Below are 260020 nucleotides of genomic sequence, written 5' to 3' on the forward strand. Positions count from 1 at the left end.
CGTGACCCCTTGTAATTGCCACCCCCATTCTTGGAAAAAGCTTGTTGCTATCCACCCTGTCCATACCTCTCATAATTTTGTAGACCTCAATCAGGTCCCCCCTCAACCTCCGTCTTTCCAATGAAAACAATCCTAATCTACTCAACCTTTCTTCATAGCTAGCACCCTCCATACCAGGCAACATCCTGGTGAACCTCCTCTGCACCCTCTCTAAAGCTGTGGCTGCTGCCAGTCACGGCCGGCATTCTTAACCTAGGAGCCGGTTCTGGCCGGCATTTTAAAAAGCCAGGCATGGCTGTTGGGCACTTCTCCTGGGATTGGGAATGCTGCAACCGATCGCTCCTTGACCTTGCCAACACGCCCGTGACTCACCCATGGGTCGCGACCCTGATTTTGAAAAACCCTGATCTAGAAGAAGCACTGCAGAAATTCACCACGGCTTCTTAGGCAGAAACGTCCAAACACACAACCGCTGCCATCTAGGTGGGCAGCGGACAATTGGAAGTTCTCCTCCAAGTCAGTAATCATTCTGACAAGGAAATATATTACTGTTCCTTCACTGTTCCTGGGGCAAAACCCTGGAACTACCACCCTGACAGCACTGTGGGTGTATTCGCAGTTCAAGAAGGCAGCTCAGCACCACAATCTCAATGGCATTTACGGATGGGCAAGAAATATTGACCCAGCCACCACCGCCCACCTCCTGCAAATGGATTTTTAAAAATGGAGGGAAGGTAATTGATGAAGCAGCTGAAAGTGGTTGGGCCGAGGATACTGAAGAATGCCTGTAGTGATATCCTTTCTGCTTGTTAGGAATCCAAACTAGTGATGAGTTCCCGGAGTTCCACTGACTTTCATTTTATTAAGGTATCTAACAGTCAAATGCAGCCTTTCTGTCGAAGCAGTGAGTCCCCTGGACCCCTCACCGGAGGCCAAATAGATGACTGTGTCCACCATGACAATCAACATTTAAACTCCTTTATTTTTAATCTGGTTCCTCAGTATGATCTACACTACCGCGTGCTGCACTCTCAACGGGCTATGTGGCTCCCACATGTTCCTTTCTGCTCCCAAATGCACAAACAGGCTTGAGACTGTTGCCACCACTGTGCTGGGAAGCTCCCATCCCCATACTCACCACAAGACTGCCCCCCTCAGCATTGCCGCAGAGCCTGGGAACCCAAACCACCCACTGTCGAAGCCGGACAACTCACAGGGAGCCGACTGCAGGCCTGTGTTTCTACTGCTCCCTTGTCCCTGAGTGTCTGCACATGCACACTGTGCCAGCTCTGGACTCCCCTCCCCCTCCCCCCCCCCCCCCCCAGTGCTCTCACTCCTCAGTAATCCCCCTCCCCTTCTGTAATTCCGGCTCCTCCCTCACTAATCCCATCTCCACTACCACCCGTCAGTAATCCCCCTCCTACCGGTAATTCTAGAGTGGCTGGTTTAGCACAGGGCAAAATCGCTGGCTTTGAAAGCAGACCAAGGCAGACCCATCCGGATCGCAAACTCGTCCCCCCTAGCAACCACTCTACCTCAACCAGCGCCCGGTCCCTGCCAGACGTGACCCCGGATACGTAAACAGTGCCCTGGTGCCCGCCAACGCCCTGGACCATGCCAGACGCAACCACCTACCTTCTACAAGGGCTGACGTCTTTCATCATATCCCAGGATCATCCAGCAGCAGCTGCCGACTGAGGAAATGAGGGTAACGCAATGGTCTGCAGGTTAAACTGAAGCGACGTGGTTTCAAGACCCCACTCCCCAGCATACTCCTGGCAAACGTCCAAGCGATTGACAACAAACTAGATGAACTTAATGGCAGAATTACCTCTCAGAGGGAAGTAAGAGACTGCTGTGTGCTCCGTTTCACAGAGACATGGCTTACTCCCGCCTCACCGGTGCCATACAACCTGAAGGCTATTCACCGGGCGGACCGCACGGCATTATCAGGCAAAGCGAAGGGTGGAGGGGTTTGCCTCCTCATCAACTCCTCCTGGTGCTTTGATGTGGCGACCCTGGTGACCTACTGCTCCCCAGACCTGGAATACCTGACCGTGAAGTGCCGCCCATACTATCTTCCACGTGAGTTCACTTCAGCCATTATCACAGCGGTCTACATCCCACCCCAGGCAGAAGTGAGGAAGGCGCCGGATGAACTGTACACGGTTATAAACAACTACGAAACAGAACACCTGGAGGCCTTGTTCATTGTGGCCGGAGACTTCAACAAGGCCAACCTCAAGAGTATACTGCCAAAATTCCACCAGCACATCTCCTGTCCCACCAGGCGCGACAACACTCTTGGCCACTGCTACTCAAAAATCGAGGGTGTCTACCGTTCCATCCCCCGACCGCATTTTGGGAAATCAGACCATAAGACGGTGCTCCTTCTCCCGGCATACAAGCAGAAATTCATGCGGGAGAATCCAGCTAAGAAGGTTGTGCAGTTCTGGTCCGAGGAGACAGAAGAGCTCTTACGTGACTGCTTAGAGACAGTGGACTGGTCCATATTCAAAAACTCAGCGACCAACTTAAATGAGTATGCCACCACCGTCACAGACTTCATCAGCAAATGTATGGACGACTGCGTGCCACACATTTTGGCTTGGGTCACTGTCTGTGTGGAGTCTGCACATCCTCCCCGTGTGTGCGTGTGTTTCCTCCGGGTGCTCCGGTTTCCTCCCACAGTCCAAAGATGTGCAGGTTGGATAGATTGGCCATGATAAATTGCCCTTAGTGTCCAAAATTCTATGTTCTATGATTAACCTAGGACAAAAGTTCGGCACAACATCGTGGGCCGAAGGGCCTGTTCTGTGCTGTATTTCTCTATGTTCAAAGAAAGTAGTACGTACGTTCCCCAACCAGAAACCATGGCTCAATCGCGAGATTGACTCCCTACTGAAGGACAGATCTGAGGCATTCAAGGCAGACGACCCTGACCTATACAAGAAACCCAGGTACGACCTCCGCAAAGCCATCCGAGATGCCAAGAGAGAATATCAAACTAAGCTAGAGTCACAGACTATCGGCGGTTGTGGCAAGGAATAAACAACAGGCCACAAAGCGAAGCCGAGCAGTATCTCTGGCAGCAGCGCACCCCTCCCCGATGAATTCAATGCATTCTATGCTCGGTTCGAGCAGATAACCAACAATCCGCTGTTGAGCGCCCCAGCAGCCCATAACTCACCCATACCCACCATCACAGCTTCCGAAGTCAGATCGGCCTTCTGAAAGTGAAACCTCGGAAGGCGAAGGGCCTGGACGGGATCCCTGGTCGTGCACTCAGAGCCTGCGCGGACCAGCTGGCAGAGGTATTCACAGACATCTTTAACCTGTCCCTACTCCACTCCGGGGTCCCCACCTGCTTCAAGAAGACCACCATTATACCGATGCCAAAGAAGGACCAGGCAACGTGCCTCAATGACTACCATCCGGTGGCCCTGACATCAGCTGTAATGAAGTGCTTCGAGAGGTTGATCATGAAGCGCATCACCTCCATACTCCCAGAATGCCTTGATCTACTGCAATTCGCATACCGTTGCCACCGGTCCACATCAGACGCCATTTCCCTGATGCTACACTCATCCCTAGAGCATCTCGAAAACAAGGACTCCTACATCAGACTCCTATATATTGACTAAAGCTCAGCCTTCAACACCATAATCCCAGCCAAGCTCATATCAACGCTCCAAAACCTAGGACTTGGGTCTCCACTCTTCAACTGGATCCTTGATTTTCTGACCAACAGACAACAATCAGTAAGAATGAACAACAACACCTCCTCCACAATAGTCCTCAATACCGGGGCCCCGCAAGGCTGAGTAATTAGCCCCCTACTCTACTCACTGTACACACACGACTGCGTGGAAAAACTTGGTTCAAACTCCTTCAAGTTTGCTGACGATACGACCATAGTGGGCTGGATCTCGAATAACGACGAGTCAGAATACAGGAGGGAGATAGAGAACCTAGTGGAGTGGTATAGCGACAACAATCTCTCCCTCAATGCCAGCAAAACTAAACAGCTGGTCATTGACTTCAGGAAGCAAAGTACTGCACACACCCCTGTCAGCATCAACGGGGCCGAGGTGGAGATGGTTAGCAGTTTAAAATTCCTTGCGGTGCACATCTCCAAAAATCTGTCCTGGTCCACCCATGTCAACGCTATCACCAAGAAAGCACAGCAGCGCCTATCCTTCCTCAGGAAACTAAGGAAATTCGGCATGTCCACATTAACCCTTACCAACATTTACAGATGCACCATAGAAAGCATCCTATCGGGCTACATCACAGCCTGGTATGGCAACTGCTCGACTGAGGACCACAAGAAAATTCAGAGAGTCGTGAATACCGCCCTGTCCATCACACGGACCTGCCTCCCATCCATTGACTCCAACTATACCTCCCGCTGTCTGGGGAAAGCGGGCAGCATAATCAAGGATCCCTCCCACCCGGTTTACTCACTCTTCCAACTTCTTCCATCGGGCAGGAGATACAGAAGTCTGAGGACACGCACGAACAGACTCAAAAACTGCTTCTTCCCCACTGTCACCAGACTCCTAAATGACCCTCTCATGGACTGACCTCATTCACACTACACCCTGTATGCTTCATCCGATGCTGGTGCTGATGTAGTTACATTGTATATATTGTGTTGCCCTATTATGTATTTTTTTATTCCCTTTTCTTCCCATGTACTGAATGATCTGTTGAGCTGCTTGCAGGAAAATACTTTTCACTGTACCTCGGTACACGTGACAATAAACAAATCCAATCCAAATCCAATCTCGTTAATCCCCCTCCTGCCCTCCTCAATCCTCACTCCTTTCCTTTCACAAGACTGGTCGACCTTCAGCCAGGGTCTTGGAGACCCGGATGGTGATAGAACTCCGGATAGGGCGGGGCGCTGTGAACGCGTCACTTCCGGGACACAGCGCGGGCGGGGCGCGGGCAGCGTCCGTCACACAGCGCGGGCGGAGCGCGGGCAGCGTCCGTCACGTCCGGGACACAGCGCGGGCGGGGCGAGGTCAGCGTGCGTCACGTCCGGGTCACAGCGCGGGCGGCGGAGGGAGGAGGAAGATGTGCCGCTGGCCGACAGCCCGGCTCCGAGCTCCGGCTCTGGCCTTCGCCCTCGCCCTGCTGGGGGCCGCCGCCTCCTCCTCCCCGTCCGCCTGTCCATGCGCCGACCCCGCCCTGTGCCGCCCGCTGTCCGGAGAGATGCCCTTCGAGGTGAGTGTACTGGGCTGTGTACTCAGCCATTCTCACCCACACTGTTGTGGAAGTGCTGACAGATTGCCCTCTTCAGGATGTTCTTTCTTCCCCCCCCCCCCCCCATCCCATGACTGGCCTGGGTTCGGTTGGGGGAGAGCGTTAACCGGTCACCCTCCAGCCTGGGCTCCCGGGGAGATACAGGCTGGAGAGGGGTCCTGAGCACAACCCCAGGATCAGGCTGAGGGTGTGGGTCAGGGTGGGGGGGACAGGTGAAGCTAGTGCACAGACACAAGGAGCAGCTCAGACTGTTGTTCAAATACAAAGAGAATCGTATGATATATAATATATGTTAAAGTGTTAATCTTGGTGTAGTTACAGCCTGCGTAAAATAACAGTAAGAAGTCTTACAACACCAGGTTAAAGTCCAACAGGTTTGTTTCAAACACGAGCTTTCGGAGCACAGCTCGAAGGAGCAGTGCTCCGAAAGCTCGTGTTTGAAACAAACCTGTTGGACTTTAACCTGGTGTTGTAAGACTTCTTACTGTGCTCGCCCCAGTCCAACATCTCCACATCATGTGTAAAATAAGACATCTGTAATATTGAACAATGCACAGATATTTCAACAAGTGCAGCACCGGTAAAATGTTTATTTTAAAATGTTTCTCTGATGTGTAGAGTCGTAAATGATGTGGGATCTCACTCTGACAGACTAATAGTCGTCAAAATGGGTGGCACGGTAGCACAGTGGTTAGCACTGTTGCTTCACCGCACCAGGGTCTCGGGTCCGATTCCCGGCTCAAGTCACAGCCTGTGCGGAGTCTCCACGTTCTCCCCATGTCTCCGTGGGTTTCCTCTGGCTGCTCCAGTTTCCTCCCACAAAAGTCTGGAAAGATGAGCTTGTTAGGTAAATTGGACATTCTGAATTCGCCCTCAGTGTACCCAAACAGGAGGCAGAGTGTGACGACTAAGGGATTTTCGCAGTAACTTCACTGCAGTGTTAATGTAAGCCTACTTATAGTTTACAGTTTTCACAGAATGTTGATTCCCCACATCACCAGTTAAAAATCTTGGAATCACATGGAATAAAATTGTGATTTGACCTTAGTGATTGTAAAACTGGGATCCTGCTCATTATTTAACTGAATACAACTTAGCAAATCTTTCAACAAGCATTGATATCAAATCACGATGTAACCGTTGTGCATTTGGTGAGTCAGTATTTCCCTCACAGTAATGTTGTTCAGTGAGCAGTCTGTCAGCAACAGTATCTCCAGGAACAGAATCTGCAGACTGGATGTATTCGGCACCCTTTTCTGCCGCAACACATTATTTTAAAAAAAACTGGTGGACAGGTGCAAGAATCAACATAGCACACCACACTGACTTGGAACTATGTCACTGTACCTTCTCAAAGGGCATTGCTGTCTCAAATGTGAAACCCTTGCCATACTGGATTGCAGCTGGTCAAGGAGACTTGTCGCTGCCCTTGCCAGTGATACTCCCATCCCATGGTAGAATTAAAAATAAACTCATCTTAGAAGCCAGCTCTCCAAAATCTGGAAAACTCTCATTGCTGTACAAAGCGCCAGATTAGATGATGCAATTTTAACAGTCAATCAGTCCACGTCACAAAATTGCTGCAAAAGTAACAGTAACTTGAATGTTTCATTTGAGACTTTAGGATGCATGGTGTGTGAAATGCAAAATGTCATTCAGTTGCAGTGCATGCTTTGTTGGGCGGGGAGTGGGGAGGGGTGAGTCGGGTTGCTGGTCAGACTAAAGATACTGAGTTCTATTCTGATCTAATCATGTTGGCCTGACAGTAGAAATCCGTGATGATTTCAGAACTTTACTTGCAAAATGGAAAGTTTTAAATTCTGTAACGTTAAGTTCCCTCCGAAATAGAATTAATTGATTTGAAGCTTTATTTTAATTTAGATTAGCCAATTATTTTTTTCCAATTAAATTGCAATTTAGAGTGGCCAATTCCTTTACCTGCATATATTTTTGGGTTGTGTGGGTGCATCCCACACAGGCATGGGTAGAATGTGTAAACTCCACATGGAGAGTGACTCGCAGCCAGGTCCTTGCTGCTGTGAAGCAGCAGTACTAACCACCGTGCCGTCCATGAAGTTGTTTTCTTGAAGTGCATTGAGCAGCAACTCTTGAAATGAAATGAAAATCGCTTATTATCACGAGTAGGCTTCAATGAAGTTACTGTGAAAAGCCCCTAGTCGCCACATACCGACGCCTGTTCGGGGAGGCTGGTACGGGAATTGAACCCGCGCTGCTGGCCTGCCTTGGTCTGCTTTAAAAGCCAGCGATTTAGCCCAGTGTGCTAAACCAGCCCCTTGGAATGGAGCACTGAGATGTGAACTGGTCAGCTCCTTTCACCCGCACTGTTGTGAAAGTCCTGAGAGCTTGTTCTCATTTTTTCCTTTCTCTCCGGGCTGCCTTTAGATTGATGTTGATGGTAATCCGAGAAACAGCTTATCAGCCCTTCCTTATCTCTATCCTCGGGACAGTTATATTGTTAAGAGAAAATATATTTAAAATTCAGTGTCAGTTTTATGATGTCACTACTATAGCTGACTGTTTTCTGTCAGGTCTTGGTTTTTGACGTTGGTGGTACAGATTGGAAACATTATGACTGGTCTAAGGTCACAACCATTGCAGCTTTTGGAGCGTACAACCCTGAGCTTCTTTGTCATGCTCACGCAAATGATGTTCGAGTTGTCCTGAAAGGTAACTAATTTTATCATGAAAACAAAAATCTTCCTATATTCCAGCGTAAATAGCATTATTGAGAACCACACAAAGGGACATGTTGTACACAGCCTTTACTTGATCTTGCAGAGCTGAACATCCTAGCTCTAATAAAATCAGTGCTAAATATTCTACATTTCATCTACAGTATTAGAACTTACACTGGGCACGCACTCTGTCTTCATGGCTTCTGGTTGGTCAGGTTTTTCCACAATATAGTATCAACTTTTTCCATTTTATTAATTTCTTTGGGACTCCTGTGAAGTTCTTTTTTTACAATGTTAAATGTGTAATATAAGTACAGGCAGTTGTGTTTATCCATTTGGCTGCATGGATACTGTCTCTTTAATTGTTATTTGACAAGTGATTCTAATGTGTCATTAAAACAAAGGTTCCATCTGCCTGTTTGGTGGGTGTAGAAGACGCCATTGGCAACATTTGAAAAATGTTGAGTTCTTATGGTGCCCTGGGAAACATTTGTTCCTCACTCGTTATTATTATCAATACCATCAGAATAACAAACTGTCCTTTTCATAATTTTCTAATTGTGGGACATTTGCTGGCGCATATTAGCTACCACATCATCTTGGTGATTACACTTCCAAAACACCTCTGTAAAGTGCTCTGGAATTCTATATTCTGTGAATGATACTATATGAATGTAAGTTGCCATTTCACTCTTCTTCAGGAGATGTACCAATAAAGGACATTATAGACCCAGCTAACCGAACAGCTTGGATCATTGATCAAGTAAATTTGGCAAAACGCCAGTTTATGGATGGAATTAATTTGGATCTGGAGGAAGCAGTTGAGTTTAAATCCCAAGGATATTACGCACTAACTCAACTGGTGAACGAAACCACACAGATATTCCACCGTGAAATACCAGGGTCTCAGGTAAAGGAGCGTTTTAAAACAAAAAGTAGGGCAAACCATTTACTTCCGATGTAATTGTAAAGAAACATTGATACTTTTGTAAATAATTAAACCAAAATGATTTCTAGCTGCTGATTGTTAGCGCATCATCTTGTCTCAATGCTGCCTGGACCCGAGTTGAGCTCAGACATTTTGGGTTGAATCAGCTTAAAGTGTATGTGCAGCACAATTGATGCAGCACATGTGCAGAATTAGGCACTTGATTTGAGACCCAGCTTCCAGGAAAGGTGTGGCTCAAAGTGTAATTTTGAATCAGTTTAAGGATGATACTGCACAGAAAGAGGCCATTGTGCCTGTTTTGAAAGAGTAGTCCCATTTCGTTACCCCACAACCTTACAAAGTGGTTTTCCTTGATTTGATTTATTGTCCCATGTACCAAAGTACAGTGAAACGTATTTCTCTGCGGCCAAGGGAACGTACACAGTACGTACATAGTACACAAAAGGAATAATCAACAGAGTACATTGACAAATGGTACATCAACAAATAGCGATTGGTTACAGTGCGGAACAAGGGCCAAACAAAGCAAACACATGAGCGAGAGACGCATCGGGCGTCGCGAATAATGTTCTTACAGGGAATAGATCAGTCCGAGGGTCGTTGAGAAGTCTAGTGGTTGTGGGGAGAAGCTGTTCCTATGTCTGGATGTGCAGGTCTTCAGACTTCTGTACCTTCTGCCTGATCGAAGGGTCTGGAAGAAGGCAAAGCCTGGGTGGGAGGGGTCTCTGATAATGCTGTCTGCCTTCCTGAGGCAGCGGGAGGTGTAGACAGAATCAATGTGAAGGTGGGAAGCTTGTGTGATGCGTTGGGCTGAGTTCACCACACTGCAGTTTCTTGCGATCTTGGGTTGAGCAGTTGTCATACCAAGCTGCGATGCTGCCAGATAAGATGCTCTCTATGGCACATCTGTAGAAGTTTGTGAGAGTCGATACAGACTTGCCAAATTTCTTTAGCTTCCGTAGGAAGTAGTTTGTTGGGGCTTTCCTGACTGTTGCATCAACTTGAGTGAATCAGGACAGACAGTTGGTGATCGTGGCCCACAGGAAATTGAAGCTATCAACCATCTCCACTTCGGAGTCATTGATGCAGAGGGGCTTTCTGAAGTCAATGATCATCAGTTCCTTGGTCTTTCCAACATTTAGAGAGAGTTTTCTTTTTGGTACACCATGCAACCAAGTGACCTATCTCCCTTCTGTAGTCTGATTCGTTGTTGTTTGTCAAGTATTTATCTAAATACATTTTGAAGGTTAGGATCCAATCTGCTTCCACCTTCCTGGCAGTGCATTTTTGCAGCCTTTTAAAAATAAAATCCTCACCTCCGTGCCTCCTTCTTTCTTAGACATTGCGTTAAATCTGGTCGTTCTGGTTTCTCACCTTCCTCCCACTGGAAGGAGATGCTTTCTTACTCCATAAAAACACTGCATAAAGGGGAGGAAAAATTCTATTTCTATAATCCCAACAAGGTCTTTCAGCAATGTCCACTGTTGTATGCAGTAGGTTTTGCTGAAATTAAGGGATCATTAAGTAGGCGAGCAAACTGCAATCTTTTCTTTATTCATTGAATGTTAGTGTCATTAACAGGGCCAGAATTTTTTTACCATCCCTAAGTGTCCTTGAAAGGTGGTAGTGAACGTGCAACTAGAACTGCTGCAGTCCATTTGATGTAGCTACACCCATAGCGTTATTCGGAAGGTAATTCAAAGAGTTTCACTGTGACGATGGAGGGACAGCGATGTTGCAAGTTACAGTGGTCTGTCTGACTTGGAGGGGAGCTTACAGGTGATCCTTCTTCCTGGAGCCTTTTTTTCTTGGAGGCAATATAAGTTGTGGGTTTGGAAGTTGCTGTTGGAGAAGCCTTGGTGTGTAGGTGGTACACATGGTGCGTTGGTGGTGGAGGGAGGGAACATTTATTATGGATGGGATGCTACTGAAGCAGGCTGCTTTGTGTTGGGTGTTTTTTTTCTAAATTCCTCTTTTGTAGCATGTGGACTTCCCCACCCCAATGGAAACAGTTTCTTCCTCGAGACTCTTCATGATGTTTAACATTTACAGTGCCTGGTTCCCGGCTTGGGCCGCTGTCTGTGCGGAGTCTACACGTTCTCCCCGTGTCTGCGTGGGTTTCCTCCGGGTGCTCCGGTTTCCCCCCACAAGTCCCGAAAGACGTGCGTATTAGGTGAATTGGACATTCTGAATTATCCCTCTGTGTAACCGAACAGGTGCCAGAATGTGGCGACTAGGGGCTTTTCACGTAACTTCATTGCAGTGTTAACGTAAGTCTGCTTCTGACACTAATAAAGATTATTATTAAACACCTCTTCCAAATCTGCTCTCAAGCTGCTCTTCTCTTAAGAATGCCTTTATTTTCTTCCTAACGTGTGGTGTCCAAAGTTTGCAGAATTCTCTTGTTGAACAGGACTGATGTTTTATAAGGTTTATCTTAATTGCTTTTGTACTTTGCCCCTCTTTAATAATAATCGTTTTTGTTCGAAGTAGGCTTACATTAACACTGCAATGAAGTTATTGTGAAAAGTCCTGAGTCGCCACATTCCGGCATTTGTTCTTTTACACAGCGGGAGAATTCAGAATATCTGTTTATAAAGGCCAGGATCCCAAATGTTGATTTACCAGTTTCTCAACCTGCCCTGCCACTTTCAATAGTTTGTGCACATATACCTACACATCCCTCTGCTCCTGCCATCCTCCCCTCCAGAATTGTGTCCTTTATTTTCTCTTTCTTCATACCAAAATGTAGAACTTCACTCTCTGTTTATTAAATTTATTAGCCACTTGTCCACCCAGTCCTCCCATTCCACTGGCCTATGTCCCCTGAAGTTTAACACTATCCTCCTCACCATTCACAATACTTCCATAGTTTAGCGTCATCAGCACATTTTTTTGAAGTTGTGACCTGTGCACCCAAATTTAGGTCATTAATAAAGATCAGGATATGCAATGATCTTAATCCTGTCCTCTGGGGCACTTCGCTGTATATCTTCTCCCTCTCTAACAACAGCTTTTTGCTGCTAGTGTTTGCTGTCATTCATATATTCATGCTCTTACTGTTCCTTTTATTCCATGGGCTTCCAACTTTGCTGCAGTTGAGTCACAGCTTGATGCCTTTAGGAGAGGAGAGAAAATTTGGAGCAAGGTACTGTGTGACTGTTGGGGAATTGAACCTGATTGGTGTTTTGAAAACCTCTTAACTAACATTTTCCCCATTAAATTCACTGTAGAGGAAATGATTAAAATATCCAACATAAGGTATGAACTAAGATTAACTTACTTTTATTTGACACTTAGGTCACATTTGACGTGGCATGGAAACCAGGCTGTGTGGATGGCCGATGCTATGATTATGCATCAATTGCACACTCGTGTGATTTTATTTTTGTGATGTCCTATGATATGCAAAGTCAAATCTGGGGTGATTGCATTGCAAAGGCAAATGCACCTTATAACCAGACCTTGGCAGGTATGTGCACTCTGACTTTCTGGTTCAGGAACTACCTGCCTTATATCGCTAATCCGTGATATTGATTTTTTTTTTTGGCCCATTTAGGTTACGATGCTTACCTCAAACTGGGTATTCCCTCGTCAAAGCTAGTAATGGGAGTTCCATGGTATGGTTATAACTATCCTTGCATATACCTGCTTGAGGTAAGGGCTCATCAGTATGTGGCTTCCAGCTATTCTAATTATTCAGAATAACAATTGTCTTGTCTTGTTGCTGTGCAAGCAGTCTGATTGATTGATTCCCTTTCTGGAGAAATTATCAGATCATATTTCACCAGAATTTAAATTGAAGTCAGTTCATCTGATACACATCTCTCTTGAAGCATTAACTGTCCAATCAAGGCATCTGATTGCATTTTTGGTTTTTAGTCTAATGTTTACTTTTCACTAATTCCTATTTGATCCATTGACTGTTCTCTGGGTTCACTTTATTCATGTTCTTTAATTTCATTTTCCTGAAGCGTTCCCTGAACTGCATTATTCTAGGTTGTGAATCACAGACGTCTCGGATCTTTTCACTTTTATATATAGCAACAGGAGAAGGTTATTCAACCACTCGAGCCAGTTCCAGATCCAACTAGATCATGGCTGATTACTATCTTAAATCCATCTGTGCTGGTGGCACGGTATCCCAGTGATAAGCACTGCTGCCTCACTGTGCCGAGGACCCGGCTTTGACCCCGTCCCCAGGGTCACTGTCTGTGTGGACTTTGCACATTCTCCCCGTGTCTGCGTGGGTCTCACCCCCCACAACCCAAAGATGTGCAGGGTAGGTGGATTGGCCACGCTAAATTGCTCCTTAATTGAAAAACAAAACCCTCTTAAATTCATCTGCTTATTGTGGTTCCATAACCTTTAATACCCAGCACCTCTCTTCTCTCAAATGTGTTGTCCCCCCCCACACCACAATCTTTTTCATCTTTCTCAGAACTTCATGTTCAAATCCCTCAGGCACAGTTTTTACCTCCATTATAGTACGCTGACGCTTACCAATGTCACAAATATTCTGGTTGGCTGAGAAATGCGAACTGTCCCTCTTTGTACTTTCTCAGTCTATCTGTAGCCTTTGACCATGCAATTTGGTACTAATGCCTCTCCACTATCTATCTGAGTGGAAATGCAGTGCCGGGCTCCATCCTATTCCGTCCAGTCGCAGTTAGGGACTCACTTGCTTTGGCTCCTCTTGCTGCTCCTGCACTGTTGCTACTAGTGTCCCCTTAACTATCAATCCTTGGCCTTCCCTCCTCGTTCTCATCTGCACGCCACCCTTTGGTGACATCACCTGACCACAGCGTCAGTTTCCACATTTATACTGATAACACCCACCCGGCATGACCTCTCCACCGTCTCACTTGCCCTTCCACTATTTCTAAACTGTCAGGTTGTATGTCTGACAATCCAAGAGCAGAACCTCCACGACCTTAAAAGCCGGGAGACTGAAGCCTTCAGGCCCTTTCTTAAATTTTATTCCCTTGCCACCAAATCCATCCTTCTCCCTAACTGCTATCTCTGGCTGAACCGTTGTTTGCAACCTTGGTGTTATATCTAGCCCCCAAAGTGAGCTTCCAACCACATATCCATGCCATTCTTAAGATTACTAACTGTCACCATGGTAGTGTTGGTTGACTTTGCTCTTGCCAGCTTATCTGCTGCTGAAGCCATCATCCATGCCTGTCTATTGAATATAGTGCAGGCTGGCCCCTCACATTTCATAAGGTGAAGTCACACGGGATCAGAGATGAGGTGGCAAGATGGATACAGAACTGGCTGAGTCACAGAAGGCAGAGGGTAGCAGGAGAAGGCTGTTTTTCTGAATGGAAAGTTGTGACTAGGGGTCAGTGCCGGGGCCTCTGTTGTTTGTAGTACACACAAACGATTTGGAAGAAAATGTAGCTGGTCTGATTAGTAATTTCGCTGATGACATCAAGGTTGGTGGAGTGGCAGATAGTGTTGAGGATCGTCAGAGGATACAGCTGGACGTAGATAGGTTGGAGACTTGGGCAGAGAAATTAAGTTTAATCTGGACAAATGTGAAATAAGGTGTTTTGGTAGACTTAACATAGAGGAGAAATATTTAGTAAATGACAAAATCCTTGGAGCTATTGAAAGTCAGAGCGATCTGGGCGTACAGGTCCACAGATTTTTGGAAGTGGCAACATAAGTGGACAAGGTAGTCAAGAAAGCATATGGAATGCTTGCCTTCATTGGATCGGGCATCGAGTAGAAAAACTGACAAGTCATGCTACAGTTGTATAGAACCTTGGTAAGGCTGCACTTGGAATATTGCGCACAATTCTAGTCGCCACACACCAGAAGGATGTGGAGGCTTTGGAGAGGGTGCAGAGAAGGTTTACCAGGATGTTGCCTGCTCTGGAGGATGTTAGCCAAGTGGAAAGGCTGAATATACTCGGACTGTTTTCATTAGAACGAGGGAGGTTGAGGGACGACCTGATAAGAGGTCTGCAAAATTATGAGAGGCATGGATAGAGTGGATGGGCAGGCACTCTTTCCCAGGGTGGAGAGGTCAGTCACTAGGGGGCATAGGTTTAAGTTTAGAGGAGATGTTGCAAGGCAGGTGTTTTTTTACACAGAGGGTGGCGAGTGCCTGGAATGCCAGGGGAGGTTGTGCAAGCAGATACATTAACGATGTTCAGAAGGCATCTCGACAAATTTAGATTTAGATTTAGAACAGTACAGCACAGAACAGGCCCTTCGGCCCTCGATGTTGTGCCGAGCAATGATCACCCTACTCAAACTCACGTATCCACCCTATACCCGTAACCCAACAACTCCCCCTTAACCTTACTTTTTAGAACACTACGGGCAATTTAGCATGGCCAATCCACCTAACCCGCACATCTTTGGACTGTGGGAGGAAACAGGAGCACCCGGAGGAAACCCACGCACACACGGGAAGGACGTGCAGACTCCGCACAGACAGTGACCCAGCCGGGAACCACACCCTGGAGCTGTGAAGCATTGATGCTAACCACTATGCTACCGTGCTGCCCAAATATGTGGATAGGCTTGGTATAGAGGGATACCACGCTGGGATGTGCTGAGGGTTTTGGCCAAGGGTGGTATCATGATCGGTACAGACTTGGAGGGCCGAAGGACCTGTTCCAATGCTGTATTATTCTTTGTTCTATTTATATCCTCTTAGCAAAGCTGAGGACCTCCAAACCAGCTGCTGCTTTTGGCCAAATTTGCACCAAGACACGTTCACCTACCTTCCTTGAGATTGCTGACCTTCACTGGCTCCCAGTTCAGCAACATTTAAAATAAGAAAAAAAATCTCATCCTTCTTTTCAAGTTTCCCCCACCGTCCCATCATAATCTCGGCCCTGCCTGTCTCTTACCTCCTCCAGTCTTGCTACATCCCCAGATCTGTGTGCTGTGCCAATACTTTTACATTCCTGAGTTTAATCTCCATGCTTTTGGGGTCTGTGTCTTCTGATGCCAAAGACATAAACTCTAAACTTCTCTTTCTAAAACTCCCTGACCGTACTTCTCTTTCTCTTTAACCCCTTCCTGTTTGAAACTTTTGCTCTAATATGGTTCAGATTTCTGTCGGATAAAGTTTGTGAAAAGTAGCTTGGGACATTTTTGTTACTTTTAAAGGTGTTTATTCTTTATTGCCAAACAAAAATCCATCTTTCTCAGTTTTGACATCTTCACTTGACCCATCCTGAACAGTTTTTGGGGCGACATTGTCGACAGTTTCATTTTCTTGACTCATTCCTGAAGAGCCCAGCTTTAATTTCAAGTTATGGTGCCTTGTTCTAGGTTCCCCCACCAGAGTTTTCTCGCTCTATAACTGATCATATTCACAATTTAGAATGAAAGATTAAAGATTACATGGTGAGTCAATATGAATATTGAGTGATAACTATTTATTTGTTGTATTTTCCAGGCTGGTAAATGTGTAATCCAAAGCATTCCTTTTAGAGGTGCCCCTTGCAGTGATTTAGCTGGACCTCAGGTCCCATATAAATGGATCATGCAGCAACTCCCCAAATCAATCAGTGGCAGATTTTGGGATGATGACCAGGAAGCTCCCTATTTTGTCTACAAGGTAAGACTAATCAATAGCTGTATGGTGGAACAATTTGAAGGTTTATTAGCAAGAAGAAACAAAAACATAAGCACGCTAGACTAAAGTTACACAGTTAAAACAGTCTTCCAAAGCATGCCCCTAAAAACCCGCTTAGTTAAAACATTTAAGTAAACACCACCGTGGCAATGCTGCCTTGCGGTTTCTAATTCTCAAAATCCAATAATATTACCCAAGGCAACACCGCTATCGCTTTAATAAAGGTGTTCCATACAAATCTCTTTTTTTTTCCACTTTGTTGTGGAAATCTAAGAAAATGCAGAACCATGGCTGCTTTCTGAAACAAAGACCCTTTTGATTTTTGGATTTCACGCCTCCTCTCAACATTGAGTTGTCCCCAGGATGTCCACCCCATACAGCTTAACTCAATATCTCTTCTTAAATGTCCCTTTTCCCTTTCATCTTTGATCCCATTACCCTTTGAACTCTGTTTTTCCAAAAATATAGAAATCTTTCATGTCTTCCTATTGCTTCCCGTTTTTAGGTCAAATAAAATTTCATAACCTCCCTGTTTACTTATGAAACCTTTAAACTTTAAAAGTTTCTTACTCTCCTTTGAAATTTAAAAGCTGTCAAGCCAAGTCCCGATCCACCGTCTAACCTAACATGTTTACTTGGAAATCTACTTCATCAGGGCCCTGTTACAAATGTAAGCATTTAACACTTGAATCCCTCTTATCAGATCACCCAGACAAGGCTCTATTGACCTATCCCCAAGTTAATTAAATCATTTGCTCACACAGACAGGCGTGTGCACGCTGCCTTTACAGACTAACACACTAATCTTCAAAAATATATATTTTTTAAGAAGTAACATCCATAAGCTCAGCTGCTAATGCTGGAATCAAATTCAAAACAGAAGATGAAAGTAATAGAAATGCTCAGCTGGTCCGGCAGCATCTGCTGAGAGATAATCAGAGGTCACAGACCTGGGACAGAGGAACAGGAGTCTGCCATTCAGCCCCTTGAGCCTGCCCCACCATTCAATGAGATCATGGCTGATCTGTGACCTAACTCCATACACCTGCCGTTGGCCCATATCCCTTAATATCTTTGCTTAACAAAAATCTATCTATCTATCGGATTTAAAATTAACAACTGATCTCGCTTCAACTGCTGTTTGTGGGAGAGAGTTCCAAACGTCTACCGCCCTTTGAGTGAAGAGGTTCTTCCTAAACATTTCTCCTGAATGGTCTTGCCCTAATTTTTAGACTATGTCCCCGAGTTTTAGAATCTCCAACCAGTGGGAATAGTTTATCTTTATCTAGCCTGTCTTTCCCAGTTAATCTTGAATACTTTGATCAGAGCACCTCTTCACCATCTGAATTCTAGCGAAAACGGGTCGAATTTGAGTAATCTCTCCTCGTAACTCAACCCCTGTAATCCAAGTATTTTGAAACCTACGTTGCACTCCCTCCAAGGCCAAAATATCCTTCTTAAGGTGTGGTGCCCTGAACTGCTCACAGTGACTCCCAAGTGGGGTCTAAGTGTTTTTAGCTGCAGCATAACCCCTGTGTCTTTACATCCCAATCCTCTAGATATAAAGGCTAGCATTCCATTAGCCTTTTTGATTATTTTCTGCACTTGTTCCTGGCATTTTGAGGATCTGTGCCCCCCAAGGACATCCATTGGACCTAATCTCTTCCCATTTAGAAAGCACACTGCTCTATCCTTTTTTGGTCCAAAATCAATAACCTCGCACTTGCTTACATTAAATTCTGTCAGCCACAATTTTGCCCATTCACCTAGTGTGTCAACATCTCCTTGTGATTTTATGCTATAATCTGGGATGTGTATAATGCTACCTAACTTTGTATCATCAGCAAATCTGGATATATGACTTTCTGTGCCATCGTGCTCCCCGTGTCTGCGTGGGTTTCCTCCGGGTGCCCCAGTTTCCTTCCACAAGTCCCGAAATACTTGCTTGTTAGGTGAATTGGACATTCTGAATTCTACCGCTATGTGCCCGAACAGGCGCCGGAGTGTGGCGACGAGGGAATTTTCACAGTAACCTCATTGCAGTGTTAATGTAAGCCTACTTGTGAAACTAATAAAGATTATTATTATTATGCTTTCTGGAAATCCATATAAATAACGTCCATAGATATTCCTCTGTCCACTACCTTAGTCATCTGGAAAAAATGCTATAAGATCTCTTTAAGGCAGAGATAGATATGTTCTGGATTTATAAGGGGATCAGGGGTTATGGGGATGAGAAAATATCAGCCATGATTGAATGGCGGAGCAGACCTGATGGTCCGAGTGGCCTAATTCTGCTCCTATGTCTTATAAGTCAGGCATGACCTTCCCTTCACAAATCCATGCCGGTGCTCTCCCTGATCGATTTTGAAAATGAAATGAAATGAAAATTGCTTATTGTCACAAGTAGGCTTCAAATGAAGTTACTGTGAAAAGCCTCTAGTCGCCACATTCCGGTGCCTGTTCGGGGAGGCTGTTACGGGAATTGAACCGTGCTGCTGGCCTGCCTTGGTCTGCTTTCAAAGCCAGCGGTTTAGCCCTGTGCTAAACAGCCCCTGAGGGTGAAAACAGTCTCATTTTTCAAGGTGTTCAGCTACCCCATCCCTGGTTATGGACTCCAGCAATTTCCCCACCACAGATGTTAGGCTAAGTAGTCTTCTCTTTCCAGACCTGAGTATTTATAGCTCTCTCTCTGTTTTTATTGCAGCACAGTGGAGACCTTTTTTCTTGGTAGAATGGGCAGCATTGCAGTCAAGTTAGGAACATCTTGTTTGCAGAGTAGAAGTGTGTGCAGTTGGGGAATTGACAAGTAAATTGGAAATACAAAGCATCAAAATCAGTTCAGCTTTCTAAAAAAAAAAAAAATCATTGTGTACAACCAGTTGAAGACATCTGCACAAATTTTTATCTATGCTCTATGCTGTCCTCATTAGCCTCCCATTTATCATCCTCTAAAGCTGAGCTCATGCAAAGGTCTCCCGGCCATATCCTAACTCCCACCAACTCTTGTTCACCCAGCTCTCATGTTCTTGCAGTTGTACATTGGCTTCTGGATCTTGTTTCGGCTTTCCATGATTTTTGCCCCTCCCTCCGTACCTCTGTATCCTTTTAAAGCCCTCATTTCAGGCATCTTGCCCATCTGCAGTTTTCATTGCACAACTATTGGCAACCATTCCCTAAGCTGTCTATGAAGTCAGCTCTAGAATTCTCTCCCTAAACCTCTCCACCTCCTCTATCTCTGTTGCCTCCTTCCTTAAAGATGCCTGTGTAAAAACCTACTTCTTTCTTCTTTTCATCACCTGTCCCCAAACCTGTGAGTGGCTCAGTTTAAAATTTTGTTGGATAATCACTTCTGTGAAGCACCTTAGGACCTATGTTAAAGGTACTACATAAGTTCTTGATGTTACTGCGCTTGATAATGTCTTATCATTCCATAGTATTCACACGATGTGATGAGAGTGACTGCCCTTGACATTGAAGCCACATTTGACTCGAATGTAGCATCAAGGAGCCCTGAGAAAACTGCAATCAATGGGTACCTGGGTGTGTGGTTGAGGGGTGGTGAAACTCTTAACCGGTTGGAGACATAAAGATTGTGGTTGTTGAGGCCAATCATTTCAGTCCCAAGACATCACTACAGGTAGTATCCCAACCATCTTCAGATGCTCCATCACTGACCTTCCTTCCCCACCCACACAATCATCATAAGGTCACAAGTGGAGATGCTTGTTGATGATTGTGCTGTTAAGCACCAGCCTTGACAATTCAGATACTGAAGCAAAGGTCTGTGGCCATGTGCAGCTAGACCTGGACAACTTGGGTTGATGTGTGGCATGAATGTTCCTTGACACTTATGTGTCTATATATCCCCATGACAGTCAATGGCAGTACCATTGGTGAGTTTCCACACTATCAACATCCTAAGAATTGCTATTGACCAGAAACTGAACTGGACCAGCCATATAAATACTGTGGCTACAAGAGCAGGTCAGAGGCTGGAGATTCTGTGGTGAGCAGCTTATCCCTTGACTCTCTAAAGCCTGGCCACCGTCTAGAAAGCAGAAGTCAGGAATGGGGTGGAATATTCTCCATTTGCCTGGGTGAGTACAGCTCTTAACTATTAAGAAGCTTCGCACCATCTATGTTAAAATGGCAGCTCGCCACCACGTTATCAAGGATGTGAAATACAACATCATTCAGGACAAAACAGCTTGCTTGATTGACATCCATCCACCACATTCAACATTTCCCCTGCACCACTGATGCACATTGGCAGCAATGTGTACCATCTACGGGAAGTGGAGCAATTCACCAAGGCTTCTTTGTCAGCACCTTCCAAACCTGTGGCCTGTACTATCTAGAAGGAAAAGGGTAGCAGAAGCATGGGAACACCACACACCATCCTGACTCAGAAATATAACAGTTCACTTATATCCTGGAACTCCCTTCCTAACAGCACTGTGGGTGTACCTACACCACATAGACTGCAGTGCTTCAAGAACATAGCTCTACACCACCATCTCCTGGGCAATTAGGGATGGGTGATAAATGCAGGTCTGCCCAGTGATGCTCGCATCCTGTGAAATAATACATTTTTTAAAAATGAGCTTTAAGTATGGTAACAAAGTTGTGAAGTTGGCCCTGAAATGCTGCAGGTGAACGGTCTTATGCAACTTTAACAGTCAGTAGTCTATTAAATCATTTGTGCTTTAGCTGCTAACTGTAACTCTTTGATTTCAATGCAGGTGAATGGTACATATCATGAGGTCTGGTATGATGACCCACAGAGCATTTCAATGAAGGCGTCTCTCATCAAGAAACTTAACCTTCGTGGCATTGGCATGTGGAATGGAAACCTCCTAGATTATGTCGATCCATCAGCAGCTATGCAAACGAAAGCAATGTGGCAAGCTCTGTACCCTTTCTGAGCAAAATTGTCAGCTTGAACCATTTAACCTCTTGTGATTACTTTAGTAACAGCAGCAGCAAGAACTGAGTCGGCTTCCAATATTAGCAGTCAAACCAACTCCGATCTAAGGAACAGATTTAACATTTTATGTTAAATTTTTATTTAATTAAAAAACAAATGCACTAAAGTGGACTAATGCACCCAGTATGTTGGTGTCCATGCTTATCAGTATTAGCTCATTTGCTGGCACATATTAAGTTTCCGCAATGCACCAAATCGGTGTCAGCTATCATAACAGGCAGTCCAAAGTTTCTTGCCAATACATACAGTTCAGGGTACAGTTCGCCTTTTCTGTTGATTGCTAATCAATTCTGATATGTACATGTGTTCGTACTGTTTTATGCACATTTTGATTCTTGACCGTCTTTGATGCAGTTATTATTTTAAACTTAATGCAGGGGACGGGGTTGAATGGGTCAGCAAGTAGGCCTGTTTATGCTGCTGATTTTTAATTAATATTGCAAAGCAATGTAATTATTTAATTTTTATCCTGACTGCTTTATAATTTTCTATTCTTGAATGGCAGTTTTGCTTTTTACAAAATAAAATGCTGTATACAAAGTGAAGTGTCTTTAATGGTCTTGCTGTAGTAGATTGTCTTCTATTATTGGAAATTGTGTAAGTATAATTTAAGTAACTCTCAATGTGCGATTCTGGCCTCGGTAAGAGTACAACTCTTGTGTTGAAATTTCACAAATATTGCGAAATCCAGATCATGGTGTAGAAAGGAGAAGGGAAGCATATTTGTGATCAAACAACCACCTTTTGTCGTTGGAAAAATATGAATAATTTAATCTACAACAGTCTTTTGCACCAAAAGGCAAGCTGTTCCTGAATGTGTTAGAATGACTAAAGTGGTACTTAAAAGTAGTCTGTCTTATGACGATCAATCATTGTGCTGGTTTCCCTGGCCTGTCATTACATAACTATCATTTAGCTTAGTGTACATATGCAAGCAATGTATTATGACTTTCTGTCTTCCCTTTGCTGTTGCACGTGCAAATATACATACGAACACATGAATTAGTAGACCACTCATCCCCTCCTGCACAGGCATTAAATAAGGTCATGGCTGATCTAATTTATGCTCCACTTCATATTCCTGCCTCTGCCCGATAACCTTTCTTCCCCTTGCTTTATCAAGAGTTTCTACTTCTGCCTTACTCTTAACGTCAGCAGATACAAGCCTAACCTTTCCTCATAAGGAAATCTGCTCATTCCTGGCATTGGTCCAGGCAGCCTTCTGTGAACTTTTTACATCTTAGGTAAAAAGACCAAAACTACACAAATCCTGTATCAATTCCCATTGAGAGCACCCTACCAGCTTTGCTGAACCTGCATATTAAGGTTTTGCAATTCATGTACCAGATTATCTGGATCCCTATGCAATCTCGCTGTTTAGATGGAACCATAGAATTTCTACAGTGCCGAAGGAGGTTATTCGTCCTATTGACTCTGCCCTGACCCTCCGAAAAGCACCCTGCCTCAGTGCACTGCCCGTAACCCCCCCCCCTAACCTGCACGCTTTTGGACACTGGTGAATTTAGCACAGCCAATCCACCTACCTGCATATCATTGGACTGTAGGAGGAAACCAGAGCACCCGAAGGAAGCCCAAGCAGACACGGGGAGAACATGCACACTCCACACAGTCACTCAAGGCGAGAATCGAACCTGGGTCCTTGGTGCGGTGAGGCAGCAGTGCTTCCCGTTTAAAAGCTGGATTCTCTGTCGGCGAGATCCTTCGCCTCACTGGCAGCACACCCACGCTCGCAGGCTTCCCGACTGCGTGGAGGTGCCCACAATGGGAGTCCTCATCGGCCAACTGCCGGGATGGAGGATACTGCTGTCGGCGGGGGTGTGCCGCACCAGAAAACGGGTGCAGTGGGATGGAGAATCCCACCCATATTCTTTTTATTCGCTCTGTCAAAATGGACAAACTCACATTTTCCTTTGTGGTACTCCATTTGCCAGATCTTTGTCCAGACTATATGTGTAACTAAAGAACTGGTTGTTGACCTCAGGAAGCAAAGTACTGTACGCACCCATGTCAGCATCAACGGGGCCGAGGTGGAGATGGTTAACAGCTTCAAATTCCTAGGAGTACAGCACCAAAAATCTGTCCTGGATCACCCATGGCGACACTACCACCAAGAAAGCACAGCAGTGCCTATTCTTCCTCAGGAAATTAAGGATATTCGGCATGACCACACTGTGTCTTACCAACTTTTACAGATGCACCAGAGAAAGCATCCTATCTGGCTGCATCACAGCCTGGCATAGCAACTGCTCGGCCTAGGACTGCAAGATACTTTAGAGAGTCGTGAACACAGCCCAGTCTATTTTCACAAACCTGCCTTCCATCCATTGACTCTATTTGCACTTCCAGCTGCCTGGGGAAAATAGGCAGCATAATCAACTCTTCCAACTTCTTCCATCGGGCAGGAGATACAAAAGTCTGAGAACATGCACAAACAGATTCAAAAAAAGCCTCTTTCCCGCTGTTACCAGACTCCTAAACTACACTCTTGTGTACTGACCTAATTAATACTACCTGTATGCTTCACCCAATGATGGTGTCTACATATTTACATTGTGGACCTTGTGTTGCCCTATTATGTATTTTCTTTCTATTTTATTTTATTTTCAAGTAACGTCATGATCTGTTTGAGCTGCTTGCAGAAAAATACTTTTCACTGTACCTCAGTACACGTGACAATAAACAAATCCATCCTCCTTATGTTCTCTTTGTAACTTACTTTCCTATCTATCTTTGTGTCATTAGCCAATTTAGCCGCCAAACCTTCAGTACCTTTATCCAAATCATTTCTAGAAATTGCAAGACTTTGAAGCCCAGCACTGATCCTTGAGGGACATTGCTCATCACGTTCTACCAGCAGAAATAGCCAGTTTATGCTTACTGTTTCCTGTTAGCCAGCCAATCGTCTGTCCATGCCAGTATATTACCCCCATACCATGAGCTCTTTTCCCAACCCTTTAATAAGGCATTTTATCAAGCGCCTTCTGAAAACTTAAGTACAACATACCCAGTCGAACCCCTTTGCCCATAGCTCTTGTGACTCATTCAAAGAACTCCCATCCCATTTGGTCAAACACATTTTCCCTTTCACCAAACCATGTTGACTCAGCCCAATTAAAGTGCCCAATTGCAAGGTCTTCAATAATGTCTCACATTATCCTATGACAGATGTTAAGCTTATTTTTTTTTCTGCTTTCTGTTTCCGTTTCTTTTGAATAAAGGAATCACATTCTCTTCCCCCTCCCCCCATCCTCTAATGGAACCTTCCCTGAATCCGGTGAATTTTGAAAAATTAAAACCAACGCATCATCTCACTAGCTACTTATTTTAAGACCCCAGGATGAAATCCATCAGGACCAGGGGACTTGTCAACCAGTAGTACCAACAAATACAATGTACCACCTCTATGCTGATTGTAATTTTACAGGATTCTCCCCCCCCCCCCACGTTTCCAATTTCTGCCTTCTGCCTCTTAACTTCCAGCATCAACTAAACCTTCTATCAGACATAATGCAAGCTGCAGCTTAAGTGAGTACATCCCTCCTGCCCCACCTCTCTCACCATCCTTCCCCTGATATGTCACCTTTTTCAGACACCAAGAACTGCCATCTGCTCAACCACAGGCAAATGAATGCAGCTGAGGGACTGAGCGCAAAGCTGATAGTTTGGTGAGGGAGGTGGGGAGGAGGGTTTAAAATGTTAATTGTAGAGCCAAGCAGGCTATACTAGACCTGGTACTGTGCAACAAGATAGGATTAATTATCGTATTGATCTGATCGAGATGGCACAAGAATCATGTGATTGAATTTTACATACAGTTTGAGGCAGAGAAGAGAGTCTAAGACCAGTATTTGAAATTTAAATGAGGGCATTAGAGTAGAGCTGGCAAAAGAGAACTAATAATTTAGTTTTCAGGATAGATGAAGGAAATGCAGTAGATATTTCAGAATACACAGAATTGACATAGTCCAAAAAAAATCTTAACAGGAGCACCCAACATCTGTGGTTAATTAAAAAGGTTAAAGACAGTGTCAGACCTAAAGAAAGAAAAAGCATATAATTGTGGCAGGTCAAGATTAGACAGAACATATAAAACACAAAAGAATGACTATTGAGATGATAAATAAAGTATGGGATATGTAGCCATCTAAGATGGCCACCTGCAAAGGACCATGGGAATTATGGCTAACCCAGGACTCAGACAGATACACAGCCTATTTTCTCCATGCCTGCCCAAGGACACCCAGATACCCTTTCTAATCCCTCCTTCCTGTACCCAGTCCATAGCCCTGTAGCTTACAGCACCTAAGGTGCAGATGCAGGTACTTTTTAAACGAGTTTAGGGTCTCTGCCTCCTCCACCAACTCAGGCAGCACATTCCAGGCACCCATGTCTCCTCATGTCCCCTCTCCACCTTCTGCCATTCATCTTGAATCTATGTCCCCTAGTTTTAGAATTTTCCACCAAGGGAAACAATTTTATCCTGTCCACTCTATCTCCTGAAAGTGAACCCCCGGAAGGCGACGGGCCCGGACGGGATTCCTGGTCGTGCACTCAGAGCCTGCACAGACCAGCTCGCAGAGGTGTTCATGGACATCTTTAACCTGTCTCTACTCCACTCCGAGGTCCCCACCTGCTTCAAGAAGACCACTATCATACCGGTGCCAAAGAAGAACCAGGCAACGCACCACAATGTCTACCGTCTGGTGGCCCTGACTTCAGTTGGAATGAAGTGCTTCGCGAGATTGATCATGAAGCACATTACCTCCATACACCCAGAACACCTTGATCCACTGCAAGTCGCATACCGTCGCAACCGGTCCACAGCAGACGCCATTTCCCCAGCCCTACACTCATCCTGAGAGCATCTCGACAACAAGGACTGCTATATCAGATTCCTATTTATTGACTACAGCTCCGCCTTCAACACCATAATCCCAACCAAGCTCATATCAAAGCTCCAAAACCTAGGACTTGGCTCCCCACTCTGAAACTGGATCCTCGATTTTCTGACCAACAGACCACAATCAGTAAGAATGAACAACAACACCTCCTCCACAATAGTCCTCAATACCGGGACCTCACAAGGCTGCGTAATTAGCCCCGTACTCTACTCTCTGTACACACACGATTGCGCGGCAAAATTTGGTTCCAACTCAATCTACAAGTTTGCTGACGATACGACCACAGTGGGCCTGATCTCGAATAACGACGAGTCAGAATACAGGAGGGAGGTAGAGAACCTAGTGGAGTGGTGTAGCGACAACAATCTCTCCCTCAACGCCAGCAAAACTAAAGAGCTGGTCATTGACTTCAGGAAGCAAAGTACTGCACACACTCCTGTCAGCATCAACGGGGCCGAGGTGGAGATGGTTAGCAGTTTCAAATTCCTTGCGGTGCACATCTCCACAAATCTGTCCTGGTCCACTCACATTGATGCTACCACCAAGAGAGCACAACAGTGCCTATACTGGGGGGCTGGTTTAGCACACTGGGCTAAATCGCTGGTTTTAAAGCAGACCAAGGCAGGTCAGCAGCACTGTTCAATTCCCGTACCAGCCTCCCCGAACAGTCGCCGGAATGTGGCGACAAGGGGCTTTTCACAGTAACTTCATTGATGCCTACTCGTGACAATAAGCGGTATTAATTCAATCAATATTCATATTCATTCACTTCCTCAGGAAACTAAGGAAATTTGGCATGTCCACGTTAACCCTTACCAACTTTTACAGATGCACCATAGAAGGCATCCTATCGGGCTGCATCACAGCCTGGTATGGCAACTGCTGGGCCCAGGACCGCAAGAAACTTCAGAGAGTCGTGAACACAGCCCAGTCCATCACACGAACCTACCTCCCATCCACTGACTCCATCTACACCTCCCGCTGACTGGGGAAAGCAGGCAGCATAATCAAAGACCCTTCCCACCCGGCTTACTCACTCTTCCAACTTTTTCCATCGGGCAGGAGATACAGAAGGCTGAGAACACACACAAACTGACTCAAAAACAGCTTCTTCCCCACTGTTGCCAGACTCCTAAACGACCCTCTTATGGACTGACCTCATTAACACTACACCCTGTATGTTTCATCCAATGCCAATGCTTATGTAGTTACATTGTGTACCTTCTGTTGCCCTATTATGTATTTTCTTTTATTCCCTTTTCTACCCATATACTTGACCTGTTGAGGTGCTCGCAGAAAAATACTTTTCACTGTACCTCGGTTCACGTGACAATAAACAAATCCATTTCAATCCAATCTTCCCCTCATAATTTCGTGCAACTGAATTAAGTCACCTTTCAGCCTTCTTTGTTCCAGGGAAGATAACTTCAACCTATCCAACCTCCCTCGTAGCTACATTTTTCTAGCCCTGGCAACATTTGTCCAGAGCCCCAAATCCAAAGTCTAATCGAATGATTCTTCGGAGGGGCGGTTGACTGTTGCAGTGCAATCCGCCTTCCCAGAAATGAGACTTCCCTTGGGGCAGAAGGCATGTAGTGTTTAGTTAGTCTTGAAGGCATAAGTTCCAATGTTACAGTATGTGGTGAATGTAACTTAGTAATTCACACTGTATTTACCAATACCATTGTAAGCGCAGTAGTGTTATCCGACCACTAGGGGGAGTAGCTCTGGGAATGCTCAGGAGTTTGTACAGGGCTCCACCCTTGGCTCCGCCCACGACTCCTCCCCCGGACTTGCTGTATAAATACCCTTGTCCAGAGCCAGCCTGCAGTTCATCGAGAGTTCAATGGGTACAGGCTGGCTCTGTGGTAAGTAGATTAAAACCACTGTTCATATCTTAAAGCACGTGTCTAGTGAATTGAATTGATGGTTCCATCACAGTAGTTTTGCAGTTTGGATAAGAGCCAGGGTTCTTTCTGCTACCCTGTGCTTGATAGTAAGATTACAGACAGCACAGGCTTCTTGACTGGAGCTACTATTTATTTTTTGAGGTCAAACAGTGACTGTCTGAGTTCACGTCCACGGGGCAACATTCCGAATTTTAGCTGCTTGGGGGACATCATAAGAACATAAGAACATAAGAACTAGGAGCAGGAGTAGGCCATCTGGCCCCTCGAGCCTGCTCCGCCATTCAATTAGATCATGGCTGATCTTTTGTGGACTCAGCTCCACTTTCCGGCCCGAACACCATAACCCTTAATCCCTTTATTCTTCAAAAAACTATCTATCTTTACCTTAAAAACATGTAATGAAGGAGCCTCAACTGCTTCACTGGGCAAGGAATTCCATAGATTCACAACCCTTTGGGTGAAGAAGTTCCTCCTAAACTCAGTCCTAAATCTACTTCCCCTTATTTTGAGGCTATGCCCCCTAGTTCTGCTGTCACCCGCCAGTGGAAACAACCTGCCCGCATCTATCCTATCTATTCCCTTCATAATTTTAAATGTTTCTATAAGATCCCCCCTCATCCTTCTAAATTCCAACGAGTACAGTCCCAGTCTACTCAACCTCTCCTCATAATCCAACCCCTTCAGCTCTGGGATTAACCTAGTGAATCTCCTCTGCACACCCTCCAGTGCCAGTACGTCCTTTCTCAAGTAAGGAGACCAAAACTGAACACAATACTCCAGGTGTGACCGCACTAACACCTTATACAGTTGCAACATAACCTCCCTAGTCTTAAACTCCATCCCTCTAGCAATGAAGGACAAAATTCCATTTGCCTTCTTAATCACCTGTTGCACTTGTAAACCAACCTTCTGTGACTCATGCACTAGCACACCCAAGTCTCTCTTCATGTAGCATACTGCCCACCACTTCTGCAACCCGTTGGAGAGTTTCCCTGGGCTGGAATCTTGAGATGTTTAGTCGGACTCAAGATTCCTTTTGTTCTTGGGAACACTGATTTCCGATTGCTAAACGAGACTTCTGGTTAAAAGCCATTGTGTGCTGGATCAGGTAATGTTTAGGCCATTAGCACCGGATTGGAGACCAAGATTTGCAAACAGCTGTCTTTGTTCAAAACTACCTGGAGGAGATACCTTGGGCTGGATTCACCGTTTTTGAGCCTAAGTGCGGAGGATCTGTGGTGTTTTATGTCAAAACAATGGTCAGCGCCCCCTCACCAATCCTGTGACCAGTGAGGGTCTAGCATCCGTGCTGCGTAAAACCCCCCAGCTCCCAGGGTAAAAACGGCTGAAGGATGGCCGGGTCTGTGGCCACGCATGTGCACGCCGACCTGCAGCGGTCGCTCCAAAAAACATGGCGCCGGCTGTGCGCGGACCTGCCAGATAGTGCCCCCCCCAGCCACTCCCAACCAGACCTCATGGAAGATCCCCGGCCAGCAGCACGGCTCCAGCCCAACTGTGGCGCTGTTGGACACAGTCCGCAGCCGCCGAGCCGCGTTCCTCACCGCTGAGACCACACGTCAACCACGTGATCCGGAACACGCCCCATCGGGGCGGAGCATTGGGGGAGGGCCTTCAGGTGACGCACTAAGGCCGTCCTAACGGCGTACGGCATGCGATGCAATGATGCCATTTCAGAGGGCGCGGAGCATACAAAACCTGCGCCAAACACTCACCGCCCCCCCCCCCCCCCCCCCCCCGATTTCGGCATCAAGAGGGAATCTCCGCCCGATCATGGATTACTTTCAAACTGCTTTCAAACTGCGGCCGCTCCTGGAGTACTGCGTGCAGTTCTGGTCATCACATTATAGGAAGGATGTGGAAGCTTTGGAAAGGGTTCAGAGGAGATTTACTAGGATGTTGCCTGGTATGGAGGGAAGGTCTTACGAGGAAAGGCTCAGGGACTTGAGGTTGTTTCCGTTAGAGAGGAGAAGGCTGAGAGGTGACTTAATAGAGACATATAAGATAGTCAGAGGGTTAGATAGGGTGGACAGTGAGAGTCTCGTTCCTCGGATGGTGATGACCAACACGAGGGGACATAGCTTTAAATTGAGGGGTGGTAGATATAGGACAGATGTCAGAGGCAGTTTCTTTACTCAGAGAGTAGTAGGGGTGTGGAACGCCCTGCCTGCAACAGTAGTAGACTCGCCAACTTTAAGGGCATTTAAGTGGTCACTGGATAGACATATGGATGAAAATGGAATAGTGTAGGTCAGATAGGCTTCAGATGGTTTCACAGGTCGGCGCAACATCGAGGGCCGAAGGGCCCGTACTGCGCTGTAATGTTCTATGTTCTATGTTCTATGCTCAGAAACTGCCAGAGGCTATCATGTGATCAGCTGGAGCCATTTTATTAGCCCATCAATTGTCCATTTTGAAACACAGAGAAATAAAATGATGAAGTAACCAGGCTGTGATTTATAATTATTTTCCATCTTGTCTTCCTCGAGGCTGTTGCTCCTTATTTTCTCAAAAGAATCTTGAGTCCTACAAAACACCTCAAAATTCCAGCCCTGGGCCATCAGGTTCAATGGGTTTGTTAACCTCTAATTGTAATAGCTTCCCAGTACCTTTTCCTCAGTGATTGTGTGAAATTCCTCCTTCCCTTTTAGCTCTTGATTTTCAACTATTCTTATTGCGTTTTTTGTGTCTTCTACAGTTAAGGCAGATACTACATACCTGTTCAATACTTCTGCCATTTCCTTATTTCCCAAATTAATCCTCCAGTCTCAACTTCTAAGGGACCAACACTCATTTGAGTGAGTGGCAGCATGATGGCACAGTGGTTAGCACTGCTGCCTCACAGCGGCAGGGACCCGGGTCCGATTCTGGCCTCGGTCTGTGCGGAGTTTGCACTTTCTCCCCGTGTGTATGTGGGTTTCCTCCGGGTGCTCCGATTTCCTCCCACAGTCCAAAGATGCAGGTTAGATGGATTGGCCATGCTAAATTGCCCCTTAGTGTCCGAAGGTTAGGTAAGGTTGCGGGGATGGGACGGGAAGTCGGCCCAGGTAGGGTGCTCTTTCAGAGGGTCAGTGCAAACCTGATGGGCCAAGTGGCCTCCTTCTGCACTGTAGGCATGCTACGATTTTATGGGTTACTCTTTCCTTTTTAAATACTATAGAAACTATCTGTTTTTATGTTTGAAGATAGCTTGCTCTCATACTCTAACCTCTCCTTCCTTATTATATTTTCATCATTAATTGGTGATATGTAAAATCTGCCCAATCTTTTGGCATACCATTAACCTTCACAGCAGCATATGTTTCTTCTTTCAGCTTGCTATCATCTTTAACTTCCTCAGTTGGCCATGGATGGTGCATCCTTCTCAGAGTTTTTTCTTTCTCAATGATGTAAATCTTTGCTGAGTGTTATGGAACATCTCCTGAAGTTTTCATAGAATTTACAATGCAGAAGGAGGCCATTCGGCCCATCGGGTCCACACCGGCTCCCTGAACGAGCACCCTACCCAAGGTCAACATCTCCACCCTATCCCCATAACCCAGTAACCCCACCCAACACTAAGGGCAATTTTGGACACTAAGGGCAATTTAGCATGGCCAATCCACCTAACCTGCACATCTTTGGACTGTGGGAGGAAACCGGAGCACCCGGAGGAAACCCACGCACACACGGGGAGAACGTGCAGACTCTGCACAGACAGTGACCCAAGCCGGGAATCGAACCTGGGACCTTGGAGCAATTGTGCTAACCACTATGCTACCGTTTCTGCCACTATTTCTCTGCTGTCCTACCATTTAACATATTTTCCCAGAGCACGTCTCCCAACTCTATCCTCAAACACTTGTAATTGCCTGGCGGATTGAAGAAGAGCAAATGTTCCACGATTCAAAAAAGGAATAAAGTTAAATGGAGCAAATGCAAGTCTGTCAGTTCATGGGGAAAGTTCCTCGAAACTAACTGGTGTCAAAATTCAAAGTCATTTGTGCAAATGCGAGTTAATTATCAAAGCCAGAAGTATTTGTTCAGGGCAAATCTTGTTTAATTAACTTGCTTGAGTTTTAATGGGAAGCTGGCTTTGGACAGTCTGGAGGTGAGTTACTCACTGTATGTTTCCTAACTTCTGACCAGCTCTTGTAGCATAGCATTTACATGGCTAGCCTAGTTCAATATCTGGTCATGGTAACTGCCAGGATGTTGATGATGTGGATTCATCAAAAGTAATGCCATTGAGTGTCAATGGATGATAGTTAGATTATTTCTTGTTGAATATGGTGATTACCTGGCATGAATTTGACTTGCCAATTATCAAGGGGAGACAGTGGTATAGTAGATAAAAGAAAATTACTGCGGATGCTGGAATCTGAAACAAAAGAGAAAATGCTGGAAAATCTCAGCAAGTCTGGCAGCATCTGGAGGGAGAGAAAAGAGCTAACGTTTCGAGCCCGATGACTCTTTGTCAAAGTGGTATACCAGTATTGTTCCTGGGCTGAGAAGCCAGAGATCCAGGATAATTCTCTGGGTACCTTGGTTCAAATCTCACCACAGCAGATAATGAATTTGAATTCCATACCAATTTGGAATTAAAAGTTTAATGATGACCATGAAACCATTGTTGATTGGCATAAAAAGCCATCTGGAAATCTGCCTCTCTTACCTGATCCGGCCGACATATGACAACAGGGCCACAGCAATGGAGTGGACTCTTAACTGCCTTCGGAAATGGCCTCACAAGCCATGAATAAAGAAGAAATAAGCCCAGTTGTCCAATTCTTGCTGCATTTGGACCTGGACAGCTTCAGTATCTGAGGAGTTGTGAATGGTGCTGAACATTGTGCAATCATCAGAGAACTTTCCCCCTCTGATCTTATGATCTTGTAATGAGGTCGGAAGCTGAGTGACCCTGACATAACCCACACAGAGTGTTTTGAGCAGATTGTTGTTCAGTACTGAGTAAGTACTTAAGATTGTTGTTAAGTACTTGCCAGCACTGACCGCTTACATCACTTTACTGATGATTGAGAGTAGACTGATGGAATGGTAATTGGCCAAGTAGATTTGTCCTGTTTTTGTGTACAGGACATACCTGGGTAATTTTTCACATTGCCGGGCTAGTGGTGTGGCACATTGTCTTCAGTACTAGAATATAATAATAATCTTTTATTGCCACAAGTATGAAGTTACGGTGAAAAGGCCCGAGTCGCCACATTCCGACCCCTGTTCGGGGTAAGCTGGTACGGGAATTGAACCCGCGCTGCTCGCCTTGTTCTGCATTACAAACCAGCTGTCTAGCCCACTGAGTTATCCAGCCCATTACTGAGCTAATCCAGGCCACTGTCAGGGCCAATAGCATTTGCAACCGCCAGTGAGTGCTTTCATCCATTTCTTCATATCATGTGGAGTGAATTGAATTGGCTGAAGACTGACAGCTATAACAGAACCACAGAAAAATAAGTGCGGAAAAGGCCCTTTGGCCCATCGAGTCTGTACCGTCACATAAAAGGCAATTGGTCTGCCAGTCCTAATCCCATTTGCCAGCACTTGACCCATAGCCTCGAATGCTAAGACGTGCCAAATGCTCATCCAGGTACTTTTTATAAGATGTGACGCAACCAGGTTCTACCACCCTCCCAGGCAGCACGTACGAGAATGCCACCACCCTCTGGGTAGAAATATTTGTCCTCAAGTCCCCCTGAACCTGCCACCCCTCACCTTGAACTTGTGCCCTCTCGTTGGGGCCAGCACGGTAGCATAGTGGTTAGCATAATTGCTTCACAGCTCCAGGGTCCCAGGTTCGATTCCCGGCTTGGGTCGCTGTCTGTGCGGAGCCTGCACGTTCTCCCCGTGTCTGCGTGGGTTTCCTCCGGGCGCTCCGGTTCCCTCCCACAGCCCAAAGATGTGCAGGTTACATGGATTGGCCATGCTAAATTGCCCTTAGTGTCCAAAATTTCCCTTAGTGTTGGGTGGGGTTACTGGGTTGTGTGGATAGGGAGGAGGTGTAGGCTTGGATAGGGTGCTCTTTCCAAGAGCCGGTGCAGAGTCGATGGGCCGAATGGCCTCCTACTGCACTGTAAATGCTATGCAATCGACCCTTCAACCAAGGGGAACAGCTGTTCCCCACATACCCTGTCCATGCCTCACATAATCTTTAACACCTCGATCAGGTCGCCCCTCAGTCTTCTCTGCTCCAGAGAAAACAACCCAAGCCTATCCAACCTCTCTTCATAGCTAAAATGTTCCATCCCAGGCAGCATCCTGGTGATTCTCCTCTGTACCCACTCCAGTGCAATCATATCCTTCCTATAATGTGGCGACCAGAACTGCACGCAAGACTCCAGCTGTGGCCTCACCAAAGTTCTATATAACTCAACATGACCTCCGTGCTTTTGTAATCTGTGCCACGTTTGATAAAGGCAAGTGTGGACTTTGAGGACCTCTGGAAGAGGTTGAGATGGATCATCCACTCGGCACTTTTGGCTAAATATCTTTTGCACTGATGTGCCAGATTCACCCATCATTGATGATGGGAATATTTCTGGAGCTTCCTCATCCAGAATTATCCACCACCATTCCCAACTGGATATGGCAGGGCTGCACAGCTCGGATCTAATCCATTGGTTGTGGATTGCTTAACTCCGTCAGTTACATGCTGCTCCTATTGTTTGGCATGCAAGTAGGGGGCGACTCTCCGCTCTGCGGAGCAAGTGCCCGCGCCGTCGTGAACGCTGTCGCGTATTACGACGGCGCGAACGGGGCCCGGGCACGACCTATTCTGGACCCCGCAGTTGGCGAAGCTCAATCCTGCGCATGCGCAGTTGGGTCGCACCATTCTGCGCATGCGCAGGGAACTTCTTACAAGCACCAGCGCCGACGCAATATGGCGTGGGTGTTCAGGGGCCGGAATATAGGCCCGGGGGGTGGGTGATTGGTGGGCCCCGATCGCAGGCCAGACCCCTTTGGAGGCCCCCCCCCCGGTGAATGAGCCCCCCTCCGCCCCCCCCCCCACACAGGCCGCCCCCTGAGCGTTCCCGCAGAGTTCCCGCCAGCAGCGACCGGGGTGGACGGCGCCAGCGGGACCCTGTTGCGTTGGAGCGGCCGCTCGCCCTATCTGGGCCGGAGAATCGCCGCTCGCCGTTTGCGCCAATTCTCCGTGCGGCCCAGCGCGATTCGTGTGTCGCTGGTCTCGGGGGGCGGGGGGGGGGGGTGGGCGAATCCTGTGCAGGGGTCCGGGCGGCATGGTGCAATTCGCACGGCGCTCCGGCGATTCTCCCACCCAGCGGGGGTGGGGGGGGGGGGGGGCAGAATACCGCCCGTAATGTTTGCGTTGTAGCTTCATCTGTCCAATTTAACAGTGTCAGTGCCACACAACATGATGTAGGGGATCCTCAATGTGAAGACAGGACATTGTCTCTACAAAGTCTGTGCAGTGATCTCTTGTACCCATACTGTTAATGAACCCAAGAAAAATAAAACTTTGCTTGAAAATGGAGATTACAACCTTTGAGTTCAGGAACTGCAGTTCCCAGTGGGCCTCAGGGTTTCTGTGCGTACGGCAGCTGTAGAACATGTAGAAGCTGTAGAATAAGCACACATGTGAATTTGGGCCATTTCTCACCTTCAGGCCAGGTACTGGCCCCGGTACACATGCAGTTTGTTTTTTCCTTGGTTTCTGAAGATCGGGAAGCCAGCCGCTCATCTGTGCAGAAGGAAACCAAGAAGTAAAAGTGGAACAACACATCAAGGATATTGGGTGACCAGGAAGAGGAGCAACATTCTGGAGAAGATGTCCCAAGGAACAAGACACAAAAATAGGAGCGGGAGAAGTTCTGAACCCAAGAAATTGGCGCCAAACCTGGGAGTGGGACAGAAAGAGCATGCAGGAGACAGTCCACATTAAGCGACAAAGACAGGAATCTGAAACTGCCTAATTAAGGTTAAAGGTAAGGGACAGAAAAACCGGCTCTGAGTTTAAGACGGAAAGCTTGAAATCCTGGAGATGGATCCTTGTTGAAGATGTTTGGGAGACAAGTCTAAGGCAAGTTCTTTGAACATGGAGCTTGAAACCGACATGAATAAGAAACAATTTCACGGTAATCAGTAGGCTCATGATGCAACAAGTATCTGAGCTCATTGGGAGATCCATGGAATTTGCTTTGGTCTCACCTGTCATTTACTTTGGAGTGTGTTGTTTGCCTGGTAATTCACATGTACTGTGGATATTGGAATGCCCTGAATATTGCAGTACAAGATATTGTGTTATCTTTACGAATTTCTATGTATCTGTAAAGTTTGGGGTGAAGGAATAGTGTGATTTGAATCTCTTACTGCTATATGTATTGAAATCTTATAAATGTTATGTCCAGAGTAATATAGTCCATTTTTTAAAATAAATGTTGATTAAATGTTCATCAGTAGACTCCTGTGAAACAATACGTGCATGTTAGGTGAATTGGACATTCTGAATTCTCCCTCTGTGTACCCGAACAGGCACCGGAATGTGGCGACTAGGGGATTTTCACAGTAACTTCATTGCAGTGTTAAAGTAAGCCTACTTGTCACACTAATAAATATTACGGGCGGAATTCTCTGTAGCCCGACGGAAAAATTGTGAATGGCGATTGGGCGGAGAATGGCAGGAATCGGGGCAGGCGCCGGTTTGACCTCTGTTCTCGATGTTCCGCCACATCCAATTTGGCATCATCGGGACATGTGCCGTGCGCAGCTGCAACGCCATTACCTCATCATCAGCTGACCCACCCGCAATGCTCCGCCTCTGATGGCCCGAGTTCCCAATTGCGCGCGCCATGTGTGCTCCCAGCCGTCGCGAACCTCACGTTCCGGTTGTGCACACTGTCTAGCTCCACCACACCCAGCTGCGATCCGTGCCACAGGCTGGAGGGGGAGGGGCAGCTTCTGCTAGGGCTGGGGAGAATGGTGGGGATGGAGGGGGTGGGCAGTGGGGTCGGGGTGGACGAGTACGCGGTCAAACACAGCCAGCGCCATGTTTCCAGGCATGACATGTGGGGGTGTGGGCGAGCGCGACTGTATCATGTTAACCCTGCGCATGCGCGGCCCGGTGATTCTTCGGCTGTTCTCTGCGTGATCTACAGGTGTTTCACGCAGTGCCAGTACTCATCCCTTCTCGTCCCTTCTCGTCCCGACTCGTACCAGAGTCGACGAGGGGTTCGCGCCGATTTTCCCCTCGTGAAACACCACAGGTTGTCCGCTGGATTTGGCACTTTGATAATAATTATCTTTATTGTCACAAAGATGCTGACATTAACACTGCAATGGCTCCAAACCCTACCAATGCTCAAGGTATCAATTCAAAAGAAATCTCCTGCTGTCTATCACAGACTGCAACACCCTCAGCTGATGAATCAGTGCTCTTCCATGTTGAACACGGATGGAAGAAGCACTGAGGAAGGCGAGGACTCTCACCCAGGGGTCATGATGGGGGTCGAGGGCTCTGACCCTGGGGACGAGACAGTTTGAGAGATCTGACTCTGGGGGTCAAGGGCGTTTCATGGCTCTGACCCTGGGGGTTCGGAACCCTGCCCTTGGAGGGTGAAGGGGGTTGGAGGGCTCCGAACCCAAGGACTGGTGGCCCTGACCCCAGGGGTCGAAGAGATTTAAGGGCTTGACCCTGAGGACTGGTGCCCCTGATGCCAGAGGCAAATGGCTATGATCGTGGGGATAAGTTTTCCTGGCCCCAGTACTGAGGGGGTTTGCGAGCTCTGACCCCGGGGGCCATTACCCCTGACCTTGGGGGTTCAGGTGGTCAACGACCATGACTTCGGGATTCGGGTAGGGGCAGGTTAGTGGTCCTGACCCCAGGGGATGGTTTGAGGGCTCCGCCTCCGAGGTCTGTGAACCTGACCCTGGAGGTGGTGGCTCTGACCCAGAGGGTCGAGGGGATTTGGGGCTCTGATACCAGGAGTCAGTGGCCCGGACTGTGGGGGTCAGCGGCTCTGACCCCTGGGTTCGGGGGGGGGCTGACCCCGGGGCACGAGGAGACTTGAGGGCTCTGACCCCAGAGGATGATAGGAAATGGGGTGGGATAATGGTAAATGGATGTAGGCAATGGTTAGGGGATGATGGGAAATGGGGAGAGGATGATGGGAAATGGGGTGGGGGTGATGGGAAATGGGGACGGGATGATGGGAAATGGGGAGGGGTTGATGGGAAATGGGGAGAGCATGATGGGAAATAGGGAGTGGATGATGGGCTATGGGGAGTGGATAATGGGCAATGGGGAGGGGATGATGGGAAATGGGGAGAGCATGATGGGAAATGGGGAGTGGATGATCGGCAACGGTGAGGGGATGATGGGCAATGAGGAGGGGCTGATGGGGAAAGGATGATGGGAAATGGGTAAGGGATGATGGGAAATAGTGAGAGGATGATGGGAAATGGGGCGAGGATGATGGGAAATGGGGAGAGGGTGATGGGAAATGGGGCGAGGATGATGGGAAATGGGGAGAGGGTGATGAGAAATAGTGAGAGGATGATGTGAAATGGGGAGCGGATGATGGGAAATGGGGAGAGGATGATGGGAAATGTGGCCAAGGTAGCTCCGCTCGAGGAAAATTTGAGCAGCAGAACACCTTGCAGCCTGCTCCTGGGATGACCAGCGTGTCAGCTAAGAAATCCCTCTCCGATCGGGCAGCTCCCCCCCATCCACTTCTGAATTGTTTCGCGGCCTCTGGGTGCCGCCCACATTTGAATGTGATTGGCAGGCTCTCTAACAGCCGCCTTGCTGCTTCCCGACCTCTCTTGACCCCGCAATTCACCTAACAACACGTCTTTCGGGACTTGTGGAAGGAAACTAGAGCACCCGGAGGAAACCCATGCAGACATGGGGAGAACGTGCAGACTCCACACAGACAGTGACCCAAGCCAGAAATCAAACCCGGGTCCCTGGAGCTGTGAAGCAACAGTGCTAACCACTGTGCTACCGTGCCGGGTTTCCTCTTTGGGTCAGCCAAATATCAGCCATGATTGAATGGTGGAGCAGACTAGATGGGCCGAGTGGCCTAATTCGGTTCCTCTGTCTTATGGTCTTATGGGTCAATAAGCTTTCCCTCTTCAACTACTGTGCTCCTCATTCTCTACCTTAGCCAACATTAATCCCTGAACTCTCTCCTCTTCCTCACTACCCTGCCCAATGTTCATTCTGAACCCGTGTTCCCTCCTTTCTCTGTTTCCTTGCCAATATTCATGCCTGAATCACTCATTTTTGTTCTGTGTCTTGACCAATGTATGTCCCTGTCCATCCCAGTACTCTTCCTCCGTGTCTTTTGCTGCAAACTTGCAACATTAACTCTGCTTCTTTCTCCACAGATGCAGCCAGACATGCTGAGTGTTTCCAGGATTTACCAGCCTGTTACAGATGCGGGCTGTTTAGCACAGGGCTAAATCGCTAGCTTTGAAAGCAGATTAAGGCAGGCCAGCAGCACGGTTCCATTCCCTGAACAGGCGCCGGAGTGTGGCGACTAGGGACTTTTCGCAGTAACTTCATTTGAAGCCGACTTGTGACAATAAGCAAATTTCATTTTTAATTTAACCCTGAATAAATTATCCACCCCATCCCACCTCTCACCCCCAACATGAACCACTGCAGTTAAAATAGGCGTTTATTTATCTATCATCATTCAATGATCGATTTTGTAGTGTAATCACTACTAATGCAGCAATCGGGGCAGGCATTTGCTATTAGCAATCTCCCACGAACGGCTATGAACTATTTTTTCAGTAAGAAGTCTGACAACACCAGGTTAAAGTCCAACCAGGTTTGTTTTGAATCACTAGCTTTTGGAGCGCAGCTCCTTCCTCAGGTGAATGAGGAATTAATATTTTTCCAGTGTTTACTGAGGGCTAGATTTTAGTGAGAACATTTATAAATTACTATTTATCGCATTGGCTGTTTGTGGAAACTACTGTGTGAAAAAAAAAATCATGATTGGATTTTGTCAATAGAACAATGGTGACCGCATCAGGCAGGAATTGCAATGGCGAAGGTACAAACTCTAACTGGTGTGGGACAGCCTCCTGCGTTATGGGCTGGGGGGGAGGAGGGGGGGGGTGGGTGAGGGTAATTCTCCAATGGCTTCCCTTTAATACAACGAGCAAGTCTGGGCGCTGGTATATTATCTGGATCATGTGGCTACTATTCGGGGTCTGGCTACCACAAGAAGAGTTTGTGGTTCGTGTCATTCATTGGAGGGGAAGCTAGATAAAGGCGAGATCAGGGCAATAAAATAGAAGGAAATTGCTGATAGGGTGAGCTGAGATGAGTGAAGATGAAATGAGGTTTTCGTGGGAGAAACAGTGATGGGCTGAATGGTCTGTTTCTGTGCTGCACATGCTACGCATGTTATTCTCTGTAATACCTCATTGATAAAAACCTGTTTGTGTTTCATGCTGATTAAAACACCATTAGATACTGAATGGAAAGTTTATTGCCACATCTTGTATCCAGAATAAAAGCTTTGTGAAAAGTCTCAATGACGACAGCAGATAGGAGCAGGAATTACTCAGACCTTGAAGCACTTGGATAAATTATTCTTTCCCCCTGTCCTTCACTCTCTTAATGACGCTCTCAGCCATCCAACCAATAAAGAGCAGAGCTCCGCTGGCAGTGAGAGAACAGATCTGTAACAAACTGTCCAGTTATGTTACAGAGGGAAAACACAATAACATAAACTTTGTGAATCACGACTCGTCCCAACAAGGGGATGTTGAGGAAAGAAACATAATTATGATGATCTTTACTGATGTCACAAGTAGGATTCCGACTCCATAAGTGCAGACGGTTTTAGTTTAGGCAGGTACCATGGTCGGCACAGGCTCGGAGGGCTGAAGGGCCTGTTCCTGTGCTGTGTTGTTTGAACTCCTGCATGGATATCCTCAGGCTAGGATGAGTTACTTCCAAGAAACACACCAGGGGCCATATCTCCAAGGCCCAGGGCAGTGTAACTTGGGTGGTGGTGGGGCGGGGGGGGGGGGGGGGGGGGGGGTGTTCTCCGAAGATGTGCTGAGAACCTGGAAGTTCCCAAGTAAGGATTGGATGGAAATTACGTGTGAAATGCAAATCACCCTGCTCTGGGAACAATCCAGTACCCCAGGTTAAATCACATCATTCGCATGATTCTGAATATCTTACAGCAATAGCTACCCAGGAAACGTTAATAGAATTAAAACCACTTCCTGCTTCTGGGTGACTATTGTAGAGTCTCAGAGCAACCCCCATGGGACTACCCCCAACCTGCGATATCAAGAGAAGTAATGAAAATTAAAATCGCTTATTGTCACAAGTAGGCTTCAAATGAAGTTACTGTTAAAAGCCCCTAGTCGCCACATTCTGGCGCTTATTCAGGGAGGCTGGTACGGGAATTGAACCGTGCTGCTGGCCTGCCTTGGTTTGCTTTCAAAGCCAGCGATTTCGCCCTGTGCTTAACAGCCTCTAAAGTACCCTCAACCCCCTACTACTTCCAGGAGACAATGGCATCCCTTACTACTCCCAGGAGACAATGGCACCCCTTACTAATCCCAGGAGACAATGGCACCCCTTACTACTCCCAGGGGGCAATGGCACCCCTTGCTACTCTCAGGAGACAATGGCACCACTTACTACTCCCAGGGGGCAATGGCACCCCTTGCTACTCCCAGGAGACAATGGCACCACTTACTACTCCCAGGGGGCAATGGCACCCCTTGCTACTCCCAGGAGACTATGGCACCCCTTACTACTCCCAGGAGACAATGGCTCCCTTTACTACTCCCAGGGGGCAATGGCACCCCTTGCTACTCCCAGGGGACAATGGCACCCCTTACTACTCCCAGGAGGCAATGGCTCCCTTTACTACTCCCAGGGGGCAATGGCACCCCTTACTACTCCCAGGAGGCAATGGCTCCCTTTACTACTCCCAGGGGGCAATGGCACCCCTTACTACTCCCAGGAGGCAATGGCTCCCTTTACTACTCCCAGGGGACAATGGCATCCCTTACTACTCCCAGGGGACCATGGCACCCCTTACTACTCCCAGGAGACAATGGCACCCCTTACTACTCCCAGGAGACAATGGCACCCCTTACTACTCCCAGGGGACAATGGCACCCCTTACTACTCCCAGGAGACAATGGCACCCCTTACTACTCCCAGGAGACAATGGCACCCCTTACTACTCCCAGGGGACAATGGCACCCCTTACTACTCCCAGGAGACAATGGCACCCCTTACTACTCCCAGGGGACAATGGCACCCCTTACTACTCCCAGGGGACAATGGCACCCCTTACTACACCCTGGAGACAATGGCACCCCTTACTACTCCCAGGAGACAATGGTACCCCTTACTACTCCCAGGGGACAATGGCACCCCTTACTACTCCCAGGGGACAATGGTACCCCTTACTACTCTCAGGAGACAATGGCACCCCTTGCTACTCCCAGGGGAAAATGGCACCCCTTACTACTCTCAGGAGACAATGGCACCCCTTACTACTCCCAGGGGACAATGGCACCCCTTACTACACCCAGGAGACAATGGCACCCCTTACTACTCCCAGGAGACAATGGCACCCCTTACTACTCCCAGGAGACAATGGCACCCCTTACTACACCCAGGGGACAATGGTACCCCTTACTACTCTCAGGGGACAATGGCACCCCTTACTACTCCCAGGGGGCAATGGTACCCCTTACTACACCCAGGAGACAATGGTACCCCTTACTACACCCAGGAGACAATGGTACCCCTTACTACTCCCAGGGGACAATGGCATCCCTTACTACTCCCAGGGGACAATGGCACCCCTTACTACTCCCAGGAGGCAATGGCATCCCTTACTACTCCCAGGGGACAATGGCACCCCTTACTACACCCAGGGGACAATGGCACCCCTTACTACACCCAGGGGACAATGGCATCCCTTACTACACCCAGGAGACAATTGCACCCCAGAACGCCCCCCCCCCCCTCCCACCCCTTTCCCTGCTCTCTGGTTTGAATGCTGCTGGACCTTTAAACTCATCAGATTTACAACAGCCCCTGTGATATAAATATTGGCGTGGCCTCCTGCAGCGCGCAACTGAAGGTCTCAGGATCTCACTGCAGTTATATAATGATTGAAAGGGACCACACCAGGTCTGTGTGTGCCCTTTGTGTCGTCTTAAATCATCATCAAGTCCCTACAATGCAGAAGAAGGCCATTCGGCCCATCAGGTCTGTACCAAACATTTGAATGTGCAGTCTATCTATGTCCGCCCTGCTCTATCCCCATAACCCCAAAACCTAACCTGCACATCCCTGAACACTAAGGGCAATTTAGGACACTAAGGGACAATTTAGCATGGCCAATCCACCTAACCTGCACATCTTTGGACTGTGGGAGGGAACCGGAGCATCCGGAGGAAACCCACACAGACATGGGGAGAAGGTACAAACTCCACACAGACAGTCATCCAAGTCTGGTATTGAACCCGGGTCCCTGGCATTGTGAGGCAGCAGCGCTATCCACTGTGCCAGCCCCAAAATATATATTTACCTCAGTGCAAAAAAGATTCACTGTAGTATTTCCTGGGATGAAGGGTTGCCCCATGAAGAAAGGTGAAGCAGACCAGGCCTTTATATCCTGTAATCCCCTGGAAGGACCAAGACATCGATTCATTTGGGTGGTTGCTGGAATGAGGGGATTGTCTGTGAAGAGAGATTGAATAGGCAAGGCCTCTGTCCCCAGGGTTTTAAGTGAATAACCAGTGACCTAATTGGATCATATAGAATTCTTCAGGGGCTTTAGACAGTGTGAAAATGTTTTTCTTCTCTAGCAAAGGGGTTACGGTCTCAAAATAAGGGTTTGACCATTGAGGACTGAGTTATGGAGAAATGTTTCCACTCATTGGTTGGTGTCATGTGAGAGTACCTGTAAGAAATGGATGTTTAATCAATGTACCTTTAAGAAATGGAGCAGCTCATATTACAGAAGTGATGTCAGAGTGTGGGTAGAGCTGGGTTTTTAGCTCAGCCATTTTGCAGTGTTTAGGTTTCAGTTTTGAGCGAGAACAGCTGAAAAGTGCCTGGCTGGTTTGCTGTGAGCTGTTTTGAAAGGAGTAAGCCGGGTTTGAGGAGAAAGCTGGGAACGTTTGTGTGTTCTGCAAAAAGCTGCAAGAAGAAAACACAGAACTGGTCTGTTGATGTCTGAAAATTCAAAGACTATAAGTATATTGAATGTAACCTCATATCTGTTGTTAAAGGTGAAGTCTTTTGGAGGTTTGAAGGAACATTTTGAGGGATTATTTAGTGTTGTATTATTTTTGGGGTCATCTTTGAAGTAAGAGGTGTTAAGGGATCCAATGTTTATTTAAAAGGTTAAGTTGAATTAATGGAATAAACATTGTTTTGTGTTTAAATATCTGGGGAACAAGCCGTGTGCTTCAAAAGCAACAATCCATTAAAGGGAGAGGTTGGTTGAACTCCATGATACATTTTGGGGTTCTGAAACTTCCGCTCCCATAACATTGGTAAATCTTTGGATTTTCTAGGGCAAAAGCAGTTGATGTTGAATTGTTGGGTTTATTCATAACACAAGTCATTAGAATTAAGAAATACAGAGATAATGGGTGGGATTTATCAGTTGGTCATGCCGGCGAGAATTCTGGTTCCACGCCGGCGCACGGGTTTCCTGGCAATCGGGAAATCCCGCTGGCAATGGCGGGACCGGAATATCCACTGGCAGGCCGTCTCCCCTGCTGATAAATGTGCAGTGGGGTGGTCAGTAAATCCCGCCCAATATAGAGAGTGAAGTTGAGCTGGAAGAGCAGTAATGATCTTACTAGCTGACCGGCAGATTTGAAGTGTCAATGGGCCAATTCCAGCTCCTGTTTCTTCATGTTCTTCTGTAAAATTCTGATATACTGACTAACTGTTAACCACAGTGGAGTTCCACGGTTACTTGGAGAGACAGTTGATCTTGGCAGGTTGTTGCCCATAATGCTCAAAGAAGATAAAGGGACAGCAATAGGTATTAGCTTGTCTTCTCTCATCAGGTCATTGAACCTCTTGCAAGACTGGTTCATGGGCGGCACGGTAGCGCAGTGGTTAGCCCTGTTACTTTCAGAGCCAGGGTCCCAGGCTCAATTCCTGGCTTGGCTCACTGTCTGTGCAGAGACTGCACGTTCTCCCCGTGTCTGTGTGGGTTTCCTCCGGGTGCTCCGGTTCCTCTCACAAGTCCTGAAAGACGTGCTGTTAGGTGAATTGGACATTCTGAATTCTCCCTCTGTGTACCTGAACAGGTGCCGGAATGTGGCAACTAGGGGATTTTCACAGTAACTTCATTGCAGTGTTCATGTAAGCCCACTTGTGACACTAATAAAGATTATTATTATTATTATTATTATTAAAAAATGCCTTCTGGAAAGCCAGGTATGCTACATCTACAGGGCCCCCATTATCCACTTTGCTTGTTACATCTTCAAATAACTCTATCAAATTAGTCAGCCATGATTTGTCCTTCATAAAACCATGCTGACTGATGGATTGCATTTTGATGTTCTAAATGTTCTGTTATTACTTCCTTAATAACAAATTCTAACAATTTCCCAACGACAGATGTTAAACTAAATGATATATAGTTTCCTACTTTCTACCTTCCTCCCTTTCCAATCCACTACAAACTTTTCCGCCTCCAGGGAAATTTGGAATATTATAGCCAAGGGATTCATTACCTGCACTGCCACTTCCTTTAAAAACATAGAACGTAGAACATACAACAGTACAACACAGAACAGGCCCTTCGGCCCTTGATGTTGTGCCGTGCATTGTCCGAAACCAAGATCAAGCTATCCCACTCCCTGTCATTCTGGTGTGCTCCATGTGCCCATCCAATAACCGCTTGAAAGTTCCTAAAGTGTCCAACGCCACTATCACAGCAGGCAGTCCATTCCACACCCTAACCACTCTCCGAGTAAAGAACCTATCTCGGACATCCCTCCTATACCTCCCACCCTGAATCTTATAGTTATGTCCCCTTGTAACAGCTACATCCACCCGAGGAAATAGTCTCTGAACGTCCACCCTATCTCCCCCTCATCATCTTATAAACCTCTATTAAGTCGCCTCTCATCCTCCTCCGCTTCAAAGAGAAAAGCCCTAGCTCCCTCAACCTTTCCTCATAAGACATATCCTGCAAACCAGGCAGCATCCTGGTAAATCTCCTTTGCACCCTTTCCAATGCTTCCACATCCTTCCTGTAATGAGGTGACCAGAACTGCACACAATAGTCCAAATGTGGTCTCACCAGGGTCATGTATAGTTGCAGCATAACCCCGCAGCTCTTAAACTCAAGCCCTGTTAATAAACGCTAACACACTATAGGCCTTCTTCATGGTTCTATCCACTTGAGTGGCAGCCTTCAGAGATCTGTGGACATGAACCTCAAGATCTCTCTGTTCCTTCACATTCCTCAGAACCCTGCTGTTGACCCTGTAATCCGCATTCAAATTTTTTCCACCAAAATGAATCACCTCGCACTTAACAGGGTTAAACTCCATCTGCCATTTTTTGGCCCAGCTCTGCATCCTATCAATACCTCTTTGCAGCCTACAACAGCCCTCCACCTCATCCACTACTCCACCAATCCACCAGTCCACTAGAGCCTAGGATCTAAGCTATCAGGCCCTGGGGGTCTGTCTGCTTTCAATACCAACAGTCTGTTTAGCACTTTTTCCCTATTGATGAAGATTGTTCTTAGTTCCTCCCTTTCTATTACCTCTGTATTACCTATTATTATTGGGATAATACTCATGTCCTCCACTGTGAAAACTGGGCAAAATATTGATTTTGCGTCTCTGCCATTTCTGTGTTCTCTATTATTAACTCCTCGGTCTCATCCTTCAAGGGACCATGGTTTTCTTTAGCTACTCTCTTCCTTTTTACTTACTTATAAAAGCTTTTGCTATCCTTTTTTATATTTTGCACTGGTTTTCTTTCATAATTGACCATTGCTTTTTTTGTTACTTTTTTAGGAACTCTGTCAATCTTCAAAAGTTTCCCAACCTTCCAGCCTGCCACTTGCCTTCGCAATATGGTATGCCTTTGTTTTTGCCTTTATCTTAGGTTTAATTTCCTTGTTTGGCATTGGGTGTTTCCCCACCTTGTACAATCGTTCTTCCTCTGTGGAATATATTTTAATTGGGCAGGTGATGGGGTGGTGGTGGTGGATTAGTAAACCAGAAATCCAGGGTAACGCTCTGGGGGCCTGGCTTGGTATTCTGCCACTGCAGATGGTGAAATTTGAATTCAATAAAAATCTGGAATGAAAAGTCGAACGATGGCCATGAAACAAATTGTCAATTGTCTTAAAAACCCATCTGGTTCACTAATGTCCTTGAGGGAAGGAAATTTTCATAGATCTCATAGAATTTACAGTGCAGAAGGAGGCCATTCGGCCCATCGAGTCTGCACCGGCTCCTGGAAAGAGCACCCTACCCAAGGTTAACACCTCCACCCTATCCCCATAACCCAGCAACCCCACCCAACACTAAGGGCAATTTTGGACACTAAGGGAAATTCATCATGGCCAATCCACCTAACCTGTACATCTTTGGACTGTGGGAGGAAACCGGAGCACCCGGAGGAAACCCACGCACACACGGGGAGGATGTGCAGACTCCGCACAGACAGTGACCCAAGCCGGAATCGAACCTGGGACCCTGGAGCTGTGAAGCGATTGTGCTATCCACAACGCTACCGTGCTGCCGTCCTCACCTGGTTTGGCCTACATGTGACTCCAGACCCACAGAAATATGGTTGACTCTTAACTGCCCGCTGAAGGGCAATTAGAGATGGTCAAAAAATGCTGGTCCAGCCTGCGATGCCAAATCCCATGAACGAATTAACAAAATAAATGGAATATCTCCTTAAAAAACTCCCACTGCTCATGAACTGTCCTACCTTTTTTTATATAAATTTACAGTAGCCAATTATTTTATTCCAATTATGGGACAATTTACCGTGGCCAATCCACGTACCCTGCACATCTTTTAGGTTGTGGGAGTGAGACCCACGCAAACACGGGGAGAATGTGCAAGCTCCACATGGACAGTGGCCCGGGGCTGGTATCACACTCGGGTCCTCAGCACTTTGAGGCAGCAATACTAACCACTATGCCACCGTGCCGCCTTAATCAACTGTCCTATCTTTTAGTCTTCCTGCCCAGTCCACTAGGGCCAAATCTGTCCTTGTGCCAACATAATTATCTTTGTTTAACTCCAGGAGGAGAGTGTGGAACTCCAGTTTCTCACCCTCAACCTGAATTTTAAATTCGAACATGCTATGATCACTCTTCCCTCGAGGATCCTTAACTATGTGGTCATTAATTAATCACTTCTGATTACACAATAGCAAATCCAGAATACCCTGCTCCCTGGTTGGTGCCACAAATATGTCTCCAAGAAACAATCTCTAATACATTCAATGAACTCTCCCTCAAGTATACCCTTGCCAATTTGATTAATTCACTCTTTATGCATATTAAAATACCGATGATTAATGTTGCATCTTTCTTACAAGCCTCCAATATTTTTTGTTTTTTACTGTGCTCCACTGAGGGACAAATATTTGGGGTTCTATAGATTACACCCGCCAGGGACTTCTTTCCTTTCTATTTCTTATTTTTACCCTTGATCTCGTGTTTATATCATTCCATACTACAGCGCTGATCCTTTCCAAACCATCATTTCGCAGAAGGGCTCCCATTGCTCTGTTACTGCTTTACCTTGCCATTTTGAATTCCCACCCAGGGCTAGATCTGTTTTTATAGTTGGGAAGGCATACCTTTGCTCAATGCTGAAAGAGGTTACTTCCCTTCTCCATTCCAAACCTCGATTTGGATTTCACCGTGTTCATGTAATTTCCATGTCTGAGTTGTACTCTTCTCTCAGAGGTGGTTGCTCCATGAATCACAAAGTTCACCAACCAACTTTGTGATGGAACAAAGTTGTAACAGGAATGGAGAGCATGATAATTCTTGCTGGGTAGAATTATAAATGATTCCAGAGAAAGTGGGAGACACATCATATCCACCGAGCTGACTCCAATGGTACGTTCCGCATATTGGCAATGAGTAAGGAATGTGTATAACTAAGTACTACTACATAGATGTCACAAGATTAGACCCATGGGGATTATTTTCTAATCGGATCTACAATTGTTCTAAATTTGCATAATTCCCACTTTCCTCAATCAACTCAGCTAAACTCTCACTTTGTTTTATTTATGAAATACATATTCATCAAGATGCCTTTCAGAAACGGATAATTGTACAGCACTCGGGATTCAAGCTTCCAATTGTCACAATGCTTTGTACTGTTACATTAAAAATCAGCTGCAAAAAAAACAATATTATTCGCTGACTATTCGCACCCTATAATGGAGGAAATAACAAATTGAAATATCATCTTGGCTCAAATGATAACCTGAAGTAAAATAAAACCACAGTATATAATCATTAAGATGTGCATACAACAGACAGGTCTCGTAAGAATTGTATGTTTGCCCATTGGAAAAGCTAATTTGTTCCCAGAATTATAAGTATTAATTGGCAAAAGCCATTGTCATTAAGTTTGTTTTTTTATTCATTCGTGGGGTGTGGGCCTCATTGCCGAGGCCAATATTTATTGCCAAGTTCAAATCCCCTTTGAGAAGATGGTAGTGAGCTGCCTTCTTGAATCTCTGCAGTCCATGTGCTGTTGGTACGCCCACAGCGCTAGTAAGGGAGGGAGTTCCATGTACGCCCACAGGTACGCCCACAGAGCTAGTAGGGAGGGAGTTCCATGTACGCCCACAGGTACGCCCACAGTGCTAGTAGGGAGGGAGTTCCATGTACGCCCACAGGTACGCCCACAGTGCTAGTAGGGAGGGAGTTCCATGTACGCCCACAGGTACGCCCACAGTGCTAGTAAGGGAGGGAGTTCCACGTACGGCCACAGGTACGCCCACAGTGCTAGTAGGGAGGGAGTTCCATGTACGCCCACAGGTACGCCCACATAGCTAGTAGGGAGGGAGTTCCATGTACGCCCACAGGTACGCCCACAGTGCTAGTAGGGAGGGAGTTCCATGTACGCCCACAGGTACGCCCACATAGCTAGTAGGGAGGGAGTTCCATGTACGCCCACAGGTACGCCCACAGCGCTAGTAGGGAGGGAGTTCCACGTACGCCCACAGGTACGCCCACAGTGCTAGTAGGGAGGGAGTTCCATGTACGCCCACAGGTACGCCCACAGTGCTAGTAAGGGAGGGAGTTCCACGTACGCCCACAGGTACGCCCACAGTGCTAGTAGGGAGGGAGTTCCATGATTTTGATCCAATGACAAAGAAGGCCTAGTTCAATGCCAGGTGGTCCATTCGCTTTCAGTCCTTGTTGCTATTCTCTAGTGTTTTGATTCGAGGGTGCTTCAGAGGGCATTTAAGAGTCACCACATTGCTGTGGATCTGAAGTCATATGTAGGCCAGACTAGGTAAGGATGGCAGATTTCCTTCCCTAAAGGATATAAGTGAACCAGATGGGATTTTTCCACAGTGGTTTCATGGTCATCATTAAACTTGTAATTCCAGATTTTTATTTATAGAGCTTAAATTCCACCATCGTTGTGGTAGGATTCAAACCCCCGTACCCAAAACATGACCATGTTCTCTGGATTAGTAGACCAGTAACAATAGCACTACAGCCCTCCTTCCCAGAAGTTAAATGATAGTTAACAAAGATTTGTTGCATTTTGTAAGCAACCTAGTAAGATACCTGAAGAACTTTGTTGGCAAATCACATTAGTATATTTTCTGTCCATTTATTAGGAATTCATTCATCACCTGAAATGTTAAATCTGTTCCCTTGATCTGGGTTACTTTAATTATTAATGTTGGAAGCTACCTCACTTTCAGCTGCGTTTATCAGCAAAACTAATCACATTACATGCAGATTAAATGGTTCCAACTGTCCACTTTTTTCTGACCGGGCACAGAGCATTCCACATGTCTTCAGTTTGCATCGCTGCCTTTGGACTGAAACTGTAATTTAGGCCAGCTCCAAACCACACACCTATACCACCGAGTTTTAATTTCTTCATGATCGTTGACTTTAGTGAAATGCTCTCTGGGTCATCATACCAGACCTCGTGGTATATATTATTAGCCTGCCATAAAAGTCAAAGGGGTTACACAGAGAGGACATACTTTTGGATCAATGTAATGACACAACACAGAGCATCTTAAAAAGCATTATTTAACTGCAATAAATTTTGACTTGCATTGAAGGATATATTTAGATGAAATTTGAACCAATTGAGGACAAAGATTCTCTCAGAGGGTTAGTCCATAAGACCAAAAGATATAGGAGCAGAATTAGGCCATTCGGCCCATCGGGTCTGCTCCACCATTAGGTCATGCCTGATATGTTCCCCATCCCCATTCTCCCCTTAACTCATGATTCCCTGGAATTGGGTTGCCTGCGTTTGGAACTCTCTTCCTCAAAAGTTGATTGAGGCATTGTCTTTGAACATTGTTAAAGCAGAAGTAGATAGGTCTTAATAAATAAAGGGAGGAAGGTTTTCGGGAGCAGGCAGCAACGTGAAGTTGAGGTTAAAATTAGGTCAGTCATAAACTCATTGAATGCTGGAGCAGGCCCAAGGTGTCTAGTGGCCTACTTCTTCAGATCTGTATCTTTGTCTGAGCTCACATCCTCTTCAGCATCAATCCAGTTACATAACTAGTTCACTCCCTCGAGAATACACATTCCTTTTTCAAATTTCACCAAGGCTGGATTTTGAGAATAAACACCTAAGAAAATAATAAATAGGAACTGGAGTAGGCCCGTTGGCCCTCCAAGCCGACTCTGCCAATCAGAGCCAGAGTCTCCCCCATGTGACGTGGACAAGATGGGCCGGAAGGCCTCCTTTTGTGCTGTAACGGTTCTATGATTCTTGGTGCTTGACATTTAAATGAAGGTAACCTGGTGGGACATCGTCAGGGAGAATTGCTATGGTAAATTCAAACTAAACTGCCCAAGCAGTCAGCCTAGCTACTGTGAGTTAAATTGTGTAATTAAATGAAAGTAGATTGTGAAGAGGACATAAGGAGGCTACAAAGGGACATAGATAGGTTAAGTGGTCGGACAGATCTGGCAAATGAAGGGTATGTGCGCAAGTGTGAAATTGTTGCATTTGGCAGGAAGAATAAAAACAATAATTTTATTATCTAAATGGTAAGAAATTGCAGAGCAGAGGTGTAGAGGGGTCTGGGTGTCCTAGTCCATGAATCACAAAAGGCTCGTGCAGCAAGTAATTAGGAAAGGTAATAGAAGGTTCCTGTTTATAGTAAGGGGAATTTAATACAAAAGTAGAGAGGTTATACTTCAGTTGTACAGGACATTGGTGACAGTGTGGAGTACTATACCGTATTAGTCTCTTTATTGAAAGACTGACTGGACTGAGATGTATAACGAGACAAGACACAGTTGATACGCAGCAAAACAAATTTTTGTGACTGAAGGCGACAATGTCAATCTCCTTGGAAACTCTCCTTCAATGGTCCCTCTCCACTGTCAGAATCCCCACTACAAGTGTGAATGGGGTTTTCCACTACACTTCCAAAGTTATGACAGTGGAACAAGAAAACAAGAGTTGAAAGGAAATTTCTCGTCTATTGTCTTACAACAACAAACTCAATGAACTCATCCAGATACTGTACAATATATATATATCCCAGGAACATTGTCGTCATTCGTTGTGTCTGTTTTCTCTGATAAACAAGATTACAGAATGACTACATGTACAAAGATTCTAAAGAGAGTGTTTGACCGTAGAACCACTGAAATGTTACAGTTGCAGCAAGAGGCCATTCAGCCCCATGACGTTTGCATTTCTATATTTGTATTTTCATTTCTATAGCACATTTCACAAACTCAACACACTGGGCTGGATTCACCGTTTTTGAGACTAAGTGCGGAGGAACTGTGGCGTTCTACGCCAAAATAAAATCGGCGGCGACCTCTCACTGATCCTGCGACAGGTAAAGGGGGTAGCAGCCTCCCACGGTATAAAGGCCTGCAGGATGTCTGAGTCCATGGCGCGTAAAACATGGCGCCAGGCATGCGCGGAACTGACCTGCCAAATACTGCCCCCTGGCCATCCCCTGGCCATCCCCCACCAGTTCCCCCAGCCCTTCGCGGAGGCCACCTTGGCCAGCAGTATGGCTCCAGCCCGACTGTGCCGCAGCCGCCACACGGGTTCCCAACCGCTGAGACCACTCGTGTCCCGCGCGGTCGGGAACTCGGCCCATCGGGGAAGGCCTTCAGGTGACGCATCAACGCCATTCCAGCAGTGTACGGCCCGCGAAGTGATGACGCCATTTCGGAAGGGGCGGAGGATAGAAGACTGGCGCCATCCCCTGATTTGGGCATCTGAAGCAATGCTCCGCCCAATCGCCGATTACAAAATGAATCCTGCCCCATATTCCTCAGTCCCACATGGTTCTCCAGTCTCTAGTGCAGGTCCTGACAAGCATCTGCCTGATGCGGTGTACCTCACGGCGGACAAAGGGGGTAACGCTTTAGGGGAGTTTCCCCCAAAGTCCATCGGAGGGCCACCCTGCCCACAACAATGCATGACCTGCCCACACTAACCCCACCAGACATCCCCACCAGCCCCCACCAGGGATCCACTAAGTAAAGAGACCCCCACAATTAACTGCCAAATTAGAGACCCTCCCCCCCACAGACCCCCTAAATAAAGAGACTCTCACTGCGACCCCCAAATTAAAGAGACCCTCAAGAGAGCCCCCAGAAGAGAATGACCCCTGTCTGGAAGGCCCCCACAAGAGAGATCCCTGTCAGAGAGCCCCCAGAAGAGAATGACCCCTGTCTGGAAGGCCCCCACAAGAGAGATACCCGTCTGGGAGCGAGAGAGCAGTCCAGACAGAGGCGGTAAAAATAAAAATCACTGCTTTAAAACTTACCTGGGCAACACACCTGCTGGCTCAGGAAGCACATGCACGGCAGATGTAGTATAATGTGAATAAATGTGAGGTTATCCACATCAGTAGCAAAAATAGGAAGGCAGATTATTATTTGAATGGGTGTAAATTGAGAGGGTGGATACTCAGCGAGACCTTGGTGTCCTCGTGCGTCAGTCGCTGAAAGCAAGCGCGCAGGTACAGCAGGCGGTAAAGAAGGCAAATGGTATGTTGGCCTTCATAGCGAGAGGATTTGAGTCTAGGAATAGGGGTGTATTACTGTAATTGTATAGAGAATTGGTGAGGCCACACCTGGAGTATTGTGGGCAGTTTTGGTGTCCTTATCTGAGGAAGGATGTTTTTACTATGGAGGGAGTGCAGCGAAGATTTACCAGGCTGATTCCTGGGATGACGGGTCTGTCATATGAGGAGAGACTGAGTCGGTTAGGATTATATTCATTGGAGTTTAGAAGAGTGAGAGGGGTTCGCATAGAAATTTATTACATTTGAACAAGATTAGACAGGGGAGATTCAGAAAGAATGTTCCCGATGGGTGGGGGAGTTCAGAATTAGGGGTCGTAGTTTGAGGATAAGGGGTAAACCTTTTAGGACGGAGGTGAGGAGAAATTTCTGCACCCAGAGAGCGGGGAATCTGTGGAATTCGCTACCACAGAAAGTAGTTGAGGCCAAATTGTTGTGGTAATTTCACAAAGGAATTAGATATTGTTCTTGGGGCTAAAGGGATCAAGAGATATGGGGGGGAAGGCGGGATCAGGTTGTTGAATTTGATGATCAGCCATGATCATAATGAATGGAGGAGCAGGCTGCAAGGACCAATGACCTCCTCCTGCTTCTATTGTCTATGTTTCTCTGGAAAGCACTTAACTCTGTTTGATGCGGTCCAGGAACTGTCACTCATAGCTGATGTTTAGCAACATTGCAGTTACTTTCACAGTTGAAGAATTCAAAGTTACTCAACCATGAAGGGAGATGTCCGAACAATGCTGACAGCTGGGTGTGTGTGGGAGCTGTCAATCAAAGCCTGGTAAAATCAATATCAAAGAGAAATGTAGGAATGACTTGCAGATCAAAGATCTCTGGAGGGGTTTAAATCCAGCGGACTGTTTTTCTCTTTCCAGGAACTGACAGGTGCTGCTTCCTGTGCCTGAGCCAGCACGTGTATTGTCCAGGTGAGCTTTAAAGCAATGCCTTTGTCTCGACTGCTCTCTAGTTTCCAGACAGGAGCCTCTCTTCTGGGCATCTCTGTGAGTCTCTTTAATTAGGAGGTCTCTGTGGGGAGGGTCATTGAATAGAATCCTTACAGTGCAGAAGAAGGCCATTTGACCCATCAAGTCTGCACAAACCCTCTGAAAGAGCACTCCACCTGGGCCCACACCTCCCCCTATCCCCATAACCCAGTATACCCCACCTAAGGATCAATGCACCATGGCCAATCTACCTAACCTGCACCGTGGGAGGAAAGTGGAGCACCCAGAGGAAACCCGCTCAGACACAGGGAGTACATACAAATTCCACACAGACAGTGACCCAAGGCTAAATTGAACGCGGGTTCCTGGCGCTGTGAGGCAACAGTGCCAACCAATTTATTTAGCGGGTCTCTTTATTTGGGAGGCCTGTGGGTGGTGTGTCTTTAATGTCGAATTCTCTGCTGGGGGGTGTGGGCAGTGGTCAAAGTCACCGCTGAATTGAGGGGAGGGGAAACTGGGGGCGATCCATGAAATCCCGGGGAGGGGGTCTGGATTGTGCTGCGGGGAGATGTTGAATTGTGTTGCCGCTGGGGGGGGAGGGGGGGGGGGGTGGGTGCTGAATTGCATTGCGGGGTGGAGGGGGCCCAGCCATGCCACCCTGTTATTGGGCCGCTCAGTAGCGGATTCCCCAAAGATTCCCTCGCAATCCTCACCATGTAAAAAGTTGCATGGCCGCGGATTGGCACAGCATGACCACAAAGCAGGTGCAATTCAGCTCCAGGTGGGCAAAGACCTGGCGGGATTCTCCATTCCTGAGACTAAGTGTTGACGCTGGGGCAGGATTTGTGGACTTCCACGACAGCAAAGCTGGCGAAGCACCTGGAGCGATTGAGCCACTATTGAGGGACTAGCACTGGTGCCATGTGGAACGCAATCCACTGAGAAAGATGTGCAATCACAAAGATGTGCAGGTTAGGTGGATTGCCCATGATAAATTGCCCTTAGTGTCCAAAATTGCCCTTAGTGTTGGGTGGGGTTACTGGGTTATGGGGATAGGGTGGAGGTGTTGACCTTGGGTAGGGCGCTCTTTCCAAGAGCCGGTGCAGACTCGATGGGCCGAATGGCCTCCTTCTGCACTGTAAATTCTATTTTTAAAAAGAATGGTGTGAGATTCATCGGATTTGTGATTGATACTCAGGAGGCTGACACTTCACTCCCCATACACACTATCCCAGCCAACAATATGGCACCAAGACGCACGGCCCCACGATTCACCGACGCCGAGCTTGAGACCCTCCTGGATAACGTAGTTAGGTGGGCCGCCCTGTACCCCAGCCCAGAAAGGAGGCTGCCCGCTGCCTCCCTGCACCATGCCTGGGCGCAGCTGGTAGCGGCGGTCAGTGCCACCAGCTACACCATCTTGACCGGCCAACAATGCCGTAAAAAACTGCACAACCTGCTCAGCGTGGCCAGGTTGAGTAGGCAGCACTGTGCCCACGGCACCAATCCCTGTCCCACACACCACCCTCACCCCCACACCACCTTCATCCCCAGACCACCCTCACCCCCACCCTCACCCCCACACCACCCTCACACCCACACCATTCTCACCCTCACCCCCACACCACCCTCACCCCCACACCACCCTCACACCCACCCTCACCCCCACACCACCCCCACACCACCTTCATCCCCAGACCACCCTCACCCCCATCCTGACCCCCACACCACCCTTACACCCACACCATTCTCACTCTCACCCCACACCACCCACACACCCACACCATTCTCACTCCCACCCTCACCCCCACACCACCCTCACCCCCACACCATTCTCACTCCCACCCTCACCCCCACACCACCCTCACCCCCACCCTGACCCCCACACCACCCTTACACCCACACCATTCTCACTCTCACCCCCACACCACCCACACCCCCACACCATTCTCACTCCCACCCCCACCCCCACCCTGACCCCCACACCACCTCCCCACCACCCCCACTAACCCCAATGATCTTGCCTTGTGTCTTGCAGTACCAGCCTGTGATGGGGGCAGGCACACAGCCTGGGCAGCCACGTGCCAGTGCCACCTGAACATTGCAGCGGCGCTCCTGAGCGTGGCCCACTCACAGCGGGCCATGGGTGAGAGCGTCGGCGTCAATGTCCAGGCCCTGGCCGATGTGGCAGAGTCATGGGGAGGTGGCCCAATCCCAGAGGGAGATGGAGCAGTCACGGCTGATGTGGCACGGACCCAGAAGGTGGTGGCACAGTCACAGGGTGATGTGGCGCAGTCCCAGATTGAGGTGGTCCACTCCCTGTGCTCCATGGCCGTGAGCGTGCAGACCCTGACCAAGACGAGAGTTTACCTCCAGGACTGGCAGCGCCACGTGGCGTGGGAGCCTCAGGGGATAGCTCTACTCTCCTCCTGTCCCATGGAGTAGCCCGGGGCCACCGGGCACCCCAATGGAGGAGGAGGGGATGGGGCCTGTGCCGGTGACTCCCTCAGGGGAGGTGCCAGAACACCGCAGCACCTCCAACTCCCCCGCTGCTGTCCCTGTTGGGCAGCGGGCAGAAAAGGGGAGCACCACGCCACCTGGGTTCCGCCAGTAGCAGCCGGACCCAGCCAGGCACCGTCGCCCCAGAAGACAGCCGCCAACGGGGACCCAGGTCACAGAGCGGGAATCATAGCAAGACGCCTCTAATCCTGATGCACCAGGGGCTGGATTAGCACACTGGGCTAAATCGCTGACAGACCAAAGCAGGCCAGCAGCACGGTTCAATTCCCGTGCCAGCCTCCCCGAACAGGCGCTGGAATGTGGCGACTAGGGGCTTTTCACAGTAACTTCATTGAAGCCTAATCGTGACAATAAGAGATTTTCATTTTCTTTTTTTTTTCATTTTATCTGGGGATTCACCTAGACACAGCCTTAGGGCCTGTAAGGTGAGAAAATCCGACACCAGTTAAGTTGGCACGGGTGCAGTTTAGTGATAGGGGCTAGAGCACATATCTTGATAAAGATGTTGTCACATTAAACAACTGTTCATCCTGTTACAACCTGCCTCGGTGCTCTGTCAGATGGGTGTGAGGGCTGGTCCGGTCTGGCCACAGAGGGGGGTGCTCTGCTCCGGTGTCCCACCCCCATTTACTGCCCCCCTTCCACCGTCAGCTGAAGTTGCATCCCGCCATTGTCTCCCAGACAGAGAAATTTGTCCCATATTTTCAAAAACCGAAATGATTTGGGTTTGTTTCTTATCAACTCCCATTTTCTTGTCAATTCTCCAGTTACACACATTTTCCACGGTACTAACTCAGCTTGAGCTTTGCTGAGTCCGAGACACAGGGGGCTGAATTCTCCATTGACCAAAGGCAAAATCAGAAAAGTCAATTGGACGGATAATCGGTTTCAACATCAAGATCGCAGCACCCGCCCATTTGACGCCAAATTGCTATTCTCCGTCACGTTGACAGCGGTGTCAGTGTGTTCCGGAACGCACATGCAGTAGACACCGCTTGGATGTCATTAGCGGGCCCACCCAGGTATTTGCCGGGGCCTCCGCCTCCAATTGGCTGAGTTCCCGACGCCGCGGTTCACTTGTGCTTTTAAAAATCGTGAAATCGGCGTGGCGGCTGCGGAGGGAACGAGACAGAGGAGGTAGGGCCTGGAGAGGAGCTACTGCAGGCTGCCGGGCCGATCACTGGCTGGACTAGCTGGGGTGGGGAGAGGCCCTGCAGGGCCAGGGGAGATGAGGGGGTGGAGACCGAGTGGCAGGGATGACCCCCCCCCCCCCCCCCCCCACGGAACTGGGCGGTGGCCGGGCATCGATCGCCATTACGGCAGCCACCTTGCTGACCACCCACTTTGGCACCTGGTTCTGCAGTGTGCCACTGACTGTATGGGTGCCCCAGGGGATTGGGGGGGGGGGGGGGGGACATGGGGGTGCGGATCCCACAGTGGTTGGGCATGTGGGTACACACCATGCTAACATGTCGTCCTTTCACCCTCTGTAGATAATGGATATTGGAATTCAACCCGCAATGGGAGTGCAGCGAAGGTTTACCAGACTGATTCCAGGGATGGCGGGACTGTTATATGAGGAGAGATTGACTACGTTGGGATTGTTCTCGCTGGAGTTCCGAAGAATGAGGGGGGATCTCATAGAGACTTACAAACTTCTAACAGGACTAGACAGGGTAGATGCAGCAAAGATGTTACCAATGATGGGCGTGTCCAGAACCAGGGGTCACAGTCTGAGGATTCAGGGTAAACTATATCGGACAGAGATAAGGAGACATTTCTTCACCCAAAGAATGGTGGGCCTGTGGAATTCATTACCACAGGAAGTAGTTGATGCTAAAACTTTGAATATATTCAAGAGGCGGCTGGATATAGCACTTGGGGAGAATGAGATCAAAGGCTATGGGGAGAAAGCAGGATTAGGCTATTGAGTTGGATGATCAGCCATTATCGTGATGAATGGCGGAGCAGGCTCGAAGGGCCAAAAGGCCTCCTCCTGCTCCTATAGTGTAACTCTGTATGTAATGGTGGCCTTCCTGCTGGTCGCCACAGTCCTTGGGGTGCCCTGAGGCTGTACGAGCTGCCGCTGCTCAAGGAGGAGGAGGAAGCTACAGCAGCGGAGCAGGCAGCAGCAGAGCAGGCAGCAGCGGAGCGGGCAGCAGCGGAGCGGGCAGCAGCGGAGAGTGAAGCAGGCAGCAGCGGAGCGGGCAGCAGCGGAGAGTGAAGCAGGCAGCAGCGGAGAGTGAAGCAGGCAGCAGCGGAGCGGGCAGCAGCGGAGCAGGCAGCAGCGGAGAGTGAAGCAGGCAGCAGCGGAGAGTGAAGCAGGCAGCAGCGGAGAATGAAGCAGGCAGCAGCGGAGAGTGAAGCAGGCAGCAGCGGAGAGTGAAGCAGGCAGCAGCGGAGAGTGAAGAAGGCAGCAGCGGAGAGTGAAGCAGGCAGCAACGGAGCAGGCAGCAGCGGAGAGTGAAGCAGGCAGCAGCGGAGAGTGAAGCAGGCAGCAGCGGAGAGTGAAGCAGGCAGCAGCGGAGCAGGCAGCAGCGGAGAGTGAAGCAGGCAGCAGCGGAGCAGGCAGCAGCGGAGAGTGAAGCAGGCAGCAGCGGAGAGTGAAGCAGGCAGCAGCGGAGCAGGCAGCAGCGGAGAGTGAAGCAGGCAGCAGCGGAGAGTGAAGCAGGCAGCAGTGGAGAGTGAAGCAGGCAGCAGCGGAGCAGGCAGCAGCAGAGAGTGAAGCAGGCAGCAGCGGAGAGTGAAGTAGGCAGCAGCGGAGAGTGAAGCAGGCAGCAGCGGAGCAGGCAGCAGCGGAGCAGGCAGCAGCGGAGAGTGAAGCAGGCAGCAGCGGAGCAGGCAGCAGCGGAGAGTGAAGCAGGCAGCAGCGGAGCGGGCAGCAGCGGAGAGTGAAGCAGGCAGCAGCGGAGAGTGAAGCAGGCAGCAGCGGAGCAGGCAGCAGCAGAGAGTGAAGCAGGCAGCAGCGGAGAGTGAAGCAGGCAGCAGCGGAGAGTGAAGCAGGCAGCAGCGGACCAGGTAGCAGCGGAGAGTGAAGCAGGCAGCAGCGGAGAGTGAAGCAGGCAGCAGCGGAGAGTGAAGCAGGCAGCAGCGGAGCAGGCAGCAGCGGAGAGTGAAGCAGGCAGCAGCGGAGAGTGAAGCAGGCAGCAGCGGAGAGTGAAGCAGGCAGCAGCAGAGAGTGAAGCAGGCAGCAGCGGAGCAGGCAGCAGCGGAGAGTGAAGCAGGCAGCAGCGGAGAGTGAAGCAGGCAGCAGCGGAGAGTGAAGCAGGCAGCAGCAGAGAGTGAAGCAGCCAGCAGCGGAGCAGGCAGCAGCGGAGAGTGAAGCAGACAGCAGCGGAGAGTGAAGCAGGCAGCAGCGGAGCAGGCAGCAGCAGAGAGTGAAGCAGGCAGCAGCGGAGAGTGAAGCAGGCAGCAGCGGAGCAGGCAGCAGCGGAGCAGGCAGCAGTGGAGAGTGAAGCAGGCAGCAGCAGGATGTGCAGCAGAGGGACAGATGGCAGCCGCCCAGGATGGAGAGGGAGCCGCCCGACAGGCCGAGGAGGAGGAGGTGCCAAGGAGGTGCCACATTAGGACTCATGTGTACTGACAGCACCTGCCATTCGAGGAGCTGCCAGGCGGGGCACACCATCGAACACTCCAGCTGAGCACAGAGACAGTGCGACAGATCTGCCAGATGTGGCACCACGGGGGTATGGGGGAGGGCACCTGCTCCCAGTCGCATTCAAAATGACGGTCGCCCTGAACCTCTGTATGATGGGGTCCTTCCAGTCGCCGAGTGGGGACCTCACAGACCTCACAGATGGATCCGCGCCGTCACAGAGTCCCTAAGCGCCCCGGTAGAACAATACATCTATTTCAGTGTGGACTGAGCACCAGGGTGCCCAGGCAGTGGGGTCCGCTGCCATCGACAGGATGCCGCACGTTCAGGGGGTGATCGACGGGATACACTGCGCCCTATGGGCACCTACAGATGACAGGCCGCTCTACACCAATCAAAAGGGGTTCCACTCGATGAATGTCCAGCTGATATGCGATCATCAGCTGCGCATCATTCACCTCCGTGCCCGATATCCCAGCCGTGTGCACGACGCCCTCATCCTGGCACACTCGATGAGTCCTGACATGTTCGAGACTCCCCCTCCCCCGACTGAGGGGTTAGCTCCTGGGTAATAGGGATTATCTGCTGCAGGCGTGGCTGCTGACTGGCAGACCGGCATGGAGACCCGCTACATGGACACCCATACAGCGACCAGGAGTGCGATCGATCAGTGCTACGGCCTCCTAAAGATGCTGAGCATAGGGCTGGCTTAGCTGCACAGGGCTGGCTTAGAGCTGCACAGGGCTGGCTTAGCTGCACAGGGCTGGCTTAGCTGCACAGGGCTGGCTTAGAGCTGCACAGGGCTGGCTTAGCGGCACAGGGCTGGCTTAGAGCTGCACAGGGCTGGCTTGGCTGCACAGGGCTGGCTTAGAGCTGCACAGGGCTGGCTTAGCTGCACAGGGCTGGCTTAGCTGCACAGGGCTGGCTTAGCGGCACGGGGCTGGCTTAGCGGCACAGGGCTGGCTTAGCGGCACGGGGCTGGCTTAGCGGCACAGGGCTGGCTTAGAGCTGCACAGGGCTGGCTTGGCTGCACAGGGCTGGCTTAGAGCTGCACAGGGCTGGCTTAGCTGCACAGGGCTGGTTTAGCTCAATGGGCTAGACAGCTAGTTTGTAATGCAGAATAAGGCCAGCAGCATGGGTTCAATACCCGTACCAGCTGAGAATTCTGAATTCTCCCTCTGTGTACCCAAACAGGCGCCAGAATGTGGCGACTAGGGGCTTTTCACAGTAACTTAATTGCAGTGTTAATGTAAGCCTACTTATGACAATAAAGGTTATTTATTTATTGAAGATGCGGTTCAGGGGCTTGGTGCGCTCTGGAGGTGCTCTCCAGTCTGCTGCTGAGAGGCTTGCCCACATGGTCGGGGCCTGCTGCATCTCCACAACATTGTACAGCAGCGGGTGCGATGTGCAGGAGGAAGAGGAACACCAGGTCTTGTCCAATGAGGAGAATGCGGAGGAGGGAGAGGGTGGGTTGGACATGGCAGGCGTCTTCTGGGGTGACCCGGCCTGAATGGGTCCGGGTACTGCTCGGGTGTCTCAGGTGGCCTGGTACTGTCCTGTTGTACCTGCTGCCCACCAGATACGCCAGGGACAGGAGAGGCAGGGTGGAATCCGAGGGTGCAGCGCTGTCCCTCCTTTGGGGTGCCCAATGGCCCCCAGGCTACGTTATGGGAAAGGGACGCAGACGGGGCTATCCCCTGAGGCCCCCCTGATACCTGCCACTGCCAGTCCTGGAAGCCCGCTCTGCTCCCGACCAGGTTCTGCTTGCTCGTGGCCATGGAGCGCAGGGAGTGGACCATCTCCGTCTCAGACTGTGCCACACCACACAGCGACTGTGCCACTGCCTTCTGGCTCTGTGTCACATCAGCCAGTGACTGCACCATCTCCCTCTGGGACTGGGCCACCTCCTTCTGTGTCTGCGTCGCGTCATGCCAGCCAGTGCCTGGGCAATGCCCCAGACATTCCCAGACTTGGGCTGCTGTGACTGGGCCATGCTCAGTGGCGCCACTGCGGTGACCAGGTGGCTCGGGCACATGGCTGCCTGTGAGGTGGCAGCCCTGTCCTGGGCTTCAGCCAGCACCTGCACAGAATGTCCCAGGACTTGGACATGTTGATCCATATTCAAAATCATCGCCCCCAGTGCCTCCACCGCGGATGCCACCCATGCGGTGTGGCCCTGGGTGGCACACATTGTCGGCACCACCTCCATGCAGTTAGGCTTCTCCAATTGCACCGACAGGTGCTAGATGCTCACCACCAACCCCTGGCTCTGCGTCTGCATCTCCACAATCGATGGAACTGCCTGCTCCAGAAGCCTGAGACGGGTGTGGACGGTGGTTCATTCCCCAGGTGGGCCTGCCCTCCGTCAGTCCCCCCAGTTTCGGGAGTTCCTACCTCCATCTGCTGTACCGGGACAACTGTGTGGTGCGCACCAGAGAACATCCCAGGAGCGTCTGCACTCACATGGCCAACTGAGGTGAGTGTCTCTGGGATGGTGGAGGGTGATGGAGACACTGTGATGGGGAATCACTGTCATTCTCTGACCCGAGCTCTGGGATCTCCTGGGTCTCGGGCGGAGGCTGGGGTCCGGGCTGCTCCCATCACTGCTCGGCTCACGGGAGGGCTCTGGTTGTGGCACTGGCTGGGGGCGCCAGTTGGACCCGCCCCATCTCCAGCAGGTCCTGCAAGACACAAGACAAAATGTATCATTGGGCCGCGAACCATGGGGAACGGATGGGTGGGGGGGGCGTAAACAAGCAGGGACTCACTTCCTCGCCCACGGTCGGTCGAGCTCCACCTCGGCGACCTACCTTTCCTCTGGGCTGCCGACCACGTCCAGGGCCCTCTGCCATGGTGAGGGGCCACAGGTCCGGCGATCCCTCTCCTGTCTTCTCCCGCTTCCGGCCGTTGTGCGCAGCCTTTTCCTGGGGGGAGCGGGCGGGGGGGCGGTACATAAAACAGCAGGGTTATACATTCCGATGCATGCATCCCAGGGGGTGGGTAGGTGATGGCCTCAGTGGCCAGGTCACCTGGCCGTGGCAGCCGGTATGGGTACTCGCCTGCAGGGTGGGGGTTCGGGAGCGTGTAGGAAGGGGGGTTAGTGGCAAGGGCACACTGCTGCCTGGCTACCCTCAGCAGGTTGTGCAGATTTTTTCCCGGCACTGTTGGCCCATCCGGACGTTGTTTCCCACGGCGCTCACGGCCCTGCCACCTGCACCCGGGCACGATGAACGGTGACAGCTGGCAACCTCCTTCCGGGCCGGGATACAGGGTCACCTGCTACTCCACCGCCTCCAACAGTGTCTGCAGCTCGGATTCTGTGAACCTCGGACTGCTCTCCTCGCTGCCATCATGGTGGCTGGGATGGTGTGTGTGTCGGGGCAAGAACTGTTTTTGGCGGCTGCAGCTGTGTCAGCCTTTGGGCGTCAATCGCGAAACCGGCGAATCTGACACCACTTCCCATTGGAATCGATTGTGTTCCACGCGGTGCCGGTGATAGCCACTTAACGGTAGCGGAATAGGTGCAGGTGCAGCACCGTTATTCCTGTCGTAACAGTCCATGGATTCTGCATTGGTGTCAACACTTAGTCTCAGGAACGGAGAATCCGGCTCAGGGAATATGTGGGATGATGAATCATTGCAACGTTTCCATTTAAACAATGTTAGAATGCACGGGTCTGCATTGTGCTTTGACTGATCGTCCTACCTTGTAGACATAATATGGCGATTTGTAATTATCGTCCCAGTATCTGCCGGTCAATGATTTGGGCAGCTGCTCCATGACCTCTTTGTACGGAATCTGCTTCGCCACTTCCGAACTGCAAGGAGCCCCTTGGACAGGAACCGGTTCCAGTTTGCATCTCCCAGGCTGTGGGATGAGAAAATAGGGCTCGTGAATTCTGTGAAAATCAAAGTTGTATTAGCCGCCTGACTGATCTCCACATGCACTGGCCGTGACACAAAGGCGTCAATTGAAAATGTCACATCTGAGATTGTCCGATTTTTGTAAGGTAAAAGTATAACGAGTTATTGAATCAAGGCCGGGTTTAGATCATTCAGATCACCAAACATCTAACTGATTGGTAGAACAGACACAATGGACCGAGTGGCCTGCTCCAGGTTGTTCTTTGGGAAAAGGTTTAAGAAACATGTGGTTTACAATCTGGAATCTGGAATAAGGGAACGTCTCAGTGAAATAATGTAATAAACAATGGACTGTTCCAAAATGTAATGAGATGCTCTGATTGGACAGCTTTTTAAAATTCCTTCACAGTTACGGGGAGGGAGTGGCATAATGGTATTGTCACTAGACTAGAAACCAGAGACCCAGAGTCATGCTCTGTGGACCTGGGTTCAAATCCCACCACAGCAGATGGTGAAATTTGAATTCAATACAAGTCTGGGATTAAAAGTCTAATGATGACCATGAAACGGTTATCAATCGTCTTAAAAACCCATCTGGTTCACTAATGTCTTTTAGGGAAGGAAATCTGCCATCGGTACCTGGTCTGGCCTACACGACTAGGGGCTTTTCACAGTAACTTCATTGAAGCCTACTTGTGACAATAATAATAATGATTATGTGACTCCAGACCCACAACAATTAACTGCCCCCTCAAGGGCCATGATGTGAGATTCCGGTGTTGGACTGGGGTGAGCACAGTAAGAAGTCTCACAACACCAGGTTTGTTTGGAATCACTAGCTTTCGGAGTCCTGATGAAGGAGCTGCGCTCCGAAAGCTAGTGATTCCAACCTGAAACAAACCTGTTGGACTTTAACCTAAGACACTGTGCACTCAAGGGCAATTAGGGATGGGCAATACGTGCCAGCGATGCCCACGTCCCATCAATTAATTTAAAAAAACTGACAAGGCCAGCCTTTATTGGCCATTCCTAATTACCCTTGAGAAGGTGGTGGCGAGCTGTCTTCTTGAACGACTGCGTGTGGTGTAGGTACACCCACTGTGCTATTAGGGAGGGAGATCCAGGATTTTGACTCAGCGACAGTGAAGGAACAGCGATATATTTCTAGTCAGGATGGTGAGCGACTTGAGGGGAACTTGCAGATGGTGGAGTTCCCAAGTATCTGTGGCCCTTGTCTTTCTAGATAGCGTGATCGTAGGTTTGGAAGATGCTGCCTGAGGAGACTTAGTGAGCTCCTGCAGTGCATCTTAAAGATGGTACACACAGCCGCTGTTGTGCGTCAGTGGTGAACTGTTTGAATATTTGTGGAAGGGGTGCCAATCAAGCAGGCTGCTTCGTCCTGGATGGTGTTGAGCTTCTTGAGTGTTGTTGGTCTGCACTCACCCAGGCAAGTGGAGAGTGTTCCCCCACACTCCTGACTTGCGCCTTGTAGATGGCTGACTGGCTTTGGGGAGTTGGGATGTGAGTTACTCACTGCAGGATTCCTAACCTCTGACCTCCTCTTGCAGCCACAGTATTTATATGGCTAGTCCAGTTCAGTTTCTGATCAAGTATAACCCCCAGGATGTTGATAGTGGGGGGGATTTAGTGATGGTAATGCCATTGAATGTCAAGGGTGATGGTTTGATTCTCTCTGATTGGAGATGGTCATTGCCTGGCGTGAATATTACTTGCCACTTGTCAGCCCAAGCCTGGATATTGTCCAGGTCTTGCTGTATTTGCACATGGACTACTTCAGTGTCTGAGGGGCCGCAAGTGATGCCAAACATTATGCAATCATTCGCGATTATCTCACATCTGACCTTTTGTTGGAAGGAAGGTCATTGACGAAGCAGCTGAAGATGGTTGGGCCGAGGACACGATCCTGAGGAACCCCTGCAGTGATGTCTTAGGACTGAGATAACTGACCTCCAACAACCACAGCCATCTTCTTTTGTGCCAGGTATGACTCGAACCAGCAGAGAGATTTCCCTCTGATTCTCATTGACTCCAGTTTTTCAAGGGCACCTTGATCACCTCACGCGATCAAATGCTGCCTTGATGTCAAAGGCAGTCACCTCACCTCACCTCTGGAGTTCAGATCTTTTGCTCTGTTGTCCAATTTTGGTCCAAGGCTGTAATAAGATCAGGAGTGACCCTGGCGGGACGCAAACTGAACTGATTGGTCCTGCTTTTTGGGTACAGGACAATTTTCCACATTGTCGGGTGAATTTCAGTGTTGTAGCTGTACTAGATCAGCTTGGCTAGAGCTGCATCAAGTTCTGGAGCACGAGTCATCAGTCCAAATGTCGGAATATTGTCAGGGCCCCGAGCTTTTGCAATATCCAGTGCTTTCAGCCGTTTCTTGATATCACGCGGGGTGAATTGTATTGACTGAAGAACGACATCTGTGATGCTGGGGAACTGCAGAGGAGAGTGAGATGGATCATCCACTCCGCACTTCTGGCTGAAGATTATTGCAAATGCCTCAGCCTTGTCTTTTCCGCAGATGTGCTTGCCTCCTCCATCATTGAGGATGGGAATATTTGTGGAGCCTCTATGATGGCAGATTCCCTTCCCTGAGGGACATTAATGAAGCAGAAAGCTTTTAGAATAATAAAGCTTCATGGTCACCATTACTGAGATAAGCTTTAGCTTCCAAATGATATTGAATTTAGATTCTACCAGCTACTTGGGTGGGGTTTTACTCATTGTCCCTAGAACATTGGCCTCTGGGTCACCAGCCCAGTGACATTAATATTGAACCACCTTCACCCAATTAACATGCCAGGGGAATGCACTTCAGATGTACTAATTCACTCCCATTTTGTGCACAATGCAAATTAATCATTTGTCCTTACCTCAATGAAATGCTTGCAAGGGTAATCATAACCATACCATGGAACTCCCATTACCAGCTTTCTGGAATCAATACCCAGATTAATATAAGCAGAAAGACCTAAATGGACAAAAATATGACCATTTTAGGCTAATATTGATAAAGGCCGGACACTCTTAACCAAAATGTTTCGTTGCACATACCTGAATAAGTATGGCCATAGGGAGCATTTGCTTTTGCAAAACACTCATTCCACATTTGACTCTGCATATCAAAGGACATCACAAATAAGAAGTCACAGGATCTTGCAATTCCTGCATAATCATAGCATCGAGCATCACGGCAATGAGGAGACCAGGGCACGTTTATAATAATCTGAGGGCCAGAATATAACAAAATGTTAATATAATCTCAAACCACATCTTGACTGTAACTGGTATTCATAGTACCGGTCTGTGGTTCTAATGACGCCAGTATGGATGCTGGTGACCGAGGCAACCATGCCCAGCATGTCATGGAGCAGGGCATCGGACTCCTTAATATGCGGTTCCGATACTTTGACTACTCTGGTAGTGCCCTGCAGTATATCCTGCAGAGGGTCACCCACTTTGTGGTGGTCTGCTGTGTCCTCCACATCCTGGCCTGGCAGCGGGACGATGTGCTGGAGGTGGAGGGGGAGGAATATGTGGCCACCTTGGAGGATGAGGACAAGGAGCAGCCAGATCAGGAGGACACACAAGACCAGCCAGAGGGTGGGAGCGGCGAGGGGCTGGCAAGGGAGGCCCTCTCATCTTCGCCTGACCTCACATAGGTCATTCCCCCTCTCCTCAACCACCACACCCTCTCCCCGCTCCCCTCCCTCCAATCCTCTGTCTTCCCCCTCCCCCTTCACCATCCTCTCTTACCCCCACCCCACAATTCCCACTCCCCCAGGGCCTGTGTAACATTACGGCAGGGTGATAGGACTGTGTCAGCACTGTCGCGGGTCGCTCAGTGGAGGGATGCTAACTCGCAGAGAGCTGAGAGCTGGGAGTCCTCATTCAATGCCATAGTCTGGCCTCTGGTTATCTGCTGAGTGCTCGCTCACCCCCATCACCTCCACGTGGTATGCCGGGGTTGGGCAGGGGAGATGGTGGTGGTTGAAGGGTGGAGGAGCCCAGGACCTCCATATCCGGGGAAATGGTGCATCGGATTGGTGATTTACCCGCATTGCAGGAGAAAGTGCCCGAGGCGTCATAATGGTCGAAGTCAACAGGTTTGAATGATTTCCAGCAGTATCTACAACTGCCTGACTCTCCCCACCCCTACCAGACCTTCTCCCCACCCTTTCCCTCCCCCAATGAACCCGCTTCTTATCCCCTACCACCCCCCCCCCCCCCCCATTCCCTACTCCACTCCCCCCCAGGGCCCTCTGAGTGATCCTCAATGTGCCTGGCCTTCCATGCTCTACCACTGCACCTCGGGGTGTCCCCAGATGCACATCAAGGATAGAGCAGCCCCTGCTTCCCACGTCCCATGGCCTTCGGTGCCCCTGGCGGGCATGCTCTGAGGGCTCCAGGGACAGAGCACCCTGACGCACGTGGCAGCAGCAATGCCCTGCTGTGCCGCACTGTACCTGGTACTGACTGCCAGACGTGCCGTTCTCAGGGGAGTGGAAGTTGGGGGAGCTAATGGCCACCATCCCACTCCATAGATGGCTCCAGATTGACACCCAGTGTTCCCTCCACCCGGTAGGTGCCCATAGGGCCCTGGGGTTCACCTCGGGTTGGAGGGGCAGCTGGACTGAGCCCCGGCTGCCCCTGCATCAACTGGCTCTGCCAGCCCTGGCAGCTCCCCAATGTCTGCACCCTCGACGCCCTCGGCTGTGCTCCTCAGTGACTGCGACGTGCCCTGGAGTCCCCTGGCAATGCCCATCTGCAATTGGGACACGTCCCCCAGTGACTGCGACGTGCCCTGGAGTCCCCTGGCAATGCCCATCTGCAATTGGGACACGTCCCCCAGTGACTGCGACGTGCCCTGGAGTCCCCTGGCAATGCCCATCTGTAATTGGGACTCGTCCCTCAGTGACTGCGACGTGCCCTGGAGTCCCCTGGCAATGCCCATCTGTAATTGGGACACGTCCCCCAGTGACTGCGACGTGCCCTGGAGTCCCCTGGCAATGCCCACCTGAGACTGGGACATGCTCTGCAGTGCCTCATCGAAGTCCACCTGGTGATGTCCCCAGCACTAAGGCATGCTGTCGAAGTGCTCAGCTATTGCCGTTTCTGACTCTGCCACGCATTCGACACCTTCACTCATACCGCTGATGTCGTGCAGCAGGAACTCCACTGCGGCCGCCACCTTAGCAATGTTGGCCTCGGTGCCGCGCATTGCCGGCTCCATCTCTTGCACCCATTGCCTCTGGGACTCCTCCAATCGGCTATGGCACTGCTGGCGTGGCGCTGACAGCCCACTCTGAATCTCACGGTCGCTCCCTAGCTTCTGCATCAGTTCCAGGTGAACCTGTTCCAAAGGCTCCGGGTCTGACTGGGCCCCACCTGGGTCCTGGGATCCAGCAGCCCTCCGACTGCTGTCTCACCTGGAGGCTCCTGCCTCCACCTGATGTACATCAACAGGTGTGTGGTGCTCAGCAGAATGTGCCCCATAAGCCTGACCATTACTGTCACCCACCAAGGTGTGTGTCTCTGTGCTGGTGGAAGATGGGAATGACAGCTGTGCCATGATAATGGTGGCCTCCTCAGAGCTCTCCTCCGAGATGTCCCTTTGGGTGGCGAGTGGGGAGGGGGGGGGGGGGGGCACCCTGGTTGGGCCAGCGCCATCAGCCACAGGTCCTGCGAGAGAATGGACATGTGGTCAGGGTGAGGGATGGGTCAATCTGTGTGGCATTAACAAGTCACGTTTGACAGATCATTTGGATGGGGGCTGATGGATCCTCACATCTGCACGACCTCTATTGTTTTCACTGCTCTATCCTCCACCACCCTCGTAACCTCCAGAGTCCGCTCCTCATAGGGGGTGAGGACTCTGATGCCCGGCACCCCACCACCTATCTGGGCCCACTCCAGCTTCTCCTGTGGGGACACAGAGGGGGCATTGTTAGCCACACGGGTGGTTCATCATGGCGGGCGATGTTCAGGCGTCGGGGGAGAGGGCTTGGGGAGATGCGCCCTATTGGGGGCGATGAGGAGTGTGGGAGGGGGGCTGCTGGGGAGGGACGGTGCCACGTCCATTCTCTTGGGTTGGGGGGGGGGAGGGAGGGGAGGGGATCCAGTGTAAACTCACCCAGGTGGCTCAGTGGAGGACGTTGACCTTCTTGCGGCACTCTGTGCCGGTCCCCTTGGTCACTCTCTGACCAAGCTGACGGCTGCTGCCATTTCCTCCCATGTGGCACTGGCTGCCCTGTGGCTGACCCTCCGATCCAACGGGGGAACAGGGCATCTCGGCTGGCCTCTGCCGTGTCCAACAATCTGCCCAGGTCGGCATCCTCTGGGGCTGGTTATCCTGGCAGAGTGGCTACGGTCTGAGTGGGGTCGGCCGTGCAGGTTCGGTTTAAGGTCTGCTCTCCCTTGTTAGCGGGGGCCTGGAGAGCGCGGTCCTGGCCAATCAGCTGGTGGGACCATGATTTGCGGCGAATGCCCGTGGGGGCTCATTAAGTGGACCAATCAATGTTTTATCGCAGGAAGGGCCTTGCTAGGCTAAGCATCGGGAAGCTTGTGGCTGTTCCCACTCTTTGAAACTTTTTGGTTAAATTGCGTCCTTTGTCTCCACTGTGCGGTGGTCATTCCTACCAATCCATTACGGACAGATGTACCTGGAACATGAGGTTCATACAACATAGAACACTACGGCGCAGTACAGGCCCTTCGGCCCTCGATGTTGCACTGACCTGTGAAACCACTCTAAAGCCCATCTACACTATTCCCTTATCGTCCATATGCCTATCCAATGACCATTTAAATGCCCTTAGTGTTGGCGAGTCCACTACCGTTGCAGGCAGGGCATTCCACGCCGTTACTACTCTCTGAGTAAAGAACCTACCTCTGACATCTGTCCTATATCTATCTCCCCTCAATGTAAAGCTATGTCCCCTCGTGCTAGCCATCACCATCCGAGGAAAAAGGCTCTCACTGTCCACCCTATCTAATCCTCTGATCATCTTGTATGCCTCTATTAAGTAACCTCTTAACCTTCTTCTCTCTAACGAAAACAGCCTCAAGTCCCTCAGCCTTTCCTCATAAGATCTTCCCTCCATACCAGGCAACATTCTAGTAAATCTTCTCTGCACCCTTTCCAATGCTTCCGCATCCTTCCTATAATGCGGCGACCAGAACTGCACACAATACTCCAAATGCGGCCGCACCAGAGTTTTGTACAACTGCAACATGACATCATGGCTCCGGAACTCAATCCCACTACCAATAAAGGCTAACACACCGTACGCATTCTTAACAACCCTAAGTGAGGATGAGGTTATGTAACATCCTCTTGTTGGTTCCCTCATGACCTGCCACAGACCCAGGCTAAGGTCTGTGTCCTTTATGACTCAGCTTGTTCAGTTAATGTGATGCTACCAAGCACCTCTCGGAGATGTCAGGAAAACAGTGTTTTTTAAGCGATTTATATTTGTATTGTTGAATATTAGAAATCAGGTATAGATTTAAGTGGGTTTCATTTAGTATTGCTGTAAAAGGAAAGGTTAACCTACAGTTAGATTCATGTGAGACAAAAGTGTATGTTTCCAGGGGTTTATGGTTTTAGTTCAAACTGTGACTCCATTGTGCTTAGAGAGGGTTATGTCAGGAAAAATAAACAAGCTGGGATTGCTTAGTAACCAAGGTAACCTTTACAGGTACACCTTTCACAGTTGCTTCACAGCTCCAGGGTCCCAGGTTCGATTCCCGGCTTGGGTCACTGCCTGAGCCTGTGTCGAGTTTTGGATGCGTGTTGCAATTCATGATAAATGAATTCCTTGTCAAAAGTGCAGCCGAGTCTTTCTTTGACAGGATAGTTGACAAATTTTGAAGCTAAAAGGAGGGTAAAGGGATATTGTATTATAATCAAAATTTTAATGTTTAATAAATGTGTTTTATCTTGTTATTAATAACTAATTCACAATCCTGTGACTCTCTTCCTCCAAGTTTTCGAAAACAAAATGTCTGTAGCAGGATTCTCCGTTTCTGATATTAAGTGTTGGTGCCGGAACAGGATTCGTCGACTTCCACGACAGCAAAACTGGTGCTGCACCTGGACCGATTCAATGACCACTGAGGGGCTCGCACCGGCGCTACGTGGAACACAAATCGATTCCAATGAGAAATGATGCGGGATTCGCTGGGTCCGTGATTGACGCTTGGGAGGATGACAAGTTGCAACTGTATTTATACATTACAATCCCCACGCATACGCATCCCAGCCAACAAGGTGGCACTGGTTGTGCTCGAGCACGTCCATCCCACTGATGGATTGGCTGGGGCCAGAGGCCACCTAAGGGCCTAGGGGAACACCCATACAACCTGTGGCCCGAAGTTCACAGTGGGCAGTCAGTGGTGTGCGCAGCTGCGTGTCTGCCTTGCAGGCCGTGGCAATGGTGTTCCATGCCCGTCCAGCCCGACCCCACAGCCCACCTCCTGGCCACCCCCTGCTACTCCCCCTGGCCCTGGCAGAAGACCCCCGGTCAGCGGCACGACTGACAGCAAACTATGGTGATGTTGGACACTTTCCATATCCCCTCTCTCTCCCTCAGCAGCCACGGTGCCTGTTTCACAATTTTTAAAAGCACAAGTGAACAGCGCCGTCGGGAATTCGCCCCCGTGGAGAATTGCAGAGGCCCCCTAGAATACTGGACAACGCCCGGTAATGATATGCCAAAGGTGTTCACTGCACATGCGGAGTTGAACACATTGACGTCCTTGTCGAGGCACCAAAGAATTGCGATTTGGCGTGAAACCTGCGCCCGCCACGATTTGGGCGTCAAATCCAATTCTCCGCCCAATCGCATTTCCCGATTCTGGATTCAGCCGATGGAGAATCCCGTCCATGATCTTTGGAGCAATGGTTCAATTCTGGGGGTCTTCCCATCAAATAGTAACACCAAGTGGGATCGTAACAATCGTGGACATTGAAGTCCCTCAATCCAGAGTACATCCTGAGCCTTCACCATCTTCAGTGCTTCCTCCAAGTGGCATTCAACATCGTGAACTACTGAATCATCGATGAGGAGTTGTGAGGGGTGCAGATTGGAACACGTATCTAATGGTGATCAGCAGAAGGCTTCTTGCCCATGTTTGACTTCGCCCATGAAAGTCCATGGGCTCCAGTGTCAATGTTGAAAATGTTCAGGGAAACTGTAACCCTTCAGTGCATACTGTATACTACCGCGCCACCACCTCTGGTGGGAATGTCTTGCTGCTGCAATAAGACAAACCCAGGGATGCTGATGGTGGTTTCTAGGATATTGTCTGAAAGGTATGACTGTGTGAGCATGACCATGGGTATTGTGTGACTCATCTGTGAGACAAATCTCTCAATTTTGGCACAAGCCCACATATCTCAGCAAGTAGGACATTGGAGGGGCATAGAATCGAAGAATTTACAGTGCAGAAGGAGGCCATTTGGCCCATCAAGTCTGAAGCCGGCTCCTGGAAAGAGCACTCCACTTAAGGCTCCATCTCCGCCCTATCCCCATAATCCAACCTAACTTTTTTTGGACACTGAGGGCAATTTATCATGGCCAGTCCCCCTAACCTGCACATATTTGGACTGTGGGAGGAAACCGGAGCACCCGGAGGAAACCCACGCAGACAGGGGGAGAACGTGCAGACTCCGCACAGACAGTGACCCAAGCCGGGAATTGAACCTGGGACCCTGGAGCGGTGAAGCAACTGTGCTATCATTCTCAAAAGGGCTGGATTTGCGAGTGTTGTTTCCAGTGACTTGGTCAAAGCCAGTTTGGTTCCATTCATTTGTCGGGACTTTGTAGAAGTCATGATAAAATTGAGTGGCTCACTAAGCTATTTCAGATGTTGTTCAGAGTCAATCACTGTGGGCCTGGAGACACTTCTAGTACTAACTAGGTAAGGGTGATAGATTTTCTTCCCAAAGAGGCATCAGTGAAACAGATGGACCAGTGAATCGAGGCGTTGTCACTGTTTCCAAGACCATCTTTTGTTTAATTTGCAGATTTGTTAACTGAATAAAATTGCAATCGTGGTCTTGCCGGGATTCAAAATGTTCCAAAACATTAACCTGGTCCTCTGGATTACTCATCTGGTGATATCACCACAATGCCAACACCTCCCCCAGATGATGCACGAACAGCATTTCAATTTATTGATCCAGAAATATACCCAGGCAATTTTTAAATGAATTACAGTAAGCATTGTTCCCATTTTTTAAAATACAAAAAGATTTTTACCTGCGATCCAGCTATTGCATGGTGGAAAGCTTTTGTGGTTTCATTTATCAGATGTGTAAGTGACTCTTTGTCCGTAGTTCCATGTTTAATAATGTCCCGCAGTTCCAAAAAGATGCCGTCCATATGCAATGTTTTGACAAAGCCCAAGTTACGATTGATCCATATTTGTCTATTATGTTTGCTCACCAAACTTTGAGGTATTGATGTTCCTGATAAACGGTGAAGAAACAACAGCTCACATCTTCTGCACAGTTACACATGCAGCGGGATTCCCCCTTCTGGAGGACAAAGTCCCCACGCCAGCGGGAGGACCCGTGACAACCACTCCAGCATCAACAGCCCCTGAAAGTGCTGCTCCAGCCGGCACTGAAGGGATTGCGCTGAAGGAACCCCCGGCATGGTTCCGTGCATGCGCAGACCGACCGGCGTATTTTGGCACATGCGCGGGGGGTGGGGGGGGGGGGGGGGGTTCTCTTCTCTGCGCCGGCCATGGCGAAGCCCTACGGGGGCCGGCGCGGAAGGAAGAAGTTCCCTCACGGAACAGGCCCGCACGCAGCTTGGTGGGCCCCACGCCCCCCGAGGATCGCCTCGCCGACTGACCTGCCAGGTCCCACCGTGTGGGACCATGTGTAATCTACGCCGGTGGGACTGGCCAAAAATGGACGGCCGCTCGGCTTATTGGGGCCTGGAGAACTGCCGGGGGGGGGGCCGCTACTAATGGCCCCCGACCGGCGTGGCATGAATCTCGCTCCCGCCCGAAAAACGTCATTGGAGAATACGGCCGCCAGCGGATGGGCCCCCGGGGCTTCTCTGACCCTGCGGCGGCCGGGGGGGGGGGGGGGGGGGGGGGTCGGAGAATCGCGCCCATGGTGTCCCAGAGTATTTGAGAGAACACAACTGCCAACATCCAGTAGGACAGGGAGGTTTAGGTGGAACTTGCATTTACATTGATCACTTCACATCCTCAGGATATCCTTAAGCCCTTTGTGGCATATTAATTATTTCTAAAGTGTAAGCACTCTTGTTTCTGAGGGAGATGTGATCACTAATCCCTGCCCATCAAGGTCCCGATGAAGGGAGGCAGAAATCAGGAGTCTACAGACAGTTAACTTAACGTCTGTCATAGGGAAAATGTTGGAGGCTATGATACAATACGTTGGAGCTGGGAGGTTTGTAAAATTCCGGTTGGTCAGACGGACTCAATAGTGCTTTCTGAAACGAAAATCACATTTAACCAAATAACTGAAGAAGCAGCACATGCTGTGGATAAAGGGGACCCAGTAGATGAAATGAAATGAAAATCACTTATTGTCACGAGTAGGCTTCAATTAAGTTACTGTGAAAAGCCCCTAGTCACCACATTCCTGCGCCTGGTACAGGAATTGAACTGTGCTGCTGGCCTGCTTGGTCTGCTTTATAAGCCAGCGATTTAGCCTTGTGAGCTAAAGATGTACTGTACTTAGGGTTTCAGAAGACATTGGATAAGGTGCCACATCAAAGGTTGTTGCGAAAAATAAAAGCACATGGTGTGGGGGGAGTGGTAAGATATTGACATAGATTGAAGACTGCTCAGCTGAAAGGAAACAGAGGCTAGGTATAAACGCATATTTTTCTGATCAGCAAAATGAAATGAGTGATATGCCACAGGGATCAGTGTTGTAGCCTCAGCCTTTCAATTTAGATAAATGACTTGGATGAAGAGCTTGAAGATCTCAAGGCTAAATTTGCTGATGGCACAAAGATAGGTGTGATAGTTAGATGTGAAGATGACACAAAGGCTACAAAGTGATCGAGATAGATTAAGTGAGTGGACAAAGACCTGGAAAATGGAGTATAATGTAGGAAAGTGCGAAACTGCATTTTGTCAGAAAGAATTTTTAAAAAAGCACATTATTATACATGTTGAGAGATTACAAATCCATCTAATTATTAAAAACTTGACTGGTTAAATCTGATGTGATATCATTTGGAAATGACATAACAATTGAAAGGGAAGCTGCAGAACAGACGTTAACAGTGGCAGCACTGGTGGGGAGTTCCCCGTTACTCTGCATTACTTGGGGCGGCACCGTGGCACAATGGTTAGCACTGGTGCCTCACAGCGCCAGGGGCTCGGGTTCGACTCCAACCTTGGGTGACTCTGGAGTTTGTACGTTCTCCCTGTGTCTGCGTGGGTTTCCTCCGGGAGTTCTGGCTTCCTCCCACAGTCCGAAGATGTGCAGGTTAGGTGGGCTGGCCATTCTAAAATTGCACCTTAGTGTCCAAAAGGGTTTTTGGGATTGTGGGGGAGTGGGCTTAGGTAGGGTGCTCTTTCAGAGAGTTGGTGCAGACTCGATGGGCCGAATGGCCTCCTTCTGCACTGCAGGGGTTCTATGAACGAGTTTACAGAGACTGATCCCATTATAAATGCAAAGAACATCAGTAAATTCACCGGGTGATTTATTTTGGAAGGCGTAACAGGAATAGAGAGCATTGGGCTAATGGTAAGATTCTTGGCAGTGTGGATGAGCAGAGAGATCTCGGTGTCCATGTACATAGATCCCATGAAAGTTGCCACCCAGGTTGATAGGGTTGTTGAGAAGGTTAAGAAGGTATGGTGTGTTAGCTTTTATTGGTAGAGGGATTGAGTTTCGGAACCATGAGGTCATGTTGCAGTTGTACAAAACTCTGGTGCGGCTACATTTGGAGTATTGCATGCAGTTCTGGTTTCCGTATTATAGGAAGGATGTGGAAGCATTGGAAAGGGTACAGAGGAGATTTATCAGGATGTTGCCTGGTATGGAGGGAAGGTCTTATGAGGAAAGGCTGAGGGACTTGAGGCTGTTTTCGTTAGCGAGAAGAAGGTTAAGAGGTGACTTAATAGAGGCATACAAAATGATCAGAGGATTAGATGGGGTGGACAGTGAGAGCCTTTTTCCTCGGATGGTGATGGCTTACACGAGGAGGCATAGCTTTAAATTGAGGGGAGATAGATATAGGACAGATGTCAGAGGTAGGTTCTTTACTCAGAGAGGTGTAGATGGGTTAGATTGGTTTCCAGGTTGGCACAACATTGAGGGCCGAAGGGCCTGTACTGCGCTGTAATGTTCTATTCTATTGTCTATTGGTTTGCATTTACATAGTGCCTTTAACACAATAAAATGACTCTTCACAGGGGCAGCATTGAGATTGATGAATGGAAAAGATTGTCATCAAAGTGTGCAAAAATTGACCAGCAGGAAAGAATATTCGGAAAAGTGCCGGGTGTAGATAGGCGGCACTTCAGCACAGTGGTTAGCACTGCTGCCTCACAGTTCCAGGGACCCTGGTTCAATTCCGGCCTCCGGTGACTGTCTGTGAAGAGTTTGAATGTTCTCCCTCTCCCTCTGTCTGTGTGGGTTTCCTCCGGGTGCTCCGCTTTCCTCCCACAGTCCAAAAATGTGCAGGTTAGGTGGATTGGCCATGCTAAACTTCGTGACCAAAAAGGTTGGGTGGGGTTACTGGGTTACGGGGATAGGGTGGAGGTGTGAGCTGAAGTGGGGTGCTCTTTCCTGGGACCAGTGCAGACTCGATGGGCCGAATGGCTTCCTCCTGCACTGTAAAGTCTATGATTCCAGGAAGATTTTTACTTTATCAAAGATGGAATGTTGAATATTGAACAATGCAGATAAAAGGCCTCAGGGGAATTTTAATATTCTGACATCAAGAATTCCAGTAACCTACAATGACATAAATGATACAGCACAACAAAAGGCCATTCAGCCCAGCCTGTCCGTGCCAGTTATTTGTCACCACTTCAGCCTGAACCAGGAAACTTCATGGGCTGGATACTCTGATTTTGAGGCTATGTCCGGAGGAAGTGCCTAATTTTACAATGAAAACATCGGCGGCGCCCCCTCACCGATGCTCCTCCCGGCGAGGGGCTGCCGCTCCTCATAAAACACCTGGCATTCCCGACATAAATGGCCGGAGAAAAGCCGGGTCTGTGGTCGCACATGCGCACGCCAACAACCTGCAGCGGTTCTGCCATACAACATGGCGCCGGCCACACGCCCCCCCCGGACACTACCCACCAGTCCCTCCAGCCCTTCTGCCAGCAACACGCGACCTGCGCAATCGGGAACTGGACCCATCGGGGGCGGAGCATCGGGGGAGGGCCTCAGAGCGACGTGCTGATGGCATCGCAACAGCCTGCGGCCCGCACCTTGACAACGCCAATTTGGAGGGGGTGGAGATCCGAAAAACGGTGCCGACACCGACTCGATCACAAACGAGGATTCTCCGTCCGATCGCCGAATACAGGTTTGGCTTCGGATAACGGAGAATCCCGCCCCATGTTCCTTTCTCTGGCTCTTCAATAATGCATCAGAAAACAGAAAGACACCTGTTTGTGCTTTGCTAAAATGTGTTACCTTTCATGAGAATTCGAACATTATTTGCATGGGCAGTACACAAAATCTCTTTGCTAAATCTGTCATCAAGTACAACTACTGTGATCTTAGACCAATCATAATGTTGATAATCCGTTCCTCCGTGATCAAAAACAATGACCTGGGAAAAACATAAAGCAATCATTACAGTGAGGAAGGACATAAAAATAATAAATAATAATCGTTATTTTCACAAGTAGGCATTCATTAATACTGCAATGAAGTTACTGTGAAAAGCAACTAGTCGCCACACTCCGGCACCTGTTTGGTTACACAGAGGGAGAACTCAGAATGTCCAAATTACCTAACAGCACATCTTTTGAGATTTGTGGGAGAAAACCAGAGCACCCGCAGGAAACCCACACAGACAGGGGGAGAACGTGCAGACTCCGCACAGACAGTGACCCAGCGGGGAATTGAACGTGGGACCCTGCTGCTGTGAAGCCACAGTGCTAGCCACATGTGCTACCGTGCTGCCCATAATCTAACACATTGTGATGCTAACAATTGCACCCAAAGACTCGAATCGGTACAAGAGAGGCTTTATTACAGTGAGATGCTATTCCTTCGGCTGCAGCTGTAGAATGGCACCTCAGGGAAACTTATGAATATTTATACTTCTCCCTGTGGGCGGAGCTAGCAGGCAGGGGCTTATTGGAAAACCGGTAATACAGGTACTGTCGTACATCCCCTAATGCAAGCACACACATATATATACAGTGGTAGATCACCACATTCACCCCCTGTAAAAAATGAGTCCGGCGGGGGTGACATGAAACTATAATACATAAACGAGATCTATTTACAGAGGGGGGGGGGGGGGGGAAGAACTAAGTGTCCATCGGGCAACCCGGTGCCCATCACAGGTTGAGTCGGACTGGCGGTCGGACGTTCCGTTATGAGCGACGCAGCAGTGGTGGCGACGTCTGTACAGGCGGTGTCGGCGTCGACGGCGTAGGTGCTGGCGGTGTTCGTGTTGGCGGTGTTGGTGCTGGCCAGTAGCTGGATGACTCCGGGAGCGAGTCGAAATCTTCCATGTCCTCTAGTGTGGGCAGGGGAATGAGGGATGGACCTGGTGGGGCTGAAGTCGGGGGCGCCGGGGAAAAGGAGGGTGGCGCGTGGGTAGGGAGGAGTGTGGGCATGTGATCGGCACCCGTGGGAGCCAGGTCCCTGAGCGAGACTGTATCCTAGCGGCCGTCGGGGAACTCCACATAGGCATATTGGGGGTTCGCGTGGAGCAGGCGTACCTTGTCCACCACAGGGTCTGCCTTGTGGAGCCTGACATGCCTACGAAGTAGGACCGGACCTGGAGCTGCGAGCCAAGTCGGGAGCGACACCCCGGATGTTGACTTCCTAGGGAAGGCAAAAACACGTTCATGGGATGTGTTGTTAGTTGCGGTGCACAGTAGTGACCGAATGGAATGGAGCGCATCAGGGAGGACCTGCTGCCAGCGAGCGGCTGGGAGGTTCCTGGACCGTAGGGCCAGCTGGACGGCCTTCCATACCGTCCTGTCCTCCCTCACTACCTGCCCGTTTCCCTGGGGGTTGTAGCTGGTCGTCCTGCTGGAGGTGATACCCTGCTGAGCAGGAACTGACACAGCTCATCGCTCATGAACAAGGATCCCCTGTCACTGTGGATATAGTCGGGGAAACCGAACAGTGTGAATATGGAATCAAGGGCCTTGATGACGGTGGCAAATGTCATATCCGGGCATGGGATGGCAAAGGGGAACCTAGAGAATTCATCGACCACACTAAGGATGTAGGTGTTGCGGTCGGTGGAGGGGAGGGGCCCTTTGAAATCCACGCTGAGGCGTTCAAAGGGGCGGGACGCTTTCACCAGGCGCGCGGTCCGGCTGGTAGAAGTGCGGCTTGCACTCCACACAGACCTGGCAGTCTCTGGTGACTGTCCATACTTCCTCGATGGAGCAGGGCAGATTGCGGGCTTTGATTAGATGGTACAACCGAGTGACCCCCGGATGGCAAAGGCTCTCGTGCAAGGCACAGAGCTGGTTCACTTGTGCGCTGGCACATGTACCTCGGGAGAGGATGTCTGGGGGCTCGTTGAGTTTGCCGGGGCGATACAAGATCTCGTAATTATAGGTGGAGAGCTCGATTCTCCACCGCAAGATTTTGTCGTTTTTGAACTTGCCCCGCTGCGTGTTGTTAAACATGAAGGCTACCGACCGTTGGTCAGTGAGGAGAGTGAATCTCCTGCCGGCCAGGTAATGCCTCCAGTGCCGCACCGCTTCAACGATTGCCTGGGCTTCCTTTTCAACAGAGAAATGTCGAATTTCGGAGGCATGGAGGGTGAGGGAAAAGAATGCTACGGGTCTGCCTGCCTGGTTTAGAGTGGTGGCAAGGGCGACATCTGAAGCATCGCTCTCTACTTGGAAGGGCAGTGTCTCGTCTACTGCGTGCATCCCGGCCTTGGCTATGTCTGAGCGAATACGAGCGAAGGCCTGTTGTTCCTCGGCCGTGAGGGGAAATTGTGTGGACTGGATCAGTGGGCGGGCCTTGTCCGCATATTGTGGGACCCACTGGGCGTAGTAAGAAAAGAACCCCAGGCATCGTTTGAGAGCCTTGGGGCAGTGGGGGAGGGGAAGCTCCATGAGGAAGCGCATGCGGTCGGGATCGGGCCCCAGTAGTCCGTTTTGGACTACCTAGCCGAGGATGGCTAAACGGTCTGTGCTGAACATGCACTTCTCCTTGTTATAAGTGAGGTTGAGGAGAGATGCGGTGTGGGGGCGGGGCAAGATGGCGGCGACCATGGAACGCACATGGAGTCGGAGGATGAAGATGGCGGCACCCATGGTGCGCACATGGCGGGGCGGCGAAAGATGGCAGAGCCCACTGATCGCACGTGAAGTCGGGGAAGGAAGATGGCGGCGGCCACTGATCGCATGTGGCCCCCACATTGCGCGATCGGCTGAGGCAAAGGGGAGAGTTCGGGCGCGATAGCGGCAACTGCACGGGCCTGACACACCGCTGCAAAGTGGCCTTTCTTGCCACAGGATTTGCTGGTCGCGGTGCGGGCTGGGCAGCGCTGGCGGGGTGCTTCTGCTGACCGCAGAAGTAGCAGCGGGGCCCACCAGGGTGCGCGGTGCGGCGAGTAGCGCAGGCATACTGCGCGGGAGCAGCCCCAGTCGGGGGGAGTCGGGTGCGGGGTCCACGAGGGGTAGGATGGGTGAGACGCGAGGCGGGCGGGGTAGGATTGCACATTACGGGAAGCAGCCATCATTGAGAACTCTAAAGTCTTTGGTGCCACAAGGTCGAGAGCGGCCCCTTCCAGCAGTCGTTGCCGGATGGGGTTCGATGCAATACCCGTCACAAAGGCATCCCGCATGAGGAGATTCGACTGTTCCATGGCCGAGACGGCCTGGCAGTCGCAGTCCCATACTAGAGGGATAAGGGCCCACCAGAAGTCCTCAATCGACTCACCCGGTTGCTGAACACGAGTGGAGAGTACATGTCTCGCAAACAGAGTGCTCGTCGACTGGGCGTAATTCTCTTTGAGACATTCCATGGCCCGGGCGTAGGTAGGCGCATCCTGAATCAGCGGGAACACGCTGGAGCTCAACCTTGAGTATAGGAGTTGTACCTGCTGAGCCTCCGATGGTGTAGGATCCGCTGAGGTGATGTAGGCCTCGAAAACAGCCAGCCAGTGGTTAAAGTCTTTCCTGGCGTGCGGCGACTGCGGCTCCAGCTGCAGACGATCGGGCTTAATTCTGATGACCACGATGTTGGAAAATCTCACTGTAATAAATTGTGGCGCTAACAATTGCACACAAAGGCTCAAATCGGTTCAAGAGAGGCTTTATTACAGTGAGATGCTATTCCTTCGGCTGCAGCTGTAGAATGGCATCTCAGGGAAACTTATGAATATTTATACTGCTCCCCGTGGGTGGAGCTAGTCGGCTGGGGCTTACCGGAAAACCTGTAATACAGGTACTGTCGTACATCCCCTAATACAAGTACACACATATATATACAGAGGTAGATCACCACACACGTTTAAAAAAATCTATATTTCTTTTTTTTTTAAATTTAGATTATGCAATTATTTTTTCCAATTAAGGGGCAATTTAGCATGGCCAATCCACCTACTCTGCACATTTTTTGGGTTGTGGGGGCGAAACCCACGCAGACACGGGGAGAATGTGCAAACTCCACACGGACAGTGACCCAGAGCCGGGATCGAACCTGGGACCTCAGCGCCGTGAGGCGGTTGTGCTAACCACTAGGCCACCGTGCTGCCCTCAGAAAAAAATCTATATTTCTGACGACTTTAATTGTCCCCAGGGTGGGGCATCCGGAAGGGTTAATGAACACATCCAGTCTGCTTGTTCTGTTGCTGACACACTGCTCACTGAACAACATTACTGTGAGGGAAATACTGACCTCATCAAATACACAACAGCTACAGAGTGATTTGATATCAATGCTTGTTGAAAGATTTGCTAAGTTGTATTCAGTTTAACCATGAGCAGGATCCCAGTTTACAATGACTGAGGTCAAATCACAATTTTATTCCATGTGATTCCAGGATTTTTAACTGGTGTTGTGGGGAATGAACATTCTGTGACAACTGTAAACTTTAACCTGGTGTCAGTTTGTCAGAGTGAGATCACCCATCATTTACGGTTCTACACATCAAATAAATATTTTAAAATAAACATTTTACTGGTGCTGCACTTGTTGTTCAATTCTGGTTGCCACACTACCAGAAGGGTGTGGAGGCTTTAGAGAGGGTGCAGAAGAGATTTACCAGGATGTTGCCTGGTATGGAGGGCATTAGCTATGAGGAGCGGTTGAATAAACTCGGTTTGTTCTGACTGGAACGACGGAGGTTGAGGGGTGACCTGATAGAGGTTTACAAAATTAAGAGGGGCATAGACAGAGTGGATAGTCAGAGGCTTTTCCCCAGGGTAGAGGGGTCAATTACTAGGGGGCATAGGTTTAAGGTGCGAGGGGCAAGTTTTAGAGTAGATGTACAAGGCAAGTTTTTTACACAGAGGGTAGTGGGGGTCTGGAACTCGCTGCCGGAGGAGGGGGTGGAAGCAGGGACGATAGTGACATTTAAGGGGCATCTTGACAAATACATGAATAGGATGGAAATAGAGGGATACGGACCTAGGAAGTGTAGAAGATTTTAGTTTAGTCGGGCAGCATGGTCAGCACGGGCTTGGAGGGCCAAAGGGCCTGTTCCTGTGCTGTACTTTTCTTTGTTCTTTGTTCAAATATCTGTACATTGTTCAATATTACAGATGTCCTATTTTGCACAGGCTGTAACTACACCAAGATTAACACTTTAACATATATTATATATCATACGATTCTCTTTGTATTTGAACGACAGTCTGAGCTGCTTCTTGTGTCTGTCCACTAGCTTCACCTGTCCCCCCACCCTGACCCATACCCTCAGCCTGATCCTGGGGTTGTGCTCAGGACCCTCTCCAGCCTGGATGTCCCCGGGAGCCCAGGCTGGAGGGTGACCGGTTAACGCTCTCCCCCAACCGAACCCAGGCCAGTCCCGGGGGGGGGGGGGGGGGGGGAGAAAGAACATCCTAAAGAGGGCAATCTGTCCGAACTTCCACAACAGTGTGGGTGGGAGGAGCTGACCCACATGGGGAAAGACACCAGTTCACAGCCCAATGCTCCATTCCAAGTGTTGCTGCTCAATACACTTCAAAATAACAACTTCAAATCAATGAACTCTTATCCCGAGGGAATTTAATGGTCTGACACACCCACCTCCACTTGGAACTGATGGTCTGCGGGTAAAGGTATACACATATCTGGTGATGTACACGGACACCATTCCCAAGGTTGTAGCCCAGAGGCCCCGCCGATCCACATCACCAGCACCGCCACAAACTGCGCCAATGCCAAACTCCAGCGCATCCTCTCCGCCGGAGATGAAGATCTATCAGTCACAGCGAGATCCTTTCTTTATACTGAGCCTCATGTGAATGATGATGCCACCTCCTGGGTCTCTCTATCTCTATCTTGCTTTGTGTGATAACAGGGACATGTTGACGCAAGCTTCATGCTGTTAAATGTAACTTTGTAGGGAAGTTCTCTTCTCCCCGTCACTCCTCTTGGGTAACATTATCCGTTAACCTCTGCAGTATTTCCTTTCTTTCCTGACTTTCATTATCGAACGTCTCTCTCGTTGTCCCAGGTCTTTATTAATATTCATCCTCGCTTCTCTCTTCCCTCCCCCTTTCCTCCCTATTCTTTCCAATATTCATCCCAGAACTTCAGCTTTCCTGCTCTCTGTCCCACTCCTTCCATCCCTGGACCAATATTCACCAGGGATCCTCTCTGTCGCCTTTCCTTCCTGCCTTAGTCAAACTGCTCCCCCAGTCCCTGATTCCCCACCCTGGTCGGAGAAACTCCCATACCCCCGTGTTCCCTGGTGTGGGATCCTTCAAATTCCAACGTTTTTACAATCACCACCCTCTCCACACCTTCATTGGTAAAAATGTACCTCAAACTTACTCTATTTTCCTAAACCTCTCCTTGCCTCTGTCTTGAGCAACATTCATCCATGAAACTTACTGACCTCTTCCAGCAAGTGTTTTCGGAAGCAGATTTGAATGCTCCCTCCAATTTCTCAGCCTCAATGTTTACCAGCGAATCCTTTTCCATCTTTCCTCCATGTCTTGTATAAAATCCATTCCAAACCCTTCTTTCCTTCCTGATTGTATTCGCTAAAGTTCATCCCTGAGTCTCCCCACCCTGTATGGCTTTGCAATTCGTTATATATCCCTAACTCCTCTCTTCCTCCCATCGCTGGTCGAAATTTTGCCTCAACACTTCACCAACATTACTCCATGCCTCGGTCACCAGTCCTTGATTTTCACTCCTCCTTCACCACCATCATGGCTGCCATCAAAGAATTATTCCTTCATTCTCGTTTTGGGAAACATTTTGTTTTCAATCTCCAACCACTTTAGGAAAAGGAGGAGACCATTCGGCCCGTCGAGCCTGCTTCACCATTCATTATGATCATGGCGGGTTATCAGGTTCAATCCCCTGATCCCGCCTACCTCCCATATCCCTTGGTCCCTTCGTCAAGGGGAGGTCACATCTGACAATTCTGTAAGAGTTCTTTGAGGAAGTAACAAGGACGTTAGACACAGGAGAACCAGTGGATGTGATTTACTTAGATTTCCAGAAGACCTTTGACAAGGTGCCACATAGGAGACTGTTAAATAAGTTAAGAGCCCATGGTGTTAAGGGTAAGATCCTGGAATGGATAGAGGATTGGCTGACTGGCAGAGAAAGCAGAGAGTGGGAATAAAGAGTTCCTTTTCAGGATGGCGGCCGGTGACCAGTGGTGTGCCTCAGGGCTCAGATTTGGGACCACAACTTTTCACAATATACATTCATGATCAGGAAGAAGGAATTGAAGGCACTGTTGCGAAGTTTGCAGATGATGCAAAGATCTGTAGAGGTACAATTAGTATTGAAGAAGCAGGCTGGCTGCAGAAGGATTTGGACAGGCTAGGAGAGTGGGCAAAGAAGTGGCAGATGGAATACGATGTGGAAAAGTGTGAGGTTATGCACTTGGAAAGGAGGAATGGAGGCATATTATTTTCTAAATAGGGAAATGTTTAGGAAGTCAGAAGCACAAAGGGACTTGGCAGTCCTTCTTCATGATTCTCTTAAGGTTAACGTACAGGTTCAGTTGGCAGTTAGGAAGGCAAACGCAATGTTGGCATTTGTGTCGAGAGGGCTAGAATACAAGACCAGGGATGTGCTTCTGAGGATATGTAAAGCTCTGGTCAGACACCATTTGGAGGATTGTGAGCTGTATCTAAGGAAGGATGTGCTGGCCTTGGAAAGGGTCTAGAGGAGGTTCACAAGAATGATCCCTGGAATGATGAGCTTGTCATATGAGGGACGGTTGAGGACTCTGGGTCTCTACTCGTTGGAATTTAGAAGGATGAGGGGGGGATCTTATTGAAACTTACAACATATTGCGAAGTCAGGATAGAGTGGACGTTGGGACGATGTTTCCACTTGTAGGAAAAGCGAGAAGCAGGGGACACAATCTCAGACTAAAGGGATGATCCTTTAAAACAGAGATGAGGAAGAATTTCTTCAGCCAGAGGGTGGTGAACCTGTGGAACTCTTTGCCGCAGAAGGCTGTGGAGGCCAAATCACTGAGTGTCTTTAAGACAGAGATAGACAGGCTCTTGATTAATAAGGGGATCAGGGGTTATGGGGAAAAAACAGGGGATTGGGGATGAGAAAAATATCAGCCATGATTGAATAGCGGAGCAGACTCGTTGGGCCGAGTGGCTTAATTCTGCTCCTATGTCTTAAGGTCTTTAGCCCCAAGAGCTAATTCCTTCTTGAAATTACACAACGTTTTGGCCTCAACTATCTTCTGTGGTAGCGAATTTCACAGATTCACCACTCTCTGAGTGAAGAAATTTCTCCTCACCTCAGTCCTAAAAGCCATGATGTGGAGATGCCGGCGTTGGACTGGGGTGAGCACAGTAAGAAGTCTTACAACACCAGGTTAAAGTCCAACAGGTTTGTTTCAAACACGAGCTTTCGGAGCACGGCTCCTTCTTCAGGTGAATGGAAAGGCTTGTTCCAGAAATGTTTATATAGACACAGTCAGAGATGCCCCGGAATGCGAGCACCTGCAGGCAATCAAATCATCAAAGATGCAGAGAGAGGTAATTCCAGGTTAAAGAGGTGTGAATTGTCCCAAGCCAGTTCAGTCGGTAGGCCTCTGCAAGTCCAGGCTTGTTGGTGGGGGCCGAATGTAATGCGACATGAATCCCAGATCCCGGTTGAGTCCGCATTCATGCGTGCGGAACTTAGTTATAAGTTTTTGCTCAGCAATTTTGCGTTGTCGCGTCTCCTGAAGGCCTCCTTGTAGAATGCTGACCCGGAGATCAGAGGCTGAATGTCCTTGACTGCTGAAGTGTTCCCCAACTGGAAGGGAACAGTCCTGCCTGTTGATAGTCGCACGATGCCCGTTTATTCGTTGTCGCAGTGTCTGCATGGTCTCGCCAATGTACCACGCTTCGGGACATCCTTTCCTGCAGCGTATGAGGTAGACTACATTGGTCGAGTCGCACGAGTATGCGCCGCGTACCTGGTGGGTGGTGTTTCCACGTGTAATGGTGGTGTCCATGTCGATGATCTGGCATGTCTTGCAGAGATTACCCTGGCAGGGTTTTGTGGTGTTGTGGTTGCTGTTCTGAAGGCTGGGTAATTTGCTGCAAACAATGGTTTGTTTGAGGTTGCGCGGTTGTTTGAAGGCCAGTAGTGGGGGTGTGGGGATGACCTTGGCAAGATGTCCATCCTCGCTGATGATGTGTTGGAGGCTGCGAAGAAGATGTCGTAGTTTCTCCGCCCCAGGAAAGTACTGGACGACGAAGGGTACTCTGTCAGTGGTGTCCCGTGTTTGTCTTCTGAGGAGGTCGGTGCGGTTTTTTGCTGTGGCGCGGTGGAACTGTCGATCAATGAGTCGAGCGCCATATCCCGTTCGTACGAGGGCATCTTTCAGCATCTGTAGGTGTCTGTTGCGCTCCTCCTTGTCTGAGCAGATCCTGTGTATACGGAGGGCTTGTCCATAGGGGATGGCTTCTTTAATGTGTTTCGGGTGAAAGCTGGAGAAGTGGAGCATCGTGAGACACATCGAGGGCATCTTGAAACCCATCGTACAAGGTACACCCAGCTTCTGTCGCGACACGACGGACTTCCTACAGAAACTCAGCACCCATGGACCAGTTGAACCAGGAACATTCCTCGTCACAATGGATGTCTCGGCACTCTACACCAGCATCCCCCATGACGACGGCATTGCTGCAACAGCCTCAGTCCTCAACACCGACAACTGCCAATCTCCAGACGCAATTCTGCAACTCATCCGTTTCATTCTAGACCACAACGTCTTCACCTTCGACAACAAATTCTTCATCCAGACGCACGGAACAGCCATGGGGACCAAATTTGCACCTCAATATGCCAACATCTTCATGCACAAGTTTGAACAGGACTTCCTCACCACACAGGACTTTCAACCGATGCTATACACCAGATACATCGATGACATTTTTTTCCTTTGGACCCACGGCGAGACATCACTGAAACGACTACACGATGACATCAATAAGTTCCGTCCCACCATCAAACTCACCATGGACTATTCTCCAAATTCAGTTCCATTCTTGGACACACTCGTCTCCATCAAGGACGGTCACCTCAGCACCTCGCTTTACCGCAAGCCCACAGATAATCTCACGATGCTCCACTTCTCCAGCTTTCACCCGAAACACATTAAAGAAGCCATCCCCTATGGACAAGCCCTCCGTATACACAGGATCTGCTCAGACAAGGAGGAGCGCAACAGACACCTACAGATGCTGAAAGATGCCCTCGTACGAACGGGATATGGCGCTCGACTCATTGATCGACAGTTCCACCGCGCCACAGCAAAAAACCGCACCGACCTCCTCAGAAGACAAACACGGGACACCACTGACAGAGTACCCTTCGTCGTCCAGTACTTTCCTGGGGCGGAGAAACTACAACATCTTCTTCGCAGCCTCCAACACATCATCAGCGAGGATGGACATCTTGCCAAGGTCATCCCCACACCCCCACTACTGGCCTTCAAACAACCGCGCAACCTCAAACAAACCATTGTTTGCAGCAAATTACCCAGCCTTCAGAACAGCAACCACAACACCACAAAACCCTGCCAGGGTAATCTCTGCAAGACATGCCAGATCATCGACATGGACACCACCATTACACGTGGAAACACCACCCACCAGGTACGCGGCGCATACTCGTGCGACTCGACCAATGTAGTCTACCTCATACGCTGCAGGAAAGGATGTCCCGAAGCGTGGTACATTGGCGAGACCATGCAGACACTGCGACAACGAATAAACGGGCATCGTGCGACTATCAACAGGCAGGACTGTTCCCTTCCAGTTGGGGAACACTTCAGCAGTCAAGGACATTCAGCCTCTGATCTCCGGGTCAGCATTCTACAAGGAGGCCTTCAGGAGACGCGACAACGCAAAATTGCTGAGCAAAAACTTATAGCTAAGTTCCGCACGCATGAATGCGGACTCAACCGGGATCTGGGATTCATGTCGCATTACATTCGGCCCCCACCAACAAGCCTGGAATTGCAGAGGCCTACCGACTGAACTGGCTTGGGACAATTCACACCTCTTTAACCTGGAGTTACCTCTCTCTCTGCATCTTTGATGATTTGATTGCCTGCAGGTGCTCGCATTCCGGGGCATCTCTGACTGTGTCTATATAAACATTTCTGGAACAAGCCTTTCCATTCACCTGAAGAAGGAGCCGTGCTCCGAAAGCTCGTGTTTGAAACAAACCTGTTGGACTTTAACCTGGTGTTGTAAGACTTCTTACAGTCCTAAAAGGATTACCTCCTATCCTCAAACTATGATCCCTAGTTCTGGGGTTCCCTATCCTCAGGAACATCCTTTGTGAATCTACCCTGTCCAATCCTGTTAGAATATTATAAGTTTCTATGCGATCCCCTCTCATTCTTCGAAACTCCAATGAATATAATCTTAACCAATTTAGCCTCTCCTCATATGACTGTCCTGTCATGCTAGGAATAAGACTGGTAAACCTTCTCTGCACTGTTTGCAGAGCAAGAACATCCTCCCTCAGATAAGGACAACAGAACTGAACACAATTCATGGCCTCACCAATGTCCCGTATAATTGCAGTAAAACATCTCTGTTCCTATACTGATGTACTGTCTCTATGAAGGTCAAAACGCATGTCTTATTTGCTGCCTGCTGTACCTGTGCACTTACTTCCAGTTATTGGTGCACGAGGACATCAAGGTCCCGCTGAGTATCCACCTCTCTTGATTTATACCCATTCAAATAACAATCTGCCAGGATATTTTTACTACTGAAGCACATAACGTCACATTTATCTACATTATACTGTATCTGCCATGCATATGCCATGCATATGGCGACAACACGCTTGACCACTGCTACTCAAAAATCAAGGGCGCCTACCGTTCCATCCCCCGACCGCATTTTGGGAAATCAGACCATAAGACTGTACTCCTTCTCCCGGCTTACAAGCAGAAACTCAAGCGGGAGAATCAGCTAAGAAGGTTGTGCAGTGCTGGTCCGAGGAGACATAAGAACTCTTACATGACTGCTTAGAGACAGTGGACTGGTCCATATTCAAGAACTCAGCACCCAACTTAAATGAGTATGCCACCACTGTCACAGACTTCATCAGCAAATGTGTGGACAACTGCGTGCCAAAGAAAGCAGGACGTGCGTTCCCCAACTGGAAACCATGGCTCAACCGCGAGATTGACTCTCTACTGAAGGACAGATCTGAGGCGTTCAAGGCAGACGACCCTGTCCTATACAAGAAATCCAGGTACAACCTCTGCAAAGCTATCCGAGATGCCAAGAGAGAATATCAAACTAAGCTAGAGTCACAGACAGACTCTCGGCGGTTGTGACAAGGACTAAACAACATAACGAGCTACAAAGCGAAGCCGAGCAGTATCTCTGGCATCAGCGCACCCCTCCCCGATGAACTTAATGCATTCTATGCTCGGTTCGAGCAGGTAACCAACAACCCACTGTCGAGGGCCCCAGCAGCCCATAATTCACCCATACTCACCCTCACAGCTTCCGATGTCAGATCGGCCTTCCTGAAAGTGAACCCGCGGAAGTCGACGGGCCCGGACGGGATCCCAGCCAAGCTCATATCAAAGCTCCAAAACCTAGGACTTGGCTCTCCACTCTGCAACTCGATCCTCGATTATCTGACCACCAGAACACAATCAGTAAGAATGAACACCAACACCTCCTCCACAATATTCCTCAATACTGGTGCCCCGCAAGGCTGCGTACTTAGCCCCCTACTCTACTCCCTGTACACACACGACTGCGTGGCAAAACTTGGTTCCAACTCCATCTACAAGTTTGCTGACAATACGACCATAGTTGGCGGATCTCGAATAACGATGAGTCAGGATACAGGAGGGAGATAGAGAACCTGGTGGAGTGGTGTAACAACAACAATTTCTCCCTCAATGCCAGCAAAACTAAAGAGCTGGTCATTGACTTCAGGAAGCAAAATACTGTACACACCCCTGTCAGCATCAACGGGGCCGAGGTGGAGATGGTTAGCAATTTCAAATTCCTAGGGGTGCACATCACCAAAAATCTGTCCTGGTCCAGTCACATCGACGCTATCACCAAGAAAGCACAACAGTACCTATATTTCCTCAGGAAACTAAGGAAATTTGGCATGTCCACATTAACCCTTACCAACTTTTGCAGATGCACGATAGAAAGCATCCTATCTGGCTGCATCATAGCCTGGTATGGCAACTGCTCGGCCCAGGACCGCAAGGAACTTCAGAGAGTCGTGAACACTGCCCAGTCCATCACACGAACCTGCCTCCCATCCATTGACTCCATCTACTCCTCCTGCTGCCGGGGGAAAGCGAGCAGCATAATCAAGGATCCCTCCCACCCAGCTTACTCACTTTTCGAACTTCTTCCATCAGGCAGGAGATACAGAAGTCTGAGAACACGCACGAACAGACTCAAAAAGAGCTTCTTCCCCACCGTTACCAGACTCCTAAATGACCCTCTTATGGACTGACCTCATTAACACTACACCCTGTATGCTTCATCCGATGCCAATGCTTGTGTAGTTACATTGTATATCTTGTGTTGCCCTATTATGTATTTTCTTGAATTTTGTTTAATTCCCATTTCTTCCCACGTACTGAATGATCTGTTGATCTGCTTGCAGAAAAATACTTTTCACTGTACCTCGGTACACGTGACAATAAACAAATCCAATCCAATATGTCAACTCAATCAGCATGTCTAAATCTCACTGAAGCATCTCTGCATCCTCCTCACAGCTTACCCTCCCACCCAAATTAGTATCATCTGCAAATTTGGAGAAAATACATTTAGTTCCCTTGCCCATATAAGTTCAAAAGATATAGGAGCAGAATTAGACCAAAGGGTTGTGTTTAAAAGCCAGACAGCAGCAAAGCAGTCTGAGCCAGGGCACACTGATCCTGCGGGGGACACCCTGAGTTCACGGAGTTGACATAAAGCCACTCCCCCTACGGCTCCCGGCCCGGGCCCCCACCTGCAGCAAGCCCGGCATTTTTAAAGGCTTTTCGCAGTTGTTTTAGCCTCCAGCATCCCGTCCGCAGCCATGGCACCCAGGGCTTGCTTGTCGGGTTGGATTGGTCTATTGTCACATGTGTCGAGGTACAATGAAAAGTATTGTTCTGCATGCAGCTCAAACAGATCATTCATTATATGAAAACAAAGTACATAATAGGGCAACACAAGTTACACAATGTAAATACATAGACACCGGCATCGGGTGAAGCACACAGGGTGCAGTACTACTCAGTAGAGAAGCTGTGTGAAGGGATCAATCAGGTCAGTCCAAAGAAGGTTGTTTAGGAGTCTGGTAACAGTGGGGAAGAAGCTGTTTTTGAATCTGTTCCTGCGTGTTCTCAGACTTATGTATCTCCTGCTCGATGGAAGAAGTTGGAAGAGTGAGTAAGCCGGGTGGGAGGGAACTTTGATTATGCTGCCCGCTTTCCCCAAGCAGCGGGAGGTGTAGACAAAGTAAATGGATGAGAGGTGGGTTTGTGTGATGGACTGGGTGGTGTTCACTGTTCTCTCTAGTTTCTTACAGTCTTGGGCTGAGCAGTTGAGATTTGAGGCTGTGATGCAGCCAGATAGGATGCTTTCTATAGTGCATCTGTAAAGGTTGGTAAGAGTCAATGTGGACATGTTTTCTGAGTTTTCCTTAGTTTTCTGAGCAAGTATAGGTGCCGTTGTGCTTTATTGGTCGTAGGTCGACGTGGGTGGACCGGGAAAGGTTTCTGGTGATGTGTACACCTAGTATTTTGAAGCTGTCAACCATCTCCACCTCTGCCCCTTTGATGCTGACAGGGGTGTGTACAATACTTTGCTTCCTTAAGTCAATAACCAACTCTTTAGTTTTGCTGGCATTGAGGGATAGATTGTGTCACTGCACCACTCCACTTGGTTCTGTATCTTCCTCCTGTATTCTGTCTCATCCTGGACACGCAGAGGAAAGAAAACAGCCTGTTGTATCTGCTGCACATTTAATCACACTTCTTGTTATTACTCTTAATTGTGTTTAAATTTCACAAACCTGGTGACTGTAATTATTGGGCCGCCATTGGCCAAATAATTTGTTTGTTTTCTAAAACTTATTGATCAATTTCAATTGTGTTGTGGCTTTGGGTCAAGTGGGGCTGGAATTGACCGCACACCAGCTCAAGGGGCATAACGTAATCTGGGGGCTCGTCTGGGACATTTGGAATGGTAGACTGTGACATTTGGGTTGCAGTATAAATTAAAAAGAGACACAAGGTTTGTAGCAATAACCGGATGGCTTTTGAAGCTCCTAAGATTTTTGTTCAGGTGAATTACTTGCCTTTGGTTTACTTAAAAGAATTTCAAAAAGACACAAAAATTTAAATGGTCAGTTAAAAATAGCAGTACCAGCTAAAGCTAGGAAGGCAGGGATATATGACATTTAGGTTGAATACTTGGGTCTGTTAGGAACACAGGAGAGTCCATGAAGTAATATAACATCAAATATATTTTCTGGTGGGGAATTGAGCTGGAGAGAATTCAGTTGCAGTTTGAGAATTATTAATAATAATCTTTATTGTCACAAGTAAGTTTGCATTAACACTGCAGTGAAGTTACTATGAAAATCCCCTGGTCACCACATTCCGGCACCTGTTCGGGTAAACTGAGGGTGAATTCAGAATGTCCAAATTATCTAACAGCACATCTTTCGGGACGTGTGGGAAGAAACCGGAGCACCTGGAGGAAAGCCACGTGGACATGGGAACACGTGCAGACTCCGTACTGTCAAACAAAAAAGGAAGGGTTATTGGGTTACGTGGATAGGCTGGAAGTGAGGGCTTAAGTGGGTCGGTGCAGACTCTGGGCCGAATGGCCTCCTTCTGCAATATATGTTTTATGTTCTATGTTCTATGTGAGAGTACCTTTAAGAAATGGGTGTTAATAAATGGATGTGCATATAAATATCTGCAGTGAGAGTACCTTTAAGAAATGGGTGTTTACTACTGCAGTGATGTCAGAGAGTAGGTGGAGCTGGGATGTCTGTCAGCTTTTTACTTTCAATTTAGGCTGTTTGCTGCAGGGTGTGTTTTAGTTTTGTTTTCAGTGTTGGAGCTGAAGCCAGACAGAGCAGCTGTACTGTTCATCTCTCTGCCATGAAAAGACTATCTCTTGATAATTTGGTGAATTCAGAATTCTAAATGTTTTCAGTAGTGAATGTAAATCCAATGTGCTTCTGTTAAAAGGTGTTTCTTCTGTCTTCTGGATGTTGTTTGGGAAGTTATTAAGGATTAGTGTTGTACTCTTTGGGGGTTGTATTTGAATTAATGGTTGCTAAGATGCTCACTGTATGTTTCAAAAAGGTTAACTTGAGTTCTTAGAATAAATATTGTTTTGCTTTTTAAAAAAAGTTCCATTTCTGCTGTCCCACACCTGTAGTGTGGGCCGTGTGCTCCCCATACCACAATCTATTAAAAGTTCTGGTTCAGGTGAACTCCATGATACACTTTGGGGTTCTCTAAACCCTGGCCCATAACAGTACAGACAGTGACCCAAGCCGCGAATCGAACCTGGAGCCCTGGTTAAAAAGAATGGCGAAAGGGGCAGCACGGTGGCGCAGTGGTCAGAATTTCTGCCTCACGGCACCGAGGTCCCAGGTTCAATCCCGGCTCTGGGTTACTGTCTGTGTGGAGTTTGCACATTCTCACCATGTTTGTGTGGGTTTTGCTCCCACTACCTAAAGATATGCGATTGGCCACACAAAGTTGCCCCTTAATTGGAAAAAATGAATTGTGTACTCTTAAATTAAGAAAAAGAAAAGAAAAGAATGGAGAAAGAACTGGAAAGGCAGCAAAACGAAGTGGAGATGCGGCAAAAATAAAACGCTTTTCAAATGGAAATTGAAATGAGGAGGTTCAAATTAGAGAGAGAAGAAAAAGCAAAAGACAGAGATTTTCAGATTTAGGTATAGGAAATTAAAAGGGAGCTGCCAGGAACGAGATGGGAGCTTCACCCAGTGATGATCTGTTTAAATTTATACAGGCCGTCCCAAACATCAAAGAGAAGGAAGTGGAACCCTTTTCTCGGGCAATTGAGAAAATAGCAACTCAATGGAGCAAAAGAATAATGGACATGACCCATGCAAAGTAAATGATGGGGGTGTGTGGGTCGAATTCTAGGCGTCCGTGCTTGAGGGCTGCTTCCATGATTTCTTCGACTGTTTCCTAAGTATATCAAATTGTTGGAACCAACAATTCTACGGACACGTGCTTGTAGGATTAGAATAGCGGTTTTAATATACTTACAACAGAGGCAGCCTGTTAGCCGTTGAACTTTCGGTGAACTGGCCGGCTGACCCTGTGGCACTGATCTTTCTACAGCAGCTCCCAGGGGAGGAGTCCTGGCCGGAGCCAAGGGAGAAGCCCTGTACAACTCTCAAGCATTCCCGGAGCTACTCCCCCTGGAGGTCAGGTAGTGCAACTGCACTTACAATATAGACACATATATATACAGGTTATAATACGGTGTGAATCACAGGAAGTTTATGCTTCCCTGTCAGAGACGTGTCTAAGAACTATGACGAGGCTATTCTGGGTGCATATGAATTGGTTCCCAAAGCATATCGGCAAAAGTTTTGGAACTTAAGTGGCAGATGTATGCCGAAATTGATCGAATTTAAGCAGAACAGATTTGTGAGGGCCCTCCTGTTTGTTCCCTTATTTTTCCCTTTCTTTTATTTTTTGCAATTACTATTTTTACTCATGGGTTATTAACGGACCAATGACTTTAATCAAAGCAGTTTGTAGATGGTCTGTGCCTTTAATTCGAGCAGAGGATTGTAGCGACTGGAGAGGTCAGTGAGGACTTCCTTTGATTGACTTAGCTGGTGGACAATGAATTAGCTCGAAATGCGTTGCTTTGCCCGGTAACCAGTGGTGATTATTTCTGATCTCACTGCGATGTTTCTCTCTACCCACTTCTCTCTCCCCAGTATGACTGGATCTGGAGAACTGGAGTGACAACTCCAGCATCTCCGGGCTCTTTGCCTGTGAGCAAAGACGGCTATTTCAAAAGGAGTACGGATTGGGCCCAGCGTGACCACTTGGTGGGGAGGCCGCTGAATCACAGGAGGCTGTTGAAGATGGGATGGCTCTCGTTAATTGTATAGAAACAGAGCTTAAGTGGTGATAATTGGTTAATGGCCATTCTATGGCGGGATCCTGATTTCTCCAATGGGAGCTGGCCGTTGCAATCGCAAACTGTTTGTCGTTCTGGCGCGGACATCGTTTTCTGCCTTTCCCGCTATTCACGCGCGTCGTTTCACTCAAGCGGGAGAACAACATGCCAGAGAATCGCGCCCATAAAATGTGTTTTTGTTGAATTGGCGCCACACATATTTAGTTTAGTAAGATGATGGAATTAATGAGAGGACAGAGGGGCTCAAGCAGTTCTGAAGTTTAAAAAGTTTAGTTTAAGATTGGGATGGGCCCAGAGGGGCAGCTGCTCTCAATACAGTGAGGTTAGAACTGTCTGTAGACAGGCTAGCAGGTTCCGTTCAAACAATTTAGTTAAAGATTTGACTGGGGTCAGACCAGAGCAGCTGATCTCAAGACAGTGAGTTAAAAACTGGCCTGTGAATGGGATAGGAGAGATTTCAAAAACTGGCTGCTTAAACAAGTAAGTTGAGACAGGCAAGAAAAAACAGCTGGTCCCTGAAGGAAATCACTTTCTCAAAGTGGTGTGTCCAAGAAATGTCTTTCCAGCAAGCATTCCTGAATCTCATAACTGTATTTAAAACCGGGCAGCACGGTGGCGCAATGGTTAGCGCTACAGCCTCATGGCGCAGAAGTGCCAGGTTCGGTCACGGCTCAGGCCACTGTCCGCGTGGAGTTTGCACGTTCTCCCCGTGCTACGTGTGCTTCACTCCCACAACCCAAAGATGTGCAGCGCAGGTGGATTGGCCACGCTAAATTGCCCCTTAATTAGAAAAAAAAATTGGCTACTGTATTTTAAAAGAATATTACAGGAGAGCTTTCAGATTCCAGGCTACTCGGCCACCATTCTGAGAGCCTGATGCTGAGGTCCGGCAGCTGGACCCCCTTCCCCACAATCCAAATCCTGCTGAGAAGTAGGGACATCCTCCTGCCCAACACCATGGGAATAACGGATCACCCCCACCCCCCACATCATGCACATATGAGGGCGACCCAACATTTCCACTGACCCCTCATTAGATGCTCCCATCAGACCCCCAACAGAAACACCCCATCAGATCCCCCACCAGACCTCCCATCTGAAACCCATATCTGAAACCTGGGGTTGGATTCTCCAACAGCCCCCCCCCCCCCTGCCCCCCCCGGGCCGGGTCGGATAATCATCGGGGGCGGGGGAGAGGGGCGGCGCGAATCAAGCCCCCGATGGCTGCCAAATTCTATGGCACCGGATATCGCGCCAGTCAGCGCCCCCCCCCCCCCCCCACCCCGCGATTCTCCGGCCTGCGATGGGCCGAAGTCCCGCTGCTGTAATGCCTGTCCCGCCAGTGTGAATCAAACCACCACCGTTACCGGCGGGACTGGCGGCGCGAGCGGGCTCTGGGGTCCTAAGGGGGGCACGGAGTGATCTGGCCCTGGGGGGTGCCCCCACGGTGGCCTGGCCCGCGATTAGCGTCCACTAATCCGCGTGCATGCCTGTGGCGTGGGGGGCACTCTTTTCCTTCCGCTTCGGCCATAGCCTCCGTGATGGCCGACCCGGAAGTGACCCCCGCGCATGCGCATGCGCGGGGATGACGTCAGCAGCAGCTGACGCACCGCCGCATGCGCGGACTTCCGCCAGCCCTAACTGGCGTGGAGTCAAAGGCCTGCCACGCTAGCCGGCGGGACAGGAACCACTCCGGCATGGATCTAGACCCTCCACGTGAGGGCCTGGTCCCTAAAGGTGCAGAGAAATCCGCACCTTTAGCGCTGCCCGACGCCGGAGTGGTTCACACCACTCCATCCCAGCGGGACCCCCCCCCCCCCCACCCTCCCGCCAGGTAGGGGAGAATCCAGCCCCTGATGAGCAGTCCAGGCAGCAGAATGAAAAATCACTGCATTTTCACTTAGCCTTTCCTAACAAATGACGCTGAGACAAAAGTCCTATCCCATTCACAGGCCAGTTTTTAACTCACTGTCTTGAGATCAGCTGCTCTGGTCTGACCCCAGTTTAATCTTTAACTAAATTGTTTGTAAGGAACCTGCTAGCCTGTCTACAGACAGTTCTAACCTCACTGTATTGAGAGCAGCTGCCCCTCTGGGCCCATCCCAATCTTAAACTAAACTTTTTAAACTTCAGAACTGCTTGAGCCCCTCTGTCCTCTCATTAATTCCAGCAGCTATTTACAAGTGTCAGTAGCTTCCTTAAAAGGCAAGTACACTTCAAAGGGTTTGAAATCCCTCGCCAGGCTTTCAAATACAGATCTTACATTCAATTTCACATAGCAATACATTGTATTAGCCAGTCATTGCCATTATTATCACTGCAGAGACAGCTGCTTGGCGGATATTTCCATTCATGCTTGAATACATCTCTTATCTTTCTTTGATGCGAACCACAATATTGATAAACACCCTTGATATGATTGAAATCTCCTCACAATGTTAAAAGTAGCGAAGTGCTTTGACTTTTTCTTTGTCACAGCAGAAAGCAGTTGGGTGAGGGAGGGGGGCAAGATTTGCACCATGAGGGGGAGGGGACCTTCCGATGGTCCTTTGGGAGGCATCTCCACCGCGTCAGGGCCATGCTGGAAAATACCTGCACCAATCCCGGTTGAGGAGGTGCTGGAGAATCAGCCTTCCAACCGTTAAGACCATAAGACATAGAAGCAGAATTAGGCCTCTCGGCTCATCGCGTCCGCTCCGCCATTCAATCACGGCTGATATTTTACTCATCCCCATTCCCCTTCCCTCTCCCCATAACCCCTGATCCCCTTATTAATCAAGAACCTATCTATCTCTGCCTTAAAGACACTCAGTAATTTGGCTTCCACAGCCTTCTGCGGCAAAGAGTTCCACAGATTTACCACCCTCTGGCTGAAGAAATTCCTCCTCATGTCTGTTTTAAAGGATTGTCCCTTTAGTCTAAGATGGTGTCCTCTGCTTCTAGTTTTTATGACAAGTGGAAACATACTCTCCACATCCACTCTATCCAGGCCTCGCAGTATCCTGTAAGTTTCAATAAGATCCCCGTCATCCTTCAAAACTCCGAGTACAGACCCAGAGTCCTCAACTGTTCCTCATATGACAAGTTCTTCTTTCTAGAGTTCATTCTTGTAAACTTCATCTGGACCTTTTCCAAGGCCAGCACATCCTTCCTTAGATATGGGGCTCAAAACTGCTCACAATACTCCAAATGGGGTCTGACCAGAGCCGCATACAGCCTCAGAAGTACATCTCTGGTCTTGTATTCTAGCCCCCTTGACATAAATGCTAACATTACATTTGCCTTCCTAAGTGCCGACTGAACCGACACATTAACCTTAAGAGAATCGTGAACAAGGACTCCCAAGTCCCTTTGTGCATCTGTTATCCGAAGCATTTCCGCATTTTGAAAATAATCTATCCCTCCATTTCTCCTTCCAAAGTGCTTAACCACACACTTTTCCACATTGTATTCCATCTGCCACTTCTTTGCCCACTCTCCTAGCCTGTCCAAATCTTTCTGCAAACTGCCTACTTCTTCAATACTCCCTGTCCCTCTATAGATCTTTGTACAATCTGCAAACTTAGCAACAGTGCCTTCAGTTCCTTCTTTCAGATCATCAATTTATATTGTGAAAAGTTGTGGTCTCAGCACCGACCCCTGAGGCACAGCACTAGTCACCGGCTGCCATCCTGAAAAAGACCCCTTTATCCCCACTCTGCCTTCTGCCAGTCAGCCAATCCTCTATCCATGCCAGGATCTTACCCTTAACACCACGGGCTCTTATCACATTTAAGTCTCCTCTGCGGCACTTTGTCAAGGCCTTCTGGAAATCTAAATAAATCACGTCCATTGGTCTCCTTTGTCTAACTTCCTCGTTACTTCCTCAAAGAACAAAGAACAAAGAAAGAACAAAGAAAAGTACAGCACAGGAACAGGCCCTTCGGCCCTCCAAGCCCGTGCCGACCACGCTGCCCGTCTAAACTAAAATCTTCTACACTTTCTGGGGGGTATCCCTCTATTCCCATCCTATTCATGTATTTGTCCAGCTGCCCCTTAAATGTCCCTGCTTCCACCACCTCCTCCGGCAGCGAGTTCCAGACACCTACTATCCTCTGTGTGAAAAACTTGCCTCGTACATCTACTCTAAATCTTGCCCCTCGCACCTTAAACCTATGTCCCCTAGTAACTGACCCCTCTACCCTGGGGAAAAGCCTCTGACTATCCATTCTGTCTATGCCCCTCATAATTTTGTAGACCTCTATCAGGTCGCCCCTCAACCTCCGTCGTTCCAGTGAGAACAAACCAAGATTATTCAACCGATCCTCATAGCTAATGCCCTCCATACCAGGCAGCACCCTGGTAAATCTCTTCTACAAAATCTCTCTAAAGCCTCCACATCCTTCTGCTAGTGTGGCGACCAGAATTGAACACTATACTCCAAGTGTGGCCTAACTAAGGTTCTATACAGCTGCAACATGACTTGCCAATTCATATACTCAATGCCCTGGCTAATTCAGCAGGGGCATGGGAACCTGGATTGTAGTTTTGGGGTACGGGAGATTGAGAGTATAGAGGTCAGGAGCACAGATTTGACTTCGCAGGAGGGTGCCAGTGTTCAGGTAGGTGGTTTGAAGTGTGTCTACTTCAATGCAAGGAGTATACGAAATAAGGTAGGGGAACTGGCAGCATGGGTGGGTACCTGGGACTTCGACGTTGTGGCCATTTCAGAGACATGGATAGAGCAGGGACAGGAATGGTTGTTGCAGGTTCCGGGGTTTAGGTGTTTTAGTAAGCTCAGAGAAGGGGGCAAAAGAGGGGGAGGTGTGGCGCTGCTAGTCAAGGACAGTATTACGGTGGCGGAAAGGATGCTAGATGGGGACTCTTCTTCTGAGGTAGTATGGGCTGAGGTTAGAAACAGGAAAGGAGAGGTCACCCTGTTGGGAGTTTTCTATAGGCCACCTAATAGTTCTAAGGATGTAGAGGAAAGGATGGCGAAGATGATTCTGGAAAAGAGCGAAAGTAACAGGGTAGTTGTTATGGGAGACTTTAACTTTCCAAATATTGACTGGAAAAGATATAGTTCGAGTACATTAGATGGGTCGTTCTTTGTACAATGTGTGCAGGAGGGTTTCCTGACACAATATGTTGACAGGCCAACAAGAGGCGAGGCCACATTGGATTTGGTTTTGGGTAATGAACCAGGCCAGGTGTTAGATCTGGAGGTAGGTGAGCACTTTGGAAACAGTGACCACAATTCGGTGACCTTTACGTTAGTGATGGAAAGGGATAAGTATACCCCGCAGGGCAAGAGTTATAGCTGGGGGAAGGGCAATTATGATGCCATTAGACATGACTTAGGATGTGTTGGTTGGAGAAGTAGGCTGCAAGGGTTGGGCACACTGGATATGTGGAGCTTGTTCAAGGAACAGCTATTGCATGTTCTTGATAAGTACGTACCAGTCAGGCAGGGAGGAAGGGGTCGAGCGAGGGAACCGTGGTTTACCAAAGAAGTGGAATCTCTTGTTAAGAGGAAGAAGGAGGCCTATGTGAAGATGAGGCATGAAGTTTCAGTTGGGGCGCTTGATAGTTACAAGGAAGCGAGGAAGGATCTAAAGAGAGAGCTGAGACGAGCAAGGAGGGGACATGAGAAGTCTTTGGCAGGTAGGATCAAGGAAAACCCAAAAGCTTTCTATAGGTATGTCAGGAATAAAAGAATGACTAGGGTAAGAGTAGGGCCAGTCAAGGACAGTGGTGGGAAGTTGTGTGTGGAGGCTGAGGAGATAAGCGAGATACTAAATGAATACTTTTCGTCAGTATTCACTCAAGAAAAAGATAATATTGTGGAGGAGAATGCTGAGACCCAGGCTATTAGAATAGATGGAATTGAGGTGCGTAGGGAAGAAGTGTTGGCAATTCTGGACAAGGTGAAAATAGATAAGTCCCCGGGGCCGGATGGGATTTATCCTAGGATTCTCTGGGAAGCCAGGGAAGAGATTGCTGAGCCTTTGGCTTTGATTTTTAGGTCATCATTGGCTACAGGAATAGTGCCAGAGGACTGGAGGATAGCAAATGTGGTCCCTTTGTTCAAGAAGGGGAGTAGAGATAACCCCGGTAACTATAGGCCGGTGAGCCTAACGTCTGTGGTGGGTAAGGTCTTGGAGAGGATTATAAAAGATACGATTTATAATCATCTAGATAGGAATAATATGATTAGGGATAGTCAGCATGGTTTTGTGAAGGGTAGGTCATGCCTCACAAACCTTATCGAGTTCTTTGAGAAGGTGACTGAACAGGTAGACGAGGGTAGAGCAGTTGATGTGGTGTATATGGATTTCAGTAAAGCGTTTGATAAGGTTCCCCACGGTCGGCTATTGCAGAAAATACGGAGGCTGGGGATTGAGGGTGATTTAGAGATGTGGATCAGAAATTGGCTAGTTGAAAGAAGACAGAGAGTGGTAGTTGATGGGAAATGTTCAGAATGGAGTTCAGTTACGAGTGGCGTACCACAAGGATCTGTTCTGGGGCCGTTGCTGTTTGTCATTTTTATAAATGACCTAGAGGAGGGCGCAGAAGGATGGGTGAGTAAATTTGCAGACGACACTAAAGTCGGTGGAGTTGTAGACAGTGCGGAAGGATGTTGCAGGTTACAGAGGGACATAGATAAGCTGCAGAGCTGGTCTGAGAGGTGGCAAATGGAGTTTAATGTGGAGAAGTGTGAGGTGATTCACTTTGGAAAGAATAACAGGAATGCGGAATATTTGGCTAATGGTAAAATTCTTGGTAGTGTGGATGAGCAGAGGGATCTCGGTGTCCATGTACATAGATCCCTGAAAGTTGCCACCCAGGTTGATAGGGTTGTGAAGAAGGCCTATGATGTGTTGGCCTTTATTGGTAGAGGGATTGAGTTCCGGAGCCATGAGGTCATGTTGCAGTTGTACAAAACTCTGGTACGGCCGCATTTGGAGTATTGCGTACAGTTCTGGTCGCTTCATTATAGGAAGGACGTGGAAGCTTTGGAACGGGTGCAGAGGAGATTTACCAGGATGTTGCCTGGTATGGAGGGAAAATCTTATGAGGAAAGGCTGATGGACTTGAGGTTGTTTTCGTTAGAGAGAAGAAGGTTAAGAGGTGACTTAATAGAGGCATACAAAATGATCAGAGGGTTAGATAGGGTGGACAGCGAGAGCCTTCTCCCGCGGATGGGGGTGGCTAGTACGAGGGGACATAGCCTTAAATTGAGGGGTAATAGATATAGGACAGAGGTCAGAGGTGGGTTTTTTACGCAAAGAGTGGTGAGGCCGTGGAATGCCCTACCTGCAACAGTAGTGAACTCGCCAACATTGAGGGCATTTAAAAGTTTATTGGATAAGCATATGGATGATAAGGGCATAGTGTAGGTTAGATGGCCTTTAGTTTTTTTTTCCATGTCGGTGCAACATCGAGGGCGGAAGGGCCTGTACTGCGCTGTATCGTTCTATGTTCTATGAAGGCAAGCATGCCATATGCCTTCTTGACTACCTTCTCCACCTGTGTTGCCCCTTTCAGTGACCTGTGGACCTGTACACCTAGATGTCTCTGACTTTCAATACTCTTGAGGGTTCTACCATTCACTGTATATTCCCTACCTGAATTTGACCTCTCAAAATGCATTACCTGACATTTTTCCGGATTAATCTCCATCTGCCATCTCTCCGCCCAAGTCTCCAAATGATCTAAATCCTGCTGTATCCTCTGACAGTCCTCATCTCTATCCGCAATTCCACCTACCTTTGTGTCGTCTGCAAACTTACTAATCAGACCAGTTGCATTTTCCTCCAAATCATTTATATATACTACGTACAGCAAAGGTCCCAGCACTGATCCCTGCGGAACACCACTAGTCACAGCCCTCCAATTAGAAAAGCACCCTTCCATTGCTACTCTCTGCCTTCTATGACCAAGCCAGTTCTGTATCCATCTTACCAGCTCACCCCTGATCCTGTGTGACTTCAGCTTTTGTACCAGTCTAACATGAGGGACCTTGTCAAAGGCCTTACTGAAGTCCATATAGACAACACGGGCCGCACGGTAGCATTGTGGATAGCACAATTGCTTCACAGCTTCAGGGTCCCAGGTTCGATTCTGGCTTGAGTCACTGTCTGTGCGGAGTCTGCACATCCTCCCCGTGTGTGCGTGGGTTTCCTCCGGGTGCTCCGGTTTCCTCCCACAGTCCAAAGATGTGCAGGTTAGGTGCATTGGCCATGATAAATTGCCCTTAGTGACCAAAGTTGCCCTTAGTGTTGGGTAGGGTTACTGGGTTATGGGGATAGGTTGGAGGTGTTGACCTTGGGTAGGGTGCTCTTTCCAAGAGCCGGTGCAGACTCGATGGGCTGAATGGCCTCATTCTGCACTGTAAATTCTATGAAACATCCACTGCCCTACCTGCATCAATCATCTTTGAGACCTCTTCGAAAAACTCTATCAAGTTAGTGAGACACGACCTCCCCTTCACAAAACCTTGCTGCCTCTCACTAGTACGTCCATTTACTTCCAAATGGGAGTAGATCCTTTCTCGAAGAATTCTCTCCAGTAATTTCCCTACCACTGACGTAAGGCTCACCGGCCTGTAATTCCCTGGATGATCCTTGCTACCCTTCTTAAACAAAAGAACAACATTGACTATTCTCCAGGACATCACCTGAAGACAGTGAGGAGCCAAAGATTTCTGTCAAGGCTTCAGTAATTTCCTCTCTAGCCTCCTTCAGTATTCTGGGGTAGATCCCATCAGGCCCTGGGGACTGATCTACCTTAACATTTTTCAAGACGCCCAACACCTCATCTTTTTGGATCTCCATGTGACCCAGGCTATCTACGCAACCTTCTCCAGACTCAACATCCACGAATTCCTTCTATTTGGTGAATATTGATGCAAAGTATTCATTTAGTACCTCGCCCATTTCCTCTGGCTTCACACATCACTTCCCTTGCCTATCCTTCAGTGGGCCAACCCACTCCCTGGCTACCCTTTTGCTTTTTATGTATGTGTAAAAAGCCTTGGAATTTTCCTTAACCATATTTGCCAATGACTTTTCGTGACCCCTTCTAGCTCTCCTGACTCCCTGCTTAAGTTCCTTCCTACTTTCCTTATATTCCATACAGGCTTCATCTGTTCCCAGCTTCCTACCTCTGACAAATGCCTCCTTTTTCTTTTTGATGAGGCTTACCACATCTCTCGTTATCCAAGGTTCCCGAAATTTGCCATATTTATTCTTCTTCCGCACAGAAACATGCCGGTCCTAAATTCCTTTCAACTGACATTTGAAAACCTCCCACATGTCAGATGCTGATTTACCCTCAAACATCCGCCCCCAATCTAGGTTCTTCAGTTCCCACCTAATTTTGTTATAATTATCCTTCTCCCAATTTAGCACATTCACCCTAGGACCACTCTTATCCTTGTCCACCAGCACTTTAAAACTTACTGAATTATGGTCACTGTTCCCGAAATGCTCCCCTACTGAAACTTCTACCACCTGGCCGGGCTCATTCCCCAATACCAGGTCCAGTACAGCCCCTTCCCTAGTTGGACTGTCTACATATTGTTTTAAGAAGCCCTCCTGGATGCTCCTCACAAACTCTGCCCCGTCCAAGCCCCGAGCACTAAGTGAGTCCCAATCAATATTGGGGAAGTTGAAGTCTCCCATCACAACAACCCTGTTGTTTTTACTCGTTTCTAAAATCTGTCGACCTATCTGCTCCTCTATTTCCCGCTGGCTGTTAGGAGGCCTGTAGTAAACCCCCAACATTGTGACTGCACCCTTCTTATTCCTGATCTCTACCCATATAGCCTCGCTGCCCTCTGAGGTGTCCTCTCGTAGTACAGCTGTGATATTCTCTCTAACCAGTAGCGCAACTCCTCCACCCCTTTTACATCCCATCTATCCCGCCTGAAACATCTAAATCCTGGATCGTTTAGCTGCCAGTCCTGTCCTTCCCTCAACCAGGTCTCTGCAAGGGCAACATCATAGTTCCAAGTACTAATCTAAGCTCTACGTTTATCTGCCTTACCCGTAATACATCTTGCATTAAAAGATTTGCACTTCAGTACTTTCTGCATTAAAACTTCAACAGATTTGTCAGACATGACGTCCCTTGATGAAGCCATGCTGACTCAGTCCTATTTTATCATGCACTTCCAAGTACTCCGCGATCTCATCTTTAATAATGGGCTCAATGGGTGCAAATGCCTAATTTGCAAGGTGCCGCTGGTGCTGGATATGTAGCTCGCAGGTGTCGCCAGTGGTGGATCAGAGTAGTGCAGTGGGATTGGCGGCCATCCCGTTTTTCGGCTGTCGCTCGATTCTCAACTGGATCGGGAAACCCACTTTTGGGGGGCGGACAAAAGAGAAGCCACTCCTTGAAATCTGTTCATCATATCTGCATTAGTTTAATTATTACTGTGGATTTTACCTCATTTTCTGATACATTTTCCAGCACAACAAATCGCATTATATGTAGATTAAACATTCCAAACATTCCATTTTTTTCTGATTGGGCACAGAGCATTCCACATGTCTTCAGTTTGCACTGCTGCTATTGGATTAACGCTGTAGTTTAAGAAATTTCCAAACGACGCACCTATACCACGGAGTTTCAACTTCTTCACGATTGTTGCCTTCAGTGAAAGGCTCTCTGGGTCATCATACCAGACCTCATGGTATTTATCAGTAAGCTGCCAAAAAAGTCAAAGGCGTTACATCGAGAGGTGACACTTTTGGATCAATGTAACATTTTGGACATCGCAAAAAGCATTATTTAAACCACAATTCATTCCTACTTGTATTAGGGGCTGGTTTAGCTCACAAGGCTAATTCGCTGGCATTTAAAGCAGACCAAGCAGGCCAGCAGCACGGTTCAATTCCTGTACCAGCCTCCCTGGACAGGTGCCGGAATGTGGCGACTAGGGGCTTTTCACAGTAACTTAATTGAAGCCTACTCGTGACAATAAGCAATTTCAATTTCATTTCATAAAGTATACAATTGGATGGAATTTGTGTTCATAACGTCTTGAGTATTGACCCAGTGACGTAACTGCTTCAATAACTAGTACATAGATTTCCTTTTTAAAGTTAAAGTTTTCCATGGCTTTCCTTTAAAAATCAGCACAGAACTAGATAGGGTAGAGACAGGGAGGATGTTCCCGATGGAAGGCCAGCTCAGAACCAGGGATTACCAGGGATTACAGTCTCAGGATATAGGAAAAACCATTTAGCAGTGAGATGAGTTCAAAAAGTCTTCAGCAAGGGAAGATGGTGGGGTTGAACTGTTTATACTTCAATGCAAGGAGCGTTACAAACAAGGTAGATGAGTTAAGGGCACAGGTAGACACATGGCAACAGGATGCCATTGCTAGAACGGAAATCTGGCTAAAGGAGAAGCAAATGTGGCAGCTCAATGTCCCTGGATGCAATGTTTTCAGGCACGATGGAGTGGGATACAAAAAAGGGGAGCAGCACTAATTGTTAAAGAATCAATTCCAGTTGTGAGAATGAATCATATACAGGTCAACAAACAAAGCATTATGGGTTATAAATAGAAACAAAATAGAGGCAGTCACAGTCTCACAACTGGGAATATACTACAGACTACCAAAGAGTGAAAGGGAGATAGAAGAGCAAATATGGAGGCACATTTATGCCTGTAAGAACAAAAGGGAACAATAGTAGGAGACTTTAACTATCCCAATATAAATTGGGATTCAAGTAATATAAGGGGAGCTGAGGGAGAAAATCTCATGCAGTGTGTCCAGGAAAATGTTTTCAACCAATTAGTGACAAACTCAACAAGAGGAGATGCAATTCTAAACCAAGTCTTGGGGAACGAAGAAGGGTTGAAGTGATAGTTGGCGAACATATTGAGGATATTTTCCATTTAAGCGGCAATTTAGCATGGCCAATCCACCCAGCCTGCACATCTTTCGTGTTGTGGGGGGCGAAACCCACGCAAACACAGGGAGAATGTGCAAACTCCACACAGACAGTGACCCAGAGGCAGGATCGAACCTGGGACCTTGGCGCCGTGAGGCAACAGGGCTAACCCACTGCGCCACCGTGCTGCCCCTCACTTGCACATCCCTAATGGGCAGGATCAATTAGATGATAATGTCTGTCTTAGAGGCTAATGGAACCTCACTGGCAGGCCTTGGGGTCCAGCACATAAGCAAGGCCAAAGCCTCCCGATGCCACAAACCCAAGCATTGAGCCTTGAACCCTGAGTGTTCACCCCATTCCCTGAGTTTGAATGTGTGGGCAACTGACATTATTAAGGGTTAACGTTTGGTGGCCAATCAGTTTGATGAGCTTGAATGTTTGAGGGCACAGTCCCTTTCTACTTAAAGGATAGGCAAAGTTAATATTCGCCATTCTTACTCAGGCTGCATCATTCAAACTTCACGTGCGTGTGTCATGTCTCAACAGAGTTTTGGACAGCCCCTGGACCCCCCTCCCCCCACCCGCACCCCTACCCAGGGTGGGCACCGTTTTGTATTTTCTTTCTGGGTTTCATCCACCCAGCTCATTAGGCCTGCCTCCTTGACTCGCATCACTCCCCACCCCATGTGGCCTGCAGCCGCCCCATGCCCCCAAGCCACAGTCAGCGGACTGACTCAGTCCTCTAAGAACATCAAAACAGCACAGACAGCAGACCTTAGGGCCACCCACACTATCCACAACCCCATTGCGGTGTCCACCGACCCTCGCCACTGTCCAACAGCCCCCTAGACCTCTTCCCCCCCCCCCCCCCCCCACTCCCCCCGGAGCTGTCCAGCGGCGTCTGGCCTCTTGGGCTCCCTTTTTTTTTTAAACGTAACAATTCGTACCAATGTGGCGTCACATCTGGGGGATGGGATGATTCAGTGATGGTTTAAGATGTGACGTGAACCACGGCAAATACATTACAATGCCCCTTCCTGGGGGTGAATCTGATCATGTCATCGGGGAGAGCCTAGAAGGTCTCATTCCAAAAGTCTCGCCAACGCAAATTCCATTTTTGGCCTCTCGCGTGATTTTGTGAACATGGCAAGATTTGCGTCCACAGACCGCTAGTTCCCGCCTCATGTCTTTAAAAACTGAATTGGTTTGGGTCCTTTTCTTATCGACTCCCATTTTCTTGTCGATTCTCCCATTGCAGACATTTTCCACTGTACAAACTTAAAACTTGAGCTTTGCTGAATCCGAGATGTCATGATATGCAGACACACATATAATGATATACAGGCAGGCACAGACAAGCAGCTAATGGACACAGAGAACAGGACATGACCAATAAGCAGGCAGGACTCTCAGGGGTGGGATCTGACTATAAAAGACACGAGGCATTGACACTCCGCCTCTTTCCACTGATGAACATCTCGAGAGTCAGTCAAGGGTGTTGTTACAATCTCACACCTCCACCATGTGGCTAAGACCTAGCCTGGTTCAGTCACACAGAGTAGCCACACTGAGGTTAGCAGAGAGTCGAACTTACAGAGAACTGTGCTAACTGTGCTATTAGTTCAATAAACCTGATTGAACTAACTTCAAGGTCTGGAGTATCTTTTTGATCTAAGCTGCATCCAGTTGCAGCCAGTGTTGTACCAGTGTACCTCACACGACATGAGACACGGAATATGTGGGATGATGAATCATTGCAATGTTTCCATTTAAACAATCTTAGAATGCACAGGTCTGCATTGTGCTTTGACTGATCGTCCTACCTTGTAGACATAATATGGCGATTTGTAATTATCGTCCCAGTATCTGCCGGTAAATGATTTGGGTAACTCCTGCATGATGTCTTTGTATGGTTTTGACTTCGATATGTGAAAGTTGCAAACACCTTCTTTGTGTGGAACCTCTTCTAATTGGCATCTACCAGGCTGTAAAGAGAAGAAAGATGAGAAAATAGGGCTCGTGAATTCTGTGAAAATCAAAGTTGTATTAGCCGCCTGACTGATCTCCACATGCACTGGCCGTGACACAAAGGCGTCAATTGAAAATGTCACATCTGAGTTTGTCCGATTTTTGTCAGGTAAAAGCATAACGAGTTATTGAATCAAGGCCGGGTTTAGATCATTCAGATCACAAAACATCTAACTGATTGGTAGAACAGACACAATGGACCGAGTGGCCTGCTCCAGGTTGATCCTTGGGAAAAGATTTAAGAAACATGTGGTTTACAACCTGGAATAAGGGAACGTCTCAGTGAAATAATGTAAAAATCAATGGACTGGTGGCACAGCATTTAGCACTGCTGCCTCACAGCTCCAGGGACCCGGGTTCCGTACAGGGGCTGGTTTAGCACAGTAGGCTAGGACAGCTGGCTTGTAATACAGAACAAGACCAGCAGCGCGGGTTCAATTCCAGTTCCAACCCCCCCCCCCCCCCCCCCCGAACAGGTGCCTGAATGTGGCGACTAGGGGCTTTTCACAGTAACTTCATCGCAGCCTACTTGTGACAATAAGCGATTATTATCAATTCCGGCCTCGGGTGACTGTGTGGCGTTTACACTTTATCCCCGTGTCTGCGTAGGTTTCCTCCCACAGTCTAAAGATGTGCAGGTTAGGTGGATTGGCCATGATAAAATTGCCCTCAGTGTCTATAAAAGGTTAGGTGGGGTTACTGGGTTACAGGGATAGGGTGGAGGCGTGGGCTTAAGTAGGATACTCTTTACGAGGGCCGGTGCTGACTGGATGGGCCAAATGACCTTCTCCCGCACTGTAAATTCTATGTGGTGTGAGCATCACTGACAAGGCCAGCATTTGTTGCCTATCCCTAATTCATTCCTTGAACTGTGTGACGTGCTGGGCCACTTCAGAGAGCAATTAAGCTTTTGCTTCCAAATGATATTGAATTTAGATTCTACCAGCTACCTGGGTGGGACTTGGCTCCCGGCCCCTAGAACATTAGCCTCTGGGTCACTGGCTCAGTGATATTAACATTGAGCTACCTTCTCCCAATTAACATGCCCGGAGAATGGATTTCAGATGATCTAATTCACTGCCTATTCTGTGTGCAATGCAAATTATTTATTTGTCCTTACCTCATAGAAATGCTTGCAACGGTAGTCGCTACCATACCATGGAACTCCCATTACCAGCTTTCTGGAATCAATACCCAGATTAATATAAGCAGAAAGACCTAAATGGACAAAAATATGACCATTTTAGGCTAATATTGATAAAGGCCGGACACTCTTAACCAAAATGTTTAGTTGGACGTACCTGAATAAGTATAGTCATAGGGAGCATTTGCTTTTGCAAAACACTCATCGCCCATTTCACTCTGCATATGAATGGTCATCACAAATAAGAAGTCACAGGATCTTGCAATTGGTACATAGTCATAACATGGGCCATCACCGCAATGAGGAGACCAGGGCACATTTATTGAAACCTGATGGCCAGAATATAATAAAATGTTAATTTAATCTCAAACCACATCTTGACTGTAACTGATATTCATAGTATCGGTGCATGGTTGATTAGAGCTGTGAAGTTAACAGGTTTGCAGTTCTACAGTGTTTGTGCTTCAATAGAATGGTACACAATCATTTTGGGGAATAAAGTGGGCTGGACGTAAAACTGTGCCAAATCCCGTCCACCCTGGTTCCTGGGAGTGAGCTTCCCCGACTCCAGAACATCGCACCACAGCTATTTAACCCTTAGAGGGGCATTAATTGCTCTAAAATAAAAACTCCATGTGGGCCAAACTCCATCTCTGAGATCAGCTGCTCCATCAAATGCCAGCAGATCTGCAGTGCCAGAAGTTCCACTCGGAACTGCATCCCGTTCAAAAGGACCAAGATCTGGAGTTACAAAAATGGTGGAGTGGCTGACCAGGTCCAGGCAGGACAGGAGGACAACCTGGCCAGGTGAGTAGAATGGTAGTGGTAGTTTGCTCCTTTAAGGGGTCAAGCTCTTGAAGGTTCATGTGACTAATTTGGTCAATTGAGCCGGAGAGCATGAATCCGGGGCCTGAGCACGGGTTTTCCTGGACTCTGAAGTCATGGGGAACGGTAGCCTTTACTTCACTCCCTGAATATAGTTATTTACCCGAATAAACCATTTATTTGTTGCTCTACTTTGGTGATCAATGGTCTTGTCAGATACTACAGCGACCAATATGCCTCAATCAAATTGTATGATTTTGGATTATCAGGGTTGCAACACCAGGTCTGCTGAATATCTAGCTGAAGGCAACTCAATGTAAACTATCTCATCTCAGCAATGATCCAAGGAGCGTTTTAACTGAGATATATAGATTGTATATTTGTTCACAGACTATGCAGCTACAGGACCATTTTCACTGCACATCCCTAATTGTGGTGAGCTGCCTTCTGGAACTGCTGCATTACATGTGGTGTAGGTACACCCATGGTGCTGTTAGGGAGGGGGTTCCAGAATTTTGACCCAATGAAGGAACAACGTTATGTGTTCAAGTCAAGATGGTGAGACTCTTGGAGGTGAACCTGCAGGTGGGGATTTTCTAATGCATTTGCTGCCCTTGTCCTGAGTGGTAGAGGTCTTGGGTATTGAAATTATTGTCGATGGAGCATTGGTGAGTTCATACAGTGTATATTGTAGACGCTAGGTATTGCTGCCATTGTGGACTGATAGTGGCTGATGTACATGCTGAAGGTGGCAGATGGAGTGCTAATCAAACGGGCTGCCTTGTCCTGGATGACGTCAAACTGCCTGAGCGTTGTTGGAGTTGTCCTCATCCAGCCAAATACAGAGTATTCCATCAAATTCCTGACTTGTATCTTGTAGCTGGTGTCGCTATTTAGATGGCTGGACGAGTTCAGTTCCAGGTCAATGGTAGCGCAAAGAGTGATGATAGAGGGGGATTCAACAATAGTAATGTAATTAAATATCAAGGGGAGATGTTTGGATTATTCTTGTTGGAGATACGCGTTGCCGGAAAGTTGTGTGTGTGAATATTACTGCTACTTGTCCAGTCCAAGCCTGAATATTGTCCAGGTCTTGCTGTATAAGCACACAGACAGCTTCAGCATCTGAGGAGTCTCAAATGGTGACTGTGCAAGCTTCAGCAAACCTTCCCAAATCTGACCTTCTAATTGAGGGATGGTTATTGACGAAGCAGCTGAAGATGGTTGGGCTTAGATCAGAACCCTGAGGAACTCCTGCAGTGATGTACTGGAGCTGAAATAACCGATTTCCAGTCACCGCAACCATTGTGTTCGGCATCACTCCAGCCATTTGGGGGCGGCACGGTGGCACAGTGGTCAGCACTGCTGCCTCACAGCGCCAGGGACCAGGACTCAATTCAACCTCGGGTGACTCTGTGTGAAGTTTGCATTTTTTTCCTGTATCTGCATAGGTTGCCTCCTGGTGTGCAGGTAAGGTGGATTGGTCACAGGTGATTCGGAGAAGATGAGATTAAATATATTTTTTCCTCTTGTTGGATCCCTCAGGGCATGCCGCAGGCCCAGGCTTGGAGCTATGTCCTTTTGGACGTAGCCAGTTTGGACAATGGTGATGCTACTAAGCAACTCGTGGAGATGGACATTGAAGTCCTCCACCCAGAGTGCATTCTGTAACTTTACCATCCTCAGTGCTTGCTCCAAGTGGTATTCAATATGGAGGAGCACAGGTTCATTAATGAGTGGTTGCGGGTGGGTTTGCGAGGCATGTATGTACTCTTAATAGGCAGAAGGTTTCCTTGCCCATGTTTGACTTCACCCATCAGAGTCCATGGGCTCCAGTGTCAATGTTGAAAACGTTCAGGGAAACCGCAACCTGTCTGTATACTACCGTGCCACCACCTCTGGTGGGAATGTCTTGCTGCTGCAATAAGACAAACCCAGGGATGCTGATGGTGGTGTCTAAGATATTGTCCGTAAGGTATGACTGTGTGAGCATGACCATGGGTATTGTGTGACTCATCTGTGAGACAAATCTCTCAATTTGGCACAAGCCCCCATATCTCAGTAAGTAGGACATTGGAGGGTCAACAGGGCTGGACTTGGCAATGTCGTTTCCGGTGCCTAGGTTGAAGCCAGCCTGGTTCCATTCTTTTGTCTAGACTTTGGTGCAGCATGGCAGCACAGTGGGTAGCACTGTTGCTTCACCGCACCAGTGTCCCAGGTTCAATTCCCGGTTTGGGTCACTGTCTGCGCGGAGTCTACACGTTCTCCCCGTGTCTGCGTGGGTTTCCTCCGGGTGCTCCAGTTTCCTCCCACAAGTCCCGAAAGATGTGTTGTTAGTCATTTGGAAATTCTGAATTGTCCCTCAGTGTACCTGAACAGGTGCCGGAATGTGGCGACTCGGGGCTTTTCACAGTAACTTCAGTGCACTGTTAATGTAAGCCTACTTATGACAATAAAGATTATTAAATTAAATTGTAGCAGTTATGATAAAATTGCCTAGCTTGCTAAACTATTTCAGAGGCAGTTCTGAGTTAACCACTGTGGGCAACACATGGGGGGGGGGGGGGGGTAGCACAGTGGCTAGCACAATTGTTTCACAGCTCAAGGTTCCCAGGTTCGATTCCCGGCTTGGGTGACTGTGCGGAGTCTGCACGTTCTCCCCGTGTGTGCGTGGGTTTCTTCCGGATGCTTCGGTTTCCTCCCACAGTTCAAAGATGGCAAGTTAGGTGAACTGGCCATGCTAAATTGCCCTTAGTTTCCAAAATTTCCCTTGGAGTTGGATGAAGTTACTGGGATATGGGGATAGGGTGGAGGTGTGGGCTTGGGTAGGGCGTTCTTTCAAAGAGCCGGTGTGGACTCGATGGGTCAAATGGCCTCCTCCTCCTTCTGCACTGTAAATTCTATGACAGCTGTAGGAACAACCAGATAAGGATGCCTGATTTCCTTCACTAAAAGGCATCAGTGAAACAGATGGACCAGTGAATCAAGGCATTGTCACTGTTTCCAAGACCAGCTTTTGTTTAAATTGTGGATTGAGTAACGGAATGAAATTGCAATCGTGGTCTTAGAACATAAGAACATAAGAACCAGGATCAGGAGTAGGCCATCTGGCCCCTCGAGCCTGCTCCACCATTCAATGAGATCATGGCTGATCTTTTGTGGACTCAGCTCCACTTTCCGGCCCGAACACCACAACCCTTAATCCCTTTATACTTCAATAAACTATCTATCTTTACCTTAAAAACATTTAATGAAGGAGCCTCAACTGCTTCACTGGGCAAGGAATTCCATAGATTCACAACCCTTTTCGGTTTAGAAGTTCCTCCTAAACTCAGTCCTAAATCTACATCCCCTTATTTTGAGGCTATGTCCCCTGGTTCTGCTTTCACCCGCCAGTGGAAACAACCTGCCCGCATCTATCCTATCTATTCCCTTCATAATTTTAAATGTTTCTATATGATCCCCCCTCATCCTTCTAAATTCCAACGAGTACAGTTCCAGTCTACTCAACCTCTCTTATTTTATTTACAAAAAATTGTAGAAAATGTTTGTACAGTAAAACTTTAATTAGGTCCAGTTACAGACTCGAAGCACAGTCGTGTAACAACAAAGACAGAATTAAAACATCACAAGAGCTTCATACATGTGCCACCTTGGCGGGATTCAAAATGTTCCAGAACATTAACCTGGTCCTCTGGATTACTCGTCTGGTAATATGACCACAATGCCAACACCTCCCCCAGATGATGCATTAACTGTAGTTAGAAATCAGCATTTCAATTTATTGTCCAGAAATATATCCAGACACTTTAAAAATTAATTACAGTGAGCACCACATTGCTTGTATGCATTTTAAATATAAAATGTTTTTTTACCTGCGATCCAGGTATTGCACGGTGGAACACTCGTGCGGTTTCATTCATCAGCTGAGTCATTGCCCCATATTCCTGAGTTCCAGGTTTAATCTTTTGCAACTGTTCCAAATAGATGCCGTCGAAAAACGATGCTTTGGCAATATACACTTGCTGTCTGATCCATTCCTTTATCGTATCATGATTTCTCAATGATTTAGCTGGTATATCTCCTGGTAAATGGTGAAGAAACAACAGCTCACCTCTTGTGCATCAGTTACACAAGGTGTCTCAGTGTGTTTGAGGGAACAGAACTGCCAACATCCAGTAGAACAGGGAGATGTAGGTTGATCTTGTATTTACATTGATCACTCCACATCCTCAGCATATCATTAAGCCCTTTATGGCATATTAATTATTTCTGAAGTGTAAACACTCTTGTTTCTGAGGCAGATATGATCACTAATCCCGACCCACCAAGGTCCCGATGAAGGGAGGCAGAAAGCAGGAATCTATGGACAGTTAACTTAACGACTGACATAGGAAAAATGTTAGAAGCCACTATACAAGATGTATTGAAGAGTTCTTGGTAAAATTCAGGGTGATCAGACAGATTCAATAATGTTTTGTGAAAGCGAAGTCTAACCAATTTACTGGAATTATTTGAAGAAGTTGCACATTCTGTGGATAAAGGGCATCCAGTGGCTATGTACTTTGATTTCCAGAAGGCATTTGATGAGGTGCCTGTCAAAGTTTGCTGGCAGATATAAAAGCTCATCGTGTGGGGTGGGATAAGATGTTGGCATGGATTGAAGACCGCCCAGCTGAAAGGAAACAGAGGGTAGGCATAAATGTATCTTTTTCTGGTTGGCAAAGTTGTTATGAGTGATGTGCCACAGGGATCAGTGCTGTAGCCTCAGTCGTTCGTATTTAGGTAAATGACTTGGATGGAGACCTTGGAGATCTTGGAGCGAAATTTGCTGATGGCACAAAGATAGGTGTGATAGTTAGATGTGAAGAAGACACAAAGAGGCTACAAAGTGATCGAGTTAGATTAAGTGAGTGGGCAAAGACTTGGCAAATGAAGCACAATGGAAGAAAGTGGGAAATTGTCCATTTGGCAGCAGAAAAATAGCATAATATCTACATGGTGAGAGATTACAAAGCTCTGAGTTGCTGAGACATCTCGGGGTCCTAGTATTTAATCGCAAAAGACTAATAGCACGCAAGTACAGCAACTAATTAGGAATTTTCCCATTTTTCACAAGGGAAAGTGAATATAAAAGTGGGGAGGTTGTGCTTTTCTTATTCAATTATTGGAGAGACCCTACCTAGAGTATTGTGGATAGTATTAATCTCCTTGTTTAAGGAAGGATGTTAATGCATCGGATCAGTTCAGAGAAGGTTTACTTTTTGTTGAAGGATCATTAAGATCTGAAAAATTGTGGTGAATTGGCCCCCTCCCCAGCTGCATGTTCTTCGATGGCGGGGCCCCGGCGGCAGTGAGATTCTTCCTGCTAGTCACAGGAATTTCCCATTGTGGCCACCCCAGCGGCCAGGAAACCCTACCTGCGGAACGGAGAATCTCGCCAACTGAGAATTTGCCCCATTAACTTTGTTACTATCCACAAGTACTCGCAGACCGGCTGAGCTAATCCAGAGTTTCCTGTTTCTATTTCAGATTACCAGCAGCTGGAATATTTTGGGCGCGATTCTCCCCAAAGGCGGCTGGTCGTGAACGCTGCCACGAAAACGGCCGTGTTTGACGGCAGCCTCCGCGCCCCCGACCAGGAACCGATTCTGCTCCCCGGTCAGGGCTAGCATCGCGCGGCCGTGAATTCCGGCATCGCGGCCTTAACGAATTTCGCTAAGCACGCGAGCCAAAGTTAGCGACGGCTGACGCATATGATGACGTCAGCCGCGCATGCGGGATTGGACAACTCCAACCCGCGCATGCGCGGATGATGTCATCGCGCATATGCGTGAAACCCGTGCATGCGCGGTCCGTTATGCCCCTCAGAAGCCCCGCGGATGGATCCATCGGGGCGGCGGAGGGAGAAAGAGTGCGCGGGGTAAGTACCCATGGCACCCTTGGCATGGCCGTGGTGCGGCCGTACCAATCGGTGCCATGGTTCCCCAGAACGGGACTTTAAGGCCGTTTTTACAAACGGTCAGAGCAGGTGTGTTTTTAGTTCGTAAAAACGACCGAAAAGGCCTTGGAAATCGGCCCATTGGCCGGGGGCGGGGGGGGGGGGGGGGGAATAGTGGGAGGGCGTCGGACCAGCGTGGCCGTAAAAATTTACACCGCCCGCTATTCTCCGACACGTCGTGAGCACGGAGAATCGTGCCCTTTGCTTTTATTTATTAAACTAATACCTGGTTTGGGTAGGTTGTCCTATGAGGAAGCTTTTGTGGGTTAGGCTGCAGTTTAACTTGATAGTTCCATCAGATTTCTAAAAAAAAATAATTAATTAACTATAGAACATAGAACAGTACAGCACAGAACAGACCCTTCGGCCCTCGATGTTGTGCCGACCAATCATCACCCTACTCAAGCCAACCCTATCCACTCTATACCAGTAACCCCCCCCCCCCCCCCATTAACCTTATTTTTTAGGATACTAAGGGCAATTTAGCATGGCCAACCCACCTAACCCGCACATCTTTGGACTGTGGGAGGAAACCGGAGCACCCGGAGGAAACCCACGCACACACGGGGAGGACGTGCAGACTCCGCACAGACAGTGACCCAGCCGGGAACTGAACCTGGGACCCTGGAGCTGTGAAGCATTTATGCTAACCACCATGCTACCATGCTGCCCTAAACATGATGTAATGTCATCTGAAAATTAAACAGCAATATATATTAGAAGCTGCAAAACAGAGATGCCGCCAATTGCATTTGATAAGGTTTCCCATGGTAGGCTTATGCAGAAAGTAAGGAGGCATGGGATAGTGGGAAATTTGGCCAGTTGGATAACAAACTGGCTAACCGATAGAAGACAGAGAGTTGTGGTGGATGGCAAATATTCAGCCTGGAGCCCAGTTATCAGTGGCGTACCGCAGGGATCAGTTCTGGGTCCTCTGCTGTTTGTGATTTTCATTAACGACTTGGATGAGGGAGTTGAAGGATGGGTCAGTAAATTTGCAGATGATACGAAGATTGGTGGAGTTGTGGATAGTGAGGAGGGCTGTTGTCGGCTTCAAAGAGGCATAGATAGAATGCAGAGCTGGGCTGAGAAGTGGCAGATGGAGTTTAACCCTGACAAGTGTGAGGTTGTCCATTTTGGAAGGACAAATCTGAATGCGGAATACAGGGTTAATGGTAGGGTTCTTGGCAATGTGGAGGAGCAGAGAGATCTTGGGGTCTATGTTCATTGTTCTTTGAAAGTTGCCACTCAAGTGGATAGAGCTGTGAAGAAGGCCTATGGTGTGCTAGCGTTCATTAGCAGAGGGATTGAATTTAAGAGCCGTGAGGTGATGATGCAGCTGTACAAAACCTTGGTCAGGCCACATTTGGAGTACTGTGTGCAGTTCTGGTCACCTCATTTTAGGAAGGATGTGGAAGCTTTGGAAAAGGTGCAAAGGAGATTTACCAGGATGTTGCCTGGAATGGAGAGTAGGTCATACGAGGAAAGATTGAGGGTGCTAGGCCTTTTCTCATTAGAACGGAGAAGGATGAGGGGCGACTTGATAGAGGTTTATAAGATGATCAGGGGAATAGATAGAGTAGACAGTCAGAGACTTTTTCCCCGGGTGGAACACACCATTACAAGGGGACATAAATTTAAGATAAATGGTGGAAGATATAGAGGGGATGTCAGAGGTAGGTTCTTTACCCAGAGAGTAGTGGGGGCATGGAATGCACTGCCTGTGGTAGTAGTTGAGTCGGAAAATTTATGGACCTTCAAGCGGCTATTGGATAGGTACTTGGATTAGGGTAAAATAAGGGAGTGTAGGTTAACTTCTTAAGGGCAGCACGGTAGCATTGTGGATAGCACAATTGCTTCACAGCTCCAGGGTCCCAAGTTCGATTTCGACTTGGGTCACTGTCTGTGTGGATTCTGCACATCCTCCCCGTGACTGCGTGGGTTTCCTCCGGGTACTCCGGTTTCCTCCCACAGTCCAAAGATGTGCAGGTTGGGTGGATTGGCCATGACAAATTGTCCAAAATTCTATGATTAACCTAGGACAAAAGTTCGGCGCAACATCGTGGGCCGAAGGGCCTGTTCTGTGCTGTATTTCTCTATCTATCTATCTAATAGTCATTATTACTCTGCACTGAGTTCACAGAGACAGACCGCATTGTGGATAGCACAAATGCTTCACAGCTCCAGGGTCCCAGGTTCGATTCCAGCTTGGGTCACTGTCTGTGCAGAGTCTGCACGTTCTCCCCGTGTCTGCGGGGGTTTCCTCCGTGTCCTCCGGTTTCCTCCCACAGTCCAAAGATGTGCAGGTTAGGTGGATTGGCCATGATAAATTGCCAATAGTGTCCAAAATTGCCCTTAGTGTTGGGTGGGGTTACTGGGTTATGGGAATAGGGTGGAGGTGTTGACCTTGGGTAGGGTGCTCTTTCCAAGAGCCGGTGCAGGCTTGATGGGCCGAATGGCCTCCTTCTGCACTGTAAATTCTATGATAAATGCGAGGAACATCAATAAATGCACCGGCTTGCATTTATATAGTACCTTCAACACAATAAAATTCCTCTTCACAGAGGCAGCATTAAGATTGATGAATGGAAAAGATTGTCACCAATGTGTGCAAAACTTGACCAACAAGAAGGAAAATTAGGATAAGAGGTGGATGTAGATGAATGTTTTTACTTCACAAAGATGGAGGGCAGGATTCTCCGCGAACCGGCGGGGCGGGCCACTCCGGCGCCGAGGAGTGGCGTGAAGCACTCCGGCATCGGGCCACCCCGAAGTTGTGGAATCCTCCGCACCTTCAGGGGCTAGGCCTGCGCCGGAGTGTTTGGCGCCGTGCCAGCCAGCGGGGAAGGGACTTGGCGCCAGGCCAACCAGCGTCGAAGGGCCTCCGCCGGCCGGCGCGAGTCGGCGCATGCGCGGGAGAGCCAGCAAGTGCTGGCATCATCCCAGCGCATGTGCAAAGGGGGGGTTAATCTCTGCCCGGACTGTTACAGCGGCCGACGCGGAGGAATAGAGTGCCCCGACGATGCAGGACCACCCGTGGATCGGTGGGCCCAGATCGCGAGCCAGGTCACCATGGGGGCACCCCCCCCCCCCCCCCCCCCCCCCCCCCCCCCCCCCGGGCCAGATCCCTCCACGCCCCCCTGAGGACCCCGGTGGCCGCCCACAGAGCCAGGTCCAGCCGGTAAGCCTGTTGTAATTTGCGCCGGGGGATCGGCCGAAAACAGGCGGCCACTCGGCCCATCGCAGGCCGGAAAATAGCTGGGGGGGGGGGGAGCTGCCAACGCCCCCCAACCGGTTTGGCACGATTCTCCCCCCACCGCCTCCCCCCCCCCCCCCCCCCCCCCCGGCGCTGGAGAATTCGGCAGCCGTCGAGGGCGGGATTCACACTGCCCCCCGGCGATTCTCTGACCCGCCGGGGTGTCGGAGAATCCCTCCCGGAATATTGAATATTGAATAATAGCAGGTTAAGGGCCAGAGGGGAATTTTAACATTCCGACATCAAGAATACCAGTAACCTAGAATGACATAAATGATACAGCACAAAAATAGGCCATTTGGCCCAGCCTGTCCGTGCCAGGGGTGAGTCTCCACTTAAGCCTGAACCTGTAAACTTCATGTTCCTTTCTCTGGCTCTTCAATAATACAGTTTGCATCAGGAAACAGAACCGCACCTATTTGAGCTTTACTAAAATGTGTTACCTTTCATGATAACTCGAACATTATGTTCATGAGCAGCACACAAGAGACGTCGGTTATATCTATCACCGATTACAACTGCTGTGATCTTAGACCAATCATAATGTTGATAATCCGTTCCTCCGAAATCAAAGACAAGGACCTGGGAAAAACATAAAGCAGTCAGCTACAGTGAGGAGGGACATAATTAAACACATCATGATATCTGTATTTCCTATGACTACAATTGTCCCCAGGGTAGGGCATCAGGAAGGGTTAATGAACACATCCAGTCTGCAGATTATGTTGCTGACACACTGCTCACTGAACAACATTACTGTGAGGGAAATACTGACCTCATCAAATACACAACAGCTACAGAGTGATTTGATATCAATGCTTGTTGAAATATTCGCTAAGTTGTATTCAGTTTAACCATGAGCAGGATCCCAGTTTTACAATGACTGAGGTCAGATCACAATTTTATTCCATGTGATTCCAGGATTTTTAACTGGTGTTGTGGGGAATCAACATTCTGTGAAAACTGTAAACTTTAACCTGGTGTCAGTCTGTCAGAGTGAGATCCCACATCATTTACGGTTCTACACATCAGAGAAACATGTTAAAATAAACATTTTACCGGTGCTGCACTTGTTCAAATATCTGTGCATTGTTCAATATTACAGATGTCCTATTTTACACAGGCTGTAACTACACCAAGATTAACACTTTAACATATATTATATATCACACGATTCTCTTTGTATTTGAACGACAGTCTGAGCTGCTTCTTGTGTCTGTCCACTAGCTTCACCTGTCCCCCCACCCTGACCCACACCCTCAGCCTGATCCTGATCCTGGAGTTGTGCTCAGGACCCCTCTCCAGCCTGCATCTCCCCGGGAGCCCAGGCTGGAGGGTGACCGGTTAACGCTCTCCCCCAACCGAACCCAGGCCAGTCCCGGGGGGGGGGGGGGGGGAGAACATCCTAAAGAGGGCAATCTGTCCGAACTTCCACAACAGTGTGGGTGGGAGGAGCTGACCCACATGGGGAAAGACACCAGTTCACAGCCCAATGCTCCATTCCAAGTGTTGCTGCTCAATACACTTCAAAATAACAACTTCAAATCAATGAACTCTCATCCCGAGGGAATTCAATGGTCTGACACACCCACCTCCACTTGGAACTGAAGTTTTGCGGGTAAAGGTATACACATATCTGGTGATGTACACGGACACCATTCCCAAGGTTGTAGCCCAGAGGCCCCGCCGATCCACATCACCAGCACCGCCACAAACTGCGCCAATGCCAAACTCCAGCGCATCCTCTCCGCCGGAGATGAAGATCTATCAGTCACAGCGAGATCCTTTCTTTATACTGAGCCTCATGTGAATGATGATGCCACCTCCTGGGTCTCTCTATCTCTATCTTGCTTTGTGTGATAACAGGGACATGTTGACGCAAGCTTCATGCTGTTAAATGTAACTTTGTAGGGAAGTTCTCTTCTCCCCGTCACTCCTCTTGGGTAACATTATCCGTTAACCTCTGCAGTATTTCCTTTCTTTCCTGACTTTCATTATCGAACGTCTCTCTCGTTGTCCCAGGTCTTTATTAATATTCACCCTCGCTTCTCTCTTCCCTCCCCCTTTCCTCCCTATTCTTTCCAATATTCATCCCAGAACGTCAGCTTTCCTGCTCTCTGTCCCACTCCTTCCATCCCTGGACCAATATTCACCAGGGATCCTCTCTGTCGCCTTTCCTTCCTGCCTCAGTCAACACTCATCCCCCAGTCCCTGATTCCCCACCCTGGTCGGAGAAACTCCCATCCCCCCCCCCGTGTTCCCTGGTGTGGGATCCTTCAAATTCCAACGTTTTTACAATCACCACCCTCTCCACACCTTCATTGGTAAAAGTGTACTTCAAACTTACTCTATTTTCCTAAACCTCTCCTTGCCTCTGTCTTGAGCAACATTCATCCATGAAACTTACTGACCTCTTCCAGCAAATGCTCCCTCCAATTTCTCAGCCTCAATGTTTACCAGCGAATCCTTTTCCATCTTTCCTCCATGTCTTGTATAAAATCCATTCCAAACCCTTCTTTCCTTCCTGATTGTATTCGCTAAAGTTCATCCCTGAGTCTCCCCACCCTGTATGGCTTTGCAATTCGTTATATATCCCTAACTCTTGCTCCTCTCTTCCTCCCATCGCTGGTCGAAATTTTGCCTCAAAACTTCACCAACATTACTCCATGCCTCGGTCACCAGTCCTTGATTTTCACTCCTCCTTCACCACCATCATGGCTGCCATCAAAGAATTATTCCTTCATTCTCGTTTTGGGAAACATTTTGTTTTCAATCTCCAACCACTTTAGGAAAAGGAGGAGACCATTCGGCCCGTCGAGCCGGATCCACCATTCATTATGATCATGGCGGATTATCAAGTTCAATCCCCTGATCCTGCCTACCTCCCATATCCCTTGGTCCCTTCGTCAAGGGGAGGTCACATCTGACAATTCTGTAAGAGTTCTTTGAGGAAGTAACAAGGACGTTAGACAAAGGAGAACCAGTGGATGTGATTTACTTAGATTTCCAGAAGACCTTTTACAAGGTGACACATAGGAGACTGTTAAATAAGTTAAGAGCCCATGGTGTTCAGGGTAAGATCCTGGAATGGATAGAGGATTGGCTGACTGGCAGAGAAAGCAGAGAGTGGGGATAAAGAGTTCCTTTTCAGGATGGCGGCCGGTGACCAGTGGTGTGCCTCAGGGCTCAGTTTTGGGACCACAACTTTTCACAATATACATTCATGATCTGGAAGAAGGAATTGAAGGCACTGTTGCGAAGTTTGCAGATGATACAAAGATCTGTAGAGGGACAATTAGTATTGAGGAAGCAGGTTGGCTGCAGAAGGATTTGGACAGGCTAGGAGAGTGGGCAAAGAAGTGGCAGATGGAATACGATGTGGAAAAGTGTGAGGTTATGCACTTGGAAAGGAGGAATGGAGGCATATTATTTTCTAAATAGGGAAATATTTAGGAAATCAGAAGCACAAAGGGACTTGGCAGTCCTTCTTCATGATTCTCTTAAGGTTAACGTACAGGTTCAGTTGGCAGTTAGGAAGGCAAATGCAATGTTGGCATTTGTGTCGAGAGGGCTAGAATACAAGAGCAGGGATGTGCTTCTGAGGATATGTAAAGCTCTGGTCAGACCCCATTTGGACGATTGTGAGCTGTATCTAAGGAAGGATGTGCTGGCCTTGGAAAGGGTCTAGAGGAGGTTCACAAGAATGATCCCTGGAATGACGAGCTTGTCATATGAGGGACGGTTGAGGACTCTGGGTCTCTACTCGTTGGAATTTAGAAGGATGAGGGGGGGATCTTATTGAAACTTACAACATATTGCGAAGTCAGGATAGAGTGGACGTTGGGACGATGTTTCCACTTGTAGGAAAAGCGAGAAGCAGGGGACACAATCTCAGACTAAAGGGACAATCCTTTAAAACAGAGATGAGGAAGAATTTCTTCAGCCAGAGGGTGGTGAATCTGTGGAACTCTTTGCCGCAGAAGGCTGTGGAGGCCAAATCACTGAGTGTCTTTAAGACAGAGATAGACAGGCTCTTGATTAATAAGGGGATCGGGGGTTATGGGGAAAAAACAGGGGATTGGGGATGAGAAAAATATCAGCCATGATTGAATAGCGGAGCAGACCCGTTGGGCCGAGTGGCTTAATTCAGCTCCTATGTCTTAAGGTCTTTAGCCCCAAGAACTAATTCCTTCTTGAAAATACACAACGTTTTGGCCTCAACTATCTTCTGTGGTAGCGAATTTCACAGATTCACCACTCTCTGAGTGAAGAAATTTCTCCTCACCTCAGTCCTAAAAGGATTACCTCCTATCCACAAACTATGATCCCTAGTTCTGGGGTTCCCTATCCTCAGGAACATCCTTTGTGAATCTACCCTGTCCAATCCTGTTAGAATATTATAAGTTTCTACGCGATCCCCTCTCATTCTTCGAAACTCCAATGAATATAATCTTAACCAATTTAGCCTCTCCTCATATGACTGTCCTGTCATGCTAGGAATAAGACTGGTAAACCTTCTCTGCACTGTTTGCATTGCAAGAACATCCTCCCTCAGATAAGGACACCAGAACTGAACACAATTCATGGCCTCACCAATGTCCCGTATAATTGCAGTAAAACATCTCTGTTCCTATACTGATGTACTGTCTCTATGAAGGTCAAAACGCATGTCTTATTTGCTGCCTGCTGTACCTGTGCACTTACTTCCAGTTATTGGTGCACGAGGACATCAAGGTCCCGCTGAGTATCCACCTCTCTTGATTTATACCCATTCAAATAACAATCTGCCAGGATATTTTTACTACTGAAGCACATAACGTCACATTTATCCACATTATACTGTATCTGCCATGCATATGCCATGCATATGGCGACAACACGCTTGACCACTGCTACTCAAAAATCAAGGGCGCCTACCGTTCCATCCCCCGACCGCATTTTGGGAAATCAGACCATAAGACTGTGCTCCTTCTCCCGGCTTACAAGCAGAAACTCAAGCGGGAGAATCAGCTAAGAAGGTTGTGCAGTGCTGGTCCGAGGAGACATAAGAACTCTTACATGACTGCTTAGGGACAGTGGACTGGTCCATATTCAAGAACTCAGCACCCAACTTAAATGAGTATGCCACCACCGTCACAGACTTCATCAGCAAATGTGTGGACGACTGCGTGCCAAAGAAAGCAGGACGTGCGTTCCCCAACTGGAAACCATGGCTCAACCGCGAGATTGACTCTCTACTGAAGGACAGATCTGAGGCATTCAAGGCAGACGACCCTGTCCTATACAAGAAATCCAGGTACGACCTCTGCAAAGCCATCCGAGATGCCAAGAGAGAATATCAAACTAAGCTAGAGTCACAGACAGACTCTCGGCGGTTGTGACAAGGACTAAACAACATAACGAGCTACAAAGCGAAGCCGAGCAGTATCTCTGGCATCAGCGCACCCCTCCCCGATGAACTTAAGGCATTCTATGCTCGGTTCGAGCAGGTAACCAACAACCCACTGTCGAGGGCCCCAGCAGCCCATAATTCACCCATACTCACCCTCACAGCTTCCGATGTCAGATCGGCCTTCCTGAAAGTGAACCCGCGGAAGTCGACGGGCCCGGACGGGATCCCAGCCAAGCTCATATCAAAGCTCCAAAACCTAGGACTTGGCTCTCCACTCTGCAACTCGATCCTCGATTATCTGACCACCAGAACACAATCAGTAAGAATGAACACCAACACCTCCTCCACAATAGTCCTCAATACTGGTGCCCCGCAAAGCTGCGTACTTAGTCCCCTACTCTACTCACTGTACACACATGACTGCGTGGCAAAACTTGGTTCCAACTCCATCTACAAGTTTGCTGACAATACGACCATAGTTGGCGGATCTTGAATAACGATGAGTCAGAATACAGGAGGGAGATAGAGAACCTGGTGGAGTGGTGTAACAACAACAATTTCTCCCTCAATGCCAGAAAACTAAAGAGCTGGTCATTGACTTCAGGAAGCAAATTACTGTACACATCCCTGTCAGCATCAACGGGGCCGAGGTGGAGATGGTTAGCAGTTTCAAATTCCTAGGGGTGCACATCACCAAAAATCTGTCCTGGTCCAGTCACATCGACGCTATCACCAAGAAAGCACAACAGTACCTATATTTCCTCAGGAAACTAAGGAAATTTGGCATGTCCACATTAACCCTTACCAACTTTTGCAGATGCACGATAGAAAGCATCCTATCTGGCTGCATCATAGCCTGGTATGGCAACTGCTCGGCCCAGGACCGCAAGGAACTTCAGAGAGTCGTGAACACTGCCCAGTCCATCACACGAACCTGCCTCCCATCCATTGACTCCATCTACTCCTCCCGCTGCCGGGGGAAAGCGGGCAGCATAATCAAGGATCCCTCCCACCCAGCTTACTCACTTTTCGAACTTCTTCCATCAGGCAGGAGATACAGAAGTCTGAGAACACGCACGAACAGACTCAAAAAGAGCTTCTTCCCCACCGTTACCAGACTCCTAAATGACCCTCTTATGGACTGACCTCATTAACACTACACCCTGTATGCTTCATCCGATGCCAATGCTTGTGTAGTTACATTGTATATCTTGTGTTGCCCTATTATGTATTTTCTTGAATTTTGTTTAATTCCCATTTCTTCCCACGTACTGAATGATCTGTTGATCTGCTTGCAGAAAAATACTTTTCACTGTACCTCGGTACACGTGACAATAAACAAATCCAATCCAATATGTCAACTCAATCAGCATGTCTAAATCTCACTGAAGCATCTCTGCATCCTCCTCACAGCTTACCCTCCCACCCAAATTAGTATCATCTGCAAATTTGGAGAAAATACATTTAGTTCCCTTGCCCATATAAGTTCAAAAGATATAGGAGCAGAATTAGACCAAAGGGTTGTGTTTAAAAGCCAGACAGCAGCAAAGCAGTCTGAGCCAGGGCACACTGATCCTGCGGGGGACACCCTGAGTTCACGGAGTTGACATAAAGCCACTCCCCCTACGGCTCCCGGCCCGGGCCCCCACCTGCAGCAAGCCCGGCATTTTTAAAGGCTTTTCGCAGTTGTTTTAGCCTCCAGCATCCCGTCCGCAGCCATGGCACCCAGGGCTTGCTTGTCGGGTTGGATTGGTCTATTGTCACATGTGTCGAGGTACAATGAAAAGTATTGTTCTGCATGCAGCTCAAACAGATCATTCATTATATGAAAACAAAGTACATAATAGGGCAACACAAGTTACACAATGTAAATACATAGACACCGGCATCGGGTGAAGCACACAGGGTGCAGTACTACTCAGTAGAGAAGCTGTGTGAAGGGATCAATCAGGTCAGTCCAAAGAAGGTTGTTTAGGAGTCTGGTAACAGTGGGGAAGAAGCTGTTTTTGAATCTGTTCCTGCGTGTTCTCAGACTTATGTATCTCCTGTTCGATGGAAGAAGTTGGAAGAGTGAGTAAGCCGGGTGGGAGGAAACTTTGATTATGCTGCCCGCTTTCCCCAAGCAGCGGGAGGTGTAGACAAAGTAAATGGATGAGAGGTGGGTTTGTGTGATGGACTGGGTGGTGTTCACTGTTCTCTCTAGTTTCTTACAGTCTTGGGCTGAGCAGTTGAGATTTGAGGCTGTGATGCAGCCAGATAGGATGCTTTCTATAGTGCATCTGTAAAGGTTGGTAAGAGTCAATGTGGACATGTTTTCTGAGTTTTCCTTAGTTTTCTGAGCAAGTATAGGTGCCGTTGTGCTTTATTGGTCGTAGGTCGACGTGGGTGGACCGGGACAGGCTTCTGGTGATGTGTACACCTAGTATTTTGAAGCTGTCAACCATCTCCACCTCTGCCCCTTTGATGCTGACAGGGGTGTGTACAATACTTTGCTTCCTTAAGTCAATAACCAACTCTTTAGTTTTGCTGGCATTGAGGGATAGATTGTGTCACTGCACCACTCCACTTGGTTCTGTATCTTCCTCCTGTATTCTGTCTCATCCTGGACCCTCAGAGGAAAGAAAACAGCCTGTTGTATCTGCTGCATATTTTATCACACTTCTTGTTATTACTCTTAATTGTGTTTAAATTTCACAAACCTGGTGACTGTAATTATTGGGCAGCCATTGGCCAAAGAATTTGTTTGTTTTCTAAAATTTATTGATCAATTTCAATTGTGTTGTGGCTTTGGGTCAAGTGGGGCTGGAATTGACCGCACACCAGCTCAAGGGGCATAACGTAATCTGGGGGCTCGTCCGGGACATTTGGAATGGTAGACTGTGACATTTGGGTTGCAGTATAAATTAAAAAGAGACACAAGGTTTGTAGCAATAACCGAATGGCTTTTGAAGCTCCTAAGATTTTTGTTCAGGTGAATTACTTGCCTTTGGTTTACTTAAAAGAATTTCAAAAAGACACAAAAATTTAAATGGTCAGTTAAAAATAGCAGTACCAGCTAAAGCTAGGAAGGCAGGGATGTGTGACATACAGGTTGAATACTTGGGTCTGTTAGGAACACAGGAGAGTCCATGAAGTAATATAACATCAAATATATTTTCTGGTGGGGAATTGAGCTGGAGAGAATTCAGTTGCAGTTTGAGAATTATTAATAATAATCTTTATTGTCACAAGTAAGTTTGCATTAACACAGCAGTGAAGTTACTATGAAAATCCCCTGGTCACCACATTCCGGCACCTGTTCGGGTAAACTGAGGGAGAATTCAGAATGTCCAAATTATCTAACAGCACATCTTTCGGGACGTGTGGGAAGAAACCAGAGCACCTGGAGGAAAGCCACGTGGACATGGGAACACGTGCAGACTCCGTACTGTCAAACAAAAAAGGAGGGGTTATTGGGTTACGTGGATAGGCTGGAAGTGAGGGCTTAAGTGGGTCGGTGCAGACTCTATGGGCCGAATGGCCTCCTTCTGCAATATATGTTTTATGTTCTATGTTCTATGTGAGAGTACCTTTAAGAAATGGGTGTTAATAAATGGATGTGCATATAAATATCTGCAGTGAGAGTACCTTTAAGAAATGGGTGTTTACTACTGCAGGGATGTCAGAGAGTAGGTGGAGCTGGGATGTCTGTCAGCTTTTTACTTTCAATTTAGGCTGTTTGCTGCAGGGTATGTTTTAGTTTTGTTTTCAGTGTTGGAGCTGAAGCCAGACAGAGCACCTGCACTGTTGATCTCTCTGCCATGAAAAGACTATCTCTTGATAATTTGGTTAATTCAGAATTCTAAATGTTTTCAGTAGTGAATGTAAACCCAATGTGCTTCTGTTAAAAGGTGTTTCTTCTGTCTTCTGGATGTTGTTTGGGAAGTTATTAAGGATTAGTGTTGTATTCTTTGGGGGTTGTATTTGAATTAATGGTTGCTAAGGTGTTCACTGTATGTTTCAAAAAGGTTAACTTGAGTTCTTAGAATAAATATTGTTTTGCTTTTTAAAAAAAGTTCCATTTCTGCTGTCCCACACCTGTAGTGTGGGCCGTGTGCTCCCCATACCACAATCTATTAAAAGTTCTGGGTCAGGTGAACTCCATGATACACTTTGGGGTTCTCTAAACCCTGGCCCATAACAGTACAGACAGTGACCCAAGCCGCGAATCGAACCTGGAGCCCTGGTTAAAAAGAATGGCGAAAGGGGCAGCACGGTGGCGCAGTGGTCAGAATTTCTGCCTCACGGCACCGAGGTCCCAGGTTCAATCCCGGCTCTGGGTTACTGTCTGTGTGGAGTTTGCACATTCTCCCCATGTTTGTGTGGGGTTTGCTCCCACTACCTAAAGATATGCGATTGGCCACACAAAGTTGCCCCTTAATTGGAAAAAATGAATTGTGTACTCTTAAATTAAGAAAAAGAAAAGAAAAGAATGGAGAAAGAACTGGAAAGGCAGCAAAACGAAGTGGAGATGCGGCAAAAATAAAACGCTTTTCAAATGGAAATTGAAATGAGGAGGTTCGAATTAGAGAGAGAAGAAAAAGCAAAAGACAGAGATTTTCAGATTTAGGTACAGGAAATTAAAAGGGAGCTGCCAGGAACGAGATGGGAGCTTCACCCAGTGATGATCTGTTTAAATTTATACAGGCCGTCCCAAACATCAAAGAGAAGGAAGTGGAACCCTTTTCTCGGGCAATTGAGAAAATAGCAACTCAAATGGAGCAAAAGAATAATGGACATGACCCATGCAAAGTAAATGATGGGGGTGTGTGGGTCGAGTTCTAGGCGTCCGTGCTTGAGGGCTGCTTCCATGATTTCTTCGACTGTTTCCTAAGTATATCAAATTGTTGGAACCAACAATTCTACGGACACGTGCTTGTAGGATTAGAATAGCGGTTTTAATATACTTACAACAGAGGCAGCCTGTTAGCCGTTGAACTTTCGGTGAACTGGCCGGCTGACCCTGTGGCACTGATCTTTCTACAGCAGCTCCCGGGGGTGGAGTCCTGGCCGGAGCCAAGGGAGAAGCCCTGTACAACTCTCAAGCATTCCCGGAGCTACTCCCCCTGGAGGTCAGGTAGTGCAACTGCACTTACAATATAGACACATATATATACAGGTTATAATACGGTGTGAATCACAGGAAGTTTATGCTTCCCTGTCAGAGACGTGTCTAAGAACTATGACGAGGTTAAAAAAGGCTATTCTGGGTGCATATGAATTGGTTCCCAAAGCATATCGGCAAAAGTTTTGGAACTTAAGTGGCAGATGTATGCCGAAATTGATCGAATTTAAGCAGAACAGATTTGTGAGGGCCCTCCTGTTTGTTCCCTTATTTTTCCCTTTCTTTTATTTTTTGCAATTACTATTTTTACTCATGGGTTATTAATCAAAGCAGCTTGTAGATGGTCTGTGCCTTTAATTCGAGCAGAGGATTGTAGCGACTGGAGAGGTCAGTGAGGACTTCCTTTGATTGACTTAGGCTGGTGGACAATGAATTAGCTCGAAATGCGTTGCTTTGCCCGGTAACCAGTGGTGATTATTTCTGATCTCACTGCGATGTTTCTCTCTACCCACTTCTCTCTCCCCAGTATGACTGGATCTGGAGAACTGGAGTGACAAGTCCAGCATCTCCGGGCTCTTTGCCTGTGAGCAAAGACGGCTATTTCAAAAGGAGTACGGATTGGGCCCAGCGTGACCACTTGGTGGGGAGGCCGCTGAATCACAGGAGGCTGTTGAAGATGGGATGGCTCTTGTTAATTGTATAGAAATGGAGCTTAAGTGGTGATAATTGGTTACTGGCCATTCTATGGCGGGATCCTGATTTCTCCAATGGGAGCTGGCCGGTTGCATCGCAAACTGTTTGTCGTCTGGCGCGGACATCGTTTTCTGCCTTTCCCGCTATTCACGCGCGTCGTTTCACTCAAGCGGGAGAACAACATGGCCAGAGAATCGCGCCCATAAAATGTGTTTTTGTTGAATTGCGCCACACATATTTAGTTTTAGTAAGATGATGGAATTAATGAGAGGACAGAGGGGCTCAAGCAGTTCTGAAGTTTAAAAAGTTTAGTTTAAGATTGGGATGGGCCCATAGGGGCAGCCGCTCTCAATACAGTGAGGTTAGAACTGTCTGTAGACAGGGTAGCAGGTTCCGTCCAAACAATTCAGTTAAAGATTAAACTGGGGTCAGACCGGAGCAGCTGATCTCAAGACAGTGAGTTAAAAACTGGCCTGTGAATGGGATAGGAGAGATTTCAAAAACTGGCTGCTTAAACAAGTAAGTTGAGACAGGCAAGAAAAAACAGCTGGTCCCTGAAGGAAATCACTTTCTCAAAGTGGTGTGTCCAAGAAATGTCTTTCCAGCAAGCATTCCTGAATCTCATAACTGTATTTAAAACCGGGCAGCACGGTGGCGCAATGGTTAGCGCTACAGCCTCATGGCGCAGAAGTGCCAGGTTCGGTCACGGCTCAGGCCACTGTCCGCGTGGAGTTTGCATGTTCTCCCCGTGCTACGTGTGCTTCACTCCCACAACCCAAAGATGTGCAGCGCAGGTGGATTGGCCACGCTAAATTGCCCCTTAATTAGAAAAAAAAATTGGCTACTGTATTTTAAAAGAATATTACAGGAGAGCTTTCAGATTCCAGGCTACTCGGCCACCATTCTGAGAGCCTGATGCTGAGGTCCGGCAGCTGGGCCCCCTTACCCACAATCCAAATCCTGCTGAGAAGTAGGGACATCCTCCTGCCCAACACCATGGCAATAACGGATCACCCCCACCCCCCACATCATGCACATATGAGGGCGACCCAACATTTCCACTGACCCCTCATTAGATGCTCCCATCAGACCCCCAACAGAAACACCCCATCAGATCCCCCACCAGACCTCCCATCTGAAACCCATATCTGAAACCTGGGGTTGGATTCTCCAACACCCCCCCCCCGCCCCCCCCCGGGCCGGGTCGGATAATCACCGGGGGGGGGGGGAGAGGGGCGGCGCGAATCAAGCCCCCGATGGCTGCCAAATTCTCTGGCACCGGATATCGCGCCAGTCAGCGCCCCCCCCCCCCCCCCCCCCCGCGATTCTCCGGCCTGCGATGGGCCGAAGTCCCGCTGCTGTAATGCCTGTCCCGCCAGTGTGAATCAAACCACCACCGTTACCGGCGGGACTGGCGGCGCGAGCGGGCTCTGGGGTCCTAAGGGTGGCACGGAGTGATCTGGCCCTGGGGGGTGCCCCCACGGTGGCCTGGCCCGCGATTAGCGTCCACTAATCCGCGTGCATGCCTGTGGTGTGGGGGGCACTCTTTTCCTTCCGCTTCGGCCATAGCCTCCGTGATGGCCGACCCGGAAGTGACCCCCGCGCATGCGCATGCGCGGGGATGACGTCAGCAGCAGCTGACGCACCGCCGCATGCGCGGACTTCCGCCAGCCCTAACTGGCGTGGAGTCAAAGGCCTGCCACGCTAGCCGGCGGGACAGGAACCACTCCGGCATGGATCAAGCCCCTCCACGTGAGGGCCTGGTCCCTAAAGGTGCAGAGAAATCCGCACCTTTAGAGCTGCCCGACGCCGGAGTGGTTCACACCACTCCATCCCAGCGGGACCGCCCCCCCCCCCCCCCCCCCCCCAACCCTCCCGCCAGGTAGGGGAGAATCCAGCCCCTGATGAGCAGTCCAGGCAGCAGAATGAAAAATCACTGCATTTTCACTTAGCCTTTCCTGACAAATGACGCTGAGACAAAAGTCCTATCCCATTCACAGGCCAGTTTTTAACTCACTGTCTTGAGATCAGCTGCTCTGGTCTGACCCCAGTTTAATCTTTAACTAAATTGTTTGTAAGGAACCTGCTAGCCTGTCTACAGACAGTTCTAACCTCAATGTATTGAGAGCAGCTGCCCCTCTGGGCCCATCCCAATCTTAAACTAAACTTTTTAAACTTCAGAACTGCTTGAGCCCCTCTGTCCTCTCATTAATTCCAGCAGCTATTTACAAGTGTCAGTAGCTTCCTTAAAAGGCAAGTACACTTCAAAGGGTTTGAAATCCCTCGCCAGGCTTTCAAATACAGATCTTACATTCAATTTCACACAGCAATACATTGTATTAGCCAGTCATTGCCATTATTATCACTGCAGGGACAGCTGCTTGGCGGATCTTTCCGTTCATGCTTGAATACATCTCTTATCTTTCTTTGATGCGAACCACAATATTGATAAACACCCTTGATATGATTGAAATCTCCTCACGATGTTAAAAGTAGCGAAGTGCTTTGACTTTTTCTTTGTCACAGCAGAAAGCAGTTGGGTGAGGGAGGGGGGCAAGATTTGCACCATGAGGGGGAGGGGACCTTCCGATGGTCCTTTGGGAGGCATCTCCACCGCGTCAGGGCCATGCTGGAAAATACCTGCACCAATCCCGGTTGAGGAGGTGCTGGAGAATCAGCCTTCCAACCGTTAAGACCATAAGACATAGAAGCAGAATTAGGCCTCTCGGCTCATCGGGTCCCCTCCGCCATTCAATCACGGCTGATATTTTACTCATCCCCATTCCCCTTCCCTCTCCCCATAACCCCTGATCCCCTTATTAATCAAGAACCTATCTATCTCTGCCTTAAAGACACTCAGTAATTTGGCTTCCACAGCCTTCTGCGGCAAAGAGTTCCACAGATTCACCACCCTCTGGCTGAAGAAATTCCTCCTCATGTCTGTTTTAAAGGATTGTCCCTTTAGTCTGAGATGGTGTCCTCTGATTCTAGTTTTTATGACAAGTGGAAACATACTCTCCACATCCACTCTATCCAGGCCTCGCAGTATCCTGTAAGTTTTAATAAGATCCCCGTCATCCTTCAAAACTCCGAGTACAGACCCAGAGTCCTCAACTGTTCCTCATATGACAAGTTCTTCTTTCTAGAGTTCATTCTTGTAAACTTCATCTGGACCTTTTCCAAGGCCAGCACATCCTTCCTTAGATATGGGGCTCAAAACTGCTCACAATACTCCAAATGGGGTCTGACCAGAGCCGCATACAGCCTCAGAAGTACATCTCTGGTCTTGTATTCTAGCCCCCTTGACATAAATGCTAACATTACATTTGCCTTCCTAAGTGCCGACTGAACCGACACATTAACCTTAAGAGAATCGTGAACAAGGACTCCCAAGTCCCTTTGTGCTTCTGTTATCCGAAGCATTTCCGCATTTTGAAAATAATCTATCCCTCCATTTCTCCTTCCAAAGTGCTTAACCACACACTTTTCCACATTGTATTCCATCTGCCACTTCTTTGCCCACTCTCCTAGCCTGTCCAAATCTTTCTGCAAACTGCCTACTTCTTCAATACTCCCTGTCCCTCTATAGATCTTTGTACAATCTGCAAACTTAGCAACAGTGCCTTCAGTTCCTTCTTTCAGATCATCAATTTATATTGTGAAAAGTTGTGGTCTCAGCACCGACCCCTGAGGCACAGCACTAGTCACCGGCTGCCATCCTGAAAAAGACCCCTTTATCCCCACTCTGCCTTCTGCCAGTCAGCCAATCCTCTATCCATGCCAGGATCTTACCCTTAACACCACGGGCTCTTATCACATTTAAGTCTCCTCTGCGGCACTTTGTCAAGGCCTTCTGGAAATCTAAATAAATCACGTCCATTGGTCTCCTTTGTCTAACTTCCTCGTTACTTCCTCAAAGAACAAAGAACAAACAAAGAACAAAGAAAAGTACAGCACAGGAACAGGCCCTTCGGCCCTCCAAGCCCGTGCCGACCACGCTGCCCGTCTAAACTAAAATCTTCTACACTTTCTGGGGGGTATCCCTCTATTCCCATCCTATTCATGTATTTGTCCAGCTGCCCCTTAAATGTCCCTGCTTCCACCACCTCCTCCGGCAGCGAGTTCCAGACACCTACTATCCTCTGTGAGAAAAACTTGCCTCGTACATCTACTCTAAATCTTGCCCCTCGCACCTTAAACCTATGTCCCCTAGTAACTGATCCCTCTACCCTGGGGAAAAGCCTCTGACTATCCATTCTGTCTATGCCCCTCATAATTTTGTAGACCTCTATCAGGTCGCCCCTCAACCTCCGTCGTTCCAGTGAGAACAAACCGAGTTTATTCAACCGCTCCTCATAGCTAATGCCCTCCATACCAGGCAGCACCCTGGTAAATCTCTTCTGCAAAATCTCTCTAAAGCCTCCACATCCTTCTGCTAGTGTGGCGACCAGAATTGAACAATATACTCCAAGTGTGGCCTAACTAAGGTTCTATACAGCTGCAACATGACTTGCCAATTCACATACTCAATGCCCTGGCTAATTCAGCAGGGGCATGGGAACCTGGATTGTAGTTTTGGGGTACGGGAGATTGAGAGTATAGAGGTCAGGAGCACAGATTTGACTTCGCAGGAGGGTGCCAGTGTTCAGGTAGGTGGTTTGAAGTGTGTCTACTTCAATGCCAGGAGTATACGAAATAAGGTAGGGGAACTGGCAGCATGGGTGGGTACCTGGGACTTCGACGTTGTGGCCATTTCAGAGACATGGATAGAGCAGGGACAGGAATGGTTGTTGCAGGTTTCCGGGGTTTAGGTGTTTTAGTAAGCTCAGAGAAGGGGGCGAAAGAGGGGGAGGTGTGGCGCTGCTAGTCAAGGACAGTATTACGGTGGCGGAAAGGATGCTAGATGGGGACTCTTCTTCTGAGGTAGTATGGGCTGAGGTTAGAAACAGGAAAGGAGAGGTCACCCTGTTGGGAGTTTTCTATAGGCCACCTAATAGTTCTAGGGATGTAGAGGAAAGGATGGCGAAGATGATTCTGGAAAAGAGCGAAAGTAACAGGGTAGTTGTTATGGGAGACTTTAACTTTCCAAATATTGACTGGAAAAGATATAGTTCGAGTACATTAGGTGGGTCGTTCTTTGTACAATGTGTGCAGGAGGGTTTCCTGACACAATATGTTGACAGGCCAACAAGAGGCGAGGCCACATTGGATTTGGTTTTGGGTAATGAACCAGGCCAGGTGTTAGATCTGGAGGTAGGTGAGCACTTTGGAAACAGTGACCACAATTCAGTGACCTTTACGTTAGTGATGGAAAGGGATAAGTATACCCCGCAGGGCAAGAGTTATAGCTGGGGGAAGGGCAATTATGATGCCATTAGACATGACTTAGGATGTGTTGGTTGGAGAAGTAGGCTGCAAGGGTTGGGCACACTGGATATGTGGAGCTTGTTCAAGGAACAGCTATTGCATGTTCTTGATAAGTACGTACCAGTCAGGCAGGGAGGAAGGGGTCGAGCGAGGGAACCGTGGTTTACCAAAGAGTGGAATCTCTTGTTAAGAGGAGAAGGAGGCCTATGTGAAGATGAGGCATGAAGTTTCAGTTGGGGCGCTTGATAGTTACAAGGAAGCGAGGAAGGATCTAAAGAGAGAGCTGAGACGAGCAAGGAGGGGACATAAGAAGTCTTTGGCAGGTAGGATCAAGGAAAACCAAAAGCTTTCTATAGGTATGTCAGGAATAAAAGAATGACTAGGGTAAGAGTAGGGCCAGTCAAGGACAGTGGTGGGAAGTTGTGTGTGGAGGCTGAGGAAATAAGCGAGATACTAAATGAATACTTTTCGTCAGTATTCACTCAAGAAAAAGATAATATTGCGGAGGAGAATGCTGAGACCCAGGCTATTAGAATAGATGGCATTGAGGTGCGTAGGGAAGAAGTGTTGGCAATTCTGGACAAGGTGAAAATAGATAAGTCCCCGGGGCCGGATGGGATTTATCCTAGGATTCTCTGGGAAGCCAGGGAAGAGATTGCTGAGCCTTTGGCTTTGATTTTTAGGTCATCATTGGCTACAGGAATAGTGCCAGAGGACTGGAGGATAGCAAATGTGGTCCCTTTGTTCAAGAAGGGGAGTAGAGATAACCCCGGTAACTATAGGCCGTTGAGCCTAACGTCTGTGGTGGGTAAGGTCTTGGAGAGGATTATAAAAGATACGATTTATAATCATCTAGATAGGAATAATATGATTAGGGATAGTCAGCATGGTTTTGTGAAGGGTAGGTCATGCCTCACAAACCTTATCGAGTTCTTTGAGAAGGTGACTGAACAGGTAGACGAGGGTAGAGCAGTTGATGTGGTGTATATGGATTTCAGTAAAGCGTTTGATAAGGTTCCCCACGGTCGGCTATTGCAGAAAATACGGAGGCTGGGATTGAGGGTGATTTAGAGATGTGGATCAGAAATTGGCTAGTTGAAAGAAGACAGAGAGTGGTAGTTGATGGGAAATGTTCAGAATGGAGTTCAGTTACGAGTGGCGTACCACAAGGATATGTTCTGGGGCCATTGCTGTTTGTCATTTTTATAAATGACCTAGAGGAGGGCGCAGAAGGATGGGTGAGTAAATTTGCAGGACGACACTAAAGTCGGTGGAGTTGTAGACAGTGCGGAAGGATGTTGCAGGTTACAGAGGACATAGATAAGCTGCAGAGCTGGGCTGAGAGGTGGCAAATGGAGTTTAATGTGGAGAAGTGTGAGGTGATTCACTTTGGAAAGAATAACAGGAATGCGGAATATTTGGCTAATGGTAAAATTCTTGGTAGTGTGGATGAGCAGAGGGATCTCGGTGTCCATGGACATAGATCCCTGAAAGTTGCCACCCAGGTTGATAGGGTTGTGAGGAAGGCCTATGGTGTGTTGGCCTTTATTGGTAGAGGGATTGAGTTCCGGAGCCATGAGGTCATGTTGCAGTTGTACAAAACTCTAGTACGGCCGCATTTGGAGTATTGCAGTACAGTTCTGGTCGCCTCATTATAGGAAGGACGTGGAAGCTTTGGAACGGGTGCAGAGGAGATTTACCAGGATGTTGCCTGGTATGGAGGGAAAATCTTATGAGGAAAGGCTGATGGACTTGAGGTTGTTTTCGTTAGAGAGAAGAAGGTTAAGAGGTGACTAATAGAGGCATACAAAATGATCAGAGGGTTAGATAGGGTGGACAGCGAGAGCCTTCTCCCGTGGATGGGGTGGCTAGCACGAGGGGACATAGCCTTAATTGAGGGGTAATAGATATAGGACAGAGGTCAGAGGTGGGTTTTTTACGCAAAGAGTGGTGAGGCCGTGGAATGCCCTACCTGCAACAGTAGTGAACTCGCCAACATTGAGGGCATTTAAAAAGTTTATTGGATAAGCATATGGATGATAAGGGCATAGTGTAGGTTAGATGGCCTTTAGTTTTTTTTTTCCATGTCGTGCAACATCGAGGGCCGAAGGGCCTGTACTGCGCTGTATCGTTCTATGTTCTATGAAGGCAAGCATGCCGTATGCCTTCTTGACTGAACAGGTGCCGGAATGTGGCGACTAGGGGCTTTTCACAGTAACTTCATTGCAGCCTACTTGTGACAATAAGCGATTATTATCAATTCCGGCCTCGGGTGACTGTGTGGCGTTTACACTTTATCCCCGTGTCTGCGTAGGTTCCTCCCACAGTCTAAAGATGTGCAGGTTAGGTGGATTGGCCATGATAAATTGCCCTCAGTGTCTATAAAGGTTAGGTGGGGTTACTGGCGTTACAGGGATAGGGTGGAAGGCGTGGGCTTAAGTAGGATACTCTTTACGAGGGGCCGGTGCTGACTGTGATGGGCCAAATGACCTTCTTCCGCACTGTAAATTCTATGTGGTGTGAGCATCACGACAAGGCCAGCATTTGTTGCCTATCCCTAATTCATTCCTTGAACTGTGTGACGTGCTGGGCCCCTCAGAGAGCAATTAAGCTTTTGCTTCCAAAGTATATTGAATTTAGATTCTACCAGCTACCTGGGTGGGACTTGGCTCCCGGCCCCTAGCAACATTAGCTCTGGTCACTGGCTCAGTGATATTACATTGAGCTACCTTCACCCAATTAACTGCCCGGAGAATGGATTTCAGATGATCTAATTCACTCCTATTCTGTGTGCAATGCAAATTATTTATTTGTCCTTACCTCATAGAATGCTTGCAACGGTAGTCGCTACCATACCATGGAACTCCCATTACCAGCTTTCTGGAATCAATACCCAGATTAATATAAGCAGAAAGACCTAAATGGACAAAAATATGACCATTTTAGGCTAATATTGATAAAGGCCGGACACTCTTACCAAAATGTTTAGTTGGACGTACCTGAATAAGTATGGTCATAGGGAGCATTTGCTTTTGCAAAACCCTCATCGCCCATTTCACTCTGCATATGAATGGTTCATCACAAATAAGAAGTCACAGGATCTTGCAATTGGTACATAGTCATAACATGGGCCATCACCGCAATGAGGAGACCAGGGCACATTTATTGAAACCTGATGGCCAAGAATATATAAAATGTTAATTTAATCTCAAACCACATCTTGACTGTAACTGCTATTCATAGTATCGGTGCATGGTGATTAGAGCTGTGAAGTTAACAGGTTAGCAGTTATACAGTGTTTGTGCTTCAATAGAATGGTACACAATCATTTTGGGAATAAAGTGGGCTTGACGTAAAACTGTGCCAAATCCCGTCCACCCTGGTTCCTGGGAGTGAGCTTCCCCGACTCCAGAACATCGCACCACAGCTATTTAACCCTTAGAGGGGCATTAATTGCTCTAAAATAAAACTCCATGTGGGCCAAACTCCATCTCTGAGATCAGCTGCTCCATCAAATGCCAGCAGATCTGCAGTGCCAGAAGTTCCACTCGGAACTGCATCCCGTTCAAAAGGACCAAGATCTGGAGGTTACAAAAGTGGTGGAGTGGCTGACCAGGTCCAGGCAGGACAGGAGGAACAACCTGGCCAGGTGAGTAGAATGGTAGTGGTAGTTTGCTCCTTTAAGGGTCAAGCTCTTGATGGTTCATGTGACTAATTTGGTCAATTGAGCCGGAGAGCATGAATCCGGGGCCTGAGCACGGGTTTTCCTGGACTCTGAAGTCATGGGGAACGGTAGCCTTTACTTCACTCCTGAATATAGTTATTTACCCGAATAAACCTTTATTTGTTGCTCTAACTTTGGTGATCAATGGTCTTGTCAGATACTACAGCGACCAATATGCCTCAATCAAATTGTATGATTTTGGATTATCAGGGTTGCAACACCAGGTCTGCTGAATATCTAGCTGAAGGCCACTCAATGTAAACTATCTCATCCTCAGCAATGATCCAAGGAGCGTTTTAACTGAGATATATAGATGGTATATTTGTTCACAGACTATGCAGCTACAGGACCATTTTCACTGCACATCCCTAATTGTGGTGAGCTGCCTTTTGGAACTGCTGCATTACATGTGGTGTAGGTACACCCATGGTGCTGTTAGGGAGGGGGTTCCAGAATTTTGACCCAATGAAGGAACAACGTTATGTGTTCAAGTCAAGATGGTGAGACTCTTGGAGGTGAACCTGCAGGTGGGGATTTTCTAATGCATTTGCTGCCCTTGTCCTGAGTGGTAGAGGTCTTGGGTATTGAAATTATTGTCGATGGAGCATTGGTGAGTTCATACAGTGTATATTGTAGACGCTAGGTATTGCTGCCATTGTGGACTGATAGTGGCTGATGTACATGCTGAAGGTGGCAGATGGAGTGCTAATCAAACGGGCTGCCTTGTCCTGGATGACGTCAAACTGCCTGAGCGTTGTTGGAGTTGTCCTCATCCAGCCAAATACAGAGTATTCCATCAAATTCCTGACTTGTATCTTGTAGCTGGTGTCGCTATTTAGATGGCTGGACGAGTTCAGTTCCAGGTCAATGATAGCGCAAAGAGTGATGATAGAGGGGGATTCAACAATAGTAATGTAATTAAATATCAAGGGGAGATGTTTGGATTATTCTTGTTGGAGATACGCGTTGCCGGAAAGTTGTGTGTGAATATTACTGCTACTTGTCCAGCCCAAGCCTGAATATTGTCCAGGTCTTGCTGTAGAAGCACACAGACAGCTTCAGCATCTGAGGAGTCTCAAATGGTGACTGTGCAAGCTTCAGCAAACCTTCCCAAATCTGACCTTCTAATTGAGGGATGGTTATTGACGAAGCAGCTGAAGATGGTTGGGCTTAGATCAGAACCCTGAGGAACTCCTGCAGTGATGTACTGGAGCTGAAATAACCGATTTCCAGTCACCGCAACCATTGTGTTCGGCATCACTCCAGCCATTTGGGGGCGGCACGGTGGCACAGTGGTCAGCACTGCTGCCTCACAGCGCCAGGGACCAGGACTCGATTCAACCTCGGGTGACTCTGTGTGAAGTTTGCATTTTTTTCCTGTATCTGCATAGGTTGCCTCCTGGTGTGCAGGTAAGGTGGATTGGTCACAGGTGATTCGGAGAAGATGAGATTAAATATATTTTTTCCTCTTGTTGGATCCCTCATGGCATGCCGCAGGCCCAGGCTTGGAGCTATGTCCTTTTGGACGAAGCCAGTTTGGACAATGGTGATGCTACTAAGCAACTCGTGGAGATGGACATTGAAGTCCTCCACCCAGAGTGCATTCTGTAACTTTACCATCCTCAGTGCTTGCTCCAAGTGGTATTCAATATGGAGGAGCACAGGTTCATTAATGAGTGGTTGCGGGTGGGTTTGCGAGGCATGTATGTACTCTTAATAGGCAGAAGGTTTCCTTGCCCATGTTTGACTTCACCCATCAGAGTCCATGGGCTCCAGTGTCAATGTTGAAAACGTTCAGGGAAACCGCAACCTGTCTGTATACTACCGTGCCACCACCTCTGGTGGGAATGTCTTGCTGCTGCAATAAGACAAACCCAGGGATGCTGATGGTGGTGTCTAGGATATTGTCCGTAAGGTATGACTGTGTGAGCATGACCATGGGTATTGTGTGACTCATCTATGAGACAAATCTCTCAATTTGGCACAAGCCCCCATATCTCAGTAAGTAGGACATTGGAGGGTCAACAGGGCTGGACTTGCCAATGTCGTTTCCGGTGCCTAGGTTGAAGCCAGCCTGGTTCCATTCTTTTGTCTAGACTTTGGTGCAGCATGGCAGCACAGTGGGTAGCACTGTTGCTTCACCGCACCAGTGTCCCAGGTTCAATTCCCGGTTTGGGTCACTGTCTGCGCGGAGTCTACACGTTCTCTCCGTGTCTGCGTGGGTTTCCTCCGGGTGCTCCAGTTTCCTCCCACAAGTCCCGAAAGATGTGCTGTTAGTCATTTGGAAATTCTGAATTGTCCCTCAGTGTACCTGAACAGGTGCCGGAATGTGGCGACTCGGGGCTTTTCACAGTAACTTCAGTGCACTGTTAATGTAAGCCTACTTGTGACAATAAAGATTATTAAATTAAATTGTAGCAGTTATGATAAAATTGCCTAGCTTGCTAAACTATTTCAGAGGCAGTTCTGAGTTAACCACTGTGGGCAACACATGGGGGTGGGGTGGGGGGGGGGGGGTAGCACAGTGGTTAGCACAATTGTTTCACAGCTCAAGGTTCCCAGGTTCGATTCCCGGCTTGGGTGACTGTGCGGAGTCTGCACGTTCTCCCCGTGTGTGCATGGGTTTCTTCCGGATGCTTCGGTTTCCTCCCACAGTTCAAAATGGCAAGTTAGGTGAACTGGCCATGCTAAATTGCCCTTAGTTTCCAAAATTTCCCTTGGAGTTGGATGAAGTTACTGGGATATGGGGATAGGGTGGAGGTGTGGGCTTGGGTAGGGCGTTCTTTCAAAGAGCTGGTGTGGACTCGATGGGTCAAATGGCCTCCTCCTCCTTCTGCACTGTAAATTCTATGACAGCTGTAGGAACAACCAGATAAGGATGCCTGATTTCCTTCACTAAAAGGCATCAGTGAAACAGATGGACCAGTGAATCAAGGCATTGTCACTGTTTCCAAGACCAGCTTTTGTTTAAATTGTGGATTGAGTAACGGAATGAAATTGCAATCGTGGTCTTAGAACATAAGAACCTAAGAACCAGGATCAGGAGTAGGCCATCTGGCCCCTCGAGCCTGCTCCGCCATTCAATGAGATCATGGCTGATCTTTTGTGGACTCAGCTCCACTTTCCGGCCCGAACACCACAACCCTTAATCCCTTTATACTTCAATAAACTATCTATCTTTACCTTAAAACATTTAATGAAGGAGCCTCAACTGCTTCACTGGGCAAGGAATTCCATAGATTCACAACCCTTTTCGGTTTAGAAGTTCCTCCTAAACTCAGTCCTAAATCTACATCCCCTTATTTTGAGGCTATGTCCCTTGGTTCTGCTTTCACCCGCCAGTGGAAACAACCTGCCCGCATCTATCCTATCTATTCCCTTCATAATTTTAAATGTTTCTATAAGATCCCCCCTCATCCTTCTAAATTCCAACGAGTACAGTTCCAGTCTACTCAACCTCTCTTATTTTATTTACAAAAAATTGTAGAAAATGTTTGTACAGTAAAACTTTGATTAGGTCCAGTTACAGACTTGAAGCACAGTCGTGTAACAACAAAGACAGAATTAAAACATCACAAGAGCTTCATACATGTGCCACCTTGGCGGGATTCAAAATGTTCCAGAACATTAACCTGGTCCTCTGGATTACTCGTCTGGTGATATGACCACAATGCCAACACCTCCCCCAGATGATGCATTAACTGTAGTTAGAAATCAGCATTTCAATTTATTGTCCAGAAATATATCCAGACACTTCAAAAATTAATTACAGTGAGCACCACATTGCTTGTATGCATTTTTAAATATAAAATGTTTTTTTACCTGCGATCCAGGTATTGCACGGTGGAACACTCGTGCGGTTTCATTCATCAGCTGAGTCATTGCCCCATATTCCTGAGTTCCAGGTTTAATCTTTTGCAACTGTTCCAAATAGATGCCGTCGAAAAACGATGCTTTGGCAATATACACTTTCTGTCTGATCCATTCCTTTATCGTATTATGATTTCTCAATGATTTAGCTGGTATATCTCCTGGTAAATGGTGAAGAAACAACAGCTCACCTCTTGTGCATCAGTTACACATGGTGTCTCAGTGTGTTTGAGGGAACAGAACTGCCAACATCCAGTAGAACAGGGAGATGTAGGTTGATCTTGTATTTACATTGATCACTCCACATCCTCAGCATATCATTAAGCCCTTTGTGGCATATTAATTATTTCTGAAGTGTAAACACTCTTGTTTCTGAGGCAGATATGATCACTAATCCCGACCCACCAAGGTCCCGATGAAGGGAGGCAGAAAGCAGGAATCTATGGACAGTTAACTTAACGACTGACATAGGAAAAATGTTAGAAGCCACTATACAAGATGTATTGAAGAGTTCTTGGTAAAATTCAGGGTGATCAGACAGATTCAATAATGTTTTGTGAAAGCGAAGTCTAACCAATTTACTGGAATTATTTGAAGAAGTTGCACATTCTGTGGATAAAGGGCATCCAGTGGCTATGTACTTTGATTTCCAGAAGGCATTTGATGAGGTGCCTGTCAAAGTTTGCTGGCAGATATAAAAGCTCATCGTGTGGGGTGGGATAAGATGTTGGCATGGATTGAAGACCGCCCAGCTGAAAGGAAACAGAGGGTAGGCATAAATGTATCTTTTTCTGGTAGGCAAAGTTGTTATGAGTGATGTGCCACAGGGATCAGTGCTGTAGCCTCAGCCGTTCGTATTTAGGTAAATGACTTGGATGGAGACCTTGAAGATCTCGGAGCGAAATTTGCTGATGGCACAAAGATAGGTGTGATAGTTAGATGTGAAGAAGACACAAAGAGGCTACAAAGTGATCGAGTTAGATTAAGTGAGTGGGCAAAGACTTGGCAAATGAAGCACAATGGTAGAAAGTGGGAAATTGTCCATTTGGCAGCAGAAAAATAGCATAATATCTACATGGTGAGAGATTACAAAGCTCTGAGTTGCTGAGACATCTCGGGGTCCTAGTATTTAATCGCAAAAGACTAATAGCATGCAAGTACAGCAACTAATTAGGAATTTTCCCATTTGTCACAAAGGTAAGTGAATATAAAAGTGGGGAGGTTGTGCTTTTCTTATTCAATTATTGGAGAGACCCTACCTAGAGTATTGTGTACAGTATTAATCTCCTTGTTTAAGGATGGATGTTAATGCATCGGATCAGTTCAGAGAAGGTTTACTTTTTGTTGAAGGATCATTAAGATCTGAAAAATTGTGGTTAATTGGCCCCCTCCCCAGCTGCATGTTCTTTGATGGCGGGGCCCCGGCGGCAGTGAGATTCTTCCTGCTAGTCACAGGAATTTCCCATTGTGGCCACCCCAGCGGCCAGGAAACCCTACCTGCGGAACGGAGAATCTCGCCAACTGAGAATTTGCCCCATTAACTTTGTTACTATCCACAAGTACTCGCAGACCGGCTGAGCTAATCCAGAGATTCCTGTTTCTATTTCAGATTACCAGCAGCTGGAATATTTTGGCCGCGATTCTCCCCAAAGGCGGCTGGTCGTGAACGCTGCCACGAAAACGGCCGTGTTTGACAGCAGCCTCTGCGCCCCTGACCAGGAACCGATTCTGCTCCCCGGTCAGGGCTAGCATCGCGCGGCCGTGAATTCCGGCATCGCGGCCTTAACGAATTTCGCTAAGCACGCGAGCCAAAGTTAGCGACGGCTGACGCATATGATGACGTCAGCCGCGCATGCGGGATTGGACTACTCCATCCGCGCATGCGTGGATGATGTCATCGCGCATATGCGTGAAACCCATGCATGCGCGGTCCGTTATGCCCCTCAGAAGCCCCGCGGATGGATCCATCGGGGCGGCGGAGGGAGAAAGGGTGCGCGGGGTAAGTACCCGCTGTCCGCGATCGGTGCCCATGGCACCCTTGGCATGGCCGTGGTGCGGCCGTACCAATCGGTGCCATGGTTCCCCAGAACGGGACTTTATGGCCGTTTATACGAACGTCAGACCAGGTGTGTTTTTAGTTCGTAAAAACGACCGAAAAGGCCTTGGAAATCGGCCCATCGGCCGGGGGGGGTGGGGGGGGGGGGGGGGGGGGGGGGAATAGTGGGAGGGCGTCGGACCAGCGTGGCCGTAAAAATTTACACCGCCCGCTATTCTCCGACGCGTCGTGAGCACGGAGAATCGTGCCCTTTGCTTTTATTTATTGAACTAATACCTGGTTTGGGGAGGTTGTCCTATGAGGAAGCTTTTGTGGGTTAGGCTGCAGTTTAACTTGATAGTTCCATCAGATTTCTAAAAAAAAAAATTAATTAACTATAGAACATAGAACAGTACAGCACAGAACAGACCCTTCGGTCCTCGATGTTGTGCCGACCAATCATCACCCTACTCAAGCCAACCCTATCCACTCTATACCAGTAACCCCCCCCCCCCATTAACCTTATTTTTTAGGATACTAAGGGCAATTTAGCATGGCCAACCCACCTAACCCGCACATCTTTGGACTGTGGGAGGAAACCGGAGCACCCGGAGGAAACCCACGCACACACGGGGAGGACGTGCAGACTCTGCACAGACAGTGACCCAGCCGGGAACTGAACCTGGGACCCTGGAGCTGTGAAGCATTTATGCTAACCACCATGCTACCATGCTGCCCTAAACATGATGTAATGTCATCTGAAAATTAAACAGCAATATATATTAGAAGCTGCAAAACAGAGATGTCGCCAATAGTCCTTATTACTCTGCACTGAGTTCACAGAGACAGACCGCATTGTGGATAGCACAAATGCTTCACAGCTCCAGGGTCCCAGGTTCGATTGTAGCTTGGGTCACTGTCTGTGCGGAGTCTGCACGTTCTCCCCGTGTCTGCGGGGGTTTCCTCCGTGTCCTCCGGTTTCCTCCCACAGTCCAAAGATGTGCAAGTTAGGTGGATTGGCCATGATAAATTGCCAATAGTGTCCAAAATTGCCCTTAGTGTTGGGTGGGGTTACTGGGTTATGGGAATAGGGTGGAGGTGTTGACCTTGGGTAGGGTGCTCTTTCCAAGAACCGGTGCAGGCTTGATGGGCCGAATGGCCTCCTTCTGCACTGTAAATTCTATGATAAATGCGAGGAACATCAATAAATGCACCGGCTTGCATTTATATACCTTCAACACAATAAAATTCCTCTTCACAGGGGCCGCATTAAGATTGATGAATGGAAAAGATTGTCATCAAAGTGTGCAAAACTTGACCAACAAGAAGGAAAATTAGGATAAGAGGTGGATGTAGATGAATGTTTTTACTTCACAAAGATGGATTGCGGGATTCTTCGCGAACCGGCGGGGCGGGCCACTCCGGCGCCGAGGAGTGGCGTGAACCACTCCGGTATCGGGCCACCCCGAAGTTGTGGAATCCTCCGCACCTTCAGGGGCTAGGCCTGCGCCGGAGTGTTTGGCGCCGTGCCAGCCAGTGGGGAAGGGACTTGGCGCCACGCCAACCAGCGTCGAAGGGCCTCCACCGGCCGGCGCGAGTCGGCGCACGCGCGGGAGCGCCAGCAAGTGCTGGCATCATCCCAGCGCATGCGCTGGGTGGGTTAATCTCTGCCCGGACTGTTACAGCGGCCGACGCGGAGGAATAGAGTGCCCCGACGATGCAGGACTACCCGCGGATCGGTGGGCCCCGATCGCGAGCCAGGTCACCATGGGGGCACCCCCCCCCACCCCACCCCCCCCGGGCCACATCCCTCCACGCCCCCCTGAGGACCCCGGTGGCCGCCCACAGAGCCAGGTCCAGCCGGTACGCCTGCTGTAATTTGCGCCGGGGGACCGGCCGAAAACAGGCGGCCACTCGGCCCATCGCAGGCCGGAAAATAGCTGGGGGGGGGGGGGGGGGGGAGCTGCCAACGTCCCCCAACCGGTTTGGCACGATTCTCCCCCCCCCCCCCCCCCCCCCCCCCCCCCCCCGGCGCTGGAGAATTCGGCAGCCGGCGAGGGCGGGATTCACACTGCCCCCCGGCGATTCTCTGACCCGGCGGGGTGTCGGAGAATCCCTCCCGGAATGCTGAATATTGAATAATAGCAGGTTAAGGGCCAGAGGGGAATTTTAACATTCCGACATCAAGAATACCAGTAACCTAGAATGACATAAATGATACAGCACAAAAATAGTCCATTTGGCCCAGCCTGTCCGTGCCAGGGGTGAGTCTCCACTTAAGCCTGAACCTGTAAACTTCATGTTCCTTTCTCTGGCTCTTCAATAATACAGTTTGCATCAGGAAACAGAACCGCACCTATTTGAGCTTTACTAAAATGTGTTACCTTTCATGATAACTCGAACATTATGTTCATGAGCAGCACACAAGAGACGTCGGTTATAACTATGAGTGATTACAACTGCTGTGATCTTAGACCAATCATAATGTTGATAATCCGTTCCTCCAAAATCAAAGACAAGGACCTGGGAAAAACATAAAGCAGTCAGCTACAGTGAGGAGGGACATAATTAAACACATCATGATATCTGTATTTCCTATGACTACAATTGTCCCCAGGGTAGGGCATCAGGAAGGGTTAATGAACACATCCAGTCTGCAGATTCTGTTGCTGACACACTGCTCACTGAACAACATTACTGTGAGGGAAATACTGACCTCATCAAATACACAACAGCTACATAGTGATTTGATATCAATGCTTGTTGAAATATTCGCTAAGTTGTATTCAGTTTAACCATGAGCAGGATCCCAGTTTCACAATGACTGAGGTCAGATCACAATTTTATTCCATGTGATTCCAGGATTTTTAACTGGTGTTGTGGGGAATCAACATTCTGTGAAAACTGTAAACTTTAACCTGGTGTCAGTCTGTCAGAGTGAGATCACCCATCATTTACGATTCTACACATCAGAGAAACATGTTAAAATAAACATTTTACCGGTGCTGAACTTGTTCAAATATCTGTGCATTGTTCAATATTACAGACGTCCTATTTTACACAGGCTGTAACTACACCAAGATTAACACTTTAACATATATTATATATCACACGATTCTCTTTGTATTTGAACGACAGTCTGAGCTGCTCCTTGTGTCTGTGCACTAGCTTCACCTGTCCCCCCCACCCTGACCCACACCCTCAGCCTGGTCCTGATCCTGGAGTTGTGCTCAGGACCCCTCTCCAGCCTGCATCTCCCCGGGAGCCCAGGCTGGAGGGTGACCGGTTAACGCTCTCCCCCAACCGAACCCACATGGGGAAAGACACCAGTTCACAGCCCAATGCTCCATTCCAAGTGTTGCTGCTCAATACACTTCAAAATAACAACTTCAAATCAATGAACTCTCATCCCGAGGGAATTTAATGGTCTGACACACCCACCTCCACTTGGAACTGAAGTTTTGCCGTTAAAGATTTACACATATCTCGTGATGTACACATACACATATTCCGAGGTTGTACCCAGGGGGCTTCGCCGATCCACATCACCGCCACAAACTGCGCCAATGCCAAACTCCAGCGCATCCTCTCCGCCGGAGATGAAGATCTATCAGTCACAGCGAGATCCTTTCTTTATACTGAGCCTCATGTGAATGATGATGCCACCTCCTGGGTCTCTCTATCTCTATCTTGCTTTGTGTGATAACAGGGACATGTTGACGCAAGCTTCATGCTGTTAAATGTAACTTTGTAGGGAAGTTCTCTTCTCCCCGTCACTCCTCTTGGGTAACATTGTCCGTTCACCTCTGCAGTATTTCCTCTCTTTCCCAACTTTCATTATCGAACGTCTCTCTCGTTGTCCCAAGTCTTTATTAATACTCATCCTCATACCAGCGAATCATTTTCCCTCTTTCCTCCATGTCTTGTATAAAATCCATTCCAAACCCTTCTTTCCTTCCTGATTGTATTCGCTAAAGTTCATCCCTGAGTCTCCCCACCCTGTATGGCTTTGCAATTCATTATATATCCCTAACTCTCGCTCCTCCCTTCCTCCCATCGCTGGTCGAAATTTTGCCTCAAAACTTCACCAACATTACTCCATGCCTCGGTTACCAGTCCTTCATTTTCACTCCTCCTTTACCACCACCATAGCTGCCATCAAAGAATTATTCCTTCATTCTCGTTTTGGGAAACATTTTGTTTTCAATCTCCAACCACTTTAGGAAAAGGAGGAGACCATTCGGCCCGTCGAGCCGGATCCACCATTCATTATGATCATGGCGGGTTATCAAGTTCAATCCCCTGATCCTGCATACCTCCTATATCCCTTGGTCCCTTCGTCAAGGGGAGGTCACATCTGACAATTCTGTAAGAGTTCTTTGAGGAAGTAACAAGGACGTTAGACAAAGGAGAACCAGTTGATGTGATTTACTGAGATTTCCAGAAGTCCTTTGACAAGGTGCCACATAGGAGACTGTTAAATAAGTTAAGAGCCCATGGTGTTCAGGGTAAGATCCTGGAATGGATAGAGGATTGTCTGACTGGCAGAGAAAGCAGAGAGTGGGAATAAAGAGTTCCTTTTCAGGATGGCGGCCGGTGACCAGTGGTGTGCCTCAGGGCTCAGTTTTGGGACCACAACTTTTCACAATATACATTCATGATCTGGAAGAAGGAATTGAAGGCATATTATTTTCTAAATAGGGAAATGTTTAGGAAGTCAGAAGCACAAAGGGACTTGGCAGTCCTTCTTCATGATTCTCTTAAGGTTAACGTACAGGTTCAGTTGGCAGTTAGGAAGGCAAATGCAATGTTGGCATTTGTGTCGCGAGGGCTAGAATACAAGAGCAGGGATGTGCTTCTGAGGATATGTAAAGCTCTGGTCAGACCCCATTTGGAGGATTGTGAGCTGTATCTAAGGAAGGATGTGCTGGCCTTGGAAAGGGTCTAGAGGAGGTTCACAAGAATGATCCCTGGAATGACGAGCTTGTCATATGAGGGACGGTTGAGGACTCTGGGTCTGTACTCGTTGGAATTTAGTAGGATGAGGGGGGGATCTTATTGAAACTTACAGCATATTGCGAAGCCAGGATAGAGTGGACGTTGGGACGATGTTTCCACTTGTAGGAAAAGCGAGAAGCAGGAGACACAATCTCAGACTAAAGAGACGATCCTTTAAAACAGAGATGAGGAAGAATTTCTTCAGACAGAGGGTGGTGAATCTGTGGAACTCTTTGCCGCAGAAGGCTGTGGAGGCCAAATAACTGAGTGTCTTTAAGACAGAGATAGACAGGCTCTTGATTAATAAGGGGATCATGGGTTATGGGGAAAAACAGGGGATTGGGGATGGGAAAAATATCAGCCATGATTGAATGGCGGAGCAGACTCGTTGGGCTGAGTGGCTTAATTCTGCTCCTATGTCTTAAGGTCTTTAGCCCCAAGAGCTAATTCCTTCTTGAAATTACACAACGTTTTGGCCTCAACTATCTTCTGTGGTAGCGAATTTCACAGATTCACCACTCTCTGAGTGAAGAAATTTCTCCTCACCTCAGTCCTAAAAGGATTACCTCCTATCCTCAAACTATGATCCCTAGTTCTGGGGTTCCCTATCCTCAGGAACATCCTTTGTGAATCTACCCTGTCCAATCCTGTTAGAATATTATAAGTTTCTATGCGATCCCCTCTCATTCTCCTAAACTCCAATGAATATAATCTTAACCATAAGACCATAAGACCATAAGACATAGTAGTGGAAGTAAGGCCATTCGGCCCATCGAGTCCACTCCGCCATTCAATCATGGCTGATGGGCATTTCAACTCCACCTACCAGCATTCTCCCCGTAGCCCTTAATTCCTCGCGACATCAAGAATTTATCTATCTCTGCCTTGAAGCCATTTAGCGTCCCGGCCTCCACTGCACTCCGCGGCAATGAATTCCACAGGCCCACCACTCTCTGGCTGAAGAAATGTCTCCGCATTTATACCAATTTAGCCTCTCCTCATATGACTGTCCTGTCATGCTAGGAATAAGACTGGTAAACCTTCTCTGTACTGTTTGCAGAGCAAGAACATCCTCCCTCAGATAAGGACACCAGAACTGAACACAATTCATGGCCTCACCAATGTCCCGTATAATTGCAGTAAAACATCTCTGTTCCTATACTGATGTACTGTCTCTATGAAGGTCAAAACGCATGTCTTATTTGCTGCCTGCTGTACCTGTGCACTTACTTCCAGTTATTGATACACGAGGACATCAAGGTCCCGCTGAGTATCCACCTCTCTTGATTTATACCCATTCAAATAACAATCTGCATGGATATTTTTACTACTGAAGCACATAACGTCACATTTATCCACATTATACTGTATCTGCCATGCATATGCCATGCATATGGCGACAACACGCTTAACCACTGCTACTCAAAAATCAAGGGCGCCTACCGTTCCATCCCCTGACCGCATTTTGGGAAATCAGACCATAAGACTGTGCTCCTTCTCCCGGCTTACAAGCAGAAACTCAAGAGGGAGAATCAGCTAAGAAGGTTGTGCAGTGCTGGTCCGAGGAGACATAAGAGCTCTTACATGACTGTTTAGAGACAGTGGACTGATCCATATTCAAGAACTCAGCGCCCAACTTAAATGAGTATGCCACCACCGTCACAGACTTCATCAGCAAATGCGTGGACGACTGCGTGCCAAAGAAAGCAGGACGTGCGTTCCCCAACTGGAAACCATGGCTCAACCGCGAGATTGACTCTCTACTGAAGGACAGATCTGAGGCGTTCAAGGCAGACGACCCTGTCCTATACAAGAAATCCAGGTACGGCCTCTGCAAAGCCATCCGAGATGCCAAGAGAGAATATCAAACTAAGCTAGAGTCACAGACAGACTCTCGACGGTTGTGACAAGGACTGAACAACATAACGGGCTACAAAGCAGAGCCGAGCAGTATCTCTGGCAGCAGCGCACCCGTCCCCGATGAACTTAATGCATTCTATGCCCGGTTCGAGCAGGTAACCAACAACCCACTGTCGAGGGCCCCAGCAGCCCATAATTCACCCGTACTCACCCTCACAGGGGTTAGGTACGTTTTGGCGCAGCCATTTCGGCGCGGCCTTTGTGGCGCGGCCGTTTTGGCGCCAGCCGTTTTTACATAGAATTTACAGTGCAGAATGAGGCCATTCGGCCCATCGAGTCTGCACCGGCTCCTGGAAAGAGCACCCTACCCAAGGTTAACACCTGCACCCTATCCCCATAACCCAGTAACCCCACCCAACACTAAGGGCAATTTTGGACACTAAGGGCAATTTATCACGGCCACGCACACACGGGGAGGATGTCCAGACTCCGCACAGACAGTGACCCAAGCCGGAATCGAACCTGGGACCCTGGAGCTGTGAAACCATTGTGCTATCCACAATGCTACCGTGCTGCCCCCAATGCTACCGTGCTGCCCCCGGACGGGGGCCGGCGCCGGACGTTTTTTGCGCCGGACGTTTTGGCCATAATAACATTTCTTTATTTGTAAATTAGCCTCAGTTGAGTTGGTTGCTGGTGCGGGTCTGCTGTCACAAGTGTTTCGTTCTATCACCATCTTTTTATATATTTTTTAACTAAACCAATTCGCATACCCATATGATGGCTGAGGAAGTATCAACGAAACATGGTAAAGAAAAATTTGTTCATAAAGGATTCCTTTACGTCTTTGACAAAACAAGCAAAGGTGACAGCGAAGTGAAATCTTGGCGTTGTGAGCAAAAAAAACGGTGCAAAGCACGGCTCCATACTAAAGCTGCAAACGTGGTGAGGCAGCTGAACAGCCATTCGCATGATGCTTCTGCTGCACAAGTAGAGGTTGCACTCGTGAAAACTAAAATAAAAAAGAGAGCACAGGAAACCCTTGAGGCACCGACTGTAATTGTTAATGAATGTTTGACAGACATATCCCAAGCTAGTCTACCAGCCATTCCTAATATATCTGCTTTGAGGAGAATGATAAGCAGAAAGCGTAATTATGTATTGAACGCCCCCACCAATCCAAGTGATTTACAACAATTGATTGTGCCAGAATGCTACAGGATATATGTCCCTCAACCAGGAGTGGAAGAAAATTTTTTACTTTGTGATAGCGGACCAGGTCACGACCGGATATTAATCTTCGGAAGACAGAGCTGGCTACAGCACTTATTGACATCTGGGGCGAAATTCTCTGCAGACCGTCGTAACGCCGATTTCCGGCGAGCAAAATTGGAGTAGATGACTCCGGCGTGGGGGCCTTCTTTTAGGCCGCGATTCTCCGTTCCCGGAGGGGCCAACAGCTGACTGACGCGATACGCGTCAGTTTCACCAGCTACGGAAGTGGTGAGACCCGGCGTTTTTTGGAGGAGGAGGAGGAGAGAGACTGACCCGGCGTTTGGGGGGGGGGGAGGAGAGAGACAGACCCGGCATTTGGGGGGGGGGGTTCCGGCATTTTGGGGGGGGGGTTGCGGCATCGGGGGGGGGGGGGGTTGCGGCATGGGGGGGGGGTTGCGGCATCGGGGGGGGGGTTGCGGCATCGGGGGGGGGTTGCGGCATGGGGGGGGTTGCGGCATCGGGGGGGGTTTGGGGGCAGCGGCGTGCAGAGAGGGGGCGACGGATGCCCGGGGCCAACGCACCGTCGCCCCCCCCGTACGCCGCTACCCCCTACCCCAACCACCCCCCCTCACCACCCCTACCTCCCTCCCCACCACCCCTACCCCCCTCCAATGCCGCACCTGCCCACCACCCCTACCCCCCTCCCCACCACCCCTACCCCCCTCCCCACCACCCCTACCCCCTCCAACACCGCCCCCCCATCTCTCGCAACGCCGCAACCCCCCCCCTCAACGCCGGGTCCCTCCCCCCTCAACGCCGGTACCCACACCCCGTCCCCCTCCTTCTGAAGGCCGGTACCCACACCCCCCCTCTCTCCTACTCCCCCCCTTCCTTCCTTCCCCCCCTTTCTTCCTCCTCCCCCCCCTTCCTTCCTCCTCCCCCCCCCTTCCTTCCTCCCCCCTTCCTTCCTCCGTTAGTGGGGGGGGGGTGCGGCGTTAGTGGGGGGTGGGGGGGTGCGGCGTTGGAGGGGGGTAGGGGTGGTGAAGGGGGTAGGGGTGGTGAGGGGAGGGGGTTGGGGTAGGGGCAGCTGCGTGCAGAGGGGGGGCGACGGTGCGTTGGCCCCGGCCATCCGTCGCCCCCCTCCTCTGCACGCCGCTGCCCCTACCCCAACCCCCCCCTCACCACCCCTACCCCCTTCACCACCCCTACCCCCCTCCAACGCCGCACCCCCCCACACCCCACTAACGCCGCACCCCCCCCCCCACTAACGGAGGAAGGAAGGGGGGGAGGAGGAAGGAAGAGGGGGAGGAAGGAAGGGGGGGAGGAAGGAAGGGGGGGGGAGGAAGGAAGGGGGGGAGGAGGAAGGAAGGGGGGGAGGAGGAAGGAAGGGGGGAGGAGGAAGGAAGGGGGGGAGGAGGAGAGAGGGGGGTGTGTGGGTACCGGCCTTCAGAGGGAGGGGGACGGGGTGTGGGTACCGGCGTTGAGGGGGGGGGACCCGGCGTTGAGAGGGGGGGGACCCAGCGTTGAGGGTGGGGGGTTGCGGCATTGAGAGGGGGGGACCCGGCGTTGAGAGGGGGGGGACCCGGCGTTGAGGGTGGGGGGTTGCGGCGTTGCGAGAGATGGGGGGGCGGCGTTGGAGGGGGTTAGGGGTGGTGGGGAGGGGGGTAGGGGCATTGGAGGGAGGTAGGGGTGGTGAGGGGGGGTGGTTGGGGTAGGGGGCAGCGGCGTACAGAGGGGGGGGCGACGGTGCGTTGGCCCCGGGCATCTGTCGCCCCCCCCACCTCTACACGCCGCTGCCCCCAAACCCCCCCCGATGCCGCAACCCCTCCCGATGCCCCCCCCGATGCCGCAACCCCCCCATGCCGCAACCCACACCCAGATGCCGCAACCCACCCCCCGATGCCGCAACCCACCCCCCCGATGCCGCAACCGACCCCCCGATGCCGCAACCCACCCCCCGATACCGCAACCCACCCCCCCTGATGCCGCAACCCACCCCCCGATACCGCAACCCACCCCCCCCGATGCCGCAACCCACCCCCCCTGATGCCGCAACCCAGCCCCCCCGATGCCGCAACCCACCCCCCCCGATGCTGCAACCCACCCCCCCCCCGATGCCGCAACCCACCCCCCGACACTGAACGGCATCAACCATCATCAATGGTTGACACCGTTTTAAAGCAACTGTGATTTTCGCCGACGTGACCCGTGGCCATGTCGGCGGGACTTCGGCCCATCCGGGCCGGAGATTTGTGGAAACTAAAAAAAAAATGAAATCCCGCCGGCGCCAGCTGTTTTCAGAGGCTGCCGGCGGGATTTGCACAGCGCCGGTTTTTGGCCGGTCAGAGATTTAAAAACCCTGCGGGAGCGGGATTAACGCCGCTGCCGGCCGATTCTCCGACCCTGCGTGGGGTCGGAGAATCTCGCCCCTGATATGTGGTTTGCAGATGGCACATTCAGTATTGCTCCCAGCCTCTTTTCACAGATTTATGTAATTATGGTAAAAAAACACGGAGGAGTTACTCCTACGGTTTATGCTCTTTTGCCCAACAAGCAACGCACCACATATGCGAGAATGTTCACATTATTGAAAGAAATCAAACCCAACTTGAAACCCAGTTCAATCGTCTGTGATTATGAACAAGCTGCGCACAGTGCTATGAAAGACATATTCCCTGATGTTCAAATAAAAGGATGTTTTTTCATTTAGCTCAAAATATGCAAAAACATCTAGCTAGTATGGGGTTCCGTAGTTTGTATAACACTGATCCAGATTTTGCGTTAAAAGCTAAAATGATTATTGCCATTGTACTTTGAACAAAATCGATGAATATCTGGATGCTTTAGCGACCCAACTGCCGCAAGAACTTCAAGATTTACTCAACTGGTTTGAAGATACAAAAGTTGGTCGTCTGAACAGACGAGGAAATGGTAGACGAACACCTTTATTTCGCCCTGAGATTTGGAACCTTTATCAGAGAACATTAAACGGGGAAGACCGCACAAACAATAATGCGGAGGCAGCCCACCGTCGATTGAAATACGAACTTGGCATGCATCATCGCACCATATGGAAACTAATTGATGGCCTGCGTAAAGTACAGAAAGGTAGAGATGCATATTATGAAAGGTTACTAGCCGGCCATGAACCGCCACAAAAACTAAAAAAGTATAGAGATGCAGATAAAAGAATACATGAAACTGTTCTTAAATTTGAAAACATGGATGCTAATGAGTACTTGAGGAGCCTTGCTCATAATTACCAAATGAACTAAAATAAATGAATTAATTTAAGGTTTTTAACTAAATGAACTAATTTAAGGTTTTTAATTTACAATAAAGTTAGTTTAAAAACTTTTTAAAGCTCATGTTTTAATTTACAGTTTTAAGCTTGCTTTTAAGTCCTTCCTTCGAATGATACTGAATCTTGCAACAATTTACTTGCAACAATTTACTAGCCACAAAATCTAAAAAAATTTCTGTCGTCTGCGCCCAAACGGCCGCGCCAAATTGGCTGCGCCCAATTGTCCCATGGCGCCCAAACGGCTGCGTCCAAACGGCCACGCCCAATTGTCCCATACCGCCCTCACAGCTTCCGAAGTCAGATCGGCCTTCCTGAAAGTGAACCCGCGAAAGTCAACGGGCCCGGACGGGATCCCTGGTCGTGCACTCAGAGCCTGCGCAGACCAGCTGACAGAGGCATTCACAGACATCTTTAACCTGTCTCTACTCCACTCCGAGGTCCCCACCTGCTTCAAGAAGACCACCACCATACCGGTATCAAAGAAGAACCAGGCAACGTGCCTCAATGACTACCGCCCGATGGCCCTGATGTCAGTCGTAATGAAGTGCTTCGAGAGGCTGATCACGAAGCGCATCACCTCCATACTCACGGAACGCTTTGACCCACTTCAATTCGCATACCGTCGCAACCGGTCCACATCAGACGCCATTTCCCTGGCCTTATACTCATCCCTACAGCATCTTTAAAACAAGGACTCCTACATCAGACTCCTATTTATTGACGACAGCTCCGCCATCAACACCATGATCCCAGCCAAGCTCATATCAAAGCTCCAAAACCTAGGACTTGGCTCTCCACTCTGCAACTCGATCCTCGATTATCTGACCACCAGACCACAATCAGTAAGAATGAACAACAACACCTCCAACACAATAGTCCTCAATACCAGTGCCCCGCAAAGCTGCGTAATTAGCCCCCTACTCTACTCCCTGTACACACACGACTGCGTGGCAAAACTTGGTTCCGACTCCATCTACAAGTTTGCTGACAATACGACCATAGTTGGCGGATCTCGAATAACGACGAGTCAGAATACAGGAGGGAGATAGAGAACCTGGTGGAGTGGTGTAACGACAACAATCTCTCCCTCAATGCCAGCAAAACTAAAGAGCTGGTCATTGACTTCAGGAAGCAAAGTACTGTACCCACCCCTGTCAGCATCAACGGGGCCGAGGTGGAGATGGTTAGCAGTTTCAAATTCCTAGGGGTGCACATCACCAAAGATGTGCCCTGGTCCAGTCACATCGACGCTATCACCAAGAAAGAACAACAGTGCCTATATTTCCTCAGGAAACTAAGGAAATTTGGCATGTCCACATTAACCCTTACCAACTTTTGCAGGTGCACCAGAAAGCATCCTATCTGGCTGCATCACAGCCTGGTATGGCAACTGCTCGGCCCAGGACCGCAAGAAACTTCAGAGAGTTGTGAACACAGCCCAGTCCATCACACAAACCTGCCTCCCATCCAGGGACTTCATCTACTCCTCCCGCTGCCGGGGGAAAGCGGGCAGCATAATCAAGGATCCCTCCCACCCGGCTTACTCGCTTTTCGAACTTCTTCCATCAGGCAGGAGATACAGAAGTCTGAGAACACGCACGAACAGACTCAAAAAGAGCTTCTTCCCCACCGTCACCAGACTCCTAAATGACCCTCTTATGGACTGACCTCATTAACACTACACCCTGTATGCTTCAACCAATGCCAATGCTTATGTAGTTACATTGTATATCTTGTGTTGCCCTATTATGTATTTTCTTGAATTTTGTTTAATTCCATTTTCTTCCCATGTACTGAATGATCTGTTGATCTGCTTGCAGAAAAATACTTTTCACTATTGTTGAGTGAGTGCTACTTGATAGCATTGTTGATGAAATCTGCCATCACTTTGCTGATGAACAAGGGACTGATGGGGCAATAATTGGTCGCTTTGGATTTGTCTTGTTTTTTATGGACAGGACATACCTGGGCAATTTTTCACATTGCCGTGTAGATGCCAGTACTGTAGGGGCTGGTTTAGCACAGGGCTAAATAGCTGGCTTTTAAAGCAGATCATGGCAGGCCAGCAGCATGGGTTCAATTCCCGTACCAGCCTCCCCGAACAGGCGTCGGAATGTGGCGACGAGGGGCTTTTCACAGTAACTTCATTTGAAGCCTACATGTGACAATAAGCGATTTTCATTTAATTTCATTTTCAATTCATTTCATTTCACTGCCTGACAATCAGAAAAAAGACCCATTTATTCCAACTTTGTGCTTCCTGTCTGCTAATCTGCTGTCTATCAAACTCAAGGCACAACTCATAATCCCTCTGGTTTAATTTTACATATTAATCTGCTTCGCGAGACCTTGTCGAAAGCCTTTTGAAAGTCTAAATAAATCACATCCACTGACCTCCCTGTTTAACTCTATGAGTGACACCTTCAAAGAATTCTAGTAGATTTGTCAAGTATGGTTTCCCTTTAGTAAATCCATCCACTGCTTAACAAATCCTTAATAATGGACTCAAGCAACTTCCCTACTACTGACTTCAGGTTCACTGTAATTCCCTGTTTTCTCCCTATCTCTCTTTCTGAACAGCGGGATTATATTAGCTATTCTCCGATCTGTAGGAACCTTTCCAGAGTCGAAAGAATTTTGGAAAATGACCACTAATGAATCTACTATTTCTAGGGCCACTTCCTTAAGCATTCTCGGATGAAGATTATCAGGCCCTGGAGATTTATCCAGCTTCAATTCTATTAATTTCCCCAAAACTATTTTTCTACTAATACTGATTTCCTTCAGCTCCTCCCTAAAATTTCTGTTCCTCAGAGTTCTGGTACATTATTCGTGTCTTCCTTTGTGAAGACGAAGCAAAGTGCGAATTTCACAATAACTTCATTGAAGCCTACTTGTGACAAGAAGCTATTATTATTCATGTATTTGTCAAGATGCCCGTTAAACGTCAGTATCGTCCCTGCTTCCACCACCACATCCGAGCGAACAGGGAGGATATCAAAGGGGGACTGGGCATGGGGGTGAGGGGGGTGGGGGGGGGGGAGGGGAGGGGGGTGGGGGAGGGGGGTTGGGGGGGGGGGAACGAGTATAGTGCACCGAGACAGATGGTGTCAAAATGTAAATAGATCCAAAAGAATCTGATGCACGGTACAATAATGATCACGAGATGCAACCGTATATAAATTAGAAAATTAAATTTTATTATTTTAATGATTAAAGGTGATTATTTATAAGTGAACCTAGGTTTGGTTATTTGATTTAAATCTGTGAAACTATTTATATAAATTTACCTGTGCATTGCCAATGTTTGGCTGTTTTACTTTAGATTATGGCCATAAGATTTTTGGCTTTGTGCTGTCACTGCCCTTGTAGCAGCTGAATTTTTTGATTAGTGTTTATAGAATTACTGCAGTGCAGAAGAAGGCCATTTGGCCCATCAACTCTGCACTGACACTCCGAAAGTCTACTCTACCCAGGACCATGCCCCGCCCTATCCCCAGAACCCCACCTAAACTTTGGACATTGAGGGGCAATTTAGAAAGGCTAATCCACCTAACCTGCTCACCTTTGGACTGTGGGAGGAAACCGAAGCACCCGGAGGAAACGGCGGCGGTACATTTGCACAGTAGCACCAGGGACTGGGTTCAATTTCCGGCCTGGGGTGACTGTGTGGAATTTGCATCTTCTCATTGTGTCTGCGTGGGTTTCCTCCGGGTGCTCTGGTTTCCTCCCACAATCCAAAGATGTGCAGGTTAGGTGGAATGGCCATGCTAAATTTTCCCTTTGTGTCCAAGGATGTACAGGTTAGGTTCAGGCATATGGCAGGGGAGTGGACCCAGGTAGGGTACTCTTTCAGAGGGTCAGTGCAGACTTGATGGACCGAATGGCCTCCTTCTGCACTTTGGAATTCTATGTTTCTATTCTATCATTACAGGAAACCCATTCAGACACAGGGAGAATGTACAAACACCACACAGTCACCTCTGGTCTGAATTGAACACAGTCCCTGATGTTGTGAGGCAGCAGTGCTAACCAGTGTGCCCGTGTTAAATATCTGCCTTGTTCATTTCAATTATCTTATTTGTTTATAATTATCTCAATGAAATATGTTCTAACGTTTCAGGAAGACATTTGCAGAAACTTGTAAAGTTTAATGCAAAACATTTATTAACAAAAATTATTTTACAAATACAAAACATCTAACTTAAAGTTGAACAGTAACAGATGAACAATGATGCAAAACTACCTCAACTTAAAAAATTTCTTGCAATACAATATACTTTCTCACTTAAACACAACGGTCCCATCTATTTGTAAAGGGACGGAGGGAGGGAAGGGGGTGGAAAGGGAAGAAGGATGGGGGCAGAGGGGGTGTGGGGGGAAGGGGGTAGGGGAGGGTTTTGACAGTTGTTAATTGACAAGCTCAACGTCTGAAAGCAGAAGCTGCTGAAGCACAGTGACCTGGAACACATCTCCTCTGAAATCATTTTGGGATGTCTTTTGGGCGTATACTCTGAAGAGTGTGTGTTTGATTCGCTACAATACCTGTCAGACAGATAGTTCACATTAGCTCACGGGAGGCATGCATATATCAAATAAGGCATTAAACTTTGTTGAAGCATTTGAAGTAATCACTGGGACTTCGAAGGTTGAACATTATGTCAGGGAGACTCTTAAACACCACAGCTTGAAATACATTTCAAAATGAAGACATACTTTAGCTCTGAATCAGCTGGGAGGACAGGTCTGCTAACATTAGTGCCTTGAAGAGTAAATAGCACCAATATTGAGACCATGATAATCCAAAACCAACTCTTCTGGATCACCCATTATGCTTAGGATGTCAGAGTTCCGACATCTAAAAACAATCTTCTTCACTCAGCTCATGGAAGGATCCCAAACAAGAGGAGGATAAAGGAAGCTCTACAAAGACACCGTGTAGGCAGACTTCAAGAAACAGAACATAGATGTTAATGCCTCGGAGACCATTGTTCAGAAGAGACCTACTTGGAGGAACCTCTCGATTGAAGGCTCACAATTCTTCGAGAGAAGTCAACTGCAAGAGGTGGAGTGGAACAGAAGCCTGAGAAAGGAATACTCGCGGCCTAGCGTCTGTTATAGGAGCGGCCTTTTCAGAACCCCAAAATGTATCATGGAGTTCAACCAACCTCTCACTTTAATGTATTGTTGCTTTTGAAGAACACGGCTTGTTCTTCAGGTGTGGTATTACAATTATGGACATGTGGGTTTTTAAACACAAAACAATGTTTATTCCATGAACTCAACTTAACCTTTTTAAATAAACATTGGATCACTCAACAGCCCTTACTTATTTCAAAGATAACCCCGAAATAATACAACACTAAATAATCCCTCAGAATGTTCCTTCAAACCTCCAAAAGACTTCACCTTTAACAACAGAAACACATCAGGTTAAAGACATTACTATTACGAGTTTAAATCACCCAAATGATTCATAGATAGTCTTTCCTGGCAGAAATCACTGTAGATCCAGCTCACTGCAAACACAGGCACAGCCACCTCTTTTTCTCAAAACTGGTTTTCTCCTTTCAAACAGCTCCCAGCAAACCAGCCAGGCACTTTTCAGCTGCTGTCTCTCAAACTGAAACTAAAAGCAGAAGTGAGCTCAGCTCCCCTCACCTTCTGACATCACTTCAGTAATATGAGCTGCTGCATTTCTTAAAGGTGCATTGCTTAAACAATCCATTTCTTAAAGGTACTCTCACATGACAGCGTCCAAGGACTGATCCCACCTTTTGGGAACGCCTTCCAAGTGAGTAATTGAAGATGCGGCTCTAGGATCGGACTCATCAGCCACCCAAAGACCCACAGAATTCGTGGCCAATAACACTGAGTATCTTAGGTGGACAATCATACCCGTTAGCGAGTGATCACCGTACTCTATCCATTATAGTTCCTTTAACGGAATTAACAGTCTCATGATATGCCAAAGTTTAAAATCATTCTTTCGCCTTCTGTGACTTCAAACTCACTCTATGCAGTAAAGCAGTGTTTTTCAAACTTTTTTGCCCGGGACCCATTTTTACCAACAGGTCATCCTTTGGGACCCACCACGATCATTCTTTGGGACCAACGCCGGCCAACCTTCGTGAGCCATGCCGTCCGACCTTCGCGACCCACCATTTTCTCTTACCTTTAGTGCGAGAGGTGAGTTTGGGCTTATATTCTATATCTAGAGCAGCGAAGAATGAGAAATCACCTCATTGAAACAGACATTCTTCTCTCAGGGCTCCACAGAGCAGGTGCAGAATGCAAGTTTTCCTCAGATGGGTGGTTTACAGTCTGGGGATAGAGTCTGCAGATTACAATGTGACAATTTTAGACATAGATGAGGAGGAGTTAGATATTTCAACAGATTGTGAATCTTTTTAATCTCTATCAAAGATTCTTGGTAGTGTGGGCGAGCAGAGAGATCTCGGTGTCCATGCCCATAGATCCCTGAAAGTTGCCACCAAGGTTGAGAGGGTTGTTAAGAAGGCGTACGGTGTGTTAGCTTTTATTGGTTGAGGAATTGAGTTTCGGAGCCATGAGGTCATGTTGCAGTTGTACAAAACTCTGGTGCGGCCACATTTGGAGTATTGCGTGCAGTTCTGGTCGCCGCATTATAGGAAGGATGTGGAAGCATTGGAAAGGGTGCAGAGGAGATTTACAAGAATGTTGCCTGATATGGAGGGAAGATCATATGAGGAAAGGCTGAAGGACTTGAGGCTGTTTTCGTCAGAGAGAAGAAGGTTAAGAGGTGACTTAATTGAGGCATACAAGATGATCAGAGGATTAGATAGGGTGGACATCGAGAGCCTTTTTCCTAGGATGGTGATGTCCAGCACGAGGGGACATAGCTTTAAATTGAGGGGAGATAGATATAGGACAGATGTCAGAGGTAGGTTCTTTACTCAGAGAGTAGTAAGGGTGTGGAATGCCATGCCTGCAACAGTGGTGGACTCGCCAACACTAAGGGCATTCAAATGGTCATTGGATAGGCATATGGACGATAAGGGAATAGAGTAGATGGGGTTTAGAAGGGTTTCAGAGGACGGCGCAACATCGAGGGCCGAAGGGCCTGTACTGCGCTGTAATGTTCTATGTTCTAAAGAGAATTGTGTAGGCTCAGCCATTGAGCATGTTCAAGATAGATGCAGGAAGACTATTTTAAAAATAATCTTCTCTTGGGTGAGCACACTGACGTCAGGAAGAGGTGAGGTTTCTCCCTGGGCTCCGGGCAGGCACACTGATGAGAGGGCATGTACGCTCAGCTGGCCTGCATTTTTAAAGCCGGTCCCGGCCGACAGTTTTAAAGCCGCTCACAGCCGGTATTTTCAAACGCTAGCTGCTGCGGCCGTTGCATCTGAATGATGCGCTGGATGGTTCCACGATCCTCCCAACACCTGTCCGCGACCCACCCGCAGGACGCGACCCCTACTTTGAAAATACCCACATCAAATTACCATTTTAATGGAATTAACTGCCTCCCGACAAATCAAAGTTTTAAAATATACATATCTTCCTTTCATTCTATTTGCATTTTAAACATATTTATAAACGCTAAACACTAATAATATAAATCTTAACCGACCGAACAAGCATCTCCCAATGTCTCCTGCCTCTGCGACACGGAAAAACTTCAGTGCAAATAAAAAGGTGAAAAAACTCACCAGAAATCTGGGTAAGTGGCCCAAGTTCGTGCTGTAGCTGGATTTTTATAATTCAGCAGCGCAGGGTTTCAAGCAAGAGAAAAAAAAAGCCCAGGGGTTTGAATGCCTCACGCTTTTGTTGTGCAATCCTGAATGCCTGCACTTCCAGGCCATCACGTTGTATATGTGTGGCACACCAGCAACTTAGAGTCGCCAATCCACTGATCAATACCTTGATCCACTGCAATTTGCATACTGCCACAATCGGTCCACAGCAGACATCACCTCCCTGGTCCTACACTCATCCCTGGAGCATGTCAACAACAAGGACACTTACATCAGACTCCTATTCATTGACTACAGCTCCACAATTCTTATTATTACCTTCAACACTATAACCCCAGCCAAGCTCATATCAAAGCTCCAAGAGCTAGGACTTGGCTCTACCCTCTGCAACTGTGTAATAACCTGTGATAACCTGCACAGGACTCATCCGGCTAGGGATGATTGTGCTCAATTGGACTGAGGTAACCCAGCACTAGCATAAAAGGCCGGCAGCTGTAGAGCCAGCTAAAAGGAACCAGTGAAAGATAACCGGGCCCTGTGCATGTACAATGCTGTTGAAATAAAGGACTTTTAAGTAGTTTGTTGGACTCCCCTCATTTTATCACAAACTGGATCCTCAAATTTCTGACCATAGACTACAATCAGTAAGGATAAACAGCAACACCTCCTCCATGATAGCCCTCAACACTGTGGCCTTACAAGGCTGCGAACTTCCCCCCCCCCCCCCCCCCCCCCCCGATTGTACTCCCTATACACACACGGTTGTGTGGCAGAATTTGTCTCCAACTCCACCTACAAGTTTGCTGATGACAAGGCCACAGTGGGTCAAGGTGGGTCGGATCTTGAATAATGATGAGTCAGAGTACAGGAAGGAAATAAAGAACCTAGTGGAGTGGTGTAATGACAACAATCTCTCCCTCAATATCAGCAAAATGAAGGAGCTGGTTATTGACATCAGGAAGCAAAGTATCGTACAAACCCCGTCTGCAGCAATGGTGCCGAGGTGGAGAAGGCTCTCCGCTTTCAATTTCTAGGTGTGCACATCACCAACAACCTGCCCTGGTCCACCCATGTCGACGCCACCACCAAGAAAGCACAATAGTGCCGATACCTTCTCAGGAAACTAAGGAAATTTGGTATGTTCGCATTGACTCTTAGCAACTTTTACAGATGCACCATAGAAAGCATCCAATCTGGCTACATCACAGCCTGGCATGGCAACTGCTCGGCCCAAGACTGTATGAAACTGCAGAGAGTAGTGAACACAGCCCCGTCCATCACACAAACCAACCTCTCATCCATCGACTATGTCTACATGTTCCGCTGCCTGGGGAAAGCGCGCAGGATAATCAAAGACCCCTCCCACCCAGCTTATTCACTCTTCCAACTTCTTCCATCAGGTAGGAGATACAAAAGTTTGAGAACACGAACAAACAGATTCAAAAACAGCTTCTTCCCCGCTGTTACCAGACTCCTGAATGACTCTCTTTTGAACTGATGGACTGAACTGATCTCTTCACACATCTTCTCTACTGAGTAGTACTACAATCCTGTATGCCTCACCCAATGTCTGTCTATGTATTTACATTGTGTATTGATATCTGCCCAGGGCGTGATTGTCTGAGGCTGTGCCAGTTGGGAGAATCACTGGCTGCGCCAGTTTTCCACGTGACGCCGGTCCGATGCGCTCCCGTGATTCTCCCAACCGGCGAAATCGATCCCATCGAGGTCCGCGCGGCGCAAGCCGGAGAATCGCCCGAGACACACAAAATGGCGATTCTCTGGTACCCCCAGTATTTAAGCCCAGACGGCGTGACCCCAGTTCACGCCAGCGCCATTCACACCTGCTAAATACAGTCGTCAGCCAGTCGTGCTGGCTGACGCTGAGCACTGAGGAGGTGAGCGGACTGTCCGGGAAACTCCGCAGACTGGGGTAGGCTCCCCGAGAACGCTGCGGCCAACGGGGCGGGAGAGGGGTGGGAAGGGGGTGGGGGGGGGGGGAGGGAGTGAGGGGGAGGGAGTGAGGGGGTTGGGAGTGAGGTGGGAGGGGGTGTGAGGGAGTGGGAGAGGGAGGGAATGGAGGTGGGAGGGGGGAGAGAGTGGAGGTGGGAGGGGGAGGGAGGGAATGGAGGTGGGAGGGGGGAGAGAGTGGAGGTGGGGGGGGGCGGGAGGGAGAGGAGATGGGGGAGGGAGGAAAGTGGAGGTGGGGGGGGGAGGGAGGGAGTGGAGATGGGGGAGGGAGGACGTGGATGTGGGGGTGGGGGGGGGAGGGAGGGAATGGAGGTGGGAGGGGGAGAGAGTGGAGGTGGGGGGGGCGGGAGGGAGAGGAGATAGGGGAGGGAGGAAGTGGAGGTGGGGGGAGGGAGGGAGTGGAGATGGGGGGAGGGAGGACGTGGAGGTGGGGGGGGGCGGGAGGGAGTGGAGATGGGGGGAGGAGGAAGTGGAGGTGGGGGGAGGGAGTGAGTGGAGATGGGGGAGGGAGGAAGTGGAGGTGGGGGGGAGAGGGAGGGAGTGGAGATGGGGGGAGGGAGGAAGTGGAGGTGGGGGGGGGCGGGAGGGAGAGGAGATGGGGGGAGGGAGGAAGTGGACGTGGGGGGGCGGGAGGGTGTGGAGATGGGGGGAGGGAGAAAGTGGAGGTGGGGGGGAGAGGGAGGGAGTGGAGATGGGGGGAGGGAGGAAGTGGAGGTGGGGGGGCGGGAGGGAGTGGAGATGGGGGGAGGGAGAAAGTGGAGGTGGGGGTGAGAGGGAGGGAGTGGAGATGGGGGGAGGGAGGAAGTGGAGGTGGGGGGGGCGGGAGGGAGTGGAGATGGGGGGAGGGAGGAAATGGAGGTGGGGGGGAGAGGGAGGGAGTGGAGGGGGTCGCCCATCCGCGGATGCCGCATGTCAGCCACTCTGCCATGACAGGACGGTGACGAGGACACGCCCGCAGGTTGTCGTGTGGCTGATGGCCAGAGGCGACTGGCGCACCAGTGAGGAGGACGGTGCTAACTGACTGTTGGATGCAGACAGTGACCAGGGGTTAGGCTGGCCGCGTGTCTGCAGCACGACCAAGCCACCGGGGTACACAGGTATCCCTGGCACCCGGCTGCCGAGGTGTCTAAGAAGCTCCGTGCAACATGCTGTTTCTCTGCCCCCCACCATCCTCCTGCAGGTCACCATGTATGCCAACCAGACAGCGATGTTCACCACCGTGGTTGGAGCCGCTGAACTGCAGTTGGCCATCCAGCAGCGTCGACCGCGACAGCCCACAGTGGATGCAGATGCAGGGGCTGCTGCTGCATCAGAGGGGTTGGCCGCGGAGTGGCCCATCGTCACCGCGCAGGCCGCAGGTGCCCATCGCCGGTATGTCCAGGGGGATGCCGAGGGGAACATTGACCCCCAAACGGTGAGGAAGGCACAGGATGCAGGCACTGATATCGAAGTGCATGGGGGAGGGGTGGGGGGGGTGGAGGAGGTGGAGCGACTGATGAGGGTGCCAGGGCGCCACAGGCTGCCAGCAACGCCTGGGGTGTACTGTGACCGAATGTCGTTCGAAGCCCTACCGGACATCACATGCAGGAGGAGACTACGGTTCAGCAGGGAGACGGTCGTACAAATCTGTCACCTCGTGGCGCACCTCGTACCACGTGGAACGGGAGGAGGACACGCTATACCGGTGTCCGTCAAGGTGACGGTGGCCCTAAATTTCTGCGCTACCGGTTCCTTCCAGGCGCCGAGCGTGGACCTATCTGGGATAGCACAGGCTGGAATCGAACCTGGGACCCTGGAGCTGTGAAGCAATTATGCTATCCACAAGGCTACCTTGCTGCCCACATCGATGGTGTTCACGTCCCCATGCGCCCACCTGCAGACAACACGGATGTGTTCATGAACAGGAAGGGTGCATATTCCATGAACATCCAGGTGGTCTGCGATCCCCACATGAGGATCATGCACGTGTGCGAAAGGTACCCCGGGGAGTGTGCATGACGCCTACATTCTGGCACAGTCATTCAACCCTACAATGTTCGAGAGACGTCCCCCCCCCCCCCCCCCCCCCCCCCCCCCCCCGGCTGAGGGGCTGGTTGCTGGGCAACAGGGGTTATCCATTGAGGTCATGGCTGATGACGCCAATACGGAGGCCTCAGACCAACGCGGAGACCCTATACAATGAGGCCCATGCAGCAACCAGTGGTGTGGTGGAGCGGTGCTTCAGCCTGCTGAAGATGAGATTCAGATGCCTGGACCACTCCGGAGGGGCCCTGCAGTACCAGCCCGACAGGGTCGGTCGCATAGTTGTGCGCTGCACAACATCGCAATGCAGAGGGGAGATGCCCTGGTGTTGGAGTCGGAGGGGGAAGCCGATGGCAGCGGTGCTAACGCTAACGAAGAGGAGGAGGATGAGGAGGAGGAGGAGGTGGTGGAGGAGGATGGCGCGCAGCAGGGTGGGGCATGGGGCGCAGGACACAGTCACGACCCGGGTGCTGATTATGTCCAGGAAGCTGCACGATGGCACCGTCGAGGATTGCGGGCATGCGACGCGTTGGTGGCTGCAAGGTTCACACACCGCGTGGGAGGGGTTGGCTGAACACTACTACTTGTGTCGCCTGTCGTGCACACGGGTACCACACAGCACCCACCACCCACCCCCGGACCCCTGCTCCGCGTAAGCGGCAGCAATTCCACATCACCCTTACCACTGCGGCACAATGGTATGGCACGACATTGATGGCTGTGTCAGCGGGTGTGATCAGTGCCATGTTGAATGATGACAGCCCGATCTGCGATGAGCTGTGAGCTCAGAATCGTTAGACAAAGTCTGACTCATGGCAATAGCTGAACCATCCATCTCGGTGGTCGCTGAGTTCGTCAGGGACACCCTTCTCTGCTTGCTGCCCACCTGATGCGCCAGGGACGGGATGGGGGGAGGCTGAGCGTTCAGGGATGTCCCATGATGGAGTTACTGGGAAGGGCCCCAGATCCTCCTGCTCGCTCGGGGAGCCCGGTGGCCCCCAGGCCTCACTGTGGGACGGAGGTGCGATCTGAGACGTGCCCTGTCGTCACACCAACACCTGGTGCTGCCAGTCCTGGAGGCCTGCAGCCGTATCGACCAGGGTACGAATGGTCGCAGAGACGGAGCCCAGGGAGTGCGACATTCCTGCCACGGACTGTGCGACCACAACCTGTGAGTGCGCTACCCCATCCAGCACATGTGTCAGGCAGTTGATGCTCTCCGCGACTGACTGCTGGGACTGTGCCATGGCATGCTGGGTCTGTGCCATGGCATGCTGGGTCTGTGCCACGGCCCGGTGAGACTCGGCCAGGGCCCGGAGCGCGGCGGCAATGTCGTTTTGGCTCTGGCGCATGGCTGCCTGTGAGAGGGCGGCCCTCTCCTGGGCCATGAATGACGCGTACACGTGAAGCCCAACACCTTGCAGAACCTGACCAATGGCCGAAACCGTTTCACCGATTGCCTCGACCGCGGACGCCACCCGTGCGGTGTCGGCCTGGGTGGCTGCGATGAGCGGGAGCACTCCCTGCTCCTGGACGCGGTTTGACTCCTCCAACTGCGTCTGCAGCTGCTGGAAGATGGCCCTCATCCCGTCATTGTGTCCCTGGGTTTCCAAATGCATCGGGTGTCCGGGTGGGTCAAGTACATCCAGGATACCGGGTACCGTCTGGGCAGCACCTGGGTGCTGGGCCTGGGCTGCCCTCCGACCGTCCAGCCCCTCGGCTGCTCCAAACTCCACCTGCTGTACCGGCTCGGCTGTGTGGTGCACACCAGACCGTGACCTGGGAGCCTCATCACTTATTTGCCCAACCGAGGGGAGTGTCTCTGCGATGGTGGATGGTGTGGGGGACAGCAGTGCCGCTAACTCGAGGTCATCGTCTGTAAACAAGTCAGGTGTACAGGTACAGGGGGGGGTACAGTGGCCAGAGTATGAGGAGGAGGGGAGGGGGGCTGCAGTGGGCAGAGTGTGAGGGGGAGGGGAGGGGGGCTGCAGTGGCCAGAGTGTGAGGGGGAGGGGATGGGGGTACAGTGGCCAGAGTGTGAGGGGGAGGGGATGGGGGGGGGGGGTACAGTGGCCATAGTGTGAGGGGGGGATGGGGGGCTGCAGTGGGTAGTGTATGAGGGGGAGGGGATGGGGGGGCTGCAGTGGGCAGAGTGTGAGGGGGAGGGGAGGGGGGGTACAGTGGCCAGAGTGTGAGGGGGAGGGGAGGGGGGCTGCAGTGGGCAGAGTGTGAGGGGGAGGGGAGGGGGGCTGCAGTGGCCAGAGTGTGAGGGGGAGGGGATGGGGGTACAGTGGCCAGAGTGTGATGGGGAGGGGATGGGGGGGGGGGGGGGGGTTGCAGTGGGCTGGGGGTGTGGGGGAGGGGGGGGGGCATGCATGGTTGTCTCATTTGCTTCTGCGCCTCCAATATCGCATTGTGCGACCTCCCGGGTGGCGGATCCCCCAGCGAGGTCCAGTGCCCTCTGCACGTATACGGTTAGGGGGCTGTAGCACAGGCGCACCCCCTCCAGTTCTCATACGCTCACGGTTGTCGTGAACTGTCTTGTCCTGTTGGGGGGGGGGGGGGGGGGCATGGACAGAGCATCAGAATTAGGTGGGTATCATCAGGGCGTTCAGATATAGGCTACATTAATGCTGGGTGGGGGGAAAGTTGGAGCCACACCATTGGCATCTCTCCAGGGGGTTGCAATCCTCACGTGGGTCGAGCACAATGTTGTTCACCCCCCACCCCTCCCCCTCGCCCCCTCCCCCTCGTGCCCGGGGCGGGGGGAGGCGGGGGGAGGCGGTTGATGAGGGACATTGGGGGGGGGGGGGTTGGTTGTGACCTGGGGGCACCCTCGCGGCACTTACGGCTTCTTTCTGCACTGCTCCCCGGACCGGGGGGGGGGGGTGCCCCACAGCACTCACTGCGGTGCCATCTTCATGCATGCCGCGCCTCACTGTGGTGGACGGCTGGCGATGCCCACGTCTTGGGCAGAGGATGCCCCTGCGCAGCTCCACCTCATCGAGGAGGGTGTCCAGATCTGTGTCACGGAACCTCGGGGCGGCCCTTCGGGGCTAAGTCATCTCTCCTCCTTCTTCTCCTCCTGGGTCCTTCCGTGCGCGGATCACGCCCTTTAAACGCTGCGTGGCGTCATTCGGGCATCGCGCGCTGAAGACGCTGCTTTCGCGCCACGCCCCCCCGTGTTCCTCGCGGACCCACTCCTAGCCCATTTCCTGGGCCTGAATCGATCGCGATCGGGGCCGTTTCGCACCGTCGTGAAACTCGTCGCCGTTCATGACGGCGAGGGGACTCGGTCGTAGGATCGGAGAATCCCGTCCCCTATGTTTTTTCATGTATGGAACGATCTGCCTGGACTCTATGCAGAACAATACTTTTCTCTGTACCTCGGTACACCTGACAATAAACAAATCCAAATTCAATCCTCCAGGAAGTTACGAGGCATGATTTCGAGGAAGGGAAATCCTGTTTACCCAATTCATTGGAAATCTTTGAAAGAGCCGCATGTGGATAAAGGGAACAGCTGGATGTACTGTTTTCAGAATTTCAGAAGGCAATGACAAGGTGCCATGTCAAAGGTTATTGCGTAAACTAAGAGCTCATGGTAGAGGGGGGTAACATATTGGCATGGAATAAACGTTCGTTAGCTAACATGAAACAGTTGGTATAAATTTGTCTTTTCCTGTTGACAGGATGTGATGAATGGTGTGCCACAGGGATCAGTGCTGGGGCCTCAACTTTATACAATTGGGGGGCGGCACGGTGGCACAGTGGTTAGCACTGCTGCCTCACAGCACCAGGGACCCAGGTTCACGTCCGGCCTTGGGTGACTGCCTGTGTTTGCGCTTTCTCCCCGTGTCTATATGAGTTTTCTCCGGAAGATCTGGTTTCCTCCCACAATCCAAAGATGCGCAGGATTGGTGGATTTGCAATGCTAAAATTGTCCCTCAGCGTCCAGGGATGTGTAGAGTATGTGAGGTTACAGGGAGAGAGTGGGTGTATGGGCCGAGGTACTGTGCTCTTTCAGAAGGTTGGTGCAGACTTGATGGGCCAAACGGCCTCCTTCTGCACTGTAGGCATTCTATGATTTTGTAAATTACTTAGATGAAGAGACTGAAGATATGTTGCTAAATTTGTTGATGAGACAAAGATCAGCAGAAAGGTAAATTATGAAGTGAATGTAAGGCTACAAAGGGACATAGATAGATTAAGAGAGTGGGTAAAAATCTGGCAAATGCAGTAGAATGTGGACAAATGTGAAATTGTCCATTTTGTTAGGAAGATTAAAAAGTAATTTTATTGTATAAACGCTGAGAGATTGAAGGGCGCTGAGGTGCAGACAGATCTGGGTCTCCTCGTGTATGAAACACAAAAGGCTCGTGCACAGATACAACAATTAAAGCTCATAGAATGTTACCATTTATTGTGAGGGGAATTGATTCCAAAAGTAGAGAAGTTATGCTTCCATTGCACAGGACATTGGTGAGACCACAACTGGAATATTGTGTATCGTACTGATCTCCTTATTTAAGGACAGATGTAAATGTGTTAAAATAATAATCTTTATTAGCATCAGAAGTAGGCTGACATTAACACTGCAATGAAGTTACTGTGAAAATCCTCTAGTCGCCACATTCCGGCACCTGTTCACTGACAGACACATCTTTCAGGACTTGTGGGAGGAAACCGGAGCACCTGGAGGAAACCCACGCAGACAACGTGCAGATTCCGCACAGACCCGAGCATCGAACCCAGGTTCCTGGAGCTGTGAAGCAACAGGGCTGACCACTGTGCTACCATGCCGAAGCAGTTAGAAGCAGAGAGGATTTACTAGACTAATACCTGGAATTCATGGTTTCTCTTACGAGGAAAGGTTGGAGAGATTAGGTTCGTTTTCACAAGAGTTTAGAAGAGTAAGTTGTGACTTGACAGTTAGCTGCTCATCTGTTCTCATGCCCTTTTATTTTTTTTTAGATCCATAGGGAATATTTACGACATGCAGCTCTATTCCCTACAGTATTATTAATCTTACTGAAGGAAATCAGCTACTTCTGATAGGTAAAAGGCCATTTTAATGTAAATTGTTAAAGCCCGGTCTTTAATATCCATTTTAAAATAAGGATTTCAGTATTCATAACCTGAGGTCATTGCAAAACACATAACTTAAACAGAGGTCCAAAGCTTGACACATCCACAAACTAATTGAAGATAAAAACAATTATCTGACAGTTAACAGAGGACTGACAGTTAACCATCGAATCAAATGTATTTGAAACCCACCCAAACCAATAAGAACGACATTGAGGTATGGACAGATGGCCTCAGACTGATAACATTTTCCTTAAAAATGAGAGTTCAGACAGCCATTTTCTATCCAGTATCACTCAATACTTTGATCTAACTACTTGCTATCCTTATTTTCGTATTTTCACTTTTCCACTCCAACTCTTGAAGTTCGCGCAAGCTGTTTTGCTTTAAGCAAGAAACCATTTCTGTATTATATTTGAAAGTTTAAATTGTTTTATAAATGACTTCTCTTTAAGTCTTTTGCTGGCAAGGCTTTATTGAGAATAGTTTAAGTTTCTCTCAATTGTAATCAGTAGAGACAGTAAAATAATTGGTAGAGGGATTGAGTTCCGGAGCCATGAGGTCATGTTGCAGTTGTACAAAAGTCTGGTACGGCCGCATTTGGAGTATTGCGTACAGCTCTGGTCGCCTCATTATAGGAAGGACGTGGAAGCTTTGGAAGGGGTGCAGAGGAGATTTACCAGGATGTTGCCTGGTATGGAGAGAAAATCTTATGAGGAAAGGCTGATGGACTTGAGGTTGTTTTCGTTAGAGAGAAGAAGGTTAAGAGGTGACTTAATAGAGGCATACAAAATGATCAGCGGGTTAGATAGGGTGGACAGTGAGATCCTTCTCCCGCGGATGGAGGTGGCTAGCACGACGGGACATAGCCTTAAATTGAGGGGTAATAGATATAGGACAGAGGTCAGAGGTAGGTTTTTTACGCAAAGAGTGGTGAGGCCGAGGAATGCCCTACCTGCAACAGTAGTGAACTCGCCAACATTGAGAGCATTTAAAAGTTTATTGGTTAAGCATATGGATGATAATGGCATAGTGTAGGCTAGATGGCCTTTATTTTTTGACTTCCCATGTCGGTGCAACATCGTGGGCCGAAGGGCTTGAACTGCGCTGTATCGTTCTATGTTCTACGTTCTAAGATTCTTACTTGCATCCGCGAAGTGTAACTTAAATTTCTGCCGAGTTTTAAAGTGTAAGCGAGACTGCACTTGACCCGCATGGTAGATCTCTACACTTAGATTTATCATAAGTTTCCTTCATGAGCTTTTATTTAAGCCTGTCCCTTCCGCGAATCGTCAGGAAATCTGCGCGAAAAAATCCCTCCGAACGTTCTGGCTCCAGCAGCAACCTTGGTCCTGCGTTGGAGCGGAATATACAGGCCCCAGCGTGGTGCAGGAGATGTGTAGCCACACCCCCGTATGACGGGGTCAGATTTGGAATGCCCGTAGAGGAAATGCTGTGAAAGAATAGTGTAAAGTGAAGACAGAGATAACCCAAGGATTCCCTGCTCTTATGAAGGTATGTTGAAGCTTTTAAAAAAATCTGGTTTTGTTATTTCATTTAGTTAATTAATGCTTTTTTCATTGCCTCTTTTAAAGTGTAGTGTTTAGTTTTCTTAATGATTTGCGGTGATTATTCAATATTTGTGAGTGAATATATTTGTCATTTGCTTTAAATCTACTAAACTACTCTGTAGATCGGCAAGGTATTATTATCTACCTTTACATGTGGCGTGCTTAAAAATATTTGTATGTTTTAATTTAGAATATGGGAACTCAAAGTTTAGTCGTGAAGAAGAGAAATCAGAATTCACGGGCAATGATTTGGATACACTGTGTGTGTATATAGCTTAACAGATAACGTAACTTTGAAAACTTTAAATCCTAGTTTCTGATTGTAGAAGTTCAGGAACGGAATGACGGTTGTTCTGCCTGCTCAGTTTTGATGTATCAAATACATCAAAACTGAAGTAGAAGGATGGTGGGGGGCAGAGAAACGGCATGTTGCACGGAGGTTCTTAGACAACTCATGGTTGACAAGAGAGGTGGAATGCCTTGTTAAGAGGAAGAAGGAGACTTATGTAAGGCTGAAGAAACGAGGTTCAGACAGGGCGCTGCAGGGAAACAAGATAGCCAGGAGGAAACTGAAGAAAGGGATTAGGAGAGCTAAGAGAGGGCATGAAAAATCTTTGGCGGGTAGGATCAAGGAAAACCCCAAGGCCTTTTACACATATGTAAGAAATATGAGAATGACTAGAGCGAGGGTAGGTCCGATTAAGGACAGTAGCGGGAGATTGTGTATTGAGTCTGAAGAGATAGGAGATACTTGAACAAGTATTTTTCTTCAGTATTTACAAATGAGAGGGGCCATATTGTTGGAGAGGACAGCGTGAAGCAGACTGATAAGCTTGAGGAGATACTTGTCAGGAAGGAAGATGTGTTGCGCGTTTTGAAAAACTTGAGGATAGACAAGTCCCCCGGGCCTGACGGGATATATCCAAGGATTCTATGGGAAGCAAGAAATGAAATTGCAGAGCCGTTGGCAATGATCTTTTCGTCCTCGCTGTCAACATGGGTGGTACCAGAGGATTGGAGAGTGGCGAATGTTGTGCCCCTGTTCAAAAAAGGGAATAGGGATAACCCTGGGAATTACAGGCCAGTTAGTCTTACTTCGGTGGTAGGCAAAGTAATGGAAAGGGTACTGAGTGATAGGATTTCTGAGCATCTGGAAAGGCATTGCTTGATAAGGGATAGTCTGCACGGATTAGTGAGGGGTAGGTCTTGCCTTACAAGTCTTATTGACTTCTTTGAGGAGGTGACCAAGCATGTGGATGAAGGTAAAGCAGTGGATGTAGTGTACATGGATTTTAGTAAGGCATTTGATAAGGTTCCCCATGGTAGGCTTATGCAGAAAGTAAGAAGGCATGGGATAGTGGGAAATGTGGCCAGTTGGATAACAAACTGGCTAACCGATAGAAGACAGAGAGTGGTGGTGGATGGCAAATATTCAGCCTGGAGCCCAGTTATCAGTGGCGTACCGCAGGGATCAGTTCTGGGTCCTCTGCTGTTTGTGATTTTCATTAACGACTTGGATGAGGGAGTTTAAGGATGGGTCAGTAAATTTGCAGATGATACGAAGATTGGTGGAGTTGTGGATAGTGAAGAGGGCTGTTGTTGGCTTCAAAGAGACATAGATAGGATGCAGAGCTTGGCTGAGAAGTGGCAGATGGAGTTTAACCCAGACAAGTGTGAGGTTGTCCATTTTGGAAGGACAAATATGAATGCGGAATACAGGGTTAATGGTAGGGTTCTTGGCAATGTGGAGGAGCAGAGAGATCTTGGGGTCTATGTTCATAGATCTTTGAAAGTTGCCACTCAAGTGGATAGAGCTGTGAAGAAGACCTATGGTGTGCTAGCGTTCATTAGCAGAGGGATTGAATTTAAGAGCCGTGAGGTGATGATGCAGCTGTACAAAACCTTGGTCAGGCCACATTTGGAGTACTGTGTGCTGTTCTGGACACCTCATTTTAGGAAGGATGTGGAAGCTTTGGAAAAAGTGCAAATGAGATTTACCAGGATGTTGCCTGGAATGGAGAGTAGGTCATACGAGGAAAGGTTGAGGGTGCTAGGACTTTTCTCATTAGAACGGAGAAGGATGAGAGGCGACTTGATAGAGGTTTATAAGATGATTAGGGGAGTAGATAGAGTAGACAGTCAGAGGGTTTTTCCTCGGGTGGAACACACCATTACAAGTGGACATAAATTTAAGATAAATGGTGGAAGATATGGAGGGGATGTCAGAGGTAGGTTCTTTACCCAGAGAGTAGTGGGGGCATGGAATGCACTGCCTGTGGAAGTCGTTGAGTCGGAAAAGTTAGGGACCTTCAAGTGGCTATTGGATAGGTACATGGATTAGGGTAGAATAATGGAGTGTAGGTTAACTTCTTAAGGGCAGCACGGTAGCATTGTGGATAGCACAATTGCTTCACAGCTCCAGGGTCCCAAGTTCGATTTCGACTTGGGTCGCTGTCTGTGTGGAGTCTGCACATCCTCCCCGTGACTGCGTGGGTTTCCTCCGGGTACTGCGGTTTCCTCCCACAGTCCAAAGATGTGCAGGTTGGGTGGATTGGCCATGAAAAATTGTCCAAAATTCTATGATTAACCTAGAACTAAAGTTCGGCGCAACATCGTGGGCCGAAGGGCCTGTTCTGTGCTGTATTTCTCTACCTATCTATCTACCTCCAAAATGCTCCCCTACTAACAAATCTATCACCTGCCCTGGTTCATTATCAAGTACTAAATCCAATATGGCCTCCCCTCTGGTCGGACAATCTACATACTGTGTTAGAAAAGCTTCCTGGACACACTGCACAAACACTACCCCATCCAAACTATTTGATCTAAAGAGTTTCCACTCAATGGTTGGGAAGTTGAAGTCACCCATGACTACTACCCTGGGGCTGGTTTAGCTCACTCAGCTAAATCGCTGGCTTTTAAAGCAGACCAAGCAGGCCAGCAGCACGGTTCGATTCCCGTACCAGCCTCCCCGGACAGGCGCTGGAATGTGGCGACTTGGCGCTTTTCACAATAACCTCATTGAAGCCTACTCGTGACAATAAGTGATTTTCATTTCATTTTCTGTGACTTCTGCACCTTTCCTAAATCTGTTTCCCAATCTGTTCCTCCACATCTCTGCTGCTATTGGGGGGCCTATAGAAAACTCCCAACAAGGTGACTGCTCCTTTCCTATTTCGGACTTCAACCCATATTACCTCAGTCGGCAGATCCCCCTCGAACTGCCTTTCTGCAGCTGTTATACTATCTCTAATTAACAATGCCACCCCGCCACCTTTTACCATCCTCCCTAATCTTGTTGAAACATCTACAACCAGGGACCTCCAACAACCATTTCTGCCCCTCTTCTATCCAAGTTTCCGTGGTGGCCACCACATCATAGTCCCAAGTACCGATCCATGCCTTAAATTCACCCACCTTATTCCTGATGCTTCTTGCATTAAAGTATACACACTTCAACCCATCTCCTTGCCTGCAGGTACTCTCCTTTGTCCGTGTTACCTTCCCCACTGCATCACTACGTGCTTTGGCGTCCTGAATATCGGCTTCCTTAGTTGCTGGAATACAGATCCGGTTCCCATTCCCCTGCCAAATCAGTCTAAACCCTCCCGAAGAGTACTAGAAAACCTCCCCCCCAGGATATTGGTGCCCCTCTGGTTCAGATGCAACCTGTCCTGCTTGTACAGGTCCCACCTTCCCCAGAATGTGCTCCAATTATCCAAATACCTGAAGCCCTCCCTCCTACACCATTCCTGCAGCCACGTGTTCAACTGCACTCTCTCCCTATTCCTAGCCTCGCTATCACGTGGCACCGGCAACAAACCAGAGATGACAACTCTGTCTGTCCTGGCCTTTAACTTCCAGCCTAACTCCCTAAACTTGTTTATTACCTCCACACCCTTTCTCCTACCTACGTCGTTGGTACCAATGTGCACCACGACTTCTGGCTGCTCACCCTCCCCCTTCAGGATCCTGAAGACACGATCCGAGACATCCCTGGCCCTGGCACCCGGGAGGCAACATACCTTTCGGGAGTCTCGCTCGCGACCACAGAATCTTCTATCTATTCCCCAAACCATTGAATCTCCTATTACTATTGCTTTTCTATGCTCCCCCCTTCCCTTCTGAGCCCCAGAGCCAGACTTAGTGCCAGAGACCTGGCCACTAGGGCCTTCCCCTGGTGGGTCATCTCCCCCAACAGCATCCAAAATGGTATACTTGTTTTGAAGGGGAACGGCCACGAGGTTTCCCTGCACTGTGTGCCTGTTAGTTTTCTTTCCCCTGACTATAACCCAGCTACTCTTGTCCAGTACGTTTGGTGTGGCTACCTCCCTGTAACTCTTCTCGATAACCCCCTCTGCCTCCCGGACTTCATCCAGCTCCAGCTCCAGTACCTTAACACGGTCTCTGAGGAGCTGGGGTTGGGTGCACTTCCCGCAGGTATAGTCAACGGGGACACCAGTGGTTTCCCTCACCACCCACATCCTACAGGAGGAGCATGCAACTGCCCTAGCCTCCATCCCCTCTTACTTTACAGAATTAGCTGCCCCGTGGACAAACTGGACCTCCGCCCTCCGACTCTGCTTCCAGTCAGCTGTACTCTAAACTCCTGGCTCCCTTCACGCTCTTTGATAAATATAGGAAATAAAATGTAAGGAGCACCTTACTCCCTCCTCACCTAACTCCCTCAGTCACCAAACTCTCACAGTAGCACTCAAATGCCACAAGCTCAGCACTCCCTCAGTCACCAAACTCTCACTGTAGCACTCAAATGCCACAAGCTCAGCTCTCCCCCAGTCACCAAACTCTCACTGTAGCACTCAAATGCCACAAGCTCAGTACTCCAGTGCAAACAAAGTCTGCACTGTAACTAGCTCCTATTTATGCTGTGACTCTAGCCTCTGAAAACTGGCCTATTGCAATTAATTAATTAACAAGCTCCAGCTGCAAATAAGTACAAGTAGAACCTTGTTTAAAGCTGATTCAAAATTCACCTTCTTATAGACTAAACAGCAAATTTTAAGTTAATTAACTAAATAAAAGAAATACTAGTCTTTAAATAAAAATGAACCCTTATACTTCCTCAGTCACCAAACTCTCACTGCAGCACTCAAATGCCACAAGCTCAGCACTCCAGTGCAAAACAAAAGAGAATGGTGAATCTGTGAAATTCGCTACCACAGAAGATAGTTGGGGCCAAAACGTTGTGTCATTTCAAGAAGGAATTAGTTCTTGGGGCTAAAGACCTTAAGACATAGGAGAGGAATTAAGCCACTCAACCCAACGAGTCTGCTCCGCTATTCAATCATGGCTGATATTTTTCTCATCCCCAATCCCCTGTTTTTTCCCCATAACCCCTGATCCCCTTATTAATCAAGAGCCTGTCTATCTCTGTTTTAAAGACACTCAGTTATTTGACCTCCACAGCCTTCTGCGGCAAAGAGTTCCACAGATTCACCAACCTCTGGCTGAAGAAATTCTTCCTCATCTCTGTGTTAAAGGATCGTCCCTTTAGTCTGAGATTGTGTCCCCTGCTTCTCGCTTTTCCTTCAAGTGGAAACATCGTCCCAACGTCGACTCTACCCAGGCTTCGCAATATGTTGTAAGTTTCAATAAGATCCTCCCCCTCATCCTTCTAAATTCCAACGAGTACAGACCCAGAGTCCTCATCCGTCCCTCATATGACAAGCTCGTCATTCCCGGGTTCATTCTTGTGAACCTCCTCTAGACCCTTTCCCAGGCCAGCACATCCTTCCTTAGATACGGGGCTCAAAACAGCTCACAATACTCCAAATGGGGTCTGACCAGAGCTTTACATATCCTCAGAAGCACATCCCTGGTCTTGTATTCTAGCCCTCTCGACACAAATGCCAACATTGCGTTTGCCTTCCTAACTGCCAACTGAACCTGTACGTTAACCTTAGGAGAATCATGAAGAAGGACTGCCAAGTCCCTTTGTGCTTCTGATTTCCTAAACATTTCCCTATTTAGAAAATAATATGCCTCCATTCCTCCTTTCCAAGTGCATAACCTCACACTTTTCCACATCGTATTCCATCTGCCACTTCTTTGCCCACTCTCCTAGCCTGTCCAAATCCTTCTGCAGCCAACCTGCTTCCTCAATACTAATTGTCCCTCTACAGATCTTTGTATCATCTGCAAACTTCGCAACAGTGCCTTCAATTCCTTCTTCCAGATCATGAATGTATATTTTGAAACGTTGTGGTCCCAAATCTGAGCCCTGAGGCACACCACTGGTCACCGGTCGCCATCCTGAAAAGGAACTCTTTATCCCCACTCTCTGCTTTCTCTGCCAGTCAGACAATCCTCTATCCATTCCAGGATCTTACCCTGAACACCATGGGCTCTTAACTTATTTAACAGTCTCCTCTGTGGCACCTTGTAAAAGGCCTTCTGGAAATCTAAGTAAATCACATCCACTGGTTCTCCTTTGTCTAACGTCCTTGTTACTTCCTCAAAGAACTCTTACAGAATTGTCAGATGTGACCTCCCCTTGACGTAGGAACCAAGGGATATGGGAGGTAGGCGGGATCAAGTGATTGAACTTGATGATGCGCCATGATCATAATGAATGGTGAAGCAGGCTCGATGGGCTGAATGGTCTCCTTTTCCTTAAGTGGTTGGAGATTGAAAACAAAATGTTTCCCAAAACGAGAATGAAGGACTAATTATTTGATGGCAGCCATGATGGTGGTGAAGGGGGAGTGAAAATCAAGGACTGGTAACCGAGGCATGGAGTAATGTTGGTGAAGTTTTGAGGCAAAATTTCGACCAGCGATGGGAGGAAGAGAGGAGCAAGAGTTAGGGATATATAATGAATTGCAAAGCCATACAGGGTGGGGAGACTCAGGGATGAACTTTAGCGAATACAATCAGGAAGGAAAGAAGGGTTTGGAATGGATTTTATAAAAGACATGGAGGAAAGAGGGAAAAGGGTTCACTGGTAAACATTGAGGCTGAGAAATTGGAGGGAGCATTCAAATCTTCTTCCGAAAACACTTGCTGGAAGAGGTCAGTAAGTTTCATGGATGAATGTTGCTCAAGACAGAGGCAAGGAGAGGTTTAGGAAAATAGAGTAAGTTTGAGGTACATTTTTACCAATGAAGGTGTGGAGAGGGTTGTGATTGTAAAAACGTTGGAATTTGAAGGATCCCATACCAGGGAACACGGGGGTATGGGAGTTTCTCCGACCAGGGTGGGGAATCAGGGACTGGGGGAGCAGTTTGACTAAGGCAGGAAGGAAAGGCGACAGAGAGGATCCCTGGTGAATATTGGTCCAGGGATGGAAGGAGTGGGACAGAGAGCAGGAAAGCTGAAGTTCTGGGACGAATATTGGAAAGAAGTGGGAGGAAGGGGCAGTGAAGAGAGAAGCGAGGATGAATATTAACAAAGATTAGGAACAACGAGAGAGACGTTCGATAATGAAAGTTGGGAAAGAGAGGAAATACTGCAGAGGTTAACGGATAATGTTACCCAAGAGGAGTGACGGGGAGAAGAGAACTTCCCTACAAAGTTACATTTAACAGCATGAAGCTTGCGTCAACATGTCCCTGTTATCACACAAAGCAAGATAGAGATAGAGAGACCCAGGAGGTGGCATCATCATTCACATGAGGCTCAGTATAAAGAAAGGATCTCGCTGTGACTGATAGATCTTCATCTCCGGCGGAGAGGATGCGCTGGAGTTTAGCATTGGCGCAGTTTGTGGCGGTGATGGTGATGTGGATCGGCGGGGCCTCCGGGGTTTCCCCCATTAATTTTTGCCAGTGTTCAAAACGGAGTCTGTGCCAGCCGTTACCCGAAAAACTTCAGTTCCAAGTGGAGGTGGGTGTGTCAGACCATTAAGTTCCCTCGGGATGAGAGTTCATTGATTTGAAGTTGTTATTTTGAAGTGTATTGAGCAGCAACACTTGGAATGGAGCATTGGGCTGTGAACTGGTGTCTTTCCCCATGTGGGTCAGCTCCTCCCACCCACACTGTTGTGGAAGTGCTGACAGATTGCCCTCTTTAGGATGTTCTTTCTCTTCCCCCCCCCCCCCCCCCGGGACTGGCCTGGGTTCGGTTGGGGGAGAGCGTTAACCGGTCACCCTCCAGCCTGGGCTCCCGGGGAGATCCAGGCTGGAGAGGGGTCCTGAGCACAACTCCAGGATCAGGACCAGGCTGAGGGTGTGGGTCAGGGTGGGGGGACAGGTGAAGCTAGTGCACAGACACAAGAAGCAGCTCAGACTGTTGTTCAAATACAAAGAGAATCGTGTGATATATAATATATGTTAAAGTGTTAATCTTGGTGTAGTTACAGCCTGTGTAAAATAGGGCATCTGTAATATTGAACAATGCACAGATATTTGAACAAGTTCAGCACCGGTAAAATGTTTATTTTAAAATGTTTCTCTGATGTGTAGAATCGTAAATGATGGGTGATCTCACTCTGACAGACTGACACCAGGTTAAAGTTTACAGCTTTCACAGAATGTTCATTCCCCACAACACCAGTTAAAAATCCTGGAATCACATGGAATAAAATTGTGATCTGACCTCAGTCATTGTAAAACTGGGATCCTGCTCATGGTTAAACTGAATACAACTTAGCGAATATTTCAACAAGCATTGATATCAAATCACTCTGTAACTGTTGTGTATTTGATGAGGTCAGTATTTCCCTCACAGTAATGTTGTTCAGTGAGCAGTGTGTCAGCAACATAACCTGCAGACTGGATGTGTTCATTAACCCTTCCTGATGCCCTACCCTGGGGACAATTGTAGTCATAGGAAATACAGATATCATGATGTGTTTAATTATGTCCCTCCTCACTGTAGCTGACTGCTTTATGTTTTTCCCAGGTCCTTGTCTTTGATTTCGGAGGAACGGAATATCAACATTATGATTGGTCTAAGATCACAGCAGTTGTAATCAGTGACACATTTAACCGACATCTCTTGTGTGTTGCTCACGCACATAATGCTCGAGTTATCATGCAAGGTAACACATTTTAGTAAAGCTCAAATAGGTGCGTTTCTGTTTCCTGATGCAAACTGTATTATTGAAGAGCCAGAGAAAGGAACATGAAGTTTACAGGTTCAGGCTTAAGTGGAGACTCACCCCTGGCATGGACAGGCTGGGCCAAATGGCCTATTTTTGTGCTGTATCATTTATGTCATTCTAGGTTACTGGTATTCTTGATGTCGGAATGTTAAAATTCCCCTCTGGCCCTTAACCTGCTATTATTCAATATTCAACATTCCGGGAGGGATTCTCCGACACCCCGCCGGGTCAGAGAATCGCCGGGGGGGCAGTGTGAATCCCGCCCTCGCCGGCTGCCGAATTCTCCAGCGGCGGGGGGTGGGTGCCCCGTGGGGGGGGGGGGGGGAGCTGTGAAGCATTTCTGCTAGCCACAATGCTGTCTGTCTCTGTGAACTCAGTGCAGAGTAATAAGGACTATTGGCGGCATCTCTGTTTTGCAGCTTCTAATTTATATTGTTTAATTTTCAGATGACATTACATTTTTTTTTAGAAATCTGATGAAACTATCAAGTTACACTGCAGCCTACCCCACAAAAGCTTCCTCATAGGACAACCTACCCAAACCAGGTATTAGTTCAATAAATAAAAGCAAAATATTCCAGCTGCTGGTAATCTGAAATAGAAACAGGAAACTCTGGATTAGCTCAGCCGGTCTGCGAGTACTTGTGGATAGTAACAAAGTTAATGGGGCAAATTCTCAGTTGGCGAGATTCTCCGTTCCGCAGGTAGGGTTTCCTGGCTGCTGGGGTGGCCACAATGGGAAATTCCTGTGACTAGCAGGAAGAATCTCACTGCCGCCGGGGCCCCGCCATCAAAGAACATGCAGCTGGGGAGGGGGCCAATTCACCACAATTTTTCAGATCTTAATGATCCTTCAACAAAAAGTAAACCTTCTCTGAACTGATCCGATGCATTAACATCCATCCTTAAACAAGGAGATTAATACTGTACACAATACTCTAGGTAGGGTCTCTCCAATAACTGAATAAGAAAAGCACAACCTCCCCACTTTTATATTCACTTTCCCTTGTGACAAATGGGAAAATTCCTAATTAGTTGCTGTACTTGCATGCTATTAGTCTTTTGCGATTAAATACTAGGACCCCGAGATATCTCAGCAACTCAGAGCTTTGTAATCGCTCACCATGTAGATATTATGCTATTTTTCTGCTGCCAAATGGACAATTTCCCACTTTCTTTCATTATCCTTCATTTGCCAAGTCTTTGCCCACTCACTTAATCTAACTCGATCACTTTGTAGCCTCTTTGTGTCGTCTTCACATCTAACTATCACACCTATCTTTGTGCCATCAGCAAATTTAGCTCCGAAATCTTCAAGGTCTCCATCCAAGTCATTTACCTAAATACGAACGACTGAGGCTACAGCACTGATCCCTGTGGCACATCACTCATAACAACTTTGCCAACCAGAAAAAGATACATTTATGCCTACCCTCTGTTTCCTTTCAGCTGGGCGGTCTTCAATCCATGCCAACATCTTATCCCCCCACACGATAAGCTTTTATATCTGCCAGCAAACTTTGACAGGCACCTTATCAAATGCCTTCTGGAAATCAAAGTACATAGCCACTGGATGCCCTTTATCCACAGGATGTGCAACTTCTTCAAATAATTCCAATAAATTGGTTAGACATGACTTCGCTTTCACAAAACATTATTGAATCTGTCTGATCACCCTGAATTTTACCAAGAACTCTTCAATACATCTTGTATAGTGGCTTCTATCATTTTTCCTATGTCAGTCGTTAAGTTAACTGTCCATAGATTCCTGCTTTCTGCCTCCCTTCATCGGGACCTTGGTGGGTCGGGATTAGTGATCATATCTGCCTCAGAAACAAGAGTGTTTACACTTCAGAAATAATTAATATGCCACAAAGGGCTTAATGATATGCTGAGGATGTGGAGTGATCAATGTAAATACAAGATCAACCTACATCTCCCTGTTCTACTGGATGTTGGCAGTTCTGTTCCCTCAAACACACTGAGACACCATGTGTAACTGATGCACAAGAGGTGAGCTGTTGTTTCTTCACCGTTTACCAGGAAAAATACCATCTAATGAATTGAGAAATCATGATGCGACAAACGCATGGCTCAGACAGCAACTGGATATTGCCAGAGCATCGTTTTTCGACGGCATCTATTTGGAACAGTGGCAAAAGATTAAACCTGGAACTCTGGAATATGGGGCATTGACTCAGCTGATTAATGAAACCGCACGAGTGTTCCACCGTGCAATACCTGGATCGCAGGTAAAAAAACATTTTATATTTAAAATGCATACAAGCAATGTGGTGCTCACTGTAATTAATTTTTAAAGTGTCTGGATATATTTCTGGATCAATAAATTGAAATGCAGATTTCTAACTACTGTTAATGCATCATCTGGGGGAGGTGTTGGCATTGTGGTCATATCATCAGACGAGTAATCCAGAGGACCAGGTTAATGTTCTGGAACATTTTGAATCCCGCCAAAGTGGCACATGTATGAAGCTCTTGTGATGTTTTAATCCTGTCTTTGTTGTTACACGACTGTGCTTCGAGTCTGTAACTGGACCTAATCAAAGTTTTACTGTACAAACATTTTCTATTCTTTTTTGTAACCTACCTCAGATCATGAGTATTTATCGAAAATATTCTTGATCCTGGTCAATTGCTTTCTGATGTAGTTGTTAATTACTGTTTTCTGATGACATACTAATTAAACTTTTAGCTATTAAATATCACACCTTTTTTAGTGATATTTAGTAATAATCTAACTTTATTTTGTTTGCACTGCACTGTTAGAAGATAATATCTTAAAGTGTTGCAACAGAACAGGTTTGCACTGGAGTGCTGAGCTTGTGGCATTTGAGTGCTACAGTGAGAGTTTGGTGACTGAGGGAGTATAAGGGTTCATTTTTATTTAAAGTCTAGTATTTCTTTTATTTAGTTTATTAACTTAAAAGTTGCTGTTTGGTCTATGAGAAGGTGAATTTGAATCAGCTTTAAACAAGGTTCTACTTGTACTTACTTGCAGCTGGAGCTTGTTAATTAGTTAATTGCATTCGGCCAGTTTTCAGAGGCGAGAGTCACAGTATAAATAGGAGCAAGTTACAGTGCAGACTTTGTTTGCACTGGAGTGTTGAGCTTGTGGCATTTGAGTGCTACAGTGAGAGTTTGGTGACTGAGGGAGTTAGGTGAGGAGGGAGTAAGGTGCTCCTTACATTTCATTTCCTATATTTATCGAAGAGTGTGAAGGGAGCCAGGCATTTAGAGTACAGCTGAATGGAAGCAGAGTCGGAGGGCTGAGGTCCAGTTGGTCCATGGGGCAGCTAATTCTGTAAAGTAAGAGGGGATGGAGGCTAGGGCAGTTGCATGCTCCTCCTGTAGGATGTGGGTGGTGAGGGAAACCACTGGTGTCCCCGTTGACTATACCTGCGGGAAGTGCACCCATCTCCAGGTCCTCAGAGACCGTGTTAAGGTACTGGAGCTGGAGCTGGATGAACTTCGGATCATCCAGGAGGCAGAGGGGGTTATCGAGAAGAGTTACAGGGAGGTAGCCACACCAAAGGTACTGGACAAGAGTAGCTGGGTTACAGTCAGGGGAAAGAAAACTAACAGGCAGACAGTGCAGGGATCCCTCATGGCCGTTCCCCTTCAAATCAAGAATACCATTTTGGATGCTGTTGGGGGGATGACCTACCGGGGGAAGGCCCCAGCGGCCAGGTCTCTGGCATTGAGTCTGGCTCTGGGGCTCAGAAGGGAAGAGGGGAGCATAGAAAAGCAATAGTAATAGGAGATTCAATGGTTAGGGGAATGGATAGGAGATTCTGTGGTCGCGAGCGAGACCCCCGAAAGGTATGTTGCCTCCCGGGTGCCAGGGCCAGGGATGTCTCGGATCGTGTCTTCAGGATCCTGAAGGGGGAGGGTGAGCAGCCAGAAGTCGTGGTGCACATTGGTACCAACGACGTAGGTAGGAAAAAGGGTGTGGATGTAATTAACAAGTTTAGGGAGTTAGGCTGGAAGTTAAAGGCCAGGACAGACAGAGTTGTCATCTCTGGTTTGTTGCCGGTGCCACGTGATAGCGAGGTTAGGAATAGGGAGAGAGTGCAGTTGAACACGTGGCTGCAGGAATGCTGTAGGAGGGAGGGCTTCAGGTATTTGGATAATTGGAGCACATTCTGGGGAAGGTGGGACCGGTACAAGCAGGACGGGTTGCATCTGAACCAGAGGGGCACCAATATCCTGGGGGGGGAGGTTTTCTAGTACACTTCGGGAGGGTTTAAACTAATTTGGCAGAGGAATGGGAACCGGATCTGTAGTCCAGCAACTAAGGAAGCCAATATTCAGGACGTAGTGATGCAGTGGGGAAGGTAACACTGACAAAGGAGAGTACTTGCAGGCAAGGAGATGGGTTGAAGTGTGTATACTTTAACGCAAGAAGCATCAGGAATAAGGTGGGTGAACTTAAGGCATGGATCGGTACTTGGGACTATGATGTGGTGGCCATCACGGAAACTTAAATAGTAGAGGGGCAGAAATGGTTGTTCGAGGTCCCTGGTTATAGATGTTTCAACAAGATTAGGGAGGATGGTAAAAGAGGTGGGGGGGTGGCATTGTTAATTAGAGATAGTATAACAGCTGCAGAAAGGCAGTTCGAGGGGGATCTGCCTACTGAGGTAATATGGGTTGAAGTCAGAAATAGGAACGGACAGTCACCTTGTTGGGAGTTTTCTATAGGCCCCCCAATAGCAGTAGCGATGTGGAGGAACAGATTGGGAAACAGATTTTGGAAAGGTGCAGAAGTCACAGGGTAGTAGTCATGAGTGACTTCAACTTCCCAAACATTGAGTGGAAACTCTTTAGATCAAATAGTTTGGATGGGGTAGGTTTTGTGCAGTGTGTCCAGGGAGCTTGTCTAACACAGTATGTAGATTGTCCGACCAGAGGGGAGGCCATATTGAATTTAGTACTTGTTAATGAACCAGGGCAGGTGATAGATTTGTTAGTGGGGGAGCATTTTGGAGGTAGTGACCACAATTCTGTGACTTGCACTTTCGTTATCGAGAGGGATAGGTCCGTGCAACAGGGCAAGTTTATAATTGGGGGAAGGGTAAATACAATGCTGTCAGACAAGAATTGAAGTGCAGAAGTTGGGAACATAGGCTGTCAGGGAAGGACACAAGTGAAATGTGGAACTGTTCAAGGAACAGGTACTGCGTGTCTTTGATATGTATGTCCCTGTCAGGCAGGGAAGAGATGGTCGAGTGAGGGAACTATGGTTGACAAGAGAGGTTGAATGTCTTGTTAAGAGGAAGAAGGAGACTTATGTAAGGCTGAAGAAACGAGGTTCAGACAGGGCGCTGGAGGGAAACAAGATAGCCAGGAGGGAACTGAAGAAAGGGATGAGGAGAGCTAAGAGAGGGCATGAAAAATCTTTGGCAGGTAGGATCATGGAAAACCCCAAGGCCTTTTACACATATGTGAGAAATATGAGAATGACTAGAGCGAGGGTAGGTCCGATCAAGGACAGTAGCGGGAGATTGTGTACTTAGTCTGAAGAGATAGGAGAGGTCTTGAACAAGTATTTTTCTTCAGTATTTACAAACGAGAGGGGCCATATTGTTGGAGAGGACAGTGTGAAACAGACTGAGAAGCTCGAGGAGATACTTGTTAGGAAGGAAGATGTGCTGCGCGTTTTGAAAAACTTGAGGTTAGACAAGTCTCCCGGGCCTGACGGGTTATATCCAAGGATTCTATGGGAAGCAAGAAATGAAATTGCAGAGCCGTTGGCAATGATCTTTTCGTCCTCGCTGTCAACATGGGTGGTACCAGAGGATTGGAGAGTGGCGAATGTCGTGCCCCTGTTCAAAAAAGGGAATCGGGATAACCCTGGGAATTACAGGCCAGTTAGTCTTACTTCGTTGGTAGGCAAAGTAATGGAAAGGGTACTGAGGGATAGGATTTCTGAGCATCTGGAAAGGCACTGCTTGATTAGGGATAGTCAGCACGGATTTGTGAGGGGTAGGTCTTGACTTACAAGTCTTATTGACTTCTTTGAGGAGGTGACCAAGCATGTAGATGAAGGTAAAGCAGTGGATGTAGTGTACATGGATTTTTGTAAGGCATTTGATAAGGTTCCCCATTGTAGGCTTATGCAGAAAGTAAGAAGGCATGGGATAGTGGGAAATGTGGCCAGTTGGATAACAAACTGGCTAACCGATAGAAGACAGAGAGTGGTGGTGGATGGCAAATATTCAGCCTGGAGCACAGTTATCAGTGGCGTACCGCAGGGATCAGTTCTGGGTCCACTGCTATTTGTGATTTTCATTAACGACTTGGATGAGGGAGTTGAAGGGTGGGTCAGTAAATTTGCAGATGATACGAAGATTGGTGGAGTTGTGGATAGTGAGGAGGGCTGTTGTCGGCTTCAAAGAGACATAGATAGAATGCAGAGCTGGGCTGAGAAGTGGCAGATGGAGTTTAACCCTGACAAGTGTGAGGTTGTCCATTTTGGAAGGACAAATATGAATGCGGAATACAGGGTTAACGGTAGGGTTCTTGGCAATGTGGAGGAGCAGAGAGATCTTGGGGTCTATGTTCATAGATCTTTGAAAGTTGCCACTCAAGTGGATAGAGCTGTGAAGAAGACCTATGGTGTGCTAGCGTTCATTAGCAGATGGATTGAATTTAAGAGCCGTGAGGTGATGATGCAGCTGTACAAAACCTTGGTCAGGCCACATTTGGAGTACTGTTTGCAGTTCTGGTCGCCTCATTTGAAGAAGGATGTAGAAGCTTTGTAAAAGGTGCAAAGGAGATTTACCAGGATGTTGCCTGGAATAGAGAGTAGGTCATACGAGGAAAGGTTGAGGGTGCTAGGCCTTTTCTCATTAGAACGGAGAACGGTGAGGGGCGACTTGATAGAGGTTTATAAGATGATTAGGGGAATAGATAGAGTAGACAGTCAGAGACTTTTTCCCCGGGTGGAACACACCATTACAAGGGGACATAAATTTAAGTAAATGGTGGAAGATAGAGAGAGGATGTCAGAGGTAGTTTCTTTTGGTACTGGGTAATGAACCCGGCCAGGTGTTAGATTTAGATGTAGGTGAGCACTTTGGTGATAGTGATCACAACTCGGTTATGTTTACTTGAGCAATGGGCAGGGATGGGTATATACCGCAAGGCAAGAATTATAGCTGTGGGAAAGGCAATTATGATGCTATTCAGCAAGATTTAGGATGTATAGGATGGGGAAGGAAACTGCAGGGGATGGGTACAATCGAAATGTGGAGCTTTTTCAAGGAACAGCTACTGCGTGTCTTTGATAAGTATGTACCTGTCAGGCAGGGAGGAAGTTGTCGAGCAAGGGAACCGTGGTTTACTAAGGAAGTTGAAGCACTTGTCAAGAGGAAGAAGAAGGCTTATGTTAGGATGAGACATTAAGGCTCAGTTAGGGCACTTGAGAGTTACAAGTTAGCCAGGAAGGACCTAAAGGGAGAGTTAAGAAGAGCGAGGAGAGGACACGAAAAGGTGTTGGCGGATCAGATCAAGGAAAACCCTAAGGCTTTCTATAGGTATATCAGGAACAAAAGAATGACTAGAGTATGATTAGGGCCAATCAAGGATAGTAGTGGAAAGTTGTGTGTGGAATCAGAGGAGATAGGGGAAGCGTTAAATGGATATTTTTCATCAGTGTTTACACTGGAGAAAGACAATGTTGTCGAGGAGAACACTCAGGTTCAGTCGACCAGGCTAGATGGAATTGAGGTTCAAAAGGAGGAGGTGTTAGCAATTTTGGAAAATGTCAAAATAGATAAGTCGCCTGGTCCAGATGGGATTTATCCTAGGATTCTCTGGGAAGCCAGGGAGGAGATTGCAGAACCTTTGTCCTTGATCTTTATGCCATCTTTGTCGACAGGAATAGTGCCGGAAGACTGGAGGATAGCAAATGTTGTCCCCTTGTTCAAGAAGGGGAGTAGAGACAACCCTGGTAATTATAGACCTGTAAGCCTTACTTCGGTTGTGGGTAAAATGTTGGAAAAGGTTATAAGAGATAGGGTTTATAATCATCTTGAAAAGAACAAGTTGATTAGCGATAGTCAACATGGTTTTGTGAAGTGTAGGTCATGCCTCACAAACCTTATTGAGTTTTTTGAGAAGGTGACCAAACAGGTGGATGAGGGTAAAGCGGTTGATGTGGTGTATATGGATTTCAGTAAGGCTTTTGATAAGGTTCCCCATGGTTGACTATTGCAGAAAATAAGGAAGTATGGGATTGAAGGTGATTTAGCGGTTTGGATCAGTAATTGGCTAGCTGAAAGAAGACAGAGGGTGGTGGTTGATGGCAAATGTTCATCCTGGAGTTCAGTTACTAGTGATGTACAGCAAGGATCTGTTTTGGGGCCACTGCTGTTCGTCATTTTTATAAATGACCTGGAAGAGGGAGTAGAAGGATGGGTTAGTAAATTTGCAGATGACACGAAGGTCGGTGGAGTTGTGGATAGTGCTGAAGGATGTTATAGGATACAGAGGGACATAGATAAGCTGCAGAGCTGGGCTGAGAGGTGGCAGATGGAGTTTAATGCGGAAAAGTGTGAGGTGGCTCACTTTGGAAGGAGTAACAGGAATGCAGAGTACTGGGCTAATGGCAAGATTCTTGGTAGTGTGGATGAACAGAGAGATCTCGGCATCCAGTTACATCAATCCCTGAAAGTTGCCACCCAGGTTAATAGGGCTGTTAAGAAGGCATATGGTGTGCTAGCCTTTATCAGCAGGGGGATTGAGTTTCGGAGCCACAAGGTCATGCTGCAGCTGTACATAACTCTGGTGCGGCCGCACCTGGAGTACTGCGTGCAGTTCTGGTCACCACATTATAGGAAGGATGTGGAAGCTTTGGAAAGGGTTCAGAGGAGATTTACTAGGATGTTGCCTGGTATGGAGGGAAGGTCTTACGAGGAAAGGCTCAGGGACTTGAGGTTGTTTTCGTTAGAGAGGAGAAGGCTGAGAGGTGACTTAATAGAGACATATAAGATAGTCAGAGGGTTAGATAGGGTGGACAGTGAGAGTCTTTTTCCTCGGATGGTGATGACCAACACGAGGGGACATAGCTTTAAATTGAGGGGTGATAGATATAGGACAGATATCAGAGGCAGTTTCTTTACTCAGTGAGTAGTAGGGGTGTGGAACGCCCTGCCTGCAACAGTAGTAGACTCGCCAACTTTAAGGGCATTTAAGTGGTCACTGGATAGACATATGGATGAAAATGGAATAGTGTAGGTCAGATAGGCTTCAGATGGTTTCACAGGTCGGCGCAACATCGAGGGCCGAAGGGCCCGTACTGCGCTGTAGTGTTCTATGTTCTATGTTTTATTTTACCCAGAGAGTAGTGGGGGCATGGAATGCACTTCCTGTGGAAGTAGTTGAGTCGGAAACGTTAGGGACCTTCAAGCGGCTATTGGATAGGTACATGGATTAGGGTAGAACAATGGAGTGTAGGTTAACTTCTTAAGGGCAGCACAGTAGCATTGTGGATAGCACAATTGCTTCACAGCTCCAGGGTCCCAAGTTCGATTTCGACTTGGGTCACTGTCTGTATGGAGTCTGCACACCCTCCCCGTGACTGCGTGGGTTTCCTCCGGGTACTCCGGTTTCCTCCCACAGTCCAAAGATGTGCAGGTTGGGTGGATTGGCCATGAAAAATTGTCCAAAATTCTATGATTAACCTAGGACAAAGGTTCGGCACAACATCGTGGGCCGAAGGGCCTGTTCTGTGCTGTATTTCTCTATCTATCTAACTGTGGTCTGGATCTATCATTATTTTTAATATTTTTCTACTGTTCTATGTACATAATACTTTGGCAAGTGTACATATGGAAGTGTTTATGTATACCTGGTGCTTTTTAACCAGTGTCTAGACTTCTAATTTAATAAAAGAATCATTTGGTATTAAAATTTTAAAAAGGGGTTGGATTACGAGGAGAGGTTGAGTAGACTGGGACTGTACTCGTTGGAAATTAGAAGGATGAGGGGGGATCATATAGAAACATTTAAAATTATGAAGGGAATAGATAGGATAGATGCGGGCAGGTTGTTTCCATTGGCGGGTGAAAGCAGAACTAGGGGACATAGCCTCAAAATAAGGGGAAGTAGATTTATGACTGAGTTTAGGAGGAACTTCTTCACCCAAAGGGTTGTGAGTCTATGGAGTTCCTTGCCCAGTGAAGCAGTTGAGGCTCCTTCATTAAATGTTTTTAAGGTAAAGATAGATAGTTTTTTGAAGTATAAAGGGATTAAGGGTTATGGTGTTCGGGCCGGAAAGTGGAGCTGAGACCACAAAAGATCAGCCATGATCTCATTGAATGGCAGAGCAGGCTCGAGGGGCCATATGGCCTACTCCTGATCCTAGTTCTTATGTTCTTATGTTCTTATGTTCTAAGACCATGATTGCAATTTTATTCCATTACTCAATCCACAATTTAAACAAAAGCTGGTCTTGGAAACAGTGACAACGCCTTGATTCACTGGTCCATCTGTTTCACTGATGCCTTTTAGTGAAGGAAATCAGGCATCCTTATCTGGTTGTTCCTACAGCTGTCATAGAATTTACAGTGCAGAAGGAGGAGGAGGCCATTTGACCCATTGAGTCCGCACCGGCTCTTTGAAAGAACGCCCTACCCAAGCCCACACCTCCACCCTATCCCCATATTTTGGAAATTAAGGGCAATTAGCATGGCCAATTCACCTAACTTGCCATCTTTGAACTGTGAGAGGAAACCGGAGCATCCGGAAGAAACCCACGCACACACGGGGAGAACGTGCAGACTCCGCACAGACAGTCACCCAAGCCGGGAATCGAACCTGGGACCCTTGAGCTGTGAAACAATTGTGCTAACCACTGTACTACCTCCCCGTGTTGCCCACAGTGGTTAACTCAGAACTGCCTCTGAAATAGTTTGCAAGCTACTCAATTTTATCATAACTGCTACAGTTTAATTTAATAATCTTTATTGTCACAAGTAGGCTTACATTAACAGTGCAATGAAGTTACTGTGAAAAGCCCCGAGTCGCCACATTCCGGCACCTGTTCAGGTACACTGAGGGACAATTCAGAATTTCCAAATGACTAACAGCACATCTTTCGGGACTTGTGGGAGGAAACTGGAGCACCCGGAGGGAACCCGCGCAGACACGGGGAGAACGTGTAGACTCCGCGCAGGCCGGGAATTAAACCTGGGACCCAGGTGCAGGGAAGCAACAGTGCTACCCACTGTGCTGCCGTGCTGCACCAAAGTCTAGACAAAGGAATGGAACCAGGCTGGCTTCAACCTAGACACCGGAAACGACATTGGCAAGTCCAGCTCTGTTGACCCTCCAATGTCCTACTTACTGAGATATGGGGGCTTGTGCCAAATTGAGAGATTTGTCTCACAGATGAGTCACACAATACCCATGGTCATGCTCACACAGTCATACCTTACGGACAATATCCTAGACACCACCATCAGCATCCCTGGGTTTGTCTTATTGCAGCAGCAAGACATTCCCACCAGAGGTGGTGGCACGGTAGTATACAGACAGGTTGCGGTTTCCCTGAACGTTTTCAACATTGACACTGGAGTCCATGGACTCTGATGGGTGAAGTCAAACATGGGCAAGGAAACCTTCTGCCTATTAAGAGTACATACATGCCTCGCAAACCCACCCGCAACCACTCATTAATGAACCTGTGCTCCTCCATATTGAATACCACTTGGAGCAAGCACTGAGGATGGTAAAGTTACAGAATGCACTCTGGGTGGAGGACTTCAATGCCCATCTCCACGAGTTGCTTAGTAGCATCACCATTGTCCTAACTGGCTACGTCCAAAAGGACATAGCTCCAAGCCTGGGCCTGTGGCATGCGTGAGGGATCCAGCAAGAGGAAAAAATATATTTAATCTCATCTTCTCCGAATCACCTGTTGCACAGACTTCCAACTAAACCGTCTTGGTCGGAATGACCATCATACAATGAAAATGAAATGAAAATCGCTTATTGTCACGAGTAGGCTTCAATAAAGTTACTGTGAAAAGCCCCTAGTCACCACATTCCGGCACCTGTCCGGGGAGACTGGTACGGGAATCGAACCGTGCTGCTGGCCTGCTTGGTCTGCCTTAAAAGCCAGCGATTTAGCTGAGTGAGCTAAACCAGCCCCTATTCAATGGAGACAAAGTCTCGTCTTTACAATGAAATGAAATGAAATGAAAATCGCTTATTGTCACGAGTAGGCTTCAATGAAGTTACTGTGAAAAGCCCCTAGTCGCCACATTCCGGCGCCTGTCCAGGGAGGCTGGTACGGGAATCGAACCGTGCTGCTGGCCTGCTTGTTCGGCTTTAAAAGCCAGCGATTTAGCCTGGTGAGCTAAACCAGCCCCACACTGACAGCACCCTCTACTGAGCGGACCTATCGCTCTGTAAAATGGGATAGATTTCAAAGAGATCTTGTGACTCATGTCGTGGAATAAATGAGGCTCAGTGGCCCACAAGCAGAAGCATAATTATATCTTTTCGAATGGATTGGCGCGTTGCTGGTAATGCCAGCTTGTATTGGTATGAAATATATCAAAAGTGTGGTGTCAAAAATGGAGTCAAAAGGAATCAGTGGAAAAGACTCCAATGTGAATTCCTACAGTGCAGAAGTAGGCCATTCAGCCCATTGAGTCTGCACCGGCCATTTGAAAGAGCACCCCACATAAGCACACGCCTCTACGCTATTCCTGTAACCCAGTAACCCTACCGACTCTTTAGGACACTCAGGGGCAATTTAGCGTCGCCAATCCACCTTCCCTGCACACCAGGAGGCAACCTATGCAGATACGGGGAAAAAATGCAAACTTCACACAGAGTCACCGGAGGTTGAATCGAGTCCTGGTCCCTGGCGCTGTGAGGCAGCAGTGCTGACCACTGTGCCACCGTGCCGCCCCCAAATGGCTGGAGTGATGCCGAACACAATGGCTGCGGTGACTGGAAATCGGTTATTTCAGCTCCAGTACATCACTGCAGGAGTTCCTCAGGGTTCTGATCTAAGCCCAACCATCTTCAGCTGCTTCGTCAATAACCATCCCTCAATTAGAAGGTCAGATTTGGGAAGGTTTGCTGAAGCTTGCACAGTCACCATTTGAGACACCTCAGATGCTGAAGCTGTCTGTGTGCTTATACAGCAAGACCTGGACAATATTCAGGCTTGGGCTGGACAAGTAGCAGTAATATTCACACACACAACTTTCCGGCAACGCGTATCTCCAACAAGAATAATCCAAACATCTCCCCTTGATATTTAATTACATTACTATTGTTGAATTCCCTCTATCATCACTCTTTGCGCTACCATTGACCTGGAACTGAACTCGTCCAGCCATCTAAATAGCTACACCAGCTACAAGATACAAGCCACAGCCACAAGCTTGCTGTGAAGGAAGGAAAACTGTAAAACTGCTGTATTTCCAAAGCTGCGGAGAACCTGAATGAATGAATCTGCAGGAAGACAAAATTACAGACAATTACAGGCTACAAACAGAGACTTTGACCTGCAAGCTGACTGTAAAATAACGTCTGTTAGAAACCACCATCTGGTTTGGCTGGATGAGGACAACTCCAACAACGCTCAGGCAGTTTGACGTCATCCAGGACAAGGCAGCCCGTTTGATTAGCACTCCATCTGCCACCTTCAGCATGTACATCAGCCACTATCAGTCCACAATGGCAGCAATACCTAGCGTCTACAATATACACTGTATGAACTCACCAATGCTCCATCGACAATAATTTCAATACCCAAGACCTCTACCACTCAGGACAAGGGCAGCAAATGCATTAGAAAATCCCCACCTGCAGGTTCACCTCCAAGAGTCTCACCATCTTGACTTGAACACATAACGTTGTTCCTTCATTGGGTCAAAATTCTGGAACCCCCTCCCTAACAGCACCATGGGTGTACCTACACCACATGCAGCAGTTCCAGAAGGCAGCTCACCACAATTAGGGATGTACAGTGAAAATGGTCCTGTAGCTGCATAGTCTGTGAACAAATATACAATCTATATATCTCAGTTAAAACGCTCCTTGGATCATTGCTGAGATGAGATAGTTTACATTGAGTTGTCTTCAGCTAGATATTCAGCAGACCTGGTGTTGCAACCCTGATAATCCAAAATCATACAATTTGATTGAGGCATATTGGTCGCTGTAGTATCTGACAAGACCATTGATCACCAAAGTAGAGCAACAAATAAATGGTTTATTCATGTAAATAACTATATTCAGGGAGTGAAGTAAAGGCTACCGTTCCCCATGACTTCAGACGTCCAGGAAAACCGTGCTCAGGCCCCGGATTCATGCTCTCCGGCTCAATTGACCAAATTAGTCACATGAACCATCAAGAGCTTGACCCCTTAAAGGAGCAAACTACCACTACCATTCTACTCACCTGGCCAGGTTGTCCTCCTGTCCTGCCTGGACCTGGTCAGCCACTCCACCACTTTTGTAACTCCAGATCTTGGTCCTTTTGAACGGGATGCAGTTCCGAATGGAACTTCTGGCACTGCAGATCTGCTGGCATTTGATGGAGCAGCTGATCTCAGAGGTGGAGTTTGGCTCACATGGAGTTTTTATTTTAGAGCAATTAATGCCCCTCTAAGGGTTAAATAGCTGTGGTGCGATGTTCTGGAGTCGGGGAAGCTCACTCCCAGGAACCAGGGTGGACGGGATTTGGCACAGTTTTACGTCCAGCCCACTTTATTCCCCAAAATGATTGTGTACCATTCTATTGAAGCACAAACACTGTAGAACTGCTAACCTGTTAACTTCACAGCTCTAATCAACCATGCACTGATACTATGAATATCAGTTACAGTCAAGATGTGGTTTGAGATTAAATTAACATTTTATTATATTCTGGCCATCAGGTTTCAATAAATGTGCCCTGGTCTCCTCATTGCGGTGATGGCCCATGTTATGACTATGTACCAATTGCAAGATCCTGTGACTTCTTATTTGTGATGTCCGTTCATATGCAGAGTGAAATGGGCGATGAGTGTTTTGCAAAACCAAATGCTCCCTATGACTATACTTATTCAGGTACGTCCAACTAAACATTTTGGTTAAGAGTGTCCGGCCTTTGTAAGTATTAGCCTAAAATGGTCATATTTCTGTCCATTTAGGTCTTTCTGCTTATATTAATCTGGGCATTGATCCCAGAAAGCTGCTAATGGGAGTTACATGGTATGGTAATGACTACCGTTGCAAGCATTTCTATGAGGTAAGGACAAATAAATAATTTGCATTGCACACAGAATGGGAGTGAATTAGATCATCTGACATCCATTCTCCGGGCATGTTAATTGGGTGAAGGTAGCTCAATGTTAATATCACTGAGCCAGTGACCCAGAGGCTAATGTTCTAGGGGCCGGGAGCCAAGTCCCACCCAGGTAGCTGGTAGAATCTAAATTCAATATCATTTGGAAGCAAAAGCTTAATTGCTCTCTGAAGTGGCCCAGCACGTCACACAGTTCAAGGAATGAATTAGGGATAGGCAACAAATGCTGGCCTTGTCAGTGATGCTCACACCACATAGAATTTACAGTGCGGAAGAAGGTCATTTGGCCCATCCAGTCAGCACCGGCCCTCGTAAAGAGTATCCTACTTAAGCCCACGCCTCCACCCTATCCCCGTAACCCAATAACCCCACCTAACCTTTTATAGACACTGAGGGCAATTTTATCATGGCCAATCCACCTAACCTGCACATCTTTAGACTGTGGGAGGAAACTGGAGCACCCGGAGGAAACCTACGCAGACACGGCGATAAAGTGTAAACGCCACACAGTCACCCGAGGCCGGAATTGATAATAATCGCTTATTATCACAAGTGGGCTTCAATGAAGTTACTGTGAAAAGCCCCTAGTCGCCACATTCCGGCGCCTGTTCCGGGGGCGGGGTGGGGGGGGGGGGGCGGGGTTGGTTGGGACAGGAATTGAACCTGCGTTGCTGGTCTTGTTCTGTATTACAAGCCAGCTGTCTTAGCCTACTGTGCTAAACCAGCCCCTGTGTTGAACCTGGGTCCCTGGAGCTGTGAGGCAGCAGTGCTAAATGCTGTGCCACCAGTCCATTGATTTTTACATTATTTCACTGAGACGTTCCCTTATTCCAGATTCCAGATTGTAAACCACATGTTTCTTAAATCTTTTCCCAAGGAACAACCTGGAGCAGGCCACTCGGTCCATTGTGTCTGTTCTACCAATCAGTTAGATGTTTTGTGATCTGAATGATCTAAACCCGGCCTTGATTCAATAACTCGTTATGCTTTTACCTTACAAAAATCGGACAATCTCAGATGTGACATTTTCAATTGACCCTTTTGTGTCACGGCCAGTGCATATGGAGATCAGTCAGGCGGCTAATACAACTTTGATTTTCACAGAATTCACGAGCCCTATTTTCTCATCTTTCTTCTCTTTTACAGCCTGGTAGATGCCAATTAGATGAGATTTCACACAAAGAAGGTGTTTGTGCCTTTCACATATCGACGACAAAACCATACAAAGACATCATGCAGGAGTTACCCAAATCATTTACCGGCAGATACTGGGACGATAATTACAAATCGCCATATTATGTCTACAAGGTAGGACCATCAGTCAAAGCACAATGCAGACCTGTGCATTCTCACATTGTTTAAATGGAAACATTGCAATGATTCATCATCCCACATATTCCGTGTCTCGTGTCGTGTGAGGTACACTGGTACAACACTGGCTGCAACTGGATGCAGCTTAGATCAAAAAGATACTCCAGACCTTGAAGTTAGTTCAATCAGGTTTATTGAACTAATAGCACAGTTAGCACAGTTCTCTGTAAGTTCGACTCTCTGCTAACTTAAGTGTGGCTACTCTGTGTGACTGAACCAGGCTAGGTCTTAGTCACATGGTGGAGGTGTGAGATTGTAACAACGCCCTTGACTGACTCTCGAGATGTTCATCAGTGGAAAGAGGCGGCGTGTCAATGCCTCGTGTCTTTTATAGTCAGATCCCACCTCTGAGTGTCCTGCCTGCTTATTGGTCATGTCCTGTTCTCTGTGTCCATTAGCTGCTTGTCTGTGCCTGCCTGTATATCATTATATGTGTGTCTGTATATCATGACATCTCGGATTCAGCAAAGCTCAAGTTTTAAGTTTGTACAGTGGAAAATGTCTGCAATGGGAGAATCGACAAGAAAATGGGAGTTGATAAGAAAAGGACCCAAACCAATTCAGTTTTTAAAGACATGAGGCGGGAACTAGCGGTCTGTGGACGCAAATCTTGCCATGTTCACAAAATCACGCGAGAGGCCAAAAATGGAATTTGTGTCGGCGAGATTTTGGATCAAGACCTTCTCGGCTCTCCCCGATGACATGATCAGATTCACCCCCAGGAAGGGGGGGCATTGTAATGTATTTGGCGTGGTTCACGTCACATCTTAAACCTTCACTGAATCATCCCATCCCCCAGATGTGACGCCACATTGGTACGAATTGTTACCTTTTTTAAAAAAGGGAGCCCAAGAGGCCAGAAGCCGCTGGACAGCTCCGGGGGGAGTGGGGGGGGGGGGGGGGGGGGGAGAGGTCTAGGGGGCTGTTGGATAGTGGTGAGGGTCGGTGGACACCGCAATGGGGTCGTGGATAGTGTGGGTGGCCCTAAGGTCTGCTGTCTGTGCTGTTTTGATGTTCTTAGAGGACTGAGCCAGTCCGCTGACTGTGGCTTGGGGGCATGGGGCGGCTGCAGGCCACATGGTGTGGGGAGTGATGCAAGTCAAGGAGGCAGGCCTAATGAGCTGGGTGGATGAGACCCAGAAAGAAAAGACAAAACGGTGCCCACCCTGGGTAGGGGTGCAGGTGGGGGGTGGGGGGTCCAGGGGTTCTCCAAAACTCTGTTGAGACATGACACACGCACGTGAAGTCTGAATGATGCAGCCTGAGTAAGAATGGCGAATATTAACTTTGCCTATCCTTTAAGTAGAAAGGGACTGTGCCCTCAAGCATTCAAGCTCATCAAACTGATTGGCCACCAAAAGTTAACCCTTAATAATGTCAGTTGCCCACACATTCAAACTCAGGGAATGGGGTCAACACTCAGGGTTCAAGGCTCAATGCTTGGGTTTGTGGCATCGAGAGGCTTTGGCCTTGCTTATGTGCTGGATCCCAAGGCCTGCCAGTGAGGTTCCATTAGCCTCTAAGACGAACATTATCATCTAATTGATCCTGCCCATTAGGGATGTGCAAGTGAGGGGCAGCATGGTGGCGCAGTGGGTTAGCCCTGTTGCCTCATGGCGCCGAGGTTCCAGGTTCGATCCTGGCTCTGGGTCACTGTCTGTGTGGAGTTTGCACATTCTCCCCGTGTTTTGCGTGGGTTTCGCCCTCCACAACCCGAAAGATGTGCTGGCTGGGTGGATTGGCCATACTAAATTGCCATTTAAATGGAAAAATATCCTCAATCTGTTCGCCAACTATCACTTCAACCCTTCTTCGTTCCCCAAGACTTGGTTTAGAATTGCATCTCCTCTTGTTGAGTTTGTCACTAATTGGTTGAAAACATTTTCCTGGACACACTGCATGAGATTTTCTCCCTCAGCTCCCCTTATATTACTTGAATCCCAATTTATATTGGGATAGTTAAAGTCTCCTACTATTGTTCCCTTTTGCTCTTACAGGCATAAATGTGCCTCCATATTTGCTCTTCTATCTCCCTTTCATTCTTTGGTAGTCTGTAGTATATTCCCAGTTGTGAGACTGTGAATGCCTCTATTTTGTTTCTATTTATAACCCATAATGCTTTGTTTGTTGACCTGTATATGATTCATTCTCACAACTGGAATTGATTCTTTAACAATTAGTGCTGCTCCCCTTTTTTGTATCCCACTCCATCGTGCCTGGAAACATTGCATCCAGGGACATTGAGCTGCCACATTTGCTTCTCCTTTAGCCAGATTTCCGTTCTAGCAATGACATCCTGTTGCCATGTGTCTACCTGTGCCCTTAACTCATCTACCTTGTTTGTAACGCTCCTTGCATTGAAGTATAAACAGTTCAACCCCACCATCTTCCCTTGCTGAAGACTTTTGAACTCATCTCACTGCTAAATGGTTTTTCCGATATCCTGAGACTGTAATCCCTGGTAATCCCTGGTTCTGAGCTGGCCTTCCATCGGGAACATCCTCCCTGTCTCTACCCTATCTAGTTCTGTGCTGATTTTGAAAGGAAAGCCATGGAAAACTTTAACATTAAAAAGGAAATCTCTGTACTAGTTATTGAAGTAGTTACGTCACTGGGTCAATACTCAAGACGTTATGAACACAAATTCCATCCAATTGTATACTTTAATACAAGTAGGAATGAATTGTTGTTTAAATAATGCTTTTTGCGATGTCCAAAATGTTACATTGATCCAAAATTGTCACCTCTCGATGTAACGCCTTTGACTTTTTTGGCAGCTTACTGATAAATACCACGAGGTCTGGTACGATGACCCAGAGAGCCTTTCACTGAAGGCAACAATCATGAAGAAGTTGAAACTCCGTGGTATAGGTGTGTGGTTTGGAAATTTCTTAAACTACAGCGTTAATCCAATAGCAGCAATGCAAACTGAAGACATGTGGAATGCTCTGTGCCCAATCAGAAGAAAATGGAATGTTTGAAATGTTTAATCTACATATAATGCGATTTGTTGTGCTGGAAAATGTATCAGAAAATGAGGTAAAATCCACAGTAATAATTAAACTAATGCAGATATGATGAACAGATTTCAAGGAGTGGCTTCTCTTTTGTCCGCCCCCCAAAAGTGGGTTTCCCGATCCAGTTGAGAATCGAGCGACAGCCGAAAAACGGGATGGCCGCCAATCCCACTGAACTACTCTGATGCATCACTGGCGACACCTGCGAGCTACATATCCAGCACCAGCAGCACCTTGCAAATTAGGCATTTGCACCCATTGAGCCCATTATTAAAGATGAGATCGCGGAGTACTTGGAAGTGCATGATAAAATAGGACTGAGTCAGCAAGGCTTCACGGTAGCATTGTGGATAGCACAATGGCTTCACAGCTCCAGGGTCCCAGGTTCGATTCCTGCTTGGGTCACTGTGTGCGTGGGTTTCCTCCGGGTGCTCCGGTTTCCTCCCACAGTCCAACGATGTGCACGTTAGGTGGATTGGCCGCGATAAATTGCCCTTAGTGTCCAAAATTGCCGTTAGTGTTGGGTGGGGTTACTGGGTTATGGGGATAGGGTGGAGGTGTTGATCTTGGGTAGAGTGCTCTTTCCAAGAGCTGGTGCAGACTCGATGGGCCGAATGGCCTCCTTCTGCACTGTAAATTCTATGATCAAGGGACGTCATGTCTGACAAATCTGTTGAAGTTTTAATGCAAAAAGTACTGAAGTGCATATCTTTTAATGCAAGAAGTATTACGGGAAAGGCAGAGAAACGTAGATTTTAGATTAGTACTTGGAACTATGATGTTGTTGCCGTTACAGAGACCTGGTTGAGGGAAGGCAAGATTGGCAGCTAAACATTCCAGAATTTAGATGTTTCAGGCGGGATAGACGGGATGTAAAAGGGGTGGAGGAGTTGCGCTACTGGTTAGGGAGAATATCACCGCTGTACTACGAGAGGACACCTCAGAGGGCAGCGAGGCTATATGGGTAGAGATCAGGAATAAGAAGGGTGCAGTCACAATGTTGGGGGTTTACTACAGGCCTCCTAACAGCCAGTGGGAGATAGAGGAGCAGATAGGTAGACAGATTTTGGAAATGAGTAAAAACAACAGTGTTGTTGTGATGGGAGACTTCAACGTCCCCAATATTGACTGGGACTCACTTAGTGCTGGGGGCTTGGACGGAGCAGAGTTTGTAAGGAGCATCCAGGAGGGCTTCTTAAAACAATATGTAGACAGTCCAACTAGGGAAGGGGCTGCACTGGACCTGGTATTGGGGAATGAGCCCGGCCAGGTGGTAGAAGTTTCAGTAGGGGTGCATTTCGGGAACAGTGACCATAATTCAGTAAGTTTTAATGTGCTGGTGGACAAGGATAATAGTGGTCCTAGGGTGAATGTGCTAAATTGGGGGAAGGCTAATTATAACAATATTAGGCGAGAACTGAAGAACCTAGATTGGAGGCGGATGTTTGAGGGTAAATCGGCATCTGACATGTGGGAGGTTTTCAAATGTCAGTTGAAAGGAATTTAGGACTGGCATGTTCCTGTGCGGAAGAAGGATAAATATGGCAAATTTCGGGAACCTTGGATAACGAGAGATGTGGTAAGCCTCGTCAAAAAGAAAATAGAGGCATTTGTCCGAGTTAGGAGGCTGGGAACAGATGAAGCCTGTGTGGAATATAAGGAAAGTAGGAAGGAACTTAAGCAGGGAGTCAGGAGAGCTAGAAGGGGTCACGAAAAGTAATCGGCAAAGAGGGTTAAGGAAAATTCCAAGGCTTTTTACACATACATAAAAAGCAAGAGGGTAGCCAGGGAGTGGGTTGGCCCACTGAAGGATAGGCAAGGGAAGTGATGTGTGAAGCCAGAGGAAATGGGCGAGGTACTAAATGAATACTTTGCATCAGTATTCACCAAATAGAAGGAATTGGTGGATGTTGAGTCTGGAGAAGGGTGTGTAGATAGCCTGGGTCACATGGAGATCCAAAAAGATGAGTTGTTGGGCGTCTTGAAAAATATTAATGTAGATCAGTCCCCAGGGCCTGATGGGATCTACCCCAGAATACTGAAGGAGGCTAGAAAGGAAATTGCCGAGGCCTTGACAGAAGTATTTGGCTCCTCACTGTCTTCAGGTGATGTCCTGGAGGACTGGAGAATAGCCAATGTTGTTCCTTTGTTTAAGAAGGGTAGCAAGGATCATCCAGGGAACTACAGGCCGGTGAGCCTTACGTCAGTGGTAGGGTAATTACTGGAGAGAATTCTTCGAGAAAGGATCTACTCCCATTTGGAAGTAAATGGACGTACTAGTGAGAGGCAGCAAGGTTTTGTGAAGGGGAGGTCGTGTCTCACTAACTTGATAGAGTTTTTCGAAGAGGTCACAAAGATGATTGATGCAGGCAGGACAGTGGATGTTTCATCGAATTTACAGTGCAGAATGAGGCCATTTGGCCCATCGAGTCTGCACCGGCTCTTGGAAAGAGCACCCTACCCAAGGTCAACACCTCCACCCTATCCCCATAACCCAGTAACCCCACCCAACACTAAGGGAAACTTTGGTCACTAAGGGCAATTTATCAAGACCAATCCACCTAGCCTACACATCTTTGGACTGTGGGAGGAAACTGGAGCACCCGGAGGAAACCCACACACACACGGGGAGGATGTGCAGACTCTGCACAGACAGTGGCTCAAGCTGGAATCGAACCTGGGACCCTGAAGCTGTGAAGCAATTGTGCTATCCACAATGCTACCGTGCTGCTCGTGTTGTCTATGGACTTCAGTAAGGCCTTTGACAAGGTCCCTCATGTTAGACTGGTACAATTGGGGCCTCACGGTAGCATGGTGGTTAGCATCAATGCTTCACAGCTCCAGGGTCCCAGGTTCGATTCCCGGCTGGGTCACTGTCTGTCTGTGTGGAGTCTGCACGTCCTCCCCGTGTGTGCGTGGGTTTCCTCCGGGTGCTCCGGTTTCCTCCCACAGTCCAAAGATGTGCGGGTTAGGTGGATTGGCCATGCTAAATTGCCCGTAGTGTAAGGTTAATGGGGGGATTGTTGGGTTACGTGGGTTTAAGTAGGGTGATCATTGCTCGGCACAACATCGAGGGCCGAAGGGCCTGTTCTGTGCTGTACTGTTCTATGTTCTAAAAGGTAAAGTCACACAGGATCAGGGGTGAGCTGGCAAGATGGATACAGAACTGGCTTGTTCATAGAAGGCAGAGAGTAGCAATGGAAGGGTGCTTTTCTAATTGGAGGGCTGTGACTAGTGTTATTCCGCAGGGACCAGTCCTGGGACCTTTGCTGTTCATAGTATATATAAATGATTAGGAGGAAAATGCAACTGGTCTGATTAGTAAGTTTGCAGATGACACAAAGGTAGGTGGAATTGCGGATAGAGATGAGGGCTGTCAGAGGATACAGCAGGATTTAGATCGTTTGGAGACTTGGGCGGAGAGATGGCAGATGGAGTTTAATCCGGACAAGTGTCAGGTAATGCATTTTGAAAGGTCTAATGCAGGTAGGGAATATACAGTGAATGGTAGAACCCTCAAGAGTATTGAAATTCAGAGACATCTAGGTGTACAGGTCCACAGGTCACTGAAAGGGGCAACAAGGTGGAGAAGGTAGTCAAGAAGGCATACGGCATGCTTGCCTTCATTGGCCAGGGCATTGAGTATAAGAATTGGCAAGTCATGTTGCAGTTGTATCGAACCTTAGTTAGGCCACACTTGGAGTATAGTGTTCAATTCTGGTCGCCACACTAGCAGAAGGATGTGGAGGCTTTAGAGAGATTTTGCAGAAGAGATTTGCCAGGATGTTGCCTGCTATGGAGGGCATTAGCTATAGGAGTGGTTGAATAAACTCAGTTTGTTCTCACAGGAACGACGGAGGTTGAGGGGCGACCTGATAGAGGTCTACAAAATTATGAAGGGCATAGACAGATTGGATAGTCAGAGGCTTTTCCCCAGGGTAGAGGGGTCAGTTACTAGGGGCATAGGTTTAAGGTGCGAGGGGCAAGATTTAGAGTAGATGTATGAGGCACGTTTTTCACACAGAGGATAGTAGGTGTCTGGAACTCGCTGCCGGTGGAGGTGGTGGAAGCAGGGACATTTAAGGGGCAGCTGAACAAATACATGAATAGGATGGGAATAGAGGGATAACCCCCAGAAAGTGTAGAAGATTTTAGTTTAGACGGGCAGCGTGGTCGGCACGGGCTTGGAGGGCCGAAGGGCCTGTTCCTGTGCTGTACTTTTCTTTGTTCTTTGTTTGTTCTTTGTTCTTTGGGGACGTAACAAGGAAGTTAGACAAAGGAGACCAATGGACGTGATTTATTTAGATTTCCAGAAGGCCTTGACAAAGTGCCGCAGAGGAGACTGAAATATGATAAGAGCCCGTGGTGTTAAGGGTAAGATCCTGGCATGGATAGAGGATTGGCTGACTGGCAGAAGGCTGAGAGTGGGGATAAAGGGGTCCTTTTCAGGATGGCAGCCGGTGATTAGTGCTGTGCCTCAGGGGTCGCTGCTGGGACAACAACTTTTCACAATATAAATTGATGATCTGGAAGAAGGAACTGAAGGCACTGTTGCTAAGTTTGCAGATTGTACAAAGATCTGTAGAGGGACAGGGAGTATTGAAGAAGTAGGCAGGTTGGAGAAGGATTTGGGCAGGCTAGGAGAGTGGGCAAAGAAGTGGCAGATGGAATACAATGTGGAAAAGTGTGTGGTTAAGCACTTTGGAAGGAGAAATGGAGGGATAGACTATTTTCTAAATGGGGAAATGCTTCAGAAAACAGAAGCACAAAGGGACTTGGGAGTCCTTGTTCACGATTCTCTTAAGGTTAATGTGTCTGTTCAGTCGGCAGTTCGGAAGGCAAACGCGATGTTAGCATTTATGTCAAGGGGGCTAGAATACATGACCGGGGATGTACTTCTGAGGCTGTATAAAACTCTAGTCAGACCCCATTTGGAATATTGTGAGCAGTTTCGAGCCCCCTATCTAAGGAAGGATGTGCTGGCCTTGGAAAGGGTCCAGATGAGGTTCACAAGAATTTACTCTGGAAAGATGAACTTGTTATATGAGGAACAGTTGAGGACTCTGGGTCTGTACTGGTTGGAGTTTAGAAGGATGAGGGGATCATATTGAAACTTACAGGATACTGCGAGGCCTGGATAGAGTGGATATGGAGAGGATGTTTCCACTTGTCATAAAAACTAGAAGCAGAGGACACTATCTCAGACTAAAGGGATGATCCTTTAAACCAGAGATGAGGAGGAATTTCTTCAGCCAGAGGGTGGTGAATCTGTGGAACTCTTTGCCGCAGAAGGCTGTGGAAGCCAAATTACTGAGTGTCTTTAAGGCAGAGATAGATAGGTTCTTGATTAATAAGGGGATCAGGGGTTATGGGGAGAGGGAAGGGGAATGGGGATGAGAAAAATATCAGCCGTGATTGAATGGCGGAGCGGACGCGATGAGCCAAGTGGCCTAATTCTGCTCCTATGTCTTATGGTCTTAATGGTTGGAAGGCTGATTCTCCAGCACCTCCTCAACCGGGATTGGTGCAGGTATTTTCCAGCATGGCCCTGACGCGGTGAAGATGCCTCCCAAAGGACCATCGGAAGGTCCCCTCCCCCTCATGGTGCAAATCTTGCCCCCCTCCCTCACCCAACTGCTTTCTGCTGTGACAAAGAAGAAGTCAAAGCACATCGCTACTTTTAACATCGTGAGGAGATTTCAATCATATCAAGGGTGTTTATCAATATTGTGGTTCGCATCCAAGAAAGATAAGAGATGTATTCAAGCATGAATGGAAAGACCCGCCAAGCAGCTGTCTCTGCAGTGATAATAATGGCAATGACTGGCTAATACAATGTATTGCTGTGTGAAATTGAATGTAAGATCTGTATTTGAAAGCCTGGCGAGGGATTTCAAACCCTTTGAAGTGTACTTGCCTTTTAAGGAAGCTACTGACACTTGTAATAGCTGCTGGTTTAAACACTTTTGTCTCAGCGTCATTTGTTAGGAAAGGCTAAGTGAAAATGCAGTGATTTTTCATTCTGCTGCCTGGACTGCTCATCAGGGGCTGGATTCTCCCCTACCTGGTGGGGCGGCGTGGGGGGTGTGGGTGGTCCCGGTGGGATGGAGTGGTGTGAACCACTACGGCGTCGGGCCGCCCCAAAGGTGCGGATTTCTCTGCACCTTTAGGGACCAGGCCCTCACCTTGAGGGGCTAGACCCATGCCGGAGTGGTTCCCGTCCCGCCGGCTGGCATGGCAGGCCTTTGACTCCACGCCAGTTAGGGCTGGCGGAAGTCCGCGCATGCGGCGGTGCGTCAGCTGCTGCTGACATCATCCCCGCCATCATGGAGGCTATGGCCGAAGCGGATGGAAAAGAGTGCCCCCCACGCCACAGGCATGCATGCGGATTAGTGGGCCTTGATCACGGGCCAGGCCACCGTGGGGGCACCCCCCAGGGCCAGATCACTCCGTGCCCCCCCCCCCCTAGGACCCCAGAGCCCGCTCGCGCCGCCAGTCCCGCCGGTAACGGTGGTGGTTTGATTTACACCGTCGGGACTTTGGCCCATCGCAGGCCGGAGAATCGCGGGGGGGGGGGGGGGTGGGGGGGCTGCTGACTGGTGCGATATCCGGTGCCGGAGAATTTGGCAACCATCGAGGGCTTGATTCGCGCCGCCCCTCTCCCCCCCCCCCCCCCCGATGATTCTACGACCCAGCCGGGGCGGGGAGGGTGTCGCAGAATCCAGCCCCAGATTTCAGATATGGGTTTCAGATGGGAGGTCTGGTGGGGGATCTGATGGGGTGTTTCTGTTGGGGGTCTGATGGGAGCATCTAATGAGGGGTCAGTGGAAATGTTGGGTCAGCCTCATAAGTGCATGATGTGGGGGGTGGGGGTGATCCTTTATTGCCATGGTGTTGGGCAGGAGGATGTCCCTACTTCTCAGCAGGATTTGCATTGTGGGTAAGGTGGCCCAGCTGCCGGACCTCAGCATCAGGCTCTCAGAATGGTGGCCGAGTAGCCTGGAATCTGAAAGCTCTCCTGTAATATTCTTTTAAAATACAGTAGCCAATTTTTTTTTCTAATTAAGGGGCAATTTAGCGTGGCCAATCCACCTGCGCTGCACATCTTTAGGTTGTGGGGGTGAAATCCACACAGACACGGGGAGAATGTGCAAACTCCACACGGACAGTGGCCTGAGCCGTGACCGAACCTGGCACTTCTGCGCCATGAGGCTGTAGCGCTAACCATTGCGCCACCGCGCTGCCCGGTTTTAAATACAGTTATGAGATTCAGGAATGCTTGCTGGAAAGACATTTCTTGGACACACCACTTTGAGAAAGTGATTTCCTTCAGGGACCAGCTGTTTTTTCTTGCCTGTCTCAACTTACTTGTTTAAGCAGCCAGTTTTTGAAATCTCTCCTATCCCATTCACAGGCCAGTTTTTAACTCACTGTCTTGAGATCAGCTGCTCTGGTCTGACCCCAGTTTAATCTTTAACTGAATTGTTTGGACGGAACCTGCTAGCCTGTCTACAGACAGTTCTAACCTCACTGTATTGAGAGCGGCTGCCCCTCTGGGCCCATCCCAATCTTAAACTAAACTTTTTAAACTTCAGAACTGCTTGAGTCCCTCTGTCCTCTCATTAATTCCATCATCTTACTAAATGCAACCGGCCAGCTCCCATTGGAGAAATCAGGATCCCGCCATAGAATGGCCAGTAACCAATTATAACCACTTAAGCTCTATTTCCATACAATTAACGAGAGCCACCCCATCTTCACGGCCTCCCATGATTCAGCGGTCTCCCCACCAAGTGGTCACGCTGGGCCCAATCCGTACTCCTTTTGAAATAGCCGTCTTTGCTCACGGGCAAAGAGCCCGGAGATGCTGGAGTTGTCACTCCAGTTCTCTAGATCCAGTCATACTGGGGAGAGAGAAGAGTTTGTACAATGGATTGTTCTGGAAAATACAGAATGTGTCATTTGAAACATAGAGGTCTGCCAATATCTGATCGGGGAGAGTGCAGGGAAAGATCCCAAAAGAGGTTGGTGGCAGCTGAAGAGCACAGAAACTGTGGGCAGCAATTTCAGTCTGTCAGAATGGTTATTACAACCTGCAGCAGGAGAAAGGGAAAAGAAAAAAGTTTTAAAAAATTTCTTTGTGCTGTTGAAAAATTGTAATGGACTGCCCCTTTAAGACCCGAAGTCCGATCCTTATCGGAGGTCCCGATCTCGCGCCAGAGATCAGCCAGCGCGGGCTTCCAGGGCTCCTCCTCTCTCTCTCCCCACGAGGCAGCACACAGGGACAAAGAAACCAGCGGCAGAACGGCACGGCACCAGAAGGAAGAGGCAGCAGCAGGAACAGCAGCGAGACGGCCCAGCGGCAGGAGAGGCCCAGGAGCGAGACGGCCCAGGAGCGGAGCGGCCCAGCGGCAGGAGAGACCCAAGAGCAGACGGCCCAGGAGAAGAATGCGAGGGAGCAGCAGCCAATGAAGACAGAAGACAGAGAAAAAGAGAAAACAGCACCAGGAGAGATGACCAGGAGAATTGAAAGAGAGAGAGAGAGAGTCTGAAGGCCTCAACAACCAACCAGACAACATCCAAAAGTAAATAATGTTTATAATTTAATGAAAGAGAAAAGAGTATGTTAATAATAAAATAATTTAACCTGAAAAAGTGGTTATTAGCTTGCTTCACTTCCTTAAGAACGCAGGACCCGGGACATCGATGCTATTAAGGGGTAAGTAAGTAAAATTCTTCAGTGAAGGTATGAGTTATACCGGGGGATAACTTGAAAGGAGAGTTTGACCCGAATAGCACTCACAGAGGCCTGTACTGGAGTCAGGGAGGGAGAATCCCTGTTCACCGTTTTAGAATATTGGCCCTTTTGTTCTTTGGTATAAGGGGAATTCTAAAACAGAGAGGTGAATTTAGAAAAACATGGCGCCCAACGTGAAGGCCTAGAATATTAGAAGTCCTAGGTACACAGGGGCTAGAATATTAGAAGTTTCTAGTTCCCAAGAAAAGGCTAGAATATTAGAAGTTTCTAGTCTATGTGTGAGTCAAACTTTACCTGCCGAGTTTAGTTTGGAAAGTCAGGTGTGATTGGCTTTTGTAAGGATATTCTGTGGATCGAAGGGACTGAAGCTCAGGTTGCGTGTGAAAATCAGTAGACTGGAAGATACTGACCCTGAGAAAAGTCTGCAAGACATTTTGGTGACAGCACTAAAATCTTGCATCCATTACTGGTAAAAGAGGCCAAAGAATAAATCATCCTCAGAGTAAGGCAGATTGTGCGGAAAATTTTCTGGAAAATAGGGACGCCTAAAATCTTCAGAAACCAATAACCAATCGACCCTTAACTAAAACAGGAAGATAGTGCCTTAGTCAGCCTTGGATAGGGCCCAGAAAGGGTACTTATCCTTAATTTCAGAGTGCACCTGAAAGGGACAACCAGGAACAGAACTAAAAATCCGAAAATGGCAATTAGGGTAATTCTCATGCCCTGGGATACGGTCAAGAGAAATGTAGAAATGAAAAGGGAATGGAAGAAATTAAAAGAGCAAAAGAAATCCTGGACAAGAGATATGTATCCAGACGGAGATATCTCCCTCTTTGTTAGAGTGCCAAAAGCCCTGCAATATACAGATTCGGTCAGGGTCCTTAAAGCACTTTGTAAGTTTGCATTTGAAAAGCGAGCTGAATCACTAATCGTGTTTGGACACAGACAGAAGCATGCAGCTGCTCAAGTGGGCAAAGTGTGTTCCAAACTGATTAAAATCATTGACGGAGTAAACATGACAGAAATAATACAGATCCCTAGTAAACACAAAAGTAACTCTGAAGTGGTAGGCAAATATATAAAACAACTGCAGAAAAATGAACCATTAGAAATGGAAAGTGACGAGGAATCAGGCCTAGAATCAGATAGCCGAGAGAATTCGGACCCCTGTGAAAATTTCCCAACGGGATACAATTTTCAATACCCAGATACAAGTCTGTTTCAGGAAGAAAATTGGCCTCAGCAATCTGCCACACATAAGAAAGAAGCGTTTATCGATCATTTCTTTGAACCACAAGAAAGTGAAGAGGAACAAGGCATAGTTGGGATTATGGCGCCTCCTGTGATGGGACAGGAAGAATTATCATCCTCATCCGAGAATGAGGAAATACTCAAACAAAAGAGAGGAATAGGGAATAGAAAAAATTCTAAACCATTAGAAATAGGGGATTATAGCGATCACTGGAAACAACAACAACCTTCCACTTATCAACCAGTAAATAAGGATGTACCGTATTATATTTATAATCCAGAAGCAGAAATGGTACACCATAGAGATCAGGAAGGATGGGAAAGAGAGGTTACAGCTAGGGGACTTAAAATAGGAGAAATATTAGGAGGAAGTCAACAAATTGATTCTACGAAATTACTAGAATTACCAAACGTTACCCCCAAAGCTAAAATTTGGCAAATGAGCAAAGGGTATGACAGTTTCGGAAGAGCCATGAGTAGGGTAAGGAACAGCACAGAAACACAAGGCCAAATAATAGCAGCATTAAGACCACAGGAAAGGATACAGAATCGTCCAAGACCCCAAAAAACTGCTCCTACTCCAATGGATAGGGCAAGTTATGCTCCACGAGATAGCCAAGTACCAAGTGCAAGGTTTGAAGAATATATAGAATCGGTGGAAGAGTTTGTACAACATAGTACCCCCTATTTTGAGGAAGAACCGGTACGACGACGGATACATTTCTCCGAATATAGGGACCCAGATAGAGGTGCCCCTTTAAGAACACCATGCCCCAGAAGTGAGAAAATAGTTCAGTCATTTACACCAGGTCCAGAGGAAGGACAGGGAGGCATGGTACCGTATAAAATAGTAGCAGCCGTAATGAAGACAGCAGGCCCAAAGAAACATGGGGAGAGTAGAATTGAGTATTCACAGAGGTTAAAACAGTTAGCGAAGAAAATGGGGGCATCAGGAGAATCCACCAAATTGATTGATTTACATACAGTGGGAGAAATAGTTACAGGCGAAGTCTCAGATTTAATAAATGAGTTAGATTTGGGAAATGAGAGAGCTAATTTAATGAAAGAGATGACAGAGGCAGCATATGCAGGGGAACACCTCACACCATATATCGACCGAATATATGAGGTTCATAAGGAAGAGGGGGTCGATGTAGTCAGATTCCTGAGGGAATTAGGACCCAAGATTCCAGGAGGAAAAAGCCTCTCAACAATACTGTTAACGACCTCTAGAAGAGAAATAGGAAGAGAACTGGTTAAATTTGATTTGGCAGGCAAAGCATTTAAGGATAAACACACAAAAGGGGAACAAAAAAGAGCAGCTGCCCAAAATAATGTTTCAACACAAAATGCTCAGATTAGACCACCAAACCGACAGATACCTGACAAATCGGAACAAAATCCAGCACAACCAGCAATGCCACAACATGGGTATAATTTGCGGTCACAAGGGCCACCTCCACCACAAAATCTAGATTATTTACCAAGGGAACAATTCCTAGCCCTCAGTCGGGAGGAAAGAGACAGATTCATTGAGGATAGGAGAAGAAGAGCAGCTGGTCAGGGGAGGATTGAGCAAGGTAGATATCAACCACCAAAAGGGTATCCGGGACGCTCGCGAGGGGGATTCCGAGGAGGAGGCAGAGGGGGCCCCGGTATATATTGACCGGATTCGGCTTCTCCCCTTAAACAGGCTATACAAAATCTAACAACAGAAACAGACAAAGGAGAATTAGTAGTAGTATACAAGGGGGAAAGATTTATAGTGGACACAGGGGCTGAGATATCAATGATAAGGGAAGAAGCTGGAAATCCGACAGGAAAGAAATACATAGTAGAAGGAGCATTAGGGAATAAGGATATTAGACCAGAAGTTAGATTGGGAGAATTACTGGCAATATCAGGAACTGATAATCTGATGGCAGGGAAAGATTTAATAAAAATAGATACTGGAAAAATAAGGATATTAAAACCAATTGATAACATGGAGGAAATAAGGAAACAGAAAGAGAAAAGTATTTTAAATGACGAAGCTTGGAAGAAGATGGAAGAAGTACTGATGGGAGCAAACCTAGCGATAGGTAAGAATGACACAGGTTTGATTAGCCAGCAATTTCAACACACAATTCACGGGGGACAACACAGACCTCAAAAACAGTATCCTTTGCCTAGAGGAGCTAAGAGCGAGCTGGAGATAATAATCAAGGAATTGGAGCAGTAGGGGATTATTCAAGGGGTCACATATGCCTCAACAAATAGTCCACTTCAGGTAGTAAGAAAACCAGATGGTACATTTAGAATGGTAACAAATTACAAAGCGTTAAATAAAGTCACAAAGAAGGACAAGAGATATTTAATAAATCCACAAGCTACCTTAGAGCAAGTCGCGGGAAAAACTTACTTAACTAGTATAGATTTGGCGAATGGATTCTGGAGTGTTCCATTAGACCCAGACAGCAGGGAGAAAACAGCATTCACCTTTGGAACTAAGCATTATGTATATTGTAGACTTCCACAGGGATATGTTAATTCTCCAAATCACTTTCAGGCAATAATCAGGGAGCTGATTCAAGATGATTTGGCTTTAGTATATATCGATGATATATTAATTGGAGATGACGATCAGGACAAACATGTGGAAAGAGTGGCCAGGATCATTAAGACACTTAGTGAAGCAGGCTTTAAAATAGGGCTAAAGAAATGTCAAATTGGGAGAAGCGAAGTCAACTATTTGGGTTATTCAGTATCGAAGGAAGGTAGAGAGGCCAGTATTGAAATGAGGAAGAAGATAGCTGAAATTACTGCGCCTGTTTCGAAAAAAGGGGTTCAAAAAATAATGGGAATGTTGGGATATCTAAGGCCAGTAGTGAAGGACTTCAGTCTCTATGCTAAAGCCATTTATCAAACCTTGAAAGGGGATTTTATTTGGACCAGCGAGGCCCAGAGAGGGTTAGATCAGTTAAAGACAGCAATTGCGATATCGGGGTCATTAGTTGGGAGACAAGAAGAGGATGATTTAAGCATTAAATTAGACATATATAAAAATGGATATGGTATGGTACTTGCTAATCTTAGCAATCAGACACCTATCAAACATCTGACAGGAAACTGGTCGAGAGCTGAACAAAAGTTTTCAAACATCGAGAAATGTCTAGCAGCTATAACAAAGAGAATAGCAGAGATAGAAAACTTGTCGGGTGGTAAGAAAATTTATGTCACAACTGAGTTTTTGGAGTTAAAGGAGCTAACCAAGAGACAGATTTGCCAGCAAGGCGCGAATACAGCTCGATGGGAAAGATGGGAAACCATTCTTCTAAACCCTGACTTAATGTTTGTTCATAACATTCAAAAGGGACAGAAACTTGATGAGCCAGTTAGTAAAACGGAGTTGGTGAATGCTTGGGTATTATATACTGATGGTAGTAAAGTCAAGAAGGACGAAGAACAAGCCAGATGGGCATTCATTTTAAAAAATTCAGGAAACATAGTAGTGGAGGAACAGGGAATAATCATTGGATCAGCTCAGACAGCTGAGGTAGAGGGAGTATTGCAAGGGTTAAAGGAGTGTCACCAGCGAAAGCTGCAGGAAGTTACCGTTGTAACCGACAGCTTTTTCGTGCAGCAAGGATTGGAGAAAGATTTGGAGTTTTGGAAACTAAACGGTTGGACGAACGGTAGAAATAAACTACTGGAACAGAAAGAACAGTGGGAAGAGATAGATAAAATTTTAGCCGATATGGAGATCCAGACAATTCATCAAAAAGCACACACAAAAGGAATTGGGGAACTGTGTAAGGGGAATCAGGAAGTGGATGAATTAGCCAGACTTAGGACAATAATCTTGGGGACTCTTGGGAACTCAGCAGCCGACCATCAAGTGATAATTAAGCAAGTACATGAAGCCACAGGACATGGGGGTCATGTTGTAGTCGCAAGGGAGCTTGAAGAAGTTGGGAATTAAAATAGCCTATTGGAGACAACATTTAACTGCAGTAAGGAGAAAATGTGAGAGATGTATGGCCTGTGGAGGACAGAGAGGAAATAAAACATATGGGAGCATAAAAACTGAGAAACCGATGCAGGAATGGTCATTAGATTATGCAGGACCACTTTTTCCCAGAAGCAGCAAAGGTAATTTGTATTTTTTAGTCAAAGCTGATAGCTGCACGGGAGAAATTGACCTTAGAGCAACCAGCAAAGCAAATGGAGCCACAACCAAAAGGGTATTGGCAGAAATGATGACCTCCAGAGGTAGACCAGAATCGATCCGAATGGACAACGCGCCACACTTTAGAAACAATACTGTTATTAACTTTTGTGCTGACAGAGGAATAACAATCAATTGGGCCGTGAAATATGCACCTGAGAGTAATGGAATGGCTGAGAGGTCTGTAAGAAAAGTAAAGGATTGGATCATAAAGAATCAGAATAATAAAGGCTGGGATAAAGACATTGAAAGAATAGTATTTGATCTTAATAGCAACCTTGGAACCTCTGTCCCCCAGGGACAAGGAGACCCAAGTGAATCTGGGAATTATCAAGTAGGAGACGAAGTTTGGGTGAAGTTACCAACTAAGACTGCGGGGAAAATCATTCGTGAGACTGTAAAATGTAAAGACAAGATTGTTCAGATTCTGGGTACACATACAATTGAATTAGAGAAGCATGGTGTCTGGAGCAAAAGAAATTGTGTCACGCTTGAAACACACGACCCAGTGAGCATCAGAGGAGTTTGATATATTTCGAATCTCACTCAGGGGTGCAATGACAGAAGGAGGCTTGACAGGCCTTAATGGTATGATGTACATCAAGGATATGGAATATAAACCAGTTCAAAAAGAAATGATGGCAAAAGGAATCCGGAAGTCCTGGAGAGGGCACTTCTGGGATAATCCGAATGAAAATAGAAGGTACAAATTAAAGAATAGGGCCCTCTCCACCCTTGATCTGTTCATTTGCTTTTTCAGGTGGAAAAAATTAATAACAAACCAGTTCGCAAGAAGGAAGAGAACTACACTCCAGAGAAGAATCTGTTCGACAGGATTGGGGGGAAACTAATGATATAATTGGCTACAAATTTGAGGGAATTAAATGACAGAACCCGGAGGAAAACTTTACGGGTTAGAAACAAATTAGAATATCAAATTATAACTGGACAGTGAAACCCCCGGTCAGACATCTCTAACTGGACATTAGTTGATGGATGATCTGTGGTCTCCATGGGGTATGTACTACGCGGTGGAATCATTAAGGTCTCGGCAGCAGATAGCAGCGACTGACGAGGAACCCCAATATGATAAATGATAATAGGTTAAGAATTTTAGTAGCTTGATACTACGGCGGGAAAATTGTTACCAATGCAACAAAACAATATTGCATTGAAGAGCTATAATCGTTGATAAGAAAAATTTTTTATTTTTCATGTAAATTGATAGGGACTGTTGTATATATACGATAAGGGGGGTATGTGTGTCGTTAAATAACTTGATCCGCATTTCTAAACTGTGAATGTTTTAATAGAGGGTTAGTTTAGTATGTAATAATTATTGTTCCAAAAGCCAAGAAGCGATGTTTCGATATTGATATTAAATTGTTAACAGTTGAAAATATGTAAAGTGTAACACACAGTCTATTGGTTAGGTAATGAATAAGGTGTTAAGATAAGATAAAAATTTTACTATGTATAGAACAATAGGGAGAATTTGTTTGGGAAGAAAAAAAAAAGAGACGGTTCAATGTGGTTTTGTAAATGCTGAAATGAAAAATATACACGTTGTCAGAAAGATGTTCTCTCATGTAAACCAGGGGTTGGCAGACTTACATGATTCACGACAATGTTAGACATTAATGGGGAAGTTAGGAATACAAGCAGGATCAATTGAACATTTTAAATTAATAAGACAAGGGGATCAGTGGGGGGTACAAGATATCACGATTACCACATTCCAATCAGAAATGGAAAACAAGTTGGACTGGAACGGAAAACAAGACTCGTATTGACACTGGTCTGTGATATGCATACAAATGACAATGATCAGGGATGTATGTTAGTACAATTGGATGGGGGGGACAATAAACCAAATTATAGTAATGTTTCAAATGTCAAGACGGGGTGTTCTGGAAAATACAGAATGTGTCATTTGAAACATAGAGGTCTGCCAATATCTGATCGGGGAGAGTGCAGGGAAAGATCCCAAAAGAGGTTGGTGGCAGCTGAAGAGCACAGAAACTGTGGGCAGCAATTTCAGTCTGTCAGAATGGTTATTACAACCTGCAGCAGGAGAAAGGGAAAAGAAAAAAGTTTTAAAAAATTTCTTTGTGCTGTTGAAAAATTGTAATGGACTGCCCCTTTAAGACCCGAAGTCCGACCCTTATCGGAGGTCCCGATCTCGCGCCAGAGATCAGCCAGCGCGGGCTTCCAGGGCTCCTCCTCTCTCTCTCCCCACGAGGCAGCACACGGGGACAAAGAAACCAGCGGCAGAACGGCACGGCACCAGAAGGAAGAGGCAGCAGCAGGAACAGCAGCGAGACGGCCCAGCGGCAGGAGAGGCCCAGGAGCGAGACGGCCCAGGAGCGGAGCGGCCCAGCGGCAGGAGAGACCCAAGAGCAGACGGCCCAGGTGAAGAATGCGAGGGAGCAGCAGCCAATGAAGACAGAAGACAGAGAAAAAGAGAAAACAGCACCAGGAGAGATGACCAGGAGAATTGAAAGAGAGAGAGAGAGAGTCTGAAGGCCTCAACAACCAACCAGACAACATCCAAAAGTAAATAATGTTTATAATTTAATGAAAGAGAAAAGAGTATGTTAATAATAAAATAATTTAACCTGAAAAAGTGGTTATTAGCTTGCTTCACTTCCTTAAGAACGCAGGACCCGGGACATCGATGCTATTAAGGGGTAAGTAAGTAAAATTCTTCAGTGAAGGTATGAGTTATACCGGGGGATAACTTGAAAGGAGAGTTTGACCCGAATAGCACTCACAGAGGCCTGTACTGGAGTCAGGGAGGGAGAATCCCTGTTCACCGTTTTAGAATATTGGCCCTTTTGTTCTTTGGTATAAGGGGAATTCTAAAACAGAGAGGTGAATTTAGATAAACAGGATATTGAGGGAGAATCCATCAGATTGGAGAGAGAGACTTAGAGCTGCTCCTTTCAAACTTCAGATCTAAAAGGGAAACTAGAAACCCAACCTTTTGTCTCTGAAAAACATCGCAGTGAGATCAGAAACAATCACCACTGGTTACCGGGCAAAGCAACGCATTTCGAGCTAATTCATTGTCCACCAGCCAAGCCAATCAAAGCAAGTCCTCACTGACCTCTCCAGTCGCTACAATCCTCTGCTCGAATTAAAGGCACAGACCATCTACAAGCTGCTTTACCTTAAAGTCATAGGTCCGTTAATAACCAATGCGTAAAAATAATAATTGCAAAAAATAAAAGAAAGGGAAAAATAAGGGAACAAACAGGAGGGCCCTCACAAATCTGTTCTGCTTAAATTCGATCAATTCCGGCATACATCTGCCCCTTAAGTTCCAAAACGTTTGCCGATATGCTTCGGGAACCAATTCATATGCACCCAGAATAGCCTTTTTTAACCTCATCATAATTCTTAGACACGTCTCTGACAGGGAAGCATAAACTTCCTGTGCTTCCCCCTGTGGTGAATGTGATTCACACCGGATTATAACCTGTATATACATGTGTCTATATTGTAAGTGCAGTTGCACTACCTGACCTCCAGGGGGAGTAGCTCTGGGAATGCTTGAGAGTTGTACGGGGCTTCTCCCTTGGCTCCGGCCAGGACTCCTCCCCCGGGAGCTGCTGTATAAAGATCAGTGCCACAGGGTCAGCCGGCCAGTTCACCGAAAGTTCAACGGCTAACAGACTGGCTCTTTTGTAAGTATATTAAAACCGCTATTCTAATCCTACAAGCACGTGTCCGTAGAATTGTTGGTTCCAACAATTTAATATACTTAGGAAACAGTCAAAGAAATCATGGAAGCAGCCCTCAAGCCCGGACGCCTAGAATTCGACCCACACACCCCCATCATTTACTTTGCATGGGTCATGTCCGTTATTCTTTTGCTCCATTTGAGTTGCTATTTTCTCAATTGCCCGAGAAAAGGGTTCCACTTCCTTCTCTTTGATGTTTGGGACGGCCTGTATAAATTTAAACAGATCACCACTGGGTGAAGCTCCCATCTCGTTCCTGGCAGCTCCCTTTTAATTTCCTGTATTTAAATCTGAAAATCTCTATCTTTTGCTTTTTCTTCTCTCTCTAATTTGAACCTCCTCATTTCAATTTCCATTTGAAAAGCGTTTTCTTTTTGCCGCATCTCCACTTCGTTTTGCTGCCTTTCCAGTTCTTTCTCCATTCTTTTCTTTTCTTTTTCTTAATTTAAGAGTACCCAATTCATTTTTTCCAATTAAGGGGCAACTTTGTGTGGCCAATCGCATATCTTTAGGTAGTGGGAGCAAAACCCACACAAACATGGGGAGAATGTGCAAACTCCACACAGACTGTAACCCAGAGCCGGGATTGAACCTGGGACCTCGGTGCCGTGAGGCAGAAATTCTGACCACTGCCCCACCGTGCTGCCCCTTTCTCCATTCTTTTTAACAAGGGCTCCAGGTTCGATTCGCGGCTTGGGTCACTGTCTGTACTGTTATGGGCCAGGGTTTAGAGAACCCCAAAGTGTATCATGGAGTTCACCTGACCCAGAACTTTTAATAGATTGTGGTATGGGGAGCACACGGCCCACACTACAGGTGTGGGACAGCAGAAATGGAAATTATTTTTAAAAGCAAAACATTGTTTATTCTAAGAACTCAAGTTAACCTTTTTGAAACATACAGTGAACATCTTAGCAACCATTAATTCAAATACAACCCCCAAAGAATACAACACTAATCCTTAATAACATCCCAAACAACATCCAGAAGACAGAAGAAACACCTTTTAACAGAAGCACATTGGGTTTACATTCACTACTGAAAACATTTAGAATTCTGAATTCACCAAATTATCAAGAGATAGTCTTTTCATGGCAGAGAGATGAACAGTACAGCTGCTCTGTCTGGCTTCAGCTCCAACACTGAAAACAAAACTAAAACACACCCTACAGCAAACAGCCTAAATTGAAAGTAAAAAGCTGACAGACATCCCAGCTCCAACCAATCTCTGATATCACTACAGTAGTAAACACCCATTTCTTAAAGGTACTCTCACTGCAGATATTTATATACACACCCATTTATTAACACCCATTTCTTAAAGGTACTCTCACATAGAACATAGAACATAAAACATATATTGCAGAAGGAGGCAATTCGGCCCATAGAGTCTGCACTGACCCACTTAAGCCCTCACTTCCACCCTATCCACGTAACCCAATAACCCCTCCTTTTTTGTTTGACAGTACGGAGTCTGCACTTTGTTCATATGTCCACGTGGCTTTCCTCCGGGTGCTCCGGTTTCTTCACACACGTCCCGAAAGATGTGCTGTTAGATAATTTGGACATTCTGAATTCTCCCTCAGTTTACCTGAACAGCTGCCGGAATGTGGTGACCAGGGGATTTTCACAGTAACTTCACTGCAGTGTTAATGCAAACTTGCTTGTGACAATAAAGATTATTATTAATAATTCTCGAACTGCAACTGAATTCTCTCCAGCTCAATTCCCCACCAGAAAATATATTTGATGTTATATTACTTCATGGACTCTCCTGTGTTCCTAACAGACCCAAGTATTCAACCTAAATGTCATATATCCCTGCCTTCCTAGCTTTAGCTGTTACTGCTATTTTTAACTGACCATTTTAATTTTCGTGTCTTTTTGAAATTCTTTTAAGTAAACCAAAGGCAAGTCATTCACCTGAACAAAAATCTTAGGAGCTTCAAAAGCCATCCGGTTATTGCTACAAACCTTGTGTCTCTTTTTAATTTATACTGCAACCCAAATGTCACAGTCTACTATTCCAAATGTCCCGGACGAGCCCCCAGATTACGTTATGCCCCTTGAGCCGGTGTGCGGTCAATTCCAGCCCCACTTGACCCAAAGCCACAACACAATTGAAATTGATCAATAAGTTTCAGAAAACAAACAAATTCTTTGGCCAATGGCTGCCCAATAATTACAGTCACCAGGTTTGTAAAATTTAAACACAATTAAGAGTAATAACAAGAAGTGTGATTAAATGTGCAGCAGATACAACAGGCTGTTTTCTTTCCTCTGAGTGTCCAGGATGAGACAGAATACAGGAGGAAGATGCAGAACAAAGTGGAGTGGTGCAGTGACACAATCTATCCCTCAATGCCAGCAAAACTAAAGAGTTGGTTATTGACTTAAGGAAGCAAAGTATTGTACACACCCCTGTCAGCATCAAAGGGGCAGAGGTGGAGATGGTTGACAGCTTCAAAATACTAGGTGTACACATCACCAGAAACCTGTCCCGGTCCACCCACGTCGACCTACGACCAATAAAGCACAACGGCACCTATACTTGCTCAGAAAACTAAGGGAAAACTCAGAAAACATGTCCACATTGACTCTTACCAACCTTTACAGATGCACTATAGAAAGCATCCTATCTGGCTGCATCACAGCCTCAAATCTCAACTGCTCAGCCCAAGACTGTAAGAAACTAGAGAGAACAGTGAACACTACCCAGTCCATCACACAAACCCGCCTCTCATCCATTTACTTTGTCTACACCTCCCGCTGCTTGGGGAAAGCGGGCAGCATAATCAAAGTTCCCTCCCACCCGGCTTACTCACCCTTCCAACTTCTTCCATCGAGCAGGAGATACATAAGTCTGAGAACACGCAGGAACAGATTCAAAAACAGCTTCTTCCCCACTGTTACCAGACTCCTAAACAACCTTCTTTGGACTGACCTGATTGATCCCTTCACACAGCTTCTCTACTGAGTAGTACTGCACCCTGTGTGCTTCACCCGATGCCGGTGTCTATGTATTTACATTGTGTAACTTGTGTTGCCCTATTATGTACTTTGTTTTCATATAATGAATGATCTGTTTGAGCTGCATGCAGAACAATACTTTTCATTGTACCTCGACACATGTGACAATAGACCAATCCAACCCGACAAGCAAGCCCTGGGTGCCATGGCTGCGGACGGGATGCTGGAGGCTAAAACAACTGCGAAAAGCCTTTAAAAATGCCGGGCTTGCTGCAGGTGGGGGCCCGGTCTGGGAGCCGTAGGGGGAGTGGCTTTATGTCAACTCCGTGAACTCAGGGTGTCCCCCGCAGGATCAGTGTGCCCTGGCTCAGACTGCTTTGCTGCTGTCTGGCTTTTAAACACAACCCTTTGGTCTAATTCTGCTCCTATATCTTTTGAACTTATATGGGCAAGGGAACTAAATGTATTTTCTCCAAATTTGCAGATGATACTAATTTGGGTGGGAGGGTAAGCTGTGAGGAGGATGCAGAGATGCTTCAGTGAGATTTAGACATGCTGATTGAGTTGACATATTAGATTGGATTTGTTTATTGTCACGTGTACCGAGGTACAGTGAAAAGTATTTTTCTGCAAGCAGATCAACAGATCATTCAGTACGTGGGAAGAAATGGGAATTAAACAAAATTCAAGAAAATAAATAATAGGGCAACACAAGATATACAATGTAACTACACAAGCATTGGCATCGGATTAAGCATACAGGGTGTAGTGTTAATGAGGTCAGTCCATAAGAGGGTCATTTAGGAGTCTGGTAACGGTGGGGAAGAAGCTCTTTTTGAGTCTGTTCGTGCGTGTTCTCAGACTTCTGTATCTCCTGCCTGATGGAAGAAGTTCGAAAAGTGAGTAAGCCGGGTGGGAGGGATCCTTGATTATGCTGCCCGCTTTCCCCCGGCAGCGGGAGGAGTAGATGGAGTCAATGGATGGGAGGCAGGTTCGTGTGATGGACTGGGCAGTGTTCACGACTCTCTGAAGTTCCTTGCGGTCCTGGGCCGAGCAGTTGCCATACCAGGCTGTGATGCAGCCAGATAGGATGCTTTCTATCATGCATCTGCAAAAGTTGGTAAGGGTTAATGTGGACATGCCAAATTTCCTTAGTTTCCTGAGGAAATATAGGTACTGTTGTGCTTTCTTGGTGATAGCGTCGATGTGACTGGACCAGGACAGATTTTTGGTGATGTGCACCCCTAGGAATTTGAAACTGCTAACCATCTCCACCTCGGCCCCGTTGATGCTGACAGGGATGTGTACAGTACTTTGCTTCCTGAAGTCAATGACCAGCTCTTTAGTTTTGCTGGCATTGAGGGAGAAATTGTTGTTGTTACACCACTCCACCAGGTTCTCTATCTCCCTCCTGTATCCTGACTCATCGTTATTCGAGATCCGCCAACTATGGTCGTATTGTCAGCAAACTTGTAGATGGAGTTGGAACCAAGTTTTGCCACGCAGTCATGTGTGTACAGGGAGTAGAGTAGGGGGCTAAGTACGCAGCCTTGCGGGGCACCGGTGTTGAGGACTATTGTGGAGGAGTTGTTGGTGTTCATTCTTACTGATTGTGGTCTGGTGGTCAGATAATCGAGGATCGAGTTGCAGAGTGGAGAGCCAAGTCCTAGGTTTTGGAGCTTTGATATGAGCTTGGCTGGGAACACGTCCGGGCCCGTCGACTTCCGCGGGTTCACTTTCAGGAAGGCCGATCTGACATCGGAAGCTGTGAGGGTGAGTATGGGTGAATTATGGGCTGCTGGGGCCCTCGACAGTGGGTTGTTGGTTACCTGCTCGAACCGAGCATAGAATGCATTAAGTTCATCGGGGAGGGGTGCGCTGATGCCAGAGATACTGCTCGGCTTCGCTTTGTAGCTCGTTATGTTGTTTAGTCCTTGTCACAACCGCCGAGAGTCTGTCTGTGACTCTAGCTTAGTTTGATATTCTCTCTCTGGCATCTCGGATGGCTTTGCAGAGGTCGTACCTGGATTTCTTGTATAGGACAGGGTCGTCTGCCTTGAACGCCTCAGATCTGTCCTTCAGTAGAGAGTCAATCTCGCGGTTGAGCCATGGTTTCCAGTTGGGGAACGCACGTCCTGCTTTCTTTGGCACGCAGTCGTCCACACATTTGCTGATGAAGTCTGTGACAGTGGTGGCATACTCATTTAAGTTGGGCGCTGAGTTCTTGAATATGGACCAGTCCACTGTCTCTAAGCAGTCATGTAAGAGTACTTATGTCTCCTCGGACCAGCACTGCACAACCTTCTTAGCTGATTCTCCCGCTTGAGTTTCTGCTTGTAAGCCGGGAGAAGGAGCACAGTCTTATGGTCTGATTTCCCAAAATGCGGTCGGGGGATGGAACGGTAGGTGCCCTTGATTTTTGAGTAGCAGTGGTCAAGCGTGTTGTCGCCATATGCATGGCATATGCATGGCAGGTACAGTATAATGTGGATAAATGTGACGTTATGTCCTTCAGTAGTAAAAATATCCTGGCAGATTGTTATTTGAATGGGTATAAATCAAGAGAGGTGGATACTCAGCGGGACCTTGATGTCCTCGTGCATCAATAACTGGAAGTAAGTGCACAGGTACAGCAGGCAGCAAATAAGACATGCGTTTTGACCTTCATAGAGACAGTACATCAGTATAGGAACAGAGATGTTTTACTGCAATTATACGGGACATTGGTGAGGCCATGAATTGTGTTCAGTTCTGGTGTCCTTATCTGAGGGAGGATGTTCTTGCTCTGCAAACAGTGCAGAGAAGGTTTACCAGTCTTATTCCTGGCATGACAGGACAGTCATATGAGGAGAGGCTAAATTGGTTAAGATTATATTCATTGGAGTTTCGAAGAGTGAGAGGGGATCGCATAGAAACTTATAATATTCTAACAGGATTGGACAGGGTAGATTCACAAAGGATGTTCCCTGAGGATAGGGAACCCCAGAACTAGGGATCATAGTTTGAGGATAGGAGGTAATCCTTTTAGGACTGAGGTGAGGAGAAATCTCTTCACTCAGAGAGTGGTGAATCTGTGAAATTCGCTACCACAGAAGATAGTTGAGGCTAAAACGTTGTGTAATTTCAAGAAGGAATTAGCTCTTGGGGCTAAAGACCTTAAGACATAGGAGCAGAATTAAGCCACTCAGCCCAACGTGTCTGCTCCGCCATTCAATCATGGCTGATATTTTTCTCATCCCCAATCCCCTGTTTTTTCCCTATAACCCCTGATCCCCTTATTAATCAAGAGCCTGTCTATCTCTGTCTTAAAGACACTCAGTGATTTGGCCTCCACAGCCTTCTGCGGCAAAGAGTTCCACAGATTCACCAACCTCTGGCTGAAGAAATTCTTCCTCATCTCTGTTTTAAAGGATCGTCCCTTTAGTCTGAGATTGTGTCCCCTGCTTCTCGCTTTTCCTACAAGTGGAAACATCGTCCCAACGTCCACTCTATCCTGACTTCGCAATATGCTGTAAGTTTCAATAAGATCCCCCCCCTCATCCTTCTAAATCCCAACGAGTACAGACCCAGAGTCCTCAACCGTCCCTCATATGACAAGCTCGTCATTCCAGGGATCATTCTTGTGAACCTCCTCTAGACCCTTTCCAAGGCCAGCACATCCTTCCTTAGATACAGCTCACATTCCTTCAAATGGTGTCTGACCAGAGCTTTACATATCCTCAGAAGCACATCCCTGCTCTTGTATTCTAGCCCTCTCGACACAAATGCCAACATTGCTTTTGCCTTCCTAACTGCCAACTGAACCTGTACGTTAACCTTAAGAGAATCATGAAGAAGGACTGCCTAGTCCCTTTGTGCTTCTGACTTCCTAAACATTTCCCTATTTAGAAAATAATATGCCTCCATTCCTCCTTTCCAAGTGCATAACCTCACACTTTTCCACATCGTATTCCATCTGCCACTTCTTTGCCCACTCACCTAGCCTGTCCAAATCCTTCTGCAGCCAACCTGCTTCCTCAATACTAATTGTCCCTCTACAGATCTTTGTATCATCTGCAAAATTCGCAACAGTGCCTTCAATTCCTTCTTCCAGATCATGAATGTATATTGTGAAAAGTTGTGGTCCCAAAACTGAGCCCTGAGGCACACCACTGGTCACCGGCCGCCATCCTGAAAAGGAACTCTTTATTCCCACTCTCTGCTTTCTCTGCCAGTCAGCCAATCCTCTATCCATTCCAGGATCTTACCCTGAACACCATGGGCTCTTAACTTATTTAACAGTCTCCTATGTGGCACCTTGTCAAAGGTCTTCTGGAAATCTAAGTAAATCACATCAACTGGTTCTCCTTTGTCTAACGTCCTTGTTACTTCCTCAAAGAACTCTTACAGAATTGTCAGATGTGACCTCCCCTTGACGAAGGGACCAAGGGATATGGGAGGTAGGCAGGATCAGGGGATTGAACTTGATAACCCGCCATGATCATAATGAATGGTGGATCCAGCTCGACGGGCCGAATGGTCTCCTCCTTTTCCTAAAGTGGTTGGAGATTGAAAACAAAATGTTTCCCAAAACGAGAATGAAGGAATAATTCTTTGATGGCAGCTATGGTGGTGGTGAAGGAGGAGTGAAAATGAAGGACTGGTAACCGAGGCATGGAGTAATGTTGGTGAAGTTTTGAGGCAAAATTTCGACCAGCGATGGGAGGAAGGGAGGAGCGAGTGTTAGGGATATATACTGAATTGCAAAGCCATACAGGGTGGGGAGACTCAGGGATGAACTTTAGCGAATACAATCAGGAAGGAAAGAAGGGTTTGGAATGGATTTTATACAAGACATGGAGGAAAGAGGGAAAATGATTCGCTGGTAAACACTGAGGCTGAGAAATTGGAGGGAGCATTCAAATCTGCTTCCGAAAACACTTGCTGGAAGAGGTCAGTAAGTTTCATGGATGAATGTTGCTCAAGACAGAGGCAAGGAGAGGTTTAGGAAAATAGAGTAAGTTTGAGGTACATTTTTACCAATGAAGGTGTGGAGAGGGTGGTGATTGTAAAAACGTTGGAATTTGAAGGATCCCATACCAGGGAACACGGGGGGATGGGAGTTTCTCCGACCAGGGTGGGGAATCAGGGACTGGGGGATGAGTGTTGACTAAGGCAGGAAGGAAAGGCGACAGAGAGGATCCCTGGTGAATATTGGTCCAGGGATGGAAGGAGTGGGACAGAGAGCAGGAAAGCTGAATTTCTGGGATGAATATTGGAAATAATTGGGAGGAAAGGGGGAGGGAAGAGAGAAGCGAGGATGAATATTAATAAAGACTTGGGACAACGAGAGAGACGTTCGATAATGAAAGTTGGGAAAGAGAGGAAATACTGCAGAGGTTAACGGATAATGTTACCCAAGAGGAGTGACGGGGAGAAGCGAACTTCCCTACAAAGTTACATTTAACAGCATGAAGCTTGCGTCAACATGTCCCTGTTATCACACAAAGCAAGATAGAGATAGAGAGACCCAGGAGGTGGCATCATCATTCACATGAGGCTCAGTATAAAGAAAGGATCTCGCTGTGACTGATAGATCTTCATCTCCGGCGGAGAGGATGCGCTGGAGTTTGGCATTGGCGCAGTTTGTGGCGGTGATGTGGATCGGCGAAGCCCCCTGGCTACAACCTCGGAATGTGTGTATGTGTAAATCACGAGATATGTGTAAATCTTTACCGGCAAAACTTCAGTTCCAAGTGGAGGTGGGTGTGTCAGACCATTAAATTCCCTCGGGATGAGAGTTCATTGATTTGAAGTTGTTATTTTGAAGTGTATTGAGCAGGAACACTTGGAATGGAGCATTGGGCTGTGAACTGGTGTCTTTCCCCATGTGGGTTCGGTTGGGGGAGAGCGTTAACCGGTCACCCTCCAGCCTGGGCTCCCGGGGAGATGCAGGCTGGAGAGGGGTCCTGAGCACAACTCCAGGATCAGGACCAGGCTGAGGGTGTGGGTCAGGGTGGGGGGGACAGGTGAAGCTAGTGCACAGACACAAGAAGCAGCTCAGACTGTCGTTCAAATACAAAGAGAATCGTGTGATATATAATATATGTTAAAGTGTTAATCTTGGTGTAGTTACAGCCTGTGTAAAATAGGACATCTGTAATATTGAACAATGCACAGATATTTGAACAAGTTCAGCACCGGTAAAATGTTTATTTTAACATGTTTCTCTGATGTGTAGAATCGTAAATGATGGGTGATCTCACTCTGACAGACTGACACCAGGTTAAAGTTTACAGTTTTCACAGAATGTTCATTCCCCACAACACCAGTTAAAAATCCTGGAATCACATGGAATAAAATTGTGATCTGACCTCAGTCATTGTACAACTGGGATCCTGCTCATGGTTAAACTGAATACAACTTAGCGAATATTTCAACAAGCATTGATATCAAATCACTATGTAACTGTTGTGTATTTGATGAGGTCAGTATTTCCCTCACAGTAATGTTGTTCAGTGAGCAGTGTGTCAGCAACATAACCTGCAGACTGGATGTGTTCATTAACCCTTCCTGATGCCCTACCCTGGGGACAATTGTAGTCATAGGAAATACAGATATCATGATGTGTTTAATTATGTCCCTCCTCACTGTAGCTGACTGCTTTATGTTTTTCCCAGGTCCTTGTCTTTGATTTCGGAGGAACGGATTATCAACATTATGATTGGTCTAAGATCACAGCAGTTGTAATCACTCATAGATATAACCGACGTCTCTTGTGTGCTGCTCATGAACATAATGTTCGAGTTATCATGCAAGGTAACACATTTTAGTAAAGCTCAAAGAGGTGCGGTTCTGTTTCCTGATGCAAACTGTATTATTGAAGAGCCAGAGAAAGGAACATGAAGTTTACAGGTTCAGGCTTAAGTGGAGACTCACCCCTGGCACGGACAGGCTGGGCCAAATGGCCTATTTTTGTGCTGTATCATTTATGTCATTCTAGGTTACTGGTATTCTTGATGTCGGAATGTTAAAATTCCCCTCTGGCCCTTAACCTGCTATTATTCAATATTCAACATTCCGGGAGGGATTCTCCGACACCCCGCCGGGTCAGAGAATCGCCGGGGGGCAGTGTGAATCCCGCCCTCGACGGCTGCCGAATTCTCCAGCGCCGGCGGGGGGGGGGGGGGGGGGGGGGGGGGGGAGAATCGTGCCAAACCGGTTGGGGGGCGTTGGCAGCTCCCCCCCCCCCCCAGCTATTTTCCGGCCTGCGATGGGCCGAGTGGCCGCCTGTTTTCGGCCGGTCACCCCGGCGCAAATTACAACAGGCTTACCGGCTGGACCTGGCTCTGTGGGCGGCCACCGGGGTCCTCAGGGGGGCGTGGAGGGATCTGGCCTCGGGGGGTGGGGGGGGGTGGGGGGGTGCCCCCATGGTGACCTGGCTCGCGATCGGGGCCCACCGATCCGCGGGTGGTCCTGCATCGTCGGGGCACTCTATTCCTCCGTGTCGGCCGCTGTAACAGTCCGGGCAGAGATTAACCCCCCCCGCGCGCATGCGCTGGGATGATGCCAGCACTTGCTGGCTCTCCCGCGCGTGCGCCGACTCGCGCCGTCCGGCGGAGGCCCTTCGACGCTGGTTGGCGTGGCGCCAAGTCCCTTCCCCGCTGGCTGGCACGGCGCCAAACACTCCGGCGCAGGCCTAGCCCCTGAAGGTGCGGAGGATTCCACAACTTCGGGGTGGCCCGATGCCGGAGTGCTTCACGCCACTCCTCGGCGCCGGAGTGGCCCGTCCCGCCGGTTCGCGGAGAATCCCGCCCTCCATCTTTGTGAAGTAAAAACATTCATCTACATCCACCTCTTGTCCTAATTTTCCTTCTTGTTGGTCAAGTTTTGCACACTTTGATGACAATCTTTTCCATTCATCAATCTTAATGCTGCCCCTGTGAAGAGGAATTTTATTGTGTTGAAAGTACTATATAAATGCAAGCCGGTGCATTTATTGATGTTCCTCGCATTTATCATCAAATTTACAGTGCAGAAGGAGGCCATTCGGCCCATCAAGCCTGCACCGGCTCTTGGAAAGAGCACCCTACCCAAGGTCAACACCTCCACCCTATTCCCATAACCCAGTAACCCCACCCAACACTAAGGGCAATTTTGGACACTAAGGGCAATTTATCATGGCCAATCCACCTAACCTGCACATCTTTGGACTGTGGGAGGAAACCGGAGGACACGGAGGAAACCCCCGCAGACACGGGGAGAACGTGCAGACTCCGCACAGACAGTGACCCAACCTGGAATCGAACCTGGGACCCTGGAGCTGTGAAGCATTTGTGCTATCCACAATGCGGTCTGTCTCTGTGAACTCAGTGCAGTGTAATAAGGACTATTGGCGGCATCTCTGTTTTGCAGCTTCTAATATATATTGTTGTTTAATTTTCAGATGACATTACATCATGTTTAGGGCAGCATGGTAGCATGGTGGTTAGCATAAATGCTTCACAGCTCCAGGGTCCCAGGTTCAGTTCCCGGCTGGGTCTTTGTCTGTGCGGAGTCTGCACGTCCTCCCCGTGTGTGCGTGGGTTTCCTCCGGGTGCTCCGGTTTCCTCCCACAGTCCAAAGATGTGCGGGTTAGGTGGGTTGGCCATGCTAAATTGCCCTTAGTATCCTAAAAAATAAGGTTAATGGGGGGGGGGGGGGGGTTACTGGTATAGGGTGGATAGGGTCGGCTTGAGTAGGGTGATGATTGGTCGGCACAACATCGAGGACCGAAGGGTCTGTTCTGTGCTGTACTGTTCTATGTTCTATGTTCTATAGTTAATTAATTATTTTTTTTAGAAATCTGATGGAACTATCAAGTTAAACTGCAGCCTAACCCACAAAAGCTTCCTCATAGGACAACCTACCCAAACCAGGTATTAGTTCAATAAATAAAAGCAAAGGGCACGATTCTCCGTGCTCACGACGCGTCGGAGAATAGCGGGCGGTGTAAATTTTTACGGCCACGCTGGTCCGACGCCCTCCCACTATTCCCCCCCCCCCCCCCCCCCCCCCCCCCCCCCCCGGCCGATGGGCCGATTTCCAAGGCCTTTTCGGTCGTTTTTACGAACTAAAAACACACCTGCTCTGACCGTTTGTAAAAACGGCCTTAAAGTCCCGTTCTGGGGAACCATGGCACCGATTGGTACGGCCGCACCACGGCCATGCCAAGGGTGCCATGGGTACTTACCCCGCGCACTCTTTCTCCCTCCGCCGCCCCGATGGATCCATCCGCGGGGCTTCTGAGGGGCATAACGGACCGCGCATGCACGGGTTTCACGCATATGCGCGATGACATCATCCGCGCATGCGCGGGTTGGAGTTGTCCAATCCCGCATGCGCGGCTGACGTCATCATATGCGTCAGCCGTCGCTAACTTTGGCTCGCGTGCTTAGCGAAATTCGTTAAGGCCGCGATGCAGGAATTCACGGCCGCGCGATGCTAGCCCTGACCGGGGAGCAGTATCGGTTCCTGGTCGGGGGCGCGGAGGCTGCCGTCAAACACGGCCGTTTTCGTGGCAGCGTTCACGACCAGCCGCCTTTGGGGAGAATCGCGCCCAAAATATTCCAGCTGCTGGTGATCTGAAATAGAAACAGGAAACTCTGGATTAGCTCAGCCGGTCTGCGAGTACTTGTGGATAGTAACAAAGTTAATGGGGCAAATTCTCAGTTGGCGAGATTCTCCGTTCCGCAGGTAGGGTTTCCTGGCCGCTGGGGTGGCCACAATGGGAAATTCCTGTGACTAGCAGGAAGAATCTCACTGCCGCCAGGGGCCCGCCATCAAAGAACATGCAGCTGGGGAGGGGGCCAATTCACCACAATTTTTCAGATCTTAATGATCCTTCAACAAAAAGTAAACCTTCTCTGAACTGATCCGATGCATTAACATCCTTCCTTAAACAAGGAGATTAATACTGTACACAATACTCTAGGTAGGGTCTCTCCAATAACTGAATAAAAAAAGCACAACCTCCCCACTTTTATATTCACTTTCCCTTGTGAAAAATGGGAAAATTCCTAATTAGTTGCTGTACTTGCGTGCTATTAGTCTTTTGCGATTAAATACTAGGACCCCGAGATGTCTCAGCAACTCAGAGCTTTGTAATCTCTCACCATGTAGATATTATGCTATTTTTCTGCTGCCAAATGGACAATTTCCCACTTTCTTCCATTGTGCTTCATTTGCCAAGTCTTTGCCCACTCACTTAATCTAACTCGATCACTTTGTAGCCTCTTTGTGTCTTCTTCACATCTAACTATCACACCTATCTTTCTGCCATCAGCAAATTTCGCTCCGAGATCTTCAAGGTCTCCATCCAAGTCATTTACCTAAATACGAACGGCTGAGGCTACAGCACTGATCCCTGTGGCACATCACTCATAACAACTTTGCCAACCAGAAAAAGATACATTTATGCCTACCCTCTCCGTCCTTTCAGCTGGGCAGTCTTCAATCCATGCCAATATCTTACCCCACCCCACACGATGAGCTTTTATATCTGCCAGCAAACTTTGACAGGCACCTCATCAAATGCCTTCTGGAAATCAAAGTACATAGCCACTGGATGCCCTTTAATCCACAGGATGTGCAACTTCTTCAAATAATTCCAGTAAATTGGTTAGACATGACTTCGCTTTCAGAAAACATTATTGAATCTGTCTGATCACCCTGAATTTTACCAAGAACTCTTCAATACATCTGGTATAGTGGCTTCTAACATTTTTCCTATGTCAGTCGTTAAGTTAACTGTCCATAGATTCCTGCTTTCTGCCTCCCTTCAGGGCCGGCCCAAGGCACCGGCAACTCGGGCAGTCGCCCGGGGCGCCATGTGCAACGGGGCGCCAGAGACTCGGGTCCCGCGCATGCGCAGTTGGGCAGGTGCCAACCAGCGCATGCGCGGTGGCCGCCCTCCCCCAGGGCGCCCCCCCCTCGGTCCGCCCCCCCCCTCGGTCCGCCCCCCCCCTCGGACCGCCCCCCCCCTCGGGTCCGCCCCCCCCTCGGGTCCGCCGTCCGCCCGCCCCCCGCCCCCCCCTCGGGTCCGCCCCCCGCCCCCCCCTCGGGTCCGCCCCCCCCCTCGGGTCCGCCCCCCGCCCCCCCCTCGCCCCCCCTCGTGTCCGCCCCCGCCCCCCCTCGGGTCCGGCCCCCCCCCTCGGGTCCGGCCCCCCCCTCTGGTCCGGCCCTCCCCCCCCGCCCTGGCGCCCCCTCGGTCCCGCCCCCCCCTCGGCCACGCCCCCACCCTCGGCCACGCCCCCCCCTCGGCCCCCCCCCCTCGGCCTCGCCCCCCCCCCTCGACCCCCCCCTCTCGGCCCCGCCCCCCCCCTCGGCCCCCCTCGGCCCCACCCCCCCTCGCCCCCCTTCGGCCCCGCCCCCCCCCAAGGGCGCCGAAGTTCAGCTTGCCCGGGGCGCCAGCAACCCTAGGGCCGGCGCTGCCTCCCTTCATCGGGTCCTTGGTGGGTCGGGATTAGTGATCATATCTGCCTCAGAAACAAGAGTGCTTACACTTCAGAAATAATTAATATGCCAGAAAGGGCTTAAGGATATGCTGAGGATGTGGAGTGATCAATGTAAATACAAGATCAACCTACATCTCACTGTTCTACTGGATGTTGGCAGTTCTGTTCCCTCAAACACACTGAGACACCATGTGTAACTGATGCACAAGAGATGAGCTGTTGTTTCTTCACCGTTTACCAGACAATATACCATCTAATGCATTGAGAAATCATGATGCGACAAAGGAATGGATCAGACAGCAAGTGTTTATTGCCAAAGCATCGTTTTTCGACGGCATCTATTTGGAACAGTTGCAAAAGATTAAACCTGGAACTCAGGAATATGGGGCAATGACTCAGCTGATTAATGAAACCGCACGTGTGTTCCACCGTGCAATACCTGGATCGCAGGTAAAAAAACATTTTATATTTAAAAATGCATACAAGCAATGTGGTGCTCACTGTAATTAATTTTTAAAGTGTCTGGATATATTTCTGGACAATAAATTGAAATGCTGATTTCTAACTACATCATCTGGGGGAGGTGTTGGCATTGTGGTCATATCACCAGACGAGTAATCCAGAGGACCAGGTTAATGTTCTGGAACATTTTGAATCCCGCCAAGGTGGCACATGTATGAAGCTCTTGTGATGTTTTAATTCTGTCTTTGTTGTTACACGACTGTGCTTCGAGTCTGTAACTGGACCTAATCAAAGTTTTGCTGTACAAACATTTTCTACTATTTTTTGTAAATAAAATAAGAGAGGTTGAGTAGACTGGAACTGTACTCGTTGGAATTTAGAAGGATGAGGGGGGATCACATAGAAACATTTAAAATTATGAAGGGAATAGATAGGATAGATGCGGGCAGGTTGTTTCCACTGGCGAGTGAAAGCAGAACTAGAGGACATAGCCTCAAAATAAGGGGAAGTAGATTTAGGACTGAGTTTAGGAGGAACTTCTAAACCGAAAAGGGTTGTGAATCTATGGAATTCCTTGCCCAGTGAAGCAGTTGAGGCTCCTTCATTAAATGTTTTTAAGGTAAAGATAGATAGTTTTTTGAAGTATCAAGGGATTAAGGGTTGTGGTGTTCGGGCCGGAAAGTGGAGCTGAGTCCACAAAAGATCAGCCATGATCTCATTGAATGGCGGAGCAGGCTCGAGGGGCCAGATGGCCTACTCCTGATCCTGGTTCTTATGTTCTTATGTTCTAAGACCACGATTGCAATTTTATTCCGTTACTCAATCCACAATTTAAACAAAAGCTGGTCTTGGAAACAGTGACAACGCCTTGATTCACTGGTCCATCTGTTTCACTGATGCCTTTTAGTGAAGGAAATCAGGCATCCTTATCTGGTTGTTCCTACAGCTGTCATAGAATTTACAGTGCAGAAGGAGGAGGAGGCCATTTGACCCATCGAGTCCACACCGGCTCTTTGAAAGAACGCCCTACCCAATCCCACACCTCCACCCTATCCCCATATCCCAGTAACTTCATCCAACTCCAAGGGAAATTTTGAAAACTAAGGGCAATTTAGCATGGCCAGTTCACCTAACTTGCCATCTTTGAACTGTGGGAGGAAACCGAAGCATCCGGAAGAAACCCACGCACACACGGGGAGAACGTGCAGACTCCGCACAGTCACCCAAGCCGGGAATCGAACCTGGGAACCTTGAGCTATGAAACAATTGTGCTAACCACTGTGCTACCCCCCCCCCCCCCCCCCACCCACATGTGTTGCCCACAGTGGTTAACTCAGAACTGCCTCTGAAATAGTTTAGCAAGCTAGGCAATTTTATCATAACTGCTACAATTTAATTTAATAATCTTTATTGTCACAAGTAGGCTTACATTAACAGTGCACTGAAGTTACTGTGAAAAGCCCCGAGTCGCCACATTCCGGCACCTGTTCAGGTACACTGAGGGACAATTCAGAATTTCCAAATGACTAACAGCACATCTTTCGGGACTTGTGGGAGGAAACTGGAGCACCCGGAGGAAACCCACGCAGACACGGGGAGAACGTGTAGACTCCGCGCAGACAGTGACCCAAACCGGGAATTGAACCTGGGACACTGGTGCGGTGAAGCAACAGTGCTACCCACTGTGCTGCCGTGCTGCACCAAAGTCTAGACAAAGGAATGGAACCAGGCTGGCTTCAACCTAGGCACCGGAAACGACATTGGCAAGTCCAGCCCTGTTGACCCTCCAATGTCCTACTTACTGAGATATGGGGGCTTGTGCCAAATTGAGAGATTTGTCTCACAGATGAGTCACACAATACCCATGGTCATGCTCACACAGTCATACCTTACGGACAATATCCTAGACCCCACCATCAGCATCCCTGGGTTTGTCTTATTGCAGCAGCAAGACATTCCCACCAGAGGTGGTGGCACGGTAGTATACACACAGGTTGCGGTTTCCCTGAACGTTTTCAACATTGACACTGGAGCCCATGGACTCTGATGGGTGAAGTCAAACATGGGCAAGGAAACCTTCTGCCTATTAAGAGTACATACATGCCTCGCAAACCCACCCGCAACCACTCATTAATGAACCTGTGCTCCTCCATATTGAATACCACTTGGAGCAAGCACTGAGGATGGTAAAGTTACAGAATGCACTCTGGGTGGAGGACTTCAATGTCCATCTCCACGAGTTGCTTAGTAGCATCACCATTGTCCTAACTGGCTACGTCCAAAAGGACATAGCTCCAAGCCTGGGCCTGTGGCATGCCATGAGGGATCCAACAAGAGGAAAAAATATATTTAATCTCATCCTCTCCGAATCGCCTGTGACCAATCCACCTTACCTGCACACCAGGAGGCAACCTATGCAGATACGGGAAAAAAGTGCAAACTTCACACAGAGTCACCCGAGGTTGAATCGAGTCCTGGTCCCTGGCGCTGTGAGGCAGCAGTGCTGACCACTGTGCCACCGTGCCGCCCCCAAATGGCTGGAGTGATGCCGAACACAATGGTTGCGGTGACTGGAAATCGGTTATTTCAGCTCCAGTACATCACTGCAGGAGTTCCTCAGGGTTCTGATCTAAGCCCAACCATCTTCAGCTGCTTCGTCAATAACCATCCCTCAATTAGAAGGTCAGATTTGGGAAGGTTTGCTGAAGCTTGCACAGTCACCATTTGAGACTCCTCAGATGCTGAAGCTGTCTGTGTGCTTATACAGCAAGACCTGGACAATATTCAGGCTTGGGCTGGACAAGTAGCAGTAATATTCACACACACAACTTTCCGGCAACGCGTATCTCCAACAAGAATAATCCAAACATCTCCCCTTGATATTTAATTACATTACTATTGTTGAATCCCCCTCTATCATCACTCTTTGCGCTACCATTGACCTGGAACTGAACTCGTCCAGCCATCTAAATAGCGACACCAGCTACAAGATACAAGTCAGGAATTTGATGGAATACTCTGTATTTGGCTGGATGAGGACAACTCCAACAACGCTCAGGCAGTTTGACGTCATCCAGGACAAGGCAGCCCGTTTGATTAGCACTCCATCTGCCACCTTCAGCATGTACATCAGCCACTATCAGTCCACAATGGCAGCAATACCTAGCGTCTACAATATACACTGTATGAACTCACCAATGCTCCATCGACAATAATTTCAATACCCAAGACCTCTACCACTCAGGACAAGGGCAGCAAATGCATTAGAAAATCCCCACCTGCAGGTTCACCTCCAAGAGTCTCACCATCTTGACTTGAACACATAACGTTGTTCCTTCATTGGGTCAAAATTCTGGAACCCCCTCCCTAACAGCACCATGGGTGTACCTACACCACATGTAATGCAGCAGTTCCAGAAGGCAGCTCACCACAATTAGGGATGTGCAGTGAAAATGGTCCTGTAGCTGCATAGTCTGTGAACAAATATACAATCTATATATCTCAGTTAAAACGCTCCTTGGATCATTGCTGAGATGAGATAGTTTACATTGAGTTGTCTTCAGCTAGATATTCAGCAGACCTGGTGTTGCAACCCTGATAATCCAAAATCATACAATTTGATTGAGGCATATTGGTCGCTGTAGTATCTGACAAGACCATTGATCACCAAAGTAGAGCAACAAATAAATGGTTTATTCGGGTAAATAACTATATTCAGGGAGTGAAGTAAAGGCTACCGTTCCCCATGACTTCAGAGTCCAGGAAAACCCGTGCTCAGGCCCCGGATTCATGCTCTCCGGCTCAATTGACCAAATTAGTCACATGAACCATCAAGAGCTTGACCCCTTAAAGGAGCAAACTACCACTACCATTCTACTCACCTGGCCAGGTTGTCCTCCTGTCCTGCCTGGACCTGGTCAGCCACTCCACCACTTTTGTAACTCCAGATCTTGGTCCTTTTGAACGGGATGCAGTTCCGAATGGAACTTCTGGCACTGCAGATCTGCTGGCATTTGATGGAGCAGCTGATCTCAGAGATGGAGTTTGGCCCACATGGAGTTTTTATTTTAGAGCAATTAATGCCCCTCTAAGGGTTAAATAGCTGTGGTGCGATGTTCTGGAGTCGGGGAAGCTCACTCCCAGGAACCAGGGTGGACGGGATTTGGCACAGTTTTACGTCCAGCCCACTTTATTCCCCAAAATGATTGTGTACCATTCTATTGAAGCACAAACACTGTAGAACTGCTAACCTGTTAACTTCACAGCTCTAATCAACCATGCACCGACACTATGAATAGCAGTTACAGTCAAGATGTGGTTTGAGATTAAATTAACATTTTATTATATTCTGGCCATCAGGTTTCAATAAAGGTGCCCTGGTCTCCTCATTGCGGTGATGGCCCATGTTATGACTATGTACCAATTGCAAGATCCTGTGACTTCTTATTTGTGATGTCCGTTCATATGCAGAGTGAAATGGGCGATGAGTGTTTTGCAAAAGCAAATGCTCCCTATGACTATACTTATTCAGGTACGTCCAACTAAACATTTTGGTTAAGAGTGTCCGGCCTTTATCAATATTAGCCTAAAATGGTCATATTTCTGTCCATTTAGGTCTTTCTGCTTATATTAATCTGGGTATTGATTCCAGAAAGCTGGTAATGGGAGTTCCATGGTATGGTAGCGACTACCGTTGCAAGCATTTCTATGAGGTAAGGACAAATAAATAATTTGCATTGCACACAGAATGGGAGTGAATTAGATCATCTGACATCCATTCTCCGGGCATGTTAATTGGGTGAAGGTAGCTCAATGTTAATATCACTGAGCCAGTGACCCAGAGGCTAATGTTCTAGGGGCCGGGAACCAAGTCCCACCCAGGTAGCTGGTAGAATCTAAATTCAATATCATTTGGAAGCAAAAGCTTAATTGCTCTCTGAAGTGGCCCAGCACGTCACACAGTTCAAGGAATGAATTAGGGATAGGCAACAAATGCTGGCCTTGTCAGTGATGCTCACACCACATAGAATTTACAGTGCGGAAGAAGGTCATTTGGCCCATCCAGTCAGCACCGGCCCTCGTAAAGAGTATCCTACTTAAGCCCACGCCTCCACCCTATCCCTGTAACCCAGTAACCCCACCTAACCTTTTATAGACACTGAGGGCAATTTTATCATGGCCAATCCACCTAACCTGCACATCTTTAGACTGTGGGAGGAAACCTACGCAGACACGGGGATAAAGTGTAAACGCCACACAGTCACCCGAGGCCGGAATTGATAATAATCGCTTATTGTCACAAGTAGGCTGCAATGAAGTTACTGTGAAAAGCCCCTAGTCGCCACATTCCGGCACCTGTTCAGGGGGGGGGGGGTTGGAACTGGAATTGAACCTGCGCTGCTGGTCTTGTTCTGTATTACAAGCCAGCTGTCCTAGCCTACTGTGCTAAACCAGCCCCTGTACGGAACCCGGGTCCCTGGAGCTGTGAGGCAGCAGTGCTAAATGCTGTGCCACCAGTCCATTGATTTTTACATTATTTCACTGAGACGTTCCCTTATTCCAGATTGTAAACCACATGTTTCTTAAATCTTTTCCCAAGGATCAACCTGGAGCAGGCCACTCGGTCCATTGTGTCTGTTCTACCAATCAGTTAGATGTTTTGTGATCTGAATGATCTAAACCCGGCCTTGATTCAATAACTCGTTATGCTTTTACCTTACAAAAATCGGACAATCTCAGATGTGACATTTTCAATTGATGCCTTTGTGTCACGGCCAGTGCATGTGGAGATCAGTCAGGCGGCTAATACAACTTTGATTTTCACAGAATTCACAAGCCCTATATTCTCATCTTTCTTCTCTTTACAGCCTGGTAGATGCCAATTAGAAGAGGTTTCAAACAAAGAAGGTGTTTGTGCCTTTCACATATCGAAGGCAAAACCATACAAAGACATCATGCAGGAGTTACCCAAATCATTTACCGGCAGATACTGGGACGATAATTACAAATCGCCATATTATGTCTACAAGGTAGGGCGATCAGTCAAAGCACAATGCAGACCTGTGCATTCTAACATTGTTCAAATGGAAACATTGCAATGATTCATCATCCCACATATTCCGTGTCTCGTGTTGTGTGAGGTACACTGGTACAACACTGGCTGCAACTGGATGCAGCTTAGATCAAAAAGATACTCCAGACCTTGAAGTTAGTTCAATCAGATTTATTGAACTAATAGCACAGTTAGCACAGTTCTCTGTAAGTTCGACTCTCTGCTAACTTAAGTGTGGCTACTCTGTGTGACTGAACCAGGCTAGGTCTTAGCCACATGGTGGAGGTGTGAGATTGTAACAACACCCTTGACTGACTCTCGAGATGTTCATCAGTGGAAAGAGGCGGCGTGTCAATGCCTCGTGTCTTTTATAGTCAGATCCCACCTCTGAGTGTCCTGCCTGCTTATTGGTCATGTCCTGTTCTCTGTGTCCATTAGCTGCTTGTCTGTGCCTGCCTGTATATCATTATATGTGTGTCTGCATATCATGACATCTCGGATTCAGCAAAGCTCAAGTTTTAAGTTTGTACAGTGGAAAATGTCTGCAATGGGAGAATCGACAAGAAAATGGGAGTTGATAAGAAAAGGACCCAAACCAATTCAGTTTTTAAAGACATGAGGCGGGAACTAGCGGTCTGTGGACGCAAATCTTGCCATGTTCACAAAATCACACGAGAGGCCAAAAATGGAATTTGCGTTGGCGAGATTTTGGAATGAGACCTCCTAGGCTCTCCCCGATGACATGATCAGATTCACCCCCAGGAAGGGGCATTGTAATGTATTTGCCGTGGTTCACGTCACATCTTAAACCTTCACTGAATCATCCCATCCCCCAGATGTGACGGCACATTGGTACGAATTGTTACGTTTAAAAAAAAAGGGAGCCCAAGAGGCCAGAAGCCGCTGGACAGCTCCGGGGGGAGTGGGGGGGGGGGGGGGGGAAGAGGTCTAGGGGGCTGTTGGACAGTGGTGAGGGTCGGTGGACACCGCAATGGGGTTGTGGATAGTGTGGGTGGCCCTAAGGTCTGCTGTCTGTGCTGTTTTGATGTTCTTAGAGGACTGAGTCAGTCCGCTGACTGTGGCTTGGGGGCATGGGGCGGCTGCAGGCCACATGGGGTGGGGAGTGATGCGAGTCAAGGAGGCAGGCCTAATGAGCTGGGTGGATGAAACCCAGATAGAAAATACAAACGGTGCCCACCCTGGGTAGGGGTGCAGGTGGGGGGTGGGGGGTCCAGGGGTTCTCCAAAACTCTGTGGAGACATGACACACGCACGTGAAGTCTGAATGATGCAACCTGAGTAAGAATGGGTAATATTAACTTTGCCTATCCTTTAAGTAGAAAGGGACTGTGCCCTCAAACATTCAAGCTCATCAAACTGATTGGCCACCACAAGTTAACCCTTAATAATGTCAGTTGCCCACACATTCAAACTCAGGGAATGGGGTCAACACTCAGGGTTCAAGGCTCAATGCTTGGGTTTGTGGCATCGAGAGGCTTTGGCCTTGCTTATGTGCTGGACCCCAAGGCCTGCCAGTGAGGTTCCATTAGCCTCTAAGACGGACATTATCATCTAATTGATCCTGCCCATTAGGGATGTGCAAGTGAGGGGCAGCACGGTGGCGCAGTGGGTTAGCCCTGTTGCCTCACGGCGCCAAGGTCCCAGGTTCGATCCTGGCTCTGGGTCACTGTCTGTGTGGAGTTTGCACATTCTCCCCGTGTCTGCGTGGGTTTCGCCCCCCACAACCCGAAAGATGTGCAGGCTGGGTGGATTGGCCATGCTAAATTGCCGCTTAAATGGAAAATATCCTCAATATGTTCGCCAACTATCACTTCAACCCTTCTTCGTTCCCCAAGACTTGGTTTAGAATTGCATCTCCTCTTGTTGAGTTTGTCACTAATTGGTTGAAAACATTTTCCTGGACACACTGCATGAGATTTTCTCCCTCAGCTCCCCTTATATTACTTGAATCCCAATTTATATTGGGATAGTTAAAGTCTCCTACTATTGTTCCCTTTTGTTCTTACAGGCATAAATGTGCCTCCATATTTGCTCTTCTATCTCCCTTTCACTCTTTGGTAGTCTGTAGTATATTCCCAGTTGTGAGACTGTTACTGCCTCTATTTTGTTTCTATTTATAACCCATAATGCTTTGTTTGTTGACCTGTATATGATTCATTCTCACAACTGGAATTGATTCTTTAACAATTAGTGCTGCTCCCCTTTTTTGTATCCCACTCCATCGTGCCTGAAAACATTGCATCCAGGGACATTGAGCTGCCACGTTTGCTTCTCCTTTAGCCAGATTTCCGTTCTAGCAATGACATCCTGTTGCCATGTGTCTACCTGTGCCCTTAACTCATCTACCTTGTTTGTAACGCTCCTTGCATTGAAGTATAAACAGTTCAACCCCACCATCTTCCCTTGCTGAAGACTTTTTGAACTCATCTCACTGCTAAATGGTTTTTCCGATATCCTGACACTGTAATCCCTGGTAATCCCTGGTTCTGAGCTGGCCTTCCATCGGGAACATCCTCCCTGTCTCTACCCGATCTAGTTCTGTGCTGATTTTGAAAGGAAAGCCATGGAAAACTTTAACTTTAAAAAGGAAATCTCTGTACTAGTTATTGAAGTAGTTACGTCACTGGGTCAATACTCAAGACGTTATGAACACAAATTCCATCCAATTGTATACTTTATGAAATGAAAATTGCTTATTGTCACGAGTAGGCTTCAATTAAGTTACTGTGAAAAGCCCCTAGTCGCCACATTCCGGCACCTGTCCGGGGAGGCTGGAACAGGAATTGAACCGTGCTGCTGGCCTGCTTGGTATGCTTTAAATGCCAGCGATTTAGCTTTGTGAGCTAAACCAGCCCCTAATGCAAGTAGGAATGAATTGTGGTTTAAATAATGCTTTTTGCGATGTCCAAAATGTTACATTGATCCAAAAGTGTCACCTCTCGATGTAACGCCTTTGACTTTTTTGGCAGCTTACTGATAAATACCATGAGGTCTGGTATGATGACCCAGAGAGCCTTTCACTGAAGGCAACAATCATGAAGAAGTTGAAACTCCGTGGTATAGGTGCGTCGTTTGGAAATTTCTTAAACTACAGCGTTAATCCAATAGCAGCAATGCAAACTGAAGACATGTGGAATGCTCTGTGCCCAATCAGAAAAAAATGGAATGCTTGGAATGTTTAATCTACATATAATGCGATTTGTTGTGCTGGAAAATGTATCAGAAAATGAGGTAAAATCCACAGTAATAATTAAACTAATGCAGATATGATGAACAGATTTCAAGGAGTGGCTTCTCTTTTGTCCGCCCCCCAAAAGTGGGTTTCCCGATCCAGTTGAGAATCGAGCGACAGCCGAAAAACGGGATGGCCGCCAATCCCACTGCACTACTCTGATCCACCACTGGTGACACCTGCGAGCTACATATCCAGCACCAGCGGCACCTTGCAAATTAGGCATTTGCACCCATTGAGCCCATTATTAAAGATGAGATCGCGGAGTACTTGGAAGTGCATGATAAAATAGGACTGAGTCAGCATGGCTTCATCAAGGGACGTCATGTCTGACAAATCTGTTGAAGTTTTAATGCAGAAAGTACTGAAGTGCAAATCTTTTAATGCAAGAGGTATTACGGGTAAGGCAGATAAACGTAGAGCTTAGATTAGTACTTGGAACTATGATGTTGCCCTTGCAGAGACCTGGTTGAGGGAAGGACAGGACTGGCAGCTAAACGATCCAGGATTTAGATGTTTACGGCGGGATAGATGGGATGTAAAAGGGGTGGAGGAGTTGCGCTACTGGTTCGGGAGAACATCACCGCTGTACTACGAGAGGACACCTCAGAGGGCAGTGAGGCTATATGGGTAGAGATCAGGAATAAGAAGGGTGCAGTCACAATGTTGGGGGTTTACTACAAGCCTCCTAACAGCCAGCGGGAAATAGAGGAGCAGATAGGTCGACAGATTTTAGAAACGAGTAAAAACAACAGTGTTGTTGTGATGGGAGACTTCAACTTCCCCAATATTGACTGGGACTCACTTAGTGCTGGGGGCTTGGACGGGGCAGAGTTTGTGAGGAGCATCCAGGAGGGCTTCTTAAAACAATATGCAGACAATCCAACTAGGGAAGGGGATGTACTGGACCTGGTATTGGGGAATGAGCCCGGCCAGGTGGTAGAAGTTTCAGTAGGGGAGCATTTCGGGAACAGTGACCATAATTCAGTAAGTTTTAAAGTGCTGGTGGACAAGGATAAGAGTGGTCCTAGGGTGAATGTGCTAAATTGGGAGAAGGATAATTATAACAAAATTAGGTGGGAACTGAAGAACCTAGATTGGGGGCGGATGTTTGAGGGTAAATCGGCATCTGACATGTGGGAGGTTTTCAAATGTCAGTTGAAAGGAATTTAGGACCGGCATGTTCCTGTGCGGAAGAAGAATAAATACGGCAAATTTCGGGAACCTTGGATAACGAGAGATGTGGTAAGCCTCATCAAAAAGAAAAAGGATGCATTTGTCAGAGGTAGGAAGCTGGGAACAGATGAAGCCTGTATGGAATATAAGGAAAGTAGGAAGGAACTTAAGCAGGGAGTCAGGAGAGCTAGAAGGGGGTCACGAAAAGTCATTGGCAAATATGGTTAAGGAAAATTCCAAGGCTTTTTACACATACATAAAAAGCAAAAGGGTAGCCAGGGAGTGGGTTGGCCCACTGAAGGATAGGCAAGGGAAGTGATGTGTGAAGCCAGAGGAAATGGGCGAGGTACTAAATGAATACTTTGCATCAATATTCACCAAATAGAAGGAATTGGTGAATGTTGAGTCTGGAGAAGGGTGCGTAGATAGCCTGGGTCACATGGAGATCCAAAAAGATGAGGTGTTGGGCGTCTTGAAAAATATTAAGGTAGATCAGTCCCCAGGGCCTGATGGGATCGACCCCAGAACACTGAAGGAGGCTAGAGAGGAAATTACTGAAGCCTTGACAGAAATCTTTGGCTCCTCACTGTCTTCAGGTGATGTCCTGGAGAATAGTCAATGTTGTTCTTTTGTTTAAGAAGGGTAGCAAGGATAATCCAGGGAACTACAGGCCGGTGAGCCTTACGTCAGTGGTAGGGAAATTACTGGAGAGAATTCTTCGAGAAAGGATCTACTCCCATTTGGAAGTAAATGGACGTACTAGTGAGAGGCAGCAAGGTTTTGTGAAGGGGAGGTCGTGTCTCACTAACTTGATAGAGTTTTTCGAAGAGGTCACAAAGATGATTGATGCAGGTAGGGCAGTGGATGTTTCATAGAATTTACAGTGCAGAATGAGGCCATTCAGCCCATCGAGTCTGCACCGGCTCTTGGAAAGAGCACCCTACCCAAGGTCAACACCTCCAACCTATCCCCATAACCCAGTAACCCCACCCAACACTAAGGGCAACTTTGGTCACTAAGGGCAATTTATCATGGCCAATGCACCTAACCTGCACATCTTTGGACTGTGGGAGGAAGCCGTAGCACCCGGAGGAAACCCACGCACACACGGGGAGGATGTGCAGACTCCGCACAGACAGTGACTCAAGCCAGAATCGAACCTGGGACCCTGAAGCTGTGAAGCAATTGTGCTATCCACAATTCTACCGTGCTGCCCGTGTTGTCTATGTGGACTTCAGTAAGGCCTTTGACAAGGTCCCTCATGTTAGACTGGTACAAAAGCTGAAGTCACACAGGATCAGGGGTGAGCTGGCAAGATGGTTCCAGAACTGGCTTGGTCATAGAAGGCAGAGAGTAGCAATGGAAGGGTGCTTTTCTAATTGGAGGGCTGTGACTAGTGGTGTTCCGCAGGGATCAGTGCTGGGACCTTTGCTGTACGTAGTATATATAAATGATTTGGAGGAAAATGCAACTGGTCTGATTAGTAAGTTTGCAGACGACACAAAGGTAGGTGGAATTGCGGATAGAGATGAGGACTGTCAGAGGATACAGCAGGATTTAGATCGTTTGGCGACTTGGGCGGAGAGATGGCAGATGGAGATTAATCCGGAAAAATGTCAGGTAATGCATTTTGAGAGGTCTAATTCAGGTAGGGAATATACAGTGAATGGTAGAACCCTCAAGAGTATTGAAAGTCAGAGACATCTAGGTGTACAGGTCCACAGGTCACTGAAAGGGGCAACACAGGTGGAGAAGGTAGTCAAGAAGGCATACGGCATGCTTGCCTTCATAGAACATAGAACGATACAGCGCAGTACAGGCCCTTCGGCCCTCGATGTTGCACCGACATGGAAAAAAAAACTAAAGGCCATCTAACCTACACTATGCCCTTATCATCCATATGCTTATCCAATAAACTTTTAAATGCCCTCAATGTTGGCGAGTTCACTACTGTTGCAGGTAGGGCATTCCACGGCCTCACCACTCTTTGCGTAAAAAACCCACCTCTGACCTCTGTCCTATATCTATTACCCCTCAATTTAAGGCTATGTCCCCTCGTGCTAGCCACCCCCATCCGCGGGAGAAGGCTCTCGCTGTCCACCCTATCTAACCCTCTGATCATTTTGTATGCCTCTATTAAGTCACCTCTTAACCTTCTTCTCTCTAACGAAAACAACCTCAAGTCCATCAGCCTTTCCTCATAAGATTTTCCCTCCATACCAGGCAACATCCTGGTAAATCTCCTCTGCACCCGTTCCAAAGCTTCCACGTCCTTCCTATAATGAGGCGACCAGAACTGTACGCAATACTCCAAATGCGGCCGTACTAGAGTTTTGTACAACTGCAACATGACCTCATGGCTCCGGAACTCAATCCCTCTACCAATAAAGGCCAACACACCATAGGCCTTCTTCACAACCCTATCAACCTGGGTGGCAACTTTCAGGGATCTATGTACATGGACACCGAGATCCCTCTGCTCATCCACACTACCAAGAATATTACCATTAGCCAAATATTCCGCATTCCTGTTATTCTTTCCAAAGTGAATCACCTCACACTTCTCCACATTAAACTCCATTTGCCACCTCTCAGCCCAGCTCTGCAGCTTATCTATGTCCCTCTGTAACCTGCAACATCCCTCCGCACTGTCTACAACTCCACCGACTTTAGTGTCGTCTGCAAATTTACTCACCCATCCTTCTGCGCCCTCCTCTAGGTCATTTATAAAAATGACAAACAGCAACGGCCCCAGAACAGATCCTTGTGGTACGCCACTCGTAACTGAACTCCATTCTGAACATTTCCCATCAACTACCACTCTCTGTCTTCTTTCAACTAGCCAATTTCTGATCCACATCTCTAAATCACCCTCAATCCCCAGCCTCCGTATTTTCTGCAATAGCCAACCGTGCGGAACCTTATCAAACGCTTTACTGAAATCCATATACACCACATCAACTGCTCTACCCTCGTCTACCTGTTCAGTCACCTTCTCAAAGAACTCGATAAGGTTTGCGAGGCATGACCTACCCTTCACAAAACCATGCTGACTATCCCTAATCATATTATTCCTATCTAGATGATTATAAATCGTATCTTTTATAATCCTCTCCAAGACCTTACCCACCACAGACGTTAGGCTCACCGGCCTATAGTTACCGGGGTTATCTCTACTCCCCTTCTTGAACAAAGGGACCACATTTGCTATCCTCCAGTCCTCTGGCACTATTCCTGTAGCCAATGATGACCTAAAAATCAAAGCCAAAGGCTCAGCAATCTCTTCCCTGGCTTCCCAGAGAATCCTAGGATAAATCCCATCCGGCCCCGGGGACTTATCTATTTTCACCTTGTCCAGAATTGCCAACACTTCTTCCCTACGCACCTCAATGCCATCTATTCTAATAGCCTGGGTCTCAGCATTCTCCTCCACAATATTATCATTTTCTTGAGTGAATACTGACGAAAAGTATTCATTTAGTATCTCGCTTATCTCCTCAGCCTCCACACACAACTTCCCACCACTGTCCTTGACTGGCCCTACTCTTACCCTAGTCATTCTTTTATTCCTGACATACCTATAGAAAGCTTTTGGGTTTTCCTTGATCCTACCTGCCAAAGACTTCTCATGTCCCCTCCTTGCTCGTCTCAGCTCTCTCTTTAGATCCTTCCTCGCTTCCTTGTAACTATCAAGCGCCCCAACTGAAACTTCATGCCTCATCTTCACATAGGCCTCCTTCTTCCTCTTAACAAGAGATTCCACTTCTTTGGTAAACCACGGTTCCCTCGCTCGACCCCTTCCTCCCTGCCTGACTGGTACGTACTTATCAAGAACATGCAATAGCTGTTCCTTGAACAAGCTCCACATATCCAGTGTGCCCAACCCTTGCAGCCTACTTCTCCAACCAACACATTCTAAGTCATGTCTAATGGCATCATAATTGCCCTTCCCCCAGCTATAACTCTTGCCCTGCGGGGTATACTTATCCCTTTCCATCACTAACGTAAAGGTCACCGAATTGTGGTCACTGTTTCCAAAGTGCTCACCTACCTCCAGATCTAACACCTGGCCTGGTTCATTACCCAAAACCAAATCCAATGTGGCCTCGCCTCTTGTTGGCCTGTCAACATATTGTGTCAGGAAACCCTCCTGCACACATTGTACAAAGAACGACCCATCTAATGTACTCGAACTATATCTTTTCCAGTCAATATTTGGAAAGTTAAAGTCTCCCATAACAACTACCCTGTTACTTTCGCTCTTTTCCAGAATCATCTTCGCCATCCTTTCCTCTACATCCCTAGAACTATTAGGTGGCCTATAGAAAACTCCCAACAGGGTGACCTCTCCTTTCCTGTTTCTAACCTCAGCCCATACTACCTCAGAAGAAGAGTCCCCATCTAGCATCCTTTCCGCCACCGTAATACTGTCCTTGACTAGCAGCGCCACACCTCCCCCTCTTTTGCCCCCTTCTCTGAGCTTACTAAAACACCTAAATCCCGGAACCTGCAACAACCATTCCTGTCCCTGCTCTATCCATGTCTCTGAAATGGCCACAACGTCGAAGTCCCAGGTACCCACCCATGCTGCCAGTTCCCCTACCTTATTTCGTATACTCCTGGCATTGAAGTAGACACACTTCAAACCACCTACCTGAACACTGGCACCCTCCTGCGAAGTCAAATCTGTGCTCCTGACCTCTATACTCTCAATCTCCCGTACCCCAAAACTACAATCCAGGTTCCCATGCCCCTGCTGAATTAGCCAGGGCATTGAGTATATGAATTGGCAAGTCATGTTGCAGCTGTATAGAACCTTAGTTAGGCCACACTTGGAGTATAGTGTTCAATTCTGGTCGCCACACTAGCAGAAGGATGTGGAGGCTTTAGAGAGATTTTGCAGAAGAGATTTACCAGGGTGCTGCCTGGTATGGAGGGCATTAGCTATGAGGAGCGGTTGAATAAACTCGGTTTGTTCTCACTGGAACGACGGAGGTTGAGGGGCGACCTGATAGAGGTCTACAAAATTATGAGGGGCATAGACAGAGTGGATAGTCAGAGGCTTTTCCCCAGGGTAGAGGGGTCAGTTACTAGGGGACATAGGTTTAAGGTGCGAGGGGCAAGATTTAGAGTAGATGTACGAGGCACGTTTTTCACACAGAGGATAGTAGGTGTCTGGAACTCGCTGCCGGAGGAGGTGGTGGAAGGAGGGACGATAGTGACATTTAAGGGGCAGCTGGACAAATACATGAATAGGATGGGAATAGAGGGATACCCCCCAGAAAGTGTAGAAGATTTTAGTTTAGACGGGCAGCGTGGTCGGCACGGGCTTGGAGGGCCGAAGGGCCTGTTCCTGTGCTGTACTTTTCTTTGTTCTTTGTTTGTTCTTTGTTCTTTGAGGAAGTAACGAGGAAGTTAGACAAAGGAGACCAATGGACGTGATTTATTTAGATTTCCAGAAGGCCTTGACAAAGTGCCGCAGAGGAGACTGAAATATGATAAGAGCCCGTGGTGTTCAGGGTAAGATCCTGGCATGGATAGAGGATTGGCTGACTGGCAGAAGGCAGAGTGGGGATAAAGGGGTCTTTTTCAGGATGGCAGCCGGTGACTAGTGGTGTGCCTCAGGGGTCGCTGCTGGGACAACAACTTTTCACAATATAAATTGATGATCTGAAAGAAGGAACTGAAGACACTGTTGCTAAGTTTGCAGATTGTACAAAGATCTATAGAGGGACAGGGAGTATTGAAGAAGTAGGCAGCTTGCAGAAAGATTTGGACAGGCTAGGAGAGTGGGCAAAGAAGTGGCAGATGGAATACAATGTGGAAAAGTGTGTGGTTAAGCACTTTGGAAGGAGAAATGGAGGGATAGATTATTTTCAAAATGCGGAAATGCTTCGGATAACTGAAGCACAAAGGGACTTGGGAGTCCTTGTTCACGATTCTCTTAAGGTTAATGTGTCGGTTCAGTCGGCACTTAGGAAGGCAAATGTAATGTTAGCATTTATGTCAAGGGGGCTAGAATACAAGACCAGAGATGTACTTCTGAGGCTGTATGCGGCTCTGGTCAGACCCCATTTGGAGTATTGTGAGCAGTTTTGAGCCCCATATCTAAGGAAGGATGTGCTGGCCTTGGAAAAGGTCCAGATGAAGTTCACAAGAATGAACTCTGGAAAGAAGAACTTGTCATATGAGGAACAGTTGAGGACTCTGGGTCTGTACTCGTTGGAGTTTTGAAGGATGACGGGGATCTTATTGAAACTTACAGGATACTGCGAGGCCTGGATAGAGTGGATGTGGAGAGGATGTTTCCACTTGTCATAAAAACTAGAAGCAGAGGACACCATCTCAGACTAAAGGGATGATCCTTTAAACCAGAGATGAGGAGGAATTTCTTCAGCCAGAGGGTGGTGAATCTGTGGAACTCTTTGCCGCAGAAGGCTGTGGGGGCCAAATTGATTAATAAGGGGATCAGGGGTTATGGGGAGAGGGAAGGCAGAGATAGATAGGTTCTTGATTAATAAGGGGATCAGGGGTTATGGGGAGAGGGAAGGGGAATGGGGATGAGAAAAATATCAGCTGTGATTGAATGGCGGAGCGGACGCGATGAGCCGAGAGGCCTAATTCTGCTACTATGTCTTATGGTCTGAACGGTTGGAAGCCTGATTCTCCAGCACCTCCTCAACCGGGATTGGTGCAGGTATTTTCCAGCATGGCCCTGACGCGGTGGAGATGCCTCCCAAAGGACCATCGGAAGGTCCCCTCCCCCTCATGGTGCAAATCTTGCCCCCCTCCCTCACCCAACTGCTTTCTGCTGTGACAAAGAAAAAGTCAAAGCACATCGCTACTTTTAACATCGTGAGGAGATTTTAATCATATCAAGGGTGTTTATCAATATTGTGGTTCGCATCCAAGAAAGATAAGAGATGTATTCAAGCATGAATGGAAATATCCGCCAAGCAGCTGTCTCTGCAGTGATAATAATGGCAATGACTGGCTAATACAATGTATTGCTATGTGAAATTGAATGTAAGATCTGTATTTGAAAGCCTGGCGAGGGATTTCAAACCCTTTGAAGTGTACTTGCCTTTTAAGGAAGTTACTGACACTTGTAAATAGCTGCTGGTTTACACACTTTTGTCTCAGCGTCATTTGTTAGGAAAGGCTAAGTGAAAATGCAGTGATTTTTCATTCTGCTGCCTGGACTGCTCATCAGGGGCTGGATTCTCCCCTACCTGGCGGGAGGGTGGGGGGGGGGGGGGGGGGGGGGTCCCGCTGGGATGCTGTGGTGTGAACCACTCCGGCGTCGGGCCGCCCCAAAGGTGCGGATTTCTCTGCACCTTTAGGGACCAGGCCCTCACCTTGAGGGGCTAGATCCATGCCGGAGTGGTTCCTGTCCCGCCGGCTAGCGTGGCAGGCCTTTGACTCCACGCCAGTTAGGGCTGGCGGAAGTCCGCGCATGCGGCGGTGCGTCAGCTGCTGCTGACGTCATCCCCGCGCATGCGCATGCGCGGGGGTCACTTCCGGGTCGGCCATCACGGAGGCTATGGCCGAAGCGGAAGGAAAAGAGTGCCCCCCACGCCACAGGCATGCACGCGGATTAGTGGGCCTTGATCACGGGCCAGGCCACCGTGGGGGCACCCCCCAGGGCCAGATCACTCCGTGCCCCCCTCCTCGGACTCCAGAGCCCGCTCGCGCCGCCAGTCCCGCCGGTAACGGTGGTGGTTTGATTTACACCGTCGGGACTTTGGCCCATCGCAGGCCGGAGAATCGCGGGGGGAGGGGGGGGGGCTGCTGACTGGTGCGATATCCGGTGCCGGAGAATTTGGCAACCATCGAGGGCTTGATTCGCGCCGCCCCTCCCCCCCCCCCCCCCCCGATGATTCTACGACCCAGTCGGGGCGGGGAGGGTGTCGCAGAATCCAGCCCCAGATTTCAGATATGGGTTTCAGATGGGAGGTCTGGTGGGGGATCTGATGGGGTGTTTCTGTTGGGGGTCTGATGGGAGCATCTAATGAGGGGTCAGTGGAAATGTTGGGTCAGCCTCATAAGTGCATGATGTGGGTGGTGGGGGTGATCCGTTATTGCCATGGTGTTGGGCAGGAGGATGTCCCTACTTCTCAGCAGGATTTGGATTGTGGGGAAGGGGGCCCATCTGCCGGACC

The 260020-nt window shown here is 48.0% G+C and overlaps 5 protein-coding genes across 9 annotated transcripts; 3 read left to right on the forward strand and 2 right to left on the reverse strand.

The window, feature by feature from the left end:
* The first annotated feature begins 5039 nt into the window (after positions 1 to 5039).
* Positions 5040 to 22053, forward strand: LOC119964329 (di-N-acetylchitobiase-like). 2 transcript variants are annotated; one of them, XM_038793644.1, is made up of 8 exons: positions 5040 to 5232; positions 7821 to 7959; positions 8669 to 8877; positions 11996 to 12064; positions 12217 to 12388; positions 12476 to 12573; positions 16343 to 16504; positions 21268 to 22053. In XM_038793644.1, the coding sequence occupies exons 1-8, from the start codon at positions 5083 to 5085 to the stop codon at positions 21448 to 21450; spliced, it is 1182 nt and encodes a 393-aa protein (XP_038649572.1). In that variant the 5' UTR covers positions 5040 to 5082; the 3' UTR covers positions 21451 to 22053. The 2 variants fall into 2 exon arrangements, with proteins under 2 accessions (XP_038649572.1, XP_038649573.1); XM_038793645.1 differs by lacking the exon at positions 11996 to 12064 and having other exon boundaries at positions 5041 to 5232.
* Positions 22054 to 51185: 29132 nt separating this feature from the next.
* Positions 51186 to 86292, reverse strand: LOC119964333 (di-N-acetylchitobiase-like). 2 transcript variants are annotated; one of them, XM_038793654.1, is made up of 7 exons: positions 86007 to 86292; positions 80235 to 80373; positions 75844 to 76052; positions 68633 to 68693; positions 68452 to 68549; positions 65394 to 65555; positions 51186 to 51546 (listed from the first exon to the last, which is right to left on the reverse strand). In XM_038793654.1, the coding sequence occupies exons 1-7, from the start codon at positions 86154 to 86156 to the stop codon at positions 51334 to 51336; spliced, it is 1032 nt and encodes a 343-aa protein (XP_038649582.1). In that variant the 5' UTR covers positions 86157 to 86292; the 3' UTR covers positions 51186 to 51333. The 2 variants fall into 2 exon arrangements, with proteins under 2 accessions (XP_038649582.1, XP_038649581.1); XM_038793653.1 differs by having other exon boundaries at positions 68633 to 68804.
* Positions 86293 to 109004: 22712 nt separating this feature from the next.
* Positions 109005 to 153644, reverse strand: LOC119964330 (di-N-acetylchitobiase-like). 3 transcript variants are annotated; one of them, XM_038793647.1, is made up of 7 exons: positions 153392 to 153644; positions 124209 to 124347; positions 118384 to 118592; positions 113841 to 114012; positions 113660 to 113757; positions 112335 to 112496; positions 109005 to 109313 (listed from the first exon to the last, which is right to left on the reverse strand). In XM_038793647.1, exons 1-7 carry the CDS (start codon positions 153533 to 153535, stop codon positions 109101 to 109103), a joined length of 1137 nt encoding a protein of 378 aa, XP_038649575.1. In that variant the 5' UTR covers positions 153536 to 153644; the 3' UTR covers positions 109005 to 109100. The 3 variants fall into 3 exon arrangements, with proteins under 3 accessions (XP_038649575.1, XP_038649576.1, XP_038649574.1); XM_038793648.1 differs by lacking the exon at positions 153392 to 153644 and adding an exon at positions 125358 to 125624 and having other exon boundaries at positions 113841 to 113901; XM_038793646.1 differs by lacking the exon at positions 153392 to 153644 and adding an exon at positions 125358 to 125621.
* Positions 153645 to 187276: 33632 nt separating this feature from the next.
* LOC119964335 (di-N-acetylchitobiase-like) lies at positions 187277 to 208576 on the forward strand. Its single transcript, XM_038793656.1, has 7 exons — positions 187277 to 187563; positions 188581 to 188719; positions 190826 to 191034; positions 203710 to 203881; positions 203965 to 204062; positions 205266 to 205427; positions 208268 to 208576. Exons 1-7 carry the CDS (start codon positions 187414 to 187416, stop codon positions 208469 to 208471), a joined length of 1134 nt encoding a protein of 377 aa, XP_038649584.1. The 5' UTR covers positions 187277 to 187413; the 3' UTR covers positions 208472 to 208576.
* Positions 208577 to 234931: 26355 nt separating this feature from the next.
* LOC119964334 (di-N-acetylchitobiase-like) lies at positions 234932 to 250728 on the forward strand. The gene is made up of 7 exons (XM_038793655.1): positions 234932 to 235183; positions 236102 to 236240; positions 241158 to 241366; positions 245738 to 245909; positions 245993 to 246090; positions 247246 to 247407; positions 250420 to 250728. Exons 1-7 carry the CDS (start codon positions 235040 to 235042, stop codon positions 250630 to 250632), a joined length of 1137 nt encoding a protein of 378 aa, XP_038649583.1. The 5' UTR covers positions 234932 to 235039; the 3' UTR covers positions 250633 to 250728.
* The last annotated feature ends 9292 nt before the right edge of the window (positions 250729 to 260020 follow it).

This window comes from Scyliorhinus canicula, chromosome 4 (assembly GCF_902713615.1).
Source record: "Scyliorhinus canicula chromosome 4, sScyCan1.1, whole genome shotgun sequence".
In the NCBI taxonomy this organism is placed as follows: Eukaryota; Metazoa; Chordata; class Chondrichthyes; order Carcharhiniformes; family Scyliorhinidae; genus Scyliorhinus; species Scyliorhinus canicula.

What these genes read in the sequence shown, in the direction of transcription:
- LOC119964329 (XM_038793644.1), top strand. Translation starts at nt 5,083, where the DNA reads ATGTGCCGCTGGCCGACAGCCCGGCTCCGAGCTCCGGCTCTGGCCTTC. An exon ending in GTGAAATACCAGGGTCTCAG is followed by an intron (nt 8,878 to 11,995) that starts GTAAAGGAGCGT and finishes TTTATTCCATGG; the next exon opens with GCTTCCAACTTTGCTGCAGT. An exon ending in TTATAACCAGACCTTGGCAG is followed by an intron (nt 12,389 to 12,475) that starts GTATGTGCACTC and finishes TGGCCCATTTAG; the next exon opens with GTTACGATGCTTACCTCAAA.
- LOC119964335 (XM_038793656.1), top strand. Translation starts at nt 187,414, where the DNA reads ATGCGCTGGAGTTTAGCATTGGCGCAGTTTGTGGCGGTGATGGTGATG. An exon ending in TGCTCGAGTTATCATGCAAG is followed by an intron (nt 188,720 to 190,825) that starts GTAACACATTTT and finishes ACCGTTTACCAG; the next exon opens with GAAAAATACCATCTAATGAA. An exon ending in CGCCATATTATGTCTACAAG is followed by an intron (nt 205,428 to 208,267) that starts GTAGGACCATCA and finishes CTTTTTTGGCAG; the next exon opens with CTTACTGATAAATACCACGA.
- LOC119964333 (XM_038793653.1), bottom strand. Translation starts at nt 86,156, where the DNA reads ATGCGCTGGAGTTTGGCATTGGCGCAGTTTGTGGCGGTGCTGGTGATG. An exon ending in ATGCAATAGCTGGATCGCAG is followed by an intron (nt 68,805 to 75,843) that starts GTAAAAATCTTT and finishes TCTGGCCCTCAG; the next exon opens with ATTATTATAAACGTGCCCTG. An exon ending in CTTGCAAGCATTTCATTGAG is followed by an intron (nt 65,556 to 68,451) that starts GTAAGGACAAAT and finishes CTCATCCCACAG; the next exon opens with CCTGGGAGATGCAAACTGGA.
- LOC119964334 (XM_038793655.1), top strand. Translation starts at nt 235,040, where the DNA reads ATGCGCTGGAGTTTGGCATTGGCGCAGTTTGTGGCGGTGATGTGGATC. An exon ending in TGTTCGAGTTATCATGCAAG is followed by an intron (nt 236,241 to 241,157) that starts GTAACACATTTT and finishes ACCGTTTACCAG; the next exon opens with ACAATATACCATCTAATGCA. An exon ending in CTATGACTATACTTATTCAG is followed by an intron (nt 245,910 to 245,992) that starts GTACGTCCAACT and finishes CTGTCCATTTAG; the next exon opens with GTCTTTCTGCTTATATTAAT.
- LOC119964330 (XM_038793646.1), bottom strand. Translation starts at nt 125,507, where the DNA reads ATGCGCTGGAGTTTGGCATTGGCGCAGTTTGTGGCGGTGCTGGTGATG. An exon ending in GTTGCAAGCATTTCTATGAG is followed by an intron (nt 112,497 to 113,659) that starts GTAAGGACAAAT and finishes TTCTCTTTACAG; the next exon opens with CCTGGTAGATGCCAATTAGA. An exon ending in CGCCATATTATGTCTACAAG is followed by an intron (nt 109,314 to 112,334) that starts GTAGGACGATCA and finishes CTTTTTTGGCAG; the next exon opens with CTTACTGATAAATACCATGA.